The 282923-nt window shown below is 45.9% G+C and overlaps 13 protein-coding genes, 1 long non-coding RNA gene, 1 other non-coding gene and 2 pseudogenes across 61 annotated transcripts in view; 9 read left to right on the top strand and 8 right to left on the bottom strand.

The window, feature by feature from the left end:
* Nucleotides 1-154, top strand: part of LOC118728524 — a 683-nt pseudogene extending 529 nt beyond the window's left edge.
* LOC118728519 (cyclic AMP-dependent transcription factor ATF-7) overlaps nt 1-54096 on the top strand; it is a 112849-nt gene extending 58753 nt beyond the window's left edge. For 4 of the 9 annotated variants that reach the window (XM_036455054.2, XM_036455063.2, XM_036455055.2 and 1 more), the window contains 10 exons: nt 20000-20096; nt 25092-25210; nt 29412-29552; nt 31685-31842; nt 33356-33455; nt 33967-34080; nt 34699-34851; nt 35919-36116; nt 38110-38218; nt 45132-50443. In XM_036455054.2, the coding sequence (XP_036310947.1) occupies nt 20000-20096; nt 25092-25210; nt 29412-29552; nt 31685-31842; nt 33356-33455; nt 33967-34080; nt 34699-34851; nt 35919-36116; nt 38110-38218; nt 45132-45349 (1407 nt within the window). In that variant the 3' untranslated portion in view covers nt 45350-50443. Of the gene's footprint in view, nt 1-19999; nt 20097-25091; nt 25211-29411; nt 29553-31684; nt 31843-33355; nt 33456-33966; nt 34081-34698; nt 34852-35918; nt 36117-38109; nt 38219-45131; nt 50444-54077 lie in introns of those variants that run through there. The other 5 variants (XM_036455060.2, XM_036455061.2, XR_004990919.2 and 2 more) reach the window with 4 other exon arrangements.
* On the top strand, nt 52270-54639 carry NPFF (neuropeptide FF-amide peptide precursor). Its single transcript, XM_036455107.2, has 3 exons — nt 52270-54032; nt 54200-54321; nt 54427-54639. The coding sequence occupies exons 1-3, from the start codon at nt 53928-53930 to the stop codon at nt 54542-54544; spliced, it is 345 nt and encodes a 114-aa protein (XP_036311000.1). The 5' UTR covers nt 52270-53927; the 3' UTR covers nt 54545-54639.
* A 253-nt stretch (nt 54640-54892) lies between these two features.
* On the bottom strand, nt 54893-60007 carry TARBP2 (TARBP2 subunit of RISC loading complex). Of its 4 annotated transcripts, none has more exons than XM_036455097.2 (9): nt 59619-60007; nt 58888-59057; nt 58064-58166; nt 57431-57526; nt 56823-56895; nt 56516-56633; nt 56071-56198; nt 55485-55686; nt 54893-55315 (listed from the first exon to the last, which is right to left on the bottom strand). In XM_036455097.2, the coding sequence occupies exons 1-9, from the start codon at nt 59669-59671 to the stop codon at nt 55158-55160; spliced, it is 1101 nt and encodes a 366-aa protein (XP_036310990.1). In that variant the 5' UTR covers nt 59672-60007; the 3' UTR covers nt 54893-55157. The 4 variants fall into 4 exon arrangements, with proteins under 4 accessions (XP_036310990.1, XP_036310992.1, XP_036310991.1 ...); XM_036455099.2 differs by having other exon boundaries at nt 58888-59052; nt 59619-59907; XM_036455098.2 differs by lacking the exon at nt 59619-60007 and adding an exon at nt 59363-59500.
* Nucleotides 60008-61123: 1116 nt separating this feature from the next.
* On the top strand, nt 61124-77906 carry MAP3K12 (mitogen-activated protein kinase kinase kinase 12). Of its 2 annotated transcripts, XM_036455052.2 has the most exons (15): nt 61125-61673; nt 70690-70863; nt 70963-71171; nt 71496-71679; nt 72955-73146; nt 73416-73574; nt 73721-73879; nt 74473-74581; nt 74747-74856; nt 74983-75099; nt 75220-75357; nt 75557-76181; nt 76360-76430; nt 76520-76790; nt 77184-77906. In XM_036455052.2, exons 2-15 carry the CDS (start codon nt 70727-70729, stop codon nt 77280-77282), a joined length of 2580 nt encoding a protein of 859 aa, XP_036310945.1. In that variant the 5' UTR covers nt 61125-61673; nt 70690-70726; the 3' UTR covers nt 77283-77906. The 2 variants fall into 2 exon arrangements, with proteins under 2 accessions (XP_036310944.1, XP_036310945.1); XM_036455051.2 differs by having other exon boundaries at nt 61124-61673; nt 70690-71171.
* Nucleotides 77907-78521: 615 nt separating this feature from the next.
* On the bottom strand, nt 78522-100117 carry PCBP2 (poly(rC) binding protein 2). Of its 29 annotated transcripts, none has more exons than XM_036455064.2 (16): nt 99856-99998; nt 97448-97601; nt 96855-96878; nt 96730-96762; nt 96094-96210; nt 94016-94147; nt 92947-93075; nt 91909-91995; nt 89983-90075; nt 88878-88919; nt 87568-87640; nt 87030-87068; nt 86032-86087; nt 85090-85259; nt 82209-82528; nt 78522-78928 (listed from the first exon to the last, which is right to left on the bottom strand). In XM_036455064.2, the coding sequence occupies exons 2-16, from the start codon at nt 97514-97516 to the stop codon at nt 78870-78872; spliced, it is 1443 nt and encodes a 480-aa protein (XP_036310957.1). In that variant the 5' UTR covers nt 97517-97601; nt 99856-99998; the 3' UTR covers nt 78522-78869. The 29 variants fall into 29 exon arrangements, with proteins under 29 accessions (XP_036310957.1, XP_036310959.1, XP_036310960.1 ...); XM_036455066.2 differs by having other exon boundaries at nt 86032-86084; XM_036455067.2 differs by having other exon boundaries at nt 91909-91983; nt 99856-99997.
* A 13257-nt stretch (nt 100118-113374) lies between these two features.
* On the bottom strand, nt 113375-125886 carry PRR13 (proline rich 13). 5 transcript variants are annotated; one of them, XM_045588030.1, is made up of 4 exons: nt 125838-125886; nt 125144-125182; nt 124081-124466; nt 113375-113656 (listed from the first exon to the last, which is right to left on the bottom strand). In XM_045588030.1, the coding sequence occupies exons 2-4, from the start codon at nt 125160-125162 to the stop codon at nt 113432-113434; spliced, it is 630 nt and encodes a 209-aa protein (XP_045443986.1). In that variant the 5' UTR covers nt 125163-125182; nt 125838-125886; the 3' UTR covers nt 113375-113431. The 5 variants fall into 5 exon arrangements, with proteins under 5 accessions (XP_045443986.1, XP_036310993.1, XP_036310995.1 ...); XM_036455100.2 differs by lacking the exon at nt 125838-125886 and adding an exon at nt 125641-125816; XM_036455102.2 differs by lacking the exon at nt 125838-125886 and adding an exon at nt 125698-125811.
* A 5525-nt stretch (nt 125887-131411) lies between these two features.
* AMHR2 (anti-Mullerian hormone receptor type 2) lies at nt 131412-141870 on the bottom strand. Its single transcript, XM_036455104.2, is given in 11 exon segments — nt 131412-132078; nt 132080-132265; nt 133161-133297; nt 133465-133612; nt 133821-133993; nt 134131-134245; nt 138756-138986; nt 139078-139196; nt 139383-139457; nt 139722-139913; nt 140187-141870. Coding segments are annotated over 11 exon segments (1761 nt in total). The 5' UTR covers nt 140458-141870; the 3' UTR covers nt 131412-131964.
* An 8119-nt stretch (nt 141871-149989) lies between these two features.
* On the bottom strand, nt 149990-178597 carry SP1 (Sp1 transcription factor). Its single transcript, XM_036455053.2, has 6 exons — nt 178444-178597; nt 177217-177392; nt 174978-176490; nt 159210-159378; nt 156811-157010; nt 149990-154606 (listed from the first exon to the last, which is right to left on the bottom strand). The coding sequence occupies exons 1-6, from the start codon at nt 178448-178450 to the stop codon at nt 154293-154295; spliced, it is 2379 nt and encodes a 792-aa protein (XP_036310946.1). The 5' UTR covers nt 178451-178597; the 3' UTR covers nt 149990-154292.
* Nucleotides 178048-181961, top strand: LOC118728527. The gene is made up of 2 exons (XR_004990921.2): nt 178048-178176; nt 181780-181961. It is a non-coding gene; the product is annotated as an uncharacterized LOC118728527 (long non-coding RNA).
* Nucleotides 181962-182557: 596 nt separating this feature from the next.
* Nucleotides 182558-182657, top strand: LOC118730989 (annotated as a pseudogene).
* Nucleotides 182658-202049: 19392 nt separating this feature from the next.
* Nucleotides 202050-202186, top strand: LOC118731069. Its single transcript, XR_004991768.1, has one exon. It is a non-coding gene; the product is annotated as a small Cajal body-specific RNA 4 (non-coding RNA).
* Nucleotides 202187-221243: 19057 nt separating this feature from the next.
* Nucleotides 221244-228346, top strand: SP7 (Sp7 transcription factor). 2 transcript variants are annotated; one of them, XM_036458604.2, is made up of 3 exons: nt 221244-221496; nt 221983-222010; nt 226881-228346. In XM_036458604.2, exons 2-3 carry the CDS (start codon nt 221990-221992, stop codon nt 228153-228155), a joined length of 1296 nt encoding a protein of 431 aa, XP_036314497.1. In that variant the 5' UTR covers nt 221244-221496; nt 221983-221989; the 3' UTR covers nt 228156-228346. The 2 variants fall into 2 exon arrangements, with proteins under 2 accessions (XP_036314497.1, XP_036314498.1); XM_036458605.2 differs by lacking the exon at nt 221983-222010 and having other exon boundaries at nt 221245-221496.
* Nucleotides 228347-232922: 4576 nt separating this feature from the next.
* AAAS (aladin WD repeat nucleoporin) lies at nt 232923-243997 on the top strand. The gene is made up of 16 exons (XM_036456311.2): nt 232923-233175; nt 233862-233989; nt 235867-235922; nt 236227-236318; nt 236483-236529; nt 236798-236896; nt 237174-237317; nt 241322-241442; nt 242209-242333; nt 242512-242572; nt 242685-242775; nt 242979-243072; nt 243154-243221; nt 243343-243424; nt 243532-243616; nt 243740-243997. Exons 1-16 carry the CDS (start codon nt 233053-233055, stop codon nt 243965-243967), a joined length of 1644 nt encoding a protein of 547 aa, XP_036312204.1. The 5' UTR covers nt 232923-233052; the 3' UTR covers nt 243968-243997.
* Nucleotides 243998-244293: 296 nt separating this feature from the next.
* On the bottom strand, nt 244294-249328 carry MYG1 (MYG1 exonuclease). Of its 2 annotated transcripts, XM_036456314.2 has the most exons (7): nt 249055-249323; nt 248824-248936; nt 246726-246885; nt 245121-245270; nt 244922-245044; nt 244629-244810; nt 244294-244508 (listed from the first exon to the last, which is right to left on the bottom strand). In XM_036456314.2, exons 1-7 carry the CDS (start codon nt 249268-249270, stop codon nt 244310-244312), a joined length of 1143 nt encoding a protein of 380 aa, XP_036312207.1. In that variant the 5' UTR covers nt 249271-249323; the 3' UTR covers nt 244294-244309. The 2 variants fall into 2 exon arrangements, with proteins under 2 accessions (XP_036312207.1, XP_045443984.1); XM_045588028.1 differs by lacking the exon at nt 244922-245044 and having other exon boundaries at nt 249055-249328.
* Nucleotides 249329-249496: 168 nt separating this feature from the next.
* On the bottom strand, nt 249497-253281 carry PFDN5 (prefoldin subunit 5). Its single transcript, XM_036456315.2, has 6 exons — nt 253126-253281; nt 252851-252953; nt 252551-252582; nt 251576-251650; nt 251126-251231; nt 249497-249683 (listed from the first exon to the last, which is right to left on the bottom strand). Exons 1-6 carry the CDS (start codon nt 253195-253197, stop codon nt 249610-249612), a joined length of 462 nt encoding a protein of 153 aa, XP_036312208.1. The 5' UTR covers nt 253198-253281; the 3' UTR covers nt 249497-249609.
* Nucleotides 253282-255185: 1904 nt separating this feature from the next.
* ESPL1 (extra spindle pole bodies like 1, separase) lies at nt 255186-278652 on the bottom strand. Its single transcript, XM_036456309.2, has 31 exons — nt 278317-278652; nt 277837-277929; nt 276622-277680; nt 276295-276399; nt 276011-276131; nt 274019-274155; nt 271295-271488; nt 270753-270992; nt 270422-270566; nt 270183-270321; nt 269842-269981; nt 268765-268899; nt 265033-265152; nt 264394-264565; nt 263883-264011; nt 263597-263753; nt 263016-263125; nt 261166-262151; nt 260394-260730; nt 260033-260194; nt 259442-259655; nt 259154-259341; nt 258260-258387; nt 258003-258125; nt 257378-257533; nt 257101-257271; nt 256884-256988; nt 256636-256751; nt 256095-256178; nt 255771-255935; nt 255186-255546 (listed from the first exon to the last, which is right to left on the bottom strand). The coding sequence occupies exons 2-31, from the start codon at nt 277915-277917 to the stop codon at nt 255345-255347; spliced, it is 6321 nt and encodes a 2106-aa protein (XP_036312202.1). The 5' UTR covers nt 277918-277929; nt 278317-278652; the 3' UTR covers nt 255186-255344.
* Between the last annotated feature and the right edge of the window lie 4271 nt (nt 278653-282923).

The raw sequence follows: 282923 nt of genomic DNA, 5'->3' as shown, positions 1-282923 counted from the left end.
TACAAGTTATGACATAATAATTTTGACCATAATTATCTCTCTTATTAATACCCAGTATTGAAATATTTTGAAAAATTTAAATTGAACTTTCCTTTCATTAAGCTCCATTAATATGATAAAAGTTCTCAAATATTAGTTATTAATGGACAGAATATTTATCAAATATTTTTTTAAAAAGAAAAGAAGGACCAAAACCGGTTTGGCTCAGTGGATAGAGCGTCGGCCTGCGGACTGAAAGGTCCCGGGTTCGATTCCGGGCAAGGGCATGTACCTTGGTTGCTGACACATCCCCAAAAGGGGTGTGCAAGAGGCAGCTGATCAATGTTTCTCTCTCATCGATGTTTCTAACTATCCCTTTCTCTTCCTCTCTGTAAAAAATCAATAAAAATATATATGTAAAAAAAGAAAAAGAAAAGAAGGTTAGCGAGGATGTAGAGAAATTGGAACCTTTGCATGTTCTTGGTAGTAGTATAAAATGGTACAACCAATGTGGAAAACAGTATGGCATCTTCTCAAAAAATTAAAAATAGAATTACCATATGATCCAGCACTTTCACTTCTGAGCATATACTATTATTATATGGAACTAAAAGTATTGAAAGCAGGGTCTCAAGAGATATTTGTACACCCATATTTATAGCAGTGTTATTGACAATTGTCTACAACATGGGTGTCCATCGACTAATGAATAAATAAACAAAATGTTGTAAATACATACAAGGGATGGTATTCATACTTTAAAAGGGTTGGAAATTCCACCCTAGCCAGTTTGGCTCAGTGGATAGAGCGTCAGCCTGTGTACTAAAAGGTCGTGGGTTCGATTCTGGTCAAGGACACCTACCTCGGTTACAGGCTTCTCCCCGACACAGGTCCTGGTTGGGACTCAAGCAGGAGGGAACCAATTGATGTTTTTCTCTCACATCAATATTTCTCTCTGTCTTTCCCTCCCTCTTCCACTCTCTAAAAATCAATGGAAAAATATCTTGGGTGAGGATTTTTAAAAATGAAAATAAAAAGATTGGAAATTCTGCTATACTCTACAACAGGATGACCCTTGAAGACATGCTAAGTGAAATAAGTCACAAAAGACAAATACAGTATGATTTCACATGTTTGAGGTATTTAGAGTAGTCAGAATTATTAAGACAGAAAATATAGGCCTTGGCTAAGGTGGTTAGAGTATTGTCCTGATACGCCAACGTTGCGGGTTTGATCCTGGTCAAGGCACATGCAAGAATCAACCAATGAATACGTAAATAAATAGAACAACAAATCGAGGTTTTTCTCTGTCTACCTTTCCCACCCCACCCCCTTTCCCTTCTCCCTCTAAAATCAATTAAAAATAAAAAAGAAAGTTTGGTGGCTGCCAAGGGGTTGGGGGTCATTCTTTAATGGCTACAGAGTTTTAGTTTTACAAGATGAACATTGTTAAGGCGATGGATGGTGGTGATGGTTACACAACAATGTAAATGTATTTAATACCACTGACCTGTACACTTAAAAAATTGTTACAATGGTGCCCAGCTGGTATGGCTTAGTGTTTGAATGTCGACCTATGAACCAAGGGGTCATGGTTCGATTCCCAGTCAGGGCACATGCCAGGATTTTGGGCTCGATCTGCAGTGGGGGATGTGTGGGATGTGCAGCCGATCAATGATTCTCTCTCATCGTTGATGTTTCTTCCCTTCTTCTCTGAAATCAATAAAAATATATTTTTAAATGGTTATGATAGCAAATTTATGTTTTGTGTATTCTGCCCCAATAAAAAATAAAAGAGAAAGAGAGGAAAAGAAAAGTTTGTACTTACTACTTTACTGTGATACTAGGCAATCCCATAGAGGAAGCTTAGATGACCAGGCTAATTGCATTGAAACCTGAAGTAAGATTGTATTTCTCAATCCTCCTCAAGTATTAAGCAAGATTTAAAAACAAAATACCTAACCTTTCCCAACTTAAACTGATAAGAAATTATGTTTTCTATCCTTTTTCCTACACTTCCCAATTTCTTAGAGTTGGCCTATATTACCTTTGGAGCTCAGTTGCCTTTTTGCTGTAATTTATTGGGCTCTTGCAATTTACTTGGCACAAGACACTACCTATGGGGCTCATGATTTTTCACATTTGTCATAAATAAGAGGAGGGAACAGGAACCAAAATAAAAATGAGTGATCAGCTGTGACTGGGTGTTTAATACTTCTGTTACTTAGAATAGTCGTATCATTGGTCTGAATGATGTAGAATAATGCATTGATATTAATCTCAGGTTATAATGATGAAGAACCAGCAATTCAAGGTTGACTATGGTTTTAATATTCTTTTCTTACCCCTTTCCCCATGCTTATTAACATGATTGTAATATACCTTTTTCCCTTGTTTACTGTAGAGTAAACTTTATAAAATGAGGAATCACTGCCCTAACTGGTTTGGCTCAGTGGATAGAACATTGGCCTGCAGACTCAAGGGTCTCAGGTTTGATTCCGGTCAAGGGCATGTACTTTGGATGCGGACACATCCCCAGTAGGGGGTGTGCAGGAGGCAGCTGATTGATATTTCTCTCTCATCAGTGTTTCTAAATCTCTCCCCCTTTCCCTTCCTCTCTGGGGAAAAAAAAAATATATATATATATATATATATATATATATATAAACAAAAAATGAGGAATCAGTTCTTGACACAGCTTGGCTTCTGTGGGTTGCTGATATTCTGCCCTATAAAATTCAATTTATTTGGATCCTAAAAGAAAATGTTTAAAATGATGTAGTTAAAATTACTACTAGTAATTTGGGGAATGAAGAAGGAAAAGGTTGCTGTTTATGAATTGACATTTTTTATACAGAACATTTTCATTTGTAGGAAAATTAAGTTCAATGATAGAATCAGATACCCGAAGAAAATGAATTGACCCACAGTACATGACACCAGTGTCCTTTCATGCACATTGGTATAACTCCAGCATACAAAAATTGTCCTTGGTGCCTTTCTTTAATAAAGGGAATCTGCTATCTAATAAAAGAAAAAGTAGGAAGGTTATGCTAATTCTCACTTACTTGCATAATGAAATATACTTTAGAAATGGAGATGCGTCCTGGCTGATTTGGCTCAGTGGATAAAGCATTGGCCTGCGGACTGAAGGGCCCTGAATTCAATTCCAGTCAAGGGCACATGCCTGGGTTGAGGGCTTGATCCCCAGTAGGGTGCATGCAGGAGGCAGCCAAATCAGTGATTCTCTCTCATCATTGATGTTTCTCTCTCTCTCCCTCTCCCTTCCTCTCTGAAATAAATAAAAAAATTTTAAAAGCAATTTGATTTCAGCTGGTCCTTGGAAAAATTGGTAGGATTTGGATAAACTGAGGGAGATGGGAAGACATGTATGAGAATAGGGAGATTGTGTGGAGGCACAAAATTGAAAACAAGTAGACTTTGCATATCAGTAGAGATCCTGACCTGGATAGAAAGCCTTAGTGGAAAAATAGGAGCAAATAAAGTCACAAAAATAAAAGAAGTCCAGAAAACAATGATGTATTTTATACTCCTTTAAAATATTTGGGAATTTTTTTTTTTATGTTTTGTTTGTTTGTTTTATTGAGATATTGTAGGCATAGAACATGTAAGTTTATTGTGAAATGATTACCACAGTAAGTTAGTTAAACCTCCAGTCTCTCACATATAATTACTGTTGTTGCTTTTTTTGGTGTGGTAACATTTAAAATCTCTTTTAACAACTTTCAAGCATATAATACAATATTACTAGTTATAGATACCATGCTGTACATTAGACCCCCAATCTTATTCATCATATAACTGGAAGTTGGTGCCCTTTGATCATCTACCTGTTTTTCCCATCCCCAAGCCCCTGCTGTCTTTGGGAATGATTTTAAACCTTTCCCACTCAGTCAAATTCTTTCTATTGATTTTGTTTTATTTTATTTTGTTTTAAATTTGTCTTTATTGTTGAAAGTATTGCAGGTGATCCTTTTTTATCCCCCCTTAACACCCTCCACCCTTCTCTAGCTTCCTCCACAGTCCTTCCCTGCACTATTGTCTCCTTATTGATTTTAAATTCCCTTTGCTGCCTCGTCGCCTTTTTAAAATTTTTATTTAATTTAGTTTTTTAAAATTTTTAATTGGTTTTTAGATAGAGGGAGGGAGAGAGAAAGAAAGAAATCTCCGTGCAAGAGTGGCACATCAGGCCGAAGCCGGTTTGGCTCAGTGGTAGAGCGTCAGTCTGCGGACTAAAAGGTCCCAAGTTCGATTCCGGTCAAGGGCATGTACGTTGGTTGCGAGCACATCCCCAGTGGGGGGTGTGCAGGAGGCGGCTGGTCAATGTTTCTCTCTCATCGATGTTTCTAGCTCTCTATCCTTCTCCCTTATTCTCTGTATAAAATCAATAAAATATATTTTTAAAAAAAGAAAAAGAGTGGCACATCAGGAGAAACCAAAATGGTGGCATAAGGTAAACACCTATACTGCTGCTGTGCACAACAATTTTAAAACTGCAACTAGAATACAGAGCGGACATCGTCCAGAACCACTGGAAAGCTGGCTGAGTGGAAATCCTACAACTAGAAGGAAAGAGAAAAGGACATTGAGACTCAGGAGCTGTGGAGGTGCAGAGACCCTTGTGCACGGAAAGAGCGGGCGGCTGAATATGCGGCTGGTTTACTTGTGGCACACGGAGAGGGTGGGCAGCAAACTTGCGGCTAGCTTTTTCATTTGGGAGGAAAACAAAACCTCTCAAATACACTGAAATCCAGCACTGGGTGAGACTCTGGGAACCAGACTCATTCGGGGAGAAACTGGACTGTCTGGCAGCAGAGGTGCGCACAGCCATTGCCACGGGACACTGAGAACAGGGCCCTATGCACCACCCAGAGACTCCACCCCATCCAAGCTGAGCACAGAAGCCCTCCCAGCGGAAACACTGCTGATCCTCACAGCCAATTGGACCAGAGGTCAACTCCTCCCAATGATATAAACAACGATCAAGGCTTAACTACAACAAGACTGCACACACAGCCCAGAAAGGGATGCACCAAGAGTATCCACCACAGGTAACTGGGGAGGCTGAACTACTGGGCCTTGCTAGGACACATAGCACACAAAGCAACTCCATTAATTCAGGGAAGTGCCGTATTTTTCGGACCATAAGACGCACTTTTTTCCCCCCAGAAAGGGGGGGGGGGGGAAGTCCCTGCGTCTTATGGTCCAAATATAGCCTACACATATACTTTTAAAAAAAAGTTTTTTTACTTGCCCAGCTCTGTGTGGTCTCTGTGTGCTTGCCCGGCTCTAAAATGGTTCTAAATGCTGCTGTTTACTTTTCAGGGTTGATTACATGTGTTTATGACTGTGATGTTGGGTTTTAATGCACATAAAATATTTTAGGACACTATTTGTTTCAGAATCTTTTTTTCTTCATTTCCCTTCTCTAAAAACTTGTGCGTCTTATGGTCCGGTGCGTCTTATGGTCCGAAAAATACGGTAGCTAAAATGTGAAGACAAAGAGATAGGCTACAATTAAAGAAAATGGAGGAAAGCAAAAGACTGGATATAGAGTTCAAAACCACAGTTATGAGTTTCAAGAATTTCCTAGAAAAGGCTGATAAATTTATCAAGACCCTCGAGGATATGTAAAAAGATCAACTTGAAATCAAGCATACACTGACTGAAATAAAAAATATTATACAGAGACCTAAAAGCATATTAGAGGATCACAAGAATCAAGTCAAAGATTTGGAATACTAAGAAGCAAAAAACACTCCTCCGGAAAAGCAAAAAAAAATAGTCCAAAAAGTTGAAGATAGTGTAAGAAGCCTCTGGGACAACTTCAAGCGTACCAACATCAGAATTATGAGGGTGCTAGAAGAAGAGAGAGAGCAAGATACTGAAAACCTATTTGAAGAAATAGTGACAGAAAACTGCCCCCACATGGTGAAAGAAATAGACTTACAAGTCCAGGAAACACACAGAACCCAAAACAAGAGTAATCCAAAGAGGACCACACCAAGACACATCATAATTAAAATTCAAGAGCAAAAGACAAAGAGAGAATATTAAAAGCAGCAAGAGCAAAGCAGGTAGTTACTTATAAAGGAGCACCCATACGATTGTCAGCTGATTTCTCAACAGAAACTATGCAGGCCAGATGGGAATGGCAAGAAATATTCAAAGTGATGAATAGCAAGAACCTACAATCAAGATTACTCTACCCAGAAAAGCTATCATTCAGAATTGAAGGTCAGATAAATAGCTTCACAGATAATAAAAAGCTAAAGGAGTTCATCACTGCCAAACCAGAATTATATGAAATGCTGGAAGGTATTCTTTAAGAAGAGGAAGAAGAAGAAAAAGATAAAGATAAAAATTATGAACAACAAATACATATCTATCAACAAATTAATCTAAAAACCAAGGGAATAAAAAATCTGATGAACAGTGTTAACTGGTGAATATAATAGAATCAGAGGCCTAGAAAGGGAGTGGACTGACAATTCTCAGGGGGAGTGGGGAGTGCAGGGAAAAAAAGCATACACCTATGAATGAGGACAGTGGTGGGGGGTAAGGACAGAGGATGGGATAGGAACCTGGTGGAGGGGAGCTATGGGGGGAAAAAAGAGGAACAATTGTAATAATCTGAACAATAAAGATTTATTAAGAAAAAATAAATAAAGAGTGGAACATCAATTGGCTGCTTCTTACACATCTCTTACTGGGGATTGAGCCTGAAACCTGGGCATGTGCCCTGTCTGGGAATCGAACTAGCAACCTTTCAGTGCATGGGATGATACCCAACTAACTGAGCCACACCAGCCATGGCTATTTTTAATTTATTTCAATTACTGTTTACATTCAGTATTATTTTGTACTAGAGGCCCGGTGCATGAATTCGTGCATAGGTGGAGTCCGGCCAGCCTGGCCAGGGGGAGGGGACATGGGCAGTTGGCCAACCAAACTCGTGGTCAAACTTGTGGTCAAGGGGATAATTTGCATATTAGCCTTTTATTATATAGGATATACACTGAATGGCCAGGGTATTATGCGTTCAGAGATCATAATAATATGACCACTGAGTGTATATGTACCACAGGTTTTTTTATCCATTCATCCATTTATGGACACTTGGGTTGCTTCCATAGTTTGGCTATTATAAGTAACTAGAGGCTCAGTGCACAAAATTCATGCACAAGTAGGGTTCCTAGCAGCTGTGGCCGGGGCCTGCCTTCATTTCGTGCCATCCCCTGTTGGTCAGTGCACACCATAGCAAGCAGTCAAACTACCAGATGGTTGAACTCCCAAGGGGACACTTTGCATATTAGGCTTTTATATAGAGAAATGCTGCAGTGAAAATAGAGGTACCTATATTTTTTTCAAATTGTGTTTTATGTTTCTTTGTGTATATAAATCCAGAGTGGAATTGCTGGGTCATATGGCAGTTTCATTTCCTTTTTCTTTTTCTTTTCTTTTTTTTTTTTTTTTTTTTTTTTTTTAAAGGCAGTTACATTTTTTATTTTTTGAGGAACAATGATGGCACCAATCTGCATTCCCACCAACAATGCTCAAGGGTTCCCCTTTCTCCACATTCTTGCCAACACTTCTTGAATTATTGATGATAGCCATTCTGATAGTTGTGAATTAATATCTCATTGTGGTTTTCATTTGCATTTCTCTGATGATTAGTGATGTTGAGCATCTGTTTATATGTCTATTGGCTATCTGTGTGTCCCCTTTGGAGAAGTGTTTATTCAGGTCCTTTGCCATTTTTTAATTGGACTGTATTTCTGATGTTGAGTTATGTGACTTCTTTATAAATTTTGGATATTAACCACTTATCAGATGTATCATTGCCAAATAAAATTCAGTGGATTGTCTTTTCGTTTTGTTGATGAGTTTCTTTTGCTGTGAAAAAAAAACTTTTTAGTTTGATGTAGTCCCATTTATTTTTCTTTTGCTTTTCTTACCCAGGATATATATTACTAAGAAAAATGTGAGTTTATACTCCCTACCTCTATAAAGGCCCAGTGCATGAATTTGTGCACCAATGGGATCCCTTGGCCTAGCCTGAAGGATTGAGCCAAAACTAGCTCTCCGACATTATCTGAGGGGTCCTGGGTTGTGAGAGGGCACAGGCCAGGCCAAGGAGCCCCACTGGTGCATGATTGGGGCTGAGGAGGAACGTGGGAGTTTGGCCAGCTAGGGAGGGACTTCAGGAGGGCTCCAAAGTGTGTCTGACCTGTCTCACTCAGTCCCGATCAGTTGGACCCCAGCAGCAAGCTAACCTGCCAGTTGGAGCATCTGCTCCCTGGTGGGTCAGTGCATGTCATAGTGACTGGTCAACTGGCCAACTGTCTGCCCCTGGTGGTCAGTGCATGTCATAGTGACTGGTCAACTGGCCAACTGTCTGCCCCTGGTGGTCAGTGCATGTCATAGTGAGCAGTTGAGTGACATTAGCATATCATTAGCGTATTACGCTTTGATTGGTTGAACAGATGATTAGATAACTGGACACTTAGCATATTAGTCTTCTATTATAGGATGTTTTCTTGTAGTTTTATGGTTTCAAGTCTTAACATTTAAGTCTTTTATCCATTTTAAGTTTATTCTTTGTGTGTTTTGTTTTTGCTAATCCCACCCTAGGATATTTTTTTCATTGATTTTTTTTTTTTTTTTTTTTTTTTTTTTTTTTTAGAGAGAGTGTATGGGAAGGGAGAGTGAGAGACATTGATGTGAGAGAGACACATCAATTGGTTGCAACCAAGGTACCCACCTTTGACCAGGAATTGAACCCATGACCCTTCGTTGTGCAGGCTGATGCCTGATATTGAGCCATGCCAGCCAAGGCAGGCACTCTATTCTATTCTGTTAATCTATATGTCTGTTTTTGTGTGTATGTTTTTAATATGTTTTTATTTATTTTGGAGAGAGAGAAAGGGAGGAGAGATAGAAACATCGATAAGAGAGAAACATCAACATTGATCAGCTGCCTCCTGCATGCTCCCTGCTGAGCATGGAGCCTGCAACTTGAGCATGTGCCCTGACTGGAAATCAAACCCATGAAATCTTTCTTAATGCATGGGTCAAGTACAACCACTGAGTCACACTGGCTAGGCGCCTATATGTCTGTTTTTTTGTGCACCAATGGGATCCCTTGGCCTAGCCTGAAGGATTTATGCCAGTACCATGCTGGGTATTTTTTTTTTTTAAGAATCAGATTCATGCCAAGACCAGTTTGGCTCAGTGGATACAGTGTCGGCTTGGGGACTGAAGGGTCCCGGGTTCGATTCTGGTCAAGGGCATGTACCTTGGTTGCGGACATATCCCCAGTAGGGGGTGTGCAAGAGGCAGCTGATCGATGACTCTCTCTCATCGATGTTTCTAACTCTGTATCTCTCTCCCTTCCTCTCTGTACAAAATCAATAAAATATATTAAAAAAAAAAAAAGAATCAGATTCATGTTTAACATTTGTTGAGTAATTACTAGGTGCCTGCTTGTGTTATATCTTTTCACATGCCATGTTGTTGTTGTTTTTAATAAGTTTTAAAAATATATATATTCTTATTGATTTCAGAGAGGATGGGAGAGGGAGAGAAAAATAGGAACATGAATGATGAGAGAGAATCATTGATCGGCTGCCTCCTGCACACCCTGCCCTGGGGATTGAGCCTACAATGTGGGCATGTGTCCTGACCAGGAATCAAACCGTGACCTCCTGGTTTATAGTTCAACTTTTAACCACTGAGCTACCCTATGCTGTTTTGATTAGTATGGCCTTGTTAGCATGATTCTTCCAATTTTGTTTATCAGGATCTTTTGTGGTTCTATATAAATATTTGGATTCTTTGTTCTAGTTCTGTGAAATACTCCATTGGTATTTTGATAGGAATTGTGTTGAACCTATAGATTGCTTTGGATAGTATGGACATTTTAGTAATGTTAATTCTTTCCATTCATGAGCATGGTATATGTTTCCATTTATTTGTGTCTTCTTCAATTTCTTTCTTCAGTGTCTTATAATTGTCAGAGTACAAGTTTTCTACATCCTTGGTTAAATTTATTCCTGGGTTATTTTATTTTACTTTTTATACAGTTTTAAATGGGATTTTATTTTATTTATTTGTTTTAATTTCCCTTTCTGATAGTTAACATTTTGCTGCCATTTTGATCTTTTCTTACTCTCTTAATTTTTGGAATTCTATTTGTTTCTTATTCTAAACTCCTTTTATTGGAGCATTCTTAGTCTTAACTGGGCTCAGACTTTAGTTCCATAGGAAAGAGCTGGTATTTAAAATTAACCAGCTCTCCTTTTGGACATGGACGATGAAAATTCTCCCATCCATATCCAAAAGGAGAGTTGGTTAATTTGTACACATGGACAAGTTGGGAATACTTGGTAGCACTTCAATGAGTTATGCTAGTTGACATTTACTTATTCAGCAAATATTTATTAAGCACCTCCTGTTCTAGGTGCTTGGGATCTTCTACAAATAAACAAATGAGGATCCTTGCTCTTGAGGAGCTTATGTTATACCATATGACTTTGCTGTTAGACCAACTACCAATAATGTCTTTGCTCTCAAAATTCCTTCTTTTTACAATGGACTAATTTAATCAGCTACTAGAATCTTCTCTTTAAGATACTCAAAACAGTCATCCCAAACAGAGAATTCCTCAATCCAGAGATGAAAGAATTTACCTTAGATTCAATGGATGATGGGTTTTCTCTCCCTCCCTTTAGTTTGTCCTTCTTCATTCCCCTCACAATATTTCCTTCAGAGTATTTTGGGATGAAGTTTCCTGTTCTTATTTTTCCTCTATAAATTACCTTGCTCACACATGCAGCCTATGAGCTGTTGCTGCTGTGGTTGTATTTATTTGTTGAACAGTTCTGTACTTTGAAATGATTCATTCAAGAGCTATGAAGCATTCAAAGCAGGATGTGTGACTCATTTAATAAACAGCAGCATCTTGAAGTAGAGAGCAGGAGCCTAGGATTGACTATGGTACAGATGAAAGTTAAGTTGGCTTTGAGGTGTGGGTGTTTAGCCTCTTCCCTTCTCTCTTCCCTTACTTCCCCAAACATAAGTGATATCTCGCATTGGGAATAGAAGCTTTGCAGTGAGGGTGCAAAGCCTTATCAAGACGTTTGCAGGTCTCTCAGTTTCTTCTTCAGAATATATAATGAATTGAAGTGATGAAGTAATGTTCAGAGAAAGGTCAGTTATTCTTTCTACCCTGCTCATCACTAGTATCACTGTGCTAGAGATTGCTCCCCATACTTTCTCTCCAGCTTTTTTATACTATTTTCCTTCATCAAAATGTGCAACAAAGTACTTGATACTGTAGTAAAAGAAAGCTATTCTGCTCATGAAGCCCTGCCAAACCCAGGAACTTTAGAGAAGTGGGGATAGTTAGGTTTCAGCATAAGCGGCTTTTCATTCTATCACAAACATAAATTCAATTCCTTGTATTATTCCCTAATAGTATAGGCTTTCAGTGCTCATTTCCTAAAAACTAAAGAGTCCTGATTTGTCTCCTTCCCCCAGTCTACTCTTCTAAAACAAGGAGAAGGACTTGAATTAATCATAGGTCAGGATATAAGAGCATTTTTAAATCTGAGGCAAATCCACATGGAAACTGGAGGTGTGGTGGCCAACAACAACATTTTAGGAATGGATTTGGCTAAGGTTGAGTGCATATTGCACAAAAATTTCATTGGTCACTATACTTTACCAAGGATTTAGCTTGAAATGATTACATTTCTAATGTCCATATGCTTGTCTTTGGCTCAGAGTCTACAGACAAAAATTTAGCTTTAGTTTGGCCTGAGTTGTCATGTGCCCCTGAGCCTTCTCTTCAATACTGGTTAGTGCTGCAATTTCAAAAAGCTTCTTGGAGACTAATATCAACAGGATTAGGAAAAGAGCTCACACTAAACATTGAATTATTTTGCAAAGAAAAACTAACTTTCACTAAACTACCTGTCTTCCTTGAGGATCAAGCCCACAACCTTGGCATGTGCCCCCTGATTGGAATTGAACCTGCGATCCTCAGTCCACAGTCTCATGCTCTATTCACTGAGCCAAACCAGCTAAGAACATTCCTTAACTCTTCACTTAACTCTGGTCATTTAGTCAGTTTGCTAGTAGGTAGGATTCCAGATTCTTTTATCACAGAAGGACGGGTGATATTTCTACACCCATAGAAATATTGAAACATCCTAGAAATGGAAGGTGATTTGACCAAAGATCTGCCATGGAAAATTGTTGTTTTTGTTGTTGTTTGTTAATCCTAACCCAAGGATATTTTTTTCCATTGATTTTTTTTTTTAATCCTTATCTGAGGATATTTTTCCCATTGATTTTAAGAGAGAGTAGAAGGGATGGGGAGACGGAAGGAGAGAGTGAAGGAAGTAGAGATAGCCGATGAATGATTCCTTCTCATTATTGACTAAAGACCTGGTGCAGGAAATTTGTGCACAGCAGAGGGTGAGTACCATCAGCCCAGCCTGCATCCTCTCTAATCTGGGACCCCTTGAGGAAAGAGAACTCATTGATCAATTGATCAATTGCCTCCCACATGTGCCCTGACCGGGGCCAGGGATCAAACATGCCACCAATGTGATTATGTCATAAGTACGTGAGATTTTTTGCATACCTGCTCCGTGACATACCATCACTCTCACTATAAGAAGGAAGACAAGATACTCATTTTGTCTAAGCTGAGAGTGATACTTTCTACTTTTTTCATAGCATTTATTAGTATGTTAAAACTGTATGTTCCTGGATTTATCAGTGATCTATAAAAGTACATTTTAAACATTAAAAAAAAATGTGCAACCCAGGTACATGCCCTTCACTGGGAATTAAACCCTTGACCCTTCAGTGCGCAGACCAACTCTCTAACCACTGAGCACACCAGCCAGGACATGCCATGGAAAATTGTTAACACGTTTAGCACCCAATCAGTCCACTATTGACTGACACTATATTTTCTGTCCAGAAGACAAAGCAGGCTGGGCGCTTAATGTGTTAATAAGAAGCTATACTTTCCCTGCTCTGGCTCAGTTGGTTGGGTATCATCTTATGCAGCAAGAGGTTGTTGATTCAATTCCCTGACAGTTGAATTCCCTGTTGGTGCATGTCTGTTTTGTGGGCTCGATCCTCAGTGTGGGGCATGCAGGAGGCAGCCTCTGGTGTTGCACTCTCACACTGATGTTTCTCTCCCCCCCTCCTTTCCTCTCTCTCTAAAAATCAATAAACTATAATTTTTTAAAAAAAATATGCAGTGGGGGCGGGGGAGCAATGGTAAGATATGTACACAGATAATAATTTAATTTAAAAAAATAGTATGCTTTCCCTGCCTATTCTGCAACACCAGTTTTCAGATTGACTTCCTCATAGCCTGATATTTCACTTTCTTAACATTTCTTAAACTAAGTAAATCTCTTTTCTCACTAATTTTTTCTCCATTGGGGAAAATCTGAAGTAGTCAAACTTGTTTTGATTTACTTCTTCTGTTTTATCTCTTTGTTACTATCAAGGCAGTATATGAGAATTTCATTTAATCTGTTCTCCCAATTATAGTGCCTTCTGTCTCCATCTTCCCAATTTCCCTAAGTATTTGCAGATCTTGTAATACATCAGCCATTTTATAAAGTGAGGTTGGAAGTTTTCTGCCTCGTTTTTGTTTTGTTTTTTTCCAAGATTCAGATCCAAAAACATGTGTTGGCAGTTTGGCGAGGATAACTAAAAAACAGCCTTTTTTTGTTGTTGTTTCTTCCTTTTCCTGTTACCCTGTAGCAGGGTTTCTCAACAGAGGCACAATTAACATTTTGAGTCAGATAATTTGTTTTGGTGAGCTGTCCTATGCATTGTAGGATATTTATCAGTATCCCAGACCTCTATTCTCTAGAAATCAGTAGCATCTCCCCACTTATGACAAGCAGAAATGTCCTCAAACTTTGCCAAATGTCCCATGGGGGTGAAGTTGCCCCTGGTTGAGAGCCAGTGCTATCCTATATAATAAAAGGCTAATATGCAAATCGACCAAAGGGCAGAATGACTGGTTGCTATTATGCACACCTGACCACCAGGGGGCAGGCGCTCAATGTAGGAGCTCCCACAGGGGGAGCGCTGCTCAGCCAGAAGCCGGGCTCGCCAGCTGGAGAGCACGGGGGCAGTGGCAGGAGCCTCTCCTGCCTCCGCAGCAGTGCTTAGGACCCCTTGGGGGACCACCAAGAGGGCCCCGAGTGCAAGAGGGTGCAGGTTGGGCTGTGGGACAACTCCCACCCAGTGCACGAATGTCATGCACCAGGCCTCTGGTATAATATAAATTGCATTTAGGGGAAATGAGTTTGGGAGGAGAGATTCAAGATTGGCATAAAATTAAAATTCCTATAAGATCTTTGAGCATATTATTTAGATCAGAGCTGTTCAAAAGAAGTAAAATGCAAGCCACATATGCAATTTTAAATTTTCTAGAAGCCACATTAAAAAGTAGAAGTAAGCCCTAGTGGTTAGAGCATTGGCCTGTGGACCCAAAGGGTCCCAGGTCAATTCCAGTCAAGGGCGTGTACGTTGGTAGCAGACTTCTCCCCAGCCCGGGCCCTAGTCAAGGCCCATGCAGGAGGCAACCAATCAATGTGTTTCTCTCACATCAATATTTCTCTCTCTCCAAAAAGCAATGGAAACATATCCTCAGGTGAGGATTAACAAACAAAAAGATTATATCCTTGTGTTACCTTATAAATCTTCTCTCAAGGCATATAAACTGCCTCCTCCTGATCCTGTGTGACTCAAATTCTTCAGAACCCATTTTGAATAATGCCCCACCTTCTGTGTGTTGGAAATTTCTACACATTTACTGAAAATTATCATTTTCCCTTCAACCAGAGTTCCCTGAGTGGCTCTTTGCCAAAACCTTAGTCCTAGGTAAAACCAAACAACAAAGGAAGACCCATTAACAAGGATATTAACAATGGGACAACTAGATTTTTAAGTGGCCAATAATTCAAAAAGGAAATTTTGGGGAGAGCTCCTCCACTCATTGTAATTCAATGTGTTTTAAAAACACAACTAACATTTCATCACCTAATAATTTTAGGTACTTAGAAAATTTGCTTACAGAGGGATAGTTTCCTAAGCATGCAGTTCAAGACTAATCTAGAGAATTATTAAGAATTAACACTTGCCGAAACCGGTTTGGCTCAATGGATAGAGCATCACCTGCGGACTGAAAGGTCCTGGGTTCGATTCCGGTCAATGGCATGTACCCTGATTGTGGGCACATCCCCAGTAGGGGGTGTGCAAGAGGCAGCTGATCGATGTTTCTCTCTCATCGGTGTTTCTAACTCTCTATCCCTCTCTCTTCCTCTCTGTAAGAAATCAATAAAATATTTTTTAAAAGAATTAACTCTTAATAATGAGAGGGAATATAAAGAACAATGGAATAAAAGCCAAATTGACATTCACTTTGATAAAAAGCTTTACTAAACTTTTATTCTCCCCCTCCTACTCTAGCTGTACAAGAATTGTGTTAGAAATATCAGAGAGCCCTGGCAGAATAGCTCAGCTATTTAGAGCAATATCCGAATACTCCAAGATAGCCGAAACCGGTTTGGCTCAGTGGTAGAGCGTTGGTCTGTGGACTGAAAGGTCCCAGGTTCGATTCCGGTCAAGGGCATGTACATTGATTGAGAGCACATCCCCAGTAGGGGGTGTGCAAGAGGCAGCTGGTCGATGTTTCTCATCGACGTTTCTAGCTCTCTATCCCTCTCTCCTCCTCTCTGTAAAAAATCAATAAAATATATTTAAAAATAAAAAAATACATACCCCAAGATTGTAGGTTCAGTTCCCAATCAGGACAGATATAAGAATCAACCAGTGAATGCTAAATAAGTGGGACAACAAATCTGTGCTTTTCTCTCTGTATTTCTGTCTCTCTAAAATAGAATAAAATAAATAAATAAATAAATAAATAAATAAATAAATAGAAAGAAATAGCAGAGACAGATGACTGGAGCCCTGCCTTGTAAAATTCAGCCCATTTTGGTCCTCTTCCTGTGTACACTATCAGGTGTAATCAGGGATTCTTAATTTCTGTGGTGTCATGACCCCCATTGGGAGTTTGGTGAAGCCATAAACCCCTTCTCAAAATCATGTTTTAAAATTAATAAAGTGTAATACATAGGATTACAAAGGAAACCAATTATTTTGAAATACTAGTGACCCATTGCATGAAATTTATATACATTAAAAGGGAATTAATTAGAGGAAATATTTTAATATTGTTATTTGCCCTTCCTGTCGGAGATGAAAGAAAATTAGTAAAATGTATATGAAAATATTCCTCCTTGCCAGAGTCTGGGGTGCACCATGAGAATCAGAGTCAAGTCCCCACCCACCTATGTGTGCCTCAAAATTACACAAAATTCAGACCTGACTGGCCCCAGCTCCGTCAAGCCCTGCCAGGTGGGGGGGTACAGCCTCAGGTCCCCCAGTTCGGCACTGGGGCAGGGGCATGGCCTCAAGTCCCCCGGCCTGGCATCAAGGCAGGGGACATGGCCTCAGGTCCCCCGTCAAGTCCTGCTCGGCCTTACCTGAGGTCCATCAGGCCGGGAGGCACAGCCTCAGGCCCCTGCTCTTTAAGGCTCATTTCAGGAACTCGGCCTCAGCTATGGGCACAGCCATCTTGTGTTAGGGAATCCCTGCCTCCTCTGTGTGCACAGCTATATTGTTAAGGTGTGGTGGTCATTTTGCATATTTCCTCTTTATTAGATAGGATAGTTGTCAAAAATGTTTTTTAAATATTTTATAATATAATATATGTGGTTTTTTAGTAATCCATTAAATAGCAAGTTCTAATGGTAGTCATTTCAAAGTAGTGATGAGTATAAAGGATATTTTGAGATTTTTAATAGCTGTAATATGATATGAAAATATGTGTGATTGCTATTTTGAATTAGGCGTGTTAGGTTTCAGATAGAATTTATGAGAATTAAGATGAAATTTTTTTTCCCTATCCATTTTCACAGTTATCAACCCCTCTGAGATGCTAATGGTGGAAGCTCTCTTCACCACCTTTAGTTCTCTTCAGCCCCAACTTTTGATTTGGGGAAAAATAAATAGCTCAAGAATAAAAGGATGTCATAGAAGGGAGCGAGGTGCAGCAAAGAGGAACAAGAGCTAGAGGACAAACAAAACAAGTCAGGACTGTGCCGCAGAGTTGTAACAGAAGGGGAGTTGCTTTTTAAAATATTAAACCATCCTAATCAGAGCAAAGCCTGATGGAGGTTTAAAATCTTTCTCTCAGCTCAGTTTTGAGCAAACTGTATTTCTGATAATAGAAAAATACTTTCTGTTTCAAAGTTAGTCTTCTAGATTCTAAAACATTGTGCAGAATTTTCCAAGCTCCCTACATGAAATTTTCTTGAAGAATTTATAAACATACTTTTGGAAAAGATTGTTACAACATTTCCAGTGCATTTTGAAAATTTATACCCCTGTCTAGTTCACTACTATTCTTTTCCCTCCAAAATGGTACTTTTTCTCTATTGTAGACTAGATTCTGCTCTTTTCCTTTTATAGACCACTTGGCAGTCTCAGTGACTTGTTTAACCAATAAATATCATATCGTGGGTAACAGACTATTATTCCTTCCTTTCTCACCCTACCCCATCCTTTTTTCCTTAAGGAAAAAGCTGTGTTGGAAAAAGTTCTTGCCTAGGGTTAACCAACTAGTAGAGAACATGAAAGCTCTTGGCTAAATTTCCCAACACTTGATTCACTGGAAACCACTAAGACATTCTTCTTTTGACTGTTTTACTTGTTTTATTTGTTGGTTCTTTATGCTTTTAGTGATTAAAAACAATTTTTTTTTTAAGAGAGAGAAACCAATGTTAAAGAGAAGCATTGATCGCCTGCCTCCTGCACATCCTACTGGGGATGGAGCCTGCAACCAGGCACATGCCCGGACTGGGAATCAAACCAGTGACCTCTTGGTGCATGGGACAATGCTCGACCAACTGAGCTACACCAACCTGGGCCTTTATACTTTTCATTGAAATTTCCCTTTGTCCTTCAGGCCTGTGCACCTGACCTATAACAGAAGGATTTTAGGTCTTAAGCTGGCTTTAGTCGTGATAGGGGCTCAGAGAAAACTTGGGGTAAGCCAACTTTCAGGTAAAATAAAGGACTTAAACAATTTAATGATGCTTACTTGACTTGATAGTAGCTGGGATGAGGCTAACTCCTCTCTGTTTAGTTTACAAACAAGAAGAGCTGTAGGACCGAAACCGGTTTGTTTCAATGGATAGAGCGTCGGCTTGGGGACTGGAAGGTTCCGGGTTCAATTCCGGTCAAGGGCATGTACCTTGGTTGCGGGCATATCCCCAGTAGGGGGTGTGCAAGAGGCAGCTGATCGATGACTCTCTCTCATCGATGATTCTAACTCTCTATCTCTCTCCCTTCCTCTCTGTACAAAATCAATAAAATATATTTTTTTAAAAAGGAAGAGCTGTAGGGGCTCTGGTCAGGTACCTCCGTTGGTTAAGAATATCATCCTGATACGCCAAGATTGCAGGTTTGATCCCTGGTCAGGAAACATACAAGAATCAACCAATGAATACATAAATAAGTGGAACAACAAAGATTGATATTTCTTTCTATGTAGTTCTCCTTTCCTCTCTCTCTTTAAAATCAATTTAAAGAAGAAGAGCTGTGGAAAAGAGGACTAAAGGTACAGTGTTTGGAGGGAAATAGATATTTAATGAAGCGAGTAAAAAGAGGGAACTAACCAATCAGGTTTGTTTTTTTTAGAGACAAAAGGAGTGTGTTTCAGAGCCTAGCTGGTGAAGGAACTGTAAGAAGCTGCAGCGTCCACGCTGTTATGTGTTGTAGGTGTGTTTTAATGAGGGAATGTGGCCAGCCAGCCTCAAAAGGAATGTTGAGGATATCACTCTTTTGAATTACTGCTGTTCATCTGTTCTCTTCACCTCCCCCTTTTAAAGAGCAGGTCCGAGCATAAATTATTGTTCAGTAACCCTGTCTTATTTAGTCATAAACTGAGGCAGACCTAGCCTCACCTTTTCATTGTCCTTTCACCCAAATCCCTAAATAAATAAAATCTCTATACCATCTTCTTTTCCCTTCCCCTTATCATGCCTACTGGCTTCTCCCTACCCTAACAAAAAAAAACAAATTCTGCTTGCGTTTTTATTCTGCCACTCCATAGCCAGCAGCACAGCTCTGGCCCCTTTATGGCTCGCGGAGCCCAGGCGGGCTGCCCAGTGAGGGGAGACAGCATTTGGCCAATGGGGCTGGTGTGTGCCATTACTGCTGGCCATTGGGTCTCTGTCCTCTACGGCTCCATCCTGACTCATTAAAACCCTGAGCCAAATAGCTGGGCAGGCTCCTGCTGCAGCATTGTGGGGCCAGGAAGTTAAATTGTTCTCCTAATCCTGCATAATTTATCTCCCTGTTACCCCCTCATAAATAGTCCATTTCAGCCCCACCATGGAGAGCTTACTTCTGAATTTCCTATTTTTGTGGTGACCAATGAGTGCCCAGCCTTTCCCTTCTCTCTTTATTATTATTATTAAAAATTATTTCCCCCTTGTTCACTATAAGTTTGCCTTAATGTTTTTGTCCCCTCCCTCTCCCCCCCATTTGAAGCCTCCTGCCTGGATCCCACTTCAGCAACAGTCTGTCCATTTCTCTCATTTGGACCTAATATTACAGAGCAGTTGGTGCTACACTCTGCCCCTTCCTCTCTCCTCCCAGCTTTATAGTGCCTCTTTTTCTCCTCCCCATTTTCTCTTTTTAAATCTATCACCTCTCCTTTCCCCTCACTTCCAATTTTTGCCTCCTTTCCAGTCCCTGTTCAATCCCTCTTTCCAGCAACTAACCTTATCATAGGATGTTTGGTAGGACATTTTAAACAGGCACTGAAGTGTTGTTGTTGTTGTTGTTGTTTTTACACATCTCCATTTCTGTTTCGTTTCAGAGATTTACAAACGAGGACCACCTGGCAGTTCATAAACACAAGCATGAGATGACATTGAAATTTGGCCCAGCCCGAACTGACTCAGTCATCATTGCAGGTATTTGCTACCCCAGAAGCCACATGCCTTGATATCGCCCGACAGTTAAGATTAATACCAGGGACCAGATGTACTGGGAGCTACCCTCCCCTTCTCCCATTAAGAGCCCTTATGTGATCTGCATTTAATCAGGAAAAAGGAACACTAAAAGCTCCCAAGTTTCTATTGTGCCCTCTACTCTCTATTTTTAATACAAGATTGGGTTCTTCGGTTTTTGAGGGTAGGTGTGTTGAGGTTTTGTCTTAGCTTTTTTTTTTTCAGTCTGTTTCCTCCTTGCCTTCTTTTTATTAAGACTTTAGAAGATTTATAGACAGAAGATGCCTTTGACATTTCTCCCTACCCATAATGAAGGGGAGAACAAAAGCAGGGAAGCCGACCTCGTCTGGCTGCTTCTTATCCACTGGGTGTCAGTTTTCCCCAAGCAGGCAGATTGTCAGTTCATAAATTCAGTTTCCCTTGTGAACCCAGACACCATTGAGGGCACATTTCCAAAGTTCAAACAAGACATTTGTCAGTGGGACTTTTCTGTGCCAATTTGGGTGACCTGGAACCTCTCACTGGTTGTTTAGAATTTGTCTTGCTTACATATGCCATCTCTAGGGACCATTCTCAGCAAAGTCTCTCAAACCATGTAGCAACAGTTCTGTTGTGCCATTTTCAGCTAGATAAACATACAAACCAAAGTGGGCTTTTTCTTTCAATACCATGAGGGGTTCTGATTTAGCCTGAGTTAAGCAAGCTTGCATCAGTATTTAACCCCTCTCTCCATACTTCTATACATGAAGAAAGGTATTTGCCCTTACAGATCTCCAATTCCTTATTAATGAAGCAAATATTGACTGAATATCTACTTTGCTAGAAGCTTGTAATTCCTGAAAAAGGACATGAGTAGAGATCTTTAATGACCCTTAAGAAAGCTCAGGGGAAGCCGAAACCGGTTTGGCTCAATGGATAGAGCATCCGCCTGCGGACTCAAGGGTCCTGGGTTTGATTCCGGTCAAGGGCATGTACCTTGGTTGTGGGCACACACCCAGTGGGGAGTGTGCAGGAGGCAGCTGATCGATGTTCCTGTATCATCGATGTTTCTAACTCACTATCTCTCTCTCTTCCTCTCTGTAAAAAATCAATAAAATATAAAATAAAATAAAAAGAGAAGAAGAAGAAAGCTCAGGGGATCCCTGGCTGCATAGCACAGTTGGTTAGAGCATTGTCCCAATATGCCAAAGTTTTGGGTTTGATCCCCAGTCAGGGTACTTAAAAGAAGCAACCAATGAATGCATACATAAGTGGAACAACAAATTGATGTTCTCTCTCATCAATAAATAAAAATGTAAATTTAAAAAAGAAGGAAGCTAGTGGAGGTTTTAGACAAAAGAGTGACTATAGGATTTAACATATTCAGGTAACATACTTAAATTTATTAAGTCAGGTCATATATTCATGAAAATAATTTTAGTATTTGTAGTTTAATATAAGTGAATAATACAAACAAAGCCGAAACCGGTTTGGCTCAGTGGATAGAGTGTTGGCCTGCGGACTGAAAGGTCCCGGGTTCGATTCCGGTCAAGGGCATGTACCTTGGTTGCGGGCACATTCCCAGTGAGGCTGTGCAAGAGGCAGCTTTTTTATGATTCTCTCTCACTGATGTTTCTAACTCTATCCCTCTCTCTTTCTCTCTGTAAAATCAATAAAATATATTTTTTAAAAGAGAATAATACAAACAAAAATACTAAGATAATTAATATTAAATGGAATTAGTCATAGATAATTTATGAAAGAGGTAAATTTGAGGCAAGATTATCAAGTTGGAGAGGTTATTGAAATGGTGTAAAGGCCTATGCTGAGTCTCCAGGAGTGGTGAGAAAGTGATACAGGAAGTCCCCAGGAGAGAAAGTGATTTCTGTTATTTTTTACATGCTGTTCTGGAATGCTCATCCCATTGCACATAACTTCAGCTATTCTATCTAGGCTGCTAATTCTCATATCTGTAAATTATGACTTGGTGTCTCACATGTATTCCAACCCCTAATTGAACACTTAGCTTGGCTGGCTTTCTGTCATACAAATCTTCATGTCGATGACCAAATTTATCTCTGTCCTCTAAACCAACTTCTTTTCCTTTGTTATTCAGTGATGATATTCTCAAAATTTTGAGTTGTTTTATTTTTCTCTTCAGATTCTCTCTCTTCTGTTCTATCCTGTTCTTCCTGCCACTACCCTCATTGTGCTTGAATTCTCCTCCATAGTCTCCTACCTGGTCTCTCTCCTTGACTAGTCTATTATATAATCTATCTTCATTCTATTAAAAAGCCAATCTCCCGCCCTTGCTGGTTTGGCTTAGTGGATAGAGCATCGGCCTCCGGACTGAAAGGTCCCGGGTTCGATTCTGGTCAAGGGCACATGCCTGAGTTGTAGGCTCGATCCCCAGTAGAGGGCATGCAGGAGGTAGCCAATCAATGATTCTCTCTCACATTGATGTTTCCATCTCTCCCTTCCTCTCTGAAATCAATCAATAAATTAAAAAAACCAATCTTCCTTAAATTCTTCTCCTCCCCGCAAAATCTGTCATTTTCCCATTTTCTCTTACTTTAAGGCTATTCATACTTGGATTTTCAGACCTTCTGTAACCTAGCCCCATGGTACCTGCCCAACTTTATATACAACTAATATACCTAACATAATTATCCTTTGACCTAGACATACCTTTTTCTTCTCAAATATACATAATGCCCATGCCCTGCCTCTCTCTATGCCTTCACCCACCTTAGCACCTGAAGCCATTCTTGTAAGACCCAACTCAAGTCCTCCTAACCACTTGTCATTAATTTATCTTCATTTAATTTCTGCAATAAGTTTATTTTTCTACTGCTCATGACTTTTGTATACTATGATGTTATCTATGTATAATTGTTTTATTTCCTCATCTAGAAAGTATTCTTATTCTCTAGGGCAAGAGCCATGTTTTATATTTGGGCAAAACTCCTATATTCATATTTCTCTTCTCCCCCAGATTTCTACACAAATGTATGCATGTAGCACCAAAAGATAAAAGGTATTCAGTAAACACTTGTTGATTGCTTCAGAATCATCTGAGCAGGTTAAGGGTTTTCTTATACATTGTTCAGGAATGGAAGAAGTTTGTATGAGCCTCAGATCAGAGATCCAAAGGCCCTCTTCTGCATAGCCATGCCCTTAGCTGCCCCATCCTGGTTCACTTGAGTGGTAATTTTTTGTGTGTCCTTACTGAAGTGCTCTCTAAGCATAAAGGATGATATTACCTCTACTCACCCAGGGATGGAGGGAAAGTGGCTTTATTGTTGGCCAACCAAAGCTGCCAGAGAAGCTTTTAAAACTATTTTGGGAAGTAGTGGTAACTTTTCCAAACACTCTGATTCAGAAGAGGTTTTGTTTAAAAAAAATTTTAATTATGTTGTTTCCATGGAAAATCCCACTGGATTATTCCCAATTGATCATGCTAGAAGGAGCAATTTTAATACTAGGTGTCACTCCTTGAAATATTATTTAAACATTGTTCTATTTCTGTCATTCAACCTAGTGCTTTGGGGTATGAGATGAATCCATGAGGTAACTATCATGTCAAGGAAAACTATCTAAAAGAGTTAGGATCAGGCCGAAACCAGTTTGGCTCAGTGATAGAGCATTGGTCTGCGGACTGAAAGATCCCAGGTTCGATTCCGGTCAGGGGCATGTACGTTGGTTGTGGGCACAACCCCGGTAGGGGGTGTGCAAGAGGCAGCTGGTCAGTGTTTCTCTCTCATCGACGTTTCTAGCTATCTCTCTCCCTTCCTCTCTGTAAAAAATCAATAAAAATATATTTAAAAGAGTTAGGATCAGGGAACAAGATTCAGCTGACCTAAGAGAAAAACTGGATAAACAGAATGAGGAGAGAGAAGTTCAAATCTAAAATTCATGCTGCTTGGCCCTAGCTGGTTTGGCTCAGTGAATAGAGCGTTGGCCTGCAGACTGATTCTGGTCAAAGGCACATGCCTGGATTGCAGGCTTGATCCCTAGTAGGGAGTATGCAAGAGGCAGCCAATCAATGATTTTCTCATCATTGATGTTCCTATTTCTCCCTCTCCCTTCCTCTTTGAAATCAATAAAAATATATTTTAAAAAAACAACAGGTTTAAACATTTATAAATAAATAAATAAATAAATAAATAAATAAATAAATAAAATTCGGGTTGCTTAAAATGTTGCCATGGGTTACGGAGAGCCTTCTTCATCCCAAGGGTAGAAGAGGCACTGTGTTGAGGTGAGATTTGTGCAGCCCCTAAGAGGATATTTTGGCTGGCAAGTCTAAATCCAAATATCCTGGTTTCCGGAATTTACTCTGGGCCCAGGTTTCTGTTCTATTGTTTGCAGTTTCCTTTTCTAGCTCATGATCTTGCTGTGTTGTTCCCTAGCCCCTAGATTTGCCTGAAATGCCTTTAGAAGGTAACAGACCTTACTGCAGTGATCACTGAAAGGCAGTGCACCATTTCTCATTTGGTAGTGTTAGCAAACAAACTACCACCTGAGCCTCAGTTTCTTCTCCTCCTCAGATTTTAACATTCATCTGCTTATAACTGCTCACTTCAGACCTAGCAGGGAATATATTTAAAGAGAAAATGTCACTTAACTTTACTTAGTTTTTAGATCTAAAGGTTTCACAAGCTCTACCTGGGTGGGTGGTTTGGTTTGGTTTGGTTTGGGGGTGAGGGAGGTGAAACCAGCCTCTGGGAGAAAGGTGGTTACATGGATGGTCACACAGCAAAACATTGTTCTGTCTTCCCTCTGCTGGCCTTGAGGCAACACAGCACAGACACCCTCTGGTGGCCTAGCACCAGCCTTCACCAACTAGAGATCCAAAAAGCAAATTTGCCCTAACAACGAGACTCTCTCCAGATAGAATGAAATGTGCTCTCTGCATACTCCCAAGTTTAATTTGAGGTCAAAACTAAAATTGAATTTTCTTTCTCTTCATGTCTACAGATCAAACTCCTACTCCAACCAGATTCCTGAAGAACTGTGAGGAGGTGGGGCTCTTCAATGAACTAGCTAGCTCCTTTGAACATGAATTCAAGAAAGCTTCAGATGAGGATGAGAAAAAGGTGAGAGGCGGGATTTTACTGAAAAACCGGTGGTGTTCAAATGTAGGCTATTCTCATTGTGCCTGGGATAATTTGCTTAATTGGTTAAAGCAGAATTACAGGTTTGGTTCTATAGAAACAGAGAATACCCACTAATCCTAGTCAGCCACCCCGGTCTTTCAGGGTCCGCATGATGGATCAACACAAGTCTGTCTTCATGCCAGTTTTAGGGGCCTCCAACCTGCTAAGGTTGGTTATGTGGTTACCCAGTTCTTCGATGGATTTTACCAGCTCATTCAGGTAGTGAGTCTCAATGAAGTCAAACAAATGAAGGGCATTTTTTGTCAGTGGCAAGTTTGTGCAATTCCAGTAGTGACTGATTCACTCTTTTTTCCAAGTGTAATGCACACCCCATTGCGTTCTGCCCAAACTTCCAGTCACTAAGGTCTGGTTTCTTGATACCCTGGAGGACGATTCGGCCACCTAAGTTGGTTCTGGAGCTTCATCAGTTTCTCAGCATGTTCCCTCTCCTCATGAGATTGGTGAAGAAAATATTTGGCAAAGTTCTTCAAGGCCACATCATCACAGTCAAACTAGGAGAACATGGACAGGTAGTGTAGGAAGCATAGAGCTCCAGGTGGATCTGGCAGTCGATGGAGGCCTCCAAGTCTAGGTGGCAGTTCTGGCAAGCCTGTGAGGTGGACACGATCCTCAGGCTGGGTGGCTGAGGAGGTGGAGGGGTGGCATTGGAGCAGTGGTGGCGGGGCCTTGGGGCAATCCCAGGGTGCGTGAGGAGGTAGTGGAAAGCTGGATCTGGGCAGCTGGCTGGGATGGGGGACAGTACTGGTTCCATGCAAGCACTGTTGAAGCAGGAAACCACAGCAACTCTTTGTGAAGACTGTTCTGCCTGTTTTCCTTTTTATGTATTGATTGATTTGAGAAAGAGAGAGACATCGATTTGTCGTTCCACTTATTTACATATTCATTGGTTAATTTTTGTATGTGCACTAACTAGTGGGTCAAACCTGCAACCTTGGCTATCAGGACAACACTAATGAACTGTTTTCTTTTTTTTCTTTTTTTTATTGATTATGCTATCACATAATTGCCCTCATCCCCCGAATCCCATCCCAAACCCCTCCCTACATAAACTCTCACCCCCGCTTCTTTCCCACCGTTGTCCATGGCCCCTGGCCAGGCCCATATGCATGCACACAAGTCCTCTGGTGAACTGTTTTCTTGAAGAGGGATGTTCTTACTGCTTTCCAAAGGAGATCATCTAGACTGGTGAAAGAACTAGAAATTATGTCACTTTAGGAATATTTATAGAAAAAGAAAAGTTTTTCTTGGAAAGAGAAGACTTAATATGAACAAAAGTTCAGTCTGAAATATTTGAAGAGTTTTCATGTAAAAGAAGGGTTAAATTTATTTTTATGGCTCAAAGGTAGAAGTATGGCCAGCAGGTGGAAGCTGTCACTGAGTGCATTGAATTATATGTAGGTCACTCCGTGTAGATACTGTGGAAAGGATTAAAATGCTGGAATGCCTTTGCATCCTCAGTTGCTGTTGTTCTGATTTTAGACTTTATATTCCAAATCTATAGAGAATCTTTCTGTTTGGAAGATCAGAGGAAATAGTTTAAGAAGCTGAGTCAAATAAAAATAATTCCCATGGTACAAGGGATTTTAGGGAAAAGGAAACTGAAAAGGTCAAAATTCATTCTACTTTAGAATTGAAATTCTGGGTTATTGGTCACTTTAAAATCAAGTATGTGTTCCATAATAATTCAGAAAAATTCCAGTATATGATCTCAGAACATGTACACATCAACCACATGTATGCTCCAGAATTGCATGACACAGTAAGACATGAAATCCCATCAGAATATAGCAGAACCAGAATATAAGAAAAGAAAATGTCCAGGAAAGCTGTTTCCTTCTGAAAGGGATTGTACATGATTTTTCCATTTAGCTTAAATTGTAAGAATACGAGATAAAGTCTTTACAAATTCCATAGCTTTCTATAAGTTTCTTTTTATGCTGCCTCACTCAAACTAAAAGAAGGCAGGGCAATTCAGTGGTGTGTATTTGTAGTTCTATTTTCAAAAGGCAGAACTAACCTCTTTCTTTTTCTTTGGAGACACAAGTCTCTCTTTTTATAAAAAAAATATGTTTTTGTCGATTTTAGAGGAAGGAAGAGGGAGAGAGAGATAGAAACATTGGTTGGCTGACTCCTACATGCCTTCTACTGGAGATCGACCCCACAACCTGGGCATGGACTCTGATCAGGAATTGAACCTGCAACCTTGTGGTGGATGGGAAGATGCTCAACCAACTGAGCCACACTGGCAGGGCAGTCTCCCATTTTTCAGATGTTTCATCATAGGTGGTATAATTTCTCCCTCCCCCAAAATAAAGAAATCAGTCAATTGATCAAGCTGAATTACAAAAAAGAAAGTAAGGGAGGGAGGAAAGGGGGGGAAATACGTCAAATTGTTCCCACTAGAATGTGAGGGATTTTAAACCAAACTCATTATAGGCAAATTCAAGAAAATTAGCCTCTCATGAAAAATGTAAGGTCTTCTCCGAGGCCATTTTTGCTCTGTTGACACTTCTGAGAAGCCTCTCAGAGTTGGTGAGGCTTTCCTCATTGAGTATCTCTTGGCATCTCCTCCTACCTGTCTTCCCCTCACCTTGATGAGAAGCACAGGTTCAATGTAAGGTTATCTCCAGGGGAGTTTGATGAGCCCACAGCTTTCCTGAATCACAGCTTTTCTGGGAGATGCCCCAGAGGGACTTTAAACCTGTGGTTGAGAGGCCTCTCCTCCCACCACCTGGTTTCAGGGATCCCAGGATTAGATCAGTTGAGCCTGATATCCTAGAAATGTAGAAAAAATTAGGGCAGAAGTGAAACCATCTTTGCTATTGCTAACCTCCATCATACTGGAGAAAAAGAACCATTACCACCTTCTCTACTGTGGTAGACATCAGACTAACTTCAATTTGCTCAACTACCAAGAACATTTTTAGGGATTAAGGTAGCAAGGAAAGAGTTAGAAACAAACTCCTCTTTCACCTAGAATTGTAGGATTTAGGAAGACTCGAACAAAGGACCGACGTAGTCATAGAACTGAACTGCAGTGCCATCAGTTCATGCCCCTGTCAGTGTCAGGGCCATCATCTTGGATTGTTCTTTTTCCTGCAAAACCCCTATGGCTCCACGGTTGTGTAAGGTGGGTGGCACCAATGCTAGGAATGTACTCTCTTTTCTTTCTGGTTTTCTCCAGTCCTACTCCTAGGACCAACTTCCCATTTCTTTCATGGATCAAGTGATCAGCTTTTCCTTTCTGTTACCCTGAAGCCCTGTCTTCCTAACTTTTAGCTTCTAGCTCCAGATTTGGGGGTGATATCACCATTAAACATGGGGCATATCCTAGAAAAGGTCTTTCTTATGTTGTTTTCGGTACCTTAATCATCAATTTGTCTTTATTTGCTTTTGATAATTGGATAATTTATCATCTGGTTGGCAGAAAAAGTGTTCACAATTCTCCAGTGGCCAATTGAGCTGGTTAGGAAAAGATAGGCACTGGATTCAGGAATTATTTTACTTTCCTGAAAAATAATATAATACTTGGATTTAAATCACATCTTTTTTTTTTCTCCTTTTTTTTTTTCCTTTCGGGGTCTTTATAAGCATTGTGAGTATTTTTCCCCTTTCAGAATCTTTCTAAGTATTCACCCATGGTGAAGCAGGTGTTATTTCCATTTTATAGATAGGGAAGCAGAAGCTCTGAGAAGTTGAAAGGATTTGGCCGAAGTTGTACATAAACCTTGACTTTACATTTCTTTGACTTGCAGTTTGGCACTTTGATCAAGGACTAAACTTCTTAGAAGTTTATTCCCTTGTCTTTTTTTTTTTTTTTTTTTAATATATTTTATTGATTTTTTTACAGAGAGGAAGAGAGAGAGATAGAGAGCCAGAAACGTCGATGAGAGAGAAACATCGACCAGCCGCCTCCTGCACACCCCCCACTGGGGATGTGCCCGCAACCAACGTACATGCCCTTGACTGGAATCGAACCCGGGACCTTTCAGTCCGCAGACCGACGCTCTACCACTGAGCCAAACTGGTTTTGGCTATTCCCTCATCTTTTAATTGGGAAGATATAGATTCAACTTGAAGGGAATCTTGAGGTTAAACTATGCTCATTTCTCTCTCTCAGCAGGCTGCTGCAGGGCCCCTTGACATGTCTCTGCCTTCCACACCAGACGTTAAAATCAAAGAAGAGGGGCCAGTGGAGGTAGACTCATCCCCGCCTGACAGCCCTGCCTCTAGCCCCTGCTCCCCGGTGCTCAAGGACAAGGTAAAAGTCTCTATCAGAAGTCACCCCACATGTTAATAGATTCCATTTTGCTTCATTAGCTGTATAGTGTATGATACAGAAGATGGAATATATTCAAATAAATGTTATTTGTTCAGAAGATTTATATAAAGTACATCTACTCCATGACCCAGCAGTTCTACTTCTAAGTCCATGTAGAAATTAGTGTGTATGTCCACCCAAGGAAGTGTATGAGAATGTTCACAACAGTTTTATTGATGATAATAAAAAAGCTAGAAGTAGTCCATCAACAAGAAAATTAACCAAGTATAGTATATTTATAAAATGGAATAATACATGGCATTAAAAAAGAATAAGCTAATGATATACACAATAATGATGAATTTCATAAATTATATTGAATAACAACAACAAAATTCATACGCAGAAGTACATACTATGTAATTTTATTGACATCAGGTTCAAGAAAATGCAAAATTATTTTATGGTGATAGAATTCAGAATAATGTTTAACCTCTTGTGAGGAAAGGTATACATGAGAACCTTCCGTGTTGCTAGAAATGGGCTGTCTTGATTTCACATACTATGTAAAAAGTCATTTAGTTCTATGTTAGTCAATGCACATTACTGTATCTATGTAGTACTTTAATTAATAAGTGAAAGAGAAAGTCAGTTTATAAACTGGACATTAAAAGGTTTTTTAAAAATTTTTCCCGGAGGTAAGTCTTCTAGAGACTTAATATCTGCTAGGATTCTGAAAAAATTTTTAAGAAAATATTTTAAGAAGTATTTTTTAAATATATTTTATTGATTTTTTACAGAAAGGAAGGGAGAGAGATAGTTAGAAACATCGATGAGAGAGAAACATTGATCAGCTGCCTCTTGCACACCCCCTATTGGGGTTGTGCCTGCAGCCAAGGTACATGCCCTTGACCGGAATTGAACCTGGGACCTTTCAGTCCACAGGCTGACATTCTGTCTACTGAGCCAATTTGGTTTTGGCTAAGAAGTATTTTTTATACATTTATTGAAATATAGTACATGTACAGAAAAGTACATAAATTGTAAGTATACAACTCACTGAATTTTCACTAAATTTATAGACTTTATAACTAGTGCCCAGGTATCATCAAAACCTCAGAAGCCCCCTCATGTCTCCTTCCAATCTCTACTGTTTTACCAGCAGTTATTAATTTTAATATCCACTTTGAATAGTGCATCTATAGATCATTTTACTTCCCTCCAAATTTGGTTTGATAACTTCTAAAACCATTCCCTCCATAAACATTACACCACCACTTCCCCCACCTCAACTCCCCCACCCCTACCAAAAAAAATTGCAGCCTTCCCCTCTCTCTCCTTTTCATCAGCAACCAGGTCCTAGATGCTGTCTGGAGATGTTTTCATGGCCAGTGTGGTAACTTAAGATTCTAACAGAGGGAAGCATTTGTTTTATTACAATCTGATCATTATTTAAACTTCCATAGCCGTTTTTTTAAAATATATATATATATTTTATTGATTTTTTACAGAGAGGAAGGGAGAGGGATAGAGAGCTAAAAACATCGATGAAAGAGAAACATCGACCAGCTGCCTCCCGCACACCCCCTACCGAGGATGTGCCCGCAACCAATGTTCCTTAAGTGGAATCTAACCTGGGACCCTTCAGTCCACAGACCAAAGCTCTATCCACTCAACCAAACCGGCTTTGGCCATAGCCCTTTTTTAAAGAAGATATTGGGTTGCCTTATCACCAGTCTTATACCTGTACCTTCCATTTCCTGTTAGAGAACAAAGGACACAAAGTTTAGAATGACAGTATCAAGTTTAGAATGACATTATCTAAACTGTGAAAAAGTATAACAATTTTTAGAATTTATATGATACTACAATGCTTCTACAGAGATTTCACGTGATTTTTCAACTGTTATCTCATTCATATGGGCATCATCCCTGATGAAAGGGGAATAGCCAAAAGGTCTTAACTCAGCATTTTTACTGAATGTGTGAGTGAGTATGGTCTGTGACCCTAGAGCAACATGACTTGCTCTGTGCTCTTTCCAATAAATTTGTGCTAGATTTTACCAGCTACATATTTCTCTATAAACAGCCCCTTAAAGCTCTTTGTGATCTGTTGGTCTCTTCTCCCCCAGGAAATTGCCCCAAAGTCTGTTGTGATATCTACCCCAACGCCTACCATTGTACGCCCTGGCTCCCTGCCTCTCCACTTGGGCTATGATCCACTTCACCCAACCCTTCCCTCCCCAACCTCTGTCATCACACAGGCTCCACCATCCAACAGGCAGCTGGGGTAAGTAAAGAGCAGAGAGAAATTATAAGTCTGAATTTTTTTCTGCTTTGTAGAATTATTTGATAAAACAGGGACTGTTTGAATACTCAAAGAAAATGAGTTACTATGATTGTCTCTTTTTTAAAAGTATATCTTATTGATTTTTTTACAGAGAGGAATGGAGAGGGATAGAGAGTTAGAAACATCGATGAGAGAGAGACATCGATCAGCTGCCTCCTGCACACACCCCACTGGGGATGTGCCCACAACCAAGGTACATGCCCTTGACCGGAATCAAACCTAGGACCCTTCAGTCCTCAGGCCAATGCTCTATCCACTGAGCCAAACCAGTTAGGGCACTATGATTGTCTCTCAAAATAAATAGATTCCTCTCCTTTTTGATCAGCAAGTATTTATTTGAGGATAATACTTCATTAATTTGGAGGTTTAATACTTTTTAATTTTTTAATTTAGTAAATCTTTATTGTTCAGATTATTACATTTGTTCCTCTTCCCCCCCCCCCCCCCCATAGCTCTCCTCCACCTGGTTCCCATCCCACTCTCTTCCCTTATCTCCCCACACACACACTGTCCTCATCCGTAGGTGTACGATTTTTGTCCAGTCTCTTCCTGCACCCCCCACACACCCCTTTACCCCCAAGAATTGTCAGTCCACTCTCTTTCTATGCCCCTGATTCTATTATATTTACCAGTTTATTCTGTTCATCAGATTGTTTTATTCACTTGATTTTTATTTTTTTTAATATATATTTTATTGATTTTTTACAGAAAGAAGGATAGAGAGTTAGAAACATTGATGAGAGAGAATCACCAATCAGCTGCCTTGCACACACACGCACACACACGCACACACACACACCCCACTGGGGATGTGCATGCCCTTGACTGGAGTCGAACCCAGGACCTTTCAGTCCACAAGCTGACACTCTGTCCACTGAGCCAAACCGGTTTCGGCTATTCACTTGATTATTAGATTCCCTTGTTGATAGATATGTATTTGTTGTTCATAATTTTTATCTTTACCTTTTTCTTCTTCCTCCTCTTTTTCGAAGAATACCTTTCAGCATTTCATATAATACTGCTTTGGTGATGATGAACTCCTTTAGCTTTTTCTTATATGTGAAGCTCTTTAGCTGCCCATCGATTCTGAATGTCGATAGTTTGTCTCCCATATACACTTCAACCAGGGATTGAACCCACAACTTGGGCATGTGCCCAGACCAGGAATCAAACCGGCAACCTTTTCGGTGCCCAGTGATATTCAACCAACTGAGCAACACTGGCCAGGGCAATTATTCAGAACTCTTAATAGGATTTGCTTCCCACACATTTGAGTTCAGTGGTATTTGCTTACTTTGCAAAGAATAAAGATCTCGAATCATTCCCTGCTTTTCCACCTTCACGAGGGTGTCAAGATTACACAATGTTGCCCTTTAGCTTCTGTAACTGGAGAAAAAAGATCCATAGGCAAAAGGGTCTGTATTGTGAGCATTTCACTCCATGTGTCCTCTAGGTCTCCCACTGGCTCCCTTCCTCTCGTCATGCATCTTGCTAATGGGCAGACCATGCCTATGCTGCCAGGGCCTCCGGTACAGATGCCTTCTGTTATATCGGTAAGCTCTGTAGCTGGGACAGCCAGCCCTACCAGCACACACTCCCTCCCTTCCACCTGAATGCTCTTAAACACGGGAGCCCCAGGGAAAAGTGGGCTCCGGTCTGTATTAGTGGAGCATGGAAGCCTGCCCAAACGCTTCACTAACCTCTGCCAATCCAGTACTATGGAACACTAGACAAAGGCTCATCTGGACAATTGGCTCCTTGTCTAGGAATTGATCTCGCCAGCCTGCTGATTGGTTGCTTTCACTTGGCTCTTAGAACCTTCCAAATTGCCCACCACTTGCCTCAGTATAGCCCCAGCCTTCCCATAGAAGTTGTCATAGCATTGGAAGATTAGATTCAGTGCTGCGGGGGGAGGTATTTCCCAGGATCCCTGTATGCCCTGTGGGCAGGTTGCACAGAACAGGCCCTGATGTGCCAATCTCAAAATCACTGCATTTTGGGAAGCTGTTGCTCCACCAATACTATTATGTTCCCTTCTGGTTTTTCTTCCTTCTCTTGATCCAGCTGGCCAGACCTGTGTCTATGGTGCCCAACATTCCTGGTATCCCTGGCCCACCAGTTAACAGCAGTGGCTCCATTTCTCCCTCTGGCCACCCTATGCCATCAGAGGCCAAGATGGTGAGTATACTCCAGCCTGGGGCAACATTGGCTCTTTGTAAGAGAAGTGGGATCAGCCCAGGTTTTTCAAATGAGCCAAACAAGGGACCCTTCTGGGACTTGGCAAAGCTAAAGATACCCTGTTGTGAGGTCTATAGGAAAAGAGACCCTGATTTCGGACTCCCATCTCCTCCCTTCCACCTTTAGAGCCTGGTACATAGACCATGGCAGTGAAGAGGAGCACAGATTGTTTGGGGAGGAACACTTGCTGTTTCAGTTCCAGGGTGACAGATGGAGGGTGGATGAGTGGGCAGGAGAGCTGGCCAAGAGGTGAATAGCTGCGTAACCAGCGCCTGGCCGGGCTCCAGGAGAGAGCTTTCATCTGGACTCTATTGCCTCAGCCACCCCCACCCTCCGACTGTGCCCAGGATGACAGCCAGGGAATAGAGCAGGCATTTTAGGGATCCAGGTGCACACTCTCTCCCCGTCATTTTCTTTTATTTCCTCTGTTAAGGGAAAATTGTTATGGAAATTTTAGCTATTTGTAAGTCAGTAATAAAATCCAAGCCCATTCTTCCCATCCTTGATAGAATCTCACCCTTGACAACCTTTTATTTTTTTTCTTATCTTTTTCCACAGAGACTAAAAGCCACCCTAACCAACCAAGTCTCCTCAATCAATGGAGGTTGTGGAATGGTGGTGGGTACCGCCAGCACCATGGTGACAGCCCGTCCTGAGCAGAGCCAGATCCTCATCCAGCACCCTGACGCGCCATCCCCTGCCCAGCCACAGGTCAGTTGGGCCCTTAGATGGGGGAACCAGCTATGTCACCATTGCTTTTTAAGTCCTATGTTTTTCAATGAGCAGAAAATTTAGAGAAGAATAGATTTCATCTTTCTGGACACCTTCCTGTGCTTTGATTCTTGTTGACAATTTGACAGTAGTAAAAAGTACCATTCTTTATCCACCCTTGTGTTATACTTACATGTAAGCAGACTAGATAATACAGAACTGTCACAGAGGAGGTCTTAATTTTTGGTGTTACCTATATGAGAATGATGTATGTGTACCAGCCAAAGGAGGTTCTCTTAATCTGTTTCTCATCTATTGTCTTAAACACACACACACACACACACACACACACACACACACACACAAAACCCACCTGAGCAATGAAGTGGCTCTAGAGTTTGTGAAGCTCAAATCAGAGCCTCTTTCCGTGGAGGAGGGGACCTGAGCCCCTGAGCTCCTATGCCAACCAGATGGCACCAGTTCCACAAATCAGAGCCAGTGAGAGTTACTGTGTAGCCAGCTTAGGTCCTTATAGTTAAGAGACTGACTCCTTCCATTATAGACATTTAAAGAAAATTTTGGGGTGGTGGGAATTTGGCTTTCCACAGAAAGGGTCATGAATCCTTGACTAGTAGGTCTGTGGTGCTAGGGTGTTACTGCATAGGGAGATTTTCAGTTGTTTGTATTTATTGCTTGTTCAAATCAGTGATTTGTAAACTTTTTATTCCAGACTTGCTAAAAGTTCCCAATATCCTTCTTTATGCTTTCCTTCCCTACAAGATTCCCTATAAGAAACAAAAAGTGATCCTGGATTCATTTTGTCTGTCTGTCTCAGATAATCAGTTTCCAACTGAGCTCTGGTTGTATAAGTTTGGGACTTGAGAAGACTGGAAGGAAATGGGAGGCAGAATGAGGGAACAATTTCAAAAGAGAAGCTAAGGATATACATAGTGATGAGACTTGCTGTGGTTACAGAGATTGATACATCCCTTTACAGGTCTTACCAATATACCTTAACACCAGGTTTAATTCCTTTCAAGTAACTCCGCTTCCTTCTTGGGCAACAGGTCTCACCAGCCCAGCCCACCCCCAGCACAGGCGGGCGCCGGCGGCGCACGGTGGATGAAGATCCGGATGAGCGGCGGCAGCGCTTTTTGGAGCGCAACCGGGCTGCTGCCTCTCGCTGCCGTCAGAAGCGGAAGCTGTGGGTGTCCTCCCTAGAGAAGAAGGCAGAGGAACTCACTTCTCAGAACATTCAGCTGAGTGTGAGTGGGTCCTAGATGGCTGTCGAGATTGTTGAGGCTTGAAAGTGTTGAGTCAGAAAAAAATGGGACAATATAATAGAAGGTGGTAATTACTTAAGTTAGGACAGATACAGAAGATGTTCCAGGAAGAATCTCTTACTGCCAGAGTTGAAATCTCTTCCCCAGGGATTGGAAAAGACATCATCGACTGCCAAATCTGCTACTGGAATGATTTATTCATAGACCCATTTGGGTGAAGGGAATTAAATTAAGCACCCCAGGATGCTCTTTTAAGTCATCAGTAAACTCTGACTGGGGTCATGGAATACCCAAAGGGAAATGCATTTGTCCCAGATAAATCAGCTTAATAAAAGAAAGAAAAAGCCACACAAGCAAAAATAGAACAATTATAATCCATACATTTCCTTTTCTTTTTTTAAATATATTTTACTGTTTTTTTACAGAGAGGAAGGGAAAGGAATAGAGAGTTAGAAACATCGATGAGAGAGAAACATTACTAACCTGCCTCCTGCACACCTCCTACTGGGAATGTGCCTGAAACCAAGGTACTTGCCCTTGACTAGAATCACACCCGGGACCTTTCAGTCCACAGGCTGATGCTCTATCCACTAAGCCAAACCAGTCAGGGCCATACATTTTCTTGAATATTATTTTTCCTTCTGATTATTTAAAATATTTCATTACAAGATAATATTTTCACATACATACACACAAAGAGGTAGAAGAAAAACAGTCTCGCCCTGGCTGGTATTTTCAATGGTTAGAGCAGTGGTCTGTAAACTGTGGCTCACGAGCCATATGCGGCTCTTTGGCCCCTTGAGTTTTTAGCAAAGGCCAGCTTAGGAGTACTCTAATTAGGTTAATAACAATGTACCTACCTATAAAGTTTAAGTTTAAAAAATTAGGCTTTCTAAAGAAATTTCAATCGTTGTACTGTTGATATTTGGCTCTGTTGACTAATGAGTTTGCTGACCACTGGGTTAGAGCATCTCCCGACTCCACCCCACATCTGAGCACCTAAGGGTCACAGGTTCAATTCCCGGTCAAGAGAATATACCTGGATCATAGGTTTGATCCTGGCCCCCACGATTGGGCGCTGCTGCAGGCAACCAATTGATGTGTCTCTATTTCACATAGATGTTTCTCTCTTTCTTCTTCTCCCTCTGAAAATCAATGGAAAAAAATCCTCAGGTGAGGATTAACAACAACAACAAAAAAAAAAAACACACCACAAAATCCCTCTTCAGCATGCCTTTCCAAACTTATTCTTTTCCCTATAGGTAAGTTTGATGTGCACCTACCAGACACTTTTTTTAGAAAGAAGAAAGAAACATCAATTTGTTATTCCACTTATTTATGCATTCGTTGGTTGATTCCTGTATGTGTCCTGACCCGTAATTGAACCCACAACCTTGGTGTATCAGGATAATGCTCTAACCAGCTGAGCTACCCAGCCAGAGTCCAGAAATATATGGATTTCTAAATACTATCTTCATTTATAGTTTTTGTAGGGGAGTCAGGGAGGGATTGTGTGTTTTTTAAAATGGCTGGATAGTAGTACATTCTATAGTGTAGTTACATTACAAGGTCTGGGTATTTGTAATGTTTCTAATTTTTTGCTAGAACAGCAATGCTGCAGTGAACATTATACACATTTGAATAGGTCATTCTGTTAAATAGATTGAAAGTCATGGAAGTACACTTTCTTAGTCACAGGACTTATGCATTATTAATTTTGGTATAATCATGTTTATCCTGTATAGGAGTAATTTTTCTATTGTAAATCCCTACCTTACATTGTAAGCAGCTCCTGTCATCGAACTCATGATTCTACTGGCCCTGGGCTAGCTGAAGCCTCGCTGGGTCAGAAGTCTCCAGATTTGGAAGAGAAAATCCAGGCAGTATTCTGTCATCACTTTGAGAGTTGGTCACTGGGGGTTAAAGAGTGAAGGATGAATTTTCTTGATACTGTTTTCTTCCCTCCCGCCCCCAGAATGAAGTCACATTACTACGCAATGAGGTGGCTCAGTTGAAACAGCTACTGTTAGCTCATAAAGACTGTCCAGTCACTGCACTACAGAAAAAGACCCAAGGCTACTTAGGTAAGTGGCTTACAACCTAAGCCAGGTCAGAATGCACTGAGTGTCGCAAATGTTTGTAATTTTATAACTCTGTTCTCAGTGTTCTGGGGGGTCCAACCCAGGCATGTGCCCCGACCGGGAACTGAACCCTGACCTCCTGGTTAATAGGTTGATGCTCAACCACTGGGCCATGCCAGCTGAGCCATCAGGTTTTTTATTCATTTGATTTTTAGCTTCACTTGTCGACAGATATGTATTTATTGTCACTTTGTTTTTATAATTTTTTATCTTTACCTTTTTCTTCTTCTTCCTCTTAAAGAATACCCTTCAGCATTTCATATAATACTGGTTTGGTGGTGATAAACTACTTTAGCTTTTTCTTGCGTATGAAGCTCTTTATCTGACCTTCAATTCTAAATGATAGCTTTGCCAAATAGAGTAATCTTGGTTGTAGATTCTTGTTATTTATCACTTTGTAAATTTCTTGCCACTCCCATCTGACCTGCATAGTTTCTGTTGAGAAATCAACTGACAGTTCTCCCTTGTAGGTAACTAACTGTTTTTTTCTTGCTGCTTTTAAGATTCTCTCTTTGTCTTTTGTCCTTGGCATTTTTTTTTTAATTGATTTTTCACAGAGAGGAAGAGAGAGGGATAGAGAGATAGAAACATCGATGAGAGAGAATCATCGATCAGCTGTCTTCTGCACCCCCCCCACTGGGGTTGTGCCCGCAACCAAGGTACATGCCCTTGACCGGAATCGAACCCGGGACCTTTCAGTCTGCAGGCCGACGCTCTATCCACTGAGCCGGTTTTGGCTGTCCTTGGCATTTTAATTATGATGTGTCTTGGTGTGGTCCTCTTTGGATTCCTCTTGTTTGGGGTTCTCTGTACTTCCTGGACTTGTAAGTCTATTTCTTTCACCAGGTAAGGAAAGTTTTCTGTCATTATTTCTTCAAATAGCTTTTCAATATATTGCTCTGTCTCTTCTTCTGTCACCCCCATAATTCAGATGTTGGTATGCTTGAAGTTGACCCAGAGGCTCCTTACACTATCTTCATATTTTTGGATTCTTTTTTCCTTCTTTCTTGGCTTTTTGCTTCTTCGTAATTCAAATCTTTGGCTTGATTTTTGGGATTCTCTAGTCTGCTATTGGATCTCTGTATATTATTCTTTATTTTAGTCAGTGTACACGTAATTTCTAATTGGTCCTTTTTCATATCATTGAGAGTCTCACTAAATTTCTCAGAGGTTTTTAGAAGATTCTTAAGTAACCTTATAACTGTGGTTTGGAACTCTAAATCCAATATTTTGCTTTCATACATTTCTTTTTATTTGTGACTTGTTTCTTTATCTCTGCATTTTGGCTGCTTTCCTGTGTTTGTTCTATGTAGTTGGTAGCTGCTGAGTCTCCTTAAGTTGATAGAGTGGCCTTGTGTTGCCCAGTGGCTCAGCCTCTCCAGTCACCTGAGGTGGACGCTCTTAGTGCACCCCTTTGTGGGCTGTGTGCTCAGTCTTGTTGTAGTTAACCCTTGATTGCTGTTGGTATCACTGGGAGGAATTGACCTCCAGGCCAGTTGGCTGTGATGACCAGCTATGTCTACACTGGAAGATGTATTGCACAGGAGACACCCTTATGGGGCAGGACTTGCTTCAGTGGGGCTTTGGTGCTTACTTAGCCTGCCCCCTGAGTATGTCTCTTATGGATGTGAAGAGTTGTAATCCAGTATGGTCTCACTCTGTTCACTGGGTACACTGGCTCTTGGATCTCCAAGGAGGTGCAAGGTCAGCCACTGTCTGGGGTCACCCAGCAGGATCTATAGAGACATTTTCAGATTCCTCTTCTTTGTGTAGGATTTGGAAGTATCCAGATGAGGCCCAGCTGTGAAGTAAGGCTGGCTGCTTCTGCCAGTGGGTCCTGGGTCTTCTTTTGGAAGCCCTGGCTCTCTGACCCAGCTGGAGTTGGACAGATTTTAGGTGGAAAAAGGACAGGCCATTCATATTCAAAGGCCAATGTGAACAGCTTGGGTAGGATTGTAAATTGGGTGGAGCAGGTCTCTGAGAATCACCAGGGTGGAGCAAACAGCAGTGGCTTCCAGAGCAAACATCCCTGCCCTGGAGAGGTCCCCGGGTCTGAGCATCTGTGCCCTGTGCAGGAACAATGATCGCTGTGAGCCCCTCTGAGAGTAAGCCACCCTCGTATTCCTGTCCCAATGCCAGACAGTCCAGTTTCTCCCGGTATGTGTCTGGGTCCCCCAGAGTCTTGCCTGGAACTGGAGTTCAGAGCAAGTGGGAGCTTGTATCTCCCTTCCAATTAAAGAACAGCACATCTAGGTGCCAGCGCTTTCTGCACCTCCACACCTATTACCAGTTTCAGTGTGCTTTCTTCCCCTCTCTAGTTGTGGAACTTCCACCCAGCCAGCTTTCCCTCGGTTCTGGGTGGTAGTTGTTCTGCTTTTTGGTTGTAATTTTGATGTGGTTGTGAGAGGCTATGTTTACCTATGCTGCCATCTTGGTTCTCCTCATTGATGTTTCTATCTCTCCCTCTTCTTTCCTCTCTCTGAAATCAATAAAAATGTATTTTTTTTAAATTTTAAATAGTAAATGCTTGGAAGAAAAAAATAAAACATGAAGAGAAATATGCAGTGTTGACAGCAAGGTTGAAATTTTAGATGAGGTGGCTTTTAGGGGGGGGGTTTGTTTGTTTCATGTTTTTGTTTTTTGTTCTTGTTTTTTTGAGGTAGCTTTTGAATAAAGACCTTAAGGAAGTGAGGGAGCTAGCCATGCACTTATGTGAGGAAAGTACTGCAGGAAGAAGAGCAAAGGCAAAGATCCAAAGTGGGAGTGTGCCTGGCACATTCTAGGACCATCAAGGAGGCTGTGTGGCTGGATTAGAGGGAATGGGCCTGGAGGCTAGTTGGAGATGAGATAGGGAAGGTAAAGGGAGCGTCTTTGTGGGGGGCCTTGTCAGACATGGTGAGGACCTCAGCTTTTACTCTGCACTGAGGACCATCAGAGGGTTTTCAGCAGAGCTGTGACGTGACTGATCTGACTTACATTTGGACAGGAAACTTCAATTGGCACAAGAGTTGTTGGAAACTTGGACCAAGATGGTGGAAGTGAAAGTGGTGAGAAGGTGTTGAATTCAGGATATTTTAAAGTTAGAGTGACAGGGTTTGATGATGGGGCCAAATGTAACAGTATATATGAGAACAAGAAGAATAAAAGTTACACCAAAGTTTTTGGCCCAAGCAACTGCAAGAATGTATTTGCCATTAATTGAAATAGGGGAAAGTATAGGAGGAAATTAAATGGGAGGTATATTTGGAGCTCATTTTTGGACAAGCTGAGTTTAAGAAGCCTGTCAGTCTTTTTGTTTGTTTGTTTGTTTGTTTGTTTGTTTTTGTTAATATTCACCAAGGATATTTTTTCCATTTATTTATTCATTCATTTATTTTTAGAGAAAATGGAAAGTAGGGAGGGAAGGAAGAAGAGAAAAGGAGAGAGAGAGAGAGAGAGAGAGAGAGAGAGGGAGAGAGAGACATCAGTGTTCGAGAGAGACATTGATTGGTTGCCTCCTGCACACACCCTGATCAAGCCTACAACATGGGCATGTGCTCTGACTGGGAATCGAACCACCACCTCCTTGGGACATGGGATGAGGCTCAACCAACTAAGCCACACCAGCTGGGCAGAAGGCTATTTGTTTTGAAGGTGGAGTCAAGCAGACAGCTGGTTACATGGGTCTGCAGTTCAGAGGAAAGTCTGCAAGATATGACGATGGGAATCAGCAGCATATAGTTAGGTTTTTATAAATACATTTTTATTGATTTTAGAGGGAGAGGGAGAGAAATGGAAACATCAATGATGCGATAGAATCATTGATTGGCTGTCTCCTGCATGATTGGGGATCAAGACTGCCACCTGGACATGTAACTTGACCAGGAATCAAACCGTAACCTCCTGATTCATAGGTCGATGCTCAACCACGGAGCCATCGTAACCAGGCTAGTTTTTAATGCCATAAAACTGGATGAAATATTATTGTCAAGGGAGAGCCCATAGGTAGAAAAAGAGAATTCCCAGGGCTCGGCCCTGGGATACTACAACATTTGAAGAGGTCAGAGAGATGAGAAGAAACGCACAAAAGTGGCTGAGATGAGCAGCCTAGAAGGTAGGAGGAAAACCAGCTGAGAAGCTGAGTGTGGTGGTCTGTTAACCAAAGTTAAGTGTTTTACAATGTATGATCAACCGTTTCAGAAACTTTTCATGAGCTAACGCAAGAGTGGGGAATGTCCTGCCCACAGGCTCTGTAGGGCCCACAAAATCATTTGGTTTGGCCCTGCCAAGGCATTATGGGTGAGTTAATGGAATGTTTGGGACCAACAATAGCAGACTAATTTTTTTGTTATTGTTGTTGTTAATCCTCACCCGAGAATATTTTACATTGGTTCTTAAGAGAGATGAAGGGGAGGGAGAGAGACAGAAAGAGAGAAACATCAATGTGAGAGACACATCAATTGATTGCCGCCTCCATGCACCCCAACCAGGGCCAGGGATCCTGCAACCAAAGTACATGCCTTTGACCTGACTCGAACCCGGGATCCTTCATTCCACAGGCCAACACTCTATTCACTGAGCCAAACCAGCTAGGGCAGAAGACTAATGTCCCCCACCCCATGGAAATAAAGCCCTCTTGCTTATTTGATTAAACAAAAATAAAATAAGCTGCATATGAACAATTTTAAAATCCACAGAGACACCAACTTTGTTTTAAGGCTGCAGTAGCTGATACAGCATCTCTTTGCTCCCTTCTCCAGCCTTCTCTGTGGACCACAGTGATACATTCAGAAGCTCATTAGGCGACAAAGGAGTTTTGAACACTTTTCCATTGTTTCCTCACCTGCTCATGGCCTGTCATGCCTGTGGCCTGCAATATAACATTTGAGATCCAAAGGTTTAATGAAACACCCCACCCCAAACTAACACAGATAGCAGACTGATTTTTAAGTTGATAATTTTGTATGGCTCTCGAATTATTTATAAATATCCAGATGACCCTTGGCAGAAAGGAAGACAAGGGTTGAGTATTGGTATGAAAACTATGTACAGTAAGTTTTCTACTCAACCCCTATAAGAACTCTGACATTTAGTCATTCCATTAAACTCCTTATTTGTTACAGCAAAAATGTATATAGTTCCTGCTGTGTGATGTAGACATTATAGTAGGTATTTAGCACAATACAAACGAAATGCTGTCTCTACCTCTGAGAGACTCGAGGCTATGAGGAGATAAACATGTCAACCTGTTAGTAGAGTAAGCACAGATATCCCTGTTGAGAAAGCTCTTAGCCCTAACAGGTTTGGCTCAGTGGATAGAGCATCGGCCTGTTGACTGAAAGGTCCCAGGTTCAATTCCGGTCAAGGGCATGCACCTTGATTGCAGGCACATGCCCCATAGGAGGTGCGCAGGAGGCAGCTGTTCAATGTTTCTCTCTCATCGATGTTTCTAACTCTCTATTCCTCTCTCTTCCTCTCTGTAAAAGAGTCTTCTGCAGGTTGCATTATTCACTATAAAGGTGGAATGTTTGGCTTAGAAATAAAAACCAATGCTATGGGGGGAAAATCAATAAAATAAATTTTTTTAAAAAAAGAAAGAAAGAAAGCCCTTAGATTGGGAGCTTCCTAAAGGCAGGGATACCGTTTTATTCTTTATATACCTCAGTGTCCGGCACATGGACAATGCTCATTAAATATGTGATGAATAAATGAATGTGTGCTCTGAAAGCACAAGCAGTGAAATAGTTAATTTCCTGAGTGCAACAAAGAAGGCTTCACAGATTCTAAAAAAAGACTCAGGCATTCTTCAGGTCAAAAATACAGCTAAAAATAATAATAATAATAATAATAATAATAATAATAAATATATATATATATATACAGCTAACTATTGGAAGTTTCCCCTCATTCCAACATCTCTCCCTCTAAGCAGCCCACCAAGGCTGTCAGCCATTTAAGAAAGCTCCTTGACTGATGAGCAACATGGAACTATCAGTATGTAGTTCAGATACTTGTGTTTAGTGAAATGTTACTGTCACATTAGGTGGAGTGGCAAAACTCATCAAATATTTTAAATCAGTAATACCTAGCTAAGTAATAGCTTAGAAGGTAAACTCTTTGGGGTTTATTGTGTTAAGTGAACCTTGGGGTTCACTTAACACTAATTATTTATGACATTATTTGATTGTAGCTTGATGTTTATTAGGCTTACCTATGGTGTAATGACATTCTAAAGGAATAGAAAAAAGAATTAATTGCCAAGTTCCTGTGGCAATTAATCAGAAAAGATAGCTAAAAATAAAGCTATTTCAAATCACCTGTAGTCCTGGTTGGGGTGTTCAGTGGCAAGAGCATTGACTCATGCACGAAGCATCACAGGTTCAGTTCTTGGTCAAGGGCACGTAGCTGGTCCAGGTGTGTGCAGGAGGCAACTAATTAATGTATCTCTCTCACATCAATGTTTTACTCTCCCTCCCACTCTCTCTTAAAAAATAAATGGAAAAAGTATCCTCGGATGAAAATTAACAACAACAAAAATCACCTTTAAAACATGACTAAGAAGACTGTTCCAGTAGGGTAATGAACTACATACAGAGACCTAGAAGCCAGACAGTGTAATTAGCATGTTGGGGATTTGCTTTATTGGATAGGTAGGTTAATTTGTTTAGTTTTTGTTTCCCTTCTCATGGCTTACTGCTTCCTAGCTCATTCATAGCTTAGAAGCCAAAATCTGGGAAGTTTCTCCACCATCAAAAAAAAGATAGGCTTCCTTTTCCTTCGGTCTGCTTTAGAATTGCGGCAAAAGGTAGTTCCGCCTGTTTCCCCATGCTGTTTTCTAACCACTTGCTCTCTGCTGTTTGCCCTCCTTCCCTGGCAGAAAGCCCCAAGGAAAGCTCGGAGCCGACGGGTTCCCCAGCCCCCGTGATCCAGCACAGCTCAGCAACAGCACCCAGCAATGGCCTCAGCGTTCGCTCTGCGGCTGAAGCGGTGGCCACCTCAGTCCTCACGCAGATGGCCAGCCAAAGGACAGAACTGAGCATGCCCATTCAGTCGCATGTGATTATGACTCCACAGTCCCAGTCTGCGGGCAGATGATGCCTCCCCTGGTGGAGAGGTCCCCAGCCAGAGCTCGCCCGTTCGAGAGCCAAGAGAGGTGTCATCTTACCCCTCCCGTCTGCCTTGGACATGGCGGTGTGGGGGGACTGTGTGTTGTGAGTAAAGGACAGCTGTGGGGCTTTTCTCTTCAGCCACATGGTCGTGTACGTTGACACCTGTACTAGGAGCCTCCCAGCCCCGGAGCCACATAGATCATCCCGGAAGGGGGGGTTTCTGAAGTCCTCACAGCCAGAGGCCCTTCCACATGGTCTGAACAGTCAGCCACCCTCGCCCATGCACCCGTACTTCTCTCTCTGAACACTAACCCTTGCACTTGTAGGTTTCCGGTTTCCCAGTTTCCTCTCTTCCCAATAAGCCATAACTGTTACCTTCTTGTTCCTTAGCAGCATGTCACTACCTGCTAGGTAGAGAGAGCCAGAATTGATGGAGAATCAACTGCTGACCCATCTCCAGCCCCCTCATGGACTCAGGACATTGTGTCCCAGTAGCTGCTTATATCCCTTTTTACCCATCCAAAATTCTAGTCAAAATATTCACTTAGGGAGATTGTAAAGTTACCTTTGATGTATGAAGTAGCAATATTTTTTCCAGCTCTTCCATAAACTTTAGTCCTTCTCCCTATTTTCTACCAAAACAAACAAAAACAAAAAAACAAAAAACAAAAAAAAAGGAAAAAGAAAGAAACAAAACCCCAAGAGTTCTAGTCCTTTTTAGTCTGTTTGCAGGGCTATTTGGATAACACGTTTTGCCTCTTGAGTTTTCCCAGTCTAGTGGTGGGGTCTTTTCCACTTCCCACTAAGCCTTGCAATCACCTGGTGGCCTTATCAGCTAGGACTTGGCAGGGAAAGGGGAAGAGCCAGGATCTGACTGACTGACTCCTCCCCTCCCCACTCCCTCCTTCTTCAGCCTAATCATCAGGTCAGGCAGGAAAGCTTGTTCCATCAGGTTAATGGAGTGACTCTTTGTTGTAAAGGAGTTGACTGACCAAAGCATGCATATTCCTTTTGGTCAGCTTTCCGCCTCTGCCTCTCCCTCTTGGTTCTCCTGGCCACATGAATGCCTCTCTCCACGGCTGGTTCAGATGCAGCCCTGAACCAGCTGTCCCTCACTTTCCCCTTCTCAGCCTCACTCATCTGCCTTCCCTGAGCTAGGGTCTTGTATTCCCACGTGCCCCACCCCCTCTGGATCTCCCTTGTTCCTCTCAGCAGGCTCGTAGCCTGGCCACTAGGCCTCTCTTCAGCTCTTTTCTGCTTTTTGCCCCCTCAATGCGGTGCTTCTCCATAGGCCAACCCCCAAGACTCAGGCCTCACAGCCAGGGCCCCGCGAGGGTTTTCCGAGTACAAAGTTGGATGGGGGGGGGCAGGGGGAGGAGAGGGAGGAGGTGCAGTTCTGAGCTCAGCAGAAGAGCCCTGCTTATTGAAAGGTCTAGCCTGCCTGGGAAATGGGTGACTATTGCTCTCAGCCATTCTTACTCTGAAGAGTAGGGTTACAGAGGAAGAAATTCATCCCTCTGGTCTCTCTCTCTTCCCCATGAAGACTTCTCATCTTCCTTTGGCTCTGAACTATGCAATTTCTACCAGGGCCATAGGAAGCAATCCAAAGCCAGAGGCCTGTGGATAGGTATGTCAGCTTTAGTGGCTCTTCAGTCTGAAACCCTTCCAATTGTCCCAGCGCTGCCACCTGCCATCTGCCAAAGCCAAGAATGTCCTTTTCTCCATCTCTCTACCTCCGTCTTAAATTGTTGTTTTGTCTTCCAAAATTGGCTGGCCCAGGGGAACGAGGAAATGTCCTCAGCTACAAGATTGCAGTCTCCTCAGAGTGATAAACCGGTGAGCCAGTCAGGTGGCATGTTCCACTGCATTGTTTTTAATTTCCCCTTGCAGAGCTGGTGCTGAACAAGCCACACCTGGTGAAGAGAAAGGAGAGAAACGTGGTTTTCTCATCCTCTACCACCCGGGACCCAACAGGAACAGCCCCTGAGGTGACTCAGATTAGCAAATGGCAAGGCAGATGGTCAGGATGCAGGTTTCCGCCTCCAGGGACTCCGCTCGCCTGTAAAATTCACAGCCATAACTCGCGCTCAGGGCTCGCAGACACTGCTCCCGGGCTCTTCTACTTTAGTTTTGTTTCAGTTTTTTATTCTATTGATTTCCCACCATCAGCCTTGCCTTTAAGCTTGACTGAGTTTATGGCTCCTAAGGAGCCTTCATAAGACCCTTCACTATTTTCTTCCGCCTTCAGTCAAGTGTGTTTCAAATGGAGAATCTCACACAGGCCTTGCCTCGCTGCTGGGCGCTGGAGGAGGCTGCTCTGCCCATCCGCCCCTGAGTAGGATGGCTCGTTTACGTAGAGGGTCTCGGTTCATTTCTTAACCCCACGTCTAACTCTCGTTTTCATCAGTCGGGTGTTCGCACTGGGGACCTGAGTGAGGGGCATTGCCAGAACCTCAGTAAGAAAGCAGCAGTGACTTGAGGAAGGGGCAGGACGAGCCTGCAGACCAATCTTCAGTTGGTCCTCGGTCTCACTACAAACAGACAATTGCTTACCATGAGCCTCTCTTATACCAAGGGGAATGTCATGACCTGGTCCTCACTGCCTCCCGTGGCTGCTCTCCCGTGCTCTTTGCCTTCCAGACTCATCTGCACCAGAACCAAACACCAGAGAGGGTGTCCTTTAGCCCTTCGTTAGGCTGCCAGGGAGCCCGGGGGAGACACTTCTGAAGGGGCTGAGGTGTGGACCCTAGGACTCTTCCAACTGAGCACAGGACTCGGCCTCTCACTTCACTCCAAGACACAGCTGCTGGGCGTGCAAGCCATGAAGCAGGGGTGGGGAACCTCCGGCACGCAGGCCGTGCAAGGCCCGTGGAATCATTTGGGCTGGCCTTGGCAAGGTATTGGGGTGAGTTAATTAAATGTGTAACCAAATACAGACGGCTAATTTTTAAGTTAATAATTTTGTATGACCTTTGAATAATGTTATAAATATCCAAATGGCCTTTGGCAGGAACAAGGTTCCCCACCCCTGACCTAGAGACAGGGGCCAGAACCAGGTCTGGCGTGCAGTCTGCCCATTTCCTGGAAGGTGTGCTTAGAGCTGAAAAGCTGAGAAGCTTCCCCATAGCTCGGAGACAGAAAGAGGAGGAGCTTCTTCCCTCACTCCCTGTGCCTGTTGGCTGTGCGCCCCACATCTGGCTTCCTTCAGCTGCTTCTCCTCTTCTTGGCCCTAAGACCAGACCATGAACTCTCGGTGGTGGTAAAAGAGGTGACCTAACCGAACTTCACCTGTGGCCTTCCTATGCCTGTCGTGCTGTTCTTGGCTCCTTTCCCAATTCCCTGCCCTGGCACCACTCAGAGCCGGGGTGCTTAGTCATCGCCAGGCCTGTTTACAGCCTGCCCACCGAGCAGACACGTTCTCCTCTGGCTTCTGAGGCCCGCGTCCCACCTGAGAGGCTCCATTAAAGGTGCTACCCTGAGACCGCTCCCCCTCACAAAAGTTCTCCCTTTCTTTCAGAACTTCCTTTCCATCCCCACGTCATTAATTTCCATTAATATTGTACATTGTATACACAGGAAGGAAAAGTATTGTTTTTTATTTCATAACCAGTCTGTTTAGAATCCAGTCCTAGCTGTATCACATATGCCTTTGTTGATGTGCTCTTTGTGCTTTCTTTAGACTTCTGTTTGACCGAGGCGGAGGGAGGACTGAGACAAGTGAGGATTCTCAATCTCCCACACCCTAATCTCCCCTCAGAGTACAAAACTGTTTGTTTCTGTTTACAACACACACGTGCACACAGACACAAACCCCCTCCCAGGGTGCTGACCCAGCTGGAATGAGCAGAGGCGGCTGCTGGTCACCATTCCCACCCTTTGTACCACTTCTTTCATCTCTTTTTGGGGAAAGAATGAGAAAAGGCTGGGGAGAATAGGGGAGGTTAAGGCAGCTTGTGCCCTTTGTAGAGGCAGGCTTGTGCTGTGCTGGTAGGGTTTGTTTTTAATGGGGGCTGGTAGCACAGAGATATCTTACGGCATTAGCCGCTACTGGTGAGTGCTGTTTTAGCTGTAAGAAGTGGCTTTGAGCATTAGTTGCTTTGGCTTTTCCTTAGGGCGATGGTTCTCAGAACATGGCCCAGGACCAGCAGCACCCGCATCTGGGAACTTGTGAGAAATGCACGTTTGGGCCCCACCCCTGACCTGTTGAATCAGAAACCCTGGGGATGGGCTCCCACAAGCACTCCGAGTGGTTCTTATCACACTAAGGTTTGAGAACCACCGCCCTCGGAGCAACTGGGAAGTTCTTGCAGGGTATCCAGACGATTTGAGTACCTCCTCTGCCTTAGCACTAACACATGTGTTTTTCCATTTCCTCCAGCCCCTCTCCACCCCCATTAAAACAACAACCAGATCATTCATCTCGAAATCTAGGTTTATCTTCGTCCTACTTAGCCCTAAAACCTGTCCTGCGTCGGCTGGGCAGATGTGTCCCATATTCCCTTGCAGACTGGTCACTCCACACTCTTTGTTACAGGAAGGACCAGCTGGAGTTTAGCTGTTCAGTTCACACACACACATACACACACACACACACACACACACTCACACACACCTTCAGGCAGGGAGATGAGCCTCCAGCCCCGCAGCAGAGGCTGCCACCTCTTGATATAGTATCTGTTGAAAAGAAAGCAGTGTGTATCTATGGTTATATCTCTGCTCATCTGTATATCTTTGACATGTAGCAAAACCTCTCCATCTCATCAAGGAACTCTACTGGGGGTCTGAGTCTCCCCGGTGGTGGGCTTTGACAGGTGGGAGCATGCAGTGCTACAGGCTATTTTGTTACAAAACCATGGTCTCCCTCCCCCCTCCATCCCATTCAGCATGACCCCTGTGAGCAGGCTCACAACCCCAGAACGGGCGAGGCAGAGGCTTCGCTCCGTTCTCCCCCACCGTCCCTTCTTCTCTCCCCTTGCCACTCAGCATTACCCCCAGGCGGCCTTCCCCCTCTCCCTTGCCCTGACATATATTGTGCCTTATTTATGCTGCAAATATAACATTAAACTCTCGAGAGAACCACTGTTATGTCTGATGTTTCGATCCTCTGATCTACAAGTCCCACTGTCACTCTTCCTGGGGACTCATTGGGCTTCACGTCTGATCTTCCTCACCTCCCCATTTCCTAAAACAGGAGGAGCCAAGATTCTTACCCTTCCTTTTTCTGCAGTGAAGACAGTCTAGACAAGGCAGTGTCTTAAATAAATACATAGCACAACCGAAGGCAGGGCTCAGATCTGTGTACTGCCCTGGGGACAAGGGCCCAGAGCATCATGGGAGCACTCACTGGAGGAGGTGTGTGCTTTATGTGGATGGGGGATGGGATGGTGTTTGAAAGCAAGTGCCCTCTCACCTTTCAGTTTTGTACCCACCCGCTCCCAGCAATTTTTTTAAAACAGCAAAAATAAGCCCTATCTTCAAGAAGTGTCCAACATGATGAGGGAATGCACAGAGATCAAAGGAGAACCTTTCTATGATAGGATAAATGCTATGGGCATTGGGGGGCGGGCATTGGTTAGGTAGCAGGTAAGAGAGTTCTCAAAAAACAACAGGTAGCACTGGCCAGTGTGGCTCAGTTGGTTGAGTATCGTCTCATGCACCAAGAGGTTGCCAGTTCAATTCCTGATCAGGGCACGTGCCAAGGCTGCGGGTTGTGGTCTCGATCTCCATTGATGGGGGTGCAGGAGGCAGCCGATCAACATTCTCTCTCTCTTTCTTTCTCTCCTCTCTCTCTCTCTAAAATCAGTAAAAACATATTAAGAAAAAGAAAAGAAAGAAGAAGAGGTGATGCCTACGGACCATACGGAGTGAGGAGGTGTAGGGCAGTCACTACTGATTGCATCCGTGTGTTCCTGAGTGACTCACAAGTGCAGAGAGGGAGCCGGTGTAGAACTCGACCGGGAGATGGCAGGTGTCTCTGGGTCTCTCAATGGGAGAGAAATGATCTAAGAAACTGTTTGTGGCTAGTGCTGGTTTCACTGACACAAACAAGGAGACTGAGTCTCCTCAGAAGTAGAAAAGGCAGTCGTGGTCTTCGTTGTGTTGTGTCAGGAACACACGGAGGGCCCAGGAGGGTCGGAAAGCAGGTTGCTGAAAGCCAGATCCTGAAGCCCAGATGAAGAGGTTTGGGAGGTTTGGGATGAGGCTGAAGGCAGGGCGGTTTCCCATGATAGCAGAATTAACCCATTCCAACCACTACCCAGAGGAGACCCGTCACCTCCATCCTGAACCTAGGAAGCCAGCTAGCTCAGCTCATTGTTGTAGCCTCAGCTCAGATAGTGTTGTGCCTGGTGATCAGAGACTAGTAGAGGGGAAGCCGCAGGGTGAAAAACACTGAGTGCCTGTGCTCATGGAAAGCTAGATGCTTTGCGTCACTTCCTGTTCATAGCCATCTCTTGTGAAATGGATTTTATTGATGAAGAAGTGAGGTTAAGGGTAAGACACTTCTCCAAGGCACACAGTGCAGTGCCAAGAGCTGGGATTAAAGTTGAATTCTGTCAGACCCCAGAGCTGCTCTTCGCAATGCTCCACCCACCCTCTGTTCCTCTGGACTTCTGTGGGGCCAGATCCATTTCCCACAGAAGAACCATCTACCTATGGTCTTAATTCTCTCCTTTAAAAAGAGGCGGAACTGCAAGATGCAGTGGTGAATGCTGGGGACCAGTGTGAGACAAACTCACAGAAAGGCCCCCTCGCTTAGGCTGCATTAACAGAAATGTAGTATCTAGAGTAGGGGTGTCGAACTCAATCAGAGAAGGGGCCAAAATCTAAAATCCAGCCTAAATTGCAGGCCGAATGGTTTACTGAACAGTCATAAACTGTCATTGTGATGGAAACGCAGCGGAGTGCAGTGATGACAGCGCGGTGCGGGCCACATTGCAAGGCCTGGCGGGACGGATTTGGCCCGCGGGCTTTGTGTTTGACACATGTGATCTAGAGCATCCAGATCAAAACCTGCTCTAATCTACCTGCCCACAGTAGAGTTTGCTTTACAAATGCCTTACTTTAAAGAGAAATGCGTCCCTTGAACAAAAAAAGACTACAGGGTAGAAGAATTAAATGTCTTCAAACCTGTTAAAGGCTTGCATACATGAAAGAATGGAGAGATGTTCTGTGAGACTTAAGAGGCAAACTAAGACCCCCTGGTGGAGGCCACAAGGAGACGGAAACGAGCTCGGTGCAAGGATAAATCTGCGAAGACTCGGGAGATGGTAAGTTCCCAGGGCTCGGATGTGGCGGCTCCTCACAGCTAACATTCTGAGGACGCTTGCTGTGTCAGATCCTGTGCTGGACGGATGGCCAAGTAATGCTCATCCTAGGAAGGCGTTTTTTCATGGTGCCATGTTCTGGGTGAAGAAACTGCAGATTAGAGGCAGGCAGCTTGCCAAGGCCGGTCACAGCTCTTTACATCGTGGCACCTCTCCAGGATGGCTACAGAACTACTGACGGGGGTGGGGAGCGGGATCCTGGGATCAGAAGGGAAAGGGCACCAGGTGACTTGAAGGACCCCTTCCTGAGAAGCAGGTATTTCCCAAGGCTGGATTCTAGTCATGCGCCCCAGTAGGTCAGAGCCGGGCAGAGGCGGGGTGACTAGAGTGAGATGGACAAAATCATAGTCCAACTCCTGTATTCTGCCCCTGCCTTTCCGGAACTCCGTAGAATCAGGGCCCTAGGCACCTCCATGCACCTGATCCTTCGAAGAGCTCTAGTCAGAAGAGGAAATGGCTGGACCTGACAGTGTGGGGCTGTGGCCACAGGGTGGCAGCAGTGCCTCAGCTGCGAGGACGGCTCCGTCGCCGCAGGTGAGGCAGGTCCTAAGCAAGCAATTGCCCTCTAGTGAAGATGGGGCCCGTCTACAACGATGTGAAGCTGTCCCCACTCTGTGAGCCCCCCACTTTCATTTTGTTCCCTCCTGCCTCTCACTTTTCTATCCACAGGCACTTCTCAGAGCAGTGGCTCTAAAAGGCACACACGCAGGAGTGTGCGTGGGCTGGGTGACCCTGGCTGCAGCCGTTAGGGGAGGGAGCCCCCTCCCGGCTAGGACATCCCGGCCAGCTGTGACCCTAACTCTTCTCCCCACTCCCTCTGTTCCAGGACAATACCTAGCCCTTCCTGACAGGGGTTTCTTTCTGCTTTCATTCTACAAGTTAGGAGAGAGGAGGAGGTGATCAATTGGAGCTCTCCAACCTGTTGAGGGATTGGGGGTTCTTAAAGGCCCCCCAGGGCCTGGCGCTGACAAAACATGTACAATTAATGATGCTTCTCGAGCTCTGGAGACAGGATTTATGCATCTAATAAAGTCTGTAATTCCAGGCTTAGGGGCTAGGGCCGGAGGCTGAGAGCAGGAAGTCCCGGAGGGGCCATGGGCGCGGATCCCAGGGGCTCTTAATGGAGTCGTGCATTTCCATTGCCTGCTCCAGATTCCCCCTCCAGCTGCGGTGGGGGTGGCGGGCAGGGGGGCAGCAGGTATAAGAGGCAGATGTGGCCGGAGGAAGGCAGATGACAGCATGGATTCCAGGCAGGCGGCGGTGCTGCTGGTGGTGCTGCTTCTACTAACAGGCTGGGGCCACGCTGAAGGACCAGGGGGCCAGGGTGGAGATCAGATCTTCCTGGTAAGTGAGCGCCCCTCCCCACATCACTTTCTCTCTCTACCTCAGCATGGGGCTTGTGCTCTAGGTTCAAGCACTTGTGGCTAGGGTCTTCGAAGCCTCATCCTTCCCCTACTGGCCTGAATGTCCAGTCTTTGCCCGTCTCCCTGCTGGATGTCCCTGTGCTGCAGGAGGAAGACGCCGGACCCCGCACACCACAGGGTGCCCAGGCTCCTGCGTCACTCTTCCTCTCCCTGCTCCAGGCCATGCAGAGACCCGGCCGGGGCCCAGCCTTCCCGTTTCAACCCCAAAGGTGAGTCTGAGAGGGGCACAGGCAAGGCGGGCCAGGGGAGGAGAGGCCGGGGGCTAGAGAAGGGGGACTGGAAGGACCTACAGCTGAAGATGGATCTCTCCCAAGGTTTGGCAGAAATGCCCAGGGCTCCAGGAGCAACGAACGGCTGAGTGTCCAAGCTGGGGAGGGGCTGAGCTCCCCGTTCTGGAGTCTGGCTGCCCCTCAGCGCTTTGGGAAGAAGTGACATGTCACCCCTTGATCCATCTGCATGCAAGGCCCACACCCATGTGTCCTCCCCCTCCCGCCCCCCCTCCCCAATAAAGCTGCCTGGCTTCTGAATCAGGTGTCTGTGTCTAAGACTCGATGGGGCTGGGAGGGAGCCCATGGCAAGAACCAGTCCCTCCATCTCCACCAAACTCTCCAGAGACACAGGTGATGGGGTTCCCAGAAGTCACTGCACCCAGCCTCCTGCCACCAGAAAAGCAAGCACAGGGACAGTGCAGAACAAGGTGGGGAGGCACAGAGGGGAGGTAATCGGGCACGAAACACTCTGCCATCAACTGCTCAGGGAAACAGAAAGATGAGGGTTTGGGGTTCCGAGGAGCAGCACGTTTATTCTGGGCTCTGGGGGACAGTCCGGTTTCATTCCCCTCCGTCACCAGTAACAGGACGGATCCTGGGCCACTGAGGCACTGTGGTCCCTGGCTCCTGGGCCCATGCCCTCCTCGGCCTGCAGGGAGGCAGTCTGTGTCAGAGGTAGAGATGGCACCTCCAGAGGGTGCCAGCGCTGGGCCGGTGCCTGGGCCGAGCGCAGGAAGAGCAGGAGCGAGGCTGCATGTCCGTGAGTCCGCGGAGCTTCACTTGCTGCCCGCCATGATCTTGAGGTACTGTAGGGCGCGGCGAGCCGCCTCGCCACGCGCTGCCTCCCTGGTGGCTGCAGAGCCGTGACACACAGTGACCGGCTGTGTGGACAGCTCCACCAGGCACTGGCAGAGCCCACTCAGGCTCAGCTCCTCTGGAGACAAGAGAGGAGGAGGAGGCAGTGTTGGGTGGTGAGGCAGCACCGGGGGTCAGGGGCGGGGGGGTGGGATCCATGCCGCCATCATGCCCTCTCCCCACTCCTATACCCATGTGTACTTGCTCTGGTCCAGTCCCCCCATCCCCGGCCCCCCAACCAGCCATACCAATATCCAGGTAGCTGACATGGAAGGCCTGCTCCTCAGACAGCTCGCTGAGGGCGCCACAGCAGGCAGGGCCCAGGGCCCCCAAGGAGCCCGGGGAGCAGCTGCGGAGGGACAGGATCTTCTCTCCCACCGAGTTCCGCAGAGAATCCCAGGTGCAGCCCGGGCCCCGGCTCCGAAGTCCATCCAGGCGGGAGCCCACACCCTGACGAGATGGAGACAGTGAGACAGATGTGGCATTGGGCTGGGAGACCCTGGCATTGGAGAGACATTTAATGTCCCAGGAGAGAATAGCCCAAAGAAGGTGCCTCCAGCCTGCCGCCCTCAAGTCCATTCCCGTATGACCCCCGATCCCTATCCCTATCCCTATCAGACCCGGACTGGATGGCCACGCTGCCTTCCTCATCACGGGGGGGAAAGCCTCAGGCCCCTGGCCTCACCAGGGGGCCCACAGCTGAAGCTGAACGAGAACTCCACAATCCTGACTCCGATAGGAAAAGGGACAGCAGCAGGCCTGGGACCCAGAAAGGCTCACTCCCGAGTCACAGACCGAGTCCCCAGCGCCCGGCCTGGCCCACAAGCCACTCACAATGGAGAAGTGGTCGTCGTCAGGTTCGGCCTCGTTCCCATCCCGGGCATCCAGAGGCACCGTGTGCACTCGCAGCAGCATTTTGGCGGCCGCGTTCCGCTTGGCCAGCTTTTTGGAAGTGCCGCTGCCTGCACGTGGGGAGAGGGTTACTGGATCATAACTCCCAACAGACTCAGTGCTTCCCACCAGGCTCCAATCTGGGTTGTGGGTCCCCTTAAGAGATATCGATCAGAAACGGGAGCTCAGGACCTGCCATGCACCTGAGAATCTGGCTGGCCAGAAGAAGGGGGAAGACAGGGCGTAAGGAAGAAGCTAAGAGGCAGGAGCCAAGCTGGGGGTCTCAGCCAAAAGTGGGGGGCTGTCGCAGCGAAGCTAGGTGCTGCCTGGGGCCAGGACTGGAGTGTTGGGGTACAGGAACTGCAAGAACTCCCTCCTGCCAAGGTACCAATCTCAATGAAGCGCTCCACCCTGCAGGTCATGGTGAACTCCTTGCGGTGGGCTGGCCCCGACTCCTGAGTCACCGTGTACTCAGGCAGCCGCCAGCCCTTCTGCACCACCAGCTCCTGGGAAGGGAGAAGGAGGGTGGACAGGCTGAGTGAGAAGAGTCCAAACATCCTTCCCTCCTTCCCTAGGAGCCTCAGGTTCCAGACCAGAGGAGGAACAAACGGGGTGAAAAAACGGCCCCCAGAACCTTCCCTCAGGGCCCCTGGTTCCCGGGAGGACGGGCATGCACAGGAAATGAGGGGCCACACCTGCAGAGCACCAACAGGGTTGCACTCAGACTGCTGAGGGGAGACGGGGGGCTGCACCTCCATGGGGGGGCTCCTGAAGGAAAAAGGGCCAGGGCCAGAGCTGAGGGCGCTGGTTTTGTCTGCTGCTGCCCAGGCGTCCTAAGCGTCGCTTTGGTTTCCCCCATCCCAAACTCCCAGCCTCCTTCCTTCCCCCTCCCCTGCAAGTGCGTCTCCTCCAGGTCCCAGACCCACTTCAATTTTCTGGAACATGTGACCATCACCCCGCCTGGACAGTGGAGAGGGGCTGTATAGCCAGTCCCTGGGAGAACCGGCTGGGACTCAAACACAGGACCATCGTGGAACTAACTCAGAAGAAAATGGGACCTGCAAGACCCTTAACATGGGTCAAACATCATCCACATGGCTGTTTAAAAATAACTGGTTACTTGTCCCAAAAGCTTACCAGCTGGTGCAAATTCTTCGAACTCTGGTCCCCAACTACTCCAGCCTCTGTTTACTCTCAGACTTCCTCATGCCTGACCAGCCTGGGTCCCAGGGCTGGGGCCAGGAGCCAGGACCCACTCCTCCTCCCCTTCCCCCGCCCGCCCGGCAGTCAGGACACAAGGTACCTGGCTGGGGCGGCAGATGGAACAGGCGTAGCAGCCGCTGCAGCAGCAAAGACCGGGCCGTCCTCAGGCAGTGAAGAGTCTACGGGAGAAAAAGAACTTCCCGACGGGAAGGAGCCCCTGATTCACACCCTTGTGGAGTGGGCAGCGAAAGGGTGGGGGACCAGGTCCTCCTCGCCTGCCCAGCCCCTAAGAAAACGCCTTCCCGTTTGAGCCAAAGACTCAGGCAAGCTCTTCCTCCTGAGATCCTTTGCTTGCCAAACACCGGACCAAAAAGACTGAGGAAAAGAGAAAGAGGGTCTCTCTACCCAAGAACTAGGGGAGCAAAAAAAACCAAACTCCAACCTCCGTGCAGAAGAGGAAAGGGTGTTCTGCCAGACGGAGAAGGCAACACCCTCCAGCCTCAGCCTCCACCCCGCCCCCTCCTTAGCCAGAACCCCAAACCACAGCCACAGTCCCTCCGCGGAGCTGGCCATTTCCCCCAGGAAGCGCCCTGCTCAGGTCCAGAGGAAGCTCAGGAAGAGAAGATCAAGGTGGCTAAGTGTCACCAGGTCAGGCCTCCTGGGCAAAGGGGCTGACGCAGGGGCCTGGGCTCCTGGCAGGGCCTCTAGGATGCCTCAGCTGTTCCTCCCTCACCTGCTGTCCTCCAGGGCCGGCTCCAGCATGCTCCCCCCTTTGAGGTGTTTGAGGGCCACCTCAGCTGCCTTGTGCTTGGCTGCCTTCTTGCTGGGGCCCTGACCTGAGAGAGGGGGCGTGGGCAATACTGGAGGTCACTGGGAGAGAAACCAGCATCCCACAGCTACAGCGAGTCAACCAAGCTCCTCCTCACTGACCAACCCCAAACCAGGCCATGCCAGACGGAAGTGCTCCTGAGCTCAGACACCTTGGGTGGCGATTCTTTCTCCGCCTTACTTTCCTTTGGGAAGCACTTTCTCTCAGTAAATGGAGATGGTTGGAAAAATAGACATAAGGTAGGTTCTAGCATCAAAGCCTGGCTCTGACTTACTAAGAATGTGTGACCTTGCACCAGTCATTGAATCCCTCTGGACCTGTCTCCTCCTATTCAACATGAGGGCACTACCACCTACATCACTGGATTAGACTGAGGTGTGTGATTGAACAGGAATTTAATTAAGCACCTGCTACAGAGCCCACCACAGCTGACACTCACTCCCCAAACACTTTGCTGAGAGTTCGGTTTGTCTCCTTTTCTTTTCCCTCTAGGATGCTGACGATGTGTCAGATCGCTGTGGCTATCTTGTTTGCTCCTCTAACTCTCCCAAGAACTACCCACCTCCGCACAGACCTGTTCTCCCAATCCAGCCCGTGGCTTTCCGCCCTGAAACCTCTCCCTCCCTCACTGCTCTTGGAGAAGAGGACTGTGAAGAGACTCCAAGAAATAAAGCCAGGGGGGCCCTGTGAATGAACACCCCAGCAAGGCTGACCCACGCCTTCCTCACCAGTGCAGCTGGTGTCGCCAACGGTGACCCGAAAGGTGAAATTAGGCTGGTGGGCTTGGCCCTCGGCTTTGAGAAGGTCGTACACGGGCGTCTTCCCTATTCTGGTTCCATACTCCTGCAGAAGGCTGATCGGGGTCTTGCCTGGGTTGGCTGCCAGCATTTGCTCTATACTGGGGGGGAGGGGCACAGACCCTCATCACACCTCCCCTCTCTGCACCCACCTGGCCAACCACTGCTGTATCAGACCCAGGCACACTATGAGGGGTCACAAGGTCCAGGGGACCTCAGGCAGCACAGCAGTCATAGGCCAGGTTCAATGTTTAGGGGTGCAGGCTGGGAAAGCAGGGTCCACTGCCCTAGGGCAAGCGGGGAATGCACTGTTCCTGCCTGAGTTAAGGCGTGGGATTCTGCACCCGAGTGCAGGTTGGAAGTGCATGTCCCCTAACACAGTGCAGCCAGGTACTCAGTTACCCACCAAATGCACTGAATGTCGGGGGCATAAAGCCCAATGCCCCAATGCAGTCTGGGAACCGGACCAGCCCCCAAACTATTTCGAGCTGGAGGCTGTGGCCACTGCTCGGGTGGATGGGTGGATGCCGGGAACCGCGGCCCAATACCCCAGTGCTTGCCGGGAACAACCCCCAGGCCAGGTGCATGCTGGGGCCGCGCCGCTACCCCTCCGCACGGCGCCACGCTCTTCGCCCCGCAGTGGTCGCTGCCAGGCCGCTCACCTGGGCAGCCCGCAGCCCGTGGTAGTGCCGGAGCCCTGCTCCTCCTCACTCATTCCCTCCTCCGTCCCCGCGAGCGCCACCGTGACTTCTGCCTCCACGCGCCCCAATACACCGCCGACAGGCTAGGGCCGGGGCCAAGCCCGGAGTAGCGGCCGGTCGGGCCCGCCGTGGGGCATTCTGGGACATAGAGTCCCCCCGCCCGCCCGCCTCCATGCGTCTCCAGCAGCAGGGGAGCTATCCGCCCCACAAGCCTCCGCGCGGCCCGCCCTCGCAGGCAGCGCCGCCTTCTGGGAGGAGCGGACCCCTGCACAGTCGCTCTCCGAGATGAGGGTGGGTTGTTTGTTTTAAATACTATCCCGCCTCCTTCCTTCCTTCCGCGCCTCCTCTCCCCTGGCTGGGGGGGAGAGGCGGGGAAAGGAGGGAGCTCCGGACATGCGCATTGGCAGCGTGGAAGCAGCTGGGGCGGGCAGTAGGGCGAACCCCTGCGGGGATGGGGAGGGATGGGGGCAAGGTGTCCAGTGCCCAGAAAACTACCGAACCCCGCAGCTCGCGGGTCACGTTTGTCGCAGCTGGGGGGGCAGGGTCAAGCTGGCACGAGAAGCTTCCGGCGCCATTGGTTATTCCCGACTGCGCTTACTTGCTCTAGGTGTATTGCGATTGGTTACTTTCCCCCGAGAGGGGCGGGACAAGGAAAAAGTCAGTCCCTTTAGCCCCGCCCCCTCTGGAGAGAAGGTTGTGATTGGCCAGCGGTCAGGCTGCCGTCGGGTGCTGACTGTTCGCCCTCTGGGAGGGGCGGCCTGCCCGGGACGGGGGAGCACCGCTCCCGGCCCCTCCGAGTGCGAGTCCCTCTCAGACAGTTCATCTTGACCCTCAGCCGAGGCCCCCGGCGTCCGGGCCTTCGTCTCACAGAACCTGCTTCCTCTTCCTAGGTTTTCCCTTTACCTCTCTTCCCGTGTAATTCTGCCCCGCAGCCTGTCGGTGTCCATTTCTTTTCTAAAGCCTTTTTAGAAAGAACCTCTCTGTGGCTGTTCCCGGGTTCGCCCTAGGGAGCCTCTGTGGCTGTTCCCGGGTTCGCCCTAGGGAGCCTCTGTGGCCGGCCAGGAGACCCCTCCGGAGCCTGAGAGTCAGGGGACGGCAGGGTTGGAAGGACTAAAGCACGCGGTGGTCTCATCGCCGCCGCCCTGGGTCTGGGGTCTCAGCTGAGAGCCAGAAAAAATGTTGGCCTCTTAAAACAGTCGGCTCATCTGACTCTCCGAGGTCCAGTCCCTCCTTCCCAAAGTCTCACAGCCCCTGAACGGAAAGGTGAAGGGAAAATCTTGTGACCTTGCAGGGAAAGAAATCACGAAAATTTTCCGGTTCTAATGGGTGTCCTAAGAGTGGGTCCGGGAAGAGAAGGCCGGGCCGGGGTGGGGGTCCAGGAGAATCTTGGACTATCGGGGGTCATCCTGGAACACGGAAGGGGGCGGGAGTTGGGCTGAGAGGATTCCCATTGGCTGGGACTGGAGCGGTGACAATTCGGGGAAGGAAAGCTGGCAAAATCGGTCTGACTGGGGGAGCAGTGCTGGTGCGCAGGGTGGGGTGTTTTCCCGTCGCAGGGGCTACTGCCTCGGGGTGTAGGCGGGGATTATAGGACTGGCCTTAGGGGCGCCTATGGAATCAGCATAAGGCCCGCGGTGGGAGGCGGGGGCCCCGGACAGACAGGGACCAGCCCGGAGAGCACCGGGTGGCAGCGGCGGGCTCCTTTAAGAGGCCGGCGGCGCCGGCGTAGCATCCCCCGCTCAGGGCGTGTCCGTCCCGGGGGGCCAGGGGCCGGGGCCTGGGAAGGAGCGGGAGTTCAAGCGCAGCAGGGACGGGGCTAGGGGCTGGGGGGTGGGGGGAGACATCTGGGGCTGACACCGGTACCCCGCGCGAGCATCGCCTCTGAAGGCGCCCCGGGTCCGGTGGAGGGCAGCGGGGGGAGGAGAGGAGGAGGAGAAGGAGGAGGAGGCGGGAGCAGCATCCGGAGCCGAGCTGCAGCAGCGCCGCCTTTTGTGCTGCGGCCGCGGAGCCCCCGAGGTGAGAGCCGGGCCGAGTCGGGGGGAGGGGAGGGGGCAGGGATGGGCCCGGGTCCTGCGATCCCGGTGGCGAGGGAGGGTCGGGATGCAGCTGTGGCGGGTGGGGGAGGGTGCCGCGGGGATGCTGAGGTTGTGGGAATGGAGGAGCTGTAGACCTGGACCCGACGCCTGTGGGGATGGAGAGGAGCGGAGCGGAGGGGAGGGACGCTGCGGCCCAGCTTGGCCCAGCTGGGAGATGGAGAAGAAGAGCCTCAGACGCTTAAAAGGACAGTATAGGGTGGGGGTGGGGGTGGGGTATGGTTGGGGAACCGATTTAAGGACAGCGGGCAAGAGACCGTCCTCCTCTCCTCCTTCCCGAGGAAGAGGGAAGGAGGAGGAGGAGTTTTGGCCCTTGAGAAAGAAGGAAAGGAAGGATGGACAAGGCCTGGTGTACCCACCGACCCCCAGCCTCCCCCCAAACACACACCCTTAGCAGGCCGCACCTGTTCCTGCAGGCCCAGGCAGTGGTCTCCGTCCCCTTCCCCCGTGAAGCCCCTCAGCCCCTCCAGCTATGGCATCACCTTCTCCATGTAGCTGTGGCACCCTCCCCTCCTCCATTCATATATGGGTCTCTCCCTCTGTCCTTCCATCTCCTCTGGTTTTCCTAACCCATTTCCCAAGCCCAGGACTTGCATGAATCTCCTCCTCCCTTTTACCCACACACTCCTCAAACTCCTTGGCTTAAAAATACATAAGAATCCTAGAATTTAGGGAGGAGCCCTACCTTTTAACCCCATTACCTGGTCCCTCTTGGGAGGAGAGTGAATGAGGGGTCTCATCCAGGAGGAAGTGCCTGTGAGGTCTCTCCCCGCACCCGAGTCATCTCAAGACAGTCAGTGCCTTCCACTCAACAATGTGCAACTCCCTTCCAACTTTCAGGATTAGCCCCATGGCTCTGAGTGTCATTCATGCCGAGGAGAGGCAAGCAGAGAGGATTCAGGAAGGCAAGGACCCAGGTGTGCCCTGGGCCTCTCAAAGCAGACACCGAAGTTCCTCCGAGCTGGCAGAGCCTACTCCTCTCTCTCACACTCAGAGTGGCAAGAGCAGCTTCCCTCTCAAGCTGCTGCTCACCCACTCACATTGGGACACCCACCTCCGGCACACATGAAAACGCACCGTTAATACCCATCCCCTCATTAGACCCAGTTATGGGCAGAGGAGGCGATAAGGTTAAGTAAGGAAGTGGCTCAGGACTTACAACTGGGGATGGCAGAACCCCTCTAAAACCAACTGCTGTTTCCCAGTCCTTCCCAGGAAGCGATGGAAATGGTGATGGGTCATCTGGCTTTGCCAGGAAGAAGACTAAATCCTAGTACCCTCCACGCAGGACTCCCCTAATGGAAAGATGGCTCATTGTGTTAGTCCTGCCTGGGGGGGAGACATGATGGACTGGGGTTTCTGCTGGGGGAAGGAGCAGAGTGTGAAGGTGCCAGCAGGGCACAGGGGTTGGCCTCAGAGACTGGCCTCTGCTTCCTTTGCTCCCAGGACTCGGCTGTGTGTGGGGGGAAGGTGATGAGGAAGAAGAGACCAAAGGTCACCCAGGATAAAGAGCCTCGTCCTTTGCTTTCTTCTTTCCTTGCTCCCCTTTTCCTCCCCTCCTGTTTGTCCATGTCCCCTGTCCCTTTCCACTGGGACCCTGCCTACTGCTTCTTGCTTTTGCGGAAGAGGGAAGGGAAAGAAAGGGTGGGAATTACATGAATAAAAGCCATACTAACGCTTGTCAGGCACTTTTCACACAGCTAATGCTTACGGGGGCTTGCTGGGTGCCAGGGCCCGGCCTGGAACTTTCTTCAACAATACTTACAACAGGAGTAAGAGGCAGTGTTATCCTCAGCAGCTCTGTTTTAGGGATGAGGAAACTAAAACTTGAGTAATCTGTTCAAAGTGAAAAGGTTAATATGTGGCCAGAGCTGAACCAGAGCCTGTGTGCTCACCCAATGCACTGCATATGCCATCCCATTGTGTGACAGGTACCACTGCCCCTTTTAGAGAGGAAGGAGCCGATGGCCGTAAAGAAGGCGCATATTCCCGGTTGCCCAAATGACCAGGAGCAGACAGGATGTCAACCAAGCCTCTCTGATTCTCAGTTCATCCACTCTCCATTGCACACTGTCCCGAGCTAGGTGACAGAGATGCACAACACTCTGCAATTTTCATCTCTTTAAAAATAGATTTTTAAATTTCTTACTTTAAAGCAATTTATTTTATATATATATATATATTTTTAATATATTTTATTGATTTTTTGCAGAGTGGAAGGGAGAGAGATAGAGAGCTAGAAACGTCGTTGAGAGAGAAACATCGACCAGCTGCCTCTTGCACATACCCTACCGGGGATGTGCCCGCAACCAATGTACATGCCCTTGACCGGAATCGAACCTGGGACCTTTCAGTCCGCAGACCGACGCTCTACCACTGAGCCAAACCGGCTTTGGCAAATTTCTTACTTTAAAGCAATTTAAAGTCATTACTGAAATACTAGAAAATATAGATAAGCCACAAGAAGAAAAACACCCACAATTCCACTTACCTAGAAAATGGTACGCTGGTAGGTATCTATCCCTCTTTTAAAAAATCCACATTCAGCTCAGGGGCTATTTGTTAAAATATGCTGAACTCCCTCCAGATTCTTCTGAGGTTCTGAGCAGGAAAGACCCTCTGTGAGCCCCGTGGCCCATCATATCTTGCTCCTCCCCTTCCCTTCCCCTCAGACTTTAAAGAGCAGGGCCGAGCTGAGACCGGTTTGGCTCAATGGATAGAGCGTCGGCTTGGGGACTGAGGGACCCGGGTTCGATTCCGGTCAAGGGCATGTACCTTGGCTGCGGGCATATCACCAGTGGGGGGTGTGCAAGAGGCAGCTGATCGATGACTCTCTCTCATCGATGTTTCTAGCTCTCATCGATGTTTCTAGCTCTCTATCTCTCTCCCTTCCTCTCTGTACAAAATCAATAAAATATATTTTTTTAAAAAAATAAAATAAAATAAAAAATAAATAAAGAGCAGGGCCGAGGGGTAATGCTAGACCACACTGGCCAGGCCCGCAGGCGTCTTCAAACTACGGCCCGCGGGCCACATGCGGCCCGCAGAGGAGTCTGATCCGGCCCGCCAGGTTTTTTGGGCAGTGAGCACAGCCGAGGTGTTACAGTAGGAATTAGTAGTTCATATAGTCCGGCCCTCCAGCTCTCTGAGGGACCGTGATCTGGCCCCCACTTTAAAAAGTTTGAGGACCCGTGGGCCAGGGGGTGAGGTGGGTGCAGAGAACTGGCCTTCCGCCTCAGACCAGAGGAGGAAGGATGGCAGGGTGTGCAGGGGAGGGACAGAGGATCTGGTGGAGGGATGACGGGACTCGAGCACGCACTGCCATTGTGACTTGTCCTGGAACCTGAAATGGAGGTTTGCCTTGGGGAGGTAGAAGGTTGGAGACCAAGTCTCCCTTTCTGTGGTCAGACAGAGAGAGGCGGCCTTTCCAGAATTCACAAAGACCTGGTGTCCAGCCAGCCAGGAGGACAAGCCAGGGACTGTGTTTAGAACATTCCTGCGTCGCGTCATTAACCCTCCCCGCCCCATAAGGCACTGTTAGGAGCCTTGGAGAGGTTACATTTCTTAAACTAATGTTTAGCAAAACTGATGTTCTAGTTCAGATCGATCCAAATCCAAAGCTGGCTTTGTTTTTCCCTCCATTTCTCAGCACCTTCACTGCCCACTCTGCTGGAGATGGGGTGGCCATGAGGGTTCTCGGGGCTTGGCCTGTCTGAGGCTGAGGGCCTGGGTTTCGATTTCTCCAGGTTCTCAGGAGAAGGCATTTCCCCCTCGCGAGGGCACTGAGAAAGGTGTAGTTCTTTTTGTCTGAGAAGAATCCTGGGGCCAGGACCATGGACTCTAAGATGCAAAACAGCAAGCTGCAGCCAAATGACCAGAAGGCATGGCCAGAGGGGTCAGTCCATCCTCCAAGGGTCTCAAAGCCTGCAGAGGTGAAACTAGCCTTCCTGGGCTAGGTCTTGGGTCTTCTTTTATATATATATATATATATATATATATATATATATAATTTTATTGATTTTTTACAGAGAGGAAAAGAGAGGGATAGTTAGATACATCGAAGAGAGAGAATCATCGACCAGCTGCTTCTTGCACACCCCCCACCGGGGATGTGCTTGCAACCAAGGTACATGCCCTTGACCGGAACCGAACCCCGGACTTTTCAGTCCGCAGGCCAACGCTCTATCCACTGAGCCAAACCAGTTACAGCGAGTCTTGGGTCTTCTTTCCCCATGAAGGCCTCCCTTCCCACCCCCACTCAAGAAAGAAGGGAAATCTCCCTCCTCTTCCTCAGTGCCAAGTGAAGGCCAGAACAAGCGGCTCAGTGTGAACACCCAACATTTAGATGGCCTGGCCTTGCAACTGAGCCAGATAAGCAGCTTGGCATTGAGACGATGCTGTTAGGAAGAACCAAGAAAGAATTCAAAGGGTTTCCTTGCCACGGGCCGCCAGCATCTCAGGCTGGAGAACCTAGGAAGAAAAATTAAAAGGGGGAGAGGGTATTCCCTGCCTTCACCCCACTGTTTTGTGGGTTTTTTTTAAAATATATTTTATTGATTTTTTACAGAAAGGAAGGGAGAGGGATAGAGAGCCAGAAACGTCGATGAGAGAAACATCGATCAGCTGCCTCTTGCATACCTCCTACCGGGGATGAGCCCTCAACCAATGTACATGCCCTTGACCGGAATCGAACCTGGGACCCCTCAGTCCGCAGACCAACGCTCTACCACTGAGCCAAACCGGCTTCAGCTGCCTTCACTCCACTTATACAGCCTCCTGAAGAGGCACTCTGGGAACCAGCACCAAAGCAGAGAATCTGGTAGCTGAAACTGGGTGTCAGGATGTCCAAAAAGCCTCTTACCCTGGAAGATGTATAGCTTAGGGGCCACTCTGTCCCCTCACCCAATCTGGGACAGAGTTCTGCACAGTAAGCACTTGATAAATATGGTGGGCAGATGACTGACACATCCACCCACTCCTGTCACATCCCTGCCCTTCCCCCATGCTCTGCATAATTGATGTGTGGGGAGACGGCTCCCCTCCCCCAGGTGCCCGAGTGTCTGCGCCAGGGGTTCCCAGCCACATCCCCCCAAAGCCCTGGCTCCAAGGCCCAGCCGGGGGAGGGGAAGCAGTGGGGCACAGCTGGCAGGTCAGAGAGAAAGGAAAGGGGGGGCAGGGTGCTGCAAGAGAGAAATCTCCCATTTACTACAGCTCCCGGGAGCCTCACCCCCTCAGGTCAGTCTGGAAGAGTTGTCATTAGCCTGAGAACAGGGTGAGGGTGGGCTGAGCCTGGATAGATTCCCTCCCTTCCCCTCAGTCCCATCTTTTTCTTCAGCTGCTCCCACCGCCCTAAAGACAAACAGGTGAAATGGCTTCTCTCCTCTCCCCAGCTGCTGGCCCTGGATACCAGCAGCCTCTGGGGAAGCCGAGGGAACTGGAGAGAGGCTGGGCTTCATGTCACCCTCTCATGCCTGAACCTCTTAGCTGCCAAACACCAAACGAAGACAGACAATTTCTTTTTAAAAGCCATGTGGTGTGCCTACTCAAGGCTCCGCTTCTAAACAGAAAACCAATCATCCTGTTCTTCAGTCAGTCCCTTTTCCTCAGTGTCTTGTCTGCTTTTCAAAGTCAGTTTTTCAACCCATTTTTCTTAGGTTTGACTCTTCTGACTTCACGCTGTTTCTGTCTTTGTATCTCAACTTGTCCCTCCCTCTCTGGCTGTGCCTGTTTGCCTTTCTGTGTTTATTCTCCCTGCCTCCCGATTTCCTGCTTTCTCTGTGGCCCTGCACCCCCGATGCCGAACTCAGCGCATCTCCAGCGTCAGGCTCCCTCTGCTCGCACCCCGCCGGAGGTCTGCATGGGGGTGCAGGGGGTTGGGCTCGGGCAGGTGCACCGGAGCCGCCCGCGCTGCACGTGGGCCGCGGGGCCGGGGGGCGGGGCCGAGCGCAGCCCCTCCCCCGCCGCCGCGGCTCACGTGACCCCGGGCTAATCTGGTCCCGGTGACTTCACGCGCCGCCTCGGGCCCAGTCGTCATGGTTACGCCGCATCGCCCAGCGCTTTCCCCAACTTGTCTCCCCCTTCCCGACCCGGACCCCCCCTTCCGCTGCCGCCGCCCTCCCCCCCCCAAGCCACGCGGCACGTGACGGCCGGGAAGGGGTGGGGGTGATGGGCCCGTAACCCCTTCCTCTCCGCCTCGATGGGCCTCCGCTGGGGCTACTCCGGGCCCGCAGGTGGTCCCCGCTCCTCCCCACACGCCGACCCGCCGCCCTGCCCCGCCGCCTGCCGAGGAGCCCGCCTGTCTCCTCCGGGATCCGGAAGGGAAGCCGCAGATCCTCCGGGGGGATTCGGGCTTGTTACTTGGCCATGTTTGTCGTTTGCATGGTGGTGCCATTTGCATCTAACCCCTTGAAGGCGCTCATGTCGTGGGATGTGATGAGGACTCAGAGGCTGGACCTGCCTGATTTCAGCTCTCTGCGCCTGCTTTCTCAGGAATATACAGGGGCCAGTGGTGGTATTTCCTTCGCTGGCCCGCTCTGATGATGGGTGGTGTGGGTGCAGCCCTAAGGCCTTCCTCTGCGGCGAGGAAAGCAGCTGCCTGAGCGCCTGCCTGCCCGCTAGGTGCTGCCTGAGCCCTGGACGGAGCCCGGGCGGGATCCTGCTCTCAGAGGAGCCGGCGCCCTATCGCATGCGGCCGGGGGAATGGGAGCCATGACAGAAGCGCAGGGGACTGGGCCGCAGCAGCAGGGACAGGGAGGAAGGCTTCCGGGGAAGTGAGATGGGAGAGCAAGAGATTCGGCTCGCGAGCACACCTGGGGACCGATTCTGAGCCTTTTCCTGGCTCAGCTTCCTGGGCAGGTTATTTAATAATACCTGTCAAATGGGCAAAAGATGCCTCCCACGGAGCTTTGCGTGTTAAATGAGCTAATGTGACCATGACAGAGGCTAGCATATATAGTAAGCTTCCATGAGAGTCAGCCATTCTTGACCCAGTTCTGTATGGCCTGGGCGGGCACCCATAGCAGTGGGAGATGACTGGGAAGGGGCCAGAGCGCAAAGGTAAGGCAGGGAGCACACCGAAGGGTTTGAAGCAGAAGAGGGGTTGCTAGCCAACTTTTCGTTTGGAGCATCCTCTGATACACCCAAACGCGTTTTTTACTTCAGTTCCTGGTCAGAGCACATACCTGGGATTTCAGCTCCATTCCCTGTCAGGGTGGGTACAGAAGACAACCCATCAAGGTTTCTCTCCTTCTTCCCTTCCTCTCTCTCTTTCTCAAATCAGTAAATATATCCTCAGGTGAGGATTTAAAAAGAGAAAAAGAGTATTTTAAAGGCTGGTGAATGGACTCAGGGGGCGGGGGGCTTTGGAAGACCTTGGAAACCACTTAAGAGGCAGTTGTTCTGGGTCAGGTGACACAGCTAACAAGGCCTGAATCAAGTAGTAAAGTGGGAGTCGAGAAGAGAGAGCAGAATGGCATTGGGTCAGAACTCTTTAAATGTGTCAGGCACAAGAATCGTCTGAGGTGCTTGTTCTATCACAGATTCTGGGTCCAACACACCCTCTGAGAAAGGCTGAGAGAGGCCTGGAAATTAAATGTTACAGGAGCTGAGATGCCAGGCATCCATGTTGGTCTGCATCGTTATCAGTGAGCCTGTTCTATGTGGAGATTCCTGACATCCCTCTCCTGAGGGGACTCAGGTTTTGGGGCAGAGGGCGAAGGAACAGTGAGGACTGCTGTCCTCAGGAACCTTCATGTCACAGGATTTGGTTAACCGACTGGATGTGGAAGGAGACGGGCGACTAGAATGACCCCGTGTCAAGCTCTGGACAAGTTTGGTATAGGGTGCCGAACTGGCTGTGCCTGGAGGACAGCTAGTTTGCCCTTTGTAAACATTTGGAGAAACAGGCTCAAATACAGCTTTGCCTAAAGTTACACAGCCTGTAAGTGGCAGAAGCAAGGCCAGGATTCAGAGTTCTTAATGATTGCTTATGCAGCATCCAGCTATGGATTGGGACATATCTTCCTTGTCTAGAAAGCTGGGTCTTGGTTTGGGAATCTGGGAATGAGGCTCTGGAGAAAGAGGAGACAGGGTCTTCTCTAACTGGCCCGCGGGGGAGAAGCTGGACTGATGGGGGTTCGGCTGAGCAGGGTGACGCAGTAGGCTGCAGCTGGTCCTGACAGCAGGTACAGCTTCTGCACCCCCATTGAATGGTTCTGCCTTGTTCCCCATCTGTGCTGGGGAGACAGTGGAGTGGATTGGTTACTGCCTTCACGTACCTGGAAGCCCAAGTGAGGACTCTGAGCACTCTCACGGGAGACCAGATGTGAGCTCTGAACCTCAGGACACTCTCACCTGAGTTTAGTGTTTCTGCGGCCGCCTCCGCTGTGCCGGGTGGAAGCACGCGAGCATGAGGCCCAGGAATGTCACCTGAGGGCGCTGAGTGTTGTCGCTGTCACCTGTGGAAGTGCTGGGGCCTAAGGTTGAGACTCAAAAGGTGTATATATCTGAGACCCCTACATGTGTGCATGTGAACCTCAAGTGAAAGAATTACGTGCTCCTAAAGCAAATTACAGTCATCTTACAGGGAGAAAGGACTAGTCTGGTACCATAATACTTGAACTTGAGATATATTTTACTTAGTGTCTGAGCAGGGCCTGTGTCTACCTGAGAATGATACTCAGGTATGTCACCTGTCTGCCTGAGTACCATTCTCAGACTTGTGTTACTAACAGACACCTCAGTGGAAGCCTGTGTATCGGGTTCCCTAAGATGGGTCCCAGGTGAAACTTGCGAAGGGGGGTGGGTACCTGGCGGTGAGACTCGAATGTTGTATCCTGTGGGGAGCCCAGCTCCTCAGCTTGTGCCTGTGACTCTAGAGTGAACATTCTGAGCTGATGTGCCTGCGGCTCTGACCATTTCTCCCTCCTTTGTTCCTACAGGGCCCATCGCTCACCGCCACACTGGGGCCTAGGGGCCATGGCCTGCCTCCACGAGACCCGCACACCCTCCCCTTCCTTTGGGGGTTTCGTGTCCACCCTAAGCGAGGCGTCCATGCGCAAGCTGGACCCAGACACTTCTGACTGCACCCCTGAGAAAGACCTGACGCCTACCCAGTGTGTGCTTCGAGACGTAGTGCCACTGGGTGGGCAGGGCGGGGGTGGCCCCAGCCCCTCCCCAGGTGGAGAGCCGCCTCCTGAGCCTTTTGCCAACAGCGTCCTGCAGCTACATGAGCAGGATGCGGGAGGCCCAGGGGGAGCCGCTGGGTCCCCTGAGAGTCGGGTGCCCAGAGTTCGCGCGGACGAGGTGCGGCTGCAGTGCCAGAGCGGCAGCGGCTTCCTGGAAGGCCTGTTCGGCTGCCTGCGCCCCGTCTGGACCATGATCGGCAAAGCCTACTCCACGGAGCACAAGCAGCAGCAGGAAGGTAGGCTTTGCCCACTTTGTCCTCAGGGACTCTCCCTGTTTCCCCGAGCTTGAGATCTGTTCGACAGTCCCATCTAACTCACCTGTAGACTCAAGCTCCTTATCCATCCATCAGCGACCGCCTTCCCGGCTTTGTTTTTTAGGCCACCCATTCATTGCATTCCGTCCCCACAAACCTACTCTTTGTGACCTATTTTGGCTACTTCTTTGCCTCACCCTCCTTGAGTCATTTCAGCTAACCCAGTCCTCTCCCTGTACCCGACCATCACAAGGCCCTGAGGGTGGCTCTCTCTGAACCTTGTGACACTGTGCCTCCTGTCCACAGACCCTTGGGAGGTCCCCTTTGAGGAAATCCTGGATCTGCAGTGGGTGGGCTCAGGGGCCCAGGGTGCTGTCTTCCTGGGGCGTTTCCATGGGGAAGAGGTGGCTGTGAAGAAGGTACGGGACCTGAAAGAGACTGACATCAAGCACCTGCGAAAGCTAAAGCACCCCAACATCATCACTTTCAAGTAAGGTTCAGGGCAGGGTTTGGGAATACTATGCTGAGGGCAGAGACCTCCTTGGGCAGCAGGGATCTTCCCCACCCTGTTTATTTACTTTAAAAAAATTTTTTTAAAATATATTTTATTGATTTTTTACAGAGAGGAAGAGAGAGGGATAGAAAGTTAGAAACATCGATGAGAGAGAATCATGGATCAGCTGCCTCCAGCACACCACCTCCTTGGTTGCAGGGATGTGCCTGCAACCAAGGCACATGCCCTTGATCGGAATCGAACCTGGGACCTTTCAGTCCGCAGTCCGATACTCTATCCACTGAGCCAAACCGGTTTTGGCTAAAAAAAAATTTTTTTTAATATATTTTATTGATGTTTTACAGAGAGGAAGAGAGAGGGAGTCAGAAACATCGATGAGAGAGAATCATCGATCAGCTGCCTCTTGCACCATCCCTACTGGGGATGTGCCCACAACCAAGGTACATGCCCTTGACCGGAATCGAACTCAGGACCTTTCAGTCTGCAGGCCAACGCTCTATCTACTGAGCCAAACCGGTCTCAGCTAAAAAATATTTTTATAAGTGTTTTTAATCCTGTCCTGAGGATATATTTTTATTGGTATGAAGGAGAGAAATATGAGGGAAACAGCAGTCGGTTGCCTCCTGGATGTGGCCTCACTGGGGATTGAACCCACAACCCAGAATCGAACCTGCGACCCTTTGGTGCACAGGATGACACTCCAATAGATTGTACTACACTGGGCTATCCTACCCTTTTTTTTTTTTTTTTTTTTTTTTAATTGATTTCAGAGAGGGAGATAGAAACATCAATGATCAGAATCATTGACTGCCTCCTCCATGTCCCCTACTAGGGACCAAGCCTGCAACATGGGCATATGCCCTGACCTGGTTCATGGGTCGAGGCTCAACCACTGACCCGCACCAGCCGGGCTACCTTACCCTTTTAACTTATTTTTTATTTTTATTTCCTAAAATATATTTTTATTGATTTTAGAGAGGAAAGGAGAAGGAGAAATAGAAACATCAATGATGAGAATCATTGATCGGCTGCCTCCTGCACGCTCCCCCCATTGGGGACCAAGTTGGCAACCTGGGCATGTGCCCAACTGGAATCGAACCTGGGACCCTTCAGTCCATAGGCCAACACTCTATCCACTGAGCCAACCCAGCTAGGGCTACCCTGTCCTTTTTAAAGGAGACACCCAAATGGCATGGTGGGAATGAGGTTCCAGGTATACTGGGCTGGTTCATACTGCTGTTTGGTCCCCAGGGGTGTGTGCACCCAGGCTCCCTGCTACTGTATCCTCATGGAGTTCTGCGCCCAGGGCCAGCTGTATGAGGTGCTGCGGGCTGGCCGCCCTGTCACCCCTTCCTTGCTGGTTGACTGGTCCATGGGCATCGCTGGTGGCATGAACTACCTGCACCTGCACAAGATTATCCACAGAGACCTCAAGTCCCCCAAGTGAGTAAGCAAGCAAGCAGGGGAGACACTGATGTGCATGGTCTCCTGCAGATAACGCCACCCACGTCAGTGTAGCCGTCTCCCTGCTTCCAGACCCTGTCCTACATCCGTGTGGCCATCTCAGAAACCCCTCCCCGTGACAGTCCTATCTCGGGAGGGTTGTGGTGAGCCCCTGGGTGTCCCAAAGGATTTAACAGAAAAGTAGAGTTGCTGCACTGGATGAGGGGTGTGGAGGGGCCTGGACCCCAGCTGACTACACTCTTTGTCAGCATGCTCATCACGTACGACGATGTGGTGAAGATCTCCGATTTTGGCACTTCCAAGGAGTTGAGTGACAAGAGCACCAAGATGTCCTTTGCAGGCACAGTAGCCTGGATGGCCCCTGAAGTGATTCGTAACGAGCCTGTGTCGGAGAAGGTCGACATCTGGTGAGGGCCAGGCTGAGGACTGAGGCCAGCATAGGGAGTGTGGGAGGGAGGAGGGTTTCCGGGCCTGAGTGCAAGTGAGAGGTGTTGGTAGCAAGCAGGTCCTTTGGAGGGATCACCTCCCAAGTGATGTCCCCTCCTCCCCCCAGGTCCTTTGGTGTGGTGCTATGGGAACTGCTGACTGGTGAGATTCCCTACAAAGATGTAGATTCCTCAGCCATCATCTGGGGTGTGGGGAGCAACAGTCTTCATCTGCCTGTGCCCTCCAGCTGCCCAGATGGCTTCAAAATCCTGCTTCGCCAGTGCTGGTAAGAGTGGCCTGCAAAGCTGGGAAGCTAAGGGGTACTGCTGGTTAACCAGCATATAGGAGCCACGCATTCGGGCCCAGAATCCTGGACAGGGAAAAGGACAGAGTTACCAATTAAGGCTTTTGAAAAACCCCAGGATTCAGACCGTGAATCCAGGGGACTGCACTGTAGAAATGAGGTGGATTAACTGGTAATCTGCGGGAGCGCATTAGATTCAAAGCCACGCAGGCTTTCTTTGGCCATGGGCAAGCTCTACAATTTTTAGAACTCAGCAGGAAGAGCTCTGGTCCCTTATTTGGAACCTAGACCCAAAGGAAGGTTGAACATTTCTAATCTTTGGTTAAACGTTTCCCAAAGTGTGTTTCTTTTAACGGAGTCATTAGGGAAAAGGTTTGTTTTGGCAAGCAAGTTGAAAATGAATAGGTTTGCTTACTGCAGGGCTTTGCTATGCTAACAGGTAACATTTCTTAGACATAGTTGAATAGGGAATTCTTTTATCAGAGTACATTCTAGGATTGGGTTCATTAGGGCATTGAAAAAGAATGTCCTAATTCCTCTCTGGTCCTCCCTCAAATTCCCTTTAATGCCTCCAGGAACAGCAAACCACGAAATCGTCCATCATTCCGACAGATCCTGCTACATCTAGACATTGCGTCAGCAGATGTCCTTTCCACACCCCAGGAGACTTATTTTAAGTCCCAGGTGTGCAGGGGGAGGAAAATGAACACCTGGGCTCCCCCTTTGAGGGAGGCTTGGAAGGGATGATTGGGATGGGATAAATGTGCTTTGGGAGACCGAGACCTGGTGTTGGTCAATCTTGTACTTCACTCCTCTGTTCCTCACCCCTCATTATTTCTCCACCCCCAGGCAGAGTGGCGTGAAGAGGTAAAGCTGCACTTTGAAAAAATTAAGTCAGAAGGGACATGTCTGCACCGCCTCGAAGAGGAGCTGGTGATGCGGAGGAGGGAGGAGCTCAGGTGTGTGCCTGTTTGGAAAGGGGATTTCAGCAACAGCAGGGACCGTGGACCAGTTCTCAGGGACTGGGATCAACTATGGCGCCCAGGGAAGCCAGCTAACCTCAGGGACCCTTCTGCCCATTGCAGACATGCCTTGGACATCAGGGAACACTATGAACGGAAGCTGGAGAGGGCCAACAACCTGTACATGGAACTCAATGCCCTTATGTTGCAACTGGAGCTTAAGGAGCGGGAGCTCCTCAGGTAACCGTGCGGCCCTTACGCAACCCTAACGCCCCTTTCCTGAAGCTGTGCCTGACTCATGCTACCAAGCCTGGGTCCCCCTTTGTGGTCACATGCCAGACTGAAGTGCTGTGTCTTTAGGAGGGAACAAGCTTTAGAGCGGAGGTGCCCAGGTCTGCTGAAGTCACACCCTTCGCGGGGCCTCCTGCACGGGAACACAATGGAGAAGCTTATCAAGAAGAGGAATGTTCCACAGAAGCTGTCACCCCACAGCAAAAGGTGAGACCAGAGTTAAGTGCTGAGATTCAAAATTGGCAAGAGGGATGCAGAAGCAGGGAGTAGGAGTCAAGGATGCCAGGAAGCCTGGTACTGTGTTTAAGAAGGGGAGAGAAGTGCTTTGTGTACTGCCCAAGGTTAGGAAATGCTTTCAGTTGATAAATTTGTTAATCTCAAACTTGTCCTTCCCCTCTCCCACCAGGCCAGATATCCTCAAGACTGAGTCTTTGCTACCAAAACTAGATGCAGCCCTGAGTGGGGTGGGTCTTCCTGGGTGTCCTAAGGGTCCCCCCTCACCAGGACGGAATCGCCGTGGCAAGACCCGTCATCGCAAAGCCAGTGCCAAGGGCAGCTGTGGGGACCTGCCTGGGCTTCGTGCAGCTGTGCCACCCCATGAACCTGGGGGACCAGGAAGCCCAGGGGTGCTAGGAGGGGGACCCTCCGCCTGGGAAGCCTGCCCTCCAGCCCTCCGTGGGCTCCATCATGACCTCCTGCTACGAAAGATGTCCTCTTCGTCCCCAGACCTGCTGTCAGCAGCACTGGGAGCCCGGGCCCGGGGGGCCTCAGGGGAAACTGGGGATCCTGGCTCACCACCTCCCGCCCGGGGTGACACCCCTCCAAGTGAGGGCTCAGCACCCGGCTCCACCAGCCCAGATTCACCTGGGGGAGCCAAAGGGGAGCCACCTCCACCAGTAGGGCCTGGTGATGGCGCGGGGCTGCTGGGAACTGGAAGGGAAGGGACGGCGGGACGGGGAGGAAGCCGGGCTGGGTCCCAGCACTTGACCCCAGCTGCACTGCTGTACAGGGCTGCTGTCACCAGAAGTCAGGTAAAGTATGAGGGTTCTGAGTTCTTTTTCTCCCTGGGGTCCAAATCCATTGACTCACCGCCCACATTAGGCTCTTTATCTTCAGCCATTCCCTACTTAATGCTTTATAATTATGTTTCCCTTCCCTGGGCCCAATGCCTCTTCCCACTTTTGACGAGTCTATTCCTCTCTCCTACAGAAACGTGGCATATCATCCGAGGAAGAGGAAGGAGAAGTAGACAGTGAAGTAGAGCTGACATCAAGCCAGAGGTGAGTGATGGAGCACAAGCAATGACATTCTTTTGCTTCCTGGGCTGCAAGAAGCGCAGTCAAGCTGAAGGTGTCTCGCTGACCTATAGGTGGCCTCAGGGCCTGAACATGCGCCAGTCACTTTCTGCCTTCAGCTCAGAGAATCCATCAGATGGGGAGGAAGGCACAGCTAGTGAGCCATCCCCCAGTGGCACACCTGATGTTGGCAGTACCAACACTGATGAGCGGCCAGATGAACGGTCTGATGACATGTGCTCCCAGGGATCAGAAATCCCACTAGACCAACCTGCTTCAGAGGCGGTTGCAGGCCCTGCACCCTCCTTGCCCATCCAGCACCATGACCTACTCAAGGGGGAGCAGGTGAGTAACAGAACAGCCAGTATTGGGCAGGGAAGTGATACCTGCTCATTTGAGACCTACTGGGGAAATAGATGCAGAGATAAGAAGATTTTTGCATTTAAGTCACTCTATCTGAACCTGTTTTCACCGGTACTAAAGAGCAGTATCCACATGGTGGAATGAAGGCAATTTTTAGTAGGCTAGCTTACATAGTAGCCAGACATTGCAACAAGGGAGGTCCTGAAATTAGGAGTCTTGTACTTTGGAGAACGGCCTGAACAACAAAATCTGGGGGCAGTAAAAAGCAGTAAGTTGCTGGCTATTGTAACAAAGATTTCAGTAAGGGATCCTAAAGGAATCTACAATACAAGAGATCCTGAGCCTCACCCTTCCTTGCATGTCTACTTTTCACAGGGCCCTCCCAATCCCGAGGATTCGGACTGTGACAGCACTGAACTGGACAACCCCAACAGTGGTGACGCCTTGCAGCCCCCAGCCTCCCTCCCTCCATGAAGCCACTCTTGTTCTTGTACATAGGAATATTTATATAAATAATATATATATGCGCCACATAATCAACAGAGGAAGATAGGGCTATCCCAGCCTCAAGTCAGGCTCAAGAGCCTGACCCCCTGACCAATTCACCTAACTGGCAGCTGTGGAAATGAACAAGGACTGCCCTGGATCTGTGGGTAAGGGCAAGCGGGCCCCTCCCTGCTTCCCCTGTCATGTTCAACAAGCAGTCAGGCAGCAGCAAAGCCCAACTTGCCTCCTATGATCCTCTACCCTTTCCCCCCAAATACCAGGGAGAAGGAAAGGGAGCCACTTAACTGCACTTTTTTGTTTTCCATTTACTGTTTACACATTTTGCACGTGGGAGGAGGGAGGCTAAGGCTGGCTCCTCCCTTCTGAGGTTTATCAGGTGCAATGTAACTAATTTGTTTCTTCATTTCTCTGCCCAAGCACTGACTTAAGGTCTAGGGGGAGGTTAGAAGATTGTACAAGCATGTGATGGCTCATGCTGAAGAACTGGGATCTTAAGTCCCTGCTTTTACTTTGGTGCCTGATTGGGGTGGAAACTGTCCTATTGTAACCCCTGTGAAAAACCCTGAAATATAACCACTCCAAGCAGGCCCAGCTGTCGAGGGTTTTCTTGGTGAATGAATGAGGTAGCATACATGATCAAGGAGAAGCCTTGGGCTCCAGACATTATCTGAGGGCTGTGGATAAATTACTTCCTCCTTTTATGCTCTTCTCTCTAAATGAACATCACTTGAAGCTCCAACCTTCTAAACTTATCTGCATAAATGGGAGCAGGTAACTAAAGGATGTTAGGAGGCAGATCTTAAAATACTCCATCTTGCAACCTGAATCCCAGCCAGTCACACTTCTAACAGCTTCCAGGTGTATGCATGTGCATCCTTTCCCACAACCCAACCCCCAGGTGACTGCCTATTTACAGATAAATCATAGGAAAATGTAACCCCCAACCTTTGAAATTAAGGGCACAGCTACTAGATCACCTTTCAATGCAGGCTCAAGAGAAAATCTAATCAAGGGCTACTGAAATAAATAAGAATGGAGTGGTAAAACAGAAGAAAACATCTTAACTGGAATAAATGCTTATATTCAAAACCCAAGCAGGGTCCTTGTCCTTTGAGGGATAAAAGGTGCAAAAATAACAGCAAGACAACAGGAATAAAACCCACATGAATCACTGTGGCATCCAGTTTCTATTCACAAAGAAAAAGCTCCAGTCCATCTTTTAATTTTTTTGAAAAATTCCTGACATTACAGAACTAAACTGAAATGTATTAATATTCCACTCTTACATTTCCATGACAAACAAAAAAAATTTCATGAGCCAAAAAAAAAACACAAAACAAAAAAACAACAGGGAGAAGCTTATAAAACTAAATATGGATCTCAGCATTAACAGCTGAACAGAGAAAGGAATTAAAACGCTTTAATTAAAAAATCATGAGTGGATGATAAAGTGTGTAGAAACTGAAAATTTACAAACTATTTAAAACCTGGAATCGCTGACTGTTCAGAAACTACACAGATGGATCATGGGTGGTGGTGAACAGCAGAAAGGGGTTATGGATGAATCTGCATTGTTCTAGCTGCTCCCCATGCCACCCGTCTCCGAAGAAAGCCTGTAACACAAAACAAGACCCAAAGTTAGTTTTTTTAAATGCTCAGCTGCACCTCAACTCCAAATTTTCCAACCTGATTGGTTGGTGAACTGTGAAGTAGAGTTTATGTGAAACAATCAGTGGTTCAGTAACAAGGTTTTTTGAATTAACCAGTACCATGTGCCTGTTAACCCCTGCAATCGAAGAAACTTCTTGAGGGGAAGTTACCTCAGAATCAAAGGAAACTGAGAAGGCTTGGTTACCAAGTGTGGGCGTTCCTCAAGAACCTTTGTGGGAGATGTACACCGTGACAGTAAAGTATCTTCTTCAAGTCACAAATCACAGAAGCAATGTCTCTTTATTGCCGAGCTTATTTCCAATCCTCAGAATAATTTAGGAAACACTTATCTGAAAGTAGCCTTACAAAGCTAGTGCTGAAACAGCTCTTTTTCTAGAACAGTCCTGGGTTTCTCTATCAATAAAGGCCATTATTAACTATTAAGAGATAATGAAGTTTCAAACGCTAAGAGATGTCAAACAGGTAACAATTATAGGGTCAAGAATTATACTCAAGCTATAGTTTTTATGGTTTTCACAACTTAAAGGTGAAAGCTAAAATAATTTGTTTTAGCAACTCTATAAGCTCCCAAATCTGTGTTCTTAAGACAAACATACCTGGCTATAATTCCTTTGAAAACATCATTTGCAGCCCTGAAGTCCAATTTCGGGCTTTGAAGGAGTTACGTAGGCATTTGGCTGCTTCACTTAGATTCCATTTCAAAGAGAACTAAATGTTACAACTGAAGTTTCAGTTCATAAATGTATTTCACAGACTTTAAAGTGACTTGCCTAAGTCAAGGGAGCATCTGTATCTCTTCTACCACAATGAAAGCCCAGCAGCTGGCCAGCTGGCTAGAAGCAAGAAAAACCAAGGCCAAAATAGATGGGTCTTTCAACTATGAATTAGTATTTTAGTCAGAAATGGTATTTCTACTGGGTATAAAGGAGAATATTTTGTTCTTAAAGAAGGTAGAACCTTGACAATGCCAAAATGGAATATCTAGAGTAATGTACACAACAGGCCCTGAGTCAAAGTTTAGGGAGGAATTGCTCAACAGTTTATATCTAGGACCTAAAAAATTAAATTGATGCATAAAGGTGGTGGCACTTTGTCACTAAAGAAACTGTTCATGCACATAGCTTGAGCAGATTGGAAGGAGCAGGTATAAGGGGTACAAGGAATAGGAAACCCAACAAAAATATTGAGGACTCCATGTGACGGTAGTCAGCCCCTTAAAACATGTAGATTCCTTCCTAGCAATCTTTCCTTAGGAAGAACTCATTAGGTGAAGAGGCCTTCCAATCGAGAACTAGATCAAATAAAACCAGTACCTGGAGGGGAGGGGAGGGGAGATGGTTATCAGCAAGATTAAGTCCAAACTACAAAAAGAGCTTACCTAAGGGAGAACTGGACTATATGATAAAGGAGCAGCTAGAACAACTAACAAGAAAAAGTCTATCTGGGCAATTAACTAATGTTTGCCCCTCCCATCCCATGTATACTTGGGGGACATGTAAAACAAATTCATTGGCCCAATATGGGATTGAGGGCCACACCATCAATGTAATATATTGCAATACTCATGAGCAATTGGTTTTAACACAAACCAAAGGGACCCTGCCTAGCATAACTGAATGGTTAAGAGCATCAGCCTGTACACCAGAGGGTCTCAGGTTCAATTCCTAGTCAAGAGCATGTACCTGGGTTGCAGGTCCATCCCCCTGCTCCGAGTCGGGCATTTGTGGGGAGGCAACCAATCAATGTCACATCTATGTTTCTCTTTACCCCTCTCCCTTCCATTCTCTAGAATTACAGGGGGAAATCTAATCCCCAAGGAGTGAGGATTAAAGCAAAAATAAAAAAGGGAATGTGGGAAAGGGTTATCAGGGGAAAATCCTCTACACTGGTGCTTTGGGAAGAACATTATACTTTCATTGGTCCTGCAATATGTATTCAGGTAGAATGTAATTCTACTAGATGGCTTTTGCCATTATACCTACAGTATTTCTACTCTTTTAAGGAGAGAACTATGGTTTTGGATAAGAAAAATAATAAGGCTTCAGGAGATTAAGTGCATTTTGAGTTGTTAGTCCTCACTAGTCATCCATGTGATTTGCAGACTTAAGCTTTCTTAGGGCTTCTATTTTTTTTTTTTTAACCTTGATAAACGAGATTGATGTTTATTAATGGTTCCTTCCAAATTTAAGTCTATAATTTTCTACACATGATAAATAAGGGGGTTGGTGGGAGACAGAAGGGTAAACAAGGAATAGAAAAAAAGATACTTGAATAAATTAGGGATGATTTAGGATGACTGGCCAGAACCCTATCAAATTTGTGGAGATGTCACATGTTGGTTGTTTGAAGATTTACCCAATGTCACAGGAAGAGGACTAATGCTATTTCAGAGGAATGCAGACATGCTGGCAAACTTTGAGACTTAAAACAAACTTGCCTCCCCATTCTGGGTAAAGAAATAACTTGTTTGAGTAGTCACTCATCAACAGAAAAAGCCTGGGATGGACACCCCTGTTACTTGCTGCTTTTGGCAAGGTAAAGGATCTGAGAAATCAGAGAAACTAATTTTCACTAAGTAAACTTGCCAATTATGGAAGACTCTCTGGATTTAATCTGCCACAAGCCCATCTTCCTTTGTGGGGAATGACGAAGGGTTACAAAATTAACCAGGGATACAAAGAGGTCCAGTCAGTTTTATAGGCTCCCTAGTCAAGCCAAGTCACAAAGTTCCCACCCCTTTACCCTTCACAGCACACGGTGAACTAGGGTTCTTACTATGGCAACTTTATTACAGCTAGAAACACAAATCTGGCCAAGAAGGCCAGCTGATAACTTAACCATTAAATAATAATAATAATAAAAAGATTAATGGAGAATCTTTTATTCGTTAACACAGAGCCTAACACATTGTTATATTTGCAAGGCAGGATAAAGCTACAAAAAAAGTAACAGAATGAGAAAGAGCAAGAACTATGGCTCTAGATAAAATATTCAACAAATCAGACTCAGAAACAGGCACTCAGCTGAAATGGCCTAAACCTAAACACCGTTACCATTGCCCCCACCCCCACCCAGTTATCCCCCAAATAGTAAAAAGGAAATGTCACAAACTCACAATTGTTTCTCACCAATGTTAACAAAGGAAAACAAAATGAACCAAGAATTACTTGAGGGGGTGCCTCAAGATCTGCAATCAGTAGGGGGAGAATCTCTGTTTCTCGCCTTTCAGTTTGTTAGTTACACATGGCACGGCAGAGGTGGTGGTGGTGGCAGCTGAAGCCCCGGTACCCTTAGCAGCAGACACAACATTTAGAGCCAGGAGAGGGATGGGTTTCATGCCAAGCAGACTGGAGACACAAGGGGCGGTCGGAAGAGGGTTGGGGAGGCTGGAGGGTGCGTCGGAGGTCCCCGCTGAGGCGAGCGAGGGGGTGGTGGTGGAGGAGGAAGAAGAAGAAGGGGTGGAGGGTTGAGAGAGGTTGATGCTGAGGTGATCAGGGATCGTGACGGAGGCTGCCTGGGAGGAGGGTTTAGCGTTTTCTAAACTGTAACAGAGGAAAAAAGGAACAAAAAAAACCGGGTGGGTGGAAGGGAAGACCACAAAAGGGTAAAAGTACAGGACAAAAACCGCTTCAGTTATCAGTGTTTCTGATTGCAAATTAGGAAGACCTAATACAAACTTGTGACAAAGCTGTCTCCCTTTTACCTTGTATCCCACCCTCTAAAAATGTATACCCACCAAATTTCATTCCCCAGTGCTATTTAAACTTGCTATGATGAAGAAAAAGCTCATAGGTTGAAAAAAGAAACACATTTCCATGTATGGCACATTGATCCAACCCAGAGGTCAGAAAGGAATGATTTCAAGTAGAAAATGAAAGCACTCTATCTCCAAAGAAGAAACAAATGTTTCAGCCACCAATCACTTGTGAAGCTTTGGGATATTAACCAACAGAAAAACAAACAAAAACTCCCCTGTAATTAATAAGAAATCTTGCTTCCATCGCCATTGCAAACTAACCAATACATTAGGATGGAGAGGGGAAAGAGACCAAAGTAGGTCAATGACTAATTTCAAACTTGAAAGAATGTAGCATTTTCAAAGAAAAATGCTGAGAACAGAACATAGATAAGTAGGGAAGCTTCATTTCTGGTGAGGTGTTATGATGGGTGTGTGTGTGTGTGCAACTATTTGTTTTGTGATTGACCATATTTGTAATACAGATCTTACAGAATTGGAAGGAACTCAAGCACTGCCAAAAAATTCATGTTCAAAAAGTAAAAATACCATTTCTACTCCTAAAATAACTCCAAAATAGCAGAAATGATCTGCAATCCCCAAATGCCTACACATGTTTAAGTCAGAACGTCTTCAGCCTGCCTGGACAACCCACCCCAAAAGATGAATTCCTCTAGGACAAGGGGGTTAGGCTCCTCTTAAGACTCCACTTTGTCATTATATAAGCCCAGGATAGCTGCAATCCATAAAGGAGAGGATAAAGGAACCGATTGCCAGAATCAGGCCAGAAATGCTCACAATCCATTACTGAAAGCATAGAAATATTTCTTGCCTAGTATTAACAATAAAACCAGTTTGTTGCATTCAAATGGGCTAATAAGATGAGAAATGATAGAGCCCTTGCTTTGATGTTAACTCAAGTTGACTTCAAGAGGTTTTGATCCAAATCCATAGCCTAAATGGTTTTATTAAATAGGATGATCATGAAGAGGAACTAAACCAGGAAACTAAGTTCTGCTTCCTTACAATGTAGCCTCTGACCGAATATAGGGGGTCAGGCAAGAAGTTTCATTTCAACACTATCTGACAATATTTGTGGCAAGCCTACCAAAGAAAAAAATAACTTCAGCTTCCAAGAACAAGATTCCTGCCACTTAACCACCTCAAACTAGAAACAAGAGGAAAAACCTTTGTAAACTGTTTCTGTGAAAAGCTTACTATTATTTGACTCTGAACATTAAGAATTTGATGTGATTGATAGCTGAAGAAAACAGACACAAACACAGAAGTCTTTTCCTTAGTAAATACCTCACAACATAAAAAGACTGAAAGGGGGGGCAGAACCACTACTGAGGAACTGATAAATTCTTAAGCAGGGAATAAAGACCATGGAATAAATACATGATTAGTGTAAGCATGACGATATAAAATTCATACTTATGAATTCCTTTGTCTTGCACTAAGAATCAAAACTAGAATGCACAAGAGACCAAATAGTTATAGAGGGAAAAGAAACTAGACAAAGGCCGCCCACATAAAATGGATGCTAAGACCCTTGGGAAATGGGCTGACACTGGTGTGAAAATGTTCGTGAGCAATGAAATGTGGCACAAGCACTAATATTGAAAAAGCAAGCAGTGTTTTCTTAAATGCCCTGTAGGATGCCCATTGGACTATAAATAGTCTTGCTACAATCATGTATTTAGTTAACATTAGCTAGCTTTGAATAGGAAAACTACAATTTCAGGAAGTCATTATTGAATGAGATGGTAGAGGAAAGAGAAAACACCTAGGCATTTCTGAAATATTCCAAAACCTTTGCCTCAGCTTTCCCAGAAGCTCTGAACAATGAAAATCATTTGTGATTTGAGAAAAATTCATGTTTTCAGAATAAAAGGTAATAGCTACCCCCAAGAAACTGCCTTGCTGTCTGTCATATTACCTCATTATCCTCATTTCAATTGAAGGTACTTTGGAGCCTACACCCTATCAGTGAAAGAAACGTTGGGCTATATGGCACGTACAGTCAAGTCCCACATTGAGTCTGAGTCTGAGTGGCTCCAGTCAGAGCCCCTGACCTATTACTGAAGACACACTCCCCACCTTTCCATCCCCCAACGATCAAAACTCAAACCCGAGCATTCTATCCCCCCTTCAATCCCAGACGAACTTACTACAATCTGGTTCCTTTTTCTGATACACTAAAAATGGATGAAAACAGGGCTAGACTTAAACTTCTCCCTCATCTCCTTCTATCCCCATTCCCATCCCCCAAATAACCCCACTTAATACATTCTCAGCTTTCCCCTACACACACATTACTTGTGTGCTGACATCACTAAGACAGAAAAGGCAGGGAGCTCTTACCTGACATTGATTAGATACTGAGCCAGGCTGATGCTGGCAGCAGATCCAGTGATGGTGACCTGCCTATCAGTAGATCCTTCCACTGGGTTCGCAATTTTGATCTGCGCCCCAGACATCTGACGGATCTCATTGATTTTGGCGCCTTGACGCCCGATTATGCAGCCAATCAACTTTAGGGAGAAAAACAAGAATGCACACCAAATTAGGAATAGCATGGCTAGGTCCAAGAATTTCATCCCACCCCCCCAGCCTTCTATAACTTGGGTCTATAAACAAGGCAATGGAAACTACTGCATCCTACACTCTACTCATATACTCCAGATTGAGTTGCAGATTGTGCTCAACTCTTGCCTATTCTTTTTGTCAGAGCCAACTGAGCCTACAAACCCCAACACAGCCAACTGAGCACAGCTCATTTTCTTAAAGTAAATCAAAAAAAAAAAAAAAATAAAACAGAGCCAAGATAATAAACCTAATTTATCATAATAAACCTGGAAATAATAATAAAGGTATCTTTGGTTTTTTGGGTAATAGATATCTAAAACTCATCCTGCCATGATTACCACTATGGATTTTGGCTAATGTTTTTGCCTTGAGAAAAAGTAAAAAAATTGGTCTACATTTGCATTGTCCAGTACTATAGGTACTAATAAAATGTGATTATTGATGTGTTCCATAATCACATTTTATTAGTACCTATAGTGTGGTGTGGCTAGTAAATTTCTACTTGCGATATAAAAATTCTTTGCCTCATGAATACTCAACAAGTGTTACCAACTTTCTCTATTTTTATTCAGAATTCTAGATGCTCTAGTTTTTAATTCGGTATCTAAAACAATTTCCTTTCCCTAGGCCTTAAAGTGGCATGACACTGGCTAAGACTTCTATTCTTTAAAACCAATTCTTATTTTCATCCCATGCAACCCAACTAACTATACTTACATCATTTGGAATGGTGAGTTCATGAGAAGTAGTCTGAGCAGATGCATCCAAACCTGCTAAAAGACAGAAGAGAGCAAGAAAATTCAATGTGCAGCATTACAAACCCCAACTGATTTGCACATTAACCTAACAGAAGGAAACAAACTGGAAACCCAGCATTGGCTGTTGGGATTCATCACTAACTTAGAAACCTCAAAGAGTAAAGAGGGGTAGAGGAGTATAGAAATAATTCTGGAAAGATTCCTCTGTACACTCAGGAGAGCTGATTTCATACCATTTCCTGCAAAGCCCAGCCTATTAGGGTGTAAGGGGCGGAAGCAAGGGGAAAGGGAATATGGTATCCTTAAACAGGACCAAAATCTAACCAAGTCCTTCTGCACTTCCTTTTCCTTAGAATTTCCTGCTGTTGTGTTCCAATTTTATCTCACCTGATGCTCACTAGCACCAGTGCCAATATCATGCCTGTTATTGGGTACCATGGACTGTTGGTACACATGCAGAGTTGCTTTAAATATATCTGTATCAGATTAACAGTGCCTCCCCTCACCAACCACACACATATCTTAACCTACATTTGAAGGTCAGAGAGAATGGCAGTCAGGTGAGGGAAGTGAATTTCTCCAGATTTATTCCCTGTCTTTTGCTCAATTGCTCATTAATTTGTTCTGTTTTTTATTGTTTTCCAAAGAAAAAGAAAAAAAATCTAATCAGCAAACACCCATAACCATCTTTAATGGCACCTGGATTGGACCAGGGCAGCTAGCTAAGTCTCAAGGCTAGCCTTGCTCTCAACTGTGGTTGCTAAATTCAATACTTTTAGAAGGGGGTTGGCCAGATCCACCAAGGGACCCCTCAGGGGCACCAGGCCCACCCTTTTGCTCTCTCAGCTTCTTTCTGCCATGTGTATGTTGCTGCTATGTCATGGGCAGTGAAACAAGACTCCCACCAGTTTATTAATATAACAGTAGAATACTACAGATTTTTTTTTTAATCATTACCCCAATAGCCTTTCACCTCTGGAGAGCTGGATTCAATGCCTGTTAAGATACAAGTGAAAATGAGTTTGGTGGTCTCATCCTAACCCTATCGGACAAGTTATTCCTTATACAGAAAAAAAAGCCCAAAACAAAACAAAATAAAAGCAAAAACACTACACAATTTGGCACAAATGGATTGTTGTCTCTACCCAGGTCTGTAAAAGCTGGTGGAAAGAAAGGGGGTGCCAATCAGATCAAAGGGGCAGCAATGAGAATGGGTTAGAGGAAATGTCAGCCTACCCTTTGCCTGACAAGCATCCCCTGACTTCACCCCAAACCTTCAAGGGCCTTTTTTTTTTTTTTTCTTTTAGAATAACTCATCCCAAATGAAAATCAAGTTAAACACATTACCTCCTTTGGTTTAGCCACAGAAGATAGTCAAGTTTAAACCAGCAGGATGCTGGGTAAGTTTGTCTTAAACAGATGCCAAACTGAGGCCTTGGGGCTGGCCTCTGTCTTGCACTACACCTTACAAAAATAAACACTGAGGTATCCATACCACTGAATCCGGTGTTGCCATGCGTCATGGGAAAATGAGACTGTTGCATTGCCAACTGGTGCAGCTTGGTCAACTGCAGGGATGAAACAGAAGAGGTTGACATTAGAAGAGTAACAGAGCCAGGGTTCAAAATTATTCGAATTTGAAAATGCAAAGCTCCTGATGATCCCCAAAGTTGTCTCTACTACTCAAATTACAACAGAGGGTAAGGATGGGTCTTACCCTCTGGGGATAGACAGAATATGAAGGGTTAGAACAGGAATCAGTACAAGAAAATGAATGCCATTTTGGGTGTGTGAAAAGAAAAGCAGCAGCATCCACCCGACAATCATCCCCTGTAGGCTATTTAATGATGGTGTTTGCAGCCATTGCCAAAGTTGCCTCCGGGACAAGCACAGACAGGCTGGGTAAATAAACTGTGCAGTGGTGCTAGGGAAAACACACCATGCAGGGTTCTCTCAGTATCGGGTAAAAGGAAGGAGATGAGGGGTGAAGGGTGGGGGGTGAAGGAGACTATAAGGAGATTAAGATGAAACCAAATGGGTTTTAGTCCCTCCCCCACTACTAGTTTTTACAGCTATTTTTCTTTATGTATATAAACTGTCTTGGCTGTTGTAAAATAATCTCTCTACAAGTATACTTCTTCTGGGCCCTAACACTAAGAGAAACTCAACTTTCCTAGTCTAATGCTCAGCTCCGAAAAGGGTTAGTCATGATAAAGAAACAGTGCAGAAAGAAATGTCTTTAAACAAGTCTGATTATCATCACTTTTTAAATAGGAATTTTTAGTGGCAAGGAAAGTTCCATTGAGTTTAATACCCAAATATTCAGCTTCCTATCCCTCCCTGTATAAATAAGCTTCTTTCCCACCCCTCTGGATGCTTTAAAAATTACTATCTCAAATTGAGGAATACCCAAAGGCAAAACTATCTCCCACCCCAACCCCAATTGAAGAACTCCATACAGAGATGCACAGGCCACTGTTAATTTAAATTATGCCCAGAAATAGAAAGAATAGATGGAACATTTCCCTTTTAGACAGAGTAATCTGGAACAGGCAGGAGAGTAGAAACTAATATTCTGCCAATCATAATTTCCAGAGATTAAATGTCAAAAGGCAAACAAGGTGCCATTATGCAGATTAAAGATTATTTAAGGGTTGAAATATGGATTCATCTTTTGAGGAAAACAACTTAATATTGCAATTGTTTTAAAACCCAACTCATTTCTGCCTACATGGAAGAAAGGAATGAGACAATTTGGGATGGGAAAGGGAGCTTTTCAAAAGAAGAAGTGAAAACAAAACTTACATCTGGCTGTGGAATGGCATACTGTCCTTGAATGGTATAGGCCTACAAAAGGAGGAAAACAGTTCCTATTAAAAAACCAATCACGGACAGCCACCCAGTTGGGAGAAAAAGACATTTCAACTAGCCAGGAAGCCAGAGTTGAACTACAGAATGGGGAGGCCAAGATTGAGGCAGTAAATGATATCTCAAATACAATCAGACCCAAGTTGGCCTTCTTTGAACCCTAGATACGACTTATTCTGGGAAGCCTTTAAAGGGAGCCATAGCCATGTTCCCTGCAATCAAAGGCAAAATATACATCAGTTCCTAAATGAAAATGTGAGAAGTGGGATTAAGCAATGCCTGGATTGACCAAGCCCCCTACTTTCTCCCTGGGTGTAAGACAGCCTGGGAGAAAAAAGATTTCTTCCCTCAAACCATCCAACCCCTCTACCAATCACGGTGTTGTGAATGATTTGTGTTTGTACAAACCTACATGAAATGTTTTAAAAAACTTCCCTTTCCCTATTTTACTTTTCTCTACATCTGCCTAAAGACCTTTAAATGCACTGGAAGCTAGTTCAGTCCCTAAGTACTAGGGAGCCAACCACAGAACACACACACACAAAATCACTGTGTTCTAAGTCCTGCCAGCTCCCACCTCCCCTCAATAAAAGGCACTTGCAGCTCCCACTACACCCTCCTCCCCCCACACCATAATCTCAGAAAAAGGAGCTGGGACTTCAGGGCAATGGGGTTGGGGACAAGGAGTAGGAAGGGCAGGGAAAGGAGGAGTGGCTGGCTAAAAGGATACAAGATTTCTCACATCAGTGGCCAGTACCCCCAAAAGTGCACCCAGGTAGGGGTGGGAAGGTGAAAATGGGGGAGGAGTGGGATATAGGGGAGAGGGGTTGAACAAAAAGAAAAAAAAAAAGAGTTGGTGTTACCATCTGGTGGGCTACGCGGCCTGTATGAAATGAGGTGTGGGGGGGTCAGTCCAGGTCCCCGTGGACAGGTGGTGTCCACAGCACAAAAATCACCAGCGTCACTGGCCCCCCGCGTGTTGGCAGTCTCGGCTGAGGCGGAAGGATTGAGTGAGCCTTGGAGACTGAACATCCCCTCTCACCTCTAGAGGTGGTCCCTCCAGGTCAGGGTTGAGGCACATGGACGGGGTGGTGTGGGGAAAGCTCGCACTGTCGCTGCCTGTGCTGTACCTGTCCTGTGGATAAATAGAGGATTTCAGTCTCCAGGGCTGTCAATCCGGCACCTTGTCACCAGCATGAAATTCACATAAAAAAAGTTGTTTAATTTTTTTCTTTTCCTTTAAAAAGTAGCTCACAACACAATTTGAAACGAGCTGCAATCAGTCGATTAAAAAAAAAAAGTTACCTAGAGGCAGGTTTCACACTGCACAATTGGGCTATTTTCAGTAAGAATAAAGGGGTAAGGCAACAGAGCTGATGCCAGCTCTTGGTCAGCAGGGATTAAGTTGAACCCCTATAGAGCCCACTTTATCACAAAGAAACAAAAGACACAGGTCCATCTGTGGGACATGGCATAAACCGGTCCATTTAAAAAGGCCCATGGGAATAATCCATGACAGGGCCAATTGTGGGAGAAACTGCAAGCTTTTAGAGGGTGGTCAACTGAATAAAGGAGAGGGAGGGAGGGGAATCAAATAGGTAAGAAAGGGAAAGTGGGTAAGGAAGGGAAAAAAGGAAAATGAATTGTAAACAGAAAGGATTGCTGTGGCACAGCATGGGACTCTTTATAAAGGGGAGTGGTAGAATCCAGAAGAGTAGGAACCTGGAGTTCCCGGGGAGAGGGAAAACCCCTAAAGCTTAAACTTGCTACACTAACTCTGGCTGGGCCTTTGCTTATCCTGCCCCTAACCAAACTGACTAAAAGCCCTTTGATCAAACCAGTTTGTACAAGGCTAGTGTTAAAAGCAAGGTACTAAATTGTTTCAAGGTAACACAGTGACATGATTAACTTGTGAAAACCCCAGAACTACATGACAAACTAAGTCCCCCAAAACCTGGTCAGTTTTATGCCAACTCAACAGAGTATGAGCAGGACAGATTTCAAGTTCATGCTTCCCGTTAAATACAAGATGGGACTAAATAATTGTACTTTCAAACAGAACAGCCTCATGTGGGTAAAGGTATTTTGAGTAAAGCACTTGTTTAGGCAGGTACCAAAATGAAGGTCACTATTCCAACCTGACTCCCAGTATTTTAAACACTAACCTACCTACTCCTCAAATACTAACCAACAAAGCATAAAATTACCATGATGATCAGTGCTTGTGTCATAAAATTCTAACTTCATAATAAACCATCCATGTGCCAAGGATAAGTGTTTAGGTGAGTGAAGGAGCAGAAGCCCAAGGGGGTGCTTTGGTGTTCTTACTCAAACACCAAAGGTCAACATCACCACTGCCCAACATGCTCTCCCCCTTCTATTCTTGCATACTGAATCATTATCCCAGCTGATTCGTTATGCCATGTGGGTTCAAACCAGTGTTTTATGAGCTTAATAACCTGGGAGACAAATACACTGGAGTTTGGGAGTGAAGGGGTAGGAGTAGGGGAGGGGAAGTGGGGGAAGGGAAATTTGTAGGACACTCAAGTTCTGGACCCCAACATTTTGAGAACACCATCCAGAATCTCCTTCAGAGGTCCAAGTCTTTGCTACCTTTATTCAGACCTCTGAAGAATATCCCATACATAAAATAAGGATGGAGTGGGGATAGGGAGGATAGTAATACTGAAGCAATTTAATCCTTACTTCTAAGCCCCACCTTAAATCACCAAGTAAATGACCTCTTCGAGTGCCTACAAAAGTCCCATTGCCTACTAAAAATTAAGTAGGGCTTGGCATTCACAGCTTTCTCCAGTACAAAAAATAAATAAAACTAAAAGCAGGTCAAACTATGGCCAGAGTACAGGTTTCAGCAAGCATGCAGAGTGGCCTGATGTGCTGCTGGCAAAGTTGACAATTCAAATATAAGTCTCATTCTTATCTAGCCCAGCAATAAGAATTTTCTTACCTGACCACCTGCAAAGATGACCGGTGAACTTGACGGCTTGGGCCGGTACGGGATGGTAACGCCCTTCGGGGGGGACTGGGAGAGAGTCAGAGGGGAAAAAAACAAAAAGAGATAAGGTTTCAAAGCTGCTTCAGCTGTGTGGCTTAAGCTCACACAGGTCAGTTAAATTAAAAACTGTATTTCCATCCCCTCACCTACCAACGTTGTCTTTGGCTAGATCTAATCTGAAATCATCTGCAGTTATTTGCCTTTAAAGTAGTAAGATGGTCCGTGGACTACACAGCTCACACTAATTCTCATCAAGGCAGATCCCCCTGTAATAATTTAGGCATTATTTCCATGATTTCAAATAAGCCTAACAAATATGAAAAACCTGTGTGTGTACATATGTACATTTTAGTTGGAGACTTTTTAGTATAATACAGACACTGTCCATAAATACTCCAAAGTCTCCATCAGTATTTTTCTATTTGGAAATTCTACTTTCCTTTGTTGCCAAGATGGGTCCAACTCCATATAACAATTCTAAAAAGGCTTACTGTCTCTTAATTTTGCTATTTTTGCTTTAATCAAATAACACATATCAGCACCTTATAAGTCATTCATAAACACCATTTTTTTCTATACAACTACCACTTTGAATATAACACAGAACACAGAAATTCAAATATTTCAAAGTTGAATATAGCAAAAGTTGAATATAGCAAAAATTCTGTAATCCAAGAGGCAACTTAGAATCTCAGAAATCCAGATACATCTTTTATCCACTGAGTCCAAGCAGTAAATCTTCCCCTACCAACCCTACTAGAATTGACATAACCCAAAAGATCACCGCTACTTAGCAGTTTCTATTTTTTGCTCAGACTATAAGAAAAGCCAAAGCTGGGGAAAGGAAAATATGTACTCAGGGATCTTCTTCCCCACCCCCACCGGAGGATTCTAATAGCCTCACCTAATTCTAGTCTTACTAAATATAGATTAGGCCGTCTCCCCTAGAATCACCCTCCCCCCATTCTCAGCATGAGCCTGAGGGCTTACCTCCAACATGACCACGCAGATCTGTTTCACACACTCAATGATGGATTGTGGGATGCCAGCAATAGTGATGGCCCGCTCAGTTGAGTTCGGGAGCATATCCCCTGCCACCTGGACCTGAGCTCCTGTACTCTGGGGTAAAAAGAAATTTAAAAATCAGAAAAAAAAGAAGAAAAAAACCCAGCTCATACTTACTCTTCCAATTCCTCCCAGTAGCAACTTTAGAATCTAAAGATCAATAGACACTTACCCCACCTCCTACCTTACCCTTTTTTACTTCCCTTCCCACTCTTCCCTTATTCCAGTTAGGACTGTTTAATCAGTTATAAATAAATTAGCCTCTGAAAGCCAAGAATAAACCTGAATAACAGTCTAAATTTAACCTGCTCTTAAGAAAAAGGCCCTTCTAGACAGTTTCCTTTCAGCTAATGTTAATTGTGGGCCATCAAACAAAAACCCTACAAATCTCACCCACCTTTCATTCATATTAATCAAATGTTTATATTAAGCCCATTTTATGTGCCAGACACCGTTCCAGGTTCGAGGAATACATCGATGAACAAATCAAAATCCCAGATTTCTCCTGCTATGTACAGAAGAACTCTCAAAAACTCCATTTTCTTTTAGGAGTCATTCAAATTTCACTCCAACATCCAATTTGGTAACTCCCAGATACAGTTAAAAGCTTCCATAATTCAATGGAATGCCACAATTTAAGAGAGTAAGATTACCACTACATCCCAATATACTTTCCCATTCCCATCCTCGCGCCCGCTATAAAGGAATTTGGCCAAGGAAAATATTTGCTACTATTATATACATATCAAATTGTAAATTCTTTAGACATAAAAAAAGAAATATGCAGATTCATGGAAAAGTTGCCAAATTAATAAAGATCAATTGTACAATACTTTTCATCTCAATATAGTCAAATTGAAATCTTCTAGAACTATTTCTTTAATAATAGCCTTCATCTCATCAAATGCTAACTTTTCCTAGTCATACTTAAAGCTAATAGGAAAAGCTGCATTTACAATATTTAATTCAAAAAAGAGCACAAAATTTTACCAACCTCTCTTATTTCCTTGATCTTGCAACCACCTTTTCCAATGAGAGAGCCACATTGACTAGCAGGGACCACCAGCCGCAGGGTGACTGGGGGTCTACTGGCAGCTGTGCTATTGGTCATAGAGCTGCTGATGTCCTACAAGAAGAAACAAGTCAGAACACCAAAATATAACAAGTTTCTTTTTTAAAATGTGCAAGTTTCTTAAAATGTGTTTTTATTGATTTCAGAGAGGGAAGGGGAGATAGAAACACTAATGATGAGAGAATCAATCAATCATTTGCCTTCTACACACCCCCGAATGGGGATCAAGCCTGCACCCAGGCACATGCCCTGACCCTCTGGACCAGGAATAGAACTGTGACCTCCTAATTCAAACTGAGCCACACCAGTTGGACAGAATATAAGTTTTAAACAGATCCCTTGGAACCCATAAATTCCATAAAAGAACCACATACCCTTAAATAAAGGACATATTATATATATCCCCCATCAACAAATGCCCAAAAATGTCCCTTCAAAATAACCATTTCTGAAAAGATAAAAACACCTATAAACTTCCTCAGAATTAGCCCTGTATTTATTTATTTATTCACCCTGGGGAAAGTAAATGTTTTTGATAGAGGAAGAAAAACAATTATTAGTTTTGGAAATTAACTGTCCAAAGGAAATCAAGATTGAAGTCACAGTTAAATAAAATATTAAGGTGAAACAATGAAACCCAAATTCAAATAACTAATTTTGTCCTCTTAAAATCTAGAAAGATTGAGTAGTATACTTCTATATACCATTGCTTTAATTTCTTGGTAATTGTACAGGTAATGAAATTGAGCCTGAGTACTTGCCCCAATAACATCTATCAAGCTGTAGATTTAAAATTAAACGATATTAGCCCCAATGCCCAGTTTTTCCAATAACAATGCTACATTCAAAAAGTCATGGTTTTAATCAATTTAGCTTTCTGAAAATTAACTAGTTTAAATATCACTACCCAGCTTTAACCTCTAAATAGTATTTAGAACTGGGAACTGCCTATAGTCAAGGACATGTTTCTTAGTTGGTTCAATTATGAACAAATTTTCTGAATGTTTTTTAAGCCACAAGTTCTGGATTAGCAGGGCTTGTAGGTCAAAAGGTTAACATTTCTGATCTTGACAAGGATAAGATTTCAGCCACCAATAAGTATCCAAGGACCAGTCAAGCAGCAGCCAGCAGCTCTCCTCTGCCTGTGTGTCAATTAGAGATTAGCAGTATTATGGCAGAAGGGAGAGGAAGCCAAGACTTATGACCTACTCGATGGTTAATGGCTGGCTGTTCAGTACCTGAAGGGCGAGGTGGCTTGGTGAACAACAAAAAACTTCCTTCTGCCAAAAAGCCTGAAATCAATATTTTGCTTCCGATAACCTATAAAACATTCCCTCCCTCCTAGCTCCAACAAAGAAGTTATTAGATTGATTTTTTTTTTTTAAGTATAACTGAACCCTGTGCTGGAAGATATCCATATTTATAGGGTATATTAGTATTCAGCAAGGCCATTTATTAAAAGCACATTAATCTAATTCACTCAACTATGAACTGCGGACAAAGTTTACCAGTGCAGTGGTGGCATTCCTTAAAAACCGTTTGTCAAAAGGACTTGTATGCATGCCTGTTAGTATAACCAATGGACAGACACTGGGGCAGTGGGGGTTTGCCCAGGGTGGGAATGGCTGGGGGGAGGGTGTCAATTGGAGAAAAAGGAGACATAATGTAAAACTTTAGACAATAAAAAACCCCAGCTCCAAATAGGAAAAAACAACAATCTGTTGGTCAATAAATAAAAATAAAAGACGCTGCTTTTTCAACACCATTATTTTACAGTGAGTCCCTGGTAACAGTCAAACTATTTGTTTTAATACTCAAGTGACTTATTTTATAAACGATAATAAAATTTTGGGGATGCTGAAGGGGAGCAAAGAATCCATCTACAGATTTTTATAATCCAGTCTGTCCTGAAAATTAAAAACTCCTTTGGATATCAATAAGGTATCTAGAAGCAATTATATATGAAGAATGAGAATGAGGAAAGAGGGAGAACAACAAACCTCTTCCAGTTTGTCAATGATCATAGCAAAGGCTTTGAAGATGGCATTAGTGGGTCCAGCCAAAGTGATAATTCTCTCAGGACAATTCCCTTCTGAGATGTTGATACGTGCACCACTCTGGATAAGAAACAAAAACAAGGTTAAATAGACAAAATATCTAGCATATGTAGATAGAGACCTCCTGAATAAGATGGGCAAGGAGCTGCCTATATATGATCCTGATACAAGGTATTATCAGTATCACTGCAAATACTGTTCTGTGTTTGTCCTCAGACTACAGAAATTGCCTTAAGCTCTGGCCCATGTAGCTCAGTTGGTTAGTGTGCCAAAGTTGTGGGTTTGATTCCCGGTCAGGACACATACAAGAAGCAACCAATGAATATATAAATAAGTGAAACAACAAATCAACGTTTCTCTCTCTCTAAAAATTAATAAATTTAAAGAAAAGTTGCCTTAAGTAATGAATGAATGAAGACATGCTAGAACTACATTTCCCAACATACTATTTGTGACCACAAAGCCAGAAAAATATTAACTTGAGACCTTCTTCCTCCTAAGCTCCGCTTAAACAGAATTTTTGTTTTTAAGCTTTTAACTTCCCAAGGTAACAGTTCCCCAAATCCCCCCATAACTCACCTCCTCGCGCATCTTCTTAACAGATTCTCCTTTCTGTAAGAGGAAAAAAATCAAGAGTGACTTTAAACTGCTATTTCAACCCAGACTGACTAATAGTAATTAGAGTGGAAGTGAAACTATCTTACCTTTCCGATGATACTGCCAACTTCCTACAATGGAGAAAACTAGTGTCAAATATGAGGAAATTCTAAGTGGTCATTATCATGAAAAGAAATTTTAACTGTCCAAAGTAATGAAAAAACTAAGAATTATTGGAAAGGGGAGTGGGCGGGATTATTCTTTTCTTTGCTCAAAATGTAAGTGGAGCTCTCAATAAGGAACAATAATGCAGGAGTGATTAAATGCTATCTTTGTGTTCAAAATACAAGGTTATTTTAAAATAAACAAAAAATACATCATCCACCCTTAAAGTTTTCCAAAATTGCAGGGGCAATCTATACCTATCACAAGCTATAGCAACCTCTATGAGAAAAATCTTATCCAGGTATGACGTAGTGTTTGGCTCTCGGCTCTAGTTAAGCCTTTCCTGCTCAGTGGAGCTTCCCAGAGAAGTCTGTCCATTTTCCCACTATACTCTCATCTACTCTGATAGAGAAGAGTGCTAAAGCCAGACACCCTACAGTGCTAATCTGATGAGCTCCAAGACACATACATGCCCTCTCTTCCTGGCCCCTCCCCTAGCAGTTACTATGACCCAATTTCCCAAGCTGGTGCATACCTTCCCATGCATAAGTAGCCGGATGGTGAGAGTGACGTTTAATCCACCTTCAATCACACCGGTGTCCATGTCGAGCAGTATTGTGGGGAGCTGGACTTTGAGTGGTAAAGTCTTTGGTCACTGGTGGGGGGGGAGGGAAGGTGAAAGCCAAGAACTGAAATACAAACATGACCAAATAAGAAGAGGAAAATAGAATATTTGTTATTTTCGCCACTATCAATGTTTTCAAACTGACTCTTCTTTAAATGACAGCTTTTCATCTGGCAGGCTTGTATACATCCAGCAAAACTGCAACATCGACCCCCATTAACAGCTCAGGTTCTATTCAATATGGAAAGCGACTTTGTCGTCTCATTAATGGCGGGGTTTCTGCTGATTCTCAGGACGAGGAAGATTGCTTCAATAGGCAATGGTTCTAAGGAGAACTGCTGAATGTGCACCAGTCACCCTTCACCAGAATTAAACTTCCATAGGATACAAAAACACCTGGAAATTATGAGGGCAAACCTCAAACTAACCAACTACAACAGAGAGGGCAAGTGACCTTCTGCTTTCCTGTTAGGGAGCAGCTCAGGCTGAAGGCTAAAGAGGACACATGTCAATTTTCTTATTAGTAGCAATTTCTAGGTAAAGAAAGTGAAATGAGTTTATCATTAAAAGTTTAAGTGTTGATAAATGACATCAAATAATTTTCCAAAGGTTTAAATCAACAACCTCACTGAAAAAGGCATCATCTGAAATGCCCTCCATGTAGGTTGATGTTCCATATTCCCCCCTTTAGAAAATGACTCAATACATTCACTAAGTATATATAGCCTTCTCCCAACCCAATAGTCACTCAGATCTGAAAATTTCTTTGCTTCTGTGTATTAACCTTTGTTACCACTCAGTCTTTATCAAGCCTCTTAAATTTTCTTACAATCAAAATAAAACTGGTACCGCTAAAAATGTATTGTGTAGTTGTTTTAAACAACAATAATGAGCCTTTCCTACTGAGGAAGCCCTTTCCCCCTCTATCCTCTATTTTTTAACATTTCTGTTTGAGAACACTGATTATATGAAGATTTGTTTAGGCTATACCTTTGCCTACAATACCGCCTTAGGACAAAATATAAGTGGCAGCTTTAAAAAGGCTCTCTCCAAAGTTGTTAAAATTTCTCCAGGGACATTTCTAATATTCCTCCCTTCAAAACTGAACAACGGATCTCTCTTACAAGTAGCCACCGTTTTAACTTTGCTTGAACACAAAGCCCTTACCCTAAGTACTTAAGTGGCTGCCAGATCCTTCTGTATATGGCAAGCTGCCCCAGCGTGTGATTATTTAAAAGATGGGCTTTGCATCCCCAAAGCACCCTTCACCCATTTCCAGAATAATTAATTGCTGGCAAAATCCCAGAATTAAACAATTTTTAATCATGGAAAAAACAAAAGTGCTGGGGGGGGCAGGGGGATCTGCCGCCGACGGGCCAGAGTTCAGTCTACAAGAAAGAATGACTTTCTTTTTTAAAATAAGACATTTTAACAAACTGACAGTTTAATTCCTTATCCCCACTCATAGGAAGCACTTTACAAATACAATAAAGCAAGTTTGAAAGGCAAGAAAACTGAAAGTCTATCTGAAGCCATTTCTTGAGGTAAGGCACAAAGGTGCATTTCCAACTCCAAATCATCCAAGAAAATCTCTCTTGACTAGGTCAATATTAGTACACAATCCCAGCAATCCAACTGTTAATCCGGCAGTCCATTACTCCTTCTATAAATAGTTCAGTCTGGGTCTATATCGACAGGCATTTTGTAATTTCAAAATTCGTTACCCCGAGAGAACGTCCTGAATAACTCGGTAACTGGGAGGGCCCGTCTACCCTTTCTTTAACTCCGCAGCCCCCCTCCCCTTGGCCATCCCAGCGTTTTCCACTTTAAAAAAGCCCCCCCTCCCATCCCTCGACTAGACTAAGAGGAAAAAATAAACGGTTCGGTCGGGGGGGGGGCGCTGCGCCCCAGGGGGAGGGGCCGGACTAGCAGCGCCTCCTCGCGTGGCTGCGCCAGCGCCTGACCCCCGCGGGGAGACGCGCTCACCCGCCCGGCCTGCAAGCCGGCCATCGCCTCCCCGCACCCCCCTCCACCAGCAAATCCACCGCTGCCCCCGACCGCGCGCGCCCTCCTTAACTCCTGCGCAGCCGTCACCGGGAATAGGCGGAGGGAGGGGGGCAGGCCTTCACGAGGCCTACTAGGCCGCGCAGGAGCCAGGACCTCGCGTGAATGGCCGACCTGGCCGAGGGAGGGAGTAGGCGCTCACGCGAGACTACGCGAGGCCGGGGCTCGTGACGAGGACTGGAGCCCGCTAAGAAACATGGCAAGAAGTGAAATAGTGCTATAGCCGGGGGCGGAGGGAGAATTTTGAAGCTTACCTGCAGGCGCGAGGCGACTGAGGGGAAAAGGGGAGCGGGCGGGAAGGGGAAGGGCGGGAGGCCGGGGGCGGAACAATAGGGGCGGGCGGGAAGGCGAGGGGGGCCCCGCGGGCGGGCGGAGGAGGAAGGGGGGGGTGGAAGAGGAAGGGGGAAAGAGACCCCGGGGCGGGTGGAGGGCGGCGGAGGGCGGGCGGGCGGGCGGAGGGCGGGCGGGCGGGAGAGGGCGCAGGCTGCGGCTGCTCCGGCTGCTGCCTCTGCTGGTCTGGGAGGGGGACGGGGCGGAGCGGCCCGCTTTCAACCCCGCGCACCCTCCGACCCCGGAAGCGCTAACCGCCCGGGGGCCGGCGAGGCGACTGCGTCGTCCAAACCTTCCCCACGCAGTATGGAAAGGCCTCCCAATATCCTAGAGAGGATGCGTGGACAGCGTCAGCACCACAGAGACAACAGCTGATAGTCCATGGCGAAGTCTATGATAGAGCGGCAGCATAGGGGCAAGGAGGAAACTAGTGGCCTCTAGTGGCCTAATGGGAAAGTCCAGGCGTAAATGTTGAGAGTTGATAGTGGATTTGGATAAAGGGAAAAAGAGATGGCTGAGGACATCCATCTGAGATGAGAAGAATTGAGAAAACCTAGGTAATCTATAATAACACTCAAAAACAGAGAGAGAGCCAAAACCGGTTTGGCTCAGTGGATAGAGCGTCGGCCTGCGGACTGAAAGGTCCCGGGTTCGAATCCGTTCAAGGGCATGTACATTGGTTGGGGGCATATCCCCGATAGGGGGTGTGCAAGAGTCAGCTGATGGATGATTCTCTCTCATCGATGTTTCTGGCTCTCTGTCCCTCTGTCTTCCTCTCTGTAAAAAATCAATAAAATATATTTTTTTAAAAAAGAGAGAAAAAAAAACAATTTGCCACATTGGAGGTAACTTTTACACTAACTCCTTATTATGAAAATTGCTAACTGAAAGGAAAGATTTAAGCATTTACCCTCTCTCTTTATGGGAACTGGGAGGGCCCGTCTACCCTTTCTTTAACTCCGCAGCCCCCCTCCCCTTGGCCATCCCAGCGTTTTCCATTTTAAAAAAGCCCCCCCTCCCATCCCTCGACTAGACTGAGGAAAAAATAAACGGTTTTATTTTTTGTATTTGAGCCTTTTTAAAGCTGCCACTTTTTTGTATTTAAGCCTTTTTAAAGCTGCCACTTTTATTTTGTCCTAAGGCGGTATTGTAGGCAATAAACATTTTAACGAATGTCCGCAGGCCATCTCTCTACCCACTGAGCCAGGTTGGCTCAGTGGGTAGAGAGATGGCCTGCAGATTGGCTCAGTGGATAGAGAGATGGCCTGCGGACTGAGGGGTCCCAGGTTTGATCCCAGTCAAGGGCACATGACCAGCTTGCCAATTCAGTCCCCAATAGGGGTTTTGCAGGAATCAACTAATCCATGATTCTCTCTCATCATTGATAATACTATTGCTCTCTCCCTCCCTTTCTGAAATCAATAAAAAACAATAATTATTTTTAAAAACTGCAATTCATTCTTAGTAAATGAGGGAAAACTCTTTTCAAAAGACATCTAATAAATGTAGAAGACATTAAAGGGTTAGAAAATCACCATTCATTCTGCACCCCAAAATGAAATTCAGGCAAGTGTTATAAATCATCAAAACTTTAAGCAAAAAGTTGTTAGGGAACAGGATATTATCATGATTATATATATATATATATATATATATATATATATATATATATATATATATATATATATATATATATATATATATATATATATTTTTTTTTTATTTTTTTTTTGCAAACGTATGGGGGCGGGGAGGGGGGCGGGAAGATAAAATAAAATGACCAGCCTGGCCAGTGTGGCTCAGTGGTTGAGCATCGACCCATGAACCATGTCATGGGTTCCATTCCCAGTCAGGATGCAGTCAATGATTCTTTTTCATCATTGATGTTTCTATCCCTCTCTCCTCTCTCCGAAATCAATTTTAAAAAAACACAACATTTTTTAAAAAAAGAATTTACTGCCAAAACTGATTTGGCTCAGTGGATAGAGCTTCAGCCTGCGTACTGAAGGGTCCTGGGTTCGATTCCAATCAAGGGCACACGCCTGGGTTGTGGGCTCGATCCCCAGTGAGGGATGTGCAGGCAGCAGCCAATCAATGATTCTCATCATTGAAGTTTCCATCTCTCTCGTCCTTTCCCTTCCTCTCTGAAATCAATAAAAATATATTTTTAAAAAACATATCACACTAAAAGAGGCAACCAGCCAATCCAGAATGTGGGACATTCTATAATACAACTATCCTGGTTCTTCAAAAAGGCAATGCAATAGAACAAAGGAGGAGCAAGGGGAGAAGAATGAAAAATTTTAAAAGCAATAATAGTCTAATGCAGTGTGGTATGCGTACCCCCGGGGTACAGGAAGAGTTTGGTGGAGATACGTGTTGCACCGGAGTTTGGTGGAGATATGCACTGCACCATGCTTAGCTGCACCTAATTCCACATTCTCATGAGTACGAGGGGTACTCAGCGTTACAAAAATTATAGAAGGGGTACACATACATCAAAAGTTTGGGAAACGCCGGGACCGGTTTGGCTCAATGGATAGAGCGTCGGCTTGGGGACTGAAGGGTCCCGGGTTCGATTCCGGTCAAGGGCATGTACCTTGGTTGCGGGCATATCCCCAGTAGGGGGTGTGCAAGAGGCAGCTGATCGATGACTCTCTCTCATCATGTTTCTAACTCTCTATCTCTCTCCCTTCCTCTCTGTATAAATTCAGTAAAATATATTTTTAAAAAAAGTTTGAGAAACACTGGAATGTGTAGTCTTATTTGAATTCTGGTTTTTTAAAAATTCCTTTCTAGGATTATTTTGGAGCCAATTGAGGAAATTCAAACATGAACTGAATATTTGCTAATATAAGGAAGTATTGTTAACTTTCTTAAGGGCAATAATGGAACTGTGGTTATGTAGGAGAAATACTAGTTAAGAGGTGCATGGTGAAATATTTAAGGGTGAAAAGTCATGATGGATGCAACAGATTTTCAAGTGTTTCACATAGTATATCAATAAAGCAAATATAGTAAAACTAGAGGCCCAGTGCACGGAATTCATGCACTGGGGGGTGGGGCATCCCTCAGCCAAGCCTGCCCCGTCTCACAGACTGAGAGCCCTAAGGAGATGTCCTACTGACAGGAAGCAGGCCTAAGCCGCAGTTTGGCCTTCCTCTGTGGGAGGTGACTGGGCTGGTCAGGGGAAGGCACCAGCCCCATCACCCCGCTGCTGCTGCCACTGTCACAGCCGCCAAGGTGTTCTCATTAACATGGACTCCAGTCCCTTCACCATGAAACAATGACAACTTTCTTTAGGCACTTTCAAGATGTGTCTTTCATAGGATATGACCTTTCTTTCTTTCTTTTTTATCCTCACCTGAGGATATGTTTCCATTGATTTTTAGAGAGCTTGGAAGAGAGATGGAAAGACAGAGAGAAACATCAATGTGAGAGGGACACTTGGATTGGTTGCCTCCTGCATGAGATCTGACCTGGGCCCTGGCCAGGTGGAGCCTGAAACCTAGGTACATGCCTTTGATCAGAACCAAACCCCGACCCTGAGATTGGCAGGCTGAGGCTCTATCCACTGAGCCAAACTGGCGAGGGCAGGATATGACATTTCTTAGCACCCCCAGCAGCAGACCTTAGTTTTTCCTCCTGGAGTGAGATGGAAAAACCCTTCAAGTTACCAAGAACACTGTGAGCCAAAACTGGTTTGGCTCAGTGGATAGAGCGCCAGTCTGCGGACTGAAGGATCCCAGGTTAGATTCTGGTCAGGGGCATGTACATTGGTTGCAGGCACATCCCCGGTCGGGGGTGTGCAGGAGGCAGCTGGTCGATGTTTCTCTCTCATTTATGTTTCTAGCTCTCTGTCCCTCTCCCTCCCTCTCTGTAAAAAATCAATAAAATATATATATTTTTTAAAAGAACACTGTGAAAGGCAGCTTACAGGGAGCTTAGCCAATGAGCCTTCAGAAAAGATGTTTCCACCCTAACCGATTTGGCTCAGTAGATAGAGCATCAGTCTGTGGACTGAAGGGTCCCAGGTTGAATTCTGGTCAAGGGCACATCCCCTGTAGGAAGTGTGCAGGAGGCAGCTGATGGATGTTTCTCTCTCATCAATGTTTCTAGTCTCTATCCCTCTCCCTTCCTCTCTGTGAAAACTCAATAAAATATATTTTAAAAAGAAGGGGGAAAAAAAGGTGTTTCCCCTGGAGCTCATGCACAGAGGACCCCCTGCATTGTGTCTGCAGGGTTTCTGTCCACTGGGCTGGGGGCATGCCCCAAGCCACAGTGCTGGGGAGCTGCTGGGAGCATGCCCCCACCCCAGCAGCCCCACTTTCTGTCAGCTGGGCTTCTGTCTGCTGGGCTGGCAGTGTGTCCCAAGCTCTGCTGTGGCATCTCAAAGCTCCCCAGCCCAGCAGCCCAGAGTTCTGTCTGCAGCCCTTCCTCCCTCTGAGGCCTGGGAGTGGGAGCGTCCAGCCCTGGCACTATGGGCGCCGCCATTTTTGTAGCATAGTAATGGTTAATTTGCATATTACTCTTTTATTAGATAGGATGTTAGCAATTGTTGAGTGTAGGTGGTAGGTTTATGGGTGACCATTGTACAGTTTAAATATATATATATATATATATATATATATATATATATATATATATATATATTATTGATTTTTTTACAGAGAGGAAAATAGAGGGACAGAGAGCTAGAAACATCGACCAGCTGCCTCCTGTTCACCCCCTAGTGGGGATGTGCCCGCAACCAATGTACATGCCCCCAACTGGAATCGAACCCGGAACCCTTCAGTCCGCAGACCGACGCTCTATCCACTGAGCCAAACAGGTTTTGGCCAGTTTAAACTTTTTAATATTTTTTTAATTGATTTCAGAAAGGAAGAGGGAAAGAGAGCTAGAAACATCAATCTTAAGAGAGAATCATTGATCGTCTGCCTCCTGCATGCCCTAACTGAGGATTGGGCCCACAACCCAGACATGTACCCTGACCAGGAATCGAACTGTGACTTTCGGGTTCATAGGTTGATGCTCAACCACTGAGTTATACTGGCCAAGCTGTTTAAACTTTTTTTTCAAGTATATTTTATTGATTTTTTACAGAGAGGAAAGGAGAGAAATAGTTAGAAACATCAATGAGAGAGAAACATCAATCAGCTGCCTCCTGTACACCCTCTACTGGCGATGTGCCCAAAACCAAGGTATATATGCCCTTGACCAGAATTAAACATGGGACCCTTCAGTCTGTAGTCCTACACTTTATCCACTGAGCCAAGCTGGATAGGGCAAGCTGTTAAAACTTTTAAAAAATAATTTTCATTAATAAAAATTGGGAAAAATATGATGTGGAATGGAACAAGATTGGCTAAGCTTTGATAATTACTGAAAGAAAATTATATATAGGAGTCCATTAAACTGTTTTCTCTACTCTTGTTAATTTCAACATTAAAGCTTTTTTTAGCCATAGTTGGTTTTGCTCAATCGGCCTGCAGACTCAGGGGTTCTAGGTTCAATTTTGGTCAAGGTTACATGCCCAGGTTGCAGGCTCAATCCCCAGTAGGGGGTATATAGGAGGCAGCAGATCAATGATTCTCTCTCATTGATGTTTCTTTTTTTTTTTAAATAAAAATAAAGGAAATTTATTACCTGTATACAGTACGGTAGTATGGTAGTTGTCAACACAAACCAGACAAACTGTGAATCCTACAGTATCAAGAATTTACTCATTTATTCAATGACAATCATGTCATCATCTTCTGGAACAATCCAATTCCTGAATTTCCTGGTGAATTTCTTGTGACTCCATTTCTTTCAGAATCAATGGACCAAATCTCTCATGTTTAGCAATAGCACTGTCTTTAAATGAGTACTTCTTGTCAAGGTAGCCTGCTCGCAGTGTATTTGCAATGCAACTGTCAGTGATTCTCGCCCATGAATTCTTCATCCAAGTCACAACTTCTTGCAGTTTAAGTTTCACAAAGTTTCCACGCTGATTTCTCTCCATTCTATTTTCCATGTAGTCATTAATTTCCATGTGCAAATTGTCTTTGAATGGCTTGTTTATGGCAATATCAAGAGTCTGGAGATAGGCCGTCATTCCTGAGGGAATCATCATCTGATATATTTTTCTTTCGTGAAGAAATGTCTTCATGTCTTTAGCGTGGTGAGTGCTGGCTGCATCCCAGACTAGCAGACCTCTTTGGCTCCCTCGCATAACAAGCAGCAGCATTAAATCGACCCACTTCCTTATAACTGCTTGTGTGGCCCAGGCTTTTTCAGTTTCAAGAATAAAAACTCCCAAAACATGTTCAATCTTTTCCTTCTTGCCCTTAGAAATGATTAAAGGTGGGATTTTAGTGCCATCCAGACGAATTGCCAAAATACAGGAAACACATGCAGTTTCGTAAGCAGTGGAGGTAATGTACACTAAGGAGGCACCCCGCTGTTCAATTGTTGTTTGAGATGATTGGCCCTCATTGATGTTTCTATCTCTTTTTCCCTCTCCCTTCCTCTCTGAAATCAATAATACACACACACACACACACACACACACATTAATATATTAATATATATATATATATATATATATATATATATATATATATATATTTTTTTTTTTTTAAACAAAAAACTTAAAAAACAAAACAAAACCAGAAGCTCTGAAAGGGAATAAGACAAAAAAGAGAGTAATATGCAAATTAACCCGCTACACTAACAAGCCATACCCCCAGCCATGCCCACCAGCCAATCGGAGAGAGTATGCAAGTAAATCCAACCAAGATGGCTACGGCCACAGAGAGCAGGAGGGAGGCTTGGGTTTCCCAGGCAATGGGAACATCCTCCAGACCCAGGCTGCTCCTAGCCTGTAGGCCCATAGGCCCTGAACAGCAAGGGTTTCAGAACGCCCCCTGGCCACTTGGAGCCTGTGAGTGTAGGTGCCAAGCGGCTGGGGGCAGGGTGGGAACATCCCAGCGTCACAAAGTGAAGCAGGTCCCTGCCCTGCCTGCAGCCACCTGGGAATGCTCCAGCACCAAGCGGTGGTTTGGGACCATGCCCCCAGCCTGGGGTCTCAGGCTGGCAGAGGCGCGCAGACCCACACAGAGATCCCCTCCCTGTCCAGCCTGGGTTCTCAGTCACTGAGTCACACCAGCCAGGCAGACATGGAGGAATCTTAAATGTTTCTTTTCTTATATATATTTTATTGATGTTTTACAGAGAGGAAGGGAAAGGGATAGAGAGCTAGAAACATCTATGAGAGAGAAACATCGATCAGCTGCCTTCTGCACACTCCCCATTGGGTATGTGCCCCCAACCAAGGTATACGGCCTTGACTGGAATCGAACCTGGGACCCTTGAGTCTGCAGGCCATTGCTCCATCCACTGATCCAAACCAGTTAGGGTTGTCCAATATGTTAAAGAAAAAAACCCTATCTAATAAAGAGGGAATATGCAGGGGAGGGCATTTGGGGGTGACTGGGCTATCAGGGGAGGGCAATTGGGGATTATCAGGCCGGCAGAGGAGCAGTTTGGCATCGATCAGACTGGCAGGGGAGTGGTTAGGGGGTGATCATGCTGCCAAGCAGAAGCAGTTAGGGACAATCAGGCAGGCAGGAGAGCAGTTGGGAGCCAGCAGTCCAGGATTTTGAGAGGGATGTCCGACTGCCTGTGTAGGCCTGGCAGTTGAACATCCCCCAAGGGGTCCCAGATTGGAGAGGGTGCAGGTTGGGCTGAGAGACACACACCCCATGCACGAATTTCATGCACAGGGCCTCTAGTAAGACAAAATAAGAAGAAAAGGAAGATATCACATACAAGGGTTATTATTGAATCTTGTTCAATTCCTTTGGGTGTTGGTTCTGGCCTTAATATTAATCAAGTTTTATTGAGCAACCCCAATTCAGTAGGGTCATCTGAAAAGGGATGGTTTCCTGAAATGAAAAGAAGGCGTGGGGACTCCAGTGTCTTTCCTCCCACCCACTCCACTACCACCCCCCCACCCCAAACAAGGGAGTGGACATTAAGATCAAAGTGAAATAGAATTAAAGAAGTGTAAAATAAAAACAGAAATAAAAGAATTTGTTTTGGCAAAGGTGCTTGGGCTGGCCAGCAGATCCTGAACGATGGACGAATGATTACTCCGACACAGTTGCTGTGAAAAAAAGGGCTAAGGGACAGCCTGGCTAAAGGACCAGGCAGCCTCAATTGCCTGCCTCATTAGGCTTTTATTGCAGTTTGATATGAAGTTTATCTTTTAGATACAATCAATAGGGTGAGTAATCTTGGGAAGACACATGTGTTTGCATTGTCCTCTAGGCAAGGGCACCCAAAGATTAGGCAGAAGGATTCCAGTGAACACCTGGGGGTCTGCACATGCACAAATGTGTCTGGAAAGGTCAAGGAATAATTAGGGGCGCCGTTTTCGATACTTCCCTAAGTCAGAATTCCAATAAACAGAGCAGGTGGTTTTCCGCACACTTCCCTTTTCTCAGAATGCCCTCCTTACAAACTTTCAAACCAAGTCTCATGCTTCCCCAGATCTCCCCCTTTTTTGTTTGGCCAGGTATAAAAGACAGGGCTGTGGTGAACTTGTTGCCTAGGAATGCTGGGTTCTACGAGGCTTGTTCACTGTTGAGTTGCGCTTCTACAGACTATAAGAAAAGCAAAAAGAATTACAATGATGGCAATAATTATTCCGATCAGGTGCCAATTGATTCCAGGAAACCAGGTGGTAGGGTCTATCCGGTTTAAATGCTCTTTGACTGCATTCCATGCAGTAGTTTGCTGTTTGTGCTCACTAATAGCAAGTAGGGAGGTCTTTGATTTGTTTTTGTAAAGCATTCACTTCTTCAGTAAGATTGTCATGAAATACTCCCCACAAATGCTCTTAATGGCAACCCACTGATGGTGACTGCTGTTCCATTTTAAGGGGGTGACACATATGTGCTTATGTCCCCAATTGCAATTAAGCATTTGTCTGTACGCTAAAGTGTCCTGCCTTTCCCCCAAATATTCAATGGCTGCTTCTATAACCTGTAACCTAGGCAAAAAATTTTTATTTATGTGCTGCTGCATAATAAATTCCTTAGTTACATTCTTGGCCATACTGTCTACAAATGTGGCAGTCTGCACAGATTCAACAAGGGCCACCATGGCTACGCTGGCAGAAATAAGAATAACAATAGCCAAGATGATGACTGTAATGAGCATCCCCAAAAACTTTTTGGCCTCAAATGACTAAATGCTTTCTAAAATTTCAATGGATAATGATCCTTGCCACTCCCTAATGAGGTTAACCGGTGTTAAGACCTCAGCCTGTCTCCTCAACATTATAATGGTGTTTATATTCAATGAGGTGGCATTTTGATTGGTAATGGTTGGTAATACTGGATTTATAGTAGGCCCCTTCTCCTACCTGTATTAGAAAATAATTATTGTAAGTTATTTGTTAAAGCTGGGATCAATGAGACATACATAATGATGTGTGGTTCACCCCAAACTATTATACTATCTGAATGATATTTTAAAAGGTGGTAGTATAATTATTGGATTTTTGTTGATAATCCCCGTCCCATAAATTCAGTGGATGGATGCTGAAACCAGTTTGGCTCAGTGGATAGAGTGTCGGCCTGTGGACTGAAGGGTCCCAGGTTCAATTCCGGTCAGGGGCATGTACATTGGTTGCGGGCACATCCCCAGTAGGGGGTGTGCAAGAGACAGCTGATCAATGATTCTCTCTCATCGATGTTTCTAACTCTCTATCCCTCTCTCTTCCTCTCTGTAAAAAATCAATAAAATATATTTTAAAAAATAAAAAATAAAAAAAACTGGATGGGACCCAATGAATTATTAAGATGGGGGAGGAATATGCGTGTATTTCTAATCCCACAGGGCCGCTGTGGATTCCAGCTCGATGGATCAAACCCTGCCATGGCATTGCATGGGACAAATACTCTTCCAGGAACGAAGAATTCTGTCTTGGGGACTTCGCAGAAACAAATGTCCCGCCGGACCCACACAGCCCCTGGAATTAAGAAGCTGATGATAGAAGCTGAGCAACTGTTGGAGCATACTTGCTTTCCATGTACGCCAGATAACCTCTTTCTTGCTATGCCTGCTTTGATTCATCTCACCTCTTGTGCGGTATGGTTTAGTATTCTTTTTTTCTTTTCTTTTTTAATATATTTTATTGATTTTTTACAGAGAGGAGAAGAGAGGGATAGAGAGCTAGAAACGTCGATGAGAGAGAAACACCGACCAGCTGCCTCTTGCACACCCCCTACCGGGGATGTGCCCGCAACCAATGTACATGCCCTTGACCGGAATCGAACCTGGGACCTTTCAGTCCGCAGACTGATGCTCTACCGCTGAGCCAAACTGGTTTCGGCTGGTTTAGTACTCTTATTTGGCTTTGGGCACCAGCATTAGCCACCATGTATTGGGCCCATGTTATAGACCCACCTTTCTTTAGATCTCTCACTGGAGAGACACCCCTTTCCCTGTCTCTAACAATTTGACCTCCTTCCTGGAAGGCGTAGACTTGCCATCTATAGGCAGTCTTGAAAAAGGAACACATTGGACCCCATTGCCCCCTAATACTACTTTCCAGTCTAACCTGTTATCCCTTTGTGTTACTACTTCCTCTATACCCCAATATTGTATAAGGCTAATAATCAGATCTGGTTACATACTATCCCCAAGGAAGGACAAGCAAGGGCCCAGTTTATCTTTCTCTCAGCAGGAAGTCTAGCCAAGGGCAAGCATACCTCTGCTACAGCTCCAACCCTGGCTCCACGTAAGCAAAATAAGTGGGATCACTCCCTGGAGGCCTTCCACTGGGAAGTCTGCCTAGGGGACTTGGATCCTTATCAGCAGGGAGACCATTGTATTATAGACTGGGGCCCACATGGCCACCTGCAAGCTAATCATACTAATATTTTAGTCTACTGTACCTGTAATGGCACTTTTGTGGGGTCAGCTAGGACACACACACACACACACACACACACACACACACACCCCGCACGGATAGGAGGAGATTTGGTTCCCCTTGCCCTCAACTACAAGATTTTTCAGTTCAGGAAACCTTATGGAGATTAGGACATGTTCTCCATCCACTGAATTTTTTTTTTAACAGTTTATTTGGTCTTGTTCTTTTTTTGTTTTTTTTAAAATATCTTATTGATTTTTTTTTTTTTTTTACAGAGAGGAAGAGAGAGGGATAGAGAGTTAGAAACATCGATGAGAGAGAATCATTGATCAGCTGCCTCTTGCACAGCCCCTACTGGGGATGTGCCCGCAACCAAGGTACATGCCCTTGACCGGTATCGAACCTGGGACCTTTCAGTCCATGGGCCGACGCTCTATCCATTGAGCCAAACCGGTGTTGGCGGGTCCCATCCAATTTTAGTGTCCACATCTTGCCACAAGACTTGTGGTTTCTAGGTGGGGTTATAGAGCATTGAAAATGATCACTCAGATTTAAAAAAAAAAAAAAAAAAGGTAAAGATTGTCTTAGATAGTATTGTAGTATAGCAGGATCCTTGAGTCCTATATTCCCCCCTTTTTTTTGTTTTACTAGCATACCCTTCAGGGTAGCATGGGCACATTCAATGATGACCTGCCCTTGTGGATTGTAAGGAATTCCTCTTGTAAGGAATGCAAGATAGAGCAAGTTCTACAAAAAGCGATGAAGACTTAGCTGCTATAAGCAGGCCAATTATCAATTTATCTTGGTTAATATAGCTACAATTGGAAACAGGTCTTATTGAATTCAAAGAATTGCCAAATACTGAAGGGACAGGTAGGGCTTAAAATTCAAACCCTAAAAGGACTGTCAAATTTATTTTGCCAAAAGATCATGTTTCAAAGTTTATTAGACACAAACATAGGCTAGAGCAAACTTTAGTTTCCATGGTTAAAGATGGCCTTTTAAAATATATATAAATGGCCAAAACCAGTTTAGCTCAGTGGTAGAGCGTCGGTCTGTGGACTGAAGGGTCCCAGGTTCGATTCCGGTCAAGGGCATGTACATTGGTTGTGGGCACATCCGCAGTGGGGGGTGTGCAGGAGGCAGCTGGTCGATGTTTCTCTCTCATCGACGTTTCTAGCTTTCTATCTCTCTCCCTTCCTCTCTGTAAAAAATCAATAATATATATATATATATATATTTTTTTTTTAATGAATAATATATATATATATTTTTAAAAAAATATATTTTATTGATTGTGCGAGGCAGCAGCTTAGGCGCTTACCTAGGTCGCCATCTTGGTTTCTCCTTTTTTTTTTTTTTTAAATATATTTTATTGGTTTTTCACAGAGAGGAAGAGAGAGGGATAGAGAGTTAGAAACATCGATCAGCTGCCTCTTGCACACCCCGCACTGGGGACATGCCCACAACCAAAGTACATGCCCTTGACCGGAATAGAACCCGGGACCCTTCAGTTCTCAGGCTGACGCTCTATCCACTGAGCCAAACCGGTTTCAGCTGTATAATATTTTTAATTCCAGTGCAGTCGGAACCGGGATTCAGTGCAGTCAGGAGCAAAGTGAAATATGCCCCATCTTTAAATAAATTAAACAAAACAACAATTAACAGAAACATTCACATACAATATTTACAGGTGTGCATAACACACAGACAAGACTTAATAAATCAGAGTTCTTTTCATGGATCTTTCAGAAGATTTTTTTAAAGTGCGTGGGACTCACAGCCTGAATAAGGCCCAGAGGGCTCCCAGGTGAGGTCTCCAGAGAACACTAACAAACAGCCTGTTGTTCACAGATTTCATCATATTCTGCTCTCCGTAATAAATATTGACTGCATCCAGAGTTGTTTTGGTCAAATCTGCCAGTCCCAAGGCATCATATGGTAATTTTTGGTCAAGGCATTAGGGAGTCCTTTTGTAAATAGACTGTTAGCCCCATTTTCTCTAATACTTTTCCTTATTTCTGTAAAGGTAGTAAGGGAGAATGGTTCGTGTATCTGATTACCTTGCTGATCTTGCATAACCGGGCAAGCCAAAAGCTCGCCTTCTAACATAGGTTGCCTGACACATTATCTCATTGCTGAGGATCTAGTTGATGAGCCTTCCCACACCAGAGACGGAGGATCGGGAAAGGTTCCTCTGACAGTGTGGTGTTAGGTATTACAGGTTTGACTCTACTTCAGGAGGAGGGGGCAGGATAAATCCTCAGGGGTTCTGTAGGCTTTTGATCCTCAATATGAAGTAGGCATAGTGCAGCTCGAACAAGAGCCCACATAGTTGAAGATGACAAGGGCACTCATTTTTCCTGAGCCTGATTTATCTTTAAATTCCTACCTACTTGTTCCCAGAGATCAAGGTCTAATATTCCAGCATTAGGGAAACAAGGACTACAAATTATAACAATTTGCAACAGGCTCTTTAACTGTTCTTCAATAAATGAGGCACCGTTTGCTTTCAATAATTTTTAAATTTCTTATATGTGATGAAAAATCTCACTTTTTTTTAAAATAACTTTTTAAGTAATGAAGAGATCTGTTATTTGGTGGACAGTTGCTGTCCTATTGTGAAACCTTAGCTGAAAAACATTTCCCTCGAACTTAGAAATCCCAACCAGGCTCCAATGACTTACTGCACAGGTACTTTCATTTCCTTCCTGTTGGTTTTCAAGGGTTCCGCACGTCTCATTGCATTCCTTGGTCTTCACGTTGAGAACCGTCTTGCCAGGACTGGCCATCAGATCATGAAGGACGGATGGATGATTACGCCGACATATCAATTACTGTGAAAGTAAGGGCTAAGGGACCGCCTGGTTAAAGGAACTAGGCAGCCTCAATTGCCTGCCTGTTTGGATTTTATTGCAGTTTGAGATGAAATTTATCTTTAGATACAATCAGTAAGATGAGTAATCTTGGGAGGATAAGTCATGCCAGCACAGCCAAGGGTTCGGTGAGCCTGAGGGAGGACTGGTGAAGGATGAAGAAAAAGACAGGACAAAAGAATAAGCTGGGTCCAGGTGGATCTTCTGTGCCTGGATGAGGCCACAGAACAGATCCAGACTGCTGATGCTTTATTTATAGTCAGGGGCAAACAAGGTAATTTACAATGTTCTTATAAGTTTCACTTGTTTTGGGAGCACTTGCTGCCCATTAGCTATGCAGGAAAGATCTAGGGAGCAGTCACAAGATCAAGCATAACTATGCTTAGATGACTGTGCCCTCTAAGCTGGGACTTGTTTGTGACTTTGCCAGCAGGTCAGTCCGAGGCTTAACCCTATAACCGTTCCCTACAGGAGGACACATATGTCTGCAGTATTCTCTAAGCAAGGGCACCCAAAGATTAGGCATATGGATTCCAGTAAACACCCAGGGGTCTGAATGTCCACAGACTTGTATGGAAAGGTCAAGGAATAATTAGGGGTGCTGCCTTCGATACTCCCCTAAGTCGGAATTCTGATAAACAGGATAAGTGGCCTTCTGAATGTCCTCCTTATACACTTTTCAAGTCTCATGCTTCCTCACACAAAGGCAAGAGGCAGACCAAATATTGAAAGAGAAGAAACAAAGTAGGACAATGTTAAAACACCCGGAAAAAAGCAAAATAAGGAGCAGGCTTACTGTGCAGCCTGGGCTAAAGGTCAAATTAATCTCAAGACTTTACAATTGGACCATTTATAACCCAGGGGTTCTAAGAGCCAGGGTGACATTGAGAGGCTAGCCATCAAATTCTAATGTGAGGGACAAAACAGATAAAATTAAAAATTGGTAAAATGGCCCTGACTGATTTGGCTCAGTGGATAGAGCGTTGGCCTGCAGAGGGAAGGGTCCCAGGTTAAATTCCAGTCGAGGGCATGTACCTTGGTTGCAGGCACATCCCCAGTAAGGGGTGTGCAGGAGGCAGCTGATTGATATTCCTCTCTCATTGATATTTCTAACTATCTCTCTCCCTTCCTCTCTGTAAAAAAAATCAATAAAATATATTTTTAATTGATAAAATTATATCATCCTCTACTAACAGTAACATGGCTATTATTAGACTGGCCTACAACTGTAACCAGCTTTGAAAAAGAAAGATGGGATGCACCTAATCATAATAGCTAATAATTTCATGAATCATCAAATTCTTCTCAGCAGGGGAAGGAAGCTAGTCGAGGAAATGAACTTGCCTTAGGGCCACAAAGCAACCTGATATAGGGAGATTGATTCCAAAGGCAGCAAACCAAAGGTTCAGCCCAAAGCTGAAGTGTCAATTTGTATTTTAGATCTCAAGGATTTCCTATCCTTTCCCATTCTCAAATGTGTGGAAATCTTGCCATAGTTTCTAGTAAGAGAAGAATGGCATGGACATAGGGTGGTAAGGGCATAATAATAAAAACATTTCAGAACCATCATTTTGAGAGTCTTAAACTGATATACAAAACAGAGGGCACAAACCAAATGCTCTCAGGAGCCATCCAAGTAATGTAATTGGGAGAAGCTGGCCTGAAAAAAAAAAAAGGTTACAAGAAGTTGAAAAGGCAATGAGAAGACTGGAAAGTACAGGACCCATCTATAAGGAATGACCACTACTCAGGGCTATATTTTTGTCTTTAGAAATGTGGGCCCACAAGCTAGTTTCCAGCTTGAAATCTGAGCCTTTGTTGAAAATGTCTGATATTTAACACAGAGTGGTCCCTCAAAAAAAAAAAAAAAAAAAAAAAGTCTTATAGTCAGATACAGCCATGGCATCCAATTTTGAATCTCTGACAAAGATATATGTACCAAAATGTTCACTGCAGCAGTTAAGTGTATAGTAATACTAGAAATAATAAAAAATTCCAGCAATAAAAGAGTGGTTGAATAAATTGAATGCTGTTAAAACAATCAATGTTATCTACATAAAATATACACACATATACATAGACACAGAAATGGAATCAACTCCAAGATATATAATTAAATGAGAAAATTTTAGGTTCAAAAAAGGGCCAGTACTATGCTCCCATTTATTTATAGATCCCAAGTGAACAAACGACAGAACCTGTTGCTATGATGCACACTGACCACCAGAGGGCAGACGCTCAATGCAAAAGCTGCCCCAGTGTGCTCTCACAGTCAACTTCCTGTGGTCCCTCTCCTCAGCTGGCCTGCCCCAATTTGGGTGAGAAGGCCCCAATGGCCCCGATCACCAGCCAGGCCAGGGAACCCTATCCATGCACGAATTCATGCACCAGGCCTTTGGTGTGATAAACTGGGAGAGGGGCAATAGGAACAATATGAAGTGGAAATAAAAATGGTGGGGTTGGGTGGGGACTTAACTATTCAGAATAGCTCTAGAAGTTTACAAAAGAATCTGGTAGTCCTGGTTACTTTTAGTGAGGAAGCTGAGAATCTGAAATGAGAGAACTTTACTTTTTATTAAACATCCTATTAAAAAGATTACAATTTTCTCCCAAGTATATGTATTATTTCAGCTCTTAAGATGTTAATACATTAAAAAAAAAAAGATGTTAATACATTTTTGAGAAATGATAGTAACAAAACAGCAAGGTGCTCTGTATATGGCTTAGAGGGGCCAGGAAGGGGAGATGTGTTCTCCACAATTAGAAGAAAATCAGCCCTTGCTGGGTGGCTCAGATGGTTGGAGCATTGTTTCATACACCGAAAGGTTACAGGTTCGATTCCCAGTCAGAGTGCATACATAGGTTGCAGGTTCAATCCCTGGTTGGGGCACATATGTGAGATATAATATTCCTCTCTCACATCGATATTTCTATCTCTCTGAAATCAATAAAAATATATCCTCAAGTGAGGATTAAAAGGAAAGGAAGTGGAGAAAAATCAGTAGATTTTCTCACTCATTTCTTTGTATTTCCCCCTCTAGCCCTTCTCATTGTCTGTCCTTATTTCTGATTAATTTTTTTGTCAACATATTTCTCTTCACCTCACAATCCTCCCGTGACCACATCTCCCTTTTCCTCAAAAAATAACTCATGAGCCGAAACCGGTTTGGCTCAGTGGATAAGAGCGTCAGCTTGTGGACTGAAGGTTCCCAGGTTTGATTCTGGTCAAGAGCATGTACATTGGTTGCGGGGTGTGCAGAAGGCAGCTGGTCGATGATTCTCTCATTGATGATTCTCTCCCTTTCTCTTCCTCTCTGTGAAAAAATAAAATATATATAAAAAAAAAAAAAACACAAAAAAAACCCTCATGAGCCGAAACCAATTTGGCTCAGTGGATAGAGCATCAACCTGTGGACTGAAGGGTCCCAGGTTTGATTCCGTCAAGGGCATGTACCTTAGTTGTGGACACATCCCCAGTATGTGCAGGAGGCAGCTGATCGATGATTCTCTCTCATCGATGTTTCTAACTGTCTATCCCTCTCTTCCTCTCTGTAAAAAAATCAGTAAATATATATATATATTAAATATATTTTATTGACTTTTTACAGAGAGGAAGGGAGAGAGATAGTTAGAAACATCGATGAAGAGAGTCATCGATCAGCCGCCTCTTGCACACCCCCCACCGGGGATATGCCCGCAACCAAGGTACATGCCCTTGACCGGAATCGAACCCAGGACCTTTCAGTCCCCAAGCCAATGCTCTATCCATTGAGCCAAACCGGTTTCGGCAAAATATATATATATTTTTTTAAAAAGAACTCATGAATAAATGAAAATAGAGAGTGAATATAAAGAAACATTTGAATGGTCCCCAAATCCAAGACACTTGAAAAGCAGGTCTTGGCCTAGGATTTCCTAATAAAATTAGAAGCTAGCTTTAAAATATAGGAACACTTCAGGCATTTATTTCAGACTAGAGGCCTGACTCACAAAATTCCCCAGGCCTGGCTGGCGATCAGGGCTGATCTGTGGGATGACTCGGGGGGTGATTGGGAGGGCTCCCCGCTGGCACCCGCCTTGGCTGGCCTGGGCCCTGCAGGATGTGGGCAGCTCCTGCATTGAGCATCCACCCCTGGTGGCCAGTGCATGTCATAGCAACTGGTCGTTCCACTGGTCATTGCGCCACTCAATCCATTTGCATATTAGGCTTTTATTACGTAGGATAACCTGCCCCAGGGACAAGTCAGATGTAATACAGCCAACTAAAAACACTCCTTTCGCCGGGACCGGTTTGGCTCAGTGGATAGAGCGTCGGCTTGGAGACTGAAGGATCCCAGGTTTGATTCCGGTCAAGGGCATGTGCCTTGGTTGTGGGCATATCCCCAGTAGGGGATGTGCAGGAGGCAGCTGATCGATGTTTCTGGCTCTCTCTCTCTCCCTTCCTCTCTGTAAAAAATCAATAAAATATATATATTTTTTTATTTTTTATTATTATTTGTTTTAATATATATTTTATTGATTTTGTACAGAGAGGAAGGGAGAGAGATAGAAAGCCAGAAACATCGATGAGAGAGAGCCATCGATCAGCTGTCTCCTGCACACCCCCCACCGGGGATATGCCCACAACCAAGGCACACGCCCCTGACCGGAATCGAACCTGGGTCCCCTCAGTCCCCAAGCCGACGCTACATCCATTGAGCCAAACTGGTCTCGGCAAAATATATATATTTTTTAAAAAGAAACACCTCTCAAGTCCACTCCCTTCTTTAGCCCTACTTAGCCCATTTCAGGCTCTTGATGGGAACTCAGGCTCAGGAACTCCTGAATTTTCATCCTATGCCTTTTTACAACTCTAGGCCTCTGTAAAGCTATTTCTTCTGCCATTGGGTTAAGAGCACAGACGAGCCACTCTGCTTGATTTTGAATCCTGACAAATTTTCTTCATCTACAAAATGAGAATATTACTTAACAGTCGCTGTGAAGATCACACATTATAAATGTAAAGCACTCAATGAGTGCCATATACTACCGTTTCCCCGAAAATAAGACAGTGTCTTATATTAATTTTTTCTCCCAAAGTTGCGCTAGGTCTATTTTCGGAGGATGTCTTATTTTTGGGGAAACACGGTAGTAATAAGTACTGTGTTCGTTGATATTACTCCTGAAGCCCAGCCCAGACCTAGATCATTTTTTCCAGTGGCCCTGTTAATTCTTCCTTTGCTCCCCCACTATTTGATCTGTGTCTCTGTTGTGGTCATTTTTACTGTACTATAACCTATTCACATACTCACATGTCTGTCTGCTCCATTAAATCTTGCAGGTTATAAAGGGCAGGGACTCTTATCACCATTTTAGCTTCAGCACCCAGAATACAATATTTTCTCAATAAACAATTTTCCAGAAAATCATTCTCAGATATCTGATTCCCAAATGTACTATGGAGCTTTCTGAATATGTACCTAAGCACATTCCCTTCCCTGCTCCTTTCTGCCATCCACCTGGTAAATCTCATTTTTCCACTTATATTTTAGAGGTATTTGAAAAGTTGAAATGTCACTTTTCCTGTTAAGTCATCTTTTTTAAAATCACAATCACTTTTTTTATTTTATAGTAAGCATATTAGTTTCTTATTGCCACTGTACACATATTAACACACATTTTGTGGCTTACACCACCAAAATTTATTACAATTCTGGAAGTTAGAAGTCTGAAATGAGTGTTATGGGAATAACATCAAAGTGTTAGAAAGGTTGGTTCCTTCTGGAGACTAGAATAGAATCTGTTTCCCTGTCTTTTCCAGCTTTGCATTTCTTTGCTGCCAGCATTCCTTTGCTGTTGGCCCCATTCCATCTTCAAAGCCAGCAATGGTCTATCTAGTCTCTCTCACATCATATCCTTCTGATCTGTGAAGTCATCCTTGATTCCTCCTTCCCTTCCCAATTATTTCTATGTTTATTTCCCTCTGGCATTTTGTAGCATCTGTCTTTATTAATGAACTAGAGGGCTAGTGAACAAATTCATGCAAGGTTGGGATCCAGCCACCCTGGTTCATGGGCGGCAGAGCAGGGATTGGGTATGGGCAATGGGCAGTTGGCTGGCTGCCCCCAGGTGGGGTGAGGAGGCCGATCGGGGGCTGGACCAGCTGGAGGAGAGGCTGTGGGCAGTTGGCTGGCCGGCCCTGTTACCATCAGACTGTTTGGATCAGGCTGATTGGCTGCTGCACACATCATAGCCACCCCTCATTCTGCTGGGGGCTTTTTTATAATATATATAGATTATCTTAGATGTCTTTTTGCTCTATTCAACAGATTTTTGAGAACCTGATGTGTAGTACTGTGGATGGCACAGAGTGAACCAGTGGTTCTCAATTCTAGCTGTTATCAGAATAAAAAATACTGACTTATAGAATCCCATCCTTAAAGAGTCGTATTCAATAGATTTGGGGCAAAATCCTAAATTACTCTCTGATAGGTAATGGACAACCAGGGCTGAGAACCTCTGAGGCAGATATGAAAACTTATGCCAAAGACCTACCCATTCATTAAAAAGACAATATAAATATTCATTCCATTAAGCCTGAACCAATTTTGAAGGTTCCTCCCACTTAAGAAACATACAGTATGGTCTCTTGCTCATTAATGCTCTGGTTCCTTACTATAAAACTGATACACTTTATTTTGTTTTTAATATATTTTTTATTGATTTCAGAAAGGGAGGTAGGAGAGATAGAAACATCAATGAGAGAGAATCACTGATTGGAAGCTTCCTGCATGCCCCGCTGCCAACTGGGGATCTAGCCCGCAACCTGCATGTGCCCTTAACCAGAATCAAACCAAGGACCCTTCAGTCCATAGGTCGGCACTCTATTTTGGTCAGGTTGAGCCAAACCAGTTAGGGCAAACTGATACACTTTAAAGTCTGGGAAGGGCACCAAAAGTAGTAGAATGTACTAGGTCTAACTAAGGTAATGACTCAGGTGTACAGAGGCCAGGACAAACAGCTTCATTTGGACTGAGAGTTGGAGAATGTGGGGAGGACCTGAAGTAGCATACTCAACTAAAGAATAAAGATTAGATTCCAAAATGGCTGTCAGGACTCATCAACAAATGGGACTGTACTTCCCAGCAGTCTTGCAGTTAGAGCAATCAGTTAAAGGTCTTCGGGGAAATGTATTTGCCATTAAATTGACCAAGCATGACACAATTAAAAAAAAAAGTAGTTTGTTTTTCTCCCACAATTAAGTTTCTACAACACCTCCCAAACTACAAATATTACAAAATAAAGTTAAAAACCACATTTTCTAGATTTTTTGAGTTATATTCAGCATTTAGCTTACCTTCAGCATTTAGCTTAAAGGTTTCACTGACTTCAAAAAATAGTTCTCCTTAAAACTCATCAGCTGAAAGCTCTATTCAAGCACTGTGAAGACGGCCTTTGCTAACCCATGGCAATTCTTTTCTTTCTTTCTTTTTTTAAAGCTTTTTATTTTAAAAAAATATATTTTATTGATTTTATTTATTTATTTATTTTTACAGAGAGGAAGAGAGAGGGATAGAGAGTTAGAAACATCAATAAGAGAGAAACATCGATTAGCTGCCTTCTACACACCTCCTACGGGGGATGTGCCTGCAACCAAGGTATATGCCCTTGACCAGAATTGAACCTGGGATCTTTCAGTCCGCAGGCCAAAGCTCTGTCCGCTAAGCCAAACCGGTTTCAGCTCATAGCAATTATTTTCCCACTTCCCCTAAGCAGTTAATGCTGAATAGCAAGAGTAAGGCTCAGATTGGGGTACAGGGGTTGAGGAACACAATGGCTAATTTTCCCCAGTGCACGATGGCATTGAAGCTTGATGGGAGAGCAGAACTGGAGAGACTTGCCGGGAGGGTCCAGACTCTGTATTCAGTCAGAGTCACTGCTGGAAGAGGAGGAGGAGTGCTGCAAGGGGAAAGGGGAAAGGAGATAACATCCAATCCAAATGACATTTGATCACTCCATGGGACAGATTTTGATTCTCTACCCTCCCACCCAGGTACATTAACAAGATCAGGAGTTTTAAACCAGACTGTCCCTTCACTCACAAAAGCAAAGATTTCCTTAAGCAGCGAGGATACAGGAATGGATTAAACTATCCTAATCCACTGTACAGATTTAACATACTTCACACAGAGCAAGTTTCCCAACCTTCTTTACCAAGGCCAGTGTAAGGAATAAATTATAGGCACGAGCTAGGGAATAACTGCCTCCTTATAAATGCTCACTGATTAGCTGCATGGAAAGCTCCTAGAGGCTATGAACTTAAGAAAGTGAATATAAACAACAGCTGTGTGTGCATTTATATCTCTACTTTTTCCTAACTGGGAGAAAGTGAAGGTGGGATAGAAAGTTGGGAGACTCCTACTCGAGGTACTTTACACACATACTCCCATTGACAACTGTCATTGAAAGCATTTTTAAACCCTGGCCGGGTAACTCAGTTGGTTAAAGCATCATCCCAATATGCCCTAGTCGGGGCATGTGTGAGACAACCAATCGATACCTCTCTTTTACATCGATGTTTCTGTTTCTCCTCCTCCCACTCTCTTTAAAAATGAAAAAATATCCTCAGTTGAGAATTAACAAAAAAGTATACACAGACACACACACACACACACACACACACACACACACACACAAACATTGATTTCAGAGAGAGAAAGAGAGAAAAATAGAAGCATCAATAATAAGAGAATTGCCGAGACCGGATTGGCTCTATGGATAAAGCGTCGGCTTGGGGACTGAAGAGTCCCGGGTTCGATTCCAGTCAAGGGCATGTACCTTGGTTGAGGGCATATCCCCAGTAGAGGGTGTGCAAGAGGCAGCTGATCGATGACTCTCTCTCATCGATGTTTTTAACTCTCTATCTCCCTTCCTCTCTGTACAAAATCAATAAATCAATCAATCAATAAATAAATAATAAGAAGAAAATCATTGATTGCCAAAGTGGGGATTGAGCCCACAACCCAAGCATGGGCCTAGGCCCCCTGATGGGGAATCAAACCATGACCTCCTGGTTCATAGATTGATGCTCAACCACTAAGCAATACTGGCCAGGCTAAAATATTTTTTTTTGTTAGTCCTCAACCAAGGATATTTTCCCATTGAGTTTTAGAGAGAGTGGAAGGGAGCAGGAGATACAGAGAAAGAGAAACATCTATATGAGAGAGACACATTGATTGGCTGCCCCAACCAGGGCTGGGAATCAAGCCTGCATTTGAGATATGTGCCTTACACTGGAATCAAACCCACGCTCCTTCAGTCTGAGGGCTGACACTCAATCCACTGAGCCAAACTGGCTAGGGCTAAAAGATTACTTTTTAAAAAAAAAAAAACAATTTTGGAGACTCTCCAGGGTAATTTATCCCCCCATTAAATCTCACCTTTCCTTCTCCTCAGACTTCTACAAAAGATCCAGACCCAGGAATTAGTGCCCAAAGCCATAAGGAAATAAATACTAAGCACTAAAATGTTCATTAAGGCCTCCTCAAGATCCAGGTTGATTCAATACTTACAGAGTTGTCTATAAAACTACTTTCATCCTTGCTAATTAACACTCCTCTAGAGTCTAGATGAGGATACTTACTTAGTCTTGGGGCTGAGCATGAAACTTAGGTTTTGAGGCTGAGAACCACTAGTCCTCAATTTCCCCACTGGGTGGGCAGGGCAAAAAGGCCTATGTAATTAAAACACCCCGAAGGAGAGAAAGGAACTAGGGCCAGATTATTATTTATTAAATATAATATAAGACTGCTTTGTCAAAAGACTAACCCTACTGCCCTAGTGGGTGTGCTCAACTGGTTGGAGCGTTGTCCGGTATACGGAAAAGGTTGCGGATTTGATTCCCCAGTCGGGGAATGTACGGAAGGCAATACTCTCTCTCACCACCACCCCTCTCAAATCAATAGGCATATCCTCATGTGAGGATTAAAAAAAAAAGCTGACCCTGTTAGTGGACATTTGACCACCTCAGTGGGTATGTACAATTAAAACCTGCATCTGGGAGTGAGGGAGGGGTTCAAAAATTCTGGGAGAGAGAAAAGCAGACAAGAAAGGCTTTTGATTCTGAGATCCATTCTAAGGCTCAGCCTAGCCCCTTAGCTGTAGAAAGCCCAATTAGCTTAATATTTCTTTTCAAGATTATCAGATTCTTCCCAGTGGGAATCCTTTATAAAAAGGAAGAACCATCACCAGAGCAACACAATCACTGCCCCATGACCTCAGACTATGAATCCCCCCGCGTCACCCCTTGCTTGCCTAGTCTCTCTGAGGGGGCACCCCTGCCTAGCCAAGCTCCAGAAGGCACTGACCTTGCCATGCTTATGGTGCTTATGCGCCTTTTTTTGAGCTTTCTTCATTTTCTTCCGCATCTTCTTATCACTCACCATTCCTGGTGCTAGCATGCCAGGAGCCAAGGGATTAATAGGAGGCATGCCAGGGGCAGGTGGTGGATATGGAGGGGGATAGGGACCTGCTGGTTGGTATCCTGGATACGCTGGTGGTGGCCCAGGATAAGGAGTCCCGCCTGGGGGGTAAGCTGGATTCCCCTGGGGAGCTCCCGGGGGAGTGTGAAAGGGGCCAGAGGGAGGAGGAAAGGGGGGCGGAGGAAAGGCAGGATTGACAGACGGTGGATGGACAGGATTGGAACCTCCAGGGTACCCGACATTAGGGGGATATGGATTTGGCCCTGGCTGCCCTGAAGAAAGAAGCAAAAAAGAAATTAAGATTAGGATTACCTAGGGCCTCTGACAACAAACAACAAAAAGGCAGGGATTTAGTTTCTCACTCAGTACTTAAAGGGAAATATCACATGATCTCACTCATTTATGGAATACAATGAACAACATAAACTGATGAACAAAAACAGATCCAGAGACAGAGAAGCATCCATCAGACCATCAAACCTCAGAGGGAAGGCAGGAGAGGGTGGGGTAATGGGGAGAGATCAACCAAAGGACTTGTATGCATGCATATAAGCCTAACCAATGGACACAGACACCAGGGAGGTGAAGGCATGAGTGTTTGTGTGGTTTTTTTTAGGGGGTAATGGGGTATAAGGACACATATGTAATACTTTAAATAAGTTAAAAAATAAAAATAAAAAATACTTAAAGGGAAATGAAAAAGTGAGGAAGGAGAATGGAAGGTAAGGGAAACAAATCCATGCAGAAGAGATAAAAGGTAATGTCCCTCTCCCGCTAGGAAGAGAGGGAGATGGTGAACTCCAAGGAAAGACATGGTCATGGAATCAGCCATTAGGGACTTGGCCTTTGCAGATGAGGGGAGAGGTGGAAGAAAAACACAGAAACTTCCTGTTGTGGGCCCATTTGAAAAGCGGTTGGGATAGAGAAGAGAGCACCCCCAAACACCTACCAGCATTGGAATTCCACATGATCAGGTGTTTCCTCCAACCTGAGGAGAAAGAAGGCAAAAAGATGACCGCCCGCAAGTTGGGGGGAGGGGGGGAGGGGGGGGAGGGGAGGGAGGGGATTTAGGGACCGCGCCCCATCCAAAGCCCCAAGCTCTACAGTGGTCTTCCACAACCACCATGACCTCCACCTGACAAGTTTCCTTCCACCGTTCCTTCTCCCTCAACACCTGTTTTATTCCTAGTTCCCTAACCTCAGGCACCTAGCTCCCAGGGCAGCTCCACCGTCCACCACCTCGGTCCGCAGGGCGACGTCTCCAACTCCGCCACAGAGGGGCGGGGCCCGCGAACTTCGCAATCCCCGAGCCTCCTCTCCCTTTCCGTGTCCGTGACTTCAACCACGCACAGATTCAGGAAGGATTTTAAACAACTTCACCCCCCACCCCGGGGGACAGGAGACAGCACCCCCACCCCAGGCTAAGGACCCTCCTCCAGACCAAACCTGGAAGGTGTCAGCGAAACCAGGAAGGTGGCTCCTAAAAGGTCCTCAGCTGCTTACATATGTAGCTCCTCAGCCTTGCCCATTAAAGAGAGCAAATGGAGACCCTGGCTCCCAGCTGCGAAGGGACCCCTGACCCAGGAACGGGAAAGGGAGGAAACTGGGGCACCAAGATGCCCCGTCACGTTTACACCAACCACCTGGGCTGGGCTGGTCCTCCTCAGGCTCCGCTCCCCCTTCCTGGCCACGCCCCCCACCGGTTCCGCTTCGGCGCCCGCCTCTGCTGCCACCTGATTGGTCATTATGTGGTCATTCGGCGTTATGATTGGAAAATGTGCCTGTCAATTACTCTCGGCCCTGCTGGGCTAGAAGGTGCGGTTGTAATAGGGGCGGAGCCGGGGCTCTGAGGGAGAGGCGGGGTGGGCGGGGGCAGAGGGGTGAGCGGGGCAGAAGGGTGGGCGGGCCGGAAATTCCGAGGTGCGTGGCGGGTTGAGATTGGTCCGGAGAGGGAGAAGCGGGTTTCTGGGCAAAGCCCCTAAAATACGAAGAAGAAATTCCGCACCTACCCCCTGAGCTTCTCGTCCAGGTGGTGCGACACCTTATAATGTGTGTATGCTAGGGGTGTCGAACTCAATCAGAGAAGGGGCCAAAATCTAAAATCCAGCCTGAATCGCGGGCCGAATGGTTTACTGAACAGTCATAAACTGTCATTGTGATGGAAACGCAGCGGAGTGCAGTGATGACAGCGCGGTGCGGGCCACATTGCAAGGCCTGGCGGGACGGATTTGGCCCGCGGGCCTTGTGTTTGACACATGTGGTGTATGCAGAGCGCTTAGGGGCGAAGGGGAAGCCTCAATATTGCCACCTCCCTCTTAGTTTCCGTGGGAAGTAAAGAAATGTTGTTACCGGAAATATGGAGATTTCCTAATCTCTCCTAGGTTGCCCCATCTCAATTGCGTGGCTCCGCCATCTGTCAAGTTGCACAAACTAGCCGGGACCGGTTTGGCTCAGTGGATAGAGCGTTGGCCTGTGGACTGAAGGGTCCCGGGTTCGATTCCGGTCACGGGCATGTACCTTGGTTGCGGGCGCATCCCCAGTAGGGGGTGTGCAAGAGGCAGCTGATCGATGATTCTCTCTTATCGATGTTTCTAACTCTCTATCCCTCTCTCTTCCTCTCTGTGAAAAATCAATAAAATATATTAAAAAATATTTTTTAAAAAAAGTTGCAGAAACTAGAAGCCACCTAGGCTAAGTGAAGGACCCTCTTCCTGGCGAAATCAGGAAAGTGGCTCAGGAAAGATCCTCCAATACTTTATGTGGACACACCCACTCGCAGCTATCGAACTTCATAAACCAGAGACCCCAGGAGGTCACCTTTGATAGCTCCTCTCTCTGCGTCGCTTCTTCCCGGCCCTTCTGCAACACCACTGCACGGTGGAATCCCTGCACTTCTCATCTTCCTTGCTCCCAAGCTACGGTCATCTCTTGACTGGATTGCTGCAATGACCTTTGTTTTGTTTTGTTTTTGTATTAAGACAATTATCAAGCGTGATTTAATTAATATATAGACAACCATACACCCAAAAGTTTAAAAATACTCATTCCTCTTAAGCAAACTTAAGAACATTTTATAAAAATTGATTTCAACCGAGTTTGCCATTTTGAACTAAAAACTTTAATAGATTTATTAAATACTTTAAGTTTTTTTTTTGTTTTTTGTGTGTGTGTTGTTGTTGTTTTTTTTTATAGAGAGGAAGGGAGAGATAAAGCTAGAAACGCCAATGAGAGAGAAACATCGACCAGCTGCCTCTTGCACACCCCCTACCAGGGATGTGCCCGCAACCAAGGTACATGCCCTTGACCGGAATCGAACCTGGGACCCTTCAGTCTGCAGGCCGACGCTCTATCCACTGAGCCAAACCGGTCCCGGCCAATTATTCTTTCTTATCATTTTTCTCTTTCCCTCTCCCTTCCTCTCTGAAATCAATAAAAATATACATATTTTTAAAAGTAGAATGGTTCTGAGAGGTAGGGGAAGCTGGGAAGGTCAATGGGGGAAAAAAGGAGACACATGTACTACTATTTGTAATACTTTAAACAATAAAATAAATTTTTTAAAAAAGTAGAATGATCAGAATGGATAAAAGAGACCCAACTAGCCCTGGCCGGGTTGCTCAATGGATTGGAGCATTGTTTTGTACACATAAGATTTTGGGCTTGATTCCTGGTCAGGTTATATACACCTGGGTTGCTGGTTTGACCTCTAGTCAGGACATATGCAGGAGGCAACCGATTATAGTTTCTCTCTCACATCGATGTTTCTCCCCCATCCTCTCTCTCTCTCCATTCCTCTTCTCTCTGAAAATCCATAAATATTAAAAAAGTTGTATTTCACCCTAGGCATTTTGGCTCAGTGGATAAAGCATCAGCCTATGGACTGAGGGGTCCCAGATTCGATTCCGGTCAAGGGCACATGCCCGAGTTGTGGGCTCAATCCCTAGTAGGGGGTGTGCAGGAGGCAGTCGATCAATGATTCTCATCATTGATGTTTCTCTCTCTTCCTCTCCGAAATCAATAAAAATATTTTTTTAGTCCTAACCGGTTTCGCTCAGTGGATAGAGCATCGGCCTTCGGACTGAAGAGTCCCAGGTTTGATTCTGGTCAAGGACATGTACCTTGGTTGCGGGAGTGTGCAGGAGGCAGCTGATCGATGTTTCTAACTCTCTATCCCTCTCCCTTCTTCTCTGTAAAAAAATCAATAAAATATAAAAAAAATTTAAAGTATATTTAATTTAATTTTATTTTTTAAAAATATATTTTATTGCCGAAACCGGTTTGGCTCAGTGGATAGAGCGTCGGCCTGCGGACTGAAAGGTCCCAGGTTCGATTCCGGTCAAGGGCATGTACCTTGGTTGAGGGCACATCCCCAGTAGGGGGTGTGCAGGAGGCAGCTGATTGATGATTCTCTCTCATCTTAAAATATATATATTTTGTTGATTTTTTACAGAGAGGGAGAAGGATAGAGAGTTAGAAGCATCGATGAGAGAGAATCATCGATCAGCTGCCTCCTGCACACCCCCTACTGGGGATGTGCCCGCAACCAAGGTACATGCCCTTGACCGGAATCGAACCTGGGACCTTTCAGTCCGCAGGCCGACGCTCTATCCACTGAGCCAAACCGGTTTTGGCTTAGTATATTTAATTTTAATAGACAAAACATGCAAATAACTCAAAATTCAAGAGGTAAAAATAAAGGTATATAGCAAAACATCAGTCTTCTTCCATGATCACCACCTTTGTCTTCAGCTATAGAGTTTTTCTTCCATAAGACCACGCTATTCAGATATTTATGTTTTCAAGCTTCTAAAGAGCTTATTTACATGTATACTACCTCTCTGTGAGCATGGACTCACCAATCATGTTAATACCAACTAGATAAACACTGGATTTGATGAAATAATCCCATTTTATCGTACAATCATAGGATTATAGGGATGAAAATGACAGAGAATTGTTCTTTCAACTTCCTGAGAATATTAAGTAAATAAACTTTTCGACAAGTTCACAGTTAGGAGAACCAAGATAATAATCTCAGGTTTTTGGCTTCTATGTTAGTGATGCCTTCAATGCAACACATTACAGTACATCCACTCAAAATTACCGCAAATGGACACTGTAATGCTTACCACAACCCTCCCCTTGCTCCTTGTATTTATGGCCTCTCTGGCCTTTTGGAGATGGTCATAGTTGTTGCTGTTTTTAATAAGCTTTATTTTTTAGAACAGTTTTAGGTTTACAGAAAAATGATACAGAATTGTTATATTCCCCACACCCAGTCCCCTATTATTAATATCTTACATTAGTATGCTTGTTACCAGAATGAATCAACATTGACTTATGATTGTTAACTTTATTCCAACTTCTTAAGTTTTTACCCAATTCTGGTCCAGGATATCACATTTCATTTAGTCACCATGTCTCCTGAGGCTCCTCATCATTGTGACAGTTTCTCAGATTTTCTTTATTTAAGACGATCTTGATACTTTCCGAGGAGTGCTGAATGGGTATTTAATAAAATGTCCCTCTGTTGGGGTTTGTTTGTTTTTCTTGTGATTAGTGAGAGGGCAGGGTGGGGTGAGGGGGCAGGGCGGGGTGAGAGGGCAGGGTGGGGCGGGTCCAGCTCCAGGTAACTGGACCCTAGGCCTAACCCAACCAATCAGGTCAGTCAAGGTAGCGGCACCACCCTCCCTATAAAACCCATTGATATGTTAAGTTCTTCCTCTTTCTCGCCCATGCCCTCGTTGGTGTAGGTGAGACTGGGCTCGGACTAGTCCGAAATAAATACAGGCTTTCTGCAATTGCATCGGATTCGGCTCCCTGGTAGTCTTTGGGGTTTATGACACTTGGGCATTACAATTAGAGGTTTATTTTTACTTAACATAACCCTATGCTTGCCAGCACAGGTCTGTGTATTCTTTTCACATGACATTACCATTTCTAATCATTCATGGCATTTTCATAAACATTGTTTTTAATGATGAGAATTCCTGCTCTGTTACTTAAGGTCTGTGTGACCTTAGACATATTCCTAATCTTCCCTGAATCCTTGTTTTCCTCCTTTGTAAATGGTGCCCACAGGATTATCACAAAACAGGCAAGTAGACTGTTGTGAGAGGCAAAATACAATGAAGTTATGTTTAAAGATTATTTAGAATGGAGTTTAACCTAGGCTGGGGGGGAGGGAGGGAGGCGGCCAAGCGGTCATTTCCGTAGTTGAGGCTGCCAGACCTAGGAGGGAGGAAAGGGGGATGGTACCCAGCAGCTGGCCCTGCGCCCACACAACCTCAGTGGGGCCTGAGAACTAACCAGACATGGGTAAGGTGAGCTGGGGCCTCAGGAAGGGACAAGAACATCTTCCCTATTGGGATCTTCTAGGACCGAGAGAAACTGGTGTCCTCGAGAGTCGAGGAAGAAGGAAAGGCAGCCCTGTGGTGGAGGGGGAGGCAGGAGCCTGGGTTTTGATGTGTTTGGTTTCATGCGGTGGCTGCCTACCCAAGTGGTGATGTCTTGTAGAGATTTAGAGACCTGGGTGTGAGGAAAGGTGAAATCTCCGGGCCAGGGGGTAGATGGGCTCTCCAGAGGCTAATCCTGGAACTCTAGAACAACCAAGCTAGAAAGGGGCTAGAATAATGTCAATGCTCAATCACAACTGCTACCGTTTACAGAGTGTTTACTAAGGCCGGGAGCTGGGTAAGACCTGTCACCTTTTTTTTTTTCCCCACCCTGAATTGACCCTGTCGGCAATTCAATTGTTTTTCTCCACACTTCACACAAGATAAAGCTGAGATTCCAAGGGTGAAGAAACTTGCCCGAGGACATAGAGTTAGCTGGTCTCTGAGCAGGAAGCAATCCTGTGGCAGTGAAATCAGGACTCCCTCATTGTTCCTCCGGTTGGGCCAAAGGGGCTTCCAACTCCTTCTACAGCAAATCAGGGGCCTGAGCCCTAGAAAGAGGAAGTAACTAGCCCAAGGGCACTTGGAGAGTCAGAAACCAGCCAGGGTTGTACACCAGGCAGGCACTTGTAACGGGATGGACCTTGAGGGGTACCCAGGATTAAAGATGCCCGGCTAGGGTAAGAAAAGCCAGTAGAGAAAACATAAAAAAAAGAAATGAAGGAAGAAGTTCTCAGCGTGGCTCGCAAAGCCTTGTCTGTTCTCCATGTCATCTTTTCTCTCTCTTCTCCCCTCGGTCCGTGCCCCCCTCCCCCCCACTTTTGCTACTCAGGTTACCTACAATTTCATGATACATCTCACTGGGCAGGAATGTCATACTGCCCCCAACACTCCTGGAAAATCCTGCTCATCCAAGACCCAGCTCAAGCATCCTGTGCTGTGAGGCCTTCCTACTCAAGCCTCAGCAGAGAGCACCCCCGCCCAGGACACTGTACAGGACCCCAAAACATGAGTTATGGGTCTCTGAGCACCTTCAGAGCAGCAATTTCATGGTATTCATCCCTCTTTCCCCAGTGCCCTTCACGGTATCCCACCAAATGAAGGCTTGTTGAGGAGGAAGAAAAGGAGAGAGCCGGGAGGAGCCCAGGATCACAAGAAGGGAGCATGCTCTCAGGGTGTGGAGTCAGGAAAGCTGACTTTATCTCTTTCCTGTGCACACCTACCCTCCATCACTGGTCAGAATTATAGTGGGCTGGATGCCCACGGAAGGGTCAAAGCATTTGGCAAGCGGGAAAGGCAGCCGTGAGGCAGAGCAAACAGCATACGATCACCATGTCTCCTTTGCACATACATAGACTACACATAAACTGCGTATTTACACGTGAGAAATGGTACCGGTAGGTAGGTTGGGAATCCTGAAACAAGGGCCTTGCCGAACGCCGAAGTGACAGACTCTCAGCCGAGGCCTACAGGGGGGAACGGTGGTGGGGAGGCGTCGGGAGACAGTCTCCTGCACAGAGAGGTGGGCAGCTGTGTGAACAGCCCCCTGGGAAGAGGCGGGCCTCCGGAGGGCGGGCCAGGGCAGCCAGGCGCTGCTGCACACACTCCGCTGTCAGCCGGGCTTCCGGGTCCGCGTCCCAGCAGTCCTCCAGGAGCTCCCGGAGGGCACCGGGGTCCTGGGAACAACGACCAAGAGGCAGGCTGGACCCCAGGACCCGGAGCAGATCATTCAAAGATATCCACCGCTCCTCTGTTTTCAACACTCTTCCTCTGACCCTCCCTGGAGCAGCCCTCCCCCGCTCCCCTCCCTGAAATTCAGCCCTCTGCATCTCGTTGCCTGAGACAGGTTCTCTGGGTGCCTTCCAACCGGTCCGCCTTTTCCTCCGAGGAGCTAATTCTGGTTATGGCTTAACCTGTTGATGGGAAACTGCTCTCCTTTTTAGGCTAACAGGGTCTTCTGCAAACAGCTTCGGGGCCTCTGTTATCTAACACAGCAAATATAATACTTGTGCAGTGGAAGTGTTAGGCCAGATATTTCAGACCAGGTAGCAGGGAAGGGGTTTCCTGTTAAAAACTATTTGAGCAGACCACTAACATTTCATTTTTAGGCCACTGCTTTAACCTTTTCTACCTAGAACTGGCTTTATTGGGTCATGTTAGAAGCACAGCTGTGTAGGACAGAACCAGGGACGGTTGGATTGAAGGCTGGATGCCAGTGTACCGGGAGAGAAGCCATCTGGAAGTCAGTGCTCATGGAGACAGTGTTTGAAGGAGGACTTCCTGAAGCAGGGGACTGAAGAACAGGGCTAACAGGCGGGGAGAGGAAAGACAGACTGGGCAAGACTGAGCGAAGGGAAGGTGTGAGCCTCAGGAGTGGGCTGTGTGAGACTTACGGTGGAAGAGGATGAGCTGAGATACAGAGAAAGTTTGCCCAGCTTCAGCTGGACATGATCCAGGAGAGGTGGCAGAAGAAGGGATAGAAGGAGTAGAGGGACTGGTCCTCGCAGACACGCCCTGGAAGCCTGTGCCCAGACTCTCCAGCCCCCAGCCCACCAGCCAGTGGCTCCTTACTGTGGCAAAGCAGCACCAAGTGGGTGGGATGTAAGGGCGCCTTCTCTCCGCCACTGCCAAGGTCCACAGCTCACAGGCGGTGGGGGCGCTGCCCAGTTCCGCCTCATAGGCCAGTTGGAAGGGCGGTGGTCTGCTGTCTGGGGGAAAGCACATAGGATTGTGTGTCAGCTAGCGCTAGGGGTGCCTTCCTGGTGGGAAGACCAAGGGGGAGAAGGGCAGAGCTTCCTGGGTCAGGAGGTAGGTGGGTCTGGAATGGATAGGTGAGGCATTGGAGAAGAGACGGGACTGTTGCACCCATCCTTACCAGGCCACAGGTCCTGGCAGCGGCTCAGGATCTCCCACAGGAGCAGAGCCAGAGAATAGGCATCGGCTCGCCGGAGGGCCGTACCCCAGTCCTGGAGGTCCAGAGTCTTGTCCAGGAGCTCCGGGGCCATGTACCTCTGGGTACCAGCCTGGAGAGAAAGGCGTAGAGGACCAAGAATCATCTCCTTGACAGCCTTCACCACAACACCGGTCCATGCAGTATCCCCCAGCTACAGACTCAGCAATGTCTCCAATGCTGCAGGCCCTGCTGCACTGTTGCCATGGCAATGGACACATCTTCAGCAGCGGCGGCAGCAGCACCATTATCCTAGGCCTCACCTTATCCAGAGTACTTACCTCCATGATGGCCGCTGGGCCTTGGGGTCGAGTGGGGGCCCAGGTGGGGGGTTGGGTGAGGCCCGGTAGCACCAAGGCGAGGCCCAGGTCTCCGATGGCACATGACCCGTCCTCCCTAATGAGCACATTCTGGCTGCTCAGATCTCGGTGGGCAATACCTGGCTTATATTGGCCTGTGGGAGAAGCCAAGGTTGAAGGGGCGTGAGTCTTCTTCCTTTCCCCTTGGACCCAATCCTTCCCCTCCAAGCTAAGGGAGAAACATAGTACTGTGGTTCTGATTCCCATGGCTTCTTGCTCTCAGCTCACCCACCATCCTGCCAGCGCTCCTCGTGGAGAAATGCCAAGCCCTGCGCCAGGGACAGTGCCATCCGCAGGGAACGTCCCCAGTCACTGGTGTGCTGGGTCAAGTAGTGGCACAGGGAACCCTGGGGAGAAGCACAGAGAAAAGGGGGACACACAAAGCTGGAGGTGGCTGACCCACCGCAGAAGAGAGGCCAGTTGACAAACATCCCCCTGCATGTCTCAACAGACCCAAACACGGACACATCTAGGGCAGGATAACACGCAATGGAGGAGTGAGAGTGCGCATAGTCAGATTGGCAGGAAAAATAGCAACTCCAGCCGAAACCGGTTTGGCTCAGTGGATAGAGCGTTGGTCTGTGGACTGAAAGGTCCCAGGTTTGATTCTGGTCAAGGGCATGTACAATACATTGGTTGCGGGCACATCCCCAGTAGGGGGTGTGCAGGAGGCAGCTTGTCGATGTTTCTCTCTCATCAATGTTTCTGGCTCTCTATCCCTCTCCCTTCCTCTCTGTAAAAATCAATAAGATATATTAAAAAAAAAAATAGCAACTTCAGTTCAAGGGTCCTGAGCACTCACTGTGGGCCAGGCCTCCTGCAATCCTCACAAACAACTCTAGGAGGGAGATACTCCTGTCACTCCTGTTTTACAGATGAGGAGCTTGACAGAGAGCTAACCAAGCTCGCTGGAAGTTACTTGTTGAAAGAGAAGTGGAGCTTGAACCCAAGCAGTCTGTCTTTAGTGTCACTCACAATGAACCACCTCAGACTGCCTCAGAGGACTTTGGACAAAGGCAGAAAAAGGAGAGGCAGGACCAGCTAGGCCCAGGCACCCCTCATGAACCCCCTGGCTGGAGGTGTCAAGCCCGTTTGGTAGAACTGGCCATTGAATAGATCTGTTGGGTAGGAGAGTGGCAGTTGGGAAGCAAGTGGAAATTGTTAAGTAAGGAGCAAGAGTCCTGTATGTTGAAGGGCCTCTTGAGTCTGTATCAGTAAAAGCCCAAGGCAGGATCAGCTATTGAAAAGAGACCTTTTGAATACTTTAATACTTACTTCCATTGCCACTCAACAAGACAGAACACAAAAATAACACATTTTACACAAATTGAGTGTTTAACGCCCAAATTTCTGCATATTCACTCCTGAATTCTCAGAATGTCAGCAGAACTCTGTACACAGAATTTCAGAATTTCTTTTTTTTTTTTTTTTAATATGGCTCCAGTTAGTGCAACTCCAAGGGGGAGGGGTGACAAACTAGAAAATAACAAATATAATGGGGAAACTCAATATCATCTGCTGCCATTCAAAAAGCGCTGTTTCAAAATTAATCATAATTGAGAAGGCCATTCAGAATTGGCTTGTGTTCACAGATTTACAATTACACAATTTACTTGTCAAATGCCCATAAAGCTCAATGGGTAGCTTTAAATGCAGATATGCTGTGGAATTTGACAAACTGGACTTGAGATATCAGTAATTTTCTAGTCATTTTGACCTTAGGGAATTATTTATTTTGATTGGTCGTTTGGAAATAATAGTATAACACCTCATTTGCATAATTGCTTTCAGTTAAACACACACGAACACACACATACACACACATTATGTAAAGTACTTTGAATAATTCATGACACTTGCATTGTAGTACACAGCATCTGCACATTTTTGATCTCTTGAATATAAAAGTAGCTTATAAGTTCTATTATTAAACTCAAATCTTTATTTGTTAAATGAAATTTGAAGAAATAGATATTGGAGAAAATTTATCTATTGATATTCTGATGGTTCATGATAATGTAAGTAGTAACTCAACTCTATCAAACTTACTCTTTATTTAATATAAATATTTTTTCTACTCTAAATAGTTATTAAGACAAATTTTGTTTTCTATTTGGGATGTTTTCTCTTCATGTAACCTTACTTTGCAATAGTGAAAAATTAGATAAATTGATTTTTACTAGAAATAACTTAAAAGACTATTTATTTGCATTTATCTCAATATCAATATGGTATAGAAAACAAGCTAAATTGTTATGAAAATGCATATGGATAAATATACTAATTTATATTAAAAAAAAAAAAAAAAAAAGTCCTGCATGTGAGCCGGCCAGTGTAGCTCAGTGGTTGAGCATCTACCCGTGCACTAAGAGGTCACCGGTTTGATCCCTGGTGGGTGGCAAGCAAGAGGCAGCTTATTAATGCTTCTCTCTCGTCAATGTTTCTATCTCTCTCTCTAAAATCAATAAAAACTTATTTTTTTATAAAAGAGTTCTAGATTCGACAAACATTGAGCACTTTCAGTGTGCCAGGAAAGTTAAACAAATAAACAAAACCAATAAGGCAGTGATTTGTGAGCTGAGCAGTGAGGCACCTGGTCAAAAAGGGGACTTCCCAGAATTCAAGATTTCACAGGTGAAGGAGCTACGGGTGCTGATAAACTCCTGAGTCCTCAGGCCCACAAGGCCAAGTGTGGCCTGGTCCTTGCTTACCTCTTCCTCTTCCTCTTATTGTTCATGGTCCGCCCTTGAGTCACGTCTCCTTAGTCTTCTCTTGTAGTAGCATGGCCCTCTCTTTCAACACCTAATACGCTTGACATTTTAAACTTATTTTTGTGTTTGTTTGACCCACTTCCCTCCCCTACTACTCCATAAAACCTGTAAAGGCAGGGAGGGACTGAGAGTGTTTGCCCTAGCACTCAGAATAGTGCCTGACACACAATTCATAAATATTTGTTGAATGAATATATGAATAAATTTGAAGGGCTATGCCTCAAGGTATTTTTTTAAAATTTAATTTAATTTAATTTTTATTTATTTATTTATTTATTTATTTATTTATTTATTATTGATTTCAGAGAGGAAGGGAGAGGGAAAGATAGAAACATCAATGATGAGAGAGAATCATTGATTGGCTGCCTTCTGTACGCCCCCTACTGGGGATCAAGCCTGCAACCCGGGCCTGTGCCCTTGACTGGAATCGAACCAGGGACCCTTCAGTTTGCTTTATCCACTGAGCCAAACCAGCTAGGGTGTGTGTGTGTGTGTGTGTGTGTGTGTGTGTGTAAATATATTTTATTGTTTTACAGGAAGGAAGGGAGAGGGATATAGAATTAGAAACATCCATGAGAGGGAAACATCCTTCAGCTGCCTACTGCACACCCCCTAATGGGGATGTGCCCACAACCAAAGTACATGCTCTTGACTGGAATGGAACCTGGGACCCCTCAGTCCTCAGGCTGACACTCGGTCCACTGAGCCAAACTGGTTAGGGCTTCTGTGTTTTTTAATTCCAATGATATTCCTTCCATTGATTTTCAGAGAGAGTGGAACAGAGGGAAAGGAGAGTGAGGAGGGAGAGAGAGAGAAAAACACTGACGTGAAAGAGACACATTGTTTGCTTTCCACATGTGCCCTGATGGGGAAGGAATCCAACCTACAAGCCAGATATGTGACCTTGACTGGGAATCAAACCCAAGACCTTTGGGTTTGTGGGTTGACGTTCTAACCATTGAGAAACACTGGCCAGGGCTCAAGGTATTTAAAAAATATATATATTTTTATTGATTTCAGAGAGGAAGGGAGAGGGAGAGAGAGATAGAAACATCAATGATGAGAGAGTATCATTGATTGGCTGCCTCCTGCACACCCCCTACTGGGAATTGAGACCACAACCTGGGCATATGCCCTTGACTGGAATCGAACCTGAGACTCTTCACTCTGCAGACTGACACTGTATCCACTGCACTGAGCCAAACCAGTAAGGCTCAAGCTATTTATTTATTTATTTATTTATTATTGTTGTTATTATTATTATTATTTTGGTTTGTCCTCACCCAAGGATATTCTCCAATAATTTTTTTTTAGAGATTGGAAGGGAGGGGAGACACACATACAGAGAGAAACATTGATGTGAGAGATACACATTGATTAGTTGCTTCCTACAAGTGCACCAACCCTGGGCCAGGATTGAGCCTACAACCGAAGTACATGCCTTTGACCAGAACTGAACCTGAGACCCTATGGTCCATGAGCTGATGCTCTAATAGTGAGCCAAACCAGCTAGGGAGGGCTCAAGGTCTTTCTTTTTTTCTTTTATTAAATGGAGTGCTGGTTTTTATTATCATTTTTAAAATATATTTTTATTGATTTTTCTCAGAGAGGAAGGGAGAGGGATAGAAAGTTAGAAACATTGATGAGAAAGACATTGATCAGCTGCCTCTTGCACACCCTCTCCTGGGGATGTGCCCGCAACCAAGTACAGGCCCTTGACCGGAATCGAACCCGGGACCTTTCAGTCCACATGCCGACGCTCTATCCACTGAGCCAAACCGGTTTCGGCTCAAGGTCTTTCTTTAACAATGATTTTCTTTAAGGTACAGAATATAAATTATTTTGATTTTTCCATTTCCTTATCTATTTTATGGGTTAAAAGTATTAGCAGGTTAAAAGTATTAAAGTATATGTAATAAAAAGAAAAAAATATGAAAAATAAACTTTAATGTTTAAGAGAACAGGACATCTAAAGCAGAAGAATAAGCATGGACAGGGCCCAGCTGATATCCAGCTTCCCCCGCCCCCATCTCCATCCCCATTCACACGTAGGCAAACACACACATGTACATTTCTTGGTCCTCACCTTGGGGTGCAGTTCCAATACCAGCAGGGGCCCACCGTGCAGGGGCCCAGGGCCCCCCCTGCTGGCAGTGATAAAGCGGACAATGTGGTCGTGCTGTAGGCCTGGCAGCTCATACAATGCTCTCTCAGCTCGGAACTGGGCCATAGCCCTCGGGGGGAAGGCCTTGATGGCTACCAGCTCGCCTTGCAGCTGCCCAGCCCACACTACTGCGTGACCTCCTTCCCGGATTACCTGGTGGGATACGGTGTTGGGTGTGGGCCTCTTCCTCCCCAGCACACCCTCTGGGAGTACGCAGAGGACCCTCTCCTCCCGCCCTGGGCACCTGGGAGAAGCTCAGCTCAGGCAGCTCAGGCAGCTCCGCACTCCAGTCCCTGCCTGCGTCTGGCGCTGGCGCTGGCGCTGGCCCACCTCTCACTCTGCAGGCCTTTCTCTGTAGCAGGGCTGGGATGGAAAAGAGCCTTGGAGTCAGAGTGCAGGGGAATGGAGACTCGGAAGGGGGCTTTGTGGGAGGGAATGGGAGTCAGGCTGTAGAGATCTCAGAACCAGAGGGTCAAGGAAGCCTGGAGAGGGGTCAGAGCTTTGGGGCAGCGTCTGGGGTCACAGTGAGGGGATGGGGCAGATGAATACCCAAGATGATGCTGCCCAGCAGCAGCAGGAGGAGAAACAGCCCCAGCAGGACCAGCGCCATCCAGATGGACTCTCCTGGGCATGAACGCAAGAATCCAGGCTGGATGAGCCCTGCCCCAAATCTACTCTCTGCTCCTCTCCCCCTCCTCAGAAGTCTTGCTTCTCGACCCACCCCCACCCTGGTCACAAGCCCTGTTATCTCACAGTCACCAGGGCAACCAACTTTTCAAGGCCAGAAGGAGTGAAGCTTGGGACGGGGGTAGGGTGAGAATGGCTCTGGTTCTACCTCTCCTAACCTGGGGCCCAGCCTCCACCCAGGCTCAGCACCCCACCGGTTACCTGGGATGGCCTGGGGACCCTGGGCACCAGGAGGCCCGGGGCTCCCCAGCGGAGGCAGGTGGCTGTAATTGGCATTGCAGAAGTCAGTGCCACAGGAGCAGGTGAAGAGAGTGGAGCTGGGACTGGGCTGAGCTCGGGGGCTTGGGTCACATCGGGGAGACTCACAGCCTGGCTCATCACTGTCTCGGCACCCTGATAGGGTAGGATGAGGAAAAGAGGGGAGAAAGGGATTAAGAAAGAGAAGGAGAAAAAGAAAGAGAGATGGAGAGCCAGACAAAGAGCACAATGGAGTCTGGGGAGAGCGAGGATAAATCCCTCCTCAGAGGCGTCCCTTCCATCTGATATGGGCTTTTCTTTCCCCTCCACACATTCCCTGTTTCCTCCTCTCCCTCAGCTGCCGCCCCAACCCCAGGAGGTACCTGTCTCCCACCCTGGCTATCACCTGCCATATGCTTTGCCATTCACCTTGCATCTCCACCTGTGCCTGGTCTTGGGTCAGGTTCCAGATCCCAAAGCAGCAGTGGCTGTAGAGGCAGCGGATAACCCTGGGAGGCCCTGGTCCTGCATCTAGCAGCTTCCCCAGTGTCTTTGTGCTTCCCCGCACTCCGGGGGCCTCAAAGAACACACAGGTCCGCCTGCTTGGGGGTGCTGTGGCCCAGGGTGGGGAGGGGAGGTGCGAGAGAGTGAATGCAGAGGCAAAAACAGCAGCCAAAAGGAGAGACAAAACATGTTTCATATCCCAGGGCCAGCATGGTAAAGCCAAAGGAGGAAACAGTGTCCGCAGAGGCCTGGAACCTGACCCCCGCTGGGGACACGTGGCTCTCCCCGTCACCCTCACTCACCACTCTTCCAAAGAGGTGGCTGCTGCTTCCAATGGGTGAATGGAAAGACCCTGCCCCTCCCCGTAGCCACGTACCTTGTGCAGCTTCGGGAAGCAGTGCCCCAAGCCCCAGAGTACCCAGCATCATTTAGAAGGAGGCAGCGGACCTGCCCCTGGCCAGCGCTTCCTTCAGATACAGGGCACTGGGGCTTCTGATCCCTCAGTCCCCTACTCCGCCCTCCTCCCTCTTTCCAGTCTCTGTGGGGGAGATGGCTGCTGTGGGGGAGAGGGTGGGTGTGGGGGAAAGCAAGGAGAGGGAGGAGCAGAGAACCAATCTCATATCCTCCTCTATTCAGCCACCTCCTCTTTTCTCTGCAAGTGGGAGGAGGGGGCCTTGGAGGCCCAGCTGAGAACCCAGTGATGCTTAACTTCAAACCTCTGCCCTTGGCGGACCCAGGGGGAACATGACTGGACCCTGTTAGCTAGGAAACCCAAGTGAGGTCAAGTGCACAAAGCCATTCAGCTGTGCCCAAGATCCCTTCTCACCCTTATCTAAGCCCTTCTTAGGTCTCGGGTCCACAGCTCCCTGGGCAGAGAGAGACTTCACAGCCCATACTAGAGTTACCTAATTTCCAAATTCAAGAACCAGAAATAAGTTATATAAAATTTCTCGGATTAAAAAAAAAAAATCACATGGAAAATGGTATCATGGTAAACTTTACGTTTCCAGAATTTTAAAAATCACTTTGAGTCACACACTGAACACATCACTATTAATGAGAATGAGACAAACTTCTATTGAGCACCCATGTGCTAGGACACAGGTAGGGTTATGCATTTATAATCACCTCATCTAATGCTCCTATTAAACTACTTGTTATTTTTTAAATTATTATTATCTTCACTTTATAGGTAAGAAAGCTGAATTCAGCTAACTTGTCCAAGATGATTTGAACCTAGGTAAGTCTGACCCCAAAGCCCAGGCCCAAAAGAAATTTTAAAAAAATCCCAGGTCCTATTCTTTGCATTATGCCACAATGCCTGAAAAAAAATACAAAACACAGCAATAAAAATATTTCCATTTAGTACAGCACTTGAATATTTGAATTTGGATTGTTGAGAAAAAAAAATACACCATTACCTACCAGCAGGCCTCTATTGATAGAAAGGGAAGGTACAGTTCAAATTATAACCACCAGAGGTCAGCAGAGATAGGAGAAACTTGTGTGTAGGGAGGGCACAGCAAGAGCCTCTTATGATTAATGCCCATAGTACACTTCTATATCAATTTTTTAAAAAGTATTTATTGATTGACTTGAGAGAGAGAGAGAAACATCAATTTGTTGTTCCACTTATTTATGCATTCATTAGTTATTTAAAAAATGTTTTTATTGATTTTTTTAGTATATATACATGTCTTTAAATGGTATATTTATAAATACATACATACATAGGGTTATTACACAAATACATATATATATGCATAAGATATATATACACACAAAATTGTCTTTCTTTTTTTGGAATTGTCATTTTATTTTATTTTATTTTTATTTTTATTTTTATTTTTGTATGAAATCTCTTTTATTTACTTAAAGAAGCCTACAACTTTACATGTGTGTCACACAAGGCTTGAAAGAGAGAAATAAGCAAATTGAGCAGCTTTGGAAAGCCTTACAGTTCACTGTAATGTAGCATTAAACTCTATACCATAGTTGAGGGACAATGTTCCCGAGCTCCTTCTGTTCGGAATTGTCATTTTATTTGATGGTATCTAGAAACATCCTTATTGTGCACATAGACTGCTAATTTTTTTTTATCAGTTATGTTTGCAATTTATGTTTTTTTTAAATATATTTTTATTGATTTTTTTACAGAGAGGAAGGGAAAGGGATCAACTGCTTCCCACACACCCCCCACTGGGGATGTGCTTGCAACCAAGGTACATGCCCTTGACCAGAATCAAACCTGGGACCTTTCAGTTCGCAGGCCGACGCTCTATCCACTGAGTCAAACCGGTTTCAATGCAATTTATGTTTTTTTGTGCTTATGTTTATGTTTCAAGTAGGCAATTTTTCTACTCTTTATTGATTAAAGTATTACATATGTCACCTTCCTCCCACCCCCATTGACCTCTCCCCAGCCATTCCTAAACTCCAGCATATGCCTTCACTCCCCCAGTGTCTGTGTCCATTGGTTATGCTTATATGCATGTGTACAAGTCCTTTGGTTGATCTCTTACCAACCTCCTCCCCAACCCCTGCCTTCCCTCTGAGGTCTAATGGTCTGTTGGAAGTTTTTCTGTCTCTGGATCTATATTTGTTCATCAGTTTATGTGGTTCATTATATTCCAGTAATGAGTGAGATCATGTGATATTTATCTTTCTCCGACTGGATTATTTCCCTTAGCATAATGTTCTCCATGTCCATCCATGCTGTTACAGGTGGTAAGGGTTTCTTCTTTTTCACAGCAGCATAGTATTCCATTGTGTAGATGTACCACAGTTTGTTAATCCACTCATCTGCTGAGGGACATTTAGGCTGTTTCCAAATCTTAGCTATTATAAGTTATGTTGCTGTGAATATAGGAATGCACATACCCTTTCTGATTGGTGTTTCTGAGTTCTTGGGATATATTCCTAGAAGTGGGATTACTGGGTCAAATGGGAGTTCCATTTTTAATTTTTTGAGGAAACTCCTTACTGTTTTCATCAATGGCTGTACCAGACTGCATTCCCACCAGCAGTGTACAAGGGTTCCTTTTTCTCCACATCCTTGCTTTATTGATATTTTAGAGAGAAAAGAAGGGAGAAAGAAAGATAGAAACTTCAATGAGAGAGAAATATCATCAATGGGTTGCCTCCTGCATTCCCCCCACAGGGGATTGAGCCCACAATCGGTGGGCTGAACAGGAATCAAATTGGTGGCCTCCAGGATCCTGGGTCAATGCCCAACCACTGAGCTATACCAGCTGGGCATAATTGGCTGATTCTTTGTGTCCTGACCTTGGTGTATCAGAACAACTGAACTACCCATCCAGGGCCACCTCCTATATTTATTAGTGTTAAGCTGCAGTGACTCTAAAAATATGAAGGGAGAGCACAGGGTGTGTAGAGGGAGTGTCAGCATGGAAATGGAAGGAGAAAACTATAGCTTGTGCTGCAACAGCAAGACAGAAGTCCAACTCCACAGGCTCAGAAATTGCAGTAATCATTCTCACAGGTGTGAGTAGCTGGCTCCAGCTCCTACAGGAATGAGAGTGAGAGGGGATCAGTTCCCTTTTTCTCTAGCTAGTCTTCTGTCTGGAAACACTTTCTGGCTTAGGCAAGAGATGAAGGTCTGAGATGATTCTCTGACTCTGGGGCCTTTCTTTGGGAACCCGAAGGGAAGGAGAGTAAAAGCTCCAGTAGTTGTGAAGCCAAAGCTAGAGTACTGAGGGCTGGAGGTAGATGGACAGCTGCCCATCCCTTTTTGGGATTCTGCAGGACCCTGTCTGTGAGATGACTCAACTGCACTTAGTTACAGCTATCTTCCTTCACCAGCTTCCAGATCAGATAAGTCCTGGGTAGGAGGGATGACGGGGAGGAGTTGAAGGTCAAATAACTTCTTGTTTCTGGAGTGTCTCATGAGAATATCTCTGCCAGGAGGGGAGTGAGGCAGAGATCAGGCAGGAAGATGGAGTATCCTCACCCAAAGCCTTGGAAAACTACTTGTCTCAAACATTCCAGTGGGGTTTATGGGAAATATACCTGCTCTGGGCAGAGTTTAGAGTTGAGATGGTGATAGACGGAGTAAAAATCTGAGAGCTAAGGGATTAGGAAAGTCCTGAGAAAGGATCTTAGCATAGGAATAAAGGCTTCCTGGGTAAACATAGACAGAGATCTCCATCAGAATCTCCTGATTAAAGTCTGCAGAAATCCAGTAATTGACCTTTGATCCCAGTGATTACAAGGTTACAGTGAGTTCTTTATTCATTCAATTCAGAAAATATATATTAGGTCCTAGTCTTAAGGTATTTCTTTCTCTCCCCCCCCCCCCTTTATATTTTATTGATTTCTTCAGGGAGGAAGGGAGATAGAAGCATGATGAGAAAGACCAACTGCCTCCTACACCCTCCCCACTGGGGATGTGCCCACAACCCAGTCACATGCCCTTGACTGGAATCAAACCGGGACCCTTCAGTCCGAAAGCTGATGCTCTATCCACTGAGCAAAACCAGTTAGGGCCAATCTTTTTTTTTTTTTTTTTTTTTTTTTTTTAAATAGAATGTGGTTAGTGGGGCTTTTTTTTAATTTTTTTTATTTTTTACAGAGAAGAAGAGAGAGGGATAGTTAGAAACATCCATGAGAGAGAAACATCTATCAGCTGCCTCCTGCACACCTCCCACTAAAGATGTGCTCACAACCAAGGTATGTGCCCTTGAAAGAAATCGAACCTGGGACCTTTCAGTCCACAGGCTGATGCTTTATCCACTGAGCCAAATCGGTTTTGGCAAGGGCCAGTCTTAAGGTATTTCATTAGGTTCTGGGCCTGCAATGATATGTGACTCCTTATTTTCAAGCCAGGCTTGTGCAGCTCAGTCTTTGAGCTTGGACCCATGAACCAAGAGGTCACTGGTTTGATTCCTGGCCAGGGTCACATGATAGATGTTTCTCTCTTATTGATGTTTCTCTCTCTCTCTCCCTCTCCTTTCCTTTCTCTATAAAACAAACGAACAAATAAATAGTTAAGAAATCTTAAACAAACAAAAAAATTAAATAAGCTTCTAAATAAGCAGAAAGATCAAATAAGCTAATTCTGTTCAGAGCATAAAAGACAAGGGAATAAAGGTGCCCAGAAGGTTTCACAGAAAAAGGAATCTTTAAATTGTCTCAAAAGTAAATACACTGAAAATAAGTAAAAGGAAGGTGATTGTAGGCAAAGGGAATAACAAGAATACACAGAAAGAGGTATGAACATAAAGTGTGTGTATTGGGGGAAGAGGGAGTGAGCAGGAGAAAGGTATATGAGATATAAAGCAGAAAATCACCCTAGAGACAGATTGAGATCAGATTGGGAAGGTTTTTCTATTCTGTTTCAAGGAGCTTAGACTTATCCAGAGAGCAAAGAATTTTAGGCGAGGGTATGGTAGCAATGTGGAAGATAGATGATTGGGGCTCAGGGAGACTAAAAGCAAGGTCAGCTGCAAGACCTACGACTAGCCAAGGTAAGAACCAGGACAGTGGAAAGTAAAAAAAAAAAAAAAAAAAAAAAGGTGGGGGGAATGAGATGCACTGCATGGGACAGGATTGGTAATGAAATGAATGTTGGGATAAAAGGTGATCCTGGGAGCTTAAGTATAAAGGCTCAAGGGGTAGTAATACTATTAAATGAGGTGGGGAACACAAGGGTTATTTCCCTTTCTTACATGTTGAATTTGAGTTATCTCTGAGATCCAGATGAGTATGTTCAGTAAGCAGGCTGCCAGGTTGAGAGAAAATTTAGGGCTTAAGATCTGGGAGTCACCAACCATTTAATAACTAAAGAGTAGCCCTGGCAGGTTTGGCTCAGTGGATAGAATGTCAGCCTTCGGGTCCCTGGTTTGATTCTGGTCAAGGACACAGGCCCAGGTTGCAGGCTCAATCCCCAGTAGAGGGTGTGCAGGTGGCAGCTGATCAATGAGTCTCATCATTGATGTTTCTATCTCTCACTTCCTCTCTGAAATTGAGAGAGAGAGAGAGAGAGAGAGAGAGAGAGAGAGAGAGAGAGAGAGAGAGAGAGAGAGAGAGAGAGAGGATGTAACTTACTTATGGGGGTGAAAGGTATAATACAGAAAGGGTACAACAGGGAAACACCAACATTCAAGGGACAGAAGAAATGCCTATGAAGGAGACTAAAAATAGTCAGAAAGGCTAATGGAGAACCAGGAGAGTATCAGTTTCACATGCCATGGGAAGAAAGCTCTAAGATGCACGCATGTAGCTGCAGTGAGGTCTGAGGCTAATAAATGAAAGACCACTGGAGCTGCAACCAGGTAGAGGTGTTTGAAAGAAACAATTTGGTAAATGATGGGTATTCACCCCTAAGTGCCTGAGGGGTGAATAAAAGAAGAGGAAATTTTCAATAACTTTGGAAATGAAAAGAACTAGATCAGTAGCTTGAAGAGGAAGTAGAGGTTTACAAAATGGAGGGAAGGAAGGGATTTTAATATGCTGATAGGCTGACACAAGAGAACCCAGACAAGACTGAAAACAAAGAAAAAAATCTAACAAAATGAGCACAGGTGACAGGGCTGAGCTTACAAAGGAAAAATATTTTCTACTAAGAAATTGGTGAATATCAATGTTTATAGGGAGGGATAGGAGAGAGGTTTGAGGAAATTCATGTTTCCGTTTTCTCCATGAAATAGGAAGCAAATCATCTGCAGAAAAATAGGTCAGGCTTGGGAAACTTGCAATTAATAGCATGTTTCACTCACCAGACTACAAAGTACTTGGTGGTCTGTCTTATTTCATTTTTTATATTCAGCCTAACTTAGTGTAAAGCTCATAGTAAAGGCTCAATAAATGTTTATGGAATGAATAGATGGCACCACAATTATAAGGCCCATTTAAGGCTGCAAAACCAAACAACAACAAACAACAACCTCCCTCATGGCCCCCCTCCTCAATAAAGTCAAATGTTAAAATGTTATATTGCTGTTATATTTCCATAAGAAAATCATATGGCCGAGTTTACCCATGGCTAAGTGATTGACAAAGCAGATAGTGTCAAATGCACAAGATAATTGAGACTGTTGGTAGTCATAGTATAAACAAGTGATCAAGGATTCCTACATAAGAATGGAAGTGAAGCTGTAGGCTGATGGAAAATTGGAAAGGCTGTCAAAATAATGTCAATTTCAGTTTCAGATGGGTTCACAATCCAGATTTAATCATGTTAGAAACAGGCTGGTATTAACTGAATGTAAAATATGTTAAGGCTAGACCACAGTTCTCAAACATTCTATGATAAAAAGAACCAAGGCCCTGGCTGGTGTGGTTCAGTTGGTTGAGCGACATCCCATGCAGCAACTAAAGGTTGCGGGTTAGGGCACATACCCATGTTGTGGGTGTGATTCCTGGTCAGGGTGCCTATGGGAGGCAACTGATCTCACATTGATGTGTTTGTTTTCCTCTCTCTCTCCCTTCCTCTGTAAAATCAATAAAAATGTATTAAATATATATATATATATATATATATATATATATATATATATATATATATAGATAGATATTTTTTTTTAAAGAAACATGGCTCCTTGGACAAATGACTAATTCTAGGCCTGGGATAGGGAAAAAACAAGATGAAACTAAAGCATTTTATTAGAAAGCAAAAAAGGGCTAAAAAAAAAAAGGATGTAGACATATCCAAGGGACACATGAACCAACCTGAAAGCTGGCAATGGCCAAAGCTGGGATAATTTTAGTAATAAAATAATATAGTATCTATAATAATAAAAGGGTAATATGCTAATCAGACAGGGTTGACCAGACACCTGGTAGTTCAGTCCTCCTTCCAAGCACAGTGGTGGGGGCCAAGGTAGAGGCAGTTAGGAGCAATCAGGCCAGCAGGGGAGAGTGGTTAGAGGCAATCAGGCTAGCAGGCAGAGGGGTTAGAGGTGATCAGGCAGGCAGGCAGGTGAGCAGTTAGGAGCCAACAGTTTGGATTTCGAGAGGGATGCCCGACTGCCGTTCCTATTGGGCCTAAACCAGCAGTCGGACATCCCCTGAGGGGTCCCGGGTTGGAGAGGGTGCAAGACAAGCTAAGGGACCCTCCTCCCCCATGCATGATTTCATGCACTGGGCCTCTAGTTGGATTACAACAAACTATAAATTTACCTAATATTTCATATAAAAAAATGAGTGCATATAATAGGGGAGACAGTTTCCTCACAGAATCCCAAAAACTCTATGTAGCTAGTACATATGTAGAGGAAGCTTAATTCCCATTAAAGGTGGGATAGACTTATTGACTTGCCTACAAATAGGGAAACTAGATAAATCTTGTCAAACACTACCAAGTGATGAAGGTTATCATTAGTACTGTCTTGTGGTTATCACATACTCCTTGACAAGATGTTAAGGGAATTGAACCCGGATGGTATTTTCTCAAAAAACCCATAAGCTCAGTCAAATAATGAGAATATTCTACAGGACACTTGGGCAATAATCCCAAAGACTGTCCTGGTTATGAAAAACAAACTGACAGATTAGAGACTAGGGGAACATATCAACTAAATCCTGTGTGTCAGGAATGGGTCCTGAAACAGAAAGAGGACATCAATGGAAAAACTAGTGAAATCTAGAGGTTTAGCTAATGTAATGTATCAATATCAGTTTCTTAGTTTTGACAATGTTCCATGATAATGTTAACAATGGGAACTCTTTGTATATCTCTGCTACCTTCTTTTAAAAGTATTCCAAAATAAAGTTTATTAAATAAGAGTTGGTGCTACCTGTTCCTCTTGGACCTCCACATTTCTATGAAGTCATGTCATATTGATCTGCTCGTGACACGTTAAGTGTAGGGCAACTGTGCATGTATGGGAACACAAAGGTGTAGCTGGAAACCTTTGTTGGGTTCAGTATATAAAGTTATGGCCATATACTCCCCATCCCCAACCCTCTCAACACACCAGAGACATGCCTTTTTATTTAAAAAAAACACACAAAACTTTTAATTGGCTTACAAAGGAGCTACAGACTACATTGAAACTAATCTTTGTACAAAAAGGGGGGGGGGGGGAAGCCCCCAAAACACCCAGAGACAAAAGGTAGGAGGAGACACATGAAAGATACAAAAGAGCAGGAAGAAACTGAAAGACAAGAGATTAGCATCATACATACAGAATGGGCACTGCGAGGGTGGGGAGGGGAGAACAAGATGAAAGAGCATTTAAAAGTTATTTCCCCACACAGCTCTGATGATAATCTAATTAGAACCAATCACCAACACAGCATGAACTCATTAGGTTTAAAAAGGCAACAGTGGTAGGAAGACTGGTTATTACCAGTATTGAAACTTGTTTTAGGCACCAGAGACTGGAGCAACTTCTCCCCTCCCCTGGGTCCCCCAGGATGGCAGATTCAGGAAGAGAAAGCAAGCTCTCAGGCGGCTGCCATTGGTGTGTATAGAAGGGGATTCCTCAGGTCAATCTCAGCATATTTCCCCCAAGTCTTTGAGCCCTGGATTTCAGATGAGAGCTATGGGATGTCACTGGGAGAAACAGGTGGTCAGAAATATGAGGACCTGTCCTTGTCCCCACTGTTCAAGAGCGATTGCTGGGAAAGTGGACTGGTCAAAGCCCATTCCCCTGTGGAGAAGGCACAGTATCATTTCTGAAGGTGAGGCAGAGAAAAACACACCCCAGGAGAGAAAGTTGTCACTACCTGCAGCCCCAGCTTAATCCCACTTACACATTTTTCCCCCTGATAACTGAAGGAGTTGAGGGACAATCACCATGCCTTTTCTCCCGTAGCAGACACAAGGAAAGGCTGGAGTTGATGAGGAAAGGGGGAAATGGGACAAATACTTATTTCTCTCAAACGAACTTTGTGGAGGAAACCTTTTTGAGTTTGGAAAGTCAAAGTGGAGAACACCTCGGGGAGGAACGAATCCAGGGATGGTCCTTCCCCCCCCCCTTTCCCAGCCTTCACATCTAGGCTAGCGAGCCAAATCTGAGAGGGAGTAGGACTTTAAGCTTAAGGCTGCTTTATGTCCTCCTGGGGGCTGGTGTTTAGGGAAGGCAGACAAAGAAAAGAAACAGGTCAACCTCAAAGCTGATCTGCTCATCCTCCTAGAAGAGGTCTGTACCCCAGGAGGAGAGCCAAGAGAGGCACAGAGAGCACAGGCTCCCAAACAAAAGTAAAGCAACCTGCCCATATTTTATCAGCAGTTTTCAAAAGCAGTTTCCCAGGGTTGGAGAAGTGCCATGTCCTCCTCCCTTTCCCCAAAGCTACTGCTACCACCTTTCATCCTTGAACATAAGTTACTGGCTCTCTTCTAAGGGAGATGAACCTAAGATTTCACATTTCTCCCTCCCAACTCCAAGAACCTACCCAGCTCTGCACAGGGGTAAGGAGAGCTATGCAAAGGGCACCTCATTTGAGGCAGCTAGACTATCCTCATTTCCTTGGTACCTAGATCTCCAAAACTCGTTTGATCTGATACCAAGGTCCAAAAGGCATCAGGGTACTTACAATTGAATAAAAACTTTAAGCAAGTAGCACCAGGGCTCCCCCAAAGCATAATAGGGGCTTGATTAATACCCTCAGAAGAACCCCTCAAAATGTATATAAATTTATTGCGTCCTAGCAAAGATCTGCAGCTTCCAGTATTCACACAATGTGAAGATATTAATACAAAATATATTCTGAAAGTCAAACATCTGCAGTTCATAGTGCTTTCTCAGATTTGTTAAAAAAATACAAAGCTGTTTCCTATATAGGATATACAAAAGCAAAAAATATATATATATGTATATAGTAGAAATAAATCAATCAGCCATAGTAATTTACAGCTTTTGTCTCTAACCCTCCCCAAATCATAATCTTTACCCCACACTGCAGTCTATACTTTCTGGGATAAAAGGTTCTATTTATTCTGAACCAGGCATAGAAATAACCATTTAATTTCATTCTGTATAGCACCTACAAACATGGTGCCTGCTGGGAGATCCCTGAAGATGGGTTGGTACTGCTCTGGGTAACAAGTGAGACAGTCAAATGATAAGCAGATCAAAGTGAATGGGCAACCTGAAAGGACAAGGGAATGAGTGCTACCACGCTACCTCTCCTTCGGGCATGCCCTGCGCTGCACAGTTTGGTCATTTAAAAAAGTTAAATAAAAAAGGAACTCATGTAAAATTTTTAGAATATGCCTGTCAGTCACATTTATTTCTGCTCGCCAAAAGTTCAGGGGAAGGGATTTTCAGCAATAAGCTCCTGACTCAAGGAATGTAGGCTCCTAGTTTCCTGTGGAAAAGACTGAGTGGCTCGCTGCTGCTGTGAGACAAAAGCAAAAGCTGCTTCAGTTGGGCCAAACAAGATACTGGATCTGGAGCTCCTTGGTGAGACTAGGGCACCGGGAAAGAACTGGGTGTAAATTCACTCAGTAATGCTAACTAAAGGGGGGAGGGTAAACCAATGTTCTTCCCCCGAGAGAACTATTAAAATAATGTTCTAAAAGCTTATATTTCTCAGCTTCATTAGGCTAGTTTGTCTCTAGTAATTTCTTACTGGGGAAGATTCCATTTCTTGAAATGCTCTAATAAAATACTGCAAACTCCAGTGAGCTGTCCTGCCCCTTTCCTCCAAAAGATGCCTATGTACATGATTATAGACATCAAATAACAGGTTCTGAGGTCTACCTTTCAAGGAATAAAGGGTAAGACATGTGGTTGGCCATGGATAACTTTTACTTTAGTATTAACAAAATCTGATCTGGGGCAAGTTCCTTGCAATGGTTCCTGAGTGTTAAAAACAGCATTAAGTCTTCAGAAAAAGAACCAAATGGAGTGAACTATTGTTTAGAATATTAACAGTTATTGTATTTCAGGTTAAACATTAACACCAACTTACCCAAACCCTAATTCAGATAGATTTTATAAAAATATATAGTGAAATCATAGCATCATCTATTTGTAGTCAAGGTAAAAATATTTATGAAAGGAACTAAGATTCTGCTATAGATGGTTTCTCTTTCAAACACAAAAAATAGTTTCTTCTTTTTTTAAAAGTGCAGTAGAATATCCCCCATTCATAATTGTAACTAATTTATTAGCATAAGCAAAGAAATGACCTCAGGAACATACCCAGGTTTTAAAATAGATTTCTAGGTAATGGGCCTGAAAGGCATTTTGATCTGAATTTGATTTATTTTCCAACAATTTTAAATATAATTTCTCATCTGTGTGTAGATATATACAGGCACAAACACACATTCACACATGGTCATACACAAACATTTCACTATCAGATCAGGGTAATTTTTATTGCAGGTCTCTTAGTAATGGCTAACAGAAAACCTATCCCCAACCTAATAGATTACACACATACACACAGCCATTTCCACACTTCCTCACAGTGAAAAGCCCTCTGACAAGATACCAGAAGGTCAAGAGAGACGATGTTTTAATGGCTGGGCCTTGAGGACAACTCTGGTTGCATTTAAATCTCAGTACCAAATGCACTGAGTTCCCTGCCGCTATAATTTTTGGATCAGTCTCTTCAGGAATCAGGCCATGAAGAAAGCAGGATAGTTTCTCCCAATCTCTCCTACAATATAAACCACAGTGGTAAGACAAGATTTATTTTTGTTCTGGGCTATCATTCCCATGATCATGTGCTTCCTTTTCCCTTAGAACCACCCAAGGAAGAGTTAAGGGAAAAGATCAAAGGACTACTGCCTTGCCACTAGTACATGCTCTGGAGTTCTGCAGAATGGAAACCTGGAACAGATTCATTGCCTGATGCTCCTTGAAAACATAATGAAAAAAAATCTACTGGGGATGTTCAAAAGAGAAAATGTACTTCCTTTCAGAATGTGAACTCAGAAGTTTATGTGAAATCAAAGCTTAGCCACCTTGGAAGACAGCTGTACAAAGTCCAAATACTCCCCTAACTTCTGAACTGGACTATTATGAGTCACTTCCACTTCTGAGCACATCATTTTCCTATTAAAAGCCCCCACCTATTATCTGACCATCTTTTGATAGTTTATACAAACTAATTCCAAATTATAACCCTCAAAGGGTCTCTTGTACAATTACATAGAAATACTTTTGATTCTTGATGCTTAGAGCAGCTGATAGAGAGGTGCCTTTGACTCTTCAGCACCAAGAGGGTACCTGCGTCAGTAGTATTTTGAACACTCTCTCTCCACGGTTACTTCAAGCATCATCCTGGGCTTCAAGGTTTCTCTATTCTGCTGCTGGGACTAATGTCTTTAAAAGATTCACAGAAGTGCCTCATCCAGGAATTACTACCAAAAACATGAAATGATCAGGTGAGAGAAAGGGAGACAGAAAGGACTGAGCCTAGAAAGGAGTGCAAGAAGCTGATCCCAAATAAAAAGACAAAATTAAGGAAAAACATTATGTATATATAAACTAAAAGCAGAGCATATGGATGCTTAATCTACGTGGAAAGCCAAGACAACATCTATAAAAGCTTAATGTGTCACAAGGCTTAGCCATAAGGAAATAAGGCAATATAAAAAAAAAAAATGACCAAGGTATTTTGGTCACAGAATGGTCTCTTTGCTCCTCCCAGCCAACCCCTGCAAATGCATCTCTATATATCTTTTATATATATTTATATATATAATATAGAATCTGTTTTTTTGTTAAAAAGTATTTCAATGATCATATATATTTATCAAGGCATGATGGCTTTAGGAAAGGGGGAAATCCATCATGAGGGAGTTGAGAAGGGAAACACAGGACAGGGAGGTTGGGGTAAGAAATATAAGAAACTGGGGTCAAACAAATGCTCATCAAAGGGTGGCACCCACGGAATTTTCACTGTTTCCCACTTCAAGGAGGTACTGATGATATAGGTGAGTGCCAGGACCCCATCTCTTCTCTTGTATCCCCTTCCCCAATTCTTCCCACCACCATGCATTTTAATGCCTCATGGCTCTCTCTCCCACATGTCTCTTGGACCCATGCTACCTTGCATCCCAGGGTTAATGGGTATAGCCCATATGTCTCTGGCCCTGGGTGCCTGATCTCAGAAGCCATTGCCACTGATATTAATGGACTGAAGATCTGCCACCTGCATGACATTGATGCCACTGTTGGCAAGACGAGCAATACCCTCTGGACAGATGGCCTCCATAGCTACCATATTGGTGGTAATAAGGGCTGAAGAAGTGGCAGCACCACTGCCTTCTGAACCAGCCCCACTGTCCAGGGGCAAAGTGCCCACACTCAGGGCTACGCCTGTGCCTCCCTTCTTATTCTGATGGGTCTTGATATGCTTTGACAGGTGGTCACTCCTCATGAAGCGCTTGGGACACTCAGGGCAGGCAAATTTCTTCTCACCTAAGTGAAAAAAAAGAAAGAATATAAGAAATGAACATCTCAGGATGTACAGGATACCTTGTCCAATAACTGCTTTCAAACTTTATTAGACAGACTATTAGGCCAATTTTAGAAGGTGAAAAAAGAAAGAAAAACCTGATGAGTATCTTTTGCTTTTTGGAGGAAGGAAAATAGGTAAGGGTTGGGGAGTAGCAGTTCCTGGCCATATATCTTCTTCACACCACAAACACAAGAAGAAAGTGTGTGTGGCCCTGAATGCCCAGCATAAGTCCCAAGTTTCAATTTTCCTGGACAAGCTTAATTGCCCACCCCTGAACCAAACATCTTGTGGGGAAGGGATACAATGACTGGTTTAAGCCAATCATGGCCCATTCCTGGAGGTGGGAATAGGATCAATCCTGCCCAAACCAGGTAACTACAAATAGAGACAGAGGGATTGTTTTCAAAGGAAATTTGGCTTTCTGGTACCAAGGAGGAGAGGAATAGATGAAAAACAAAAAAAGAATGAAGAGCCGAAACCAGTTTGGCTCAGTGGATAGAGAGTCGTCAGCCTGCGGACTGAAGGGTCCCGGGGTTCAATTCAGGTCAAGGGCAGTTCCTGGCCATACCAGTAGGGGGTGTGCAAGAGGCAGCTGATCAACGATTCTCTCTCATCGATGTTTCTAACTATCCCTCTCTGTAAAAAAAATCAATAAAATATATTTTAAAAAAAAAGGAGGAGGAGGAGGAGGAGGAAGGGACAGAGAGAGGGAAGGTTGGTATTCAGGAAGGAAGAACTAGAGCAAAAGTGAATAGCAGACTGAGACTAAAAAGAGTAATGGGATTCTCCAAAATCCCACTCAACTAATTCTTTCATTCTTTTTAAAAATTTATTTTATTATTTTTAAAATGTGTGGTATTTTATTGATTTCAGAGAGAGGAAGATAGAAACATCAATGAGAGAAACAGAAAGACAGATTACACGCTCTCCACTAGGGATTCGAGAATGCAACCCAGCCCTGTTTCTCAGTGGTTAGAGCACATGTGTCAAACACAAGGCCCGCAGGCCAAATCCGTCCCGCCAGGCCTTGCAATGTGGCCCACACCGCGCTGTCATCACTGCACTCCGCTGCGTTTCCATCACAATGATAGTTTATGACTGTTCAGTAAACCATTCGGCCCGCGATTTAGGCTGGATTTTAGATTTTGGCCCCTTCTCTGATTGAGTTCGACACCCCTAGGTTAGAGCATCAACCCCTATACAGAAGAGTCACCGGTTTGAATCCTGGTCAAGGGCATGTACCTGGGTTTCGGAATCCTCCCCATCCCCAGTCAGGGCGAATGCCAGATGCAGTCAGTCAATATGTCTCTCTCAACATTGGTGGTTTTTTTCCCCTCTCTCTCCCTCTCACTCTCTTTGAAAGCAATGGGGAAAAAATATCCTCGGTGAGAAAAAAAAAAGGAAAGAAAGAAAAAGACGGCAACCCAGGCATGTATTCTAGGTTGTTCTGGGCTATCATTCCCATGTATTCATAATGTAATTTCATTGTTATTAAGGAGCATCAGGCATGTATTCTAAGCCACACCAGCCGGGCATCTTCTCTCCCCCTCCCTCCCTTTAAAAAAAAAAAAATACGTATTTTATTGATTTTTTTACAGAGAGGAAGAGAGAGAGAGAGTTAGAAACATCAATGAGAGAGAAACATCCATCAGCTGCCTCCTGCACACCCCCTACTGGGAATGTGCCCGCAACCAAGGTACATGCCCTTGACCAGAATCGAACCTGGGGATCTTTCAGACCGCAGGCCGACACTCTATCCACTGAGTCAAACCGGTTTCGGCTCCTTCCCTTTTTTTTTAATTAATATATTTTTATCGATTTCAGTGAGGAAAAAAGAGAAACATCAATGATGAGAAAAAAATCATCGATCAGCCACCTCCTACAGACCCCTAGTGGGGATTGAGCCCACAACCCAGGCATTGCCTCAACCAGAATCAAACCTGGGACCTTTCAGTCCACAGGCCAATGCTCCATCCACTGAGCCAAACTGGTCAGGGCTCCTTCCTTCTTAAAGGTTTTCCAGATTAACTCCAATTCCATTTATGATCCACACATTTAGTTTCAATCGTAAATTGCTCAGTATTTTTAGTTATTTCATAGGTATATTTTGTACCTTTCCATTCTGGTCTATTACTATTTCTTTCTTCTCCAAGCTCCTACTCACCTGTGTGTGTGCGTTTGTGCCTCTGCAGCTCATCCGAACGCGTGAAGCGTTTCCCACAGTATGACCAGGTACACATAAATGGTCTCTCGCCAGTGTGCCAGCGCAAGTGTGCCCGTAGGTGCGAGGTCTTGCCATATACTTTGCCACAGCCTTGAATGTGGCAAATGTGCTGTTTCTTTTTGCCAGGATCCCCAGAGGCCCTGTAAGTGAGAATACAAAGTAGTCGTCATTCTAAAGATAAAAGTGAAAATAACACAAAGTGTCAACAGCAATTACCTGACCCATTTAAAACTAACTAGAACTTTTTTTTTTTATCTTTAGTATAAAAATATAAATCTTTAGTTGATTCTGGTTCTTAATACCCAAAATTCAAGCTGTAGGTTTCCTCTCTACCAGACCTTTGCTCTTTTCTGCTTTCCTGTTCCTTAATTCAATTTTGATGTTTGAAGACATAATCATTCTCACAGTGATTTGTGAAGTCTGTGGGGCTTTTTTTTTTTTTTTTTTTTTGCAAGAAGTTAAATCTCAATACAAGCATGGGTTCAATTTCAATCAAGGGCATGTACCTACAAATAATTCAAATTTTGTTTTGGTACATTTTTTACTTTTGTGCTTATTTTTATTGGGATAAAACTTTTGATTTTGATTTTATTTTGTATTTTATTGATTTTTTACAGAGAGGGAGAGGGATAGAGAGCTAGAAACATCGACCAGCTGCCTCCAGCACACCCCCTACTGGTGTGCACATGCCCTTGACTAGAATAGAACCTGGAACTTTCACTCCCCAGGCTGTTGATCTATCCACTGAGCCAAACTGGTTTCAGCATTGTTTTTTGTTTTTTTTGTTTTTTTGTTAATCCTCTCCCAAGGATATTTTTTTCATCAATGACTTTTTAGAGATGGGGGGGTGGGGGGAGAGACACACAGAGAGAAACATCGATTAGTTGCCTCCTGCACGCATCCTGACCAAAGCTGGGGATTGAGAGCCTGCAACTGAGATACATGCCCTTGATTGAAATTGAACCCATGACCCTTACGTCCACAGGCTGACACTCTTAACCACTGAGCAAACTAGCTAGGATGGGACAGAACTTTAACAGATTTTCTTTTTCAAAGGCATTTAATCAACTGTGTAATTTCCTATTCTCTCAAAAGCAGAGACTTTCCCAGATGGAGTGGCTCAGTTGGTTGAGTGTCATCTCATGAACCAAAAGATCACCAGTTTCATTTGATTCCTGGTCAGAGCTCACACCCAGGGTGAGAATGAAGCCTGCAGCCTGGGCGTGAGCAAAGGCATCGGAACCATGTTTCTCTTATGGATGTTTCTCTGTTTCTCTCTCTCTCCCTGTCTGTTTCTCTCTCTCTCTCTTCCTCTCTCTCTCTCTTTCTGTCTTTTCTCTCCTTTCTCCTCTCTTCCTCTCACTCTAAAATCAATAAAACATTTATTTTTTTAAAAAAGTGATTTAAAAGAAAAAATAGAACTTGAAACTCTCCAGAGATAATACTATGAGAAAATTGTCAGAACTTTGTTTTGCAGGACATGTTAGGGTCCCTGATTGAAGAATTTTCTATCTGGCCGAAACCGGTTTGGCTCAGCGGATAGAGCATCAGCCTGCGGACTGAGTAAGGGGTGTGCAAGAAGCAGCTGATTGATATTTCTAACCATCTCTCTCCCTTCCTCTCTGTAAAAAAATCAATAATATATATATATATTTCTAAAAGTTTTCTATCTGAACTAAGCATTTTTGTTTATTTTGAAGGAAAATAAGACTCTAGAAAACTCTTATTCTCACAAGCCATTGTAAAAATACATTAGTGTAGCTTTTTCATTTCTTTGCAAGGCTGTTTTACAAAGCAACCTTGTTTTTGTTTTTTTAAATATATTTTATTGATTTTGTACAGAGAGGAAGGGAGAGAGATAGAGAGCCAGAAACATCGATGAGAGAGAGTCATTGATCAGCTGCCTCTTGCACACCCCCTACTGGGGATATGCCCACAACCAAGATATATGCCCTTGACTGGAATCGAACCCGGGTCCCCACAGTCCCCAAGCCGACACTCTATCCATTGAACCAAACCGGACTCAACACAAAGCAACCTTGTTAAAACCATCTCAATATACTGGTAGACATATGGTAACAATCATTAGACCAGCTGGCTCCATTTGATTTCCTTATCTCTAAGAGAAAGCAGGCACCTATTAAGGCCCAAGGTCTTAAAAGTCAATAAAAGGATCAGAGCTGGAACCAAGATCCTGTAATATGACCAATGCAATGTATTTTGTTATCTCTCATCCCTTTGCAACATTGCCAAGTCTTAAATGTTAAAATAAATAAATAAACCTCTTCTTACCTCCAAATCCTTTAAATACTCTTAAGACACTGGCTTAGTCAACTTACCTTCCTTCACTGTCTTTACAGTAGGGGCAGGTGCATGCTTCCCGCCGGGTCCTCCGACCAGCTTGTGGTTGGGGATCTGGGCTATTCTCTCCTTCCTCTCCTCCTGCTGTATCATCATGTATTCCATCACCACCAGCCCCATGGAGGCCAAGCTGAGCTCCATGATCACCTGAAAGTAAAAATAAAGAAAAGGTCAAAGTGGGAAATATGGGAGATCATCACAGTTGCAATCATCTCAGTGACTTTATTTTTTATAGCTCCATTTCTTCAAAGCTTTGAAGTCACATTCACTGATAACACCCATACTTGAAACCTCAAGAATTGTCACTGAAAATACAAAGAGCCACCTTGGTTGGCATTGCTAAATGGTTAGAGCATTGGCCCTCACACCAGAAGGTCTCATGTTTGATTCCTGGCCCTGGCCGGGATATGTGTGGGAAGCAACCAATCAACATTTCTTTCTCCCTACCATCCTCCCTTCCTCTTTCCACTCTAAAAATCAATGGAAAAAATATCCTTGGGTGAGGATTAACAAACAAACAAAAAAATACAAAGAACCAATTACATTTATGAAAGCATAGTCAATCTCATGCAATTTTTAAAATGCAAATCTATACTGGACTTTGGTAAAATTTCACCAGACTACAAGAAGTTAAAACTCTAGTAATGCATAGCATCAGCAAAGGAATGGGGAAATAGGCATTTTTATATATAGGTAGTGACACATAGAACCACCTTTTTTTAAAAAAAAATTTTTTTTTAAATATATTTTTATTGATTTTTTACAGAAAGGAAGGGAGAGAGATAGGGAGCTAGAAACGCCGATGAGAGAGAAACATCGATCAGCTGTCTCTTGCACACCCCCTACTGGGGACGTGCCCACAACCAATGCACATGCCCCTGACGGGAATCAAACCTGGGACCTTTCAGTCCACAGACCGATGCTCTCTACCACTAGCCAAACCGGTTTTGGCTAGAACAACCTTTTTGAAGGCCAACTTGGCAATATTAAAATTTTAAATGCACACCATCCAAGTAATTCCACTTTGAACCAGCAATATCCTATGGTATACAAATATATGACAACAGTGTTTTGTGTAACAGGAAAAAACTGGAAATAATCAAAATGTACACCATTGAGGCACTAAATAAATTATAACCTTATGCAATGGACATTCATTAAAAGAATGAGATAAAGATATATACTGTTACAGAAATATGTCCAACAAATCTCTTATTCATTCCCTGAGTTAAACTACTATGGAAGCAACCAAATAGAACTGATTAAAAATAAGACTTCAAGGTATTCCAAACTAGAAATCAAACAAAATGTAAGAGGGAAAACTTCCTAAAATGAACAGAAAATTGTGCAGAATATTCAGCAGGGAATAGTACCTACCTAGTATACATTACTAGAGGCCCGGTGCGCAAAATTTGTACATGGGGAGAGGGACAAGGTGTGTGTCCCTAAGCTCAGCCTGCACCCTCTCCAATCTGGATCCCTTCAAGGGATGTCTGACTGCCCCCCTCATAATCCAGGACTTCTGGCTCCCAACTGTTTGCCTGCCTGCCAACCTGATGACCCCTAACTACTCCTCTACTAGCCTGATCAACGCCTAACTGCTCCCCTGCCAGCCTGGTTGCCCCCAACTGCTCTGGTCAACAACTGCCCTCCCCTGCTGACCTGATTTCCCCAACTGCCCTTCCCTGCAGGCCATCTTGTGGCGGCCAAATTGTGTCCATATGGGGGCAGCATCTTTGACCACATTGGGGCAGCCATCTTGTGTTAGAGTGATAGTCAATTTGCATATTACTATTTTATTAGGATAAGTTTTGACACAATGAAGAGAGGGAAGAGCTAGCTATACCCTCAGGAAAGTTTGTATCCTTTTCAGAATGGTAGAAAATATAAAGCATACATACATTCTATTATGTCTTTTGGTGTTATTTGCTTTTAAAGATAAAAAGTGAAGTCACTAATTTTTGTTCTCAATAAATTAAAATAGATAATTACAAAGCTCTAGGCCAGTGTTTTTCAAACTTGTGAAACCTGAAACCCAGCCCGGCCGGCATGGTTGAGGATCAACCTATGAAACAGGTGGTCACCATTCGATTCCCAGTCAAGGCATATACCATGTTGCAGGCTCAATCCCCAGTGTGGGGCATGAAAGAGGCAGCTGATCAAGAGTCTCATCATTGATGTCTCTATCTCTTTCTCCCTCTCCCTTCCTCTTTGAAATCAATAAAAATATATCTAAAAATCAATCAAACAAACAAAAAATAAAACAAAAAACAAACAAAACTGCAATCAAAAGTAAAAAATAGCTGAAACCAGTTTGGCTCAGTGGATAGAGCGTCTGCGTGTAGACTGAAAGGTCCCAGGTTCGATTCTAGTCAAGAACATGTACCTTGGTTGCAGTCACATCCCCAGCAGGGGGTGTGCAAGAGGCAGCTGATCGATGACTCTCTCTCATAGATGTTTCTAGCTTTTTATCCCTCTCTTTTCCTCTCTGAAAAAAATCAATAAAATATATTTTAAAAAATAATATTGAATATAAACTGTAATTTAATTTAAAACAAACAAACAAGAAAAACTATGGTACAGATAAATCATTTTCTTGATCTATTTTCCAAACTAACCTAAGTTAAGAGATGCAATTCATTAACCCCCAAACTTTTCCCTTGTCCAAATCAACTGGAAAGAGGCAAACCTTTCTCCATTTTATTGAAACATAAGACTGTTAACTCAGGACAGGGCATAATTCAGAAAGAGAAACAAAGAAATACTTAAGAGATATTGGGAGAGAAACTTAGATAGTGGCATAAGTAAACACCTAAACTGCTGCCTCGCACAACAATTTCAAAACTACAACTAAAAGATAAAATAGACATCATCCAGGAAAGCTGGCTGAGTGGAAATTCTACAACTAGAAGGGAAGAGAAAAGCACACAGACTTAGAGGAGCTACAGAAGGCAGAGGTACTGAGACATTCCCACGGAGAGGGCAGGCAGCCGAGTACTCAGCTGGCTTTCTCAAGCGGGAGGCAGACAAAAGTTCCCAACTGTGCTGAACTCCAGTTCCAGACAAGGCTCTGGGGACCCAGACTCATTCAGGGAGAAACTGGACTGTCTGGCAGTGGGCAAAACTCGAGGGCGGCTTTCTCTCAAGTGGTGTGTGCAGCAATTACCGCGGGACACTAAAGCCCAGGGGCCTATTAGGGTAGGGCTGAAAGGAAACCAATGCTGTCTGCTCCGCCCCAAAACTCCGCCCCATCCCAGCTGAGAACAGAGGCTTTTGTAAGTCTTGTCTCATAAGGTTGTCTCCAGCACAGAAGTCCTCCCAGCATTGACACAGCTGATCCGCACAGCTAATTGGCCTGGAGATCAATTCCTCCCAGTGATACCAACAACAATCAAGGCTTAACTACAACAAAACTGTGGACATAGCCCACAAAGGGGTGCACCAAAAGGGTCCAACTCAGGTAACTGGGGAAGCTGAGCCACTGGGCCTAATGGAGACCTACCACACAAAGCCACTCTATCAACTCAGGGAAGCAGCCAAAATGCAGAGACAAAGAAACAAATCACAAATGAAAGAAATGGAGGAAAGCAAACTACTGGATATAGAGTTCAAAACAATGGTTATAAGGTTTTTCAAGAATTTTCTAGAAAAGGCCAACAAATTTAGTGAGACCCACTCCAATCTGGGATCCCTCTCACAATCCGGGACTGCTGGCTCCCAACCGCTTGCCTGCCTGTCAGCCTGATCATCCCCTAACCACTCCCCTGCCAGTCTGATCGACACCTTACTGCTCCCCTGCCAGCACAATTGCCCCCAAAAGCACTCCCCTGCTGGCCTGGTAGCCCCTAAATGCCCTCCCCTGCTGGTCTGGTCACCCCATACTGCCCTCCCCTGAAGACCTGGTTGCCCACAACTACCCTCCTCTGCTGGCCATCTTTGACCACATGGGGGCAGCCATCTTGTACAAGGGCGTGAGGTCAATTTGCATATCTTTTATTAAATAGAATAATACTTTGTAATTTCTCCATTTTGGTTATTACAATAAAAAAAATTTAAACTTAAGCACAAGCTGAAACCTGTTTGGCTCAGAGCATCGGCCTGTGGACTGAAGGGTCCCCTGTTCGATTCCGGTCAAGGGCATGTACCTTGGTTGCGGGCACATCCCCAGCAGCTGATCGATGACTCTCATCAATGTTTCTAACTATCTCTCTCCCTTCCTCTCTGTAAAAAAAAATCAATTAAAAAAATATATAAATAAATAAATAAAAAGTAAACTTAAGCCCAAGCTTGTGTGGCTCAGTTGGCTGAGCATTGTTCCTGGGACCAAGAAGTCACTGGTTTGCTTCCCAGTCAGGGCACATGGGCTGATTGTGGGCACAATCCTTAGTAGGGAAGTACAGGAGACAGTTGATCAATATTTCTCTCTCACATCGATGTGTGTGTCTCTCTCTCCCTCTCCCTTCCTCTCTCTTTCTTCCTCTATAATTAATTTATTTTTATTTTAGAAAGGAATTTTTTTCAATTTAAGACTTAAGTCCATTAGTTATCAAAATGTTTTCAGGAATAAGTCAAAGAACCATCAGTAATTAAGTCTAGACATGATGCTATGTTAGTGCTTTTATTAAGACAGCTCTGGGGGGGGGGGGGGGGGGGAGACGGCTCTGACTGGACATTTGACTAAAGTTTAATTACCACTACACCAAGATGCTTCTGAATAAGCTAGAGATAAGAATATCCATTGTCTGGGATGACAGGACAATTGCCATTTCTAGGGCTCAAGGGTGTCATTTAATTAATTTCAAAATGGGAAATGCTTGCCAGCAACAGCCATCTTTGCTTTCTGTGGTCTTTTATGTATGAGTAATTAAAACAAGGAGATAAGCAATTATCAGTCACTAAGAATGATTTACCTTTAAAAAACATGTTCAAACACACTGTAAATTTCAACAATTTTCCTTGTGCAATCCTAAGCAGCAATAATTCCTGTTTCAAGTGTCAACCCTTGAGATCTATTTTAAGCATCTTACTTTACAAATATTCAAGATTTAAATAATATAAAAGCAGCTGGATCAGCTACAACAGTATTATTATTATCTTTTTTTATTTATTTATTTTTTTAGCTACAACAGTATTAATGATCTTGCTCCACTAGGTTCAGAAATTTGGAAATATTGTAAGAAAACTAATCAAATAGAAATGTAATTCTGACTAAAAACGTAGTATGAAAATGTGACTTTTAAAAAATATATTTTTTTATTGATTTCAGAAGTTAAGGTGAAGGAGAGTCAGAAACATCAATAATGAGAGAAAATCATTGACCAGCTGCCTCCTGCATTCCCCACACTGGGGATCAAGCCCACAACCAGGGAATATGCCCTGACTGGGAATGGATCATGACCTCCTGATTCACTGGCTGAAGCTCAAACCACTGAGCCACACCGGCTGGGCTAAAAATGTGAATTTAAAAAATATATATTTGTTTATGGAAGCTAAACACTAAGTTTAAAAAAAAATTATTATATTTCCTCAAAAAATTAAAAACAGTCTTAGATGGTTTGGCTCAGTGGATAGAGCATTTAGGCTGGGGACTGAAGAAGCCTGGGTTAGATTCTGGTCAAGGGTACATGCCCGGGTTATGGGCTCAACCTCACTAAGGGGTGTGCAGGATGCAGCCGATCAATGATTTTCTCTCATCATTGATATTTCTATCTCTCTCTCCCTTTCCCTGCCTCTCTAAAATCAATAAAAGTATATAAAATTTTTAAATTAAAATTAAAAACAGAATTGGCATAAGATCCAGCAATCCTGCCCTAGCTGGGTCGGCTCACTGGATAGAGAGAGCATCAGCCTGGAGACGGAAGGGTCCCAGGTTCTATTCTGGTCAAAGGCATGTACCGTATTTTTCGGACCATAAGACGCACTTTTTCCCCCCCAGAAGTGGGAGGGGAAAAGTCCCTGCGTCTTATGGTCCAAATATAGCCTACACATATACTTTAAAAAAAAAGTTTTTTTACTTGCCTGGCTCTGTGTGGTCTCTGTGTGCTTGCCCGGCTCTAAAATGGTTCTAAATGCTGCTGTTTACTTTATAGGGTTGATTACATGTGTTTATGACTGTGATGTTGGGTTTTAATGCACATAAAATATTTTAGGACACTATTTGTTTCAGAATCTTTTTTTCTTCATTTCCCTTCTCTAAAAACTGGTGCGTCTTATGGTCCGGTGCATCTTATGGTCCGAAAAATACGATACCTTGGTTGCGGCACATCCCCAGTGGGGGGTGTGCATGAGGCAGCTGATCAATGCTTCTCTCTCATCGATATTTCTAACTCTCTATCCCTCCCCCTTCCTCCCTATAAAACATCAATAAAATTATGTATTTTTTTTAAAAAGATGCAGCAATCCTATTTCTGGTTATACTACTACTAGAGGCCCGGTGCACAAAATTTGTGCATGGGGTGGGGGTGGGAATATGTCCCTCGGCCCAGCCTGCACCCTCTCCAATCTGGGACATCCCTCTCACAATCCAGGACTGCTGGCTCCCAACCGCTCACCTGCCTGCCTGCCTGATCACCCCCTAACTGCTCCCCTGATGGCCTGGTTGCCCCCAACTGCCCTCCCCTGCAGACCTGATCATCTAACTGCCCTCCCTTTCAGGTCTGGTCCCTCCTAACTGTCCTCCCCTGCCGGCCATCTTGTGGCAGCCATCTTGTGTCCACATAGGGGTGGCCATCTTTTGTGTTGGAGTGATGGTCAATTTGCATATTACCTCTTTATTATATAGGCTATCCAAAATAACTGAAAGCGGTATCTCAAGGAGATATATTCACACCTAGGTTCACAGCAGCACTACCCATAATAAACAAGAGATTCTAGAAATAGCCCAAATGCAGACAGATGGGTAAAGAAAATTTTATAAAGGCATACATGGAATAGTATTCAGCCTAGAAAAGGAAGAAAATCCTATCATATACTTTAATATGTATGAACTTTGAGGGCATTACACTTAGTTGAATAAGCCAGTCACAATATTCCATGATTCTACTTAGATGACACATCTACAGTAGTCAAATCCATACAAACAGAAAGTAGAGTAAAAGTTGCAAAAGCTGAGGAGAGGAAAATGAGGACTTTAATGGGTATAGCATTTTCATTTTATGTTTTATTTTGAAACTCCTTACTTGAGGATATTTTTTCCATTGATTTTTAAAGAGAGGAAGGGAGGGGTAGAGACAGAGAGAAACATTGATGTGAGAGAGACATCAAATGGCTGCCTTCCACATGCATCCTGACTAGGGCCAGGAATCCAGCCTGCAACAGAGGTATGTGCCCTTGATTGGAATTGAACCCGAGACCCTTCAGTTGGCAGTTGACACTCAAACCACTGAATAAAACTGGTCAGGGAGCATTTCAGTTTTGTAAGATAAAAAAGTTCTGGAAATCTATTGCATAACAATGTGAATGTATATTATTTACCATGAAACTGTACACTTGAAATGGTTACAAAGGTAAGTTTTATGTTATGTGTTTTTCACAATTAGAAATTATTATTTAGCCCAGCTGGTGTGGCTGTGATTGAGCATCGACCAATAAACCAGGTTGGATTCTGGTCAGGGCACATGACTAGGTTGCAGACTTGATCCCCAATGCAGGGTGTGCAGAAGACAGCCAATCAATGATTCTCTCTCATCATTAATGTTTCTATCTTTTTCTCCCTCTCCCTTCCTCTCTGAATCAATAAAAATATTGTTTAAGCCCTAGCTGTTTTGGCTCAGTGGATAGAGCGTCAGCCTGTAGACTGAAGAGTCCCAGGTTCAATTCTGGTAAAGGGCACATACCTAGGTTGCGTGCCTGATCCCCAGTAGAGAATGTGCAGGAGGCAGCCAATTAATGGTTCTCTCTCATCATTGATATTTCTCTCTTTCCCTCTGCCTTCCTCTCTGAAATCAATAAAGATATTTTTTTTTAAGTAATCCCATATAATAAAACCCTAATATGCAAATCGACTGAATGGTAGAACCACCAGTGAAACAATCACTCATTATGACACGCACTGACCACTAGGGGGCAGACATTCAGCGCAGGAGTTGCCCCCTGGTGGTCAGTGTGCTCCCAAAGCAGAAGCGCTGCTCAGCTGACACACCCTTCCCGGCAGTCTACCAGCCAGGTGGTAGCCACTCCCTCAGTAGTCCTGCAAATCCAACCTCTAGAGCAGTGTTTTTCAACCTTTTTTGGGCAAAGGCACACTTGTTTCATGAAAAGAATCACGAGGCACACCACCATTAGAAAATGTTAAAAAATTTAACTCTGTGTCTATATTGACTATATATAAAGTAATTCTCTTGAATAGGAATCAAATAAACACAAAGAAAGTATTTTATAATTACTTTATTATGAAATATTAAGTAAACAAAATAGTGAAAAATTATAAAATTCTTGTCTTGTCTGCACCTACGGCACACCAGGCAACAGCGGTTGAAAAACGCTGAGAATCAGCCAGGCACCGACAGATCAGAGCCACTGGCCTCCTGGAAGTTGGCCTACAGCTGCTTCCCCTCCCTAGACACTCTGTAAGGAAGAAAAAATATAAAAGCGTCCACCAGGTGGCTCCCAACAATCTGCATGTCACAGGACCAATCTGGATCCCAGGCCAGCAAGAGCATCTTACCACTTGGCTGGAGGGCTGATTGCATCCCGCCCTCCCCCAAAACCCCCTTGGGACCTCACCTGTGAATGAATTTGTGCACCAGGCCTCTAGTAATTTAATAACTAAAATTTTTCATTTTAAATAACCTCCCCCCTCAATATGTAAATGCTAGAGATTTAACAACAAATATACCATTAAGTAAATTGAAATATTTATGTGATTTTTTCCCCTCTTTCCCATGCATCTGCTTTTACAACCATGAACCGAAATTTTAAGTAAAAGCATAAACAGTTAAAAAAGAAAATTAAAGACCCTAGCCAGTTTGGCTTAGTGGATAGAGTGTAGGCCTACAGACTGGAGGGTCCCAAGTTCAATTCCAATCGAGGGCACATTGCTCGGGTTGCAGGCTCAATCCCCAATAGGGAGCATGCAGGTGGCAGCCAATCAATGATTCTCTCTCATCACTGATGTGATGTTTCTCTCTCTCTCTGAAATGTGTGTGTGTGTGTGTATATACATATATATATATATATATATATATAATTTTTTTTTTTTTTTTTAAAGAAAACCAAACCAAAGAAAATTCTTCATAATATGGGAAAATTTCCAAATAGGTTTCAGGGTTATGAGCTTTTTACTTTTCCTTTTTTAACATATTTTTATTTATGCCCCACACTGGGGATCGAGCCTGTAATCCAGACATGTGCCCCTGACCAGAATCGAACCTGGGACCCTTCACTCTGGCCAATGTTCTATCCACTGAGCCATACCAGCTAGGGCATGGGCTTTTTAATTTTGCCTTCTTTAAGACAAATGGTCTGTATAAAATTAATACCCTTTCTTTCATGAGTGCAAGCAACTGCCAAAAAATTCTAAGCAGAGTACTTTCAGATACATCACTAGTAACCATATAGAACCTGGACAAAACTGGGCCCTACATAGTCTTTTTTTTTTTTTTTTTTTTTTTTTTTAAATATATTTTATAGATTTCTGAGAGGAATGGAGAGGGAGAGAGAGAAACATCAATGTGAGAGAGAGTCATTGATTGGCTGCCTCCTGCACAGTCCCTACCAGGTATCAGCCTGCAACCAGGGCATGTTCCCTAATTAGGAATCAAAAGGTGGTGACCTGCTGGTTCATATGTCAACACTCAACCACTGAACAGGGTTCTACATAGAAGACTTTAAAAGTGTTGTTAAATCATATCCACAACAGAAATAAAGGGGGGAAGGAAGGTCCTGAGATGGAAGTTATAGAAAATATGGAAAAAATAAATGGAGAGCAATAAGGACATCAGAATTGCTATAAAAATGTTTCAAACATATAAGAGGAAAAAATAAGAACTGTAAAAAACCTTCCTAATTGTCAAAAGGGAGGGTTTATACATAACCACACTCCCAATATGACTGATTAATTATGTCTTTAATTTCTCTTTTGCCATCTTGTTCCTCTCTTCATTATCATTGATTATACTTTACTTAGAGATTAAATAAATTCAAATTAACTCATCTGGTTAAAACAAATTCTGGTTCATAACAAAAGTTTACAAAGAAGTTGTTGATTAACCATCCCTTTTTCACCTTTTTCCCCCAATTATCTGTCTTAGGCTACAATTGCCAGTAACGCCTTAAAACTGAATTAGGGGGGCAATGGAAAGATATGTACACATATAATACCTTAATAAACAACAAAAACACAAAAACAAACAAACAAAACTGAATTGGGAGGGTGGGGGGTAGAGGGTGTCAAGTCCATTCTACTAGATAGAAGTGGATTGGAGTAGACAGGATCTTGATTTGAAGTAAAAAAAAAATAAAAAAAAATGTGTTTCTAAATTTTGTCAGTGGTTTTTGGAAGTCATTGAATCTTTCTACATCTTGGGTTAAGTCTGAATAAGGGTACTGGAAGGGATAAAGGTTTCCAGATCTAGCAACTATCAGTTTAACTGCTATTACCATGGCTAGTCTGGTTTAATTTTATTAGGTTTGCAAAGCGCTATAACTTTTAAGCGATCAAAACAGGGTCAATTCAATGAAAAACATATTGAATAATTTTAAAAGACCCATCTCAATAGCATTTAACCTTAGGTTATTAGCAACATTTGCTTGCCTATGAAAACCATTTAAAATAATTTTCCAGAGATGTAAACACTAACTTAATTCTCTCATCTCTCAAAGGGCAAATCTTTGTCGTGACCTAGTTATATTTTAACTTCTTCCTTCAAATTGTTAAATATTTTTTTATTTTGGACATAGATACATCACAAGAAGGAGGATTTCGTGTAAATTAGATAGGCACATCCAAACTTGCTGAACAAGTATTACTGCCTAGTTTCATAAACCATTCAGTTTTAAAAACATTAGACCAAAAGTACAAATTCAAATTATAAACTCAAATTTGAACCAACTCTGCAAAATACTTTCTACATAAATTTTTCAGGTCTTTTAAGGAGAACAATTCTAAAAAAACTAGGGTAATCCTAACAATATAGTCATAGTTGAGCAAGTAACTGTTAAAATAATCCTTCTACACAACAGGACCTGTATGTCAAATGCTAGAGAAACGAATAATATTATTGTGACACACCTTCTGCAAGAAATATGAAAAATATGCTTGTTTTTCATTTAAATAAAATTTTCAACTATTATGTAGTTTACGGACACGCAAAACAAAAAATTTACAAAAAACATTACTTATATAAAACTTTTCTATATTCATCTTACATCTTAAACCATTTTCAAACCCAACAAAACAATTCGAAGCACAAAATGATGAGAGCTAAATTATTAGTGGTAACATTTACATACTACTTTACAAAGTGGAACAATTAAAAGAAAAGGGAGCTATGAGAACTGAACAGATACTAAAGTTTTCTCAAACACTAGACACTCTTGTGCTCTTGTTATTTAATTAAGAACTAAAATGGCCACATTACACAATGCAATATGATTTAACAATGACGTCATTTACCGAAAGCTACTGGAATGAATAAATAGGAGCAAGGGAAAAGGTCTAAAGACTGTCTTCTCAGTCTTTTCAGATCTGAGTTTTAAAGGAGACCTTTTCTACTTAAAATCATTTAAAAAGTACTAACATCACCTTAAGAAACAAATATAATATTTGATAAAGCAAGCAAATGATGCAGAAACATTTGACATATTTGATAAAGTGTATTATTTTAAAACAGGAAATTCTCTTGTATGACCTTTTCACTAGAACAATTCTCAACACATTTAAATCATCCAAATCTACTTATCACTAATGTTCAAATGCACTAGGCTAAAATACAAGTTTTTAACAAATTAGGTCTCAGCAATCTGACCCCAAGTTTAGTGACACTGTTGGCAAACCAACTCTAGTATCACGTTCAACTTAACTTCTAAGAGAAGACATTTTCCTGACCCCGATAAAACCAAACAGATGTGAATTTTTTATTTTTAGTGCCTGAAATTTGCTTCTTGAGTGAATTATAGACATCAAGGAAGTATGTTCTATTCTCCTGCCAAAACCCTGCACTCTTTATTAGGCCGAACTCCCACGAAGTCACCCAAACTCAGTCTTTGAAAGCCAGCCCCCACTCAACCTGGGTTAACAGTTTTCAGGTCTCAGCAGTTATTGGGGAAAAAACCCTAAAGCTTTAAAGTGAAAAAACAAAAACAAGATCTATGAGTGTGACTACAAAATGAGAGGAAAGGGTGTTGGGGGGAAAAAAAGAAAAAGCTGCTAACTTTAAAAATAAAGCAAAAACTAAGCCCATCAATCATTTCACTGTCTAGAAACTAAACTTAGTTTACTGGGTGGTCCCTTTCTCACTACCACTCAGCAGGGGCAGGGCCAGGAAAAACACAGGAATACAAAGGTGCTGGTTTGTTTCTAAGTTTGTGCCTTTGCCTGTGTATTCAGCAAACAGAAGTAAACAAGAATAGAAGTCAACAGGAGAGCTTAGAAATTTTTAAAGATTCTTTTACTTTTTAATAAGAAATGTAAACAAACCAAGTGAACACCATGGAAGCTTTAGTCTTTCACAACTATGTTATTTATCAGCCTATTCTATTCTACTACATTATACTGCCAACAGGTTGAGTTTTTCTAGTAAAATAACTATATACCAGAAAAGGTAAAATGAGACACTGCAGCTTCTAGGCAACAGCTGAACAGCACTAAACGTCAAGGAAATAATTTTATTACCTTTCATTAAGAATGAAGTCAGTCCTGACAGGTTTGGCTCAGTGGATAGAGCGTCAGCCTGTGGACTCAAGGGTCCCAGGTTCGATTCTGGTCAAGGGCATGTACCTTGTTGTGGGCACATACCCAGTGTGTGTGTGTGAGGGGGTGCATGAGGCAGCTAATCGATGTTTCTCTCTCATCCATGTTTCTGACTATCCCTCTTCCTTCCTCTCTAAAAACTCAATAAAGTATTAAAAAAAAAAAAAAAATGAAGTCAGATCAACTGAAGAGAAAAAAATGTTGCACAAGTATGACTAACCAGAGAGGAAACCATATCTTCAGAAACCACTATTAATGAAGCAAAGAACTTCAATTCTCACAAAATGGCCTTTCAGTGCCTCATCTAATTACTAGTGAATGTCAAGCTGCTGCTACCTTACAGAAAGGCATGAATTTTCTTGAGCTCAGAGACCATCTATAACAGCTAGGTAGCCCTATCCTATGACACATTAAATGGCAGACTTCCCCAGAGCATGATTTAGCATTGAGTGCCTCATAACTACTCCTTAGAGCTTAAGTAATAAACCTTTTAGAAATTGCAGGGATCCAAATTATTATTAATGGGAACAATTCCACAGCTTTGCTTTCCTATGAAGAGCAAACTACTAGATATAACCTGGGAGCTAAGAGAAAACAAACATACTAATGTAGATTAACCAAAAAGTATCTAATTTTCCAGGCTGTTAGTTTCCGTTTTTTATTAAACTTTCCTCATAATTTTTAGTCTATAAAATACTTGCCAGCTCTAGAGCATTAAATTTCAAAGGAGCAAAAGCTACACATTCTTAACAAACTAAAGGATTTTTCTAAAGTCCAGACTTATAACAGGTAATGAAATGCCCTAGGAGAATTAACCACAAGCTCAAGCTCTGGCTATAGTCTCATCACTTAAAAGTGCTTTTTAATATCTCAATGTCCTTACCGAGAAAATAAAGCAATTTACAGATGATTTCTTAGGTCACTTCCAATTGTAACTTTCTAGTCTAAGATCACTAAGAAAATTACTGTCTTGATAAAGCTCAAAATACAGTCCTTGTAAATACACCTTAAGAATGTAAAAAAGTTAGGGAACTTGATCCCCCAACCCAGATTTTCCAAACCTTCAGAAGGCAGGAAATATGGCTGGCTGCCTATTTGTTATTCTCACTTATATAAGAACCAATTTAAATGGAATGACATGCTATAATAAAAGTAAGCATTTCATACACCTATCTATATTCCAATAGAACTAGAAGTTCAATGGCATTAAATAATTCCCCTTAATTTTTATATATCATGCCAGAATATAAAAACATATTTATATATCATTTTATCATGCTTTAGTAGAGATTAGCAAACTTGTGATGGGATTTAAAATGATACATTCTAAATAGACTGTCAACTTTTTAAATAGATATGACATAAATTTCAAATTAACCAATTTGAAATTCACTTAGTTCAAAGTGAATGACTGAATATTGTAGTCAACTGATTCAATACACATTCTTATACATACCTCTTTCCAAAAGTCTATTTTTCCCTTCAATATTCTCCTTATTCCTAATTCCTCGCAACTCCACCTTCCTACTCCATTCCAGGCCTCACTTCCCTTCTCTCCCCTTCTTCCTCAACCATACACTATTTTCATAGCAGTCTAAGAAGTGGTTCTCTTATCTAGGAAATATCAGAATCATCTAGGAAGCTTATTAAAAATATACATTAGAGGCAAGGGGAGGTGGATGGACTCTACTTTTAAGGTAAGTAGGAGTTAAAAAAAAATAAAAAATTAAACCTTGAGTAACCAGCTTGCGCAGGGTAGAACATCCTGATTAACTAAAGATTATGCCAAAGCCGGTTTGGCTCAGTGGTAGAGCGTCGGTCTGCAGACTGAAAGGTACCAGGTTTGATTCCAGTCAAGGGCATGTACATTGGTTGTGGGCACATTCCCGGTAGGGGGTATGCAAGAGGCAGCTGGTCGATGTTTCTCTCTCATCGACGTTTCTAGCTATCTCTCTCCCTTCCTCTTTGTAAAATATCAATAAAATATATTTTAAAAAATAAAAAATAAAAAAAATAAAGATTAACCAGAGAACTTATTTTGTAGAAAAAAAATCCTTCTGGAACCCATCATGTCACTATCCCCCTCACTTAGGAGTTACAATTCTTCATGAGAAATATCTGATGATTTAATAACTGACCTATAAATAAGTCAAGTTTATAATCAATTCTTATCCTACACAAGAGTGGACTGAAAGGCTAAATAAAGCCCTCAAGCTAAGAATGATTTTACATTTTTCACAGGCTTGTAAAAAACAAACCAAAAAAAATATGATTAAGACCATATATAGCCCTTGCCCCAGCTGTTTTGCTCAGTAGATAGAGCCCCGGCCTGTGGACTGAAGGGTCTTGGGTTGATTACAGTCAAGGGCATATGCCCAGGCTGCAGGCTCAATCGCCAGTAGGGGGCGGGCAGGGGCAGCCAATCAGTAATTCTCATCATTGATGTTTCTCTCCTCCCTTCCTTTCTGAAATCAATAAAAACGTTAAAAAAAGAAGACCATATATAGCCCTAAAATAAACACTATTACTAGGCCTAAAATAATATGTACTATCACACCCTTTACAGAAAATGTTTGCAGATCCTTATTCTGTAGTATTAAAAGCACTGGAGGTACAGATTTCAGGGACATTGCCCAGAAGTGCTCCTTTCTCATCAGGTTAACTGGGGGGGAAATTTTCTGTTAAATCAGTTCCAAATAGAATCATTGCTATTTTTCTAACTGACTTGCCTAAATGATTAGCCCTTAAGAAAGTTACTCCCTTCTTTGGAATCAACAGTTTCAGCTGAGATGCTACTTAGCTGTGAATCTAAATGCAAAAAAATTTGAAGCCTTACCTGGGGCATTTGCAATAGTCAAGGGCAGGCTTGGAAGCTGGTGCACCTGGATTCCTGAAGCACCCAAAGCACTGAGGTTAATAGTCTGGAGACCAGGCATGGAGGATAGTTGAGCGGCATTCACAGTGACCGTGCCCGCAGGGATAGAGGCAGCTGAGGCTATGGGTGTAAGGGTGGTATTGCTGCTGCTGGTCTGCCCCAGGGAAACACCCTGCATTGGGGCCAAGGTGATTGTCTGGGCCTGTGGGTTTTGAACTTGGAGGTTCTGCAGCTGAAGAGTCTGCCAACTGACCTGTCCATTGGGCCCCACTGTTGGTGTCCGGATGATGATGGGACCAGAGTTTGGAACAGCCTGAAGCTGAAGGTTCTGGAGGGTTTCCTGGGAGATAGCTTGAGTTGTAAAGGTCTGCCCTGACAATGGTGCTGCTTGAAGAGCCTGGAGGGTCTGTCCCCCTTGAACTAATTGAGGCTGGATAAGAATTTGTTGTTGCTGGGACTGTTGGTTTTGTTCTCCCTCTTTTTGCTGACTTGTTTGCAGTGAACCTCCAGATGTCTGGTTCTGCTGGATATTCAGAGTATCAGATCCCTGTAGCCCACTAACCCTCTGGGATGTCTGTCCTTGAGAGTTGGTCCCTGCTGATCCGCTGGTGGTAAAGTTCATAATTCCCATGTTGCTGGTGGTAGTAGTTGTTGAATAGCTATTGGCATTGGTGAAAAAGGAGCTGGAACTGGCTTGTGATGATACCAAACTGGCAGAACTAATGGCAGTCCCTGAGGTGACGGGCTGTGAGCCACTCTCCTGGGACCCAGAGCTGCTGATCGTGACTGCCTGAGAGCTAGGAGTCAAAGTAGCTGCAGAAACGCTGTTAACAGGTAGCAAGGTGATATTCCCATTCAGGGCCACCGGCACATTGGTCACATACTGAGTCTGTCCCGAGAGGACGTTATTAGCCAGGCCTTGGAGGGGGACAGCCTGCTGGAGTAGATTTGGCATAGCAGCAATGATGTTGCCTCCACTTCCTCGATTTGTGATGATCTGTTGGTTTGCACCTGGTATAATCTGTATTTGACCAGAACCGTCCTGCTGCACTTGGGCCCCAGTGGTAGCAAATTGCAGCTGTTGCCCATCAACGGTCTGGAACTGTGGGATTACTTGATACTGAATATTAGGCATCACACCAGGTAATCCTGTCAGGACTTGCTGGTTCTGTAAGTTGGAGGTGGCAGCCACAACATACTGCCCACCAGAGACGGTACGATTCTTGGAAGACTCACTGCCATTGCTGCCATTGGTACTGCTGCCACTCTGTTCCTTTGAGGTAGGAGTAGCCCCAGAGGAGGAAGAGATGATCTGCCAGCCGTTGGCACCCTGTGAGAGTTGTGTGGCTGTGAGGTCAAGCTCACTGGTGCCCCCTGACTGGCTTGGGCCCTGGGAGTTGTTGCTGTTTTCATTGGGTGATTCAATTCTGCTGCAAGTGGCTGCCAACAGAGCCAAAGGGGATGGCTGGGATTCCTAGCCAAAAAAATGAGAGGGAAAGAATTAGTTTAATGACATCCAGTTGCCAGCCTAGGGGGCAGTATACAACAGCAAAAAGTGCAGAAAACCCAAGAGCAAAAAAAAAAAAAACCACACACACACAAAAAACAGCCTTGGGACTGAAGGGTCCCAGGTTCGATTCCGGTCAAGGGCACATGCCCAGGTTGCCAGCGTGCAGGAGGCAGTGACCAATGAATCTCATCATTGATGTTTCAATCTCAATCTATTTCTCTTTCTCTCTCTCTCCCCCTTCCTCTCTGAAGTCAACTTAAATATATGTATTTAGCCCTAGCTGGTTTGGCTCAGTGGAGAGTGTCAGCCTGTGGACTGAAAGGTCCCCTGTTCGATTCCAGTCAAGGGCACGTGCCCGGGTTGTGGGCTCCACCCCCAATAGGGGAGATGTAGGAGGCAGCCAATCAATGATTCTTTCTCATCATTGATGTTTCTGTCTCTCCCTCTTCCGTAGTCGCTGGAATCAATAATAAATATATTTAAAAAGTATAGACATATACTTAAAAAAACAACAAACATATAAAAAAAATCTGTTGCTGAAATTCTCATCTTTGGGGAATCATCTCCAAGTCACCTGTCTCTCTGTACTTACTTCCCTATAAAAAAACAAAACACACACACACAAAAAAACACATCTAAAACTATACATCCTCTCAACACTTTCCCCACTCTGTCCTGATGGTTCCTTACCTGTCCTCCTCCTCCTCCTCCTCCACTGCTGCTGGTACTGCCTGTGCTGCTGCTTCGAGCCTGAGAAAAGGCACCACCACCATTACCATTGCCATTGCCATTGCCCCCATTATTGCCACCAACTCCTTTCTCAATCTTCACCACGGCTGTCATTTCATCCATGGAGTGATCTTGGTCTAAAAAGAATTAGAAGATAAACAACTTAAAGTTGGGGGAAGGAAAAGGGTAAGATGAGGAAGGGTAGAGGAGGTTATGAGGAAACAGACATGACTAAAAGGTGAAAGGCGCCAGTGAGGGGGGTGGGGGGGAATGGATGGGAGAGAAGGGACAATTGTAGGACACATAGGACGAGAACTAGGCTCCCTGATGCCAAACTGGGCCTCAGCTCTCCTTGTTACAAACTTAGACTCAGGAAATATTGAAAAGATGCTTTTGGTATAGGAAATGTGAAAGACAGTGGGCATGCTGAAAGAGTTTCAAAATAAAAACTATGGGGCAGGGAAGGGTGGGCTAAGGCAAAAAAACTACATGTGGATGTATAGAAAGCTTGATAAAATTAGGATCAAAGGAGATAAAGAATGAGAAAAATTCAAATATTAAGAAGTTAACAAAAGGGAAGAAGGGGGGAAAAGAAGAGATAAAAAGTGTGAGTGGGGAAACATTTGTGAATTCTGGTTAAGGGACTAAAGGGGTCCAGGGATTACAAATCTGGAGGTTTCCGGGCGGACCGAGGGCGGACCCTAGAGGGAAAGGGCGGTTTCGGGGTGAGGGGCGTGGAAAGGGCGGGGCGGTAGGGGGGGAGGGGAAACCTACGGGGGGGGGGAGGGCCCTGGGGCAGGCGGTGACCAGAAGGCGGACCGGGGAGGCGGTTGGCCCGGGCGGGGCCTGCACTGCTGGGCCACCCCCGCAGCTCCAGCCCCCGACGGGAGGAGCCTCAGGCAGGCGGCCGAGTTGTGGGGGGTAAGGCCCGTCCCCCCGCGGCCGGGGCGGGCAGGGGGCGGGCGAGGCCACTCTGCCCCCTCCCCCGGGGCGGGTGGCCCATCCCCCTCCTCCTCGGAGGCCCCGCCACTGCCCCTTCTCCCTCCCTTCCCTCCGCCCCGGGCGGGACCAAGGCCGCCGCCGCCGCCTCCCGCCCGCCCCCCCTCACGGCGGGGACCGCCCGGTCGGCCCTTGCGCGCGCCCCCTCATTCCCTACCACCCCTAAGCTTTGAGTGGACTCATCCTTACCGCTCATGGTGGCAGCTGAGGGACGAGCTCAAGGGGGTCCTGTCCGGGGGGGTTGGGGGGGGCCGGGAAAAACGCGGACGCTGACGAGGCAAGCGAACCCGGACCGGACAGGGAGGGGGGGGTAAGGAGGAGGGAGCAGCGCGCCACAAGCCCAGCCTAGGCCCCTCCTCTTCGCTGCTGCCCCGCCCAATGAGGGAGGGAGGAAGGGGGGACTTGCAGAAGAAAGGCGGCCAGGTAACCCAATGGTAAGACTCGCTTGCTCTCTAAGGCGTGTAAGACAAAGTTGCGTGCCCCGCGTCCGCCCTAAAAGGCCGCCTCCTCAGTTTCAAAAGCCAATGAGAGACGCAGGAAGTGAAAATGGGCGGGAACTATACATGATAGGCTTGGAAAGAAACCAGTCAACTGCCAGGCGGGCTCCCTGCGCGGTAGGGATTGGGAGAGCTTTGACCGGAATGACAAAACAGCGACCAACCAAAACCCTGGACGTGCCTGAGCAAAGTCCTGGAGGGCGGAGGCTAAAAAGTAGACAGGAATGGGGTAGGATGAAGCTGCTGGAGACCAATTAAGAATCAGGCGGGCATCCAGGAAAGTTATGATTGGATTAACGCTGAAAAAAGACAAGATAAGACGCAAATTGACGGAACTAAAAGCCAATTAAATGCCGAGTGAACTCTGAGGGCGGCAGCTTACAGTAAGCAGAGGAGAATTGGCGTCTCCGTCAGTCACTGAGTCCAATAAGGAAGCGAAGAAAGCTAGGGCACCGCCTCCATCTTGGCCAATGGGCGTTGCTAAGACTGCCTGTTGCGGGGGTGGGAACAGGGCTGTGCCAGTGGGAGTCCGTCGCCATTTTGGCCCTTTTCAGGGGACGTCTTTACAATCACTAGGCGTGTCTCCAACGGCTCAGCTAGTGTCTGGGCCAAGAAGCTCGAGGCGCAGTTGTCACTCGCCACAGGGCTCGTTAGAGTCTCCCTTTAAGGACCCTTAAAAAGTACTTCTCAAACCTTACGGCTCCCGGGCGGCCGGATGCCTCTGAACGTGGGTGGAAACCCTGACGCGCGGCGTGGGCGCGCACACCGTCAGCCAATACTGAGCCGACCCATTAGCGAGGTCTTTATGAGACTCTAGCAAAAGCCATTTTTTTTTTTAAATTAAGTTTCCCTAAAGATGTAGACCATGTAACGTGTAGCGAGTTAACTTTTCCAGAGCTTGTCTTAAAGCGGGGGGGATAGGGGTGGGGGGATCTTTTCTGCCAAAGGCTGTTTGGATATTCATAACATTCAAGGGCCATACAAGATTATCAACTTAAAAATAAAAATTAGCCTCCTATATTTTGGTCAAACATTCCATTAACTCACCCCTAATGCCTTGGCAGAGCCAAACCAAATTATTTGGGGGGCCTTATAAGAGCTACTTACCCCCCACCCCGCCACACACAATTTTAAATACCTTTTGTGCATAAAAGATAACAAGAGTTCCTGCTTTTTGTAACTACAAAGATTAAGGGTTTTCCCCCAGGCACCTGAATTTCTGTCCTCCCGTTCTGCCTCTCCTTTATCCTACTTTTGGTGGAGGCGGCCTGGGTGGCTTGTCAATGATATGCTGAGGTCATTTTCTTTAGTCCTTGTATATTATGTGTCACTTTATTATCTACAATTTCAAGACTTTATGATAGATTGTCATGTTTTAAAGTATGGATTCCCCTAAAACAGACCTTTGCTGCTTTGGGCAGAGGCTGAAGAAGGTGAAGTGATTGTGGAATGTTAGGTGCCTAGGTCATGAAGGTGTTTTTTAATTCCTTATGTCATCTTCATTAGGAAGATATTAGTAAGTATTAGAGATGTTATGTATTTTACAAGTGAAATTAAGGCTGGGAAGTAACTTGACCAAGGCCGCAAAACTAATGAGTTGTTCCAGATTCCAACCCAGAATAGATCCATAAAAACTCTCCCATTGATTCTTTAGTGAATAAAGCAATGCTTTGTGTAACCACTTATAAAAATGGGCTTAATTGGGGGTGGGAGCAGGGTGGCTGGGGGAAGGGGAAATTTGTACTTTCAACAATAAAGATAAATATAAAAAATAAAAGCTACGTGAATTATTTAAAAAATGGGCTTAATTTTTTTAAAAAAAATTTGTTGTTTCCTGCTTCTTTCCCTCTATCTTCCCCTCTTCTGGCTTTTTTTTTTTTTTTTTTTTTTTTTTAATCTATTTTATTGATTTTGTACAGAGAGGAAGGGAGAGAGAGAGAGAGTTAGAAACATCGATGAGAGAGAGTCATCAATCAGCTGCCTCTTGCACACCCCCTACTGGGGATGTGCCCGCAACCAAGGTACATGCCCTTGACCGGAATTGAACCGGGGTCCCTTCAGTCCCCAAGCTGACGCTCTATCCATTGAGCCAAACCGATTTCGGCCTTCCTCTGGCTTTTTCCTCCTAACTCAGGGAAGTCCTTCTCCATGGCCTCCCAGAAGGGGTCTGAGCCTTTATTGTTTATTTTTAATGTGTTGGGTTTTTTTGGGTTTGTTTTTTTGTTTGTTTTGTTTTGTTTGTTTTTTTGCTATTACCTTCTAGCTACTGGGGGGTGAGGGGAACCTGCCCATAATTCAAATGGCATCATCCTCTTATATAGCTTTATTATAAAACATCACATTACATTAATATTAGCAGCATTGCTCTCTAGATCAAAGCTTCTCAAAATATAGTGTCAGACAGTATCAGAATCCTGTGGACTGCTATTTGGATTCCTAGACCCCACCTCATACCTAATAAATCTAATTATCTGGGGTGGGGCTTGAAAGTATGCATTTTTAAGTAGCTCTTTCAAAGTGATTAGTCCCAGAGACAGTTTTAAGAAACACTAAGGGAGGAACCTGGAGAGAAGAAACTTCCAGAAGGGAAGAAACTTCCCAGAGGGAAGAAACTGCATTACTCATCTTTGTAAACCAAGCTCGGGATTCTAACAGCTGTTTAATGCATTGAGCAAAAGACCACACCTAAACTTGGGGGCAGGGTGGGGGTGGAGGGTGGGAGGGTGTGTACTGTCTAACCTTGTGGAGCAGTTCTGTCTAATCTATCTCCTCTGACTTAATCCTTTCAACCAATTTAGAAAACTGCCATCCCTTTGACAGATGAGAAAACTAAGGCTCAAATTTTTAAATTATAACAGTCTGTTTCATTCCAAATCATGTGGGGTGTTTTTTTTTTCCATAGTTCTAAGCTATTCTATGCTGAAATGGTAACTCGGATTTTATTTTATTCCACGTAGTAGCTTAGATTTCGACTCAGGGATTCAAGAGCCATCATCTTTTTCATAATACTCTCTCTTTGCTTCTCCAGGACAAGACAGAATTCAGAACCTGGCCAGTGAAGGATGTCCTCAACATATGCTTCTTGATGGTCCCCAAAAGCAAGTGGACACGATCCATCTTGTCTATTTCACCTGTGAAAACCTGAACAAATTTTCTTTAGACTAAACACAAAATACAAAACCCAAAATGAATAAACTTATTTCAAGACCTCTCAAATTACTTAAATAATTTTTACAGACTGTGTTTAAAAAGCAATGTGAGAAAAACAAAGTTGGAGGAATCACAATACCGGATTTCAAGTTATACCACAAAGCCACCATAATCAAAACAGCCTGGTACTGGCACAAGAGCAGTCATATAGACAAATGAAACAGAACAGAAAACCCAGAAGTTGACCCAAGCCATTATGCTCAATTAATATTTGACAAAAGAGGCAAGAGCATACAATGGAGTCAGGACAGCCTCTTCAATACATGGTGTTGGGAAAATTGGACAGATACATGTAAATAAAAATAAAACTAGGCCACCAACTTATACAAAAAATGGACAAAAGACTTAAATGTAAATCATGAAACCATAAAAACTCTAGAAGAAATCATAGGAAGCAAAATCTCAGACATTTCTCACAGCAATATGTTTATAGATACATCTCCTAAGACAAAGGAAACTAAGGAAAAATAAATAAATGGGACTACATCAAAATAAAAAGCTTCTGCCCAGCAAAATAAACCACTAACAAAAAGAGAACCCAGTGTATGGAAGGACATATTTGGCAATGATACATCTCATAAAGAGTTAAAATCCAAGTGCTCACTTTGGCAGCACATATACTAAAACAAGACAGAGAAAATTAGCATGGCCCTGCACAAGGATGACACAAAAATTCATGAAGCATTCCATATTAAAAAAAAAAAAAAAAAAAAAAAAAGACAATATACAAAATATGTAAGGAACTCATTTAACAAAAGGAAGACAAATTATCTAATTAAAAAATGGGCAGCCGAAACCGGTTTGGCTCAGTGATAGAGCATCGGCCTGTGGACTGAAAGGTCCCAGGTTCGATTCCGGTCAAGGGCATGTACATTGGTTACGGGCATATCCCCAGTATGGGGTGTGCAAGAGGCAGCTAATCGATGACTCTCTCTCATCGATGTTTCTAGCTCTCTATCTCTGTCCCTTCCTCTCTGTAAAAAATCAATAAAATATATATATTTTTAAATGGGCAAAGGATCTAAATAGACACTTCTCCAAAGAGGACAGACAGATGGCCAAGAGACATATGAAAAAATGTTCAATTCACTAATCTGAGAGATGCAAATCAAAATGACAATGAGGTACCATACTGTCAGAATGGTTACCATCAACAAATCAACAAATGGCAAGTGCTGGTGAAGATGTGGAGAAAAGGGAACCCTTGTGCACTGCTGGTAGGAATGCAGACTGGTGCAACCATTATTGAAAACAGTATGGCCTTTCTTCAAAAAATTGAATATGGAACTGCCATTTGACCCAGTGATCCCACTTCTAGGAATATAGCCTAAGAAACCCGAAGCACCAATCAGAAAGAACGTGTGCACCCCTATGTGCATAGCAGCACAACTTATAATAGCTAAGATCTGTAAACAGCCCAAGTGCCAATCAGTAGATGAATGGATGAAAAGCTGAGGTACATTTATACCATGGAATACTATGCAGCAGTAAAAAAGTAGAAGCCCTAGCCAATTTTGCTCAGTGGATAGAGCGTCGGCCTGTGGACTGAAGGGTCCCAGGTTTCGACTCTGGTCAAAGGCACATGCCCAGGTTGCAGGCTCAATCCCCAGTAGGGAACGTGCAAGAGGCAGCCGATCAATGATTCTCTCTCATTATTGATGTTTCTCTCTCTCTTCCTCTTCCTTCCTCTCTGAAATCAATAAAAATATTTTAAAAATAAAAAAGAAGAATATATTAATCTTTGAGAGCATGGAGGGACTTGGAGAGTATCATCCTAAGTGAAATAAGTCAGTCAGAAAAAGATAAGTATCATATGATTGCACTCATATGTGGAATCTAAGTAACAAACAGATGAACGGAGTGGATCCAGAGACGTGGAAGCATGAAACAGAGTGCAGAATCTCAGAGAAAGGCGGGGGAGGGTTGGTGGGTGGAAGACAACCAAAGACCTTGTATGCATATATGCATAATCCATGGACACAGACAATAGGGTGCTGAAGGCCTGGGGTGGGGTGGGGTAGGGATCAATGGGGGGAGGGGAGGAAATAGGTGACATATCTAATACTTTTAACAATAATTATTTTTAAAAAGCAATGTGGCCTGGCCAGTGTGGTTCAGTGGTTGAGCATCACTCCATGAACCCAGAGGTTATCAGCTGATTTCATATCAGGGCACATGCCTAGCTTAAAGGTGAGGGGTGTGCAAGAGGCAGCCAATCTGTTTCTCTCTCATTGATGTTTCCCTATCTCTTTCCCTTTCTCTCCCTCTAAAAATAAAACATTTTTTAAAGTCAACATGGAGCCGAAACCGGTTTGGCTCAGTGGATAGAGTTTTCCCCAAACACATGCTTTCTTGGGTCTCCAAAGACCAGAATCATAGTTCACTCAGCTTGTTCTTCTGGGCTCCTAAAATTTTACTCTTATTTTTTATAAGAATAATTTCTATGAAGTCTTTCTGACCTCCTCCATGAATCAAATACTCTGTCCACTGTCTTCTTTGTATATACATCCATTAGAGGTATATAAACATCTTCAAGTAGACAAAGCAATCTGAAAACCCAGATGATGCTTTTTCATTTTGTATCCTCAAAGCCTGGCATGTAGTTGACAGAGGAAGAGGAAGATGTAGTTCCTGAACGTCCTATACAGGTCTCCAGATATTGCAATGCTGAGGATTGATTGTCAGCCTTCAGTTGGTTGCCTTTTGCAAGTTATATCAAGGGGATGTTCATGGTGAACACCAAGGTGCCTCGTGCCTAGGTGCCTGACAGCTCCTCTCTTCACTCACCCAGTAGTGGCGCAGGCCACTGCCATGCCCACCAAGTACATCATGGTGCGTGTGATTCCAGACCAGCACTTTCCCTGTACAAGTGAGCCATGTGTAGTCTGCGGCCTGCACAGCATGGGCAAGATTGGTGGCGCGCAGAACAGAACCATTCCAACAGCCAGCTGCTGTGCAACCTGCTGGCCTAGAGCCCAGATATAAAATACTGAGACAAGAACAGCTCCACTTTCCCTGAGGGCCACACCAACCCAACCCACCTCAGCAGGCCCTGCAGCCCTCCACATTTCCCTACCCTGCTTCCAGGGACCACCAGCTCCTGCTCCAGAGAAATAAATGGTTTAGAGATTAATAATAATAATAATAATAATAATAATAATAAATCATTCTTCCTGATTTTGAAAACACTCTTAGCTTTCATCAACTTCCCACACAGCAATCTGGTAACTGGGAAGAGTTTACAAATTATAATACTGATAATTCAAAAAATGAAATACAGATGATTCAAAATCTTTTTATACCATCTTTGTAACATTCCCTCTCAGAAAGCTTTCAACTATAGCTAAGTGCAAAATTGACTAACATTTCTTTTACTTGTTCTGGCTACTCTAGAATAAAGGAGCTGCTGAAACCGGTTTGGCTCAGTGGATGGAGTGTTAGTCTGCGGACTGAAAGGTCCCAGGTTCAATTCCGGTCAAGGGCATGTACATTGGTTGTGGGCACATCCCCAGGAGGGGGTGTGCAAGAGGCAGCTGGTCGATGTTTCTAACTCTCTATCCCTCTCCCTTCCTCTCTGTAAAATCAATAAAATATAAAAAGTAATTTTTTTAAATAAATAAAAAATTTAAAAAGAGTTTGGAACTCTTTGGATAAAAATGTTTTAGAATAAAGGCGCTTAGGGGGAAAAAAGCAAGAGCCGCTGACAAGTTAAGTTCTAACAGCCTAAACAGATAATGTTCTAAACCTTTATTCTAACTCTCAAAACAAGAAAACAAGGTGTTTATGTTTTTATTGATTTTAATTTTTTAAATATATTTTTATTGATTTCATTTTTTAAAAAAATATACTTTTATTAACTTCAGAGAGCGAGAGAGAGAGAGATAGAAACATCAATGATGAGAGAGAATCATTGATCAGCTACCTTCTGCACACACCCAACTGGGATCCAGCTCTTATCTTGGGCATGTGCCCTGACTGGGAATTGAACCTTAACCTCCTAGTTCATGAGTTGACGCTCAACCACTAAGCAATCGTTGCTGGCAAGCCTGGGTTTTTCACACATGCAGTCTAAAGTGACTTCCCCATGCTACGGTGTCTAGAAGCTTGATGGATCATCATACACCTTCCTGTCTTTTTAGGGCTCTGGAAAGACAAGAAACAACAAAACTATAACAAATCGGATTTCTTTCTGTTTGGGAAGCCCAGAACCTAGTGATGAGAAATCGGGGACTATTCTTATTCTTCTTATTTTTATTATCATTATTTTAAATAACTCATTCTGTATCTACGTTATGTCTTTGTTTCCTTATCTGAGAAGCACTGCCTTAACCTTACCTTTTACTAGGAAGGCCTTTGTTCAGAGTGGAACAAATATCCAAACAACCAGTCTGTGGATCTGGAGGTTTTCTGGAGGAGGAAAGTCTGAGGGGGAAAAATGAGTTTTTATCTTAAGAGTTCGGAGGCATGGTCAAGAATACATTTTAGTTATTGTTGGAACTGAACTCTGGCCCAACCTTCTAGAATACTTTCTTTTTTGAAGAGGGCTCTAAAAAGACAGGCCTGGCCGAAACCGGTTTGGCTCAATGGATAGAGCATCGGCTTGGGGACTGAAGGGACCCGGGTTCGATTCCGGTCAAGGGCATGTGCCTTGGTTGCGGACATATCCCCAGTGCGGGGTGTGCAAGAGGCAGCTGTTCGATGACTCTCTCTCATCGATGTTTCTAGCTCTCTATCTCTCTCCCTTCCTCTCTGTACAAAATCAATAAAATATATTTAAAAATAAAAAATAAAAAGACAGGTCTGACTGTGCACCCAGCTCATGGTCTCTGGAGCTTGAAGATCCTTTGGCAAATAAAAGCAGAGGTGATTTGAGCCACGGTGGGGAAAAGGAAGAGAAATTGTGTAATGACTCGAAATTCCACAATCCATTTGCATCTTGAGAGCTAAAGAAGCAGGCTCACTACCCTACCCTGCATTCCATCCAGCTCAGAGAGGAACCTGGTCCCAAACTGAGCAACTAAAGAGTTTTTCTGAACATTTAAGTCTGACCCCTAGGGACTCCAGTTTGAAACAAAGACATAATCAAAACATTTCCCTTACCCCAAATATCCAAACCCCTCAGGCTCCTCGGGGATCCAAAGCTCAGCAGACCTGGCAGAAAGCTTGTGCTTAATGCCAATTTACTGTTACCAGTTTCCCCACCCCAACCAGACCTCGGCAGCCCAAGGATGACTGGGTGCAGTAGAGAATTTTAAAGTCCTTTAACGAAAAATTAAGCAGTTTCCCTTTCTCTTTCCTCTCGTGAGACAATTAGCTCCGAGTCCCCTCTTGAGGAGGGGGTTACACTATTCCTAGCTTCCTCTATCCAGAAAAAAGAATGACCCCCAACAGGCTCAACAGGTCTGGAAAAAGAACCTGCCCTTAGCCGACATCTGCAGTAGAAACTGGAGGAAGAGGGAGGAAAGGATTCCCCCTCCCACGAAACTGGAACCTGGGCGAACCTGGAGGCGCTGAGGGCCAGTCTGGGGGAGGAGGAAGGTGGATTCATAAACAAACCCGCCAGGGCCACGAGGTGCCCAGAAGGGAATGGGGTGGAGTTTGTTGGCCTCTGAGACCCAGCTAGATCTGGAAAAACGCTGTGGGCTGGGCCGGGCCTCTTATTTCCGGGGCTAGGGTGGACCATCTGGCTCTCCTCAACCACAAACCCCTCCTTCCGTCTTTGCCCTCCCTCAGAGAAGCCAGCTGAGGTTCACTGAGGCCTGACACCCGACTTTTCTTCAGGGAGTTTTCTTTGTCCCCGGGGTGAGGGCTGGTTCGTGTGGGGGAAAGGCCCTGGAACACCAGGTTAATTCCTCCTTGGGGGGAGAAGGGAAAGGTGGGAAAGGACAGGCGCTTCACAGACTTCTGCCTCCAAGAGGGTTTTCCCTTCTCCGCTTCCCTAACGCTGGTGCCTAACTGAGGGGTAACTTTTACCAAGGCCTTCCTTCCCTCTGCTCTCCCCTCCCCCACCGCTTCAGGTGATCAGAGGTGCCTGCACAAAGGTCCCTGGAAGTCTTCCAGGAAGAGCTTACCTTAGTCACTCACTAGACTAGTAATTAACATCTGCGGATATTATAGTCTATCTTTCTAACTGATTTAGGAAATAAATGAAGCACTTGAGAAGTGTGCCCAATCCAGGTCTCAAGGCAGAGTTGGTGGGACTCCCTGACATCAGTTCCACTCCAGCATTTCCCAAAGTGTGAGGCACCTACCACTAGTGGAATTTGAACATTTTTGTATGTTCTTGTTAATCTTCACCCAAGGATATTTTTCCATTGACTTTTAGGGAGAGTGGTAGAGAGAGGGAAAGACAGAGAGAAACAATGATGTGAGAGAAACACATCAATTGGTCTCCTCCTGCATGAGCCCCATCAGGGACCAGCTGGGGGAGGACCCTGCAATCAAGGTACCTGCCCTGGATCAGAATCGAACCCTGGACCCTTTGGCACGCAGGCCAATGCTCTCTCTATTCACTGAGCCAACTGGCTAAGGTTTTGTGTGTTCTTTTAATAAATTTTGAACTACATATCAAACCTATTATTTCACAGATGTTATTGTTAGGATAAAAAAAATTAATACTATGGAACAAGGGAAACCTGATAACAGTAAAAATTATGAAGGTGGAGTTCTGGTCAGTGCGGCTTAGTTGGTTAGGTGTAATCCCATGCATTGAAAGTTTGCTAGTTCAAGTCCCAGGATTCTTGCTGGTTCCTGGGCGCGGGTTTGCAGGTGGTAGCCAATCAATGATTCTCAACATTGATGTTGCTATCTCTTTCTCTCTGGAATCAATGAAAATGTATTAAAAAAAAAATAAAACGGAAGAGGCAAAAGAGCATAAGAGTCATATGTAATGTGATCTTATTTTGAACAAACCAACTGTAAAAAGATTTTGGGGACAGATGGGAAAATTTGCATATAGACTGGGTATTAGATGATATTAAGGAATGATTATTAATTTGGAGGGCATAAAAATAGTAGAGGAGCCGAGACCGGTTTGGCTCAATGGATAGAGCATCGGCTTGGGGACTGAAGGGACCCAGGTTCGATTCTTGTCAAGGGCATGTACCTTGGTTGCGGGCATATCCCCAGTAGGGGGTGTGCAAGAGGCAGCTGATCGATGACTCTCTCATCAATGTTTCTAACTATCTCTCTCCCTTCCTCTCTGTACAAAATCAATAAAATACATATTTTTTTAAAATACTAGGGGATTATATGAGAACTTTTTAAAAATCCTCACCTAAGGATGTTTTTATTGATTCAAGAGAGAGAGAGAGGATTGAACTCAAAAGTTAACTGGGAATCCAACCAGCAGCCTTTGGATGTTTGGGAAGACAGTCCAACCAACTGAACCACCTGGCCAGAGCAGAACATTTTTTAAAATTTCAGAGGCTCAGTGGTTGAGCATTGACACATGAACTTTAGGAGGTCACAGTTCAATTCCTAGTTAGGGCACATGCCTGGGTTATGGGCTCAACCTCCAGTGGGGGGCGTGCAGGAGGCAGCTGTTTGATGATTCTCTCTCATCATTGATGTTTCTGTCTCTCCCTCTCCTTCCTTTATGAAATCAATAAAAATAAACTTATTATTCATTTCAAGTGTACAGCATAGTGATTAAACATTTATATACCTTATGAAATGATTATCCAGATAAGTGTAGTACTCATCTGACACCATACATAGTTTGAACGAAAAAGGAATTCTGCCAAAAGTAATCTCACAGGATGATCTGATCATAAATTCCTAACTGGACAAGTCATGATGGGTAGTCATGCCTCAAGCATATAACTTTTTTAGTAAAAGGCTTATCTTTTCCTGTTCATTGTTTTTGTGCATCTAGGTTAACCCGTTTTTGATCAAGCAAACCTCCCTCAAGAGAACAATAAAGGGGCACTCTCCCTCCTAGGAGCACTTCTGTGTCTGTGCTTCCCATTCTCCTTCCCTTCCCCTTTTCTTCCTCTCCTCTTCCTCACCACTCCCCCTCCCCCTCAGGGCCCCAGGCTCATTACCATTAGTTTCCTCACTCCCAAGCTCCAAGGGCCCTTCCTTTATCTCCAGAACTTGTTTGCTAAGTCCATTACTTTTTCTACCCCTGTAATTTACCCAATAAATATTCTCTTAACAACAACAAAAAATATAGCAATAATGGTATATTTACACAATGGAATACTACTCAGCCACAAAAAAAAAGAAGGAACTCTTATCTTTTGTGTCAGCATGGATGGACCTGGAGAGTATTGATAAGTGAAATAAGCCAGAGAAAGACAAGTACCATATGATTTCACTTATATGTAGAACCTAATAAAATAAACTAACAAATAAAATAGAAAAACTCAGAAATACAAAGAGCAGACTAATAGCTTTCAGAGGAGAGGAAGGCTGGGTGAAAAAGGTGAAAGAATTAAGTAAAGGGGAAAAAAGATCAGAGACAACAGTATGGTGATTATCAGAGAGAAAGGGGTTAGGACTTGGTAGAAAAAGGTAAAGGGCAGATAGATGGTGATGGAAAACACTTGACTTGGGGTGGTGAACACACAATACATTATACAGATGATATATTGCAGCCAATCAATGATTCTCTCTCATCATTGAAGTTTCTATCTCTCTCCTTCTTCCTCTCCCTTCCTCTCTAAAATCCATAAAAATATATTTTAAAAAAGATAGAGAAGCTTTGACTGGTTGTTCTACTTATTTATACATTCATTGGTTGATTCTTGTGTGCCCTGACTGGGGATTGAACCCACAACATTGGCATATTGGGCCAACACTCTAATCAACTGAGCTACCTAGCCAGGGCAGTTATTACAATATTATTAACTTTATTTCCTATGTACGAGTATTTTTTTTATTAGCAATGCATATTGAAATATTTAAGAGTTAAATGACATTATGTTTGTAATATTATCTTAAATACTTTCCAAAACACTGACATAAATATGGTAAGCATTAATAATTGTTAATGCCAAATGGTAGTTATATTAAATGATTTTAATAAAATGTTTAAAATATTTTAATTAATAATAATGATGATGAAAATGCCCATAGCTCCTTTCTCCTTTCACATCCCCAGTCTCAGGCCCCTTTCCTTCCTGTCTGCCAAAGTTCACACCTTCTTGGCTGTTCTCCCTGTTTTCCCCTTGCCACATCAGCCTGTGACATCCTGCCAAAGACATGCCACCTCTTGCCATACATCTCAAGGTTTGGTAGTTTAGAGAAAGGAAGTAGAAATCTGAGGCTTCTCCTACAGTGCCTTTTTAGAATCAGGTTCTGGGCAGTGGTAGCAGAATTTGGAGGGGACACTCTCCCCCATACTGAAGCCATCTGTGTCACAGCCAGTCAATACTGTCACACCATAGGGCTAACCCAGAGAAGGAAAGGACTGAGGAAAAATTGAGCAGTCTCCCCTAGGACAGGCTTCTGACCTATGCCGAAGAACTTCCTGCCTCCCAGCCTTTGTGATTATAATATACTGATAATATATTGCAGAATTGTATATCTGAGACCTATAAGCCAGTACATTATCTTAAATACTTTCAATGAGAGATATAAATATCCATCAGTTGCCTCTCATACACCCCTGGAGGATCCATTCCCTGCTCCCCTAACCCATCCTACTAGTAAACAGAAGCCATTCTCTCTGCTGTGTTCTTTTTATTTATTTATTTATTTTAAATAAATCTTTATTGTTCATATTATTACAAATGTTCCTCATTTCTTTTTCCCCCTCCGTTGCTCCCCTCCACCAGGTCTGCTGTGTTCTTTCATTCAGTGGTCACTGATTTGTGCTAGACAGGACACTAGACACTGGAGGAGATGAAGGAGTCATGGCTTAGTAAAGGAGACAGACTCATACACAGCTAAGTTTATAAATTACAATATCCTAAAAGAAAAGAAGAAAAACAAATAAATTACAATATCCTGTGTAACAAGCAGTGAAGGAGATTATATATATAAATGATGCCTTTTGAAGGAACTTATGCCCAGTTTTCTCCCCAACAAACTTCTCCCTCTTTAAGCTCTTACCATGCCCCCTCACAGTAGTAATCAGTCATCAATCTTATTCCACAAATGTCTTCCAGATTCATCCCTTCCTCTCACTATCTCTCATCACTACCCAAATTAGGCATCTTCATCATTGCTTACTTGGTGATGTTATGTTACTGTATAGATTGTATACCTTGTCTCTGGCTTGATCCTCTTCAAAGGAGGCTGCACACTATGGCCTCAGGGAGTCTTATCTTAGTGAATACAGATCTCAGGATCTGGTACAAATCAAATCAAATCAAATCATTGCAGGCCCTACCTGTCACCTAGAAATGTAACTAAAGTTCCAGCCATACTCACTCAACTACTTATTGTTCACTATTTAGGCCAAGTGGTTTCCCCTGTGACATCCACTGATACACACATAGGTATGTGCCTGGAGGGCCCTTCCCCCATAGAAGTTCAACAACTCACCTTTCAGAGCCTTTGTGCACTGTCCGTGGGGATGTAAGTTGGTGCAGTCACTATGGAGGTTCCTCAAAAAGTAAAAAATAGAATTACCATGTGATGTAGTAATTACACTTCTGGATATTATCTGAAAACAAAAACACTAACTCAAAAAGACATATGCATCCCCATGTTCTTTGCAGCATTATTTACAATTTAAGATATGGAAACAATTTAAATGTCCATTGGTGGGTGAATGGATAAAGAAAATATATAAATGGATAAAGTACATTTATAAAATGGGATATTATTCAGTCATAAGACAATGAAATCTTGCCATTTGTAAATACATAGATGGACCTTGAGGGCATTATGCTAAATGAAACAAGTCAGAGAAAGACAAATAGTGCCCATGTATGGCATTTAGGAGAGAATGGAGATCTATATAGCAGAGTGATTAACAGCACAATTTCTGGAGACAAATTATAGGAGTGAATCTTGGATCTATGACTTACTAGCTGCATGACCTTAGGCAACTCAACTCCATGTCTCACTCATCTCATCTGTAAAGTTAGGAAAGAAAAATATTTACTCCATAGAATCCCTGCATACATATCAGTGTTATCAGTACAGATTCCTGGAAGTAAAATTGCTGAGTCAAGATTGTGCACATATGAAATTTTTATACACTGACAAATAATATTCTAAAAATATTCCCAGTTACATACCCACACTGTGAAAGTGATAGTTTTTCTGAATTCTCAACAATTTTAAAAATTGTCAATCTGACAATTCCATTATTAAAGTTTGTTTTTTCCTCATTTATTGAGATTTATAAGGACAAGTGTCTTTTCTTTGTTATTGCCCACTGCATTTCGTCTTTTTTGAATTGTCCTTTCATGTCCTATGTCCATTTTTCTATTGAATTATTTGACTTAAAGAACTCTTTATGTGTATTAGACATTAATTCTTTGTTAAAACATGTCAAATATTTTATCAGACAATTGTCTTTCCTTGTGTTTTTTAAAAAAAAATTTCCTTGTGTTTTTTTAAATGTAAAAAAAAGACTTAAAAATCTAATTTAGTAAAATATAATTTTTACACAATAAAGTGCATCTGTTTTATTTTTTAAAATGTATTTTAATGATTTTTTACAGAGAGGAAAGGAGAAGCATAGAGAACTAGAAACATCGATGAGAGAGGAACATCAACCAGTTGCCTCCTGCACACCCCCCACAGGGAATGTGCCCACACCAAGGTACATGCCCTTGACCAGAATCGAACCGAGACCCTTCAGTCTGCAAGCCAACGCTCTATCCACTGAGCCAAACCGGTTTTGGCAAAGTGCATCCGTTTTAAATGTAAATTTTGATGAGTTTAGATAAAGGTATACAGCTGTGTAACCATCACAACAATCAAGATATGGAATATTGCCGAGACCGGTTTGGCTCAATGGATAGAGCGTCGGCTTGGGGACTGAAGGGTCCCGGGTTCGATTCCGGTCAAGGGCATGTACCTTGGTTTTGGGCACATCCCCAGTAGGGGGTGTGCAAGAGGCAGCTGATCGATGACTCTCTCTCATCGATGTTTCTAACTATCTCTCTCCCTTCCTCTCTGTACAAAATAAAATAAATAAATAAATAAATAAATAAATAAAATAAAATAAAAAGATGAAATTTATATATAAAAAAAAAGATATGGAATATTAAGCTTAAAAAAATGTCCCCTGTGCTTCATTCTCCTACATAATCCCTGCCAACCCTTCCCCCACCTCAGCACCTACACAGCTACTGATCCACTTTCTGATTCGACATTATTCTAGATTCAGTTATAGAGAACAATTAGATTTGTTTTTTGTGGACTTTTGTAGAAATAGAATCAGACAGAATATACTAAAAAACAAACAAACAAAAAAAAAAAAAAACCCTCAGGGGGTTTTCCCAATGGTTAGAGCATCGTCCTGCTATACCAAGGTTGCACACTGACTTCCCCAGTCAAGGTAAGCACAGAATCAACCAGTGAATCCATAATTAAGTGGAGGGAAAAAACCAATGGATTTTTTTTCTCTCTCTCCCTCCCTTCCTCTCTCTCTAAACTCAATAAAGAAAATTTAAAAAAAAAATTGTTCTAGTCTCTTTCTCTCATAATGGTTTTGAGATTCTTCCATGTTGTTGACTATATTGGTAGTTTGTTCCCTATTATTACTTAATAGTATTCCATTGTATAAATATACCACAATTTGTTTATCCATTTGCCTTCTGGCTGCTTCCAATATTTTGACTACTATAAAAAAGCTGCTGTGAATTCTATATGTCTTTGTATGGATATGTTTTCATTTCTCATGAATAAGTATCTAGGAGTGGATTAGCTGGGCCTTATGTAAATGTATGTTTAACTTTATAAGAAACTGCCAAACAGTTTTCCAAAATTGCTGTACTATTTTACATTTTTAAATATACATAAATACTAGATACTAATCCTTTAAATATTTTATTGAAAAGATTTTCTCTCTGTCAGCTGCCTTTTAACTTTTTTTTCTTTTAACTTTGTTATTATCTATGCAATAGAACTTGCTTTTTTTAAAGTTCAAATCTGTTTTTCTTTTTGTATCCCCAGAGTCTGGATCTGTGCCCTGCACAAAATAGCCCCCAATGAGTGTTTACTGAATGACCCAACAACAGTGAGGAATTCCACTGCTATTCCCAGGACTTCGTAAGAAGGGTCACATTCTGATCATTTAGCTAACAACAAGTCACAGGAGATGAATTTAACCATTAGTGATACTCCAGAATATTATCTGCAAAGGAAAGGCAGATGATTGGGAACTCCCAAATCCCACTGAAGTTCCACACTGCATGAAGATTTTAAAAACCTCATCTGATTATATTACACTCCCTTACTTAAATCTTTTCAAGACTTTTGGGCACTCTTGGGATCAAATGCTCAGCCTTAACTTGGCCAAGAAAGCTCTGAGTCATCCTGTCTTCAAGTTTGGCCACAGTATCCTCCTTCCTGTCCTTACATGTTTTCAGTTCTTTGAACGTGCCATGATCTTCCCCAAGCCAGGGTCCTTGCTCATACTGTTCCTTCTCTTTCTTTCTTTCTTTCTTTCTTTCTTTCTTTCTTTCTTTCTTTCTTTCTTTCTTTCTTTCTTTCTTTCTTTCTCCCTTTCTTTCTTTCTTTCTTTCTTTCTTTCTTTCTTTCTTTCTTTCTTTCTTCTTTCTTTCTTTCTTTCTTTTTTCCTTCCTTCCTTCCTTCCTTCCTTCCTTCCTTCCTTCCTTCCTTCCTTCCTTTCTTTCTTTCATTTACTTATTTATTTTTATCTAATCCTCACCTGAGGATATTTTTCTATTGATTTCTTAGAGAGAGTTTGAGAGGGAAAAACAGAGAGAAATACTTATGTGAGAGAGACACATGGGTTGATTGCCTCCTGCATGGCCTCACCCAGGAATGGGGCCAGAGAAGAGCCTGCAACCTAGGTATATGCCCTTGACCAGAATCGAACCTAGGTTCACAGACCAATGCTCTATCCACTGAGCCCTTTCTTTTTTTTTTTAATTTTTATTCATTTAAAAATGTATTTTATTGACTTTTTTTATGGAGAGGAAGGGAGAGGGATAGAGAGTTAGAAACATCAATGAGAGAAACATTTATCAGCTGCCTCCTGCACACCCCAGATTGGGGATGTGCCTGCAACCAAGGTACATGCCCTTGACCGGAATTGAACCTGGGACCCTTCAGTCCACAGGCTGACACTCTATTCACTGGGCCAAATCGGCCAGGGCTTTATTTATTGACGACATAGAAAGAGAGAGGGTGGGGGGAGGAGGGGAAGAGTGAGTGAGAGAGAGAGAGACAGAGAGAGAGAGAGAGAGAGAGAGAGAGAGAGGCATCACTTTGGTGTTCCATTTATTTATGCAGCCATTAATGTATCATTAGTTATAGTTGTTTTTTAAATCCTCACCTGAGGATATGTTTGTTTTGGTTTGTGTTTTTTTTTAAATATATTTTTACTAGAGGCCTGGTGCATGAAATTTGTACATAGGTAGAGTCCAGAGGCCTGGCCAACTATCAGGGCCAATCAGTGCCCTCTGGTACTGGCCAGGACCTTCCTTCGTTTTGTGCTGCCCCCTGGTGGTCAGCACATGTCATAGTGAAAGATCAAACTCCTGGTTCCAGTGGAACTCCAAAGGGGACACTTTGCATATTAGCCTTTTATATATTTACTAGAGGCCCATTGGTGCAGTAGGCCTTCCTTCCCTTGGCTTCCACCACCGGTTTTTTCTTCCAGCACCCAGGACCCAGGCCTCCACTCCAGGCAGAGTCTGCCTTCTTTGTCTTTTTTTTTTTTTTTTTTTTTTTTTTTTTTTTTTTTTTTTTTTTTTTTTTTTTAATATATTTTATTGATTTTTTTCAGAGAGGAAGGGAGAGAGATAGAGAGTTAGAAACATCGATGAGAGAGAGTCATCGATCAGCTGCCTCTTGCACACCCCCTACTGGGGATGTGCCCACAACCAAGGTACATGCCCTTCACCAGAATTGAACCTGGGACCCTTCAGTCTGCAGACCGACGCTCTATCTACTGAGCCAAACTGGTTTCGGCTGCCTTCTTTGTCTTTGCTGCAGGCTCCAGCCAGAGTCTGCTGCCTTCGTCATTGTTGCAGACTCAGGCTGGAGTCTGCCATCTTCGTCTTTGCTGCAGACTTCAGGTCCTGCAGTCTTGGTCTTCGCTGCAGCTGGAGTGCTGCTCCTGTAGATCTATCACCCCCCACCCTCCCTCTCATAGCAGGCGTCTTGCCCTGCCCAGCCACTCCATGCCTGAAGCAGCTGCCATCTTTGTCCTTCTAATTTGCATATTCCCTCCTGATTGGCTGGAGAACGTAGCAAAGTGATGGTGAATTTGCATGTTTCTCTTTTATTAGTGTAGATACTAGTGGCCCAGTGCACAAAATTTGTGCATGGGGGGCAGAGGGCATCCCTCAGCCCAGCCTGCACCCTCTCTAACTGGGGACACCTCTTGCCATCTGAGACTGCTGGCTCCTAACCAGTTGCTCACCTGCCTGACTGCCTGATCACCCTTAACTGCTTCTGTCTGCCTTCCAGATTGCCCCTAGCCCCTCTGTCTGCCTTCCTGATCACCCCTAACTTCTCTGCCTCCCTGCTGATCACCCCTAACTGCCTCTGCCTGTCTGATTGCCACTAGCTGCCCTCCCCTGCCAGCTGATCTCGCCTCCAACTGGCCTTCTCTGCCAGCCTGATTCCACCCCTAACTGCCTCTGCCTCAGCCTCCACCATCATGACTTTGTCTGGAAAGAAATTGGATGTCCAGAAGATGACCCAGTCTAATTAGCATATTACCCTTTTATTAGTATAGATAGATTATGTATGAGAGGATTGCTTAAATGTGGGGGGGGGGCCTTTTTTCAATAGGAGGAGATGCGCTTGGCAGACAAAAACACATAATCCCTATATCTGGACTGATAGCCAGCCATATGCACTATACTGCCAAACCGATCATTAAAAAATTGAACAGCTTTCTTTTCTTTCTTTCTTTTTTTTTTTAACCACTTTCTTACACCTTATACCAAACAGCTGTTGCCCTTAAAACCCTTCCTCAGCCCCCACCTTAACTTCTGCCTTTGAAGTTCACCCAGATTTGGTTCTGATTGGTCAGTTTCTATGCCAGTTAGCAACTCTGGGCCTATCTCTGGGCCTGATCAGAGAGGCAGAGCTGATCAACAGCCACCCACTCCAGGCTGTTGGCAAGCTGGCTGAATTGCTGATCTCTTGGAGAGAAAGAACTCCTGAGAGGTCAGCAGTTCAGCCCACTCACCAGTCTCTGCCCACCAGAGCCTGCTGTACACGTAGCCTGGTGTTCAGTCGAGTCTTTGGTTATTACAGACCTTGGGTTTTTATATATTAAAACTAATGGCCTGGGGCACAAAATTCATGCACATTAAAAGGGAATTTATTAGAGGGAATATTTTAATATTGCTATTTGCCCTTTGTCTATAATAGAAGTGTCAGAGATGAAAGAAAATTAGTAAAATATATATGAAAATCTTCCTCCTGTCAGAATCTGGAGAACACCAAGGGACCCAGAGTCAAGTCCCCACCCACCCACATGCACCTGGAAACCGTGCAAGACCCAGACGCGGCCAACCCCATCCCCAATGCGAGAAACTGAGACCCTGCCAGACCCAGCCAGCCCCACCTTCCAGGCTAGGGGTGCAGCCGCAGGTCCCCTGGTGCACCCTCAGGTGCCCTGGCCCAGTGCCAGGTGGGGAGTGTGGCCTGAGGTCCCCTAGCCCAGAGTGGAGTCATGCCTGAGGTCCCCCACCCTGGCCCAGCACCAAGTAACCTCAGGTCCCTGCTCATAGCTCAGTATGGCTCCTTATGGGAACCCTCCTCCACTGTGGGCACAGTTATCTTGTGACAACATGATGGAGTGAGGGTCAATTTGCATATCACATCTTTATTATATAGGATAGATGTATTTCAGAGAGGAAGGGAGAGAGAGATAGAAACATCAATGAGAAAGAGAATCATTGTTGGCTACCTCCTGCATGCTCCCTACTGGGGATTGAGCCCACAACCCGGGCATGTGCCCTTGACAGGAATCGAACCCAGAACCCTTCAGTTGCCAGGCTGACACTCTATCTATTGAGCCAAACTGACTAAGGCTTCATGTATATGTTTTTTATAATGAGTTAAGTAGAAGATGACTAATTTTTAAAAATATATATATGTTTTTATTGATTTTAGAGAGAAGAAAAAAGGAAGGAAGGGATAGAAACATCAGTGATGAGAGAGAATCTTTGATTGGCTTCCTCTTGCATGTTCCCCACTGGGGATCAAGCCTGGAACTAGGCATGTGCCTTGACAGGGTATCAACCATGACCTCCTGGTTCATGGCTCGATGCTCAACCACTGAGAAACAGGCTGGGCAGCCACTGAAAGATTTGAAGCAGAAGAGTCAGATACTAGACTGAGATGAACTATAGATAAATTGACAGTCGATAGAATGAACACATAAAGAGACCATAATCCAGCCTGGAAAAACCTGAACTGAGTGGAAAATAAATCGTGATTATCTTTTTTTAAAATATATTTTATTGATTTTTTACAGAGAGGAAGTTAGAGAGATAGATAGTTAGAAACATCGATGAGAGAAAAACATCAATCAGCTGCCTCCTGCACACCCCACACTGGGGATGTGCCCGCAACCAAGGTACATGCCTTTGACCGGAATCGAATCCTGGACTCTTCAGTCCACAGGCTGACGCTCTATCCTCTGAGCCGAACCGTTTTGGCTAAATCGTGATTCTTAACTTACTTGAAATATTTTTTAAAATACTCATATATGGTTCCAGTCCAGTCCAATTAAATCAGTACCTCTGGGATTGAAGCTCAGACATCTATATATTTTGAAAGCTCATAAAGTCATTCCAGACATGGAGCAAAGGCAAAACAACTAAATATTGCTGGGCATAAAGTTCTAGATGAAGAGAGACTTGGACTTACTCTTCTAGATTACGGAGAAGCTTTCTCCCTCCCAGTTTTATTGAGAAATAATTTATATATATATATCACTCTTTAAGGCATACAGCATGCTGGTTTGATTTACATATATTGTGAAATGATTGCCACAATAGGTTCAGCTAACATCCATCTTCTCATAAATATACAATAAAAAGAAAACAAAGAAAAAATTTTCCTTGTGATGAAAACTATTAGGATTTATTCTCTAAACAACTTTCCTATATATCATACAGCATACAGCAGTGTTAGTGATAGTCATCATGCTGTACATTATATCCTTAGTACTTATCCTAAAATTGGAAGCTTGGCTCTAGCCAGTTTGACTCAGTGAATAGTGTGTTGGCCCATGGACTGCAGGATCCCAGGTTTGATTCCAGTCAAGGGCACATACCTCTGTTGCAGTTTCAATCCCAGACCCTGTTTGGGGTGCATGCAGGAGCCATCCAATTGATATGTCTCTCTCATATGCATTTTTCTCTCCCTCTGTCTGTCCCTCTCCTTTCCACTTTCTAAAAATCAATGGAGCCAAAACCAGTTTGGCTCAGTGGATAGAGTGTCGATCTGCGGACTGAAGGGTCCCGGGTTCGATTCCGGTCAAGGGCATGTATCTTGGTTGCGGGCACATTCCCTGTGGCGGGTGTGTAGGAGGCAGCTGGTCAATGTTTCTCTCTCATTGATGTTTCTAGCTCTCTGTCCCTCTCCCTTCCTCTCTGTAAAAAAAATCAATAAATATATTTTTAAAAAGTAAAAAATAAAAATCAATGGAGAAATATCCTCAGTGAGGATTAACAAAAAAATAAAAATTGAAAGCTTGTAACTTTTGACTACCTTCCTCTGATTTTCAATAAGTTTGATTTTTGTTGTATTTTTAAATTCCACATATAATGAGATCATACAGTATGTGTCATTCTCTGACTTATTTCACTTAGCATAATGCCCTCAAGGTCCATCCATGTTGTCACAATTGGTAGGATTTCCTCATTTTTTATGACTGAATAATATCTCATTATATATCCATTCATCTGTTGAAGGACATGTTAGGTTGTTTCCATGTCTTTGTTATTGTAAATAGTGCTGCTATAAATATGGGGGTGCAGCTATCTTTTCAAGTTAGTGTCTTTGTTTCCTTTGGATATATTCCCAGAAGTGAAATTGATGGATCATATGATAGTTCTATTTTTAATTTTTTGAGGATCCTCCATACTGTTTGCCATAGTGGCAGCACCAATTTACATTCCCCACCAACAGTGGAGGGTTCCCTTTTCTTCACAATCTCTACAGTATTTGTTATCTCTCATCTTTTTTATGATGTTGGAAGGATTTTAAAAAATATATGTTTTTACTGGTTTTTAGAGAGAGGGGAAGGGAGAGAGATAGACACAAACGTTGATAAGAGAGGAAAGTCAGAGATTGGCTGCCTCCTGCATGCACTCCGACTGGGGATTGAGCCCACAACCAGGGATGTGCCCTGACCGGGAATTGAACTGGCAACCTCTTGGTTCTTGGGTTGATGCTCAACTGTTGAGCCACACCAGTTTTTCTTTTTTAAAATTCCTTTAAAAAAATATATGTTATTAATGATTTCAGAGAGGAGGAGAAAGATAGAAACATCAATGACGGGCCCTAGCTGGTTTGGCTCAGTGGATAACGTGTCAGATACCGGACTAAAGGTCCCGGGTTCGATTCTGATCAAGGCTAGATACCTTGGTTGCAGGCTCAATGCATGTGGGAGGCAACCAATTGTGTGCCTCTTTCACATCCATGTTTCTCTGTTTCTACTACTCCCACTCTCTCTAAAAATCAATAAAAAATATTCTCAAGTCAGGGGTGGAAAAAGGAAACAAAAAAATGTGGTGAGAGAAAGTCATTGATCAGCTGTCTCCTGCATTCCCCACACTGGGGATCAAGCCCGGATTGGGCATGTGCCCTGACTGGGAATTGAACCATGACATCCTGGTTCATAGGTCAGTGTTCAACCAATGAGCCATGCTGACCAGGCTGAAGGATTTTTATTTTTTTATTTTTTACAGAGAGAAAGGGAGAGGGATAGAAAGTTAGGGATAGAAAGCTAGAAACATCGCTGGAGGACTAAGAAGGCTAAGTCTGATGAAGCAAGACTCTGCTGATACAATCCTCCTAAAAAAAAAAGGGGGGGGGTTGTAGAGAGCAGCCTTTATTGGAGAATATAATAGGGCTGACTGTACTACCCAACATTCTACTCCAGCTTTACAGGAAACTGTCTTTGGTATAATTTCTAAGAACTGGGAATGCTTATTCAGTATTGAATTGGAGTTTTCACCTCTTGGATAGGTTTTGCTGAGCAGAGAGGTAGGTGTGTGGACTGGAGTTTCATTTAAATTAAGCTACCTGCTAAGGTTTATTTTAATGTCATTTTGATAGAAATTATAGGGTATCCTTATTCTGAAAGTGATTAAACATATCTGGGGAATAAAAATATTTTGTATAGCCGAAACCGGTTTGGCTCAAAGGATAGAGCGTCGGCTTGGGGACTGAAGGGTCCTGGGTTCGATTTCGGTCAAGGGCATGTACCTTGGTTGCGGGCATATCCCCAGTAGGGGGTGTGCAAGAGGCAGCTGATCGATGACTCTCTCTCATCGATGTTTCTAACTACCTCTCTCCCTTCCTTTCTGTATAAAATCAATAAAATATATTTAAAAAAAAAAAAAAAAAAAAAAAGCTAGAAACATCGATGAGAGAGAAACATCAACCAGCTGCCTCCTGTACATCTCCCACTGGGGATGCGCCCACAACCAATGTTGACCGGAATCGAACCTGGGACCTATCAGTCCACAGACCTAAGCTTTATACATTATGCCAAACTGGTTTTGGCGGCTGAAGGATTTTTATGTGGGAAAATGAGAGTGTGTGTGATACATGGAATTTTATCCCCATATAGGTGCAAAAGTCAATAAGTTAATCATATTATACCTGTAAAGAATTTTTGTGTGTTTATTTGAGCCACACTGTCAATAATTGCCAGGAAGTGGAATCTCAATGGACTGGGATAATACTCCAGAGAATGATGGTTTTTCACCTTATTTTATACATTACCTTCAAAGGAGAAAACATAAGTGGGTTACATAAAATCTATTGGTGATAGATTAGGAGGGAGGGAGAAAGCAAATTAGGGGGGGTACAGGATAGTTTACAGTCAATAATTAACATGATAACAATAACAATTAAGGAATTTGTCGTATCTGTTCTGTGCCCAAGGTATTTGGTTGTAGTCTAAGGGGTCTGGAAAAAGGGGAAGTTACAAGTTACCCTGGCATTTCCTTTTTTCTCTTTTTTTCCTTTTTTTAAATATACTTTATTGATGTTTTTACAGAGAGTAAGGGGGAGGGAGAGAGTTAGAAACATTGATGAGAGAGAAACACCAATCAGCTGCCTCCTGCACACCCCCGACTGGGGATGGCCCACAACCAAGATACATGCTCTTGACCGGAATCGAACCCGGGACACTTGAGTCCGCAGGCGGACACTCTATCCACTGAGCCAAACCAGCTAGGGCAAGAAATGGCTGCCCTTGGGAGAGTCCTGCAATCAGGGCTTGTGCCTTGACTGGGAATCGAACCATGACCTCCTGGTTCATAGGTTGATGCTTAACCACCGAGCTACGCTGGCCGGGCTACCCTGGCCGGGCTACCCTGGGATTTCAATAATATGTTATCATAGATGCAAAAAGACAATAAACTCAGTTGAGGTGAAGATTGACCTTGTCAGGGAAGATACCAGCCTAGGAGGTGACCCACCATAACTGCTCTTAGTTAAAATTTAATTTCAGACCATCCTTTGTGGTTACTTTAGATCTTTGAGTTTGCAAGACTGCCATGCAGACCTTCCTGAGCTTGTAAGGTTAGCATGTGGCCTCTTTCTTCCACAAAAATACACAGTATCATTATTTGAAATCCCACAATGCCCCTCTCTATTTTATTTTTCCTTTCTTTATTCCTAAGACCTTCCTCTCCTCTCTCTAAGTGCCATGTAATGTGTTTACTTGTCCCTGTGAAGCAGTGGGTTTGGGCTGCCTGTCACTACTTGAGCCAATTAAGCAGAGACAGGGTTGACTAAACCAAATGCTTACCAAATATTGGGTAGAAGGACAAAGATTACATGGGGAAAATAGGTAAAAAGGATAAGAATGGATATGCAAGGCCTAGCCTGTTTGCTCAGTGGATAGAGCCTGTGGACCAAGGGGTTCAATTCAGTCAAGGGCTTATACCTTCATTGCAGGCTTCTCCCGGGCCTGGGCCCTGGCCAGGGCTCCTGCAGGAGGAAACCAATTGATGTGCTTCTCCCACATCGATGTTTCTCTCTGTCTTTCCCTCTCTCTTCCATTCTCTCTAAAAATCAATGGAAAAATATCCTCAGATGCCCAAACCGGTTTAGCTCAGTGGTAGAGCGTCGGTCTGCGGACTGAAAGGTCCCAGGTTCAATTCCAGTCAGGGGCATGTAAGTTGGTTGCGGACACATCACCGGTAGGGGGTGTGCAAGAGGCAGCTGGTCGATGTTTCTCTCATCGACATTTCTAGCTCTCTATCTCTCTCCCTTCCTAATCTGTAAAAAATCAATCAATAAAATATATATATTTTTAAAAATATCCTCAGGTAAGGATTAACAAAAACAAACAAATAATTAATAAATGAAGGTGATTAAATTTTAAAAAAGAAAAGAATGAGAATGGACATGCAAAAGGAATGACAATGGGTTCAATGGTTACAGATTATAGGCAATGTGGGCTGCTCTGGGACTCCGTTGTTTTTGTTTGTTTGTTTGTTTGTTTAATATATTTTATTAATTTTTCACAGAGAGGAAGGGAGAGGGATAGAGAGCCAGAAACATTGATTAGAGAGAGACATTGATCAGCTGCCTCCTGCACACACCCCCGCAATCAAGGTACATGCCCTTGACCGGAATCGAACCCAGGACCCTTCAGTACACAGGCTGATGCTCTATCCACTGAGCCAGACCGGTTTTGGCAAGGACTCCGTTGTTTTGGCAACAAGGTTGTCAATCTTGGACTCCATTCCATGGTTAACGCCCAGGTCCTGGGGCATACAACTCCCAGCCAGTTCAGAATATGCTTTCTTTCTTACATTTTTATTTATTTGGTTTTTAAAACATCTATTTTTATTGACTTCAGAGAAGAAAGGAGAGGGAGAGAGAAACATTAATGATGACAGAGAATCATTGATTGGCTACCTCCTGAGAATGTGCTTTCTTTGAAAAAAATAATCATGGTTAACAGAGCATGATTAATATTTCTTTTTAAAAAAATACATTTTATTGATTTTTTTACAGAGAGGAAGGGAGAGAGATAGAGAGTTTAAAATATCCAACAGCTGCCTCCTGCACACCTCCTACAGGGGATGTACCTGAAACCAAGGTACATGCCCTTGACCCAAATCGAACCTGGGACCTTTCAGTCTGCAGGCCGATGCTCTACCACTGAGCCAAACTAATCAGGGCTGATTAATATTTCTTATAACTACACTTATTCTCTATTATTCTATTTCTGCCCTTAACACCTGAATATATATGTATCTTTATTTTGTGGGTATGTTTAATTTGTTTGTAAAGTTTAATTGTGCTATAGGTCTAATTGTTTTACTTTTCCACACAATACTTTTTTTAAGATTTATTCATGTCGCTACAGATATATCTAGTTCATCACTTATGTTGCATAGTATTCCCTTAGAGATGGAGAGTGAGCTTCCTGATATCATAAAACTGTCATAAAAATCTTCATACATGTTCTCCTGTGGTTCTGTGCAATGTTTTTCTTGCGGTGATGATTCTAAAATAAGGATTTGGCATTTCACCTCCCTGCCCCACATTCTTTACTCTCCCATTTCCTTAGGGTAAAACACAACCTTCTTAGGATGACAAAGGAGTCACGTCATTTGAAGTCTCTAAACTTCTCCTTCCTTCCTAACAAGACCTAACAATACTTATCTACTTGATAAGGCACTGGTAAAGACCAAGTGAGTTGCTGCAGGGGAAATCCTCTGTCGCCAGTAAAGAACTATAAAAATGTTGATTTTATTAACAGATTTCTTTGAATGTTTTCCCCCTTCAAGATAGGCCTCCTGTTTACTTTAGCCAGACTTGAGTGATGTAAAAATGTGGATGGTGGGGAGTGGGCAGCTCACTCATTGGCCTTTCCTGGAAATATCCAAACTCAGTGTTAATTGGGTATTATGAGAAAAGGGTGAGTGAGAAACTGGAGGTGCGGTCAGGCTAACTAACAAGACTTGGAGCAGAAAGTTTGAGCCCCTGCCTTTTCTTCTTCCCAGATTCTTTTTTTACTTATTTTTTGTTGTTGTTAAGCCCCACCCTCAATCCCCCGGGATATTATATATATATATAGAGAGAGAGAGAGTAGAAGGGAGAAAGGAGAGGGAAGGGGGAGAGATAGAAATAGAGAGACAAAGAGACAGAGAGACAGAGATATGAGAGAGACACACATGGATTGGTTGCCTCCCGCACATGTCCTGACTGGGGCTGGGGATTGAACCTGCAACCCAGGTACATGCCTGTGACTGGGAATTGAACCTCCATATGCCCCTTCAGTGCTCAAGGCAATGCTCTAACCACTTAGAAACACTGGCCAGGGCTCTTCCTAGTTTCTATAGGCTTCCTAAGAACGAAGATCAGACCTTTACTTTCTGCCCTTTATCTCTTGCAGCCTTTGAGAGGAGGCTCAGAGTAGGTGCTCACTAAACGCATTCATGGAGAGAATCCAGACGCTGCCAGACTCAGCTCTGGAAAGCCAGCCTTGTCCTCATCCCCATTGCTGGTGTGCATCCATGCTCCCCAGAGTTCTCTGTCTATTCCTTCCTTATACACTTCCCTCTACTCTCACCCACCACTTCTTCTCCCCCCTTTCCCCACATAGCTTCTACTCATCCTTCCAATTTCTACAATAGTGGTCACCTTCTCTGATAAATATCAAATTTGAACTGGGTGCTGCCCCTAGCACTCGGCACTTACAATAAGAGCTATACGGCAAGCAGGGTAATTTTGTTGGTCTTCCATGGGGGTCATTTGCCTCCATTTTACAGAGACTGAGGCTCACAGAGTTTGTACAACTAGCAATTGGTGGAGCTTGGTTCACACTCTAGTCTGTCTGACTTCCACTACTTAAACTGCCTCCCAGTGTCATGGCAGCGTAGTTGTTTACCAGTTTCTCCTCCACTAGATTGCACACTTCTTGTAAAATGCTATGTTGCACACTCCCAGCACATACCTGGCACACAGTAGATGCTCACTTCTAGCCTGGGAGTCAGGACGCCTTTGGACCTTTGACAAATGCCTCGCCCTTTGTGAGCCACGGCTGGGGGAAGGGTTAGAATCGGAGACTTCTTCCCACCCTCCTCCTTGCCTCAGGGCTGACAACTTTGCCATTGTCCCCTGCAAAAGAACGTGCCGAGCTGTGCTCCCAAGACCAAGCCCGGAGTGTTGCTACCGTAGGTGAAGTCGCTGAGCAGCTCACTCCTGCCACCTGGTGGTGCTGAGCTGCCTTGCTCAATCTTCTTCAGAGCCCCGGATCTATCTGGTCTTATCTGAGCCTAGCAGCGATTTGCATACTGCCCCTTCCTCCAAGGGTTTGTCTTTCTGTGGAATCCTTTCCCATTCGCAGCCCACAGCCACGCTCCTGCTATTCCCACAAACGCAGCTGAGCTGGCTGGAGTTAAGATCCTTAAAGATACTAAGTTCTGAAAAGGTTATGACGCACACCTCCACCATAGGACTTTCAGACAAAATACTAAAAGAAAATAAGCCACAAGTAAGGATGTGCCACAGAAGTCTGATTTCTCTTACAGTGATTACTGTAACTGTGTTTTTTTTTAATGTGAAATAAGTTATTTATCTCAGACTTTGCGTTTGTTTTTGTGCCCCTGCTTTGCAGCCCTGTGCACTAGCACTACTGGGTACTTCCAGGGGCCACTGGGTGACACACCACTGACCCCCCTTTGGAAAGGAGAACTTAAGCCTCTGGGCTCCTAGAGGACCAAGGTTGTATTGATAAGTTTTTGTCTTTCCTGGGACTTCAGGTGTCTGGGAGACAATAGGAACTAATAATAACATTTGTTTGTTAGTCTTTACCTGAAACGAACTCCTAGCTAGCCTTCCATCAGGATCTTTGGGAGCCTATCTCACCTACCTATCTCTCTGCATCTTTAGTTTTTCTCTGCAAGTCAGAACCCTTCTCCCCTTTTAAGAAATCTGGTTTCAGTTCCAAGAAACAATAGCAAAACCCTAGGACTTTGGAGGTGGAAGGAACCAAATACTAAGAACAACCTCTACCATTTGTTGAAGTCTGTTTGTTGGTTGTTGTTTTTTTTTTTCCAAATAGGTTTTATTAAGAATAACCATTTTGGCCCGGCTGGTGTGGCTGAGTGATTGAGTGTTAATCTATGAACCAGTAGGTCACCAGTTCAATTTCATCAGGTCACATGCCTTAGTTACAGGCTCCATCTCCAGTATGGGGCATGTAAGAGGCAAATTTTCATCATTGATGTTTCTATCTTTCTTCCTTCCTCTCTGAAATCAATAAAAATATATTTAAAAAATAAAAAGTAACCATTTTGAGTTCTGTCAAGTGTCTTCTTTGCATGTATTTAATTGATGAACATATTAACATGTTCTTTATTAATGAACTAGAGGCCTGGTGCACGAATTTTGTGCATGGGTGGGGACCCAAAGGCACACCTTGATGGGGGTGATGGGGGTGAGGCCTGCAGTGGGGAGAGGCCAACAATTAGGGTGGATGGGGCTGAAGGAGGTTGGTGGGGGGGCAATCAGGGTTCCAATTGGGCCAGTTGGCTGCCGCAGTGAGTGTCATAGCGATTGGTTGTTCCAGTTGTTCTGGTCATTCTGCCATTCAGTTGCTTGGCTTCTATATATATATTCCATTATTATTTTTAAATAAGTCTTTATTATTCAGATTATTACAGTTGTTCCTCTCCCCCCCCCGCCTTAGCTCCCCTCCACCCGGTTCCTTCCCCACCCCATGCTTTACCCCCCCCCCTCCCCCGCCACTGTCCTCATCCCTAGGTGTATGATTTTTGTTCAATCTCTTCCTGCACCCCCCACACCCCTTTCCCCCAAGAATTGTCAGTCCACTCCCTTTCTATGCCCCTGATTCTATTATATTCAACAGTTTATTCTGTTCATCAGATTTTTTATTCACTTGATTTTTAGATTCACTTGTTGATAGATATGTATTTGTTGTTCATAATTTTTATCTTTACCTTTTCCTTCTTCTTCCTTTTCTTAAAGAATGCCTTTCAGCATTTCATATAATATTGGTTTGGTGGTGATGAACTCCTTTAGCTTTTTCTTGTCTGTGAAGCTCTTTATCTGACCTTCAATTCTGAATGATAGCTTTGCTGGGTAGAGTAATCTTGGTTGTAGGTTCTTGCTGTTCATCACTTTGAATATTTCTTGCCACTCCTGTTTGGCTTGCATAGTTTCTCTGCACCACAGCTCCTCTGAGTCTCAGTGTGTTTTTTCTTTTTCCTTCTAGTTGTAGAATTTCCACTCAGCAACCTTCCTGTGGTTCTGGATGATATCTGTTTTGTTTTTTAGTTGTAGTTTTGAAGTGGTTGTGTGAGGCAGCAAGTTCAGGTGTTTACCTTTGCTGCCATCTTGGTTTCTCTCTAGATTCCATTATTTTGAAAAAATCTATTCTAGCATTCCTGAGATAGATAAAAAGGGGACCTTAGACCTCATGGAGGTCAGTGGTTCTCAGTAGCCAAATTCATTTATTTTCAGGTGAGAAAAACAGGCACTGAGAGGTAAAATGGGGTTTTCTATGCTTTCAAATATGGTTCCTAGCTCTTTTCATGTACATATTTTCCCTAACCAGGCTGTTAAGATCCCAAAGAGCAAGCACTGAGCACTCAATGTAGCATTTTCTCTATAATATTTCACCCATGGGGGCACTCAGTAAGTGCTATTGATGACTAGATTGATTAATAGGCTTTTATACTGTAGCTAGAGCAAGAAGTTGCAGGCTAAATAGGAAAATGGCCTTGGCTGGTGTGGCTCAATGGTTGAGCATCATCCCATGGTCCAAGTGTGGTTAGCCAATTTTCAGTCAGGGCACATGCCCATGTTGTCAGTAGAGAGTATAAGGGGCAGCCAATTGATGTTTGTCTATCTCCCTCTCCCTTCCTCTCTCTCTGAAATCAATAAAAACATATTAAAAAGATGTGGGGTGGGAATGGCTGGGAGAGGTCAATGGAGGAAAAAGGAGCCATATGTAATATTTTAAACAATATAAAACATTTTTTAAAAGCCTTAAAATGGCCGAGACCGGTTTGGCTCAATGGATAGAGCGTCGGCTTGGGGACTGAAGAGTCCCGGGTTCGATTCCGGTCAAGGGCATGCACCTTGGTTGCGGGCACATCCCCAGTAGGGGGTGTGCAAGAGGCAGCTGATCGATGACTCTCTCTCATCGATGTTTCTAACTCTCTATCTCTCTCCCTTCCTCTCTGTACAAAATCAATAAAATATATTTTTAAAAAAGCCTTAAAATGTATTTAAAAATAAATACATGACTCAGTGGTTGAACATTGACCTATGGACCAAGAGACCATGGTTCCATTCCTAATCAAGCCATATGCATAGTGCGTGTGGGGGGAGTGGCATGCAGGAGGCAGCCGACAATGATTCTCTCTCATCACTGATGTTTCTATCTTTCTCTCCTTCTCCTTTTCCACTCTGGAATACAATACATAAAAATATATTTTAAAATAAATAAATAGGAAGGTAAAAGGCCATGGTTATACCAAATAAAGGACTTCTACACAGCTAGAGAGATAAACCATTAAATAAATGAGAAAAAGTGGCTTGAGGCAACCCCTCCCCAGATGAGTTTGAGGAAGAGAATATATCTTCTAAGTTGGCCACAACATCCAGGGAAGAACACAATGACTTTGGCCAGACAGATTAGCTTTGGTTCTTACCATTGATTATCATATTCCCTCTTCCCCCTATTCCTTCTAGAACTTGACAATTCCAAACATTCCCCATAAGCTAGTGAGACGTTCCAGAAAAGAGCAGACTATGTATCTTCATCTTTAGCTTTCCCAAAGCTCTGTCCCATATGCATACTGTACCCATGGCCAAATCTGCACCCTTCTCAGCCAAGGACTCACATGTGGGATGTAAGAATTAGACCCCTGTACTGGAAAGCAGGTGGGCAGAAGAGGCTAAGGCTCAGGAATGGACTGAGCTGGGGGCACAATCCCCATGCTCTTTTCCTCAACCACTCTGGCTGAGACAGAAGAGGTCAGGGGGAGCAGTGGTGACAGGTGGAGGGCCAAGCTGTCACCAATGAGGCAATAGGTCCCCAGGTTCCCAGGCTCCTGGAGCTCCGTGAGGCTGAATATTCTCGCCCGCTCTTTGTCCCATGGCTGCCATAAGTGGGACAGCATATGAGGGTAGCACCAAGACAGGGAGCATCCTGGAATTCCGCATCCTGGTTGGTTTCCAGGATTTTGGAGAGGGATCAGGCCTGAGAGCCATTCAGAAGTGGAATGGGGCGGTGGGTGTTGTCTGGCACGACACAGGCAGCCTCAGATGTCTCTGTGTTCTCACCTTCTGCTAACTAAGGTCTCCCTGCTGTCCTGCTCCTGTTTTCTTGGATTTTGAAGATATTCGTAGCTGGCAAGGAAGGCTCAGGGTCCAAGGAGAGAGGCATAAGAGACTGGGCGAAGAGAGAGAGAGGGAGCTTGTGTGTGTGTGTGTGTGTGTGTGAGACCATCCACGTGTTTGTTGAATGTATGTGACTTGGTATGTCTTCTTCTAAGGCCTGGCTTCTGTGGTTCATGAGTGTCTCCATGAATGCCCATGGGTGTGTGACTGTGGCATGTGGTGTGTGCCTTTGTGTGTCAGGGCAGGGGCTCCCTGTGGAGGGCATGTGTTGAGAGGGGGGTGATTGTAAAGGCCTGGCTCCCTCTCTTCCTTCCCCATCCCTGCTCCCATCTGGCCTTGATCAGCGGGTCCCCGGGGAGGGAGCCGCGGTTTCGGATATAGGAAAATGTTCCAGGAAGCGGCCACTGTGCTGGGCCCTGCTCCTGCTCTCCCAGCGGAAATTGTTCCAGGAGGGAGGAGGGAAGCGAGCGCTGAGATAGGATTAAGGGAGGAGGGGGTAGCTCTCGGCTCTTCTCTCCACCGGATAAGGCAGGATAAGTTGATAGGAAGCTCAGGCCAGCCAGCAACCTGGATGTTGCTACCTAAAATCATGTAATGAAGGAAAATTAAGAGCCAGCAAGAGGTTTCCTTTTCTTATCTGGTTCACTCTTTATGGACGTTTAAGGATTGGGATCTGGGTGGCCCGTGGGGCCCCTTTTCTGGCCCTGCTAGCCGGTCCCGAGCGGAGGAGCTGGACACTTGGGTCTTGCCTGCAACTGGCTGGCTTGGTGGGGGTGGGGGGGGTGGGGGGGGGGGCATAGGATTCGATCTCCTCTTCTCCCCACGGAGGGGGCTTTGAAGCTCGGATCCAGGACTGGGAGGGCTGCCTAATTGGGATAATGGAGGTTAATGGGGCGCCTGGAGGGGGTGGCCACGCTCCTAGATCAAAGAAGCCAGCTCTTCCCAACCACCACAGCTGGAGGTCACAGCTGGAGGGGGAGGGGCGGGGGCTTCGGGCCAGCCAGCAGGGGGTGCTCTGGGCCCTAAATACCTGTCCTCCCGCGCCCCTGGCCCCTTCTTTGCCTGGAACCGCTTCTTTCTGCCTAGAGAGAGCTTGTGGGGAGTCGGGTGGGGAGATGGGGGAGACAGGGAGGTAGGGGGGAGCCTTGATATTCAGACTCCTCCTCGCCTTGTGGGGAGAGAGATGAAGAAGAGAACGGGTGCGGGAGGCTGGGCCCGGGGTCCCAGGGGTCCTGGCGCCTCTGGAGCTGCAGGGTCCCGGAGGGGGATCGGGGCTGGGCAGGTCAGGGCCGGGAGGGGAGGCAGGACTCCGGCCCAGGCTCGGGCCGTCGGAAAGGCCGGGCGGGGCAGCGGCGGTGCTGGCGGGGCGGAGGGGAAGGGGCACCCGGACTCCCCCGCCGCCGCCCGGCCCCCCTCCCCCCGGTTGGCGCTCCCTCTCGGGCTCTAATCGGCGTGGCGGCCGCAGCGGGCAGAGTCAGCGCCGCCAGTCTCCGGGACGCGACTCCCAGCAATTGTGGTCGGGACCGCAGATATGCAGCTGCCTCCTGCCCGGGCGCCCGGCCCGGCGCCCCGCCCGCCCCGCCCGCCGCCGGCCGCGCGGGGACACTGAGGCACGGAGGAGGCCACGTGTCCGCCGCCCGGCCCGGCCCGGGCTGCCCGAGGCGGCTGGGAGGCCCCGGCCTTCCTCTCCCCACGTCCCTAGACCTCCCGATCTGTGGGTCTGGGGGCAGACGATCTCCGCTGGAGCTGAGGCTGAGACCCCCTGCTCACCCCCCCAGTTCTGGGGTCTCAGCCGCTCGCCTTGCTCTAAACCTCCACCCTGGAAAGTCAGGCACGGCTTTGGGATCCAGAGGGGGTGTCCGCTGGAGCGGGTGTGCGTGTGTGTGTGTGTGTGTGTGTGTGTGTGTGGTGCCGATGGTGGCGGCTGGGTCCAGAAGACTCAGTAACCTCAACAGTGGGGAAAGAGAAGGTGGAGAGGGGGGCCTAGGCAGTCTCTGAACCCACAGAGAGTTTCTTCCCAGGAGAAGAGAAGAGGAGGAGGAAGGGGGTGGAGAGAGGCAGGGGTGGGGGGAGGAAATGGTTAAGGAGGGATTAGAGGGGTGTGTGTGTGTGTGTGTGTGTGTGTGTGTGTGTGTGTGTGTGTGTGTTGGGCGCCGGGATCCTTCTGGGAGGTTGGAGACCAGGTCCTCAGACACAGCATGGCACCTTCCTTCTGTTAACCAGACCCAGCGGTCAAGGGCCATTCTCAGAACTCTAAGATGCCAGCGTGTCCCGTGTGCATTTGCACACACAAACACACGTGTCCAGGGAAGTCATTCTTGACTGCTCCCTCTCCCTCGCTTCTCACATCCAGTCACAGGATCCAAGTCCTATGGGTCCCACTTGTATCTGTCCCCTTTCCATGGTGACATGTCACCTTCCTCAAGCCTCTCTGCTGCAGGCCACATCTCCTCACCGCTGCTGGGACTGCTGCCACCACCGGGTCCCCTTGCCTCTCATGTCGCCCTCCTCCAAACGCTGACAATACTAACAGGCTCCACTGGTGGAACAACTGCGAAGTGCCAGGCACTGTGGTGAGAGCTCCACATGTATTATTCCTAATCCTTGTAACAACCCTGGGAGGTTGCTGTATTATGTTTCCCCATTCTAAAAAAGAAGAATCCAAAGCATCAAAGGTTAAATAACCCAAGCTTGCACCATAGTCCTAGTAAATGGCTGATTTACCCAGTACTGCTGGCTCCAAGCTCCGGGTCCATTCCCCTCTCTGCAGCTGGGGTCATCTTTCTAAAATACAAATATTCCCATATGTTGCCTTGGAATCAAGTTTAGATCCTTTGCACAGCTGATTAGACCTTCCCATCAACCCCCACTCCAGTCACACTCAACTTTCAGCACCTCAAAAGCGCCCTTACCTCTGGGCCTGGGCATGTAGGGGAGCAGGACTTAATAACATTTCTCCTCTCTTTACCTGGCTCACTCCTATTCATCCTCCAGTTTCTCTACTTAGTCATCCCTTCTTTCAGGAAGCCTTCCTTGATTCCCCCAACACTAGTTTAAATTCACTCTTTATATACATACATATACATACATACATATACATATATATATATATATATATATATATATATATATATATATTTACTGATTTCAGAGAGGAGGGGTGAGGGAGGGACAGAAACATCAATGATGAAAGAGAATCATCAATTGGCTGCCTTTTGCATGCCCCACACCTGGGATCAAGCCCAAAACCCAGTCATATGCCGCAACTGGGAATTGAACCATGACCTCCTGGTTCATAGGTTGATGCTTATCACTGAGCCATGCCGGCCTGGCTTAGAGTCATTCTTTTGTCTCCAATACCATCCAGTACTGACTCTCTTAAGGTATTTCCCACTCTTTATGTTAGTTGTTGGTTTGTGAGTCAAGGCCTGGGTCTGTCTTGTTTACGGTTGCATGCCTAAACCTAGTCCTGTGTGCATGGCACAAAATAGGTGCAAGCTGAGTAGTTGTTGAATGAAAGAATGTTCCTCAGATCCAGCCCCAAGAAGAATCTGAGTAGGTCAGAGAACATGGGCGTGGGGTGTGGTGGCTAAGTTTTGAAGGACCATTGCCTTTGGTTGTTCAGCTCATTGCTAAGGATAGAAGATGTGATCAGGATCCCATAACCCCAAGTTCTCTTTTTAAAAGAATTAATATATTTCATGTTTCAGATTTCATGGTATCTTTTTTACAAAGAGACACTTTCTTGATATAACCAGAGGATGGATGGATGGAGATATATATATATATATATATATATATATATATATATATATATATATATATATATATATATATTTTTTTTTTTTTTAGAGTGGAAGAGAGAGGGAAAGACAGAGAGAAATATGGATGGATGTGAGAGAAACATATCAATTGGTTGCCTCCTGCACACGCCTCAGAGCCCAGGCTGGGAGGAGCCAGCAACCCAATGCAGGTGCATGCCCTTGACCAGAATTAAACAAGGACCCTTCGGTCCGCAGGCTGATGCTCTATCCACTGAGCAAAACCGGCTAGGGCTAAAAAAGTTTTTTTTTATTTTATTACTCAGAAACGTTTATTTATTTTAATTCTCACCAGAGGATATGTTTTTTTGTTTTTGTTTTCTTTATTTCTTCTTGGCAGGGTGTGTTTTCACTGATTCAGAGAGAGAGGAAGGGAGAGGGAGAAAGAGAGAAACATCGATGTGAACTCCCATACACGCCCAATCTGGGTATGTGTCTTGCCTCCTCTGGATCTCTATGTTGTCTCAGGGCTTCAATGTCAACTAAGGGGAACCTGGGCTAGCACCAGGACGCCTGCCCTGTTGCCCTGGCAGAGGGACAGGGAGACCTAGCAGAGGGAGAGCCTGGAGCTGTGCTTGTATGTGCAAATGTGTACAGTATGTGGTAAGGTGGGGAGCACCTTTTCCAAGCTACCCCAGACACAGGTTGCATGTTTCTTAAGAGCTTCCCTTCTGCCAAGACCGGTTTGGCTCAGTGGATAAAGCATCAACCTGCGGACTGAAGAGTCCCAGGTTCGATTCCGGTCAAGGGCATGTACCTTGGTTGCGGGCACATCCCCAGTAGGGGGTGTGCAAGAGGCAGCTGATGGATGATTCTCTCTCATCGATGTTTCTAACTCTCTATCTCTCTCCCTTCCTCTCTGTAAAAAACCAATAAAATATATTAAACAATATGTGTTTCCCTCCCTCCCTGTGGAGAAGAAAATTGGACCTGCTTCCCCGAGGACCGGAGGCGCAGAATGCTAGGCCCCGGCACCGGGGAGTGGCCATACCCCGAAGCCTCCAGCGGATCTTCTGCCCCCTGAGGAGTAAGAGTCCCTGGTCCCCACCCCACGGCTTTTGGCGGACCCTGCCACATGTCAGGGTTTCTTATCTGTATTCCTGCCATCTCTGTTTCCCCCTCGCTCTCTCTCTTCCTTCGTCGTTCTGTTTCCCTGCCTCTGGGTGCCCGTGCTCCTGTCCCCTCTGTGTTCTCTGTCACCCGTGTCTCTGCTGGAGACAAGGGCGAGGCCTGGGGGCATGGCAGGGCGGGGAGGGGGGTTAGTGGCCAGACCAGGGGCCCGGGACATGAGCGCAACTTTCCAAGCTGCTCTTCCAGGCCCCTGTGGTTGGGGAGCTCCACAGAGGGAGAGATGAGTCAGCGGGGCCGCAGAGTGGGGTGGGGGGGTCTAGGTGGGGATGGGAATGCCGGGGTTCCCCAGCGCCAGGGAGTCGGCTGGGGCCATCTGGGTCTTGGAACTCGGGTGGACATGGGGTGGGGGTAAACGATCAGTGAGTCCCCGGAAGGTACCCTGGAGGTTCCCACACTGGTAGGAGCTGTAGGACGCAGTTGTAGGACTGGCAGTGCCGCCCACACCACCCTTATCTGTAGATCCTTGTAGGAAAAGGGGGTTCCTAAATCCCCTCTAGGAGAGCGCAGGGATCTCTAGGCTGTAAGATTGTGATGATAGACCCATGTGTATGTGTGTATGTATGGGACATTTACCGTATTGTAACTGTTGTGTGATGTGAGTCTGAGTCCGTGTGTGTGTGTGTGTGTGTGTGTGTGTGTGTGTATTCTAGATGTCTGTGAGTCTCTCTGCATGTATGTACAGACACATAGAGCAAATGAAACACATTTTTGTGATTGGGGGTTAAGGCATACATGTATATACACACAAACATATATACACACACACAAACATATATACACAAATATATATATATATAATATACACACATACATATATGTGTGTGTGTCAATTTGGGCATCTGCAGAGCATATATATTTTCATCATTCAGCGTGTGTGCAAGTGTTTATCTGGGGGTGTCACACATTAGATCTATATTAGAGTATGTGTCAATCTTTATTTCAGGGGCTCTGTTCCCTGTTCCCTGGGGATTCCATCTGGGGAAGCTAAATCTACAATGAGCACAAAGGGAGGGCTGGAGCCCCTTTGGAGGAGGGTCCTCAGAGGAGCCCAGCCTCGGAGGTGGGCAGAGTGCAGTGGTGTGGGAGGGGTCAGCTTCCAGGAGAAGTAAGGGGTAGCAGCCTCCACTCCCACCAGTTTCAACTCTCTCTCCCTCCCCGCTGACCATTCCAAAAAGGGCTAAAGAGGCGTGAGGCAGGTTCCAGATCCAGCCTCCTCTAACCTGGAAACCCCACTCTGCTCCTCCTCGGGGAGGGCGGGAAGGGAGTGGCCCTGTGGTTCAGCCGGGTCCTGGGGTTGAAAGATCAGAAAGACACCGTCCCACCCCTTCCTTCAGCGGCGTCCATCTCTGGGAGCTCAGTGTCTGGGTGGCCATGGGCGGAGGCTGAGGGGCCCCCAGGGTGGTGGTGGGGGGTGGTGGATAGAAACCAGATGCCTAGGGGGTTTATACTGGAAGGACCAGAGCCGCAGCCTCTACCCGCCCCTGCCACATGGCGCCTCTGCCTCAGCTGCCCCCCCCCCCTGGGAGGCTGGGCTGAGGGAGGCTGGGAGGGTGGAGGCAGGTCCTCGGTCAGGGCTCCCAGTTGCTGCCCCTCCCCACCCCTCCCCCCGCCCTTGGGGGCGCTGAGAGGGGTCTGGGAATCTGGACTCAGGAATATCTGGGCTCAGTCGGGCTGCAGAACTACCTTTTGAAAAGGTGTGGAAATTGGAACCCAGGGTCCTGGGGGAAGCAGCTGGGAGCTTCCGGCAGCCCCTCTGCCTGGCTTTGGGACAAATCTTAGGAGGGGACCCTGTGTCCAGGGACTGGCCCCTGGCATGGGCCCTGGCTCATATCTTCCCGGGGACCCTGCTCCTTCCTTCCTCTTTCTTCCCTGGCACCACGGCTCCTTCCCAGAGAGGATTGGGGCTTAAGGTCCCCCAAAAAGGAAGGAGAGAAGGTTCGCCTCCCTTGTCCCCCAGATCTTCTCCCCAACCCTGCACCTTTTCCCATCCTTTCCTCACTCCTCTTTTTGCCCTTCACTCTCTTCCTTTCCTCCCCAATTTAGTGTGAGCCTAATGCCTCTCCCGCCCGCCCTTTCTTCTCCGGAGTGTAGACTTTTCTCCTCTGCCTCAGTTGCCTGCCTCACCAACTGGACTTGAGCCTTTTTGCTACTGGTGCAGTAATTTTGCCAAAGCTTCCCCTTACCAGCTCTGAGTGTGTGTGTGTGTGTGTGTGTGTGTGTGTGTGTGTGTGTAGGGGGAGCAGAATGCCATCTGGCACATCAGGCTCAGATGCCCCCCCAGCAGGGGGAGACTGCGAGGTCACGGGACACCCCACCACGGGCACTTCCTCTTGGGCAGACTGGGTGGGGTGGCCGTGTAATCATGGAACACAATTATGCGCTATTTATACTCCGTCCCCGCCCCCCCACCTGCCTGGCTGCTTTAACCCTCTGGCCTCCTGGGTGCCTGACCAGGCCTCTGGCTATTTCCCTTGTCCTGCCCTTTCTTGAAGCCATTGTCTCCTCACCTTTGTTCCTCTGGGTCAGTTTCTTTTCCTTCTTAGATTTTTTTTTTTTTTTCCTGCTCTCTGTGTTTTGAATCAATGTACCTGGTCCTCTGTTTTCTTTTTCTCTCTCTCTGCTATAGCGCACAGTCTCTCTCCTGATTCTCTCGGATTGTATCATTTGCTCTATGTGTCTCTCGGTCTTTCTGTGTGTGTGTGCTTTTTTTTTTTTTTTAGATGTTAATTTTTAAAAATATATATATATTTAAAATATATTTTATTGATTTCTTACAGAGAGGAAGAGAGAGGAAAAGAGACCTAGAAACATCGATGAAAGAGAATCATCAATCAGCTGCCTCTTGCACACCCCCCACTGGGGATGTGCCCGCAACCAAGGTACATGCCCTTGACTGGAATCGAACCTGGGACTTTTCAGTCAGCAGGTCTACGCTCTATCCACTGAGCCAAACTGGTTTTAGCTTTTTAAATATATTTTATTGATTTTTTTACAGGGAGGAAGAGAGAGGGATAGAGAATTAGAAACATTGATGAGAATCATTGATCAGCTGCCTCTTGCACACCCCCCACTGGGGATGTGCCTGCAACCAAGGTACATACCCTTGACCGACCGGAATTGAACCCGGGACCTTTCAGTCAGCAGGTCTCCGCTCTATCCACTGAGCCAAACCGGTTTCGGCTTTCTGTGTTTCTTCTTTTGCTTCTTGTCCTTTGTCTGGCAGCCACCCTGGTTCCCTAAACCTCTCCCCAAAAGTTGGGTCCACAGTGTTCCTTGGGGGAAATCAAATCATTGGGCAGGAATCTAGAATCTAGGGTCCCTCTGCAGAACTTTGATCCTGCCTGCTGGTCAAGCTCCCTGGACTTCCACCAGCTCCGACTCCCTCCCACATTTTCCGTGGAGAGCTGGGAGAGCAAAGGGGCCAGGAAGTGGGCAATGGGGAAGAGACAGTGGGGGGGGGGGAGCTTGGGGGAGTGGGGAGGGAAGGACAGGGCCCCATTCCTCCGAGGGGCAGGGCTGGGCTGGGGGAGAGGGGTGTGTTGGAGAATAACTTGTAAAACAACCCCAGCTGGCTGGGCCCCTCCACGGGAGAGATGCTGGTTCTGCTACTTGGCTGCCTAGTCCTCTCCCCCACAGACTTTCCTCAGGATCCAGGTTTCAGTGAACAGACGCTTTGATTTCCCTCTCCCAACCTTCCTTGTCTTCTACCCTGTTTTGATAATAAGTCCTACCTGAACTCTAACTTCAGTCCTTCCTGCTGTGGAGGGAACCGTGTGTGGCGATGGGAAAGGGAACATGCGCTCCCTCCAGGAAGTGTGATCGCTCATGAGAACTACCATCCAAGGACGACAGGATGTGTGGCCAGGAGGGACCTGGGGAGGGTAAAAGGCAAGGAATAGCGGAGCTAGGAAGCACATACCTTTTTGGGGCTTACTCCAAAGGGGCTAGGCTTGAGCATGGATGAGTTGACCCAATGACCTTCTATCCCCACTCCCATTCCTGCCTGCCTTAATTTCCCCAGAATCCGAAGATCCAGGTTCTGCTCCAGAGAGTGAGGTGGGCCTGGGTGCCACTTCCCAGGAGGCACTGGGAAGAAGACTGGGGAATCCCCAAGCCTGTGCGGAGCCCTCCCCGACTCTCTGTCCCTTCCTCCAGGCCTTGCTTTGGAACCTCCCTACGTGATCCCAAAAGCCTGGGCAGCAGAAGCCTTCACCCCACAGTTCCCCCTCCTGTCTTTCATAACACCCATGCACACACACACACACACACACACACACACACACACTCATGCATGTACACACACATGCACACACACACTGCCCTCCTGATCTAGAGGTGGGTGACTGGGGAAACAAGCATCTCTGTGGTCACCTCGGGTGTGTGTGTGGTGTGTGCGCCTCCAGCCATGCCACTGAGCTCATCTGTGTGTGAGTTTGTCTGTGTTCGTTCATGACAGTGGCTGTGTCCCCCTGGCAACTCTCTGTGTACGTGTGCATGTATCATCCTATGTTTGTCCATGAGTGTGTATGCTGTGTGTTCCAGTCTCTCTGTGTGAGTGTCGTCCCCAATCCCCCATCCCCCCCCTGGATCTCTAATTAGTGGTTTGGGGTTTGTTCCTTTTCCCTCCTGTTCCTTCCCTCAGCGGCAGCAGCGGCGGCAGCAGCCTCAGCAGCAGGAGTAGCAGCCGAGCAGCAGCAGCCGAGAGCGGCAGCCAGGACGCTGGAGTCAGTAGGATTGTAGGATCGGAGCCCAAGTGGGAGCAGGAGTGGAGCTGGCCTGGGAGAGGAGCCGAGCCCTCCCAGGACCCTCAGGCCACCTACTGCCTGCACTCCCACTGCCAGACCTCCAGAGGAGAGACCCGGGACACCCAGCCCCAGATCCCCCAGGTATCTGACACCGGGGAGTGCTGGGAGGGGTGCCCATAGATGCCCGTGGGGTTGCTGGGGGCCGGGGTGTGGGACACCTGGGCCCACCAACCTTTCAACCCTCCTCCTCAGCAGCCCCCAGGATGCCCTGACTCCTTGCCCATGTCCTTACCCCCCTCCGGCTCCCACCCCTTCCCCGGGAGCCCTTTCTCCTCTCCTGCCCAGATCCTTCTTTGGGGAGCTCAGCAAATGGAGCAGGAAATTTGGACCCTCTGCCTCCCTCTCTCGCCCTGTTCATTGGATCCGGAGCCTTCTCCTCGGGGAAAGCTGTAATTAGAGGGTGGATCCCTACAGACAGAGAGCAGCCCCCCCCCACTCCCACCCCCCAGTCCCTTCTAACTTTAGATCTCTTCTCTCCCATTCTACCATTCTCCCGCCCTCTCCCTCTCCTTCTTTCTCCGGCTCGGCTCTCTCCATCTGCCTGGCTCCTTGGGACCCATTCCCCAGCCTCAGGATGGCGTCCTCCCTGCTTGAGGTAACTGCCCCTGCTCCCTCCCAGGACACCAGCCACGATCTCCATGGTCCTCCTCCCGCCCGCCCCCCACCTCCCAACTCACTCAGACAGTTTCTGTGGTGCTTGTCACTTTCAAGGGTCCCTCTGATGAGGAGAGAGGAATGGGGTCAGAGGAGGGGGAGAAGGGGGCAGGAGAAAGGAGGGGAGGAGAGCAGGACCAGGGGTCAGAGGGCAGCCTAAGGAAGAGGATTAGGCAAAAAGAAGGCAGGACCCCTATGGTCCACCAAGCTTACCAACTCTGAGGAATGCAAAGGGGATGGAGGAAGGAGCTAGTGGAGGGGACGGTGGGGAAATAAGGGCAGGGGATAGGTACGCTGGTAGCACACAGGGGGAGAAGGAGAAGGTGACAGGACTGGTTGAGCGGGCACAGAGTGGCAATTGGGTATAGGTCCTTGGGGGTCTCCGGGGACTCAGCCTGAGCAGTGTCTTGTCCGGTTTGTAGTGGGAAGGGGCTGGGCCTCCGGGCTGGTGTGTCTGGGAGCAGAGGTGGGCGAGGAGGGAAGGGAGAAGGCAGCCCTGTGCCCCAGTGCCTGAGCGGGGGCTGACCAGAGGAACTGGGCCCAGGCCTGAGAGGAACCGAGGAGGAGGGCCAGGGTCTGAGGCCGCCTGCCCAGCTCACAAATATTTAGCTTTCAGCCAAAGACAAACTCAGCTCTATTTTGGGAGTGGGAGGCTCCAGGGCGGACCGGGCCACTTCCCCTCCAGGCTGGGACCCCAGCATCTCTCTCCTCTGGCACTGGGTACAGAGGGAACTGGGGTGCCACGGGGGACAGGATTTCGGGGTCTTGAGAAATCCCTGACTCCACCAGGGCTCCCGAGGGAGTGATGGCACACAGCTGGAAAGGGGGACTCAGCAGTTCAGAGGCTGTTTTACAACGTCCTGCGTTTTCTCGGCTTCTGGGTCTCTGACTCTGTTTCTCTGTCGCCACCTCTGTTCCCCCTCCGCGGGAACCTGCAGCCGGGGAGCCCTCCCTGAACGTCGACCTCTTGACATGGCCTTGCCGCTTCCATAGTCTTGGGCCCCTCAGGAGCCCCCATGGCTGTTTCCTGTGCCCTTGCTCAGGTCCCGGGGTGATGGGCCAAACAGGAAGCCAACTCATTCGGCCTGCAGGAGCGGTGTGTGTGCGATGGCACCGGAGTCTCAGTGCCTGTGTTTATTGGCCTGAGTGTAAGTGTTAGAATGTAAAGCAGGGCTGCATGCGTGGCTGGCTCTTTGAGAGCGCAGGTGTGTGTGTGTGTGTGTGTGAGCCGGGACATAGTTGTTAGTCCAGGTGGGGGGAATGGCATATGGGTAAGGCTGAGAGACAGTGTGTGACTGAATTTGAGGGAATGACAGACAAGCCAATGGTGTAGACACCATGTCCCTTGTCAGCACCCTTACCCAGTCAGGAGTCCCAGGTGTTGCAATGGAGGCAGCCTGCTCTCCCTGTCATCTCTCCACGAGACTCAGTATTGAGCCATCATTGAAACACAGGAGGACTAAGGTGCATGGAAATCCTGGGCCCACCCAAGGCAGGGGCAGTGTCAGTGGGTGTGGGTGTCACACGAGAGTTGCCAGCGTGGCACTGGTGCCTGGGGGAAAGGGACCCAGAGGCCTGCTGGAAAGACACCGGACAGGGACAGCACTTGGCAAGGGGAGCATGCCATGGCCCTCACTCCCTGGGAGCTGGAGATGTTCCAATACAAAGGCATTCCGGTCCCTCCGTGTCTTTTACCCATTTGGGGGCACCTGGGTCCTCAACTTTCCCTCCTCTTCTCCGCAGCCACCACCACCAGGAAGCCCTTAGCCTGGTACGGGGGGACCTGTGACGGTGGGAAGAACGTGGGTTCAGACAGGGACGCAGTTGCTGCTTGCTGGGAAGCTCCCCTGGGCTGCGTGAGGCGCAGAACAGGCAGGCGGGGTGCGTGCGGTCAGGGCCAGGTGCAGATGGAGAGCTGGAAGTTGGGAGAACGGAACAACTTGGGAGGAGGTTGGAAAAGTGGACAACTGGAAACTGGGACCTTGGGTGCTCACAGCCGATGGCCAGTCCGTCCTCAGATAGGCCGTGAGCCAATGTCCCAATGGAGGTCCGCCTGGCGCCCAGAACACCTTCCCAGCTGAGCACCTGGGTGAGGGAGCTGGGACCGCTCCTCTGGTTCCTCCTTCAGAGGCCCCCTCCCATCCTTGAAGTCTGCTTTGTGGTGTTGTTCTGAGGACTAGTGGGTGGGAGAAGGTGGGTGTGAAAACAATCTGAAGGTAAGATTCCTGGGTCCTGAGAAGGTAACGCATTGATTAGATAGGAGGCTCCTGGAGCCCCTCAAAGGGCCCTCCCCAGGCCTCAGGAGAGCGCAGGCAGCCAGGGAAGGAAACTGAGTCTGTGGTTAAGCTTAGCCAGGGGCCCAGCCCTTGGCTCCTAGAACAGTCTGTGTGGGCCTGAGGTCTCACTCCTTTTCCTTGCCCCCAGGGCCCCTGAGGGCCTCCGCTCCCCAGGGCTGGGGTCTCCTGCTGGCCTGGGGCTGCTTGCCTCCTTTCACCCCTCCTCCCCTCCCCACAGCTGGGTGGGGTCCCTGGGCTTGGCTGAGGCCCCTGTGGCCACAGTGTGAGGGCCGGGCGGGGGACGGCGTCGGCGTTTTTAAAAATAAACCGACCGCAGGGAAACCAACGGAGCCGGCCTGGGCTGGGCAGAGGGGGAGGGGGCAGTCAGGGGGAGAAGGCGGGAGAAGCGGCCTGGTCTGGGGGTGTTTTGGGGCCCAGCAGCGTGGTGGTTTTCTTCGGTAGGAAATCTGCTTTTCTTCCTTCCCGTCCTGCTCCCCCTTCCTCTTCCTCCTTTCCCCTCTGTTTTCCTTTGCCTTCCTAGCCCAGTCTCGTTCCACCACCTCTCTTTGTTTATACTGGTTTCCTCTAGCTCCCTCCCTTTTGTCTTTCCACCTTCCTGCTCTGTTGGGGTTCCTGCCTTTTCTGTCCCCAAGGCCAGTTTCCCCCTCTTTCCCTTCCCCCACCTCTGGGGGCTTTTACATAATCTCCTCACCCTGTGCCAGGGGCTTGGCCCCGGGTCTCTGGGTCTCTGCCTCTCCCCTTCCTACCCCATGTTTCTCTCCTGCTGGGACCCTCCTCCTGGCCCGGCTGCTGCCCCGCCTCAGCCCACCCCCTGCTGGGGGCATCGGAGGCTCCAGGAGAACCCTGGCTGGGAAGCACGGGGCTTCCATCATGGCCAGATGGGAGGGAGGCTTTGGTGCCTCCGGTTTGGGAGTCCATGTCCATGGAGCATCAGGCTTGCACTTGGGGAGCAGTGCTCGCGCTCTTCACTGCAACCCCAAGGCCCTAGGCCTACCCTGAGGATTGGCGTCACCCACACACAACATGCTGGCAGGCAGGGCTGGGAACCCTGGGCTCCTGGGTTCTTCTTCAGCTTTACTGAAGGCACACCAAGTACATTGGCTTTTTTTTTTTTTTTAATACATTTTATTGATTTTTTACAGAGAGGAAGGGAGAGGGATAGAGAGTTAGAAACATCCATAAGAGAGAAACATCAATCAGCTGCCTCTTGCACACCTCCCACTGGGGATGTGCCCACAACCAAGGTACATGCCCTTGACTAGAATTGAACCTAGGAACCTTCAGTCCGAAGACCGATGCTCTATCCACTGAGCCAAACCGGTTAGGACTACATTGGCTTTTGAGGAGCCCAGTCAGGGAACTGTCCAGGGTCAGCTTTTGAGGACATCTTTTGTGTGTGTGTGTGTGTGTGTGTGTGTGTGTGTGTGTTTGGAATTCTCAGTAATGGATGCCTGTCTATGCCAGCCAGGAATTCTGGAGGGCACCTCCTCCAGGCAGTCCCAGGGAGGAGTACCAGGCTCCTGAGGGAGGACTGGTCTGGTAGCAACAGCAGGAGGGGCATTAAGGGCCTTCTCAAAGCCCCTCAGGCCTCACGTCTGCAGAGCTTCCTTCACTCTCTGTGCTGGAAGGGTGCAGAGAGACCAGCTACTCGGGCTGCATGTCAGGGGACACTGAGGCATGGAGGGGTGTGGCTGCGAGCCAGTATCCTAGCCACCCCAATTTCTTACCCTGGAGGGGCCTGGGGACTTCAAGCTCTTCTGCCCCACAAACGGGGTACCAGCTGGCTCCACGAGGCAGGAGGTGCCCACTGCCCGCTTGAAAGACATTCTTGCCTCAGCCACAGTCTTGGCTTGGCGGCAGCCCTGTTCCCTCTCAATGTCTCAGTGTCTCAGCCATCGCTTCCTCTCGCTCCCAAGGCCCGGGGTCCCTGCCAAGAGATTCCTTACCAGGGACATGAGGACAAGGCCTTGGGGAGACCAGCCTGGGCCACTGCCTTAGTCAGGAGCTGAAGTGGAGACAGGAAGTGAAATATGGGGTAATGCTGGGAAAATCTGTCTCCTAATATTTTTCCTCCTTCCCAGAATACTCTTTGAGCCTCATCTTCCCTCTCCCAATCCCTGGCTTTGGCCTCTGCTCCGGACCACTCCCAGGGATCAGGGTCCCTAATTCTTACCTCGTCCAGGTGTGGCGGCTCTTCTCCGGGCTCTTTAAGAGGCAGCTCCTGTCTCTCTGAGGCCTTTGCACACCCCCAGCTACATACAGTGAGCCCTTTTCTTGCCTCCTCAGTTGGGTGTTAAGCTGTAGTCCTGGCTTCCGCTTTCCTTCCACAATGCCACCTGAGCTCTGTCCTGGGACCCAGTCCTCACTGGCCCCTCCTCTTACTTCTCCTTCCCCAATCTCTCCAATTCTTCCCTGACCCCTCCGTTCTCTTCTCCTTGTGTGGAGGTTGAAATCCTAGTTCACCTCTCTGTGTTCTCCTCCTCCCCCCTAAGCAGTGCTTCCGTGTCTCCCCAGGAGGAAGCTCACTATGGCTCCAGTCCGCTGGCCATGCTGACGGCGGCGTGCAGCAAATTCGGCGGCTCCAGCCCTCTGCGGGACTCCACCACCCTGGGCAAAGCAGGCACCAAGAAACCGTACTCTGTGGGCAGCGACCTCTCGGCTCCGAAAACCATGGGGGACGCCTACCCAGCTCCCTTTTCAAGCACCAATGGGCTCCTCTCCCCTGCAGGCAGTCCTCCGGCACCCACCTCGGGCTATGCCAACGACTACCCTCCCTTTTCTCACTCTTTCTCTGGGCCCACAGGCACCCAGGATCCCGGGCTCCTAGTGCCCAAGGGACACACTTCCTCTGACTGCCTGCCTAGCGTCTACACCTCTCTGGACATGGCGCACCCCTATGGCTCCTGGTACAAGGCAGGCATCCACGCAGGCATCTCACCAGGCCCGGGCAATGCTCCTACACCTTGGTGGGACATGCACCCTGGGGGCAACTGGCTGGGAGGCGGGCAGGGCCAGGGTGATGGGCTGCAGGGGACATTGCCCACAGGCCCCACTCAGCCTCCGTTGAACCCCCAGCTACCCACCTACCCGGCCGACTTTGCCCCTCTTAATCCAGCCCCCTACCCAGCTCCTCACCTTCTGCAACCCGGGCCTCAGCATGTCTTACCCCAAGATGTCTATAAGTCCAAGGCCGTGGGCAATAGCGGGCAGCTGGAGGGGAGCGGTGGAGCCAAAACCCCCCGTGGCACAGGCACAGGGGGCAGCGGCGGCTATGGGGGCAGCGGAGCGGGGCGCTCCTCCTGCGACTGCCCTAACTGCCAGGAGATAGAGCGCCTGGGGGCGGCGGCGGCCGGGCTGCGGAAGAAGCCCATCCACAGCTGCCACATCCCCGGCTGCGGCAAGGTGTACGGCAAGGCCTCGCACCTGAAGGCGCACTTGCGCTGGCACACGGGCGAGAGGCCCTTCGTCTGCAATTGGCTCTTCTGTGGCAAGAGGTTCACGCGTTCGGACGAGCTGGAGCGCCACGTGCGCACCCACACCCGGGAGAAGAAGTTCACCTGCCTGCTCTGCTCCAAGCGCTTCACCCGCAGCGACCACCTGAGCAAGCACCAGCGCACCCACGGCGAGCCGGGCCCGGGCCCCCCGCCCGGCGGCTCCAAGGAGCTGGGGGAGGGCCGTGGCGTGGGGGAAGAGGAGGCCAACCAGACACCCCGGCCTCCAGCCTCTCCGGCACCCCCAGAGAAAGCCCCCGAGGGCAGCCCGGAGCAGAGCAACCTGCTGGAGATCTGAGCGGGGTGGAGGGTCTCCAGCCCGGGGCTGCTCGCCAGCCTCTCCTGGCCCCGTGGCCCACTGCTTGGCCCTCGCTCCTTTGCTCCATGCATGCTGCCCTTTGGGGTGCTCTCCATCTCTCCCCAGCTATGCTGAGCCTGGGTATCGCCCTGCATGCCTCCTCAGCTCCCCGCTTCCCCTTGCCATAAGCCCATCCCATAACTCTCATCTCAGGCCCTCCTCACCTGGTGCCCGATTTCTGTCCTTTAGCTTCCGAAACTCTTCCTCGCCCTGGCTCACAGCTTCCCTCTTTTCTGCTCATATCACACCAACTCGCTTTCCTCCCATGGACTCCCAACACTTTATTGCTCCACCTTATTAACTCCTGGACACCCACCCTCCTGCTTCCCAAGCTTATTTACCACTCTCCCTTTGCTTCCAGGCTCCAGGCTCCCCGAGTTCTCATTCCACTGCTGTCCCTGCTCCAGAGCGTTCTTCCTTTTTACAAACACAACTACGATAACGATGACGGTGATGATGATAATTTATTGCCCCCTGGTGGCCTCTCCATTAGGGACCAGAGTTAGGGGGATTGGGGTTAGTGACCTGGCAGGGAGCAGGGTACTAAAAGGGGGGCAGACCATTGGGGATCTGATCCCAAAGATGGGGTGACCCCCAGGCCTGTATATTTAACCCCTATGTTCCAAGAGAAATGAATAATAATAATAATTCTATTTATCTAAGTTATGATGACAGGTCAGGTAGAGTGAGCTGGGGAGGAGGGAAGGAGATCCGTCTCTGCTACGGAAATTTTAGCCACATGCATCTCGGAATAGAAGTGTTAGGAGAGATCTTGTTAATAGAATTTCTATCATCAGGGTCTCAGTTACAGGGGTTTCTCTTTTAATGGAATCTGCTAACAGGATTGGTTAGCTTGGTCTGTTAAAGAGTGATGGGGTTCTCTCTCAATTAGGGGATCCCTAATATTCCCGCCCCCAGCCAGAAGCTGTGAAACTTCAAGTCCTATGGAAGGGGGAGGGGGACTGGAATTACCCCAGCTTCCTCAAACCCAGAACCAGTTCTTCCACTTCTCCTCCGCTGACACCATGACCCCATCAGGCTAATCCCTTGTTGCCATGGTTATGGAGAATTTACAGCTGCCATTTTAGACAGGCTCATTGGAGAAGCCCACCTCACAGGAGGAGGACATTGGTCTGGAGGTGCCTCTCCTGCAGAATAGGTGGGGAAGTTTTTCCCTGGGATCAGATGAAAAAACATCAAGTATTTATTGAGTGCCTACTCCGAGACCAAGGCCGGTGCCTAGAAGCCATGACAAAGAAGTTACAGAGCTAGGAGGACATAGGTCCCTAAGCTGATTGGGGTGCATACACAGGCCCCCAACTGGGGACTTTCGAGGCTCCCACCTCCACCTCCAGTGACTTTCAAGCCGCTTCGTGCCTTTGAATACCTTTCCTGTGACTTTGGATCCTCCTTTTCTGTCTCCTGCTCCCTCAAGGCCCCCGGTTCGAGGGTTCAAACCGCTGGAGCTTGGGGAGAGGGTAATAAAATGGAAGGGAAGGGATCATGCCCTCATGGAGTCTTTTCTTTTTTCTTTTTTTAATTTAATAAATAAAAGTTCGATTTTAAACTTTGTCCTGGTGAGAAAAGGGGGCTCAGAAGGGAAAAGGGTGAGCCACAGGACTTTTTTTTCCTTGGGAAAACTGGGGCCTGCGTTCTGGGGAGCTGGTTGGCACAGGGTGCCCGCGGGAGAAGCTCGGTCCCCAGCTCTCCAGCGAGATCGTTGCTGACCGCGCACAGCTCTCCGCGGAGCTGGGCAGGCGGAGGGGCTTCTTCCTGCTCCTCCTCGGACCCTGCAGCCATGGGCCCTGCGGCCATGGACCCTGCAGCCATGGGCCCTGCAACATGGGCCCTGCAACATGGACCCTGCAGCCATGGGCCCTGCAGCCATGGGCCCTGCAAGCCCATACCAACTGCCGCCCGAGCCCCGCCGAGGGGCGGCCCGCGGGCGCCGGGCCTGGCACCTCCCCCGCCCCCGTCCCGGCCGCAATCAGCCGTGCCGGCCGCGGAGTTAGCGGGGGAACAAAAGCCGGTCTGTGGCGGCCGTCCGCGGCCACAATAGGGCTTTGTGCGGCCCTCACCCCCGGGCTCCCCTGCTGGCCTAGGGGGCTCTCGGGCCGCGCCCCCGGGCCCGGGCCCGACTGCCAGGGCGCCCGGCCCACCGTCCCCATCGCGGGCTCGGGAGCCGCGAGGAGGCGCCAGAGATGGCGGCCGGGCCGGCGGCCGGGCGGGAGGAGGGGGGGGCCGGGGCGAAAGGGCCGGGGCGGCGAGCCGGGCGGTCTCGGGGCGCCAGCCCCCTCCCCACCCCGCCGCCCTCCGCCAGGTGCGAAATCTGCCGCCTCCGGCGCGGCTTCAAAGGCGCTTTGAAGAAGTCGGGGGGCCGAGGGGCCGGGGCCGGGGTGCCTGGAGTGGACCCCGGGTCCCGCCCCGCCCGCCCGGACCCCCCAGGGCCTGGCCCGCTGGCCTCCGGCCTCCGCCTGCCCGGTGCCAGCTCCGGCCCGCCGCAGCCCGCGGCCCTCCCTCCCCGCCCCGCGGCCCCTTTCATCTTCCCCAGACTCCGCTTGGGGTTTGCTGGGTTCGGGGAGATAAAAACCGCCTCAAACAGCGGCGGCGCGCCGCCAGGACAAACAGGGCCTGGCGGGCCATGTGCGCCTGGTTACGGCCCGGCCGGGTCGCCGGGAAGGGGCGGCGGGCCGCGCGCCAAGCACCCGGCTCCCGGGCTGCCTCCCGAAGTGGGGGGCCCGGGTCAGGCGCTGCCTCGGTTTCCCGCCCAGGTCGCAGGGGGTAGGTGGGTGGCGACCTCCCGCTAAGCTCTCCCCGCCCCCGGGGCTGCGGGTCCCCGTCGCGGTGTCGCCGGGGCGGCGGCGCCCCCTGGTGGAGTCCGCGGGGAGTGCGCCAGGCCCGCGCTGCAGCCCCCCCAGAGTTTGCAAGTTGTGAAAACCATTCTAGGAACGTTAAGTGAGGAGTATGGGGAAGGCGGTGTCGGAATGGGAATACACAGAGCACACACTTCCTCTTTCCAGTTCCCATCGCGGGCTAGGAGGCAAGCGCCCACCCATTAATTATAACACAACCTCCTGGTGAAAATCAGGCTTCACCAAAGGGAGGAGGAAGTTGCAGGCCGAGGCCGTATAACTTCGTGGGGGTATCTTTGGGTTGGATGGTGTCATGCCTGAGGCAAAACAAATCCTTTTTGGTGGGTTCTCAGCGCTTTCCACTAATCTGTCAGAGTCACAGACTCCCTCTACCTCCAAACCCGTCCTGCTCCCCTTCCCAAGGAGAACTTCCCTAACGAGTTCCCCAAAGGGTTTTTACATTATGCTCTGCAAGCCTTCTGGGACTTCCCAGGCTTCAGTGAACGGAGCTAGCAAAACTGTTCTGTGCGGTATCACCTGGGAGCTTTTTGGAAATTTAGCTTCACAGGTCCACTCGGAATCTGCATTTTAGCAAGATCCTCAGATGAGTCGTATGGCCAATAACATTCTAGAGTCCTTGTTTTCTGACCTGGGAATAACTCTTGGTAGAAAGGAGCAGCAGACACAGAATCTAAGAATGCTGACTTATAATGCGCCCTACTACCTACCATGAGATGAGCAGTTCTTGGGAGTGAAGACTGTGCCTCAAAAATTTCTGTCCTGTCCTAGCCGGTTTGGCTCAGTGGATAGAGCATCAGCCTGAGGACTGAAAGGTCCTGGGTTGATTCCGGTCAAGGCATATGCTCGGGTTGCAGGCTCAATCCCCAGTAGGGATTGTGCAGGAGGCAGCCAATCAATGATTTTCTCTCATCATTGATGTTTCTATGTCTCTCTCCCTCTCCCTTCCTCTACCAATAAAAACATTTCTCTGTCCCCAGAGCATGGTCCTTGGAATTTGCTCATTAATTTTGTTAAATGAATGAACCAATGCCTAAGTCGTTTAGTCCATAACAGCTATGACTAATGATCTCTGATATCTGTTTAGCGGTTTATAATTTATTAAATGGCTTCATTTCCATTTTGAATGAAAAACAACCACATGAAATAATTAGGGCACTGCAAGTGAGGAAGCAGAGGCTTAAAGAATTCAATGATTTTTCCCAAGGTCATGTAGCTGTAAGCCGAGGAGCCACTATTCTGCATTAGTCTCCTTGGAGTTAGATAGAATAAGATCAATTTCACTTTTATTCTGAAGTTAGAATGCCTGGTTTTGATATTTTCAGGTCAGATTTCTCAGTGTCTTGTTCTCTTCAAGGGGTTGTTGTAAAGGTTATACAAGCGCTTATAATACATGCTCAGGAAGTTTTACTGTTTTCCCACTGTACCCCCCTTTCCTTCCAGGACGCCTAGCCCTGTGGGCTCTAAGTTCTGGCAGCCAACACTTCTCGCTCTCAATGACTTTTCTTCACCTGGAGGCTTTCCAGCCTATGTATCTTCCTCGGTGTGATTCACAGTCCTGGGGGGGTTAAATGAGGTACTTCCCTGAACGTGGCTTACTTGGGGCTTTCCAAGAGAGTGGGAGATGGTATTTGGGAATTCGGAACTGGGAAAAACAGCAGCCCCACAGGAAAAAAACAAAAACCTCCCATCAAGGGGTTGGGCCTGCGGACGTGTCCACGCCGTTTTCCCTCCAGCCGCCAGGTGGCGCGCGAGGAAGCGCTAGAAGTCTATCTCCCCTCCACCCCCCACCCCTCTCCTGACTGCGCAAGCGTCCTTCTTCTCCTTTATGCTCTTCACTTCCGTTGAGCTTTATTTCGCCGTTTGTCCCAGGCGGCCACCCGTACGCGTCCGAATCTAGCCCGGGAACTGAGAGAGGCGCTGCGTTCGCGAGTTTGCCGGTCCCGGACGTCTTCGGGAGCGGCCTGATGTGCTCCCTAGGGTTGTTCCCTCCGCCTCCGCCTAGGGGCCAGGTCACCCTCTACGAGCACAATAACGAGCTGGTGACGGGCAGTAGCTATGAGAACCCTCCTCCTGACTTCCGGGGCCAGGTGGCCGGGGCGAGGAGGGAGGGGACCTACAGGCTTGGGCGGAGTCAGGGGGAACCGGGGACCCGAGGCTGTGCGGTGGGGGCGGGGTTGGGGTTGCCAGTCCTCCCATGGGCGGACTGGAAACTGCCCAGCCCGGGCTGGAGAATAGAAGAGCAGGATGTATGTTAGGGCTGGGATTGGAGGATGAGGGGTGCTGAGAAGCTGTGGGGCAGGCAAAGAGAGAGTGGAGAGACTGTGAGGGCAAACCTAGGGGGGGGTGAGGGTGCAGGAGAAGGCCTGAAAAGTTGGGATCAGTATCTGGGAAAAACTGAGAAAGCACAACTTGGAGAGTTTTGTGTCCGTGCCCCCCCCCCCCCCCCCGTGGTGTTCCTGGGAAGGAAAAGGAAGAGAAAAAAGGACATTTCTTGAGCGTTTATTCTGTAAGAAGGAGGCTCTGAGTTAGGTGTTCACAAATATTGTAAGATTTAATAATCACAACAACCCTATGAAATTTTATTGTCCTTTTTACAGATAAGGGAGCTAACAGCTGTTTTCCGGTTTCTCAAGTGTTGTATTTGTGGAAATGGGAAATGGGTCTCTGCAGCCTCTTACCCTTGGTCCAGCCATGGGTCAGAGATGACAGGGAATTCAGCAGAGACCTGGGAAAGAGACTGACTCATTGTCAACCTCTCATTTCTGGGCTCTAGTGGATCAATTTTCCTGTCCTAAACCTGTCCAAGGACCCCCTGAAGAACCCGGGGAGGCTGGACCATGGCACAAGAACTGCTTTCATCCATCATCGGGAGCAAGTGTGGAAGAGATGCATCAATATTTGGTGAGACATGGCAAAGGGTCTCCTGGACTGGATGAGGTCACCATCTCTCTGCCTTGGCTGATAGACTCTCAATCTTCACTGTGGAGCTCAAGGCTGTGCAACAGTTTTTCCGTTTCAGCTCTAATGACTTGCTTTGCTTTCTGGTTTGAACCTGCTCCCTACTTAGCAAGGTTGGCTGTAAGATTGCAGTGAATAACCTTGTGCCTAGGTCATTCATTTTGCACATGTACAAGTGGAGCCATACTGCCTGGATTAATTTCCTGGCTGTGCCACTTCTAGCCGTGTGATCTTGGGCAAGTTACTTTATTCACTCTGTCCCTTAGTTTCTCCATCTGTAAGATGGCACCTGTCTCACAAGGTTGGAGTGATGATTAAACGAGTTAGTAGATGTAAAACACTTAGAACAATGCCTGTCCCATATGAATCCCCTCAAGAGTTAGCTATTATCATTGTCATTTGTAGAGTGAATTCCTACAAATGAAGGAGCTGGTTTCAAAGGGTATGTTCATTTGTAATTTCATGGGCTGTTGTCAAATAGGCCTCTTTTGAAATTGTGCATACGTAGCCAGGTTTGCTCCGTGGTTAGAGAGTCAGCTTGGGGTGAGGTTGGATTCTGGTCCAGAATCGTACCTTCGTTGTAGGTTCCAGGCTTGAGCCCCAGTCCTGGTCCGGGCACCGGGGTGCGAGTGTGGGAGACAACCAGTTGGTGTGCCTCTTGCATCAGTGTTTCTCTTCTTTCTCTCCCTCCCTTCCATTCCTTCTAAAAAAACAAAAAACAAAACAAAACAAAACATCCTCTGGCCCTAGCCTGTTTGGCTTAGTGGATAGAGTGTTGGCCTGTTGACTGAAGGGTCCTGGGTTCACTTCCCGGTCAGGGCACATTCCAGGGTTGCAGGCTTGATCCCTATCTAGTGTGGGGCATGCAGGAAGCAGCCGATCCACGATTCTCTGTCATCACTGATGTTTCTATCTCCCTCTTCTCCCTTTCTCTTTGAAATCAATAAAAACATATTTAAAAAAAAAGAAAAAAATCAAAATAAAAAAAAATTGTTCATATTTATAGTACTACCAGTAGTGTATGAGAGTGCTGTCAAACTTTAGTATTTGGGCCCTAGCTGGTTTGGCTCAGTGAATAGAGCATTGGCCTGCGGACTGAAGGGCCCAGGGTTTGATTCTGGTCAAGGGCAGATGCTGGGGTTGTGGCCTCAATCCCCACTAGGGGCGTGCAGGAGGCAGCCAATCGATGATTCTCATCATCGATGTTTCTATCTCTCCCGCTCTCTTCCTCTCTGAAATCAATAAAAATATATTAAAATCTTCAGTATTTGGTATTACACTATGGTTTAATTTGCATGTCTCTTTGTATGTGAGTGAAGTTAAGTATCAATTCATTGCCTGAAAGTTATTCAGGCCTGAGCCCTTTCTCACTCTGCCTCTCCAGCGCTGCTTCTCTTCCTGATGTCCCTTAGATGTTGGTGTCCTGGCCTGGGCTTGCAGTTGATGCTCCACACCTGTCTGCCAAACACCCCCTCTAACCTGCAGCCAGACTGATCTTTCTAAAATGCCTCTGCTTAGTAATCCTTCCATTGCTCTGCACTCACTGACGTAGGGCTAGTCTCTATTCCTTGACTGGCTCACAAGGCCCTGGAAGACATCTGAGCCTTAGTTGCCTAATTGGTCAAATGTGCAGAATGCCCATTTTAGTGCGATAATTAAATGAAAGAACAATATATAAAGTGCATGGCACTTAGTTGCCACTCAATAAGTGTGAATTCTCTTATTTGTAATACATGTTTATTGAGTGAATGGATGACATTTGTAGAAGGTAGACTGAAGAGATCAGAGTATTCTGACTCACAGCTTCCTCTTTTTGTCAGGTGTGATATGGGCCTGTTTGGGGTGCTGAATGAAATTGCTAACTCGGAGGAGGAAGGTAAGTATTTCTCCCTCCAGCCCTCTCTAGTTTTGCTATTGGCATCACCCCTTCATAGTCTCCCTAACTCATCCTGGTACCTGTTGGCCCAGCCCCTTTCCATTTAGCCCTGTTTTCCCCAGCCAGTTGTCTGCACTGCTGCCATCTTTACTTCTCCCCTCTCCCTACCCTGCATATCCCGGAGTGGGTGTCCAGAAACACTATTCCATAGAAGGACCTGGGGAGTGCTCCTCCCTCACCTAAGAGGGTGCCCAGTAGGACTCCTGCGAATGGTTCAGTCAGAGCTGTTTTCTCAACCCCGCAGTATTTGAGTGGGTGAAGACCGCGTCCAGCTGGGCCCTGGCACTCTGTCGATGGGCCTCCTCCCTCCATGGGTCCCTGTTCCCACACCTGTCTGTAAGTTTAGCTTTCTCTCCTGGCCCTTCCCACTCCCACCCCCCTCCCCATTTCCTTAAGGGCGGGGCGGGAAACCTGTGGAAGGTGGGTGTGGTCCACTGGGAACATTATGGGGATTAGCTCCTTTTGTCCCAGTGCATCCTTGATCCCATCTGATCTTACAGCTCCGGAGTGAGGATCTGATTGCTGAATTTGCCCAAGTCACAAATTGGTGAGTGTGCCAGCTCCGAGGCTGTGGTAGGAAGGAGGTCCTGAAACCTGCAGCTTCTTTTGGGGAGAGGGAAGTCTATGCACAGATGCCTCCCACCCCTTTCCTGACTGCCTCCCACATTCTCACTCCTTCTACCTCCCCCCCCCCCCAATAAAATAAAAAGTAAAAAAAAACAACAATAACGTCCTTATATGAAAAGGAATCTGAACTTCTGGGTTGGGGTAAAGACAGGAATAGGTTTGGACTCTTCATGCTCATTCCTGCCCAGGTCCAGCTGCTGCCTGCGGGTCTTCGCATGGCACCCCCACACCAACAAGTTTGCGGTGGCCCTGCTGGATGATTCGATCCGCGTGTATAACGTTAACAGGTATGTGGGGCCTCCTGGGCAAGCTCTGACTGCAGTCTCCGTGGTTTCGTCTCCACTCCCCTCTCCTGCCTTGGGCCCAGGAGAGTCCGGCAGTCCCTGGGCCTGGCCCACGGGGCTCCTTCTGGAACTGGATGTCTCCTCTCTCCAGATAGAACCTGTATCTTATCCTGCCCCACAGTACCCCAGCCCTGTGAGCCGCCTTCTCTGTGGATTTGCCTCTCAACTGTACTTGTTTCCTCTGGGCCTTAGTGTTCCCGCCTCCCCCCTTCCATCGCAGCACCATCATCCCCTCCCTGAAGCACCGGCTGCAGCGCAACGTGGCGGCTCTGGCCTGGAAGCCCCTCAGTGCCTCCGTCTTGGCCGTGGCCTGCCAGAGCTGCATTCTCATCTGGACCCTGGACCCCACCTCCTTGTCTACCAGGTGGGTCCCACTCTGTCTTACCATGGCCTACAGGTGGTGGCCCTGCTAGGAGTGGTGAGGAGGTCTCCGAGGAGAAGTTCCCTGTCCTCACAGCAGTTCCCACGGGAGAAGAAGACCTAAGGTCAAGGTGCTAAATACTTTAATCTAGAGAAAGGGACAGAAGTAGGGGCTCCTGGGATTCTGGGAAGGGTATGTCTATGAATTAAGGAGTGGAAAGACTGTCTCTTTTAGAAGACTGTCAGATACAGGCTTAAGGTAAGGTGGGAAGGGAGTTAATATGGATATAAATTGAAACCAATGAAAAATAAAACCCAGGAGAATTAACTATCAATAATATAAAACCAGAAACTGGTTCTTTAAATTATGAATAAAGAAAAACTTTTGGCTGAGACTGGTTTGGCTCAGTGGATAGAGCGTCGGCCTGCGGACTGAAGGGTCCCAGGTTTGATTCCGGACAAGGGCATGTACATTGGTTGTGGGCATATCCCTGGTAGGGGGTGTGCAGGAGGCAGCTGGTCGATGTTTCTAGCTCTCTATCCCTCTCTCCCTTCCTCTCTAAAAAATCAATAAAATATATTTAAAAAAAAGAAAAAGAAAAACTTTTGGTCAGCCTTGTTGAGGTAAAAGAAAATCAAAGTATGCTACTTTCAGAATGGGAATGGAGAGATAATCACAGATATGGAAGAAAATGGAGTTATTAAAGAATATTATATACATGTTTAGACTAAGAGATTTGAAAGTTTAAAGGAAATGTTCACTTTCTGGCAAAATATAAACTATTAAAGTGGATTGTTGAAGAAATTAAAAGGGAAAATGGAACTCCCATTTGACCCAGTAATCCCACTTCTAGGAATATATCCCAAGAAACTAGAAACACCAATCAGAAAGGATATATGCACCCCATATGTTCATAGCAGCACAATCTACAATAGCCAGAATTTGGAAACAGCCTAAGTGCCCGTCAGCAGATGATTGGATCCAAAAACTATGGTACATCTACACAATGGAATACTATGCTGCCATAAAAAAGAAGGAATTCTCATCATTTGCAGCAACCTGGATGGAATTGGAGAACATCATGCTGAGTGAAATAAGCCAATCAATGAAAGAGAAACACCACATGACCTCACTCATTTGTGGATGATAAAGAACATTATAAACCGATGAACCAAGAGACAGATATAGAGACAGTAAAGCAACAGGCGGACTGTCAAATTACAGTGGGGAGGGGAGGAAGATCTGGGGGAGATAATAGATCAACCGAAGGACTTGTATACATGCATATAAGTACAACCAATGGACATAAAACTCTGGGGAGGGAGGATATGTATAGGAGGAAGGGAGGGGGGCAAAAAAAAATCAAAATATATTTTTATTTATTTATTTATTTATTAAATATATTTTATTGATTTTGTACAGAGAGGAAGGGAGAGAGATAGAAAGTTAGAAACATCGATGAGAGAGAGTCATTGATCAGTTGCCTCTTGCACACCCCCTACTGGGGATATGCCTGCAACCAAGGTACATGCCCTTGACCGGAATCGAACCCGGGTCCCTTCAGTCCCCAAGCCGACACTCTATCCATTGAGCTAAACCGGTCTCGGCTCAAAATATATTTAAAAAAAAAAATTTAAAAGGGATGAGCTCTGCCACTGAAAAGATGCCAGGCAGACATCGTTTTATGAGAGTTTTATCTAATTGTCAAAGAAAGATCATCTCCATGCTAATTAAGACCATAGAAAAAGTAGGAAATCCTTCTGATTAATTTTTTACTTTTAATAAAATATTTTAGTATATTTTATTTTATTTATTTAAATTTTAAAAAATTGATTTTAGAGAGGAAGGGAGGAGAGGGAGATAGAAACAGAAACATCAATGATGAGAGGGAATCATTGATCCCTTCAGTCCGCCAGCCGATGCTCTATCCATTGAGCAAAATCAGCAAGGGAGATGATTAGATTTTTAACAAAGAGAGTGTTTTGATATATCCATCATGCAGTTTCCCCATTTTAAATATATTTCCCTGTTACATTTGTCAAAACTAAGAAACTATCCAACTGGTTGGATGTTGACCTATGAACCAGGAGGTCAGTTTAACTTCTGCTCAGGGCACATACCTGAGTGAAGGGTTCGATCCCCAGTGTGGGGCATGCAGGAGGCAGCCGATCAATGATTCACCCTCATTATTTATTTTATTAATCCTTACCTGAGGATATTTTAAAAATATATTTACTTCATTGATTTTTATTTTATTTTTTTTACAGAGAGGAAGGGAGAGGGATAAGAGTTATAAACATTGATGAGAGAGAATCATCGATTAGCTGCCTCCTGCACACCCCTTCCTGGGGATGTGCCCAAAACCAAGGTACATACCCTTGACCGGAAACGAACCTGAGATCCTTGAGTCCGCAGGCCGATGCTCTATCCACTGAGCCAAACCGGGTAGGGCCCTGAGGATATTTTTTCCATTGATATATTTTCTTAGAGAGAGTGGAAGGGAGAGGGAGAGACAGAAACACCAATGTGAGAGAGATGTATCAATTGGTTGCCTCCCACACATGCACTCAACCAGGGTTGGGAGCCTGCAGCCGAGGTATGTGCCCTTCCCTGGAATTGAACCCTGGACCCTTCAGTACACAGGCTGACGCTTATCCACTTAGCCAAAGCAGCTGGGGCTCATTGTTTATGTTTCTGTCTCTCTCCCTCTCCCATCCTCTCTCTCTAAAAATCAGTAAAAAACATTAAAAAAAAAAAGCTGATGTAAAACTGAAATGCCCATGCCTAAATAAATTATGGTTATCTGTTCAGTAGAATACAGGGAAACTACTGAAAATAATAAATTAGGTCTCTATGAACTGGAAAGGTAACTATGATTTACTGTAATGTTAAAGCATAAGTTGTAGATCAGTGGCCTAAGAAGACCTCATTGAAGCTAAAAGTGGTTATGGGTCAGTGGAAAAGCCAGAGGGTGGCACTAATTCAGGCAGTGGTCTGTACCTGTCAGGCCAAGTATGTGGCTCTGGAGATGGTGGTGCCCTCAGGTAGTTCCCAGCCTAGTGTTGGAGGCCAACCCCTAGGCAGCATCTTTATGGCAAGCAGAAAAGAATGCAGGAGCAGAGGAGGGAGGCTGATTAAAAAAAAAAAAAAAAAAAAAAGTTTTTATTGATTTCAGAAAGGAGGAAGAGGGAGAGAGAAACATCAATGATTGGCTGCCTCCTGCACGCTCCCTACTAGGAATCGAGCCCGCGACCTTGGGCATATGCATGCCTTTGACCAGAATTGAACCTGGGAAGCCTTCAGTCTGCCACTCTATCCACTGAGCCAAACCGGTTAGGGCGGGAGACTGATTCTTATAAGGAAAGGCAAAAATACAGGTTTTGCAGCACAGGATGAGTTCTGGGGAGTGGCAGATGATTCTGGCGAGAGAAGAATTTAAAAAAAATACATATTTTATTGATTTTTTACAGAGAGGAAGGGAGAGGAATAGAGAGTTAGAAACATCGATAAGCTACCTCTGTACACCCTCTACTGGGGATGTGCCTGCAACCATGGTACCTGCCCTTGACTGGAATCAAACCTGGGACCCTTCAGTCCGCAGGCCGACGCTCTATCCACTGAGCCAAACAATCAGGGCTGGTGAGAGAATTTATACCAGACCCCTGGCGAGACGGTCCTGTGGGAAGAGGGCTGTCTTCTCTGGTGGAGCATGACATCTCCCAGCTTACCAGTTCTAGCTTTACTGGTCAGAAAGTTTTATTTCTCCTTGAGGACTATAGTGAAAGCTTACTCCTTTTTACGCATTTTCCTCTAAGGACCTACTGGTGGTGACGTTGCTTTCCTTCCTTAGTTTTTTCTTGAACTTGCACAATCTTTATTCATTTCTCCAACTTGGATTTGAGCTCCAAGGGGCCATTGGGATTTGGAAATTTTATCAGGAGGAGGCAAGGAAATAAAATCAGGGGCTTTCTTGTCTTCTGAGTTCATACCCTATTTCCTCTTGGCAGACCCTCCTCTGGCTGTGCCCAAGTGCTCTCGCACCCTGGGCACACACCCGTCACCAGCTTGGCCTGGGCGCCCAGCGGGGGGCGGCTCCTCTCAGCTTCACCTGTGGATGCTGCTATCTTGGTAGGTTGGTCCCCACCCTTTTGGTCACTGCAGCCACTCCTCAGGTTGAAGAAAGAGCGTTCTTTGCTCCTGGTGGGCAGTGCCCTTTAGGAGGGAGAGGGAGAATTGTCCATCCAGTCTTAACTTACACAGGGAAGGAGCTGCATCATCCAGGCTCAGATTGTAAACATAAAACTTATTTTTCCTCCTGTTTTTAAAAAAAAATATGTTTTATTGATTTTTTACAGAGAGGGAGAGAGATGGAGCTAGAAACGTCGATGAAAGAGAAACATCAACCAGCTGCCTCCTGCACACCCCCCACCGGGGATGTGCCCGCAACCAATGTACATGTCTTTGACCGGAATCGAACCTGGGACCTTTCAGTCCACAGACCTACGCTTTACCACTGAGCCAAACCGGCTTTGGCCTCCTGTTTGTTTGTTTTTTTGTTAATCCTCACCCGAGGATGTTTTCTCTATTAGAGTGGAAGGAGGGTGGGGAGGAGACAGAAAAACATCGATGTGAGACACACCGATTGGTTGGGGATCGAGCCTGCAACTGCAGTATGTGTCCTTATGCCCTTGACCAGAATCGACCTGTGACTCTTCAGTCTATAGGCCAACGCTCTAACCACTGAGCAGCGGGCTAGGGCATATTTCCTCCTGTCTTAACAGCCCCTCTCCTGCTCCCTCCCTTTCTGGTTCTTTGTGCCTTAAGGAAGGGAGCCCCTGTGAGATGATAGGGGTACTTGAGTTTCCTGTCTGCTCTCCTGACCCCTCTCTCCTAGGTATGGGATGTCTCAACAGAGACCTGTGTTCCCCTTCCCTGGTTTCGGGGAGGAGGTGTTACCAACCTGGTTTGGTCCCCAGATGGCAGCAAAGTCCTGGCTTCCACTCCCTCAGCTGTGTTTCGGTGAGTGGGGGAGGGCCAGAGTGCCCTGGAGAAAGCACTTGGCTCCTGGAACTTGAAGCAGGAAGGACCTTCTGTCCTCATTCCTGTTCTTTGGCCTGACCCGGGACGGACAGAGGGAGTGAGGTTTACATTTTGGAACCAGCGGTCCTGAGCTGTGATTTGCTTCTCTCTGGTGCAGAGTCTGGGAGGCCCAGATGTGGACTTGTGAGAGGTGGCCCACTCTGTCAGGGCGATGCCAAGTGAGTTTCAAAGAAGCTGGGCCCCCGGTTCCCCAAGCTTGTCTCCCCACTTCCTTTCCTCTTCCATTCCCCTGCAGACCACCCTCTCCTTGCCTTTTGCTTCCTGATCCAGACAGGCTGCTGGAGCCCAGACGGAAACCGGCTGCTGTTCACTGTATTGGGGGAGCCACTGATTTACTCCTTATCATTCCCACAACATTGCGGTGAGTTTGGGGAAACACTTCAGGGTGCAGACCATCTCTGAGGCAGTCAGAGGGAGGCAAGAACCCTCTGAAACATGCCACTCTGAAGGGTAGAGAAGTAAAGCAGTTGGGAGATGGGAGGTGTTGATGCCTGTGATGGAGGAGGCAGGGGACAAGTCAGATGCCTGTTTACTGTACTTAAGCGCCCCTGCCCTCATCCACAGGTGAGGGAAAGGGACGTGTTGGAGGTGCAAAATCAGCAACGATTGTGGCAGATCTGTCCGAGGCCACAGTACAGACACCAAACGGAGAGGAAAGGTGAGCGGAGTGGGGGAGGGGGAGACAGTGGAATGTGAGAGGCCGTGCTGAACCCTCCCCACCTACTGTTCTGACCCACAGGCTGGGGGGAGAGGCTCACTCCATGGTCTGGGACCCCAGTGGGGAGCGTCTGGCTGTGCTCATGAAAGGTAAGAGGTGGGGAGGAGGGACTATGCTCAGGCCCTACCGGTGTCCATGCCCTGGCTGCAGTTCTCTGCCCCTGCCCTGGGATTCGGCCTCTAGATTCCTTCCTGCGTCCATCTCTTCCAGGAAATCCCCGGGTCCAGGATGGTAAGCCAGTCATCCTTCTTTTCCGCACTCGCAACAGCCCTGTGTTTGAGCTACTTCCTTGGTAAGTGCTGGGCAAGCCATTAGATCTGGGCTCCTCACCAGCCTTCCCCCATTACCACATCCCACCTCTGCCTCTAGCTGCCTGCTTATTGTTTCTTCTCCCCCTAGCGGCATCATCCAGGGAGAGCCAGGAGCCCAGGCCCAGAGCATCACTTTCCATCCTTCCTTCAAAAAAGGGGCTCTGCTCAGTGTGGTGAGTGGGCCAGGCTGCGGGTTTCAGAGTGAGATGGAGGAGCTGAGGGCCTTGGCTGCTGCAGGCTCTGCCACATGCCCTCTGAGCCCAGCCCGCTAAGACTTTTCTTTCTCCTTTCTGCAGTGCTGGTCCACCGGCCGCATCGCCCACATCCCTCTGTTCTTTGTCAATGCCCAGTTCCCACACTTTAGCCCAGTGCTTGGCCGAACCCAAGAGCCCCCAGCTGGGAGTGGAGCTTCTATTCATGATCTGCCCCTCTTCACTGAGACATCCACAACCTCTGCTCCTTGGGACCCTCTCCTGGGGCCACCACCTGCTCGGTCCCACTCCCCTCACCCCCACTTCCAATAATAAAAACTTCTTTCCGTGTTTCCCACTCAATTCTGAGGCTCTTCTCAAGGGAACTGCATTAGGGTATGGTGAAGAAAAAAAGGCACAGACTTTGGGTTAAGATATTGGTTCTGTCACTTTTAACCGCTTCTCATGAGTTTGTCAAGTTATGTAGCCTTAGGAACTGGATGGTTTTCAAATGATTGTGAAAGAAAAGTGGAAAAAATACAAAAAGTCCTGAAGATCTAGCATAGGCTCTGGCATGTAATAGATGTTTCACTTCCCCCAAGTTCCAGCAAGTTGCCAGGATGGTGCAGGTTGGGAATGTGGCAAAGACTTGGTCAGTGTGAGAGAGAAGAGATTTTATTGGATGAGGGGAGGGGAGGGAGGTATAAGTGCTGGGCGCTGGGCCAAGGTGGCACGGGCCATGCTCAAGGCACCCTCTCGGGTGCGGTGCCCACCAATGAAGCCGGTGGCATGGACAAAGATGCAGCCAGGAATTCCACTGACCTGGTCCAGGGCCTCATCCCGAAGACCCCTCCACGACTCCGGCAGGGGCAGCCTACAAGCGAGCAGGAAGAGCAAGTTGGTGAGAGCACACGAAGGCCTTGAGGAACGGAGAGGGGAACAGAACAGGGGCCACAACTAGTGGCAGCCTCTGCAGGCTGCAACAGGGCCTCACCTGCTCTGGAATGAATGGAGCTCCTTGGGCACACACTGGACCCGCCACTGTCCAGCCTGGTCAGTGAAGATAACAAAGGCGATGGTGACTGGAGGTGACAGCCCAGATTCCAGGTGGTAAAGGTGCTCTTTCCAGGGGCATCCACCTTTTGCCAGCTCTATTATCTCCCCGCTTGGGTCCACCTGAAGGGGGGGAAGTAGGGTGTGGCTGGAAGGTTCAGGGTAGAAGGAGCCTCCGCTGACCAGCAGCCCACCAGCAGTCACTAATCCACAACGCTGCCTCCCATGCTGTACCTGTAATCGCTGGGCCAGGGCCTCTTCCACCAGGGCCCGGGCTGGCATCCAGCTGTGCTGGTAGAAGTCTAGTCTCTGCAGAAACTCCTCCCGAACCAGATCCATTGCACGCTTGAACCCCGCCTGGAAATCAGAGCCACTCTCATTTCCTCCCCTGAGGTCTTACATGCCTCATTTCCTCCCCCTGGGCCCTCCTTACCTCGGTGTCTTGGTTAGGCTGGTTCCAGGTGGGGTTAAGCCGGGCGACCCGGGCACTCAGTGTAGTGGTCAGCGCGTATCGAGGCTCTCCCTCCCACTGGGAGATCCCATTGTCCACTGCATCCACCTCCTCCACGAAGTTCTCATACATCTAAGGCGGCAGCAGAAATGCTTTTAGGGTACTCACCACTTGCATGGTAAAGCTTTACAGGTTTCAAAGTTATGTGTATACACTCTTATTTATAAATCTCAATGCAGTGAGCCAGTGGGAACTGGGGTGTCCATTAGCTTGCTTACGGTCAGAGCTAATAGTGCTGGAATTTGGATCACTGGTTGCTAATCCAGTGCTCGTTCTATCACACAGGCCCTAGCTGAGGCAGCATGTGTGGGGAGGAGGCTGCTGCCTTCTGAGCAAAGATCTGGAGTTCCAGGAGGGGCTCTGTGGGATGGATCCCTGCGGCTGAGGGAAGGTAGATCTCTGAGGGGCTGAGCAGGCTACTCAGTGACCTGTTTCATGAGGCCCAGGAGGGTCTGGCCAAACACCGGGGTCAGTTGGGAGAGAATAGGTGCCGGACTAGTCATCAAGCGCTGGGTGTGGTCCCAGAGAGATCCACGGCGGGCTGCGTGGCATCAGCAGTTGCTGCATCTCCTAAGCCTTAGGAAATGGTAGGACAATGCCGCAAGAGTTTGGGGGCAGAAACGACATGGGATATCAGTGTTCAAGGCAAAATTGCCCTACAAAACAGACTTACACATCAACACGTGTGGTATGTGGAAAAAGCATTCTCAGGGAGAGCCAAAGAAGAAACGCCTCTATGCCCAGCCCCTTCGTCTATGTAGAGGCCGCCACTGCTGCTAATCAGTTAAAACTTGAGTGCAGTTTAGTTCAGCTGCTTAGAAACCCCTCAGCAGAAGGAAAAACTAACCTAGGCAGTTTACAACCTTAGCGTCCCAGGCTCCAGTTTAACCATATTTTTTTGGCTGATATTAATGCTGAGCCATAGGGGCAGGTAAGCGAGTCAGAGAACAAGTGAACAGTTTGTCCGCAAAAAACAGAGCTGGCTGAGTCTGGTTTGACTTATGAACTTCACAGGAGGAGGGTCTAGGTGTCCTCGGAATCACTGATCCGATATGCACGCCAGGGGCGCTAGCCCTGTTCTTCCCCAGCAGCAGGAACCTGCTGAACCGCTTTCAGGAGACGCTGGTGGGACCTGAAGATATTTTCATAACCGGAGCCTTCCCAACGCCTGGGCCTCTGCGGAATGACTGGTGCCTGACAGGCGCCTCTCCCCTTGCAGGGCAGTCAGAACCTGAGCCATATGCTTCCAAACATCAGCAGCCTCCTCTGTTGAAGTCATTTTTTATGTATGTCAGGTCAAGAAAAGGACTGAAAGCACTGCTTTATGGTTTCCAAAGCTCTTTTCCACACGTCACTTCTCACCACCACCGCGTGCCTTGTGAGATGAGCATGACTGAGGGAGACAGCAGTGGGCTGGCTGTGGGTGGGAACTCTGATGTGAGGTTCAGTCCTAAGTGCCACGTGAGTGCCACTCCCAACCGGCCTGGTGGGGGTGCATGTGTGAGGCATCTGTCCTCAGGTCCCCACCTTGTCATAGAGGGTGCCCACCATGCTGTCCTCTTCGCTAGTGCCCAGCAACTGGGCCAGCAGCTTGTGCCCGAAGTGCAGATAGACGAGTCCCGCACTGCTCAGCTTGGTCTGCCATGGCTTCCCGGGGGACAGGGAGCTCATGGTCTCTGTGAAAGACCTGAGGAGCACAGGGAGGTGGGGCTGAGGCAGAGAGGCCCCAGGTGACCTGTGCATGTGCATGTGCATGTGCATGTGCAGGCAAGGCGGGGTCGGGAGGCTGGGGAATACTGCGGGAGCTGGGAGAGACGGCCCCCTGGAGAGGCTCTGGCTTTTCCTAGGGTCACATAGACGAGGGTAAAGTCTGTGCGTGCATTCGACAATGTGAACCCAATGCTCAGGCCATGCCAGGCTTTGTGTAGACATCGGGGACAAAAAACAGCCCATGTCCCTGTCCTCACGTTTACCTGCTAAAGGCAGGTAAGACAGACACACAAACAACCAAGCGAATGAATGCTGTAGCTATGTTATAAGCAAGGAAGCGTGTGTGTGTGTGTGTGTGTGTGTGTGTGTGTGTGTTTGGAGAGCTTTCAGGTCATACCTGAGCAATTAATTTATGGGGTGTTCACCAGATAAAGGGTGAGGAAACGACATGTACACGGCTAAGAGATCTCGTCATGGAATTGCAAGAAAGGAGCTTGGGTATGATAGGTGAGAGGTAAAAAAAAGGTGGAAAGGGGCCATTTCATGGTAGGCCTTGCATGCCATTCTTTGGAGTTTGGACTTCATTTGTATGTAATGGGCGCCACTGAGAGGCTTTAAGTAGTCAAGTGCATGTTAGAAAGAGCACTGTGCCAGCCAGCATGGAGAACAGATACAAGATTACCTGCAGTGGTTCGGGTAAGTGAGGAAAGCAGGAATTTGAATAGCAGTGGAACACAGAATAGGGAAAAGTTATTAAGGAAGTAGAAACTTTAGCTATAATTGTAAATACTAATTAGAATCACCTAGGGAGCTCTTTTTTTAGATCAGGCGAGTTCAGGGTGGTATGGCCGTAGACTGGAATTAGGGAGCTCTTTTTTTAAAAAAATGATTTTTATTAATACTGAGTAAATACAAAACATTTTAATAAAATACACATAAAGTATAGCCATGACCAGTGTGCTTGGTGGTTAGAGCCTTGGCCCATGCACCGAAGGGTTGCAGGTTTGATTGCGGTCACGGGCATGTACCTGGGCTGCGGGTTTGCTCCCCGCCCTGGGCTAGGACACATGTGGGAGGCAACCAGTGGGAAAGACTGGGAGAGAACCACCTGAATGAACGACACGAATTGGAAGGGGTATGGAGCCAGGGTCAGCTCTTTTGAAGAGTGACAGTGAGAGATTAGGCTGTGAATACTGGAGGGTTCCCTGCTAGCACCATTTCTGAGCATGCACACTTCATCCCTCACAGATAATCACTTTAAACTGTGGTGTACAAGAGAAGATTTTGTATCTATTTCTATTTTCAAGATGAGAGATGCCTAACTAGAGTTGTAAGTTATTGGCAAAAAGCAGAAACTGGTGGGAAGTCCAGGAGGAGAAAGTAATAGATTAGAAAGGGGAAAACAATGGGACGGTGTTTGCTGCACTGGAAGGAGGGAGCTGAGGATGTTTAAGAGTGGGAACCAGGAGGCTGATGAGCTAGGGGCTTGAGGAGAGGGGAAAAGGATTGGAAGGAAGTAGAAAACCACACATATGTGAACTGTCACCAACCACCACAATCATGTGGGCCCAACAGTATGAAGTGGGGCAACAAGGGCACATGAATGGGTTAATCCCAGCTGGGGTGTTAACTGGGGAGAAAACAATACTGGTGGGAAAAGTCTGACAGCCGGAGAGGGAGATGAGCTGGGAAAGGCCTGGGGACTGACTAGGAGCCAAGGGAGGAGGCCTGGGCTGGTTAGACTCAGGGAGGTCCCAGGCCAGGTAGACAGGTGGAAGGACGGACGGCTGTGGTGGCACGGAACTCAGTTTGCTTTCACGGATGAGGCAGTGCTTTGTGACACAGACCATGCAGCGGATGGCTGAAATGAGCGCTGGATCAAGCTGAAGTGAAGGAAAGGTATCTGGGAACCCACCTCTGGTGATGGTCATATCGGTGTCTCTGAGGGTCGTACTCGCCACCCACATCTACCACGATGTCGCAAGAAGCCAGTTTTTCGGGGTCCCGGGTCCGCACAATCTCTGCATCCTGCAGGGGGCACCGGGGGTGAGGAGCGGCCAGGAGTGGCGCGGGTAGGGGGTTAAGTCTGGGTTTCTGGGGAGTCGGAAGGGTAGGGGGGAGCTCGGGCCGCCCAGGCGCACCGTACCTGGTACTCCGGCAGGAGGCGCAGCAGAGCACACGCCAGGGCTTCATCGCAGTGGAAGGTGCCGTTGTGCGTGCCTATGCGGGGCGGAGCCATGAGGCTGCGGCGGGGTCGCTTGGAGGGCTGGACGCACTCCAGGCTGTGCATGCGGAGCCGGACTCGGAGGGGCGGCGGCGGCAACAACAAAAGTAGGAGTCCCCGCAGGAGGCGGCCGCCCATGCGGCTTCTCCGGTGCAAAGGCGGGAGCGCCGAGCCGGAAAAGGAAGTGCCCGCGCAGCCCCACTTCCGCCTGCCAGCCTTTCCCACGGCTCCAGGCTCCGCCCAGCGCAAAGGCCTTCCCGCTCCTCCAAGGTAAGCCCAGCATCAGGCTCTGGGGAGGGGCACACTCTCCACCCCGCCCTCCCATCTCTTCACCAGTCCCTATTAGTGCAAGAATAGACCACCATTCTGCTCGGCTGGAACATTTATTGGCATTAAACACAAAACCCTTCTCTTCCCCACCACAAAGTCCCAGGCCCTTGAAGTAGGGTCCCTCTGCCTGGTTTGCAAAACAGGACCTCAGGCCTTGGCAGCCTGAGTTGCACCCAGGGCTGTGAGCTGCTGGATCTTCTGGCTCATCATCTCCATGACAGCTGTGGGGGGAAAAGTCAGACTCTGGTCAGGAGCTGAAGGGAAGAACCCAGAGTTAAGGAAAAGCGATAGGGAGTTTTAAGGAGTGGTAGACACCAACTATAGTTAATAAAACTTTTAACACAGTGATCCACTACTGCAAAATTTGGAATCTACAATGTATCAGTAAATATGATACATCACTGGGATATAAAAATGAACAAAATACAATACTGAGTCAGATATAACAAAATATTATAACGTGAAAATATTTTTGCCTTTATTATTTTTTAATGTGTAGTTGTTGTTTTTTAAATAGGCTTGTATTGCTTTCAGAGAGAGGGAGGGAAGGAGAGAGAGAAACATCCCTATTGAGAGAGAATCATCCATCGGCTGCTCCAGCACACCCCCTACCAGGGATCGAGACCTGGTTCATAGGCCCACACTCAGCCACTGAGCTCCAGCGCCCCGGCTGCTTCTGCCTTTAGGACAGTGGTTCTGAACCCTGACTGTGTTACATAATCACCTGGGACAGTGGTCGGCAAACCGAGGCTCTCGAGCCGCATGCAGCTCTCTGGCCCCTCGAGTGTGGCTCTTTACAAAATACCACATGCAGGCGTGCACATACAGTGTGATTGAAACTTAGTGGCCCATGTGCAGAAGTCGGTTTTCGGCCTGGGCGAGTCTATTTTGAAGAAGTGGCGTTACAACACTCAAGGGGCCGAAGAGCAGCATGTGGCTCACAAGCTGCGGTTTGCCGACCCCTGACTTGGGGCATTAAAAAAAAAATGAATCCTGGAATCCTTGCCCACCCTTAGCCCTCACCACTACCCCGCTCTAGTTTGTTTGGAGCGGGCCCCAGGCTTTCTTTCTTTTTTTAACATATTTTTATTGATTTCAGAGAGGAAGGGAGAGAGGGAGGAGAAAGAGAGAGACAGAGAGAAACATCAATGAGAATCACTGATTAGCTGCCTCCTACATGCCCCACACTGGGGAGGAGTCTGCAACCCGGGTAGGTGCCCTGACTGGGAATCGAACCCTGACCTCCTGGTTCATAGGTCAATGCTCAACCACTGAGCTGGCTGGTGTAGCTCAGTGGTTGAGCATTGACCCAGGCTTTCTTTTCAAATTCTCTTGGTGATTCTAATGTATAGCCAAGGCTGCAATTGCTAGTACTTAGTAAGGGCTATTTCTTGTGTGTTCATTTACATGTATATTTTCCCCCATGCAATCCCCATTAAGAACACAGAAATTATTTCTTTCCTCTAAATTTCTCAAACACCTAACCCAGGAATCTACAAATAGTGGGTATGTAATACACTGAATCTAGAAAATAACACAAGACACAAAAGAGAAAAATATGGTTTTAATCCAGCAAAGGGGACATCCCCATGGTCCACACTGCAAGCCATGTTCTTTATCATGAAGTTACAAAGGATGAAGAGGTGCCTCAGGCCAAGCTTACCCTGTTTCATGACATGCTTCTCCTGAAGGGCTGGCTGGATTTTCTCCATTTGCTTGGTGAGAAAGTCTATTTTCCTCTTGAAGAAGTCCTTGGCATCTTCAGCTGTCTAAAAGGTCAGAGGTGAATGAGGGGCTAAGAGGACTGGCCAGCGTTTCAGTGGTTAGAGCATCGGCTTACACAATGAAGCGTCACGGGTTCAATTCCCGGTCAAGGGCATGTACCTGAACTGCAGATTTGATCCCCTGTCCCAGTTGGGGTGTGTGCAGGAGGAACCCAATGGATGTGTCTCTCTCACATCAATGCTTCTCTTTTTCACTCCTCCCACCCACTAGCCTACTCTCTCTTAAAAAAAAAAAAAAAAAAAAAAGGACACCCCATGCTCTCTCTAAAATTTCCCCTAAACTTCCTTCCCTTGCTCAGGGGGCCATGTACCTGGTTCTTTCCACTCACCTTCTCTACATAGTAGCCAGTTCCCACATCGATGAGCACGTGTTCTACATCATGTAGTTTCCCAGGGACATACATCTGAGAAGCAACAATTAAGGGAAAACTAGCCCAGCATGAGCCATGATTCCTTGTCAGTCTAAGACCCTCTTTTCTAAAAAGCTATAAGTCGCAGGGACTGGATAATCTGGAGGTTTAGAATTATACCTGTACACTCCACATGTGGGAACAGAGAAGTTGGTTCCTTATGGAGAAAATGACAGACACACTGAGACATTCTCTTGCCCTGAAGCCATCTCCCACCCTTTACGAGTTAGCCCCTCCAGAAAGACTAGATACAATATTTGCTTACTGCTGCAGAGTAGCAAAAATGGGAAGCCAGCCCCACTTCCCCTCAACACGCCCAACCATGAACAAGCTAATGGATTTAATGTTCATTATTTAGGTAATCCCTAAATAATAGCACACTATTATTTCAGTGTTCCTCTCTTAGCCTGTCAGTTCTCAGGCTACAGTTTACAGATGTCTTATCATAACTTGATCAAGTAAAACACTAAACAGGCAGACACAATCCAAGTTTCATAGTAACCTCAGTTTAGGAATAAGAGCTACAATTAAAGCCACAATAATAGCCACAATTAAACTGAAATTGAGAATAAACTGCGTCAACTCCTTGTTTCTATATCCTATTCTATTGCTTATGTGTTCTAACTTATTAGTAAAAGTGTAAACCACGTTTTATCTTTATATTAGATCCTATCTTCAGACGAAAAAGGGAAATAGTCACATCTCAATTACATATACTCTTCGGAGCTTACAAGGCAATAGCTAGATGTTGGCCCCAAGATACAGATAGGAGAGCTAGGCAGTGTGTACAGTAAGAGCTCTCAGAATCATGGGGCACTTCGGAGTCATCAAAACTCCCCCCAGGGGGGTACAGGAGAGAAGAGGAGGGCTGGACAGTTCCTCTGGAAAGGATACAGAACTCGTCAGTGGGACAAGTAATTCTTTCCCTGTGAAAGCAACCAAGACAAACATCTGGGGAAGGTTGTCAGGCTCCAACGTTAAGACGTTAGAGGGCACCGCGCAGATCGCAACGGGGACAACAGGAGCAATGCCCTGTACATTTCAATGCTAGGTGGGCCACATGCAAAAGGCTCGTTCACAAGAGGTACAGAGTAAGGAATGGCCTGCTTTCTCCTCTCGGGGGGAAAGACTAGCTGAGGAGGCGGGACCAGACGCCGCACCCCCGACCCCGGCGGCCTCCACGCGCCCCCATACCCTCATTGCTCTTGTTCAGCACGTTCAGACAGTCCTTGGCTTCCACATACTTGGTTTGCACCACCTTGAGCTGGGCAATGGACGTGGACAAGAACTCCACTTCCTACAGAGAGAGAGTCCGTGTGGGCTGGAGGGGAGGAGCTCCGCCGGAGGAGCGGCGAGGGTTTCCCGGGCAGGGAGGCCCCCACACAGGGAGGAGAGGGGAGGGGGCGAGGGCGTTCGCGTGGGCAGAGGGGTGAGGCGGAGGGGGTGTGAGTCTCTGGGCCCGTCCCCACCTGGTCCAGCTGGTTCTTGAGCATTTCCAGCTGCGGGAGGTTCAGCTCGGTGATGTTAACGGACTGCGCCATGTTGGGAAGGAGGACTTAAAGAGCCGAAACCGACTTCTCGAGCGACGCTCTAGCCGTCCCCGGCGCGTCTCTATGGCCGCGCCCGGAGGCCTCGCCGCACGGACGTCTCTATGGTCTCCGTCTGGGAGGGAAGCCAGAGCCGCGCCTTCTACTCAAGGGAGCGGCGCGTGGTTTTCATAAAACATCCCGTCTATCTAGCGCAGTAAAGTTGTAGCAGACACGACTGCTGCTTCAAGGAGCTTAGAAATCTTTAAGATATACCCTAGCCGGTTTTGTTCAGTGGATAGAGTTTTGGCCTGCGGACTTAAGGGTCCCAGGTTCGATTCCGGCCAAGGGCACATGCCCGGGTTGCGAGCTCGATTCCCCCTAGTATGGGATGTGCAGAAGGCAGCCCATCAGTGATTCTCTCTCATCATTGATGTTTACATCTCTCTCCCTTACTTTTTTTTTTTTTAATATATATTTTATTGATTTTGTACAGAGAGGAAGGGAGGGAGATGGTTAGAAACATCGATGAGAGAGTCATCAATCAGCTGCCTCTTGCACACCCCCTACTGGGGATATGCCCGCAACCAAGGTACATGCCCCTGATCGGAATCGAACCTGGGACCTTTCAGTCCCCAAGCCTCTATCCATTGAGCCAAACCAGTCTTGGCTCTCTCCCTTACTTTCTGAAATCAGTTAAAAAAAAATTAAAAAATATATATATATTAATATATATTTATATATATATTAAAAATTTAAATATATTTTATTTTTCACAGAGAGGAAGAGAGAGGGATAGAGTTTCAAACATCAATGAGAGAGCGTCATCGATCAGCTGCCTCCTGCATACCCACCACTGGGGATATGCCCGCAACCAAGGTACATGTCCTTGACCGGAATCGAACCAGGGACCCTTCAGTCCGCAGGCTGACGCTCTATCCACTGAGCCAAACCGGTTTCAGCAAAATAAATAAATAAATAAATAAATAAATAAATAAATAAATAAAATTAAATAAATAAATTTTAAAATATGATATATATACAATATATATTAAATAGGCCATAATTATAACATACAAAGCAATGTATGCTACTCCAAGTGTGTGGTATAAATCTAGTGATCATTTAGCCAGGAAGCCGGACAAGTTCTCTGGCCAGGGGATAGCATTGGGAAAGTGGTGCTTTGGGAAAATTAAATAGAAGAGACTCTGGTGATAGGACAGTGCGGAGGCATATTGTCAACCAAGTACAACACTTTATTATTTTAATATATTTTTATTTATTTTAGAAAGGGAGAGGGAGAGAGAGAAACATCAATGATGAGAGAGAAATCATCGGTCTCCTGCACACCCCCTATGGGAACGAGCCTGCAACCTGGGCATGTGCCCTGACTGGAAATCCAACATAACTGTGACCTCCTGGCTCAAAGCTTGATTCAGAACTACTGAGCTACACTGGCTGGGCCAGCACGAGTTTATTAATCAATACATTAAGTTATACCATGTGTTAATTACATGAATGTGTAAGATATGTTTCTGAGGAAATTAACAATCTAATTGGGGTGAGAAAAACTATAAGCAGCAGAACCCTACAGAATCTGCTACCACAGTACACTGACAAGTGTAACAGCTATATATGGGGAGAAAACATCAGCTTTTAACGTTCACATAGGAGGGGCGGGGAAGTGAGGCATTAAAGCTGGTCACTCCCAGGATACCTGAGGGCAAAGACAGGACAGAGGTGATTGTATCTGGTCAAGACTGTCAATGGGTCTACCTCTACCCTTCTTGGCAACTCTGTCCCCACTTAGGGCATCTTGATGCCCCTCTTTTAGCCTTTCCTGCCGAGGCCAAGCCAGGCCATTTTGTCCTGTGGTCTTGCCTTTCTTCCCAGTGCTCTCAGAGGAACTGCTTCAAGCTGTCCCAATTATAGTCATACCACATAGTGGGAGGGGGCAACAGTCTTGTCCTCACATGTTTTCAAATGAACTACACAAAACTGGGTTTAATTCATAAATCTTTATTAAGGTTAAGTTAAAAGGAAATGTTTCATATAAAATATTGGGGAAATCACTTAAAAATATTTTTCCTGAGGGTTAAATCTAAGTACGGGAGGTAGAACAGTCTCATGGCTTCTATCAGCGATAGGACAGCTCCAAGGGGTCACCGCAGGGAGACAGGCAAGCCATAGGCGACAGGCGCAGCCCCAATAAGATACTTGAGGCGGGGAGCCTGGCGGGCCTGGCTGACATAGTAGAGAAGAGGGGCTCCTGGGCCTCCTCCAAGCCAGCCCTGCAGCAGTGCCTCCGTGTAGCGGTCAATGTCACGGTCAGTCACGTCCCAGAGGTTACCCAGAAACAGGGGACTGGGAAAAAAAAGAAAAGAAAAACAAAGGAATTTGAAACAGAATACATAGGAAAATACAATTAATGGTGGTGGTGGGTGAATAGAGAAGATTGAGCTAATGAGGAAGTCCCTGGGAACTAGGATGGGAGAAAGCGGGGCACAAAGGAGGAAGGATTTAAACTTCAGACCTAGGAAAAAACCTGGGGCTGGGACCTAGGATGGGCCTTGCTCCTCAAGACTCACCAGCCAGCCATGATATACTTGAGCACGATGCCAGCCCCCTCCAGGTTTCCGTGCACAGCCAGGGCTGCGCTGCTGCAGCCAAACAGCAGTGCCACTGCCCGACAGTTCAGCCTCAGGACGGCCTGCCCATCCAGGAAGCGGGCACCAGCCCCGTGCCCTGCATAGCTAAAGCAGAAGGTGAGATGAGTTTGACCTAGCTATACTAGGCCTCTGCTGTCTCCAGAGGTGCCCCGAGTCAGCCAGGGGCTTTAAAACCCCAAAGCAAACCAAAGCAATACGCTCCTCTGCTGCTGCTTTCCCACCCCCCCTACCGTGAGCACTCACATATATAAGTCACGCTCCGTCAGGGCCTCTTGCACTTGTAACGGGCTCGGCACCTCCCCAACCACTCCTTTCCAGCCAGATTCACTGCAGGGAAAAGGGAGGAGTAAGAATAAGGGTCATGCCCTAGCCTATTTGGCTCTGTGGATAGAGCATCTGCCTGCGGACGAAAGGGTCCCGGGTTCGATTCCGGTCAAAGGCACATCCCCAGGTTGCGAGCTCAATCCCCAGTGTGGAGTATGCAGGAGGCAGCCGATCAATGATTCTCTCTCATCATTGATGTTTCTATCTCTCCACCTCTTCCTTCCTCTCTTAAATCAGTAAAAACATAAATAAATAAATTATATAAATAAATAAATAAATAAATAAATAAATAAATAAATAAATAAAAGAATAAGGGTCATGTGGCAAATTGGCAGGGGAAATACTAATGAGAAAGTTAGCTACAACATTTCTGATTCTTGAGAAAAGGACATGTTGTCCCTATTCCCTATATGTTGTTGCTACCCCTCCCCACTCTGTTTCTCACTCTTATCCTCCTGACCTGCTAAAAGTGGCTCGAAATTGCTCCTCTGTGCTTGACAGGTTGTTGTGAGGGTTCAGAACGTAGAAGGCACTGCGAGAATCCACCCCTTGGCTCAGCACTGGCGAGGCCCCAGCCTGAGGGGGAGACACTGGTGATCGGGACCCTGGTCTGGCCCCAACAAACTCCAAGCCCCATTCCCTGACTGATCCATTCCTAAGACCCTCTTCTATCTCCCCAATAGCCACCAACCACTCCCCGAATCCTACCTCTTTGATGATGGCGTAGCTGAGGAGGAAGCGGAAGGAGGGCAGCCGCGTGACGGGCAGTGCCCGGAGGCTGGGCATGCTCTCCCATGGCAGCTTCTGCAGATCCTGGGCCAAAAGCAGTCAGAGGTTACGGTTCCTAGCTGGGTGTACGCAGGAGTCGGAAGAGTTGGTGCCCACTGCCCACCAGGCACTGCCTCTCTGGCCCTTAGCGCCTTACCTTGTCCAGCACTAAGACAAGGTGCCTACTGCTTGGTATTGTTTGCCCCTGAAGACGTCCGATGGCCTCACTCAGGAGTTCTTGGGCTCGCTCTGGCTGGGCCGGGCACAGCCCGTAGGCCAGGGCCTGAACGTCTTGAGGAGTGAGGGTACTGGCACCACTGAGCATGATCTGTAAGGGAACGGTGGTGAGCGCCATCGCTTCCATGTCTACTAACAGTGGCAGGTGGGAAGGAATTAAGTCTAGCTTCTTTCCCTTCCCTGATTTCTCCACTCACTTTCAGCAGAGTGGGATCAGGGTATTTCCAGCCACATTCCTGCAGCAACTCTTGTAGGCGGGAGGCCTCCTGGGCAGGGCCCGGGTCCTCACTGAGCGGCAGCAACAGCCCCCTCCAGCAGCCCAGCACATCCTTTTCTAGGGACGTAGTGAGAACCTGAGAGAGAAGAATAGGACCTTCAGTCAGAGATGAAGCAGTTTCTTTCCCCACAGACACCGACAATCTGGAGATGAGGAAATGGGTTTTCCAATGTGTGTATTTGTCTTATGTATCCGCTAATAAAAAGGCAAGAAACTAGACACATTTTTTCATTTGGTGAGACTCTGGGGGAGTATAAATATGAATAGGTAGGCGGTGAAAGTTAAAGCTGGGAAGCTGATACATGGGCTTAAGTCCTTTTTTCTGTGTATACCTTTAAATGTTTCATTGCCATAACCCCCTTCATGTTTTGGGCTCTTGTTTAAAATCCTTTCCACGTAACGTAATTTTTTATTTAGGTCTACAATTCCAGAAAGAATTTGAGGTACCTGAGCACTGACAGGGTACCCCTGAGAAAAAAAGACACTGGCACCCCCAGGTCATTCATAGGACAGGCCTGACCCCACCCCACCTTGGGGGCACACACCTCCATCCTATGGTCCAGTTCAAGCCGCCCTGTCCACCATTCTCGCTTGTCAGTACAGCTGCTGTTCTCTTTCTGTTCCTTCTGGATGGCATCAAATTCTTTCAGGGCCGAGCTCAGAGGAAGCTTTGGGAGATGTGGTGGTGAGATTTCTGCTTGTCCACATGATCACCATCGCTCTATCCCCCAGCCACAGAATGGGAGCAGTCTGACCAGAAGCCTACCCCAGCCCAGCTTTCCTCCCTGGCCAGGAAACGTACCTTGTTCTGGGCAGTTGGGATCTGCACAGTGACTGGGGGATTGTCTTTTTCCAGCCGAGTCAGCAGGAGGGTGTTGCCCACCGTTCCAGGCTGGAGGGAGGCCAGGGCCAACACACACACAGTCACCTCTGACACAGAACATACCCAGAATCATTTCAGCTGCTACAAGGAATTCCCTCCAATGTCTTCTGCGCTCAAACCCTATCTAGCACTCAAGACAACTCTAAGAAGTCTCCCCTGGTCACTGGAGTTCAAGGTGCTCTCACTTGCCCTGAGAGCTCCCTGGGAACAGAGACCATGTCTTATACTTCTTTGGGTCCCTTACAGAAACGACCAAAGGGCCCTGCAGAGCAGGAGGCACTCAAATGGTCGGTTAATGTGTTTCATGCTAGCATAGGGAGCCCGTGGACAACTGGACTTATCCCTAAATAAAGACATTGAATTTGTTGGTAAGTCAAAGTTGAGGTTAAAAAAAAAAAAAAAAAAAAAGACTTCCAGCCTAACCAGTGTTGGAAGTGGTTGAGTGTCAATCTGTGAACCAAGAGGTCTAGGTTTGATTCCCAGTCAGGCACATCCCCAAGTTGTAGGCTCAGTCCCTAGTAGGGGGCGTGTAAGAGGCAACCGCTCAATGAATCTCTCTCATCACTGATGTTTCTCTTTCTCCCCTCCCTGCTCTCTGAAATCATTAAAAACAAACAAATAAATTAATAAAGACAGACAGACTTCCAGATTTAGGGTATGTCTGTTTGGTGAGAATAACAAAATGACTAAGCAATGAAAAGGTATGACATATCCTTCCATAAGGATCATAAATCTATGTGAGCTAACTAATGCCTTAAACACCTTCACCCAACCTTTCAGTAAGACAAATAAAAGGGCAGGAGAGCACCATACCACTGGGGATCAGAGACAGGCACTCCTGGAAACTCTCCTTCTCGGCCTGGGGGAAATGGCCAGATCCCGATGTTCTGAAGGAAAAGAGGTGCCGGAGGCGGGCCAGAGGGACACCGCCAGGCCTCTCCTGGAGGCTCAGCCCCTGCAGCCGGTCCGCTATTTCCAGTGACTGGTGCTTCTGGGCTTTGCTGCAAGCAACACAAGGAGGGGTGAATTCTCCCTTCTTCAGAGTCAGCCTTCCCCCCTCAATCGGCCCCAAAACAAGTCTCCAGGATGGTGGACACTCACTTGAGCTGCCTGTGGAGGTGGGTGAGCAGCTGGTGGCGACAGGTGACAGAGACAGACTCGGTGACAAGGTAGGCAGTGGCATAGGGATCCCGGTGGCCCAGGCACAAGGCCAGGAAGCGGCAGAGGTGAGCGTAGAGTCCGCTAGGAGGGCAGTGACTGACCCCGCGGAAAGCAACGCTCAGGGAGTCACAGATGGAATCCACGGTAGACACACCTAGATGAAGGTCGACACTTGCTATAGATGCATCCCTTACTTCCCAGCTGACAGGAACCTGCCAAGGTCCCTCTATCATCTCCCACTTGGAAAGTAGCAGCTGCCATTTACAAAGGGCAAAGTGCCAAGTAGGGTCCTATGTAACTTACATGTGTGAATGTGTCCCACCCTCCCCAAACCCACTTGACAGTTAAGTCAAAAGCTCAGAGAGGTTGAGTGACTTGCACACGGGTAGCAGAGAGTGCTGGGCTTCAAACCCAGGTTCGAAGGCTACTAGATCCAGGTGGGGGTCCAAAGCCAGAACCAGGGACAGACTAGAAAAGCACTGGGATCAAGAGACCTAAAGACTCAGCCCTCTACAAGTGACCAGACCTCACCAATGGCTATAGGGGCTGCGGGACATTGGCGCCCAGAACCAAGATCCTTGTCTGTCTTCTTGCTTGGGCGTAGGGCGGGCAGCTCCTCTTTGCTGGAATCCCGTCTCAACAGTTCACATTCCGCTATGGCTGTGTCAGGCCCTGGGGCTGGTGTCTTCGCATCTGGGGAAGACATGACTTTTCTATAGAGCTCCCTGCTCTTGCCATCCCCTTGGGGTTCCCCTTCTAGGATCCAGTCCAGAGCCAACAAAAGACTGTCTTTTGGCACAAGTTATTGTGCCAAGTTAGTTCCTTGTGCTTCGGTCCCAGGGCAGCCTCCCCAGAACATATGCATCTCTACCCCCCACCTTTGCCATCGTACCTGAGGCTGCATCTTCCCCCTCAGAGCCCCTGAGGATCTCAAAGCTCATTTCCATCTGGTGATCGGTCAGTTCCTCCTCAGGGATGGTCCGCATAATCTCGGGGCCCAGCTCCTCACCACGGCCTGACGACACCTTCTTGGCCCTCCGGGTCCTGCCACTGTGGCCAGCGTGCCCAAGGGCACTGCCTGGGTCAGCCGCCACGTTAGTCTTCACACTTGGGCCCTTCCTAGTCTGGCCGCAGCCTCGCCCCCGAGAAGCAGTGCTGCGTTTCTTGGGCTCCTCTGCAAGCCGTACCTCAACTGGGTCTTCCAGGTCACTGTCATCACTGAAGTTCACCTGGGATGGGAGGCGGAGAGAGAAGCGCCAAGGGGCCTTCAGTGACATCACCTGACAGCAGATGGCGCTGTGGCGGCACCAACACACAGGCCATTGGGGAAGATTTAAGAATTAACCTCCCACAAATACTGCCACATTCAGTCAGAGGCAGTAACTCCTGGGTGTGGAAAGCGGGAGAGGAAGGGGCACTAGAAGATGAGGAGGAAGGGTGAAGGGGGAAAGGAATGCTCAAGTTAAGGAAAGTGCCTTCGAAACAAAGGTAGACTTGGAACCAGTTCTTCCTGTGGAAGATGTAGGGGTCCTGCAGGTAACAGGAGAGCTCAGGTGCCACCAGGCCCTGGGAAGCTAGTCCACGAGGGCCCCTGCTCTATAGGACTCTCCTCCAGGACCATCCCCACCCAGCACCAACACGGCCTGGCCTCGGTCCCACCTCACCTTCAGGCGCGTCTGGACTCTCTGTTGCACCTTGGGAGCCTTGGGAACCTCAGGTTTGCTCTTTGTAGGACACACTTCCTCAAACACGGTGAAAGGGATTCGAGGGCCGGCCTGCCTAAGCCGGCCAGGGGGCTTAGGTGTGCACGGTGTTCCTCCGCCTTCCCGGCCTTTCCCGGAGGTATTGTGGAGGGGCGGGCCAGCAGAGACTGCCTGTGGGCGCCCCCGTCTAGAATGTGTTTGCTTCCGGAGCTTCGTGGGCTCTGAGCCTGGGGGAGTCTTTATTGATGGTGGCTGCCAGCCCCAGGAGCTTGCAAAAAGTTGGGTAGTGCAGCAGCTGAGGCCAGCCAACTTTGTAAAGGCCTGCATCAAGAGCAGGCTGGCTCGCCAGGGCTCCAGGTGGGGTATCCGTGCCGCCACAAACTTCAGACCTGACTCTAGTACCTTCCCCAGGCTGTTTGATGGCTGGCTCAGCCCCTCCTGCGCCAGCTGTGTGTATGCCTGAGCCAAGATCTCATCAAAGAGGCGGGAGGCGGGCTGGGGAGGTGCTTTGTGGTTCAGGGAAGCTTGCAGGGCTCGGCCGAGGCGCTCAGTGGCTGCAGGACAACCCTTCAGCACAACCTGCAGGAGATTCAGACCCTGGGCCTGATGGCCCATGGCCAGTCTCACCCCGGCCGTGACCAACACCCAGCGTAGACAAACTGCGGAGAGGACGGGGCTGGCACAGAGTGAGCAGTCACAGATGGGCAAATGGCTCAGGAAGCCAGGGCTGGGCTGGGGCTTCGTTTTCAGGACTGGGGAGGAGTTAGCAGAAGGTGCTGTGGGGCCAGGCTCCTTGGCCACAGTGGCCACCAGCTCCAGAACAGGGCCCCTTAGGAAGGGCTCCTCCTCTGGGAGCTCCAGGGGCCGGGGGGCCGGGGCCTGCTGCTTCCCCTTCTGCAAGTGGACTTTCTTCACAGAGCCCGGGCACTGGGCTGGTCCACAGAACTCTGAGGAGAGAGCAGAACAAGAGTGACACAACCAGGGGGCATGATGCCAAGTGCGTCTCGATCTGCCCCAGGGTCCAACTCCCTGCTATGTGTGCTGCTTACTTACTGATTACTCACATGTTACCGCACTAACACTCAATAGTAGTTTGGTTTATTTTTTTGTCTTAATAAAATCTCTAAGGTTATCTTTCCTTTCAATAATGGACCAACACAGCGACAAAGCCCCATTATCTGCAGCTCAGAAGACTGCGCGATCAGGAAAGCAGGCCAGCACCGAGAGGCCCAACTACTCTTAATCCTGGCTTCTGCCCCTGACTAGCTCTGTGACTGTGGCCTAAAACATTGAATTTCTCAACTTTCTCATTTTACAAATGGGGAAAAAAAATCTATGTTCCCAACTGACTTCTCAGGGTATTGTGTGGGTCAAATGAATTCCTAGAGATAAAAGTGGTTGGTAAGAAAAAAACCCCACATAAATACAATATTTTATTATTAGCTTAAGCCTCCTGGGGACACTACATTTGTACTGTCTAATACAATAGTCATTAGATACATGTGGCTACTGAATGTGTGAAATGTGGTAAGTGACTGAGGAACTGAATTTTAAATTTTATTTTAATTCCATTTAACTGTAAGTAGCCCAAATGTATTAGATGATACTGAAAACTAGAACCAAAGAGTGTTAGTCCTGGACAGGTTATCGGAAGGAGGGGCACCAACGGTCTGACTGAAGTAAAGGAAGTTTTGCCCTGGGTCCAGAAGTCTCTGATTTAGAAGGAACATAAACCCTAACATATGAAGATTTGCTAAATAGTGTATGTGTCCCTCTTACCATAGCCCATGGGCATAGGCATGGCTGCTCACCTGTGCAAGACTCAAGCAAGAACAGAACCTGCCGCAGATCCGACTGACAGAGGTCAATGTCATTGCGTGCCAGCTCCAGCTCTCCCTTCAGCACCAGGAACAGGGCACACCTTTTGGGAGAGGAGATAATAACCAATTAGGGGAATCCTTTGCCTTCCTGGAGTCTTTTTGCTCCTTTCCTAGGCAGAGCCATCAGTCTTTTCCAGCCTTGGAAAGCCTTCTACGCTGCCCTCGAACCAACTCCTCCTTGTGTGTGAAGACAGGAGTTCCCAACCTGCATTATTCCATAAAAGGATCCTGTGGGAAAAGAGATTTAGGGAAAGACTGTACATGAGGTCTCCCATTTGGAGATCTATAATGTGTATTAGCATATTGAAGGACATGAGAAGTCCTATAGGAAATTAAAAAAAAGTCAAACCTTGATTAACTCAGCATTTTCCACTTATTTAGCCACGGGAGGGGTTCCACCAACCCCGCCACATATATCGAGTTATTAATCTGTGGGATAGTTTGGGAACCCAAAGTCAAGGGCATAGGCACTCCGGTTTCAGAACTGGCAGCCTCTTGGTCCCTGTACTCACTGGCGCGGTAACTGTAACTTCGTGGTAAGTTTCAGGGCCTCCAAGCAAAAGGCCTTGGCTTCGCTCACACTGCCCAGGCGGCCCAGGTGGGACACCAGCTTCTCGGAGCAGCTCAGCACCTCTGTAAGCACCTGCCATTTTTGTACCAGATTTTCACCTGCAGCAAAGGAGAGAGACCAGACCATGGTCACTCAGTCATAGCCGGAATCCTCTCGAGACAAAACTACCGACCCCACCGTCTCGCCTGTTTATTCCTACAGGACCTTGCTCTCCTCCTCGGACTCACCATAGTCCAGAAAAGGTGTCTCCACGGCTGCTTTTTGAGTTGAGAGTACATCACTGCCCATGAGCAAGAGGATGATGCTTCGGAGAAGCTTGTGCGAGTCGATGAGTGCTGTCTCAGGTGTCTGCCAGCCTGTGCAAGTGAGGGAAGAGGGGACAAGAAGGGAGAGGATGTGGCCTGAACTTCACCACCTTCAACTACTAAGATAGCAAATGCAAAGCATGCTGCTACTCTTTTCCATATGCACCTAAGGCAGGAAGAGCTAATCAATCACAGAACTGCCTGAGACTACATGGGGTCTCAGAAACATTGTTGGTACAGTATTCCAGGCAGTCACTAGGCAATCGATTCGAATCAATAGGAGAGCTGAAACTCATTTGCTATCCCAGGCCTGTTCTATGCAGTTAGGCTCATCCACATAGCTGGACAGCAGAGGGGACAAGGGCTGAGAAGAGATGACAGTGCACAAACCACACACATCATCCACGGAGGGCCATTCCCCCTATTTTTTCACCTTGGGCACAGAGTTGCTTCCACAGGGAGGCTGAGAGGCTGTCTGAGGAGAGGCTAAGGTAGACTGCCACCAGCTGCAGGGCCTGGACACGCAGCAAGTACCAGGCCTTGGATGACTTTTGGAGAGCAGGATCCTGAAGCACAGCCAGCAGCAGAGAGGCGCCCTCTGTCACCTGGAGGAGGAGGGGGGCAGAGGAGAGCCGTGAGGTCAGATTGGCAATTCAGAGCTTGAGATGCCCCTGGAGATCATCTGGCCCAATCCCCTGCTGTGAAGAATGATAAAAGCTGTAAAACATATATATTACATGAGTGGGCATAAGACTTGGAAAAGTCACACAGCTAGTTTATGAGAAATGGCCGGTGGTTTTGGATCCCACTGGATTTCAGGCCAGGGCTCCAGTGTCATCCCAATTGCTATTCAGGGAGACTTTCCTCCTTGCCCTGAGGAAACTGGAGAAAAAGGAAAAGGAAAATATTTCTGCTGGAGGAACGCTGGTAAACAATTCTTTGGAAGGCAAAGCTAGGAAGCAGTCATGCTTCTCAGGGTCAGGAACATTTTTAGCTCCAGGGAGTTCTCAGAAGCCATACAGAGATCTAGAAAATCCTAAAATCCTTCTAATACCCAGGACCTTTGGAATACCTTGTGGTGAGCATAGAAGAGTTGACTTCTCAGCAGGTCACAGGTCAGGGAAAGGAGCAGGTACGCGTCAGTGGTTTGATCCAGAAGCTTCAGACTCGATTCCGCCTCTTGCAGGTATAACTAAGGGGGCAATTGGGGGGGTTTGCAAGCATACTGGTGAGGAGAGGCAGCTGAGCCTTCAAATTAAAGTGGATTAAAGCATCCGCAAGCAAATGTCAAACAAGTCTAATGAAATATCATTCCAGATATTATAATCTACATAGGGGTTATTCACTCACTAAAATGTTCACTGAGTACCTTTTGGTTAACCACTCTGTTAGAAAGACAAATGAATAGGGAGTAAGTAGGACCTTCCAACCAATAGCTTGCAATGCGATAGGCTCACAGGCGATCCAATATAATCACGATATAATGCCGCTAGTGCTATGGGGACTCAGGGAAAGGGGTTGATTCTGCCCGAGAAGAACATGTGAACTGCTTTACGAAGAAGCAAAGAATTGAGCTAGGCCTTGAAAAGAAAGCACAGGTTTACTGAATGAAATAAGCAGGTCAGTGGAAGAAGGTGCATTTTGGGTGGAGACACTAATATTGTACAACCAAAGACAGAGAGGCACATGCAAGGAATATAAAATAACTGGGATAGATGGGCATAAGATTCATAGTAGGAAGCGGCAAGAAAAAAAATGAGAATCAGAATACAGAAGGTCAATACAAAGGGAAGGGTCTGCACAGTATCCTTTAGGTCACACATGTCAAACACAAGGCCCGCGGGCCAAATCCGTCCCGCCAGGCCTTGCAATGTGTCCCGCACAGCGCTGTCATCACTGCACTCCGCTGCGTTCCATCACAATGATGCGCGGTGACATGTGATCTCGCCGGCCTCGCCGGCCGCCAGTACTTGCTATCTATTACGCATGCGCATAGATAACAAGTCACTCGAGATTCAGGAGGCGTGACCTATAGTCCGGCATCCGATGTGGTTGTGCGGGTGGCAGAGCAGAGGAGTGAGTGAGTGTGCGGGCATAAAAAATACACAGCAGAAGCTGCCAGTTCCTGGCATAAAGTGCAGGCATAAAAATCGCAACAGAATCTGCTATTGTACCCAGCCAGGCATTTATTGACTGACTTTTTTTTCCTCCACTCCATCTGCCAAATCAAGCTATCCCTGTGCAGTTTTCAACTTTTTCCTTCTAACGCAGATTTCCAATAAACTACATCTTTTACTGCCAATATTGATCCCAAAATGTCCAGGAAAAGAAAAGTTGACGGTGAAGGCAGACAATTTAATGACAAATAGGAAAATGAATACATGTTTGTGCTTAGAGAGGGCAAACCAGTGTGTATATTGTGTTATGAGACAGTGTCGGTGATGAAAGAGTACAATATTCGTCGTCATTTTGACACCAAACATAATGTTAAGTATGGCAAATATACTTTGGAAGAAAAGCATAAAATTGTTAAAGAACTAAAAGGCAAACTACAATCACAGCAGCAAATGTTTACAAAGGCTACAGCGAAAAATGATGCTGCAGTGAAAGCAAGCTTTATAGTGGCTAAAGAAATTGCCCGTACTTCAAGGTGTTTTTCAGAGGGTGCCTTTTTGAAGCAATGCATGCTAAAAGTGTGTGAGCAAGTATGCCCAGACCAGATACAGAGTTTTCAAAATGTCAGTTTGTCAAGAAACACCATTGCAGATAGAGTTCAAGAACTCTCAGGAAATCTATCATCACAGCTGGCCGAACAGGCATGCAGTTATCTCGCTTTTTCACTTGCTATCGATGAAAGCACAGACAACACTGATACAGCACAGCTGTCCATCTTTAGACGTGCTACGAAGACCGACCTCTCTGTCACTGAGGAACTTTTGGATGTAGCTGCCATGCATGGGACGACAACTGGTAGAGATATATTTGAGGCTGTGGAGAAATCTATAAATAATTTTAAATTACCCTGGGAAAAGTTGGTGGGGCTAACTACCGATGGCGCACCTTCAATGTGTGGAGAAAAGAAAGGCTTGGTTGGACTAATGAAGGAAAGAATGCAAAAAAGTCACTGCCACACACCCTTGATTACTTATCATTGCATTATCCACCAAGAGGCTATGTGTGGAAAAGTTCTGGACATGAATGACATAATGACCACAGTCATTAAAACTATTAACTTTATACGGGCACGTGGCCTGAATCATCGCCAGTTCCAGCAGTTTTTACAGGAGGTGGGTGCAGAGCATGGAGACGTGCCATACCACACAGAAGTAAGATGGCTGAGCAAGAGCGCAGTCCTCAAAAGATTTTTTGAGCTCAGAGAACAAATTGCTCTTTTCATGGAAAGTAAAGGAAAGCCCTTGCCTGAACTGTCGGATCCCGCCTGGCTATGTGATTTTGCTATGCTGTGTGACATATGCGAGCATCTCGCCCAACTGAATCTGAAGCTGCAGGGACGCAAACAAGTCATCACGAAGATGTCTGACATGATCACAGCATTCCAGCGTAAACTTCAACTATGGAAGTCCCAACTGGAACAGGATAATCTTGCCCACTTTCCCGTTTGTTTGAGTATCTCAACCACTATTTCTGGTACTTTTCCTTGCAGTCAGCTGGCTACCAAAGTTAGCCGTTTACTAAGTGAATTTGAGCGGCGCTTCTCTGACTTTAGAACACAGCACTCAGGCTTTGACATCTTTGCCAATCCTTTTACAGTTGATGTCAACAATGTGCCCCATCACCTTCAGATGGAGATAATCGAGCTTCAGTCTGACAGTGGCCTGAAATCAAGGTTTCAGGATGTTGAAATTGAGGACTTCTACCCTCTACTGCCCCCTGACTCAATGCCAGAGCTCCGACTTCATGCTGCCCGTATTCTATCCATGTTCGGGAGCACCTATCTTTGTGAACAGATGTTTTCAATAATGAATCTGAACAAAAACAAGCCCAGATCACGCATTACCGATGACAACCTCCATGCTGTTTTGCGGGTTGCTACAGCCCAAGAAATAAAACCGAACATTGACTCATTGATCCGGGGAAAACGGTGTCAGAAATCTAGCCAGGAAACAAAACAATGAGCATTTTAGGTACATTCCAATATTACTGTTTTGCTTGATACCAATATTACTGTTTTGCTTGATAGCATGTGAGTTGGTTAACAGCACTGTTAAGGAAAAGATTGTTCCACTCATTTTAAATTCACATTTCTGGTTAACATTGTCAGTTTATGACTGTTCAGTAAACCATTCGGCCCGCGATTTAGGCTGGATTTTAGATTTTGGCCCCTTCTCTGATTGAGTTCGACACCCCTGCTTTAGGTAATGGAGAAGCTAAATTAAAATCCTTTAAGCAGGAAAGAGATTAAGATCAGATCTGTTCCTATAAAGACCATGAGAGTAGCAAATGTGGAAAAGGGAGAAACTGGAGGCAAGGAGACCAGCTAGGGGACGTGGTAACAGTCCTAAGTGAAGGAGGATCAACCAGGGCAACAGAAGTTAATGACAAATATAGGACTGGCATCATATTCCTGATGCAGATTCAGTTAGACCCAATGAACAATTGGCTTTGCAGTGAGGAGCTGGATGCCTGCCTCCCAACCACTCCACCCTTTATGAGCCTCCAGCTTCAAGTAGTGGGAGAAGGCAGCAAAGTGGCCCCTGTAGTATCCTACTTTCTGAGAGAAAAGATGGGTTACTGCAGCCATGTCTCCCCTGCAACCCCCAGGCTAGACAGGCTGGGCACTCACCTGGGCATAGCTGGGGCAACCGAGTGTCAGCAGAAGCTGGGTGGCATGGCAGGAGGAGCCAGCTGCCTTCGCGTGGTCCTCCAGTCTCTGGGAGACGATCCGTACAAGCAGGAGGACCTCCAGAGCCTGCAGGGGCTGGTTGGCCAATAGCAGCAAGTTTATTACCCAGTTCCTGCTCAAGCCTCTATTTCTACCCTCTGCTCCGAGCCCTTTGGAACCTTGGTCTGACCTCTGATTGGAATGTGGCTACCCAGACAGAGCAATCATCAGCCCTTCTCAGGGAGCCTGCAAACCATCCTACCCCCTTCTGTGTGAAAGCCTAGGCGCCAGTCATCATCCATAGCCAGGATTTACTGAGTACTTACTCTGTGTCAAGCACTGTGCCAAGAGGTCTACATGCATCAGCTCATTTTACCTTCATAGCAATTCTAATCCCAATTTAACAGATGAGGAAACTAAGAATCACATAGGTTAAGTTGTCTACCTTCACATAATAGGTATGTGGTAGAGCCAAGACTCAAATCTAGGAAGATTCCCAGGTTCCCCGTGATAGAAATAGAGCCCAAAGACCCACAATAACAAAGATCCTTTAAGGGCCATGTTCTCTTTCAGGGGTTCCTAATGTGGGGCCCACGCTTCTAATGTGGGATCCAAGGAAGAGCTTCAGGGAGTCTGTAAAACCTTCTGACAATGCATGTAAATATGTAGAACTGTCTACAGGCATGTATGTATTTTTCAGGCATTTACGGTCTCCAATTATCTAACAATTAATATTATAATTATGGTTTACATTTGAGTATTCTGTTTATGTGCAACATCTTCCATGAATTATCTCATCAAATGCTAACCATGTTATGAGGTAGTTATTACCTTCATTTTAGAAATAACGAAACTTGGCCTTAGAAGGTTAAGCAATTTGCCTAAGGCCATGCACTAATAAATGATGGAGTTTAATTTAAACTCTGCGAGGCCTGTGATAGAGCCCACACTGGGTCCTTTGGCTTCTCAGCAGATACAGAGGCCAAACAAAGTGAAGGCACTGGGTTTCTGCTCTGGGTCAGTGCCCTGCCCACTTACCTTTGCCACCAGCTGATAGAGGGCCGCCAGGATCTGCAGTGAGGCTGCCGTCTGCTGGAGACACCGCACAGTGGGGGCCTGCCCCTTTGTAAGCACCTCCTTCCACAGGGCCAGGGCTTGGTCCAGGCATTTGGACTGAGCTATAAGTCATAAAAGAGAGACCAGCCACTCTCTCAGCGGGGCCATCTGGGGAGAATGCCACCTTCTCCATAACACCCTCTGCTCTTTTTGCCCGCTCATCTCCCAGCCTACAGGGCCAGCCTCCCCCGCCCCTGGGGTACCCAGCTGGCTCTTAGGAAGCCATAGAGACTATCCCAACACACGCTGACCATGGTCCTTACCAGCATCTGCAGCCAGGTTGAAGGCAATGTTACTGTATAGGAAACGATCTTCCTGGAGTTTATCTTCATAGTTCAGGTCATTGACTTCAAATTCCTCCAGGTTAGTAGGAGCCTGGGCTCTCCGATCTCGCTCAATACCCTGGGATAAGAGATCAGGGTCAGAAAAAACAGGGCCAGTGCTAGCTTATGGGGACCCAGGGAGCACAATTCCTGTACCCAGTGCTGCTCAGCCCACATACTTCCTGCATTTTGGCCTCCAGGGTACAGATGTAGAGCCACAGGAGGGCCTGTGCTTTATCATCCAGGAGCTGGTCTTCCGCCTGAGCCTCGGGCCTCACTGATTCCAGAAGCTGTAGGGCTTCCCGGATTGCATCCAGGGCAGAGCTGGAAGGAGAGGGTGGAAACCAAAATTGGGGCCTTTGGCAGGACCGCAAGCCTCACCCTCCAAAGGAACTCCCATGGCCACACACAGAAGGGGGTGCTCGGGGACACAGAGAGGGAAACAGGCTCCACAGAGTCAGAGGACCCAGGGCAAGAAACAAGAGTGGGCTCCCCACCTTTCCCCCTTACCAGTCAGTCTGCTGGGCAAAGTCATGGTAGCAGAGCACCTGAGCTAATTCCACCAGATGGGTGGCTCGAGCCCGGGTCCCAGCTGGCGTCTCCTCGGGGCTCAGCTCCAGCAGGTCACAGATGACATTGAACCGTTCCTGCCCCGTGTCGGCCCGCACCGCCTTGTAGGCCTGCAGCTCCTCCCGGAGCAGGAAGGACAGGGTGTCCGGGTCCCAGCCCCTCAGGCTATCTCGCAGAGTTCTGAAAGAGGGCGGGCTCAGCACCAGGGGAGCCCGTGAAGCATGGAGCCTCTACCCCAGGCCAAGGAGTCCCAGCTTTGGCTTGCTGAGAGCTCAGTAAGTGTCCAGCCGTGAAAGCAAGAACACTACCTGAACCACCGTCTCCCCGGTACCGAGTGCAGTGCCTGGCACACAGTAGACACTCAGTGAACAATAATGGAGGAATCGGTGCCTTTTTCAGAATAAGGATGAACATAACCATGAACACAAAAAGCCAGCCCTCGCCATGGGGCAGACGTGGTTGTCTATCTCCCCCCAACTCACCTCAGCTGTAGCTCCTTGTCTCCAGCTCTGGCTGCATCCATCTTAACCCGGACCCAGAAGGTGACTGGCTCAGCCATGTGTTTGGGGCCACAGGGCCGTAGGGCTGCCAGCCACAGAGTCACCATCTCGCATCCTTGGGCCTGTTTACCAAGTTTCTTCAAACTCTCTACATGTAGCCGGAAGCACCTGTGCAACTGACCAGAGAAAGGGAACAGACCGAATTGGAGAGGGGACCCAATGAAAACATAGTTGGAGGACATGCAGCTACAGGTACATAGATCACCTGCTGGGGGTGGGTGAGGTCCTCTGGCCAACACTTTGCCCTAAAGCAGGAGACACCTAAGAACTAAATCCCCTGGGTGCTCTCAACTTGAGGCTTCAATCTAACCCACCCACATACTCAGTCTTCACCCTGAAAACCTCCCCTTCCTCCTATAATCCTCCCATAAATCAGCTGACTCTTCCTTCTCCCTTTCCCATCGCCAATTATTTACCAGTTAAACCTTGACTTCTTTCACCCATCAGTTCTGTCTATCCCTTGGGAAGCTACTTCAGTTCAGACACACACCCTCTCCAGCCTAGGCTACTAGGGCAGTGGTCGGCAAACTGTGGCTCGAGAGCCACGGTTTGTTGCTCTGTTGACTAATGAGTTTACCGACCACTGTACTAGGGCAACCTGGGTGCCCGGTACTGTCCTTGCACTCTGTTTATTCATCACAGTGATGCGAGAGAAATCCAAGACGCCACTCTGCTATCGTGCCTCCACTTAAATCCATGTACCTCATGATGAAACCCAAGGCCCTCTACGACCCACCTTGCCTGCCAATCCAGCCAACCCCTCAGTTCATGGGTGTTCTTGCTTTAAGACAGTAGGACTCCCTCTGGTTGTCCAAAGGACCATTTAGGAGAACACCTTAAATATCCAGATGCCTGAGCCCAGCGCCACAGACTCTGATGCAATCAGATGTAATTAGCTTAGGGAAGGCATTAGAATTCTATTCTTAAGTTCACTCAGGTGATTCTAATATGCAGCGAGGATAGGAACCATTGGCTTGGGACAAAACTAAGTATAAAAAATGAGTTAAAAAACAAAAAATTGCCTTGGTTGGTGTGGCTCAGTTGGAGCATTATACCGTGCACCAGAAGATCTCAGGTTCAGTTCCCAGTCAGGGCACATACCTAGGTTACAAGCTCAGTCTCTTGTGTATGGGAGGCAACCGATCTATGTATCTTTGTCACATCAATGTCTCTCTCCTCTCTCCCTTCATCCTCTTTTATAAATAAATAAATACATAAATAAATAATAGAGGGAAGCTGCGAAAATGCCGAGACAACAAAATAGATCGCAAACGAAAGAAATGGAGGACAAAAAGCGACTGGATATAAAGTTCAAATCTACGCTTATAAGGTTTTTCAAGAATTTCCTAGAAAAGGTCGATAAGACCTATGAGGATATGAAAAGGGATCAACTATAATTAATAAGGAATCAACAAGAAATGATAAGGGATCAACAAGAAATAAAGAATACATTGTCTGAAATAAAAAATATTATACAGAGTCCTAAAAACAGAATGGAAGATCGTAAGAATCAAGTCAAAGATTTGGAACATAAAGAGCCAGAAGACACTCCTCCGCAGAAGCAAGAAGGCAAGAGAATCCAGAAAGTTGAAGATAATGTAAGAAACCTCTGGGACAACTTCAAGCGAACCAACATCAGAATTATGGGGGTCCCAGAAGATGAGAGAGAGCAAGATATCGAAAACATACTGAAAGAAATAGTGACAGAAAACTTCCCCCACCTGGTGAAAGAATTAGACTTACAAGTCCAGGAAGCGCACAGAACTCCAAACAAAAGGAATCCAAGGAGGACCACACCAAGACAAATCATAATTAAAATTACAAGAGCAAAAGACAAAGAGAGAATATTAAAAGCAGCAAGAGCAAAGCAGGTAGTTACCTATAAAGGAGCACCTATACGATTGTCAGCTGATTTCTCAACAGAAACCATGCAGGCCAGATGAGAATGGCAAGAAATATTCAAGGTGATGAATAGTATAAGAACCTACAGCCAAAGATAATCTACCCAGCGAAGCTATCACTCAGAATCGAAGGCTAGATAAAGAGCTTCACTAATAAAAAAAAGCTAAAGGAGTTCATCACCACCAAACCAGAATTATATGAACTGCTGAAGGGGGTTCTTTCGGAAGAGAAAGTAAATAAAGATAAAAATTATGAACAACAAATACATAACTATCAATAAGTGAATCTAAAAACCAAGGAAATTAAATTTTTAAAAATCTGATGAACAATATTAACTGTTGAATATAATAGAATCAGAGGTATGGAAGGGGAGTGAACTAATGATTCTTGGGGAAAAGGGGAGAGGGTGATATGGGAAGAGACTGAACATAAACTGTGCACCTATGGATGAGGACAATGGGGGGTGGGGAAAGGGCAGAGGGTGGGGTGGGAACCTGGTGGAGGAGAGCAATGGAGGGGGGGGGGAGAAAGGAACATTTGTAATAATATGAACAATAAAAATTTATTTTAAATAAATAAATAAATAAATAAATAAATAATAAAATTAAGTAAATGACAGTACAGGTGAGGTCTGAGAAGTAATGGTGCCAATATGTAGCTCCAAAGCAGGGTCTTGGCCAGGCCCTTTCATGCTACTCAAGGCCCTTCCTTCCCCCAACATTACCTCCCTCCCGGTCCCCATACCTTCTCAGGAGGCACCTCAGGAGAGGTATTTGGCTTCGCCAAGCCCAGCGACTGACAGAAGGGCTCGGAGACGGCACAGGCCTCGGCATAAAGCTTGTGACTATAGAAACTGTAGGCCAAGTTACTCGTGTAAGAAGCTGCAAGAGAGAACGAACAGTTGGCCCCAGGAATGGTCCCCACTGCCCTTGCCTGTTGCTAGGGAATGAGAAAGGAGTAGCACTCCCCTTCCTGCTCCAAGTTTGCCCGTGCCCTCCATCCTAGCCAGGCCTCTGCACTCGTTTTACAAAAGCAGAGTCCTCATTCCCCAACAGGGCTCCTCTCTCCTCACATTCCAATCTCTGTCTTCACCCCCTTCAAAGGTCAGCATTTTAGGAAAATACTCTGGCCTGTCCCTTTCTTCCCCCTTCTTCCCTCATTCTACTGAAGCCACATAGCCTCCTTGCTATTCCTGGAACACATCAAACCCTCTCCTAGTTTAAGGCCTTGGCACTGGCTTTTTCCTCCGCAGGGATGTCCTTTCCCAGGTGTCTACATGGCCAACTCCATCATATCCTGTTTTGCTCATGCATCCTCTCAATGAGGCTTACCATGACCATCCTGTTTTCAATGGTAACTTGTCTCCACCCCACCACCCCACCCCCGCTTTTGAAATTTTAATTCTCTTATCCTGCTCTCCCTGTCCTTTCCCCCAGACTTCTGATCATTTTCTAATACGGTGACAATTCAATTATTGTACTATTTATTACAGTAGCACACAGCAGATACAGATGGCCGGAAGAAGTCAGTCTTCAATAGTCTGGGAAGAATTTTTGACTCCTGCTTATATTTTCATCTCAATGACACGGTTCAACCACTGAAAACATGAATATAACAAGCTCTCCAAAACCTTCCAATGACTGAACTCAGTAGGTGTATATAATTTAAACTAAAGGGCCATGCTTTTTGTAAACTGAGGGCGAAATTTATTATAAAATACAAAAACAGGCAAAACTAATCTCTGCTGGTTGGACAGTGGTTGCTGTTGGGGGTCAGTGAATAGAAGGGGGCCATGGAGTCTACATTTGATCTTAGCCAAAAGGCCGAGAAGCGATGGCCCTTGGAGTCTAAATGATGCTATTACTTGAACTAGATGTTGATTACAAAGTATGTTCACTTTGTAAAAAAAAAAAAAAATCCATCAAGCTGTACATTTATGATTTAGTACTTTTCTGTAAGTGTATTTTAATTAAAAGGGGGGAGCAAAGTATATACGTTTGTTAGTTAATAAAAACATAGTGTATCTCCAGAAGGATATATAAGAAACTGATCATATTACTGCCTCTACAGAGGCAGACTTGGGTAATTAGAATTAGGAACGGGAGAGCTTTTCATTGTATGCCCTTTTGTGCAAATTGAACTTTGAAGCAGGTGAATGTATCATCTGGTTTTTAAAAAATTAAATTGTAGCCGGGACCGGTTTGGCTCAGTGGATAGAGCGTTGGCCTGGGGACTGAAGGGTCCCAGGTTCGATTCCGGTCAGGGGCATGTACCTTGGTTGCGGGCGCATCCCCAGTGGGGGGTGTGCAAGAGGCAGCTGATCGATGATTCTCTCTCATCGATGTTTCTAACTCTCTATCCCTCTCTCTTCCTCTCTGTGAAAAATCAATAAAATATATTTTTAAAAAAATTTTAATTGTAAATGTTCTTTAAAATTTAAATATATAGAAAGTCATAAAGTTGCACATCAAGTAAAAATGTTTTCATGAAACAAACACCAAACCAGATTCCAAAATCAATGAGAAAAAATTAGTGTCTGCTATTACAAGTTAGTTTCATCACTTCTTTTCTGCTGCTAAATATAGAGTAACTGATACTTACACACATCTTTTTCACTCTCTCCTGGAGCCATTAGGGGCACCCACAGCGGTCAGAACCATCCAGCAAGTGCTATTTGCCTGCCTGATGAGTGATGACCCTCCCAAGAACCTTGCAGCTGGGCCCCAGGGCACTAACCTGTCATCCCCAGGTAGTTAGTCAGCTCCTGGCCTGACAGGCCCTCTAAGGCCTCCAGCATCCAGCAAACAGTAGATTTACAACTTTCCACTAGCTGGGCAAGGTCAGCCAAGTCCGCTATCTGAAGGGACAAGAAGGGCTGAGGGTGAGAGGAGACATAATAGGTATGTGGCACCCATCCACCCCATAACCTAAAGCCACAGCCACCCCAAAGCTCTACTGAGGGCAGCCGAACAACCCCAGATCCTAGGACATGTCCAGTCTCTTTGATTCCCAGATGGTACCTGGCAGCCTTGGGCAAAGTCATAAACCACCGCAGTATAGAGGTGAAGTGCCTGAAACTGCATCTGAACCAAAGACTGCTGCTGCTTGGAGGAGTCCCCACAGACCTGAGGAAGGAAGGGAAAGGTTAGTTTGAGGAACAGAGATAACGTGTGAGCTCCAAGGTAAAGCCTGACCCAGAGCCCTAGAGAACTGACACAACCCAGAGAGCAGGAAGGACATCAGGTGGGACCACTGCCCTCTCGGGATAGACTAGGCTGCATAGTCCAGGGAGGGAGCCAGGGCTTAGAGCCATATTCCCACCCTACCTCCAGGACCTTGTAACTCACACCATCCTGAAGCTGTCGAATGAGGGAGCAGTACCCGCCAAGAAGAGCAAAGAGGCTCAGAATAGCATCAGGTCCATAGCGCCTCTTGCTACCCCGCTCCAGGCCTGAGAGGAAGAACTGGCAGCTGTCATACAATGCCCGCAGTGGGGGTGACGGTGCCTCCATACTGCTGTTCAGGATAGCTGATGCCTTGGTCAGAAACTTGGCTACTGCCTGGGGTCCTCCCTCCTGGACCTGCAGCATTTTCACCCCCAGCTGGCATATCTGGAGGCTGGGAGCCAGGCTGGTGTTCCTTAGGTAATCTTGGGCCTTCTCCACAGCCCTAGTGGCCTTGGCATAGAGGTGGCTCCAACAGAGGCGACGGCAGTGTTCCAGGGTGAGCTCCAAGAGACAGAGGGCCCTCTGGGGAGAAAGAGGACCAGGCGAGTCCCCTTCCTCACCCACCAAGAGTCTAATCACATGCCTAGAGAGCAGGTCATCTAGGAAGTCAGCATCTGCTTCACTCAAACCATGCCCACTGGCATCAAACAGCTGGTGGGCAGCTACCACTCGACAGGCTGTTGGAGAAGCAAAATGCGGGACCTCGCAAGGGATGCTTTCATCCTCTAACAATACTAGAAAGCTCAAGGCCTTCAGTCGAGCTGAGTATGCAGCCCGTGGCTCCACCAGGGCTTCTGCCCCTTTCCAAAGCAGAGAAAAGCTGCCCCGAACCACAGCCTCATAGTCTTGGGGGGCAGCTTGTCGAGAACACTGCAGCAAACAGGCATGGAGGGTTTGAGCTAATCGGAGAGTGGCCTCTGGGACTCCCTGTGCAGCAACATTCCGAAGGAAGATGAAGAGAATTCGTTCCAGGTAGAGGGGTGGGCTCTGGGGGTTGGACGCCAAGTAGCCATTGCAAGCCAGCTCTGCCAGCTCCAGCAGGCTCTCCAGGTGCCTGTGGCAAGCCAGCTTGGCAGTCAGCTGCTGGTTGCAAGCCCTCAGGATGGCATCACAAGTATGTCTTCTCTCCGCATCAAATTTGCAGCTGGGAAAACCGGCTGGAAGTTTGGACAGGAACTCCTAGGAGGAGAGGAAGATGTGAATGGGACAAAGGGAAAGAGATAAGGAAAGGAACTACAAATGGAGTTGCTACTAATCTGTCTCTTCCCATAAGGCAGAAACAAAACAGCTCAGCTTGGAAAGCCAGGTACATGTAGAGCCAGGCAGCAACCACACCTTCAAGTCAGGCAGCAACTCTTCAGCTTCCTTCGGGCTGCTGAGCAGAGTCCCAAAGTTGACTCCTTTAAAGCTCCTCATGGCGCTGGAGGGCTAGGGGAAAGGAGCCGGATTAGAGAGGGCGGAGATGATTCGTAATGGAGTTAGATGAAGGGCAGGAGCAAAGAATCTTATTAGAAATCTTAAAGGAAGAAAGCCAAGATCAGGACGCCGGGCTCCCGTTATAAACCGAAACCTCCGCTTTTCCTTCTGGGCGGCCGATCCCAGGACTCACTCTACCCGTCCCACCACCCCAATGCCCCTCGGAGCCCTTCCACACCTACCAGGGCGTCCCGACACCTCCGACCCTCCCTGGCAGAGCCGCTCCCGCCTCTCCCTCAAGTCAGTGCTGGGAACCCCGTTCACGTTGGTGCGTACACAAGTTCACGAGTTCCTCCTTGCTGTCCCAGAGGTGCCCACCTTTCCAGGTCTAAGACTTACCCGCCAGGCTGAGTACTCCGCCAAGGACCCAAAATGTAACCTTCGTTTCCGCGCCAGCCCCTCCTTTCAAATATCCTCAGCGACCAATCAACGAAAGCTGCGTAACGCCGGCGGGCCGCGCGGACCACTGGGAGTTGTAGTTTATCCGCCGCGCTGCCGCTTCACGTGATGCCAGCCTCCTGGATCCTGCTGATCTGGGCATTTAAGACCTCTTGGGGGCGCGAGTTCCTCCACGTTTTCCAGTAGAAGCCGAGTTTCTCGGCCACCGGCTACCGGTGGGTTAGTCGCTATTGGGAAAGCCAGCCTTCTGCCTCTTTGGTACCTTTATTTTCAGAGTTCAGGGAGAGTTTTAAGTTTCAAGAGAAGAGAAATAGGATAAACAACAAAAATAACTTACTTGGAAACTCACGTGGTTTGAGTTATTAGAAAAAAGGGCATAGCTTTTCATGGAATTATTTTTTCTTTTTTAAATAAGCCATATATGTGTGTGTATATGTGTGTGTGTGTGTGTGTGTGTGTGTGTGTGTGTATATATATATATATATATATATATATATATATATATATATATATATAATTTTTTTCCCCCAGAGAGGAAGATAGAAACATCAAGGATGAGATGGCTGCCTCCTGCACGCCCCCTATTGGGGATTGATCCCACAACCAGCACATGCGCCCTTGACCAGAATTGAATCTGGGACTCTTCACTCAGTAGGCCACACATGTCAAACACAAGGCCCGCGGGCCAAATCCGGCCCGCCAGGCCTTGCAATGTGGCCTGCACCGCGCTGTCATCACTGCACTCCGCTGCGTTCCATCACAATGACGCACGGTGACATAGGAGGCTTGTGATCTCGCCGGCCGCCTCGCGGGCCACCGTACTTGCTATCTATTACGCATGCGCATAGATAACAAGTCACTCGAGATTCAGGAGGCGTGACCTATAGTCCGGCATCCGATGTGGTTGTGGGGGTGGCAGAGCAGAGGAGAGAGTGAGTGTGCGGGCGTAAAAAATACACAGCAGAAGCTGCCAGTTCCTGGCATAAAGTGCAGGCATAAAGTGCAGGCATAAAAATCGCAACAGAATCTGCTATCTGTACCCAGCCAGGCATTTATTGACTGACTTTTTTTCTCTCCACTCCATCTGCCAAATCAAGCTATCCCTGTGCAGTTTTCAACTTTTTCCTTCTAACGCAGATTTCCAATAAACTACATCTTTTACTGCCAATATTGACCCCAAAATGTCCAGGAAAAGAAAAGTTGACGGTGAAGGCAGACAATTTAATGACAAATGGGAAAATGAATACATGTTTGTGCTTAGAGAGGGCAAACCAGTGTGTATATTGTGTTATGAGACAGTGTCGGAGATGAAAGAGTACAATATACATCGTCATTTTGACACCAAACATAATGTTAAGTATGGCAAATATACTTTGGAAGAAAAGCATAAAATTGTTAAAGAACTAAAAGGCAAACTACAATCACAGCAGCAAATGTTTACAAAGGCTACAGCGAAAAATGATGCTGCAGTGAAAGCAAGCTTTATAGTGGCTGAAGAAATTGCCCGTACTTCAAGGTGTTTTTCAGAGGGTGCCTTTTTGAAGCAATGCATGCTAAAAGTGTGTGAGCAAGTATGCCCAGACCAGATACAGAGTTTTCAAAATGTCAGTTTGTCAAGAAACACCATTGCAGATAGAGTTCAAGAACTCTCAGGAAATCTATCATCACAGCTGGCCGAACAGGCATGCAGTTATCTCGCTTTTTCACTTGCTATCGATGAAAGCACAGACAACACTGATACAGCGCAGCTGTCCATCTTTATATGTGCTACGAAGACCGACCTCTCTGTCACTGAGGAACTTTTAAATGTAGCTGCCATGCATGGGACGACAACTGGTAGAGATATATTTGAGGCTGTGGAGAAATCTATAAATAATTTTAAATTACCCTGGGAAAAGTTGGTGGGGCTAACTACCGATGGCGCACCTTCAATGTGCGGAGAAAAGAAAGGCTTGGTTGGACTAATGAAGGAAAGAATTCAAAAAAGTCACTGCCACACACCCTTGATTACTTATCATTGCATTATCCACCAAGAGGCTATGTGTGGAAAAGTTCTGGACATGAATGACATAATGACCACAGTCATTAAAACTATTAACTTTATATGGGCACATGGCCTGAATCATCGCCAGTTCCAGCAGTTTTTACAGGAGGTGGGTGCAGAGCATGGAGACGTGCCATACCACACAGAAGTAAGATGGCTGAGCAAGAGCGCAGTCCTCAAAAGATTTTTTGAGCTCAGAACAAATTGCTCTTTTCATGGAAAGTAAAGGAAAGCCCTTGCCTGAACTGTCGGATCCCGCCTGGCTATGTGATTTTGCTATGATGTGTGACATATGCGAGCATCTCGCCCAACTGAATCTGAAGCTGCAGGGACGCAAACAAGTCATCACGAAGATGTCTGACATGATCACAGCATTCCAGCGTAAACTTCAACTATGGAAGTCCCATCTGGAACAGGACAATCTTGCCCACTTTCCTGTTTGTTTGAGTATCTCAACCACTATTTCTGGTACTTTTCCTTGCAGTCGGCTGGCTACCAAAGTTAGCCGTTTACTAAGTGAATTTGAGCGGCGCTTCTCTGACTTTAGAACACAGCACTCAGGCTTTGACATCTTTGCCAATCCTTTTACAGTTGATGTCAACAATGTGCCCCATCAGTTTCAGATGGAGATAATCGAGCTTCAGTCTGACAGTGGCCTGAAATCAAGGTTTCAGGATGTTGAAATTTAGGACTTCTACCCTCTACTGCCCCCTGACTCAATGCCAGAGCTCCGACTTCATGCTGCCCGTATTCTATCGATGTTCGGGAGCACCTATCTTTGTGAACAGATGTTTTCAATAATGAATCTGAACAAAAACAAGCCCAGATCACGCATTACCGATGACAACCTCCATGCTGTTTTGCGGGTTGGTACAGCCCAAGAAATAAAACCGAACATTGACTCATTGATCCGGGGAAAACGGTGTCAGACATCTAGCCAGAAAACAAAACAATGAGCATTTTAGGTACATTCCAATATTACTGTTTTGCTTGATACCAATATTACTGTTTTGCTTGATAGCATGTGAGTTGGTTAACAGCACTGTTAAGGAAAAGATTGTTCCACTCATTTTATTTTATTTATTTTTTTTTTTATTAAGCATGCTAGAATTTATTACAGATTCGAATCTGGACTCAAACCATGGCTGACGCAGCAGCCGGTAAACACCCAGGTAAGAGCCCTGATGGAGGGGCAGTCCCTCCAGAGCGCTCACACAAAAACACAGACAAACACACACCTACCGCGGCCAGTCAGGCTCTTCGGAATGGGGGTCCCTCATGGTCCTGGCTGGGGATTCCAGTCATGATCCCCAAGGACCACCAGGGAGCCGAGTCCAATGCAATAAACAAAAGAGCCATCTCTATGCTAGCATAGGCTATCCCACTCATGCCGGCAGCATGGCGGAAGAGCTGTTCCACTCATTTTAAATTCACATTTCTGGTTAACATTGTCAGTTTATGACTGTTCAGTAAACCATTCGGCCCGCAATTTAGGCTGGATTTTAGATTTTGGCCCCTTCTCTGATTGAGTTCGACACCCCTACAGTAGGCAGATACTCTTATCCACTGAGCCAAACAGGCTAGGGCTGGAATTCTTTTTTTAAATATATTTTTTATTGATTTCAGAGAGGACGGGAGTGAGGGAGAAACATCAATGATGAGAGTGAGTCATTGATTGGCTGCCTCCTGCAAGCCCCACACTGGGGATCAAGCCTACAACCCACAACCCAAGCATGTACCCTTGACCGGAATTGAACCCAAACTATAAAGAATTCCAGCCCGGTTTGGCTTGGTGGATATAGCATTAGCCTGCAGACTGAACCCAAGACCTTTCAGTCTGCAGGCTAATGCTATATCCACCAAGCCAAAACGGGCTGGAATTCTTCATAGTTTGTAAGGGCACTAACATGAGTACCATGACGACTTTCAGCACTCTCTCTGCCTACCAGCCCTGCTCCTTTCAGGGGTCCTCAAACTTTTTAAAGTGGGGGCCAGATCACGGTCCCTCAGAGAGCTGGAGGGCCGGACTATATGAACTACTAATTCCTACTGTAACACCTCGGTTGCGCTCACTGCCCAAAAAACCTGGCGGGCCGGATCAGACTCCTCTGCGGGCCGCATGTGGATTGAAGACGCCTGATTGGATTGTATGTGGAAGACAGAGGATGTAGCTCTCCTTAATGAGGATCTAGCTCTCCTTTGAGTATAGGGTATTGTGAGTGTTGGGAAGAACTAGGAAAACTCATTCACCGGGATATTTCTTAGTTTTTAATTACTTGTTTGGTAAATAAAACATATATACAGATTCAATTGGCTCTGCTTTTTTTTCCTTCCTCCAATTCAAAACTATAGTCTTTGGCAGATTTTTCCTGATGAATTCTATCGAATAAACCATTCTCTATCATTATTCTTTCTTCATCACCATCAACTTGTTTTAGGAGCTGAGAATCTAGTAGGGAAGACTATTTAAACAAACAAACAATGCCGAAACCGGTTTGTCTCA

The sequence above is a fragment of the Pipistrellus kuhlii genome, unplaced genomic scaffold, assembly GCF_014108245.1.
Source record: "Pipistrellus kuhlii isolate mPipKuh1 unplaced genomic scaffold, mPipKuh1.p scaffold_m20_p_3, whole genome shotgun sequence".
Taxonomy (NCBI): domain Eukaryota; kingdom Metazoa; phylum Chordata; class Mammalia; order Chiroptera; family Vespertilionidae; genus Pipistrellus; species Pipistrellus kuhlii.
The sequence above is the reverse complement of the archived record's forward strand: the minus strand, read 5'-3'. Positions and strand labels throughout refer to the sequence as shown.

Coding starts and splice junctions, on each gene's coding strand:
- ESPL1 (XM_036456309.2), bottom strand. CDS start 277,917: ATGAGGAGCTTTAAAGGAGTCAACTTTGGGACTCTGCTCAGCAGCCCG. Junction 263,126..263,596: donor AAGTTACAGTTACCGCGCCA/GTGAGTACAGGG, acceptor CTCTCCCAAAAG/GTGTGCCCTGTTCCTGGTGC. Junction 256,179..256,635: donor TTTCGAGCCACTTTTAGCAG/GTCAGGAGGATA, acceptor TTTTCCCTGCAG/TGAATCTGGCTGGAAAGGAG.
- SP1 (XM_036455053.2), bottom strand. Junction 157,011..159,209: donor TGTAAAGACAGTGAAGGAAG/GTAAGTTGACTA, acceptor TCTCACTTACAG/GGCCTCTGGGGATCCTGGCA. Junction 154,607..156,810: donor GCACAAACGCACACACACAG/GTGAGTAGGAGC, acceptor TTTTTCACTTAG/GTGAGAAGAAATTTGCCTGC.
- PRR13 (XM_045588030.1), bottom strand. Junction 113,657..124,080: donor AGCACCATAAGCATGGCAAG/GTCAGTGCCTTC, acceptor TCCGTCCTTCAT/GATCTGATGGCCAGTCCTGG.
- PFDN5 (XM_036456315.2), bottom strand. CDS start 253,197: ATGGCGCAGTCCGTTAACATCACCGAGCTGAACCTCCCGCAGCTGGAA. Junction 252,583..252,850: donor GCTGAACAAGAGCAATGAGG/GTATGGGGGCGC, acceptor TTGCTTTCACAG/GGAAAGAATTACTTGTCCCA. Junction 251,651..252,550: donor TTGTCCCACTGACGAGTTCT/GTATCCTTTCCA, acceptor GTTGCTTCTCAG/ATGTATGTCCCTGGGAAACT.
- MYG1 (XM_036456314.2), bottom strand. CDS start 249,270: ATGGGCGGCCGCCTCCTGCGGGGACTCCTACTTTTGTTGTTGCCGCCG. Junction 248,937..249,054: donor GCCTCCTGCCGGAGTACCAG/GTACGGTGCGCC, acceptor TGCCCCCTGCAG/GATGCAGAGATTGTGCGGAC. Junction 244,811..244,921: donor CCCTGGCCCAGCGATTACAG/GTACAGCATGGG, acceptor CCCCCCCTTCAG/GTGGACCCAAGCGGGGAGAT.
- AAAS (XM_036456311.2), top strand. CDS start 233,053: ATGTGCTCCCTAGGGTTGTTCCCTCCGCCTCCGCCTAGGGGCCAGGTC. Junction 233,176..233,861: donor CTCCTGACTTCCGGGGCCAG/GTGGCCGGGGCG, acceptor TCTGGGCTCTAG/TGGATCAATTTTCCTGTCCT. Junction 241,443..242,208: donor CTGTGGATGCTGCTATCTTG/GTAGGTTGGTCC, acceptor CCTCTCTCCTAG/GTATGGGATGTCTCAACAGA.
- PCBP2 (XM_036455064.2), bottom strand. CDS start 97,516: ATGGACACCGGTGTGATTGAAGGTGGATTAAACGTCACTCTCACCATC. Junction 88,920..89,982: donor TGGAGGGACCACCTCTAGAG/GTGAGAGGGGAT, acceptor CTCCTTTTGTAG/GCCTATACCATTCAAGGACA. Junction 78,929..82,208: donor TGTAACTAACAAACTGAAAG/GCGAGAAACAGA, acceptor TTTGTGTTACAG/GCTTTCTTCGGAGACGGGTG.
- NPFF (XM_036455107.2), top strand. CDS start 53,928: ATGGATTCCAGGCAGGCGGCGGTGCTGCTGGTGGTGCTGCTTCTACTA. Junction 54,033..54,199: donor GTGGAGATCAGATCTTCCTG/GTAAGTGAGCGC, acceptor CCTGTGCTGCAG/GAGGAAGACGCCGGACCCCG. Junction 54,322..54,426: donor TTCCCGTTTCAACCCCAAAG/GTGAGTCTGAGA, acceptor ATCTCTCCCAAG/GTTTGGCAGAAATGCCCAGG.
- TARBP2 (XM_036455097.2), bottom strand. CDS start 59,671: ATGAGTGAGGAGGAGCAGGGCTCCGGCACTACCACGGGCTGCGGGCTG. Junction 58,167..58,887: donor TGGCGACACCAGCTGCACTG/GTGAGGAAGGCG, acceptor CCCCTCTCTCAG/GTCAGGGCCCCAGCAAGAAG. Junction 56,634..56,822: donor ACCCTGTTGGTGCTCTGCAG/GTGTGGCCCCTC, acceptor CTCCCTTCCCAG/GAGCTGGTGGTGCAGAAGGG.
- MAP3K12 (XM_036455051.2), top strand. CDS start 70,727: ATGGCCTGCCTCCACGAGACCCGCACACCCTCCCCTTCCTTTGGGGGT. Junction 74,857..74,982: donor CGGAGGAGGGAGGAGCTCAG/GTGTGTGCCTGT, acceptor TGCCCATTGCAG/ACATGCCTTGGACATCAGGG. Junction 75,100..75,219: donor AAGGAGCGGGAGCTCCTCAG/GTAACCGTGCGG, acceptor CTGTGTCTTTAG/GAGGGAACAAGCTTTAGAGC.
- SP7 (XM_036458604.2), top strand. CDS start 221,990: ATGGCGTCCTCCCTGCTTGAG. Junction 222,011..226,880: donor TGGCGTCCTCCCTGCTTGAG/GTAACTGCCCCT, acceptor GTGTCTCCCCAG/GAGGAAGCTCACTATGGCTC.